Raw genomic sequence first — 278,447 nt, 5'->3', positions numbered from 1 at the left:
AGGCACGACTCCGACACCATCATTAAGTTTGCCGACGACAGTGGTAGGCCTGATCACCGACAACGATGAGACAGCCTTTAGGGAGGAGTTCAGAGACCTGGCCGTGTGGTGCCAGGATAACAACCACTCCCTCAACGTGACCAAGACAAAGGAGATGATTGTGGACTACAGGAATAAAAAGAGGACTGAGCACGCCCCCATTCTCATCAACGAGGCTGTTGTGGATGAGGTAGAGAGCGTCAAGTTCCTTGGTGTCCACATCACCAACGAACTATCATGGTCCAAACACACCAAGACAGTCGTGAAGAGGGCACGACAAAGCCTATTCCCCCTCAGGAGACTGAAAAGATTTGTCATGGGTCCTCAGATCCTCAAAAAGTTCTACAGCTGCACCATCGAGAGCATCCTGACTGGTTGCATCACCGCCTGGTATGGCAACTGCTCTGCCTCCGACCACAAGACACTACAGAGGGTGGGGCTGTCACACCCTGGCTCTGGGGACTCTATATTTTGAGCCAGGGTGTGTAGTTTCTATGTGTTTGTGTTTCTATGTCGTGTTCTAGTATTGTATTTCTATGTTGGCCAGTGTGGTTCTCAATCAGAGGCAACGAGTGTCAGCTGTGGCTGGTTGTCTCTGATTGGGAACCATATTTAAACAGTCTGTTTTCCCATAGTGTTTGTGGGATCTTGTTTCCGTTTGGTTTGTTTCTGTGTTAACCATAGGACTGCACGTTTCGTTTATTGTTTTGTTGTTCATATTATCACTATAGATAATAAAGATTAAGTATGTTCGCAACTAACGCTGCGCATTGGTCTACTCTCTACGACGATCGTGACAGGGGCGTACGGCCCAGTACATCACTGGGGCCAAGCTTCCTGCCATCCAGGACCTCTATACCAGGCGGTGTCAGAGGAAGGCCCTCAAAATGGTCAAAGACTCCAGCCACCCTAGTCATAGACTGTTCTCTCTGCTACCGCACGGCAAGCGGTACTGGATCGCCAAGTCTAGGTCCAAAAGACTTCTCAACAGCTTCTACCCCCAAGCCATAAGACTCCTGAACAGCTAATCATGGCTACCCGGACTATTTGCACTTCTGCTCTTTGTTTCTCAACACTTTTTTGATGTTGTTGTTTTATTTTACTTTTCTATAAAAAAATAAATGCATTGTTGGTTAAGGGCTGTAAGTAAGCATTTCACTGTAATGTCTACACCTGTTGTATTCGGCGCATGTGGCAAATACAATTTTATTTTATTTTATTTGATCTTCTGAAGCAGAGGTAACTCTGGGTCTTCCATTCCTGTGGCGATCCTCATGAGATCCAGTTTCATCAAAGTGCTTGATGGTTTTTGCGATTGCACTTGAAGAAACTTTTAAAATTCTTAAATTAATGATGGACTGTTGTTTCTCTTTGCTTATTTGAGCTGTTCTTGCCATAATATGAACTTGGTCTTTACCAAATAGGGCTATCTCCCCCCTACCTTGTCACAACACAACTGATTGGCTCAAACACATTAAGAAGGAAATAAATTAAGAAGGCACACCTGTTAATTGAAATGCATTCCAGGTGACAACCTCATGAAGCTGGTTGAGAGAATGCCAAGAGTGTGCAAAGCTGTCATTAAGACAAAGGGTGGCTATTTGAAAAATCTCAAATCTCAAATATATTTTGATTTGTTTAACACTTTTTTGATTGCTACATGATTCCATGTATGTTATTTCATAGTTTTGATGTCTTCTCTATTATTCTACAATGTAAAACATTGTATAAAATTAAGAAAAACCCTTGAATGAGTAGGTGTGTCCAAACTTTTGACTGGTAGTGTAGTTTTCATTGGAGGAGGGCAGGAAGGGAGGTCTCAATTCAAGATGAGTCTAACATGAACATCAACTCTCCATGTCAACTTCCTAGACCTAAACCATGGTGATGAGGCAAAGGAACTATTAGACAGAACATGTGTGCAGCAAAACTGTATTATCATGAGACTGCACAATATACAATTATTTTAGGGGATGAAAAAATGGTTATGTGCCATATTGAACTCCTTGATTTGCCCAGTCAGAATGAGATTTTGCTTTTAATGACAGAGTCCTATCCAAGCATTTAATAAAGGATATTGGCTTGTTATTCAGTCATTCAGCCATTATCTATAGAATAACATGACCTGAAATACTGAACTTGCTGCCCAGTACTAGAGGTTATAGCATCCCTTCATGTAACAACTATTTTTGTTGGAGTAGATGAATGCACACCTTAAATACTCCAAGAGATGATTTTGTTTATAAACTGTACAAACAAGAACACAATTGTTTCAGACCTTATGATGAGTGAAAAATACTTTAACACATTTTATCACCCCAAAGTCTAAGTTTGTGAGATTTATTTTCAGATATTAAAATTGACCTGGATGGGAATGGGAAATACGGCACCATCTAATGCACTTTTATTACACTTTGAATAAACTTTAATGCTTGAGTGGTCTTTTATTAATTGGTGATCATGTTATATGTCTTTCACTTGTGTTTTAAAAAGTCATTTTTATGAAATGTTGTTCTTTTTTGTAGCCAATGGCAAAGAATTCGCCTATTCCTCTCTGGAAAGATATATGAACTTTTATCTTGAAGTAGCTACAGAAACTCTTTTGCCGGAAGTACAGTTTTTTCGATCAGTGCACTTCACTCCATGGCGTTGTTTAGAAGAATCCCCTTTGATCCACTTTACTCTGTGGCGTTGTTTAGAAGAATCCCTTTTGATGCTACTGCTTTTTAGTCCTCGCACGGAGAGCTGAATATCTGGGTAAGTATTTGCACAAATATTATTTACTGTTCAAAGCAAATATTTCTCGATATATAGCTAGCTAGCTACACAATCGTTCGAACCGGCTCAAAGCAAGCCGTTGTTTACACCCCACGTATCTAACGTTAGGTGTTAGCTAGCTTCCCAGCCATCCAACTCTCTGGTTCCCTTTGTAGCTTGGTTGCTACAGTAGTTACCCAGCCACAAGCTCATTAGCTCGGCTAACGTTGTTGTCGTTTTATAGCTTGTTGGCTAACGTTAGCAGTCTTCCTACAGGTAACAGTAACAGAAGCAGACAGGCATTGCTGGACAAAGCCCTCAGATCCAGTCTTGAATAAACATCACATTGAGGGGAAGTGGTTCAGGGGAAAGTCTATTCTAGTTAGCTCATCTACGTAAGTAAAATATGAAATTCAAGTTCCTCTTTAAGTCATAGCTAGGTCAACAGTGCATTTATTGCACCAACATTTCCTTTCTTGCATAATTTGTTGACACCATCTGAATAATGTAACATGAATGAACAATGATTGCAGAATGATTGCTTTTTCATCTAAAGGTTCTAAATTACACACTGATGGAAGAAATGCAAATGGATTCCACTCACAATGTAACACCTGCAAGATAACGGTCACATTGCAATCATCAAATAAGACGCACCAGAGGTGTTCCTGACTTTATCTGAATAATGTGACATGAATGAACAAAGTAGCTTTTTATAGCTGCACTCGAACAAACGTCCACCTTGTTGTTAATTTAACTTGTTAATTAGAGAGGACTTTTTAACATTCCTAGAATATGCATTGGACCTAATTCTGTCCAGCTTGAGGTAGATTTACCTGACGTGAAAGGGAATGCAGAGTGCAGACTCGTCGCCCATAGACTGCATGCGAGCGTGATGCCTAGGCGAAGCTTGCCGCTGCAGGGACGGATGCGCTGGCTGTTCCTGGGGCTCTTCCTGCTGCTGGTCATCCTCCTCTTTGCTTACTTGCTAGAGTGCACTCCCCCAGCTGACGTCAGCCTGGTCCTGCCTGGCTTGGGAGGGGAGTCCTATGGGAAGGAGTACTACCAGGCCCTGCTGCAAGAGCAGGAGGAGCACCAGCTCAGCCGCGCCTCCAGCCTCAAGCGGCAGATCGCCCAGCTCAAGCATGAGCTCCAGGAGATGAGTGAGAAGCTCAAGGTCCTGGAGGACAGAAAAGAAGGCCCCGGGGTCCAGGGGCTGGCTGAGACCAAGGACCAGGTGCCTGGGGATCTCCTCGAGTTCCTCCACTCCCAGATCGACAAAGCCGAGGTGAACACGGGAGCGCGGCTGCCCAGCGAGTATGCCCTGGTCCCCTTCGAGAGCTTCACCTCTAGTAAGGTGTATCAGCTGGAGATGGGGCTGACCAGGCACCCAGAGGAGAAGCCTGTGCGGAAGGACCGCAGGGACGAGCTGGTGGAGGTCATCGAGGCGGCCCTGGACGTCATAAACAACCCTGACGAGGAGGATGGCCAGGAGGATGATGTGCCCATGCAGAGGCAGACTTACACTGAGAGCCACTTTACTGAGGGTAAGAGAGTTATACTGGGGTAATGTATAACAGTGGTTCTCAACCTGATCCTGATGATAAGTTGACCAATTTTAATGTGCTAGTGCTGCCAAATATCTGGAGGGGCTGAGGGCCAGCATGGGAACTCCTAATGCAGATCACTATCTGCTTGTTTCATGGCTGCAAAAAATGATGTAATCTTGCCTTTAAAGTTGAACAATATTTGTTCCCTATGTTTGACAAAGCTGTGTTTACCCTTATGTGGGCAGGGCTATACAGAACAGAACGGGACAAAGGCACACTCTACGAGCTCTTCTTTGCAAAAGAGGACTCTGACAATGTCCGCCACGTTACTCTTTTCCGTCCATTCGGTCCTTTAATGAAAGTCAGGAGCACGTCTGTAGAAACGTCCGGAGTCATCATCAATATCATTGTGCCTTTGGCGGGCAGAACAGATGCGTTCTCACAGTTCCTACACAACTTCAGGTCAGTGGTGGTGAGTCATGTGAAAATGGCAATATGCAGCCTATGCCTAGTATTTGTAAAGATTGTGTTACGTTTTTTTGTGATTTCAGGGACGTTTGCATAAAACACGATAGGGGAGTGCATCTTACGGTGGTCTACTTTGGACAAGAGGGCTTACGAGAGGTGAAGTCTTATTTGGAAAAAATGTCCAGGTTTGTTTTGTCTTTTAATATGAATGAAAGGATTTATGATGTGCTTTTGATAGGATTTTACTGCTGTATATCTGTCACTTGTCCATATGTTATTTTCTAGTCTAGACATTTCGTGCTCAAACAACAGACAACTGAAATTACATTGTTAATTTGTAGGGAGGAGAGCTTTTCCAACTACACCCTTATCCCAGTGGACGAGGAGTTTTCCAGGGGCAGGGGTCTGGACATCGGAGCCCGCTCCTGGAAGAAGGGTGACGTATTGATGTTCTTCTGTGATGTGGATATCTACTTCACACTGGGCTATCTCAACAACTGCCTTCTTCACACCACTCCAAGTAGGTGCCTTCTATCAAAACATTGTAACCTACACATTCCTGTTTCCTATGGATGTAACGATTCACCGATACGCATCGGTCCCCGATTCAAATGTTTGAGATATGACTGCGGCCGCGGCCGCGGACCCGAAACTGATCCAAATTTGGCAAGCATCGGTCAGAAAATCGATTCAAACGTTACGAATCAGTGATTTTATTTTATGTTGCTCATATTACTTTCTACCTGCTGAAAATACCTCATATTTTGTGACAACTGTGCATCCTGTCCTTCAGTGTCGAACTAAGCATGCAATTGTGTTGACAGTCAAGTCATTTTGCATGCCGAACAACCTCAGGGAATATCAGTAGCCTGGTCAAACTGCGCACAGTGCCCAGCTTCGTGTGCTGACCAACGTGAGGTAGGTGGCCTATTCCTGATCTTGCACATCTGCGAGGCACCTTCAGCGTTCAAATGCTAAAATGGCTTACACGACATCAGGCTTTAATAGTTGCGTGACAACCTATGTAATTTGCTTGGTTATTGTTATCTATGCGCTGTTGAAAATGGTGTTTTACTGGAATAAAAGTAAACTACCGGAGACACAACTCTCATCTGGTTATAGGCTACCTGCTGAACGGGGCTTAACAATATATTTTATTTAGATTGTTCAGGTTCACCATCAGCATTTTTAGATAGGGTAAAGTAGATCATTTCATAACGAGGACAGCAATCACTTTGCGAGGCGCACTACATGGCCAAATTGGGAAGAGAAAAGAAGCTCACTAAAAACTTCCAAACGATCAAAACCATTCGGTTTTGAGATGGGGGTGAAATCCAAAGTTTTGCTGAATATTCATTGGCTATGTCATAGCTAATTTGTAAACGATAAATATTGATACATTACTAGCGCAAACACTTAATCTGCAAAAATGACAAGTTAATTAGTGAGTGATGGTGATTTCAGAACCAAAGTGGGGGACAAAAAACATATGCTACATTGCCCCCCCCCAATCTGATTGTGGTAGTGCGGTGGTAGATACCTACAGTGGCTTACGAAAGTATTTACCCCCCCTTCGCATTTTTCCTATTTTGTTGCCTTACAACCTGGAATTAAAATGGATTTTTGGTGGGTTTGTATGTCTCAATAAGCTTGGCACATCTAGCCACTGGGATTTTTGCCCATTCTTCAAGGCAAAACTGCTCCAGCTCCTTCAAGTTGGATGGGTTCCGTTGGTGTACAGAAATCTTTAAGTCAATTGGATTGAGGTCTGGGCTTTGACTAGGCCATTTAAATGTTTCCCCTTAAACCACTCGAGTGTTGCTTTAGCAGTATGCTTAGGGTCATTGTCCTGCTGGAAGGTGAACCTCCGTCCCAGTCTCAAATCTCTGGAAGACTGAAACAGGTTTCCCTCACGAATTTCCCTGTATTTAGCGCCATCCATCATTCCTTCAATTCTGACCAGTTTCCCAGTCCCTGCCGATGGAAAAACATCCCCACAGCATGATGCTGCCATCACCATGCTTCACTGTGTAAAATAACCAAATACTTTTTTTCCCCACTGTGTGTGTATAAATATATATATATATATATATATATATATATATATATATATATATATATATACACACACACACACACACACACACACACACACACACACACACACAGTGGGGGAAAAAAGTATTTAGTCAGCCACCAATTGTGCAAGTTCTCCCACTTAAAAAGATGAGAGAGGCCTGTAATTTTCATCATAGGTACACGTCAACTATGACAGACAAAAGGAGAAGAAAAAAAATCCAGAAAATCACATTGTAGGATTTTTAATGAATTTATTTGCAAATTATGGTGGAAAATAAGTATTTGGTCAATAACAAGTTTCTCAATACTTTGTTATATACCCTTTGTTGGCAATGACACAGGTCAAACGTTTTCTGTAAGTCTTCACAAGGTTTTCACACACTGTTGCTGATATTTTGGCCCATTCCTCCATGCAGATCTCCTCCTAGAGCAGTGATGTTTTGGGGCTGTCGCTGGGCAACACGGACTTTCAACTCCCTCCAAAGATTTTCTATGGGGTTGAGATCTGGAGACTGGCTAGGCCACTCCAGGACCTTGAAATGCTTCTTACGAAGCCACTCCTTCGTTGCCCGGGCGGTGTGTTTGGGATCATTGTCATGCTGAAAGACCCAGCCACGTTTCATCTTCAATGCCCTTGCTGATGGAAGGAGGTTTTCACTCAAAATCTCACGATACATGACCCCATTCATTCTTTCCTTTACACGGATCAGTCGTCCTGGTCCCTTTGCAGAAAAACAGCCCCAAAGCATAATGTTTCCACCCCCATGCTTCACAGTAGGTATGGTGTTCTTTTGGATGCAACTCAGCATTCTTTGTCCTCCAAACACGACGAGTTGAGTTTTTACCAAAAAGTTATATTTTGGTTTCATCTGACCATATGACATTCTCCCAATCCTCTTCTGGATCATCCAAATGCACTCTAGCAAACTTCAGACGGGCCTGGACATGTACTGGCTTAAGCAGGGGGACACGTCTGGCACTGCAGGATTTGAGTCCCTGGCGGCGTAGTGTGTTACTGATGGTAGGCTTTGTTACTTTGGTCCCAGCTCTCTGCAGGTCATTCACTAGGTCCCCCGTGTGGTTCTGGGATTTTTGCTCACCGTTCTTGTGATCATTTTGACCCCACGGGGTGAGATCTTGCGTGGAGCCCCAGATCGAGGGAGATTATCAGTGGTCTTGTATGTCTTCCATTTTTCAAAATTTGTCTGTCATAGTTGACGTGTACCTATGATGAAAATTACAGGCCTCTCTCATCTTTTTAAGTGGGAGAACTTGCACAATTGGTGGCTGACTAAATACTTTTTTTCCCCACTGTGTGTGTGTGTGTGTGTGTGTATGTATATATATATATATATATATATATATATATATATATATATATATATATATATATATATATATATATATATATATATATATATACACACAGTGGGGAGAACAAGTATTTGATACACTGCCGATTTTGCAGGTTGTCCTACTTACAAAGCATGTAGAGGTCTGTAATTTTTATCATAGGTACACTTCAACTGTGAGAGACGGAATCTAAAACAAAAATCCAGAAATTCACATTGTATGATTTTTAAGTAATTAATTTGCATTTTATTGCGTAACATAAGTATTTGATCACCTACCAACCAGTAAGAATTCCGGCTCTCACAGACCTGTTCGTTTTTCTTTAAGAAGCCCTCCTGTTCTCCACTCATTACCTGTATTAACTGCACCTATTTGAACTCATTACCTGTATAAAAGACACCTGTCCACACACTCAATCAAACAGACACCAACCTCTCCACAATGGCCAAGACCAGAGAGCTGTGTAAGGACATCAGGGATAAAATTGTAGACCTGCACAAGGCTGGGATGGGTTACAGGACAATAGGCAAGCAGCTTGGTGAGAAGGCAACAACTGTTGGCGCAATTATTAGAAAATGGAAGAAGTTCAAGATGACGGTCAATCACCCTCGGTCTGGGGCTCCATGCAAGATCTCACCTCGTGGGGCATCAATGATCATGAGGAAGGTGAGGGATCAGCCCAGAACTACACGGCAGGACCTGGTCAATGACCTGAAGAGAGCTGGGACCACAGTCTCAAAGAAAACCATTAGTAACACACTACGCCGTCATGGATTAAAATCCTGCAGTGCACGCAAGGTCCCCCTGCTCAAGCCAGCACATGTCCAGGCCCGTCTGAAGTTTGCCAATGACCATCTGGATGATCCAGAGGAGGAATGGGAGAAGGTCATGTGGTCTGATGAGACAAAAATAGAGCTTTATGGTCTAAACTCCACTCGCCGTGTTTGGAGGAAGAAGAAGGATGAGTACAACCCCAAGAACACCATCCCAACCGTGAAGCATGGAGGTGGAAACATCATTCTTTGGGGATGCTTTTCTGCAAAGGGGACAGGACGACTGCACCGTATTGAGGGGAGGATGGATGGGGCCATGTATCGCGAGCTCTTGGCCAATAACCTCCTTCCCTCAGTAAGAGCATTGAAGATGGGTCGTGGCTGGGTCTTCCAGCATGACAACGACCCGGAACACACAGCCAGGGCAACTAAGGAGTGGCTCCGTAAGAAGCATCTCAAGGTCCTGGAGTGGCCTAGCCAGTCTCCAGACCTGAACCCAATAGAAAATCTTTGGAGGGAGCTGAAAGTCCGTATTGCCCAGCGACAGCCCCGAGACCTGAAGGATCTGGAGAAGGTCTGTATGGAGGAGTGGGCCAAAATCCCTGCTGCAGTGTGTGCAAACCTGGTCAAGACCTACAGGAAACATATGATCTCTGTAATTGCAAACATAGGTTTCTGTACCAAATATTAAGTTCTGCTTTTCTGATGTATGAAATACTTATGTCATGCAATAAAATGCAAATTAATTACTTAAAAATCATACAATGTGATTTTCTGGATTTTTGTTTTAGATTACGTCTCTCACAGTTGAAGTGTACCTATGATCAAAATGACAGACCTCTACATGCTTTGTAAGTAGGAAAACCTGCAAAATCAGCAGTGTATCAAATACTTGTTCTCCCCACTGTATATATATATATATTTATACAGAGATCATGTGACAGATCATGTGACACTTAGATTGCAGGTGGACTTTATTTAACTAATTATGTGACTTCTGAAGGTAATTGGTTGCACCAGATCTTATTTAGGGGCTTCATAGCAAAGGGGGTGAATACATATGCACGCACCACTTTTCCGTTATTTATGTTTTAGAATTTTTTGAAACAAGATATTTTTTTAACTTCACCAATTTTGACTATTTTGTGTATGTCCATTTACATGAAATCCAAATAAAAATCCATTTAAATTATAGGTTGTAATGCAACAAAATAGGAAAAACGCCAAGGGGGATGAATACTTCTGCAAGGCACTGTAGTCTCCCTTATGGCTCAGATCAGGTGCCTACATAGTACATATACCATAGACATACATCATTTACGCTCACAAACACACACACAGAAGTCAGCTCAAACAGATCCAGCTAAGAGACCCAGCTCATGAGCTCCATCAGCAGCATATTTGAACTTAGAAAGGAAAATGAATGTGTTTATGCAACAAATGTTAGTGCATGGAATCGTATCGAACAGAATCGCATCGTTTCGTTTTCTAATCAAATCAAAATGCACTGAATCGTTTCAAATTAAAACGTATTGTTCCTGTATCGTATCGGAGCCCATGTATCTACAGTGCATTCGGAAAGTATTCAGACCCCTTGACTTTTTCCACATTTTGTTACGTTACAGCCTTATTCTAAAATTGATTCAATTGTTTTTTTCCCTCATCAATCTACACACAATACCCAATAATGTCAAAGCAAAAACAGGTTTTTAGAAATGTTTGCAAATGTATTAAAAATTATCACATTTACATAAGTATTCAGACCCTTAACTTAGTACTTTGTTGAAGCACCTTTGGCAGCGATTACAGCCTCGAGTCTTCTTGGGTATGATGCTACAAGCTTGGCACACATGTATTTGGGGAGTTTCTCCCATTCTTCTCTGCAGATCCTCTCAAGCACTTGTCAGGTTGGATGGGGAGCGTCGCTGCACAGCTATTTTCAGGTCTCTCCAGAGATGTTAGATCGGCTTCAAGTCTGGGCTCTGGCTGGGCCACTCAAGGACATTCAGAGACTTGTCCCGAAGCCACTCCTGTGTTGTCTTGGCTGTGTGCTTAGGTTCGTTGTCCTGTTGGAAGGTGAACCTTCGCCCCAGTCTGAGGTCCTGAGCGCTCTGAAACAGGTTTTCATCAAGGATCTCTCTGTACTTTGCTCCGTTCATCTTTCCCTCGATCCTGAAAAGTGTCACAGTCCCTGCCGCTGAAAAACATCCCCACAGCATGATGCTGCCACCACCATGCTTCACCGTAGGGATGGTGCCAGGTTTCCTCCAGACGTGATGCTTGGCATTCAAGCCAAAGAATTCAATATTGGTTTCATCAGAACAGAGAATCTTGTTTGTCATGTTCTGAGAGTCCTTCAGGTGCCTTTTGCAAACTCCAAGCGTACTGTCATGTGCCTTTTACTGAGGAGTGGCTTCTGTCTGGCCACTCTGGCATAAAGCCCTGATTGATGGAGTGCTGCAGAGATGGTTGCCTGTCTGGAAGGTTCTCCCATCTCCACAGAGGAACTCTGGAGCTCTGTCGGGGTGACCATCAGGTTCTTGGTCACCTCCCTGACCAAGGCTCTTCTCCCCCGATCCCGATTGCTCAGTTTGGCCGGGCGGCCAGCTCTAGGAAGAGTCTTGATGGTTCCAAACTTCTTCCATTTAATAATGATGGAGGCCACTGTGTTCTTGGGGACCTTCAATGCTGCAGACATTTTTTGGTGCCCTTCCCCAGATTTGTGCCTCGACACAATCCTGCCTCGGAGCTCTGTGGATAATTCCTTTGACCTCATGGCTTGGTTTTTGCGCTGACATGCACTGTCAACTGTGGGACCTTATATAGACAGGTGTGTCCCTTTCCAAATCATGTCCAATCAATTGAATTTACCACAGGTGGACTCCAATTGAATTGTAGAAACATCTAAAGGAAGATCAATGGAAACAGGATGCACCTGAGCTCAATTTCGAGTGTCATAGCAAAGGGTCTGAATACTTATGTAAATAAGGTATTTCAGTTTTTTTATTTGTAATAAACTTGCGAAAGTTTCTAAACACCTGTTTTCGCTTTGTCATTATGGGGTATTGTGTGTAGATTAATCAATTTTAGAATAAGGCTGTAACGTAACAAAATGTGGAAAAGGGGAAGGGGTCTGAAATACTTTCCGAATACACTGTAGATACGTATCGAATCGTCTTGAAAGGGAAGGATGCACATCCCTACTGTTTCCTTCCTTCAAATTCTTTGGGGTTTTTCATGAGTACTGGCAGTATGTGACTTGTCTTTTTTCTAAATGTGTACTATTGGCATTTTGCATGTAATTTGTACCAAAATATATTTCAACCCCTCCCTCTTATGTTTTCTTCTTGTAGACAAGAGAGTCTTTTATCCGGTGGTTTTCAGTTTGTATAATCCTGCCATAGTCTATGGAAATCTGGAGCTGGCTCCCCCCATTGAAAGTCAACTTGTAAGTACCTTTAAAAATGCTTGACCAAAAAAATATATACACTACCGGTCAAACGTTTTAGAACACTTACTCATTCCAGGGTTTTTCTTTATTTTACTATTTTCTACATTGTAGAATAATAGTGAAGACATAAAAACTATGAAATAACACATATAGAATCATGTAGTAACCAAAAAAAGTTTTAAACAAATCAGAATATATTTTATATTTGAGATTCTTCAAATAGCCACCCTTTGCCTTGATGACAGCTTTGCACACTCTTGGCATTCTCTAAACCAGCTTCACTTGGAATGCTTTTCCAACAGTCTTGAAGGAGTTCCCACATATGCTCAGCACTTGTTGGCTGCTTTTCCTTCACTCTGCGGTCCGACTCATCCCAAACCATCTCAATTGGTTGAGGTCGGGGGATTGTGGTGGCCAGGTCATCTGATGCAGCACTCCATCACTCTCCTTCTTGGTAAGGTACCCCTTACACAGCCTGGAGGTGTGTTGGGTCATTGTCCTGTTGAAAAACAAATGATAGTCCCACTAAGCCCAAACCAGATGGGATGGCATATCGCTGCAGAATGCTGTGGTAGCCATGCTGGTTAAGTGTGCCTTGAATTCTAAATTAATCACAGACAGTGTCACCAGCAAAGCACCCCCACACCATAACACCTCCTCCGTGCTTTACTGTGGGAAATACACATGCGGAGATCATCCGTTCACCCACACCTCGTCTCACAAAGACACGGCGGGTGGAACCAAAAATCTCCAATTTGGACCCCAGACCAAAGGATAGATTTCCACCGGTCTAATGTCCATTGCTCGTATTTCTTGGCCCAAGCAAGTCTCTTCTTCTTATTGGTGTCCTTTAGTAGTGGTTTCTTTGCAGCAATTTGACCATGAAGGCCTGATTCATGCAGTCTCCTCTGAACAGTTGATGTTGAGATGTGTCAGTGACTTGAACTCTGTGAAGCATTTATTTGGCCTGTAATTTCTGAGGCTGGTAACGCTAATGAACTTATCCTCTGCAGCAGAGGTAACTCTGGGTCTTCCATCCTTGTAGCGGTCCTCATGAGCGCTTGATGGTTTTTGCGACTGCACTTTCAAAGTTCTTGAAACGTTCCGTATTGACTGACCTTCATGTCTTAAAGTAATGATGGACTGTCGTTTCTCTTTGCTTATTTGAGCTGTTCTTGCCATAATATGGACTTGGTCTTTTACCAAATAGGGCGATCTTCTGTATACCACCCGCCCTACCTTGTCACAACACAACTGATTGGCTGAAAAGCATTAAGAAGGAAAGAAATTCCACAAATTAACTTTTAAGAAGGCACACCTGTTAATTGAAATGCATTCCAGGTGACTACCTCATGAAGCTGGTTGAGAGAATACCAAGCGTGTGCAAAGCTGTCATCAAGGCAAAGGGTGGCTATTTGAAGAATCTCAAATATAAAATATATTTTGATTTGTTTAACATTTTTTGGTTACTACATGATTCCATATGTGTTATTTCATAGTATTAATGTCTTCACTAATATTCTACAATGTAGAAAATAGTAAAAATGAAGAAAAACCCATGAATGAGTAGGTGTTCTAAAACTTTTGATCGGTAGTGTATATACACTACATGACCAAAAGTATGTGGACACCTGCTTGTCGAACATCTAATTCCAAAATCATGAGCATTAATATGGAGTTGGTCACCCCCTTTGCTTCTATAACAGCCTCCACTCTTCTGGGAAGGCTTTCCACTAGATGTCAACAATGCTGCAGGGACTTGCTTCAATTCAGCCAGAAGAGCATTAGTGAGGTTGGGCGATTAGGCCTGGCTCGCAGTCGGCGTTCTAATTCATCCCAAAGGTGTTCGATGGGTTTGAGGTCAGGGCTCTGTGCAGGCCAGTCAAGTTCTTCCACACCGATCTCGACAAACCATTTCTGTATGGACCTCGCTTTGTGCTCAGGGCCATTGTCATGCTGAAGCAGGAAAGTGCCTTCCCCAAACTGTTGCCATGTCATTGTTTGCGGTAAGATTTCCCGTCACTGGAACTAAGGGGCCTAGCCCGAACCATGAAAAACTGCCCCACTCCATTATTCCTCCTCCACCAAACTTTACAGTTTGCACTATGTATTCGGGCAGGTAGTGTTCTCCTGGCATCCGCCAAACCCAGATTCATCTGTCGGACTGCCAGATGGTGAAGCGTGATTCATCACTCCAGAGAATGCGTTTCCACTGCTCCACTGGCGGCAAGCTTTACACCACTCCAGCCAATGCTTGGCATTGCTCATGGTGATCGTAGGCTTGTGTGTGGCTGCTCAGCCTTGGAAACACATTTCATGAAGCTCCCGACGAACAGTTCTTGTGACGACGTTGCTTCCAGAGGCAGTTTGGAACTCTGTAGTGAGTGTTGCAACCGAGGACAGACGATTTTTATGCGCTTCAGCACTCAGTGATCCCGTTCAAATCAAATGTTATTTGCCACATGCGCCGAATACAACAGGTGTAGACATTACCGTGAAATGCTTACTTACAGCCCTTAACCGACAATGCATTTATTTTTAATAAAAAGTAAAATAAAACATCAAAAAAGTGTTGAGAGAAAAAAATATCAGAAGTAAAATAAAATAACAGTAGGGAGGCTATATACACGGGGGTACCGGTGCAGAGTCAATGTGCGGGGGCACTGGCTAGTTGAGGTAATATGTACATGTGGGTAGAGTTAAAGTGACTATGCATAAATAATAAACAGAGTACCAGCAGCGTAAAAAGATGGGGTGGGGGGCAGTGCAAATAGTCCGGGTAGCTGTTCAGGAGTCTTATGGCTTGGGGGTAGAAGCTGTTGAGAAGCCTTTTGGACCTAGACTTTGCGCTCCGGTACCGCTTGCTGTGCGGTAGCAGAGAGAACAGTCTATGACTAGGGTGGCTGGAGTCTTTGACAATTTTGAGGGCCTTCCTCTGACACCGCCTGGTATAGAGGTCCTGGATGGCAGGAAGCTTGGCCCCAGTACTGGGCCGTACGCACTACCCTCTGTAGTGCCGTGCGGTCGGAGGCCGAGCAGTTGCCATACCAGGCGGTGATGCAACCAGTCAGGATGCTCTCTGGTGCAGCTGTATAACTTTTTTTGGGAGGATCTGAGGACCCATGCCAAATCTTTTCAGTCTCCTGAGGGGGAATAGGCTTTGTCGTGCCCTCTTCACGACTGTCTTGGTGTGTTTGGACCATGATAGTTTGTTGGTGATGTGGACACCAAGGAACTTGAAGCTCTCAACCTGTTCCACTACAGCCCCGTCGATGAGAATGGGGGCGTGCTTCTGTGAGCTTGTGTGGCCTACCACTTCGCAGCTGAGCTGTTGTTGCTCCTAGACGTTTCCACTTCACAATAATAGCACTTACAGGGAGGGAGCAGCTAGCAGGGCAGAAATTTGACAAACTGACTTGTTGGAAAGGTGGCATCCCTATGACAGTGCCACGTTGAAAGTCACTGAGCTCTTCAGTAAGGCCATTCTACTGCCAATGTTTGTCTATGGAGATTGCATGGCGGTGTGCTCGATTTTATACACCTGTCAGCAACGGGTGTGTCTGAAATAGCCGACTCCACTAATTTGAAGGGGTGTCCACATACTTTTGTATATATAGTATATTTAATTGTAACTCAATGTTTACATTAGTCGACTTGCCAATGTCAAGTGTTCTTTCCGTATAGATTCACAAGAAAGATGCTGGATTCTGGAGAGATTTTGGCTTTGGAATGACTTGTCAGTACCGCTCGGACTTCCTCAATATAGGTAAGCCGTGTTAACCGAGAAGTATTGCTACGGTGTTGTGTGCTTTCTATGTGTTTATACTGTGACATTTCTATAAGCAAGAGGTCTTCTTTCTAGGAGGTTTTGACCTGGAAGTGAAAGGTTGGGGTGTGGAAGATGTCCACTTGTACAGGAAGTACCTGCGGAGCGACCTGATCGTGACGCGTACGCCAGTATCCGGCCTCTTCCACCTGTGGCACGAGAAGCAGTGTGCAGACGAGCTGACTCCAGAACAGTATCGCATGTGCATCCAGTCCAAAGCCATGAATGAGGCATCCCACTCTCACCTGGGCATACTGGTGTTCCGTGAGGAGATCGAGAATCACCTCCGCAAGCAGGCCTATAAGACCCAGGGCAAAACTGAAGACTGAATTATGCCTTTTCGCTAGGCGGCCATCTTAGGTACTCTGCATCAGAACTCCTCGCTTTTTTTAAAGAAACAAATACAAGAACTGAGGTCCTCTGTAGCTCAGCTGGTAGAGCACGGCGCTTGTAACGCCAAGGTAGTGGGTTCGATCCCCGGGACCACCCATACACAAAAATGTATGCACGCATGACTGTAAGTCGCTTTGGATAAAAGCGTCTGCTAAATGGCATATTATTATTATTATTATTATTATTATTACACTCATGTTGTTACTAACATGATTAAAATGCACTATACAGAAGAAGACCTGTTTACACAAAATCCTGTTATATTTCACAGATCAGCTAAAGACACGTATGGGAATGTACAAAAAATGTACTTAATGTGAAGCGTCAACTTAAACATTTCAAAAGACTGAGAATGACACTACCTGCGTCAACACAAAAAGACTGATGGAACGTCTTTGCCTTAACTTGATAATAACTTCAATGTCCTTAATGTCCTTGCCCGTGAGGTCAATGGACAGTGTTCTTCTTTTTTAAAAATGTATCGCTACAATAGCTCTACTGCCATAGTTGTATTTATTTATAATAATGTCAAGATTGATTTAAAGTTGTACAGTGATAAAAAATTAAGGGACCTTTATGTTTGAATAGGCTTTGTTGAAAGGTGAAAATAAGTCAGAGGCAGTGTTTATCAGCATCGAAGAAGATGATTTATCCTATCGGTTTTAATTTGTTTATTTGGGAAATGTACCAAAATATACAGATCGGACTGGATTGTGACTGAAGATGCATCACAGTATTAAACTTACCTTTCATTAAGTTGAACCTTGCAGCCACTCAATGCCAATGCTCAATGATGTGGTCAATCTTCAATGGAATAATGTATAAATCATTATTTCTTATATAGAATGTTTTTCAGCGACGGATTACGACGTACTTTGTCTAAATATGTGCCTATTAGCTGGAGAGGAGGATATTACAGATGCTAACTAGCCCTCCCCCTGAGGCCATTGATACAGTTATGAGACTTGGTGTTCTTCAATCTGTATCGCTGAAGCGTTACAGATTGCGTGATAGAAAGGTCATTTCCGATTGAGCCGACATATGCAGCGTATACAGTGAATGCCGTCTCCGCTAACGCGGGGGAAATTGCCTTCAATCACAATGTAACACTGAACTTCCGTGATACAGAGTAGGTTGAAGATAAAGGTTAAGAAAACGTAATAATTCCATGCAGAAGCGTTCTGAAATAAACAAAATCATTGGACCAGCGCCAGAGCGAAAATGACGACGTGAGTGTTAGCAGTAAAGAAAGTTTGCCATCAAAGTGGAAAATCAACACAATCGTAGTGAATTTCAGATAACTATCCAGCAAACACATAGCATAACTGTTTTACTGTCATTCTATTCATTTAAATGTTTTTCAGATTATCTACAGCCACTTCATTACATGATCTCTCGACCGCTCGTCACATTTTCAACGCCAATACTGTAGAATCAGCAAATGCGCTGGGCCAATGAATGTTTTTATTTTCTAAACTCTGCCACATGGAATTATTACATTGTCTTAATCTGTAATCTTTTGACCTGGGATACGGATTGAATAGAACCCTGAATGTCATATCGGCAGTTACCATACTTGTCTGTTTTGAAATGACCTCATCTTTATTGATAAAACATTACTTGGAACTACCCATTCCAGTGTAAAAAATGTGAGATAGTAGTTTAGGCTTACATATGAATAAAGTGCAGCGTTGTATTAAATGTTGAAAATAGAGCAAGAAAAATACATGTTTGCGATTTATTGTGATTTCAAATGGATAGCAGGTACGACAGAACGGTGTGCAACGTTGAATTCAACGAAAACGGAATTGTATTGAATGACCAGTTGAAAAACTGATTACGGTTGCCCAGAGGGCAGATGTATATGTTGCACAAGTTTTGCGATTTCAGATGGTCACACCCATTGATCAGGCCACAACTCGCCACACCCACCAAACGGAGCAAACATACCTCAAAGGCTGTTGAACAGCTAGTCACCTTTTTATATCAAACATGAGTAATGACTGCCTGAATTTCTTTAGTTAAATGCCTATTTTCTCATTAAACATTGCTCTCCTCCTTCTGTATACAATAGAGGTATCCAGTCTTTTGGTTCTTGAATGCCTCAGAGCTCAATCTTTTCCTGAACACCTTAACTGAAAAACACAAGTATTGGTCCTCTTTTCGCTCTATTCCATTCAAGTAGTTACACCAACCGTTGTATATTTAAGCACACTAGGGTGATTAGAGGAACACTTCATAAAATATCGTAAAGCAGAAAGTAAAAGCTGTCTTCTATTTCTACCCAGACTTAAATAGGATATGTGGTAGTCTAATTGTGCAAGTAAAATTTTTTAAAGGGTTTCTAACAATCAACAAAAATTCAACATAAAAACATCACTGAAGACTGAAAATAAGAGTCACAAGTAATGTGAAAGTAAATGGTTTATTTTACGGCTATTGTTAAACACAAAATACATTTGAGGTAAATATTTAATTTGTGATTTCTCTTGTAAATGTTTCATTTGATGATTCCATAGCAATCCAACTCCACACAAACCTCACCATTATTTCTATAATTTAGGCTATAAAAATGTAATTTCAAACAAGTAAAGTGGTCTTGGAATCCACTAATTTGATCTATTTTCTTAATTTAAGACAAATGGCATATTACAAGCATATTCATCCTCATACAATAGACTATGAGAATATAAAATCAATACTGACAAAGAACCATATACAGTATCAAATCAAAAAGCATTGACATGGACAAACTTGATGGGGAGAAACAGTATGAGAGCTTCAGAATGGTTTATTTTTCCATTAACCTGCTGGAACCAGCCTGATCGCTGCATTCACCATTCTATTTCACTTACGTGCAGTGAAACAAAATGAACGCAGCAATCAGGGCGGTTCCACCAGGTTACCAATCCATCGCATTAATGTAAAATCTGTTCTGGGTATATCCCCATGGTCTTGTAGATCTCTTTTAGGAGTAGTAGGGCTGTGTCTTCAGACTCCCTGGAAAAAGAAAGGAACAAATAAATATGAATGTCTGCAGACTGAATTATTTTTCAAACAGCTCAACATAAAATAGATAATCTGCAGAGAATACAAATGTATTCCAAGTCTTGGAGTAGGTCTTCGCCTCAGGTTCAAAACTCTTAATCAAGCAGTAGACTCAAAATCGGCAGTAAAGCTGTTGAGAATAATATGGCAAAATGTTCATCAAATTATATGGCTAAATATTCATCATACGGCAGCTATAAACAACCACACACAAGTGTGACCTCATGTGGAGTGCCCAAGGGGCAGAATGAGATGATTGGCCGATCCAGCCGTGAAATGTATTCAACAGTGCACATTCATCAACATTTCTGTTTCCACCTTAATATAAAAAGGGCCAGAGTAAGCAGCAGAGCTGACTTTCATACCAGTAGCACAGGTGACTCTGCAGGGCGAAGAGGTACTCGTTGAAGCTCTCGATGGGCTTCTCCTGTAGGACGTAGTCGATGCGGTTCCCCCCATTCAGCATTCCTATTTTCACCTGGGGCTCCTCTTCTCTTAGCAGCTCAGGACTCTCCACTATCCTGTGTTCTGCGACTAACCAACGTTTTGACGTTTAAATAAAGTTGTTGGTTGATAAAGCCCTATCCAAATAAACCGAAAGAGCAATATTGAATTACTTATTTAAATCACTCTTATACTCACCATCACTGTGTGCATGCTTCTCCTCCTCCTCCTTGATCTGATTGGCCACCATAGCGAGCTCGGCTGCCAGCTGGGCATTGGAGGTGTGAGCACGGGCAAAGTCGTTGAGGGTCTGCCAGGCACTCTTCAGTGAGCTGATGACGCCGTGCTTCAGGTCCGAACCCATGCGGGACAGACTCTCCTTCAGCTCTGCCACACATAAAACAATCCATGATGTAAACCCCTCACCGACATAAATTAAACATATTACACTTTGGAACCCTGGTCTTGTTGGTGAAGTTTCATTATGCCAAGATTTTAGTCGTATTTCATTTACTTCCTCTAATTCAGTGTTTCCACTAGGATTCTTTTCAGCAGTGGTGGCAAGGGTAACGGTAGCGCAATGACATGCTAGCTGTTCCCATTGACTTCCAGTCATTGAGCCAACGACTATCCATTTAATTGCACCGCTCGGCAGAAATATATACACAGTGTACAAAACATTAAGGACACCTGCTATTTCCGTGGCATAGACTGACCAGGTGAATCCCGGTGAAAGCTATGATCCCTGATTGATGTCACTTGTTAAATCCACTTCAATCAGCAATCAGTATTGATGAAGGGGAGTAGACAGGATAGAGACATGGATTGTGTATGTGTGCCATTCAGATGGTGAATGGGCAAGACAAAAGATGTAAGTGCCTTTGAACGAGGTATGGTAGTAGGTGCAAGGTGCACCGGTTTGTGTGAAGAACTGCAACGCTGCTGGGTGTTTCACGCTCAACAGTTTCCCGTGTGTATCAAGAATGGTCCACCACCCAAAGGACATCCAGCCAACTTGACACAACTGTGGGAAGCATTGGAGTCAACATCCCTGTGGAACGCTTTCGACACCTTATAGAGTCCATTCCCCAACGAATTGAGGCTGTTCTGAGGGCAAACGGGGGGGTGCAACTCAATATTAGGAAATGGTTCTTAATGTTTTGTACACCGAGTGATATATATATAATTGAACAAATCATGTTGTTTGCGGCGGTGGCCCACCGCTGCTAAATAAATATAGGGGAAACACTGTTCACTTCCTCTACTTTGGAGACCAGGGTCTGATTAGTCAAAATGGGAAGAGACAGTGACGACAATGGTAGGGTTAACCTGGCGATGGTAAGAAATAGAACAAAAATCTGAAGATAAAATAGCCAGTGGTGAATCTATAGTTCCATACCAAGATGCAGCCTCTTCCTCCCTTTGTGATGTGGAATCAGAACAGGTTTCAAGTCCAGGTCTGTCAGGATCATGGGCTCAATCCTGTAAGCAACTGGGTCCAGCTAAAACAAACAGTTCGAGCAAACAGATATTTTAACATTTTGAAAAAAGTAATATTACATCCTTCCATATCAATGAATGTATTTGCTACTCTGATCTACTTTAAACACATTGGCATTAACCATGTCACAGCTCAATCAAATGTATTTATAAAGTCCTTTCTACGTAAACAGTTGTCACAAAGTGCTTTAGAGCTGACAGTGGCAATCCTGTCACACACAGTATGTAATCTGCATGCACACCTCCTCTCACATACTCCTTTCAGAACACCTGGAGGAAAGATTGGCTAACCGGATGGTAAATGTTGAAGAATCCCTTGCAGGTGGGTAGCTGGTAGTTTTCCTCGATCTTCTCCAGCCCTCGAACTGTGAGGAACATCCCTATGGGAGATCCCAGGGCAAAGAAATTCACCGGTTCGAAGTCCAGAGTGTGGTACACCACCGACACCTATGGGGCAGAACAACACCAGACAGTGCTTTTTATATATGCCCTGATGAAAATGTATGCTTATGCGTGACATTACAGAAAGGCTGTAGGCTAACGTCATTACTCCACACTAATGTGATGTTGTAGACATAAGGGTCAGGATTCAATCAGATCGGCGGAAACCCACGTTAGCTGACAAACATATAGCTTTTCATTGCTTTTGTTTAGGCTTGTCGGATGTGTAACTGCGTTAGAGCTGTCAAATCAGTGAGCGGCTGCTGTTGTGGTCATTGTTACGAAACGACAACCGTCCTTATATCCCACCCACGTTGGACGTTCAGAACGAGAAAGTGTAGGCTATTTATGTGAAAATGCCAAAGAAGCCGGTGTTTGGATGATATATTCTCCAAACACCGGCTTCGAGGCATTATCACTTTTATACAACTGGTTACCAACATATTCAAATAATTATTGACATATTTTCATTAAAAACGTTATTTTGATGAATGTATTCATACTATTTCATCCTTCCACAAGATATAGTCCCGACACAAATCCATGGTTGCTACCCAAGCCGGCTGGTCGTTCGTTCGCTAGAGATGCGACCCAGATGTTCAGTCTTTTTGTTCTGTATCTATGGACAACCCAGTCGTTCGTTCTAAATGTTCCATTGCCATACTGGCTGGCAACGTTCTTATACCTTGCTTGCTAGCTAGCCAACTACAGCTAACTTACAGTCACGTCAAAAAGTGCAGCCAGAACATCTGCATTTGCATAAACTCTTTTCTAGTGACATTTATTTGGATTTAGCCTGGCATAGAACATGTGCTCACTAGCTGCACTTCGTTTCGTTTGACCTTTTTTCAATTTACATTTCTTTGTATATATATCCATAAAAATGCCAGCTGATTCATGATTTAGACTGGCCGAGAAACGCTGCCTGCCTGTCTGTCTCCTCCCGACACGTTCATTACTACACGGGACATACACATCTCTGCTGTTGAAAACTAAAATGTTAGTCTAAAAGGAATGTGAGATAATGTCTAAATGCTTTTTTTATAGTGGAGATTAAGTTTATAAATTGCTTGGCTGGGCTGATTAGACAGTGGATTGGCAGCCAGATGTAACAGAGTAAATAGGCATTTTATCATAGATTTAGCCGGTGGTAATTTGTGGAAAAGACACCGGCTGGAATGCGGTTTTAACCAATCAGCATTCAGGATTAGACCCACCCGATGTATAAATAGAAATAATGATACTCATATTTGAAATCATTAAATTAAATAAAAGGGATTTATATTAGCCTAATCGAGTTGTAGATTACATCACACATTCCAGTATTCAAACTTGTAATACGGCTGCGACTCGGTGCATCCAACAGCAATGTCTGCGATCGGTAACACCAGGAGCCGCTTGAGGATTTGACAGCTCTAACGCAGTCACACCTTCGACACCGACCTAAACAAAAGCAATGAAAAGCTACGAGTTACGCGGGTTACCGCTGATCTGATTGAATCCTGGCAGAGGTTTAGGTTTACCTGTCCAGTGCCAACTTTGAAGTAGTTGTAATCCACATGGACTGACGAGTAAGTCCCGCCAACAGGAAGCTTCGTGGTGCCGGGCCCTGGGAGGGACTCGCTTAATTGGGCGGGGACGACCTCTTGACTGGCCGCCTTCACTTCTGATGCATTCTTCTCTTGTGCTGCCTGACTCGTTGCCTGGCGAAAGGAGTCCGAAGATAGAAGGCACATGAACACAGAGGATTATGTTCAGTTGTCACAGTTTTAACCATCACTGGGTCGTGTTCAGTAGGGCACACTGTAGTGAAACATTTTGGAATAGATAAAATGTTGTATTCTAATTGTATTCTAAGTTCCGGTAATACCGGGCCATTTAAAAATATATATATTACTATTGAACACAACACTGGTGTCAGAAAGACAAAGACGATTAAATGCTCACCTGCTTAATTGCTCTTTCTTTGACAAATTTAGCTATTTTCTTCCTTGGCCCTAATGGAATGCCCATCTCTTTCAGGTCCTCAACCGTGCACATAAGCTAACAAAATATAGAAAAGAGTAAATTAAGAAATCAGACGTAATTTCACAGTGGGATTTGGTAATGGAAATGGACCATAGATTTTAACCACCAATTCTAGGAAATGGCCTAGGGAGGCATTGTAATACAATTGAATCATTTACTTTCGGTTTCTGGGAAATTTCACTCAAAAGTCAAAGTTATTTTACCCCAGGACATTTGTTTTATAGATCCAGCGATATCCTTATAGACACAATCCAAAATAAATGTTAAAGATAAGCACCGTAAAATGATATTTTACATTAATTTGGGGTATGAATAATTTAGACATTAAGCTGGATCTGCACAACCAATGCCGTGGCATGTGGACTCACCTTGACTTTAGAGGTCTTAAAACATCTGACAAACGTTTATTTTGGAGTGTAATGTCTCTTTCATAGTCTCATAAGCAATGTTCCCTCTAATTTCTTTAATCACTGAGCAAATCTCAGGCCTGTTGAGCGCAAACTTGAACGTTGTGAAAAGTCTGTGCAAATTCCGGCATGCATATACTGTGAACCCTGAGGCTGCACCTACTTTAAGTTAGCTTTAACAGTGGTCATGTAGGCTACTGCGGCTATTTGATCATAATGTAGGCCTACCAGAGTGGCCTACCATAAAAAACTATGGAGAAAATGCATTTCATAACATTTTAACATGGAAATATCTGTTCTATCGTTTAGCATACAGTAGCAGCCAATGTGTGGTGTTCAATGTAGGCCTACATTCAATGAGACTTTTGAAAAAAACATGCAGGGCTTGACATTAATCTGTTTATCCACTTGTCCTTCAGACAAGGAGGTGACTGAAAATGTTGTTGTGTTTTTTGATGCAAGAAACCACTTTACAAAATAAAATGCATCATTACTCCCATACCACTATTACAGAGAATCAGACAAATTATGCTACCCTCTGCCTATTGGCTACTTAGCTTATTCAAGCCTGTCTCAAAATACAACACTCCCCCTTTAAGACAAAAAAAAGCTCTTTACCTGACCTGCTTTTCAAAGATGCACACCTTTTGTGCTCTTGTAGGAAGCAAACACTCCCCCATTGCTGACTACAAATGATCTATAACTGGGCTAATAACTCACTAACTAGGAAAGGATATGAACAAACGTGAATGTCGCTATATGTAGCTCTCACTTTGATCTAAAAACAAGTGCATCTACTCACAACCGCTCATGCTGTAAAAACAGTCCAGTTCAAAGTGAATGGCACTGATCCATATGTGGCAATGGTCTATTTGCATATAGCTCTACTGCAGCACTGATTGGTTATTGTAGAGTAGGGCTTGAGTCGTGCCTGTCAATGCAATAGAATCCTACTCCGATGCATTCTGCCTACAATCTCTTGCATAGTTAGTTTTGTTTCAGTATGTTGTATTGAAAGTGGCTAATATCGTGTTGATTCGATCACAATTCCCACAGTAAAGGGAAACGTTGATAGTGTTAACTAAAGGGGAAAACTCTAGAAAGTTGGGTGAAGTTCAATCTCGTGCTTCTCTACGTGCGCTGATATTTCCTCTGCGCATGCTGATATGTCTTCTGCGCAGCAGTCCCGGGGGAGCTGCGCGCTGCTTAGCGGGAACATTGGTCATAAGCATTGAAAGTAAATATCAATAACTATATGGGTCCATGACAAGCAAGGAGGGTTCTTACGAAAGATTCAAGGTCAATCTTCTCCTGTTCTAAAGTGCTCTGGTACTCAGACAGGCCCAGATGTTCCAGCGATGCAGAAAGATCGGCAAACTCCTCCCCTTCCTCCTTAGGCTCCTCCCCTACCGTAGCAGGTGGGGTAGCAGCAGCGGGGGTTGCCACCTGCTTTAAGGAGAAGAGGGAGGGGCCTCCTATTATACTCCTGTTGTTACACTCTCTGGTGTCACCGAAATAATGAAATAAACAATGTTTGGATAGCTATGGAGCCATTACCTGTGTGTTGCCTGCAGGGTGGCCCCCATTAGCAGTTGGCATGGTTTGCAAAGGTGAGCCATTCTTCTGGTTTGACAGCAAGTCGAAAAGTATGAGGGAACCTGCAAACACACAGAGAGACAGGTTTGTCCAAATCTTTCTCACATGACTTAGCTAAAAGTATGAACACTTGGGGCCGGTTTCCCGGACCCAGATTAAGCCTAGTCCTGGACTAAAAAGCGCACTTTCAATAGAGATTCTCAATTGAACAAAGATTTTGTAAGCCAGCACTAGGATTTCATCTGGGTCCATAAAAGTGGCCCTTGGTGTTTGGGTGTTTGTACCTAAACTGTGTCCGGATACTGAGACGCCTCCTGTGAAGTCTGGATTCCGCTGCATGAACAGGGCATAGATCCTGTTAATCTCCAGGGCAACTGTGTCCATGATGGTCTGGCAGTAGGTGGGGCTGTTGTAGAACAGCACGTCTAAGAGGGTCTCGTTAGTGAAGTGACGCAGTCGACCCGTGCTGGGCAGGGTGATCTTCTTTATCCTCCTAAAACAACAGTAGGACATGGACTGAGTCAGAGTGGGAGAGATTAGCTGTGTCTGATGTGTTACAAGCATTCAAATCCTTGCTTCCTCCATCTTTGTTTCCTCAATTCCTCTCGAAGCGCATTGGAGGACGGGATCTATGGTCCCCTCTCACTGGCGGAGGCATTAGCAAGGATTTGACAGCTAGTAACGTTCTCAGATACAGCCATTGTGTGGTTACATTTGTAAAAGCTTGCCGCTCAGGTCAGCATATATTTGTTGTGTTACAATATAATTTCCCTATCCCACAAAAACAGGCCCTATTCCCAAGTGTATGAACGTCCTTAAATTCCATTATGGGGCACTTCCACCTGAGGCTTACCCCACACCAGTTTGTTGCCAATGTTTACAGTGCATTCAGAAAGTATTCAGACCCCTTCCGTTTTTCAACATTTTGTTAAGTTACAGCCTTATTCTAAAATTGAAGAAATAAATAAATGTCCTCATCAATCTACACACAATACCCCATAATGACAAAGCGAAAACAGGTTTTTAGACATTTTTGCAAATGTAAAATACATTTACATAAGTATTCAGACCCTTTGCTATAAGACTCCAAATTGAGCTTAGGCGCATCCTGTTTCCATTGATCATCCTTGAGATGTGTCTACAACTTGATTGTAGTCCACCTGTGGTAAATTCAATTGATTGGACATGATTTAGAAAGGAACACACCTGTCTATATAAGGTCCCACAGTTGACAGTGTATGTCAGAGCAAAAACCAAGCCATGAGGTCGAAGGAATTGTCCATAGAGCTCCGAGACAGGATTGTGTCGAGGCACAGATCTGGGGAAGGGTACCAAAAATGTCTGCAGCATTGAAGATCCCCAAGAATACAGTGGCCTCCATCATTCTTAAATGGAAGAAGTTAACAACCAACAAGAATCTTCCTAGAGCTGGCCGCCCGGCCAAACTGAGCAATCGGGGGAGAAGGGCCTTGGTCAGGGAGGTGACCAAGAACCCGATGGTCACTCTGACAAAGCTCCAGAGTTCCCCTGTGGAGATGGGAGAAACTTCCAGAAGGACAACCATCTCTGCAGCACTCCACCAATCAGGCCTTTATGGTAGAGTGGCCAGATGAAAGCCACTCCTAAGTAAAAGGCACATGACAGCCCACTTGGCGTTTGCCAAAAGGCACCTAAAGGACTCTCAGACCATGACAAACAAGATTCTCTGGTCTGAAACCAAGATTGAACTCTTTGGCCTGAATGCCAAGCGTCATGTCTGGAGAAAACCTGGCACCATTCCTACGGTGAAGCATGGTGGTGGCAGCATCACGCTGTGGGGATGTTTTTCAGGGACTGGGAGACTAGTCAGGATTGAGGGAAAGATGAACGGAGCAAAGTACAGAGAGATCCTTGATGAAAATCTGCTCCAGAGCGCTCAGGACCTCAGACTGGAGTGAAGGTTCACCTTCCAACAGGACAATGACCCTAAGCACACAGCCAAGACAATGTAGGAGTGGCTTCGGGACAAGTCTCTGAATGTCCTTGAGTGGCCCAGCCAGAGCCCGGACTTGAACCCGATCGAACATCTCTGGAGAGACCTGGAAATAGCTGTGCAGCGACACTCCCCATCCAACCTGACAGAGCTTGAGAGGATCTGCAGAGAAGAATGGGAGAAACTCCCCAAATACAGCTGTACCAAGCTTGTAGCATCATACCCAACAAGACGCAAGGCTGTAATCGCTGTCAAAGGTGCTTCAACAAAGTACTGAGTATAGGGTCTGAATACTTAAGTAAATGTGATATCAGTTTTTTATTTTTAATACATTTGCTAAAATGTCTAAAAACCAGTTTTTGCTTTGTCATTATGGGTTATTGTGTGTAGATTAATGAGGGGGGAAACAATTTAATCCATTTTAGAATAAGGCTGTAACGTAACAAAATGTAGAAAAGGTAAAGGGGTCTGAATACTTTCCAAATGCACTGTATGTTAATATGAGCTCTAGAGTTATTTTTCGGGAACTGCGTTTCCAGCTAAAGACTTGGGGCGAGCAGAAGGTGAGAAGGTGGAAGCGTGGAAGGTGTTAACCCATGTTCACAGTTAGCCATTATGTTCATGCCAGCAGAAAAGTACCAGTGGACTGGCCCTTGCCCCAAGTCGGAGCAGGTCCACTGCCCAGTGCTGGAGCTGGGCCGTGGAAGTGGAAACACAAAAGTCTGAGACTTTTTCGTCTCCTCACCTGTCCACCCCTGTGGCGTCCCCATGCAGGGCCGTGTGCCACTGAACAGGAAGGAACTCCACTCGACTGATGACACGCTCATCCTGCGCATTCTTAAAATGACTCTGCAGAAGCTTCAGGGATACACTCCGGAAATCATCCACTGTGAACACAAGGAACACACATTTGTAATACTATCTGGGGTAGTACGGAGTACTAAATGGATATTCAACACAGTTACATTCAATACACTTTATTCATCCCCAAGGGGCATTTGCTGGGCATAGTAAGAAACACCATGACAGACAGAACATACCACAGCCTATACCCTTCATGACATAAACAAACACATCCATAATATGATATGAATATAGATCTGGGCAATATGGAGACTTAATGAGCCATATGGAGCGAAAGATCACACATACCACACTCCACCATGCTCCTAAACCTCAGGTCACAGACTGGACCGATGCCATGCACCATGAACACCAGGTGATCCACCTGAGGGAGCTCCCCGTCGGGGACTTCATCATGGTCATCATCAATGCCCCTCTTGACCACCCTGGGTCTGGTCTGACCATCCTGGGTCGTACCCCACTCGTCTGGCATGGCAGATGGCTGGAATTGCACTATCACCTGTAGAAAGACAAAAAGGAATAGAAATACAGTCATGTCTGGGTCTGCAAACAACAGTCCACTCAAAACCATGATGTTATTTTTCGTTATGGTCTTGTTCAGTGTTCACAATTGGTAACTACACTTTGTAATTACCATTTAATGTTTTAGTAAATACCTGGTAATTCTGCACTTTACAATTAAGTCATACGAACATACCTTTGGATTGTGCATGACAATGGTTTCCCCTGATGGGAACTCCAGCCGACGGTGCCATTGGTTGGTTGACACAGCTTTCTTATATTCTCCCTACGTAGAGAAGACAGCCAATCAAACAACGCTCAAACATAATATTCACTTCTCAGTCCAATCTCAGGGCTAAAACCCAACACACCACACTGTTCAGCTGTATTCTAATCTGGGTAACAGTGAAATCTGGGTCTTTTTCATTAGGGCACACTGTAGTAAAATATAGTAAAACATTTTGCAATGGAAAAGGAACACAGGACCGTTTTCTTTCATTGCGTGCCCTAATGAACACAACCCTGGTCAATACAAGGTCCTGTTTTTTGACATTGACGGGACAAACCTCTAGCTTCTCGCTGAACTCCTCTGAGTATGGGATGAAGCGGCTGTCTGTGTCTCCCTTGTAGAACCAGGTGCAGCGCCGTACCTCTGTAGGTTCCTCCTCCCAAAATACAGCTGTACGTACGCGGTCATAGAGCTGCACGTCGTAGCGCCCTCCTTCTGTGCGCACAATCACATTCTCAGGGTCTGGTTGCACTGGAGGAGAATGAACAAATAAAATCATATTAGATTCGATATTTCTTTATTGTCTTGTTTCTCAGATATTTGCTTTACGTACAAGAACATACACTACGATAGGAAAAGATTCACAACAAAAAGAGAAGACATGGCATAGGCTGGACATAACATCAACCATACAAATGAATGAAAAAAATTCAACAAAATGACAACAGACTGTTTATTAGGGCGCGCAGCGAATAATGTTTCAAAAGATTTTGCAACATTTGGTGCCTAATGAACACGCCAGATTTCCAAATTGCTCCGTTTAAACAAACAGGTTTGACAAATATCTAGGCCTACATAAACAAGAGCGCTATGCAAATTCAACTTGGATATCTAGAATATAAAATGGCTCTTATGATTATAATTTTTTTATAGTAGAAATCACATCATTTATCTCACCTGAATTGTAGATCTCCTCAAGCTGAATGGAGTCCAGGATACTAAAGGGAAGCCAGACGCTCTTGGACTCCACTTGTTTGCAGAAGAACCAGTGAGGCTGGACAGCCTCATACACGTTATAGTTGTATTGCATCATTTGATTGGCTGGGACCAGTGCTCCAGCAGTGGTGGAGTGATGGGCCATAGGGGGCGGCCCCTGAATCTGTGTGGGAGGGGGCTGAAGAGAGAGATAAAGGAAAAGTTCGCTTTTTTTACAACCAAATCTCTATTTTCTATGTAAATGGAATGTTGTAGAAGGGTCCAAACACTTTCTTTGTAATTTCATTCATTTTTGAGAACCTTACCCCAACCAGCGATTCACTTCCTCATCCTCGTTGTGCAGTATGGGGGTTCTAAAACAGCATGAACAAATGCTCCAAAAACACCCAAATACATCCTTTTAGAAATGGATAAGCTCTCAGTATAGTGAAGCAGGTCTTTAGATGTTGTACACATGAAATTGTGTCATTCCGAACTTTATCCGCAACATTATATCCATTTTGTGCAACTCAAGCTGTTTCCCCTTTCCAGCTGTTTTATTCTCTGTGTAGCCTGCTGCAGAGTGGAAGGAGAGGTATCGCTTGGGTTGCAACAAAATTGAATATAACGTTGCGGATAAAGTTCGGAATAAAACAATTTAATGTGCAGAACATCTAAAGACCTGCATCACTATACTGAGAGCTTTTCCGTTTCTAAAAGGACGTATTTGGGTGTTTTTGGAGCATTTGTTCAGAGCCCCCGTACTGCACAATGAGGATGATTTAGTGAATCGCTGGTTGGGGTAAGTTTCTCAAAAATGAATGAAATTGCAAACAAAGTGTCTGGAGCCTTCTACAACATTCCATTTACATTTACATTTACGTCATTTAGCAGACGCTCTTATCCAGAGCGACTTACAAATTTACATAATACAATTGAGATTTGGTTGTAAAACAGCAAAATTATCCTATAAGACATTTGGAGACATTTATATTAGCCTGATTGCCAGTAGTTTCATTCATCTTAAAATAAGCGGTTCACACCATTCACTACTAAGCAATAAACAGCAACAGATACCAGTGAATGCTAACACCCTATCAGAGTGGAGTTGTTCTTTACCTTTGTGTATGTGGAGGGTGCCGACTGGAATGTTGGCGCTTGAGAGCCCATAGTGTAGGGATTTTGCTGCAGCAGTGGGCTGGATAGCGACTGGACCTCTGGAGCTGGCATATAGGGTTTGGCTCTGCTGCTGAGGGATGTGTGACGGTACGGATTGTAACTCTGATCGGGGGCTTGTGGAGGGGGTGGGGTCACTGTGCTAGGGGGAGGAGTGTATCTTCCCATGGGGTTCTGGTAAACAACACTGCCAAATGGTTGTGGCACAGCAGGGTTGGTTAGTGGGACAGGGGGTGTTGGGGCCATGCTGGCAACACTGGGGACAGAGGTTGGTCCCGATGTCGCGGGGGCTACTGATAGTGACGCTGGGGGTGGACATGCCGGCTGATGTCCAATGGAGGCAAATGGGTCACTGCTGTTCACGGGACTGGAGAAGTAGCTGAATGTGGAGGGTGCTGGGGCATTTCCAGAGGTCTGGCCAAGAAAGCTGTCTTCTTCTCCGACATCTACAGAATCATCTTGGGAAAAATAACAACAGAAATATTGGGCAACTGAGTTACTGCAGTAGATTTAAACTTGTCAACAGTAACTTACATTCAGTCTAACTGTGAGCAATGTCAAGAATCCAATGTTAATCCACCCTTTTGAGAACCTCGACTCTGATTTACTACAGACAAATCAGATGAAACAAGGGTTCTGTTGATATGAGTTTTGTTGACCTGACATGACACACCGCTGTAGCAAGTGTTATTCTATTTATTTCCCAAGCTACAATTCCCACAGAAATATCCTGATATCTATTAAATTGCATGGATTTATAATTATTCTAATGTATAATGGGCTTGTTGGCAGCTAACTAGCTAGCAGCTAGCTAACGTCGTTTGATAGCTAGCTGTCATGTTTGTTCTAGGTGCCCTGCTGTGGCCCTAGCCTTATCTTACCTCCTGTTAACACCGCCGGACCACTGGCATTACTGACAGGTATGAAAGGTAGGTTGAAATTGAACTCCGGTGCTGCAGAAAACAGTAAATTTGCGCTGGAATTTGGCACATTATTGGTTTTCCTATCAGCCATTTTCACCCCAAATTACACGTAGCCAAGCTTATTTTACAGCCAAAGCAGCATAACTTCACAACCCGGATCTCAGACGTGGTTCTCAGTGAAGGTGTTTGGATAAATTCACTGACCTGTAATACAAGTGATAAGGTCAAGTATTCCTTGTTCAGTAGGTGCTGATTGTAAACAGCTCACTGATTCTCCGCAAGTTCTTTGCAGTCTTGATGGACCGGTTGCGAAATTAAATATGAGTAAGATTCAGTGCTGCCAGCTACTGCTGTGGATGAGCTACTGCAATTAAAAAAGAATACGTTTACACAAAGTTTCTGATTGACTTTACTCTCTAGTCGACAGTCAACATTAGTAACATAGATATTATTTAAAATGCAATCATTTTAAAGATATTGTCGAAAATATCTCTAAAAAGATCCCGCGACTACGAGGACGTTACGTTCTAATTTCTAGTGACGCAATTTTCCCGCCAGTGTGAACACGGACTGAGTTGTGCTCCCGGAGAGAGAGTGATAAAGTTATTGAGGAATAATTATTGATATTTTCTGTAATTTGTTTTATCTGCCCTCCAAAAGATTTACTGGTAAACAATGCCTTCATCTCACGATTGGATAAACAACCCATTGGGCGTTATCGAAACGATGTTTGGTAAGAAGACAAATGCCGTGAATGAGGTGCTGCTAGCGATACCATGCTGGTTCAGGAACTTAGCTAGCTAGCTAACCGATGCCCGCCACTGTTAGCGAGCTAGTTACGAGTTTGGAAACAGCTGATTTCCAGATAAATGGATCAATACAGATGGTCTTATCAGATTAAACAAGCTGATGAGACTGGAATAATTTACTAACGTTAGCTAACATGGAACTGCTATAAGTGTGGTTTTGTTTTAATTTTCCAAATACCACTTGCTAACGTTAGCTAATAAACATTGGTTGATTCGGAGTTAATTAATATTTAGTGGAATTTCTCTTTTGTATTATAATAGTTACTGTTGTTTCTTATGATTGGTCAATACACATGTTTACGTCACCCCTTTACACGGTGTTGTGACTTTCTGCTGATTAGCATGCATAATGCGGATGTGGTTTGTCTGGCTCTTCTGTTGTCCTGCAGCCCAGAGCAACTCTAACCCAGAATGGGAAGCAAAAGTGTTGGAATACTTCAAAGGGCAGCTGAAAGAAAAAGAGGCTCAGAGCTGGGTATGGACTGAAGAATGCTATTTATTCTCATTTGACTAACATTGGTCTCTGTGAAGTAGCAGCACACTAAGCTGAATATAGAATCCAGCACACCCTTCTTTTGTACATAATTTCTAAGCATGTTTGTTTTCATTTCAGGTTCCTTCGCTAAACGATGTGCCCCTGCACTACTTAAAGCCCAACAGCCTTGTGAAATTCCGTTGTTTGGTCCAAGACATGTTTGATCCAGAGTTCTACATGGGAGTGTATGAGACTGTGGACCCCTCAACCAAGGCCAACGTAAGACCTTTCACTCTTCCATTGCTTTGGTTCAGTAGCTGCATAATGCACTATATTACACAGACACCTGCTGTCAGTGTTATCTGTCTAGACATTTGCTGAGACTCAGAGAAATTATAGGATGTTCAAGATGTATTTCACCTAGCCCTGTGAAAACAATCAGTTTTCGTTTGGTAGATAGTTCATAGTCAATATACTTGTTGAAAGTGCATAGTCAATTTACTGTAATTGTTGGAAGTATATGGTCAATAGGAAAAAGCTTTTCCGATCTTGTTCTCTTCCTCCAGTCATTTGTTGTCTGTCTGACAATTCTCAGGTTTTGAGATGTGGGAAGTACAAAGATGTCACAGAATGTGGGGTAAGCTCATCTCTCTAACAGGGTCCCCTGTAGCTCAGTTGGTAGAGCATGGCGCTTGCAACGCCAGGGTTGTGGGTTCGTTTCCCACGGGGGGGCCAGTATGAAAAATGTATGCGCTCACTAACGGTAAGTCGCTCTGGATAAGAGTGTCTGCTAAAATGACTAAAATGTAAATGTAACATTGTCTAAGCTCAGCAGTAGCCATAGTTTCAAAGATGTGTAGCTAATGTATTAGGCCTTTGCATGGAAGCAAGTGGTGTCTACAATGTAGATGTAGTTTGAGCCCTGGAGTGGCAGTGTTTTAAGATTCAAATTCACATGACTAGTCTTGATTACCTGTGTTCGTCATCTTCAGGTGGATTTGAACTCCAGAAACACTGTGACTGCCGAGAGACAGACCTTCTATTGTGTCCCTATTCCAGGAGAGAGCCCTTGGGCTAAAGAGATATCCTTTCTTTCTGCTGTGGTATATATTCAACAAAGCATTTGTATTTGGCTATTTGCCAAAAGATGAGGGACTTATCATCTGCCTTTTTGGTCAAAATTTGGCTTTGAGTCTATGAATATGATTATGCAGTACGCTCTGTGATTATCCATATTAATTGTTTGTTGAATTGAGTCTGAATTTTGCTCACTATTTGTGAAGGTGAAGTGGTTTGCCTAAGTAGCTGTCTCAAGCTATGGAGTTGTTCTTAACTCTGCCACACAGCTATGGCTGTTCTAGTCAGGCCAGAGTTGTCCCATCCACCTCCTATGTCCCAAGCAGACAGAAGCGCAGCTACGAAGAGGACGACGACATGGACACACAACCCCAGAAGCAGAGAGAACCACACGCAGGTGGGTACACACTCCTTAAACATGCATCCAAGTAAAGCAGTTCTGAGTCATGTTCATTAGGGCACATTGTAGCAAAACCTTTTAAAAACGACATGCATTCAGATAGTACCTCCCCAGTTTGGACAGTTTTCTTTTAGTTTCATGCCTAGTGAACCAGGTTGAAGCCACGGTTTTGACAGTACTACAATGGTTCCTCATTTTAAAAGTTGCATCATACCACAGTAGAGTCTGGCCTCCTGTAGCTCAGTTGGTAGAGCAGGGTTGTGGGTTCAATTCCCACGGTGGGCCAGTATGAAAAAATAAATAATAATGTATGCACTCACGAACTGTAAGTCGCTCTGGATAAGAGCGTCTGCTAAATGACCACCCCCCCCCCCCAAAACAAAAAACTGCTTCGGTGAGTCGCGGTGCTTGCCATTAATACTCATTTCAAACACCAGAGGGCATCTTTGAGCATATATTCTTCATCTAGTCTTTTTTATCATTATTTTATTAACAAAAACACAAAGATGTTGATGAACAAATACTGTATGCTTCTTTCTATTGGATAAACAGTGTATATACAGTGAGGGGGGAAAAAAGTATTTGATCCCCTGCTGATTTTGTACGTTTGCCCACTGACAAAGAAATGATCAGTCTATAATTTTAATGGTAGGTTTATTTGAACAGTGAGAGATAGAATAACAACAAAGAAATCCAGAAAAACGCATGTCAAAAATGTTATGAATTGATTTGCATTTTAATGAGGGAAATAAGTATTTGACCCCCTCACAATCAGAAAGATTTCTGGCTCCCAGGTGTCTTTTATACAGGTAACGAGCTGAGATTAGGAGCACACTCTTAAAGGGAGTACTCCTAATCTCAGTTTGTTACCTGTATAAAAGACACCTGTCCACAGAAGCAATCAATCAATCAGATTCCAAACTCTCCACCATGGCCAAGACCAAAGAGGATGTCAGGGACAAGATTGTAGACCTACACAAGGCTGGAATGGGCTACAAGACCATCGCCAAGCAGCTTGGTGAGAAGGTGACAACAGTTGATGCGATTATTCGCAAATGGAAGAAACACAAAATAACTCCCTCGGCCTGGGGCGCCATGCAAGATCTCACCTCGTGGAGTTGCAATGATCATGAGAATGGTGAGGAATCAGCCCAGAACTACACGGGAGGATCTTGTCAATGATCTCAAGGCAGCTGGGACCATAGTCACCAAGAAAACAATTGGTAACACACTACGCCGTGAAGGACTGAAATCCTGCAGCGCCCGCAAGGTCCCACTGCTCAAGAAAGCACATATACAGGCCCGTCTGAAGTTTGCCAATGAACATCTGAATGATTCAGAGGAGAACTGGGTAAAAGTGTTGTGGTCAGATGAGACCAAAATCGAGCTTTTTGGCATCAACTCAACTCGCCGTGTTTGGAGGAGGAGGAATGCTGCCTATGACCTCAAGAACACCATCCCCACCGTCAAACATGGAGGTGGAAACATTATGCTTTGGGGGTGTTTTTCTGCTAAGGGGACAGGACAACTTCACCGCATCAAAGGGATGATGGACTGGGCCATGTACCGTCAAATCTTGGGTGAGAACCTTCTTCCCTCAGCCAGGTCATTTGAAAATGGGTCGTGGATGGGTATTCCAGCATGACAATGACCCAAAACACACGGCCAAGGCAACAAAGGAGTGGCTCAAGAAGAAGCACATTAAGGTCCTGGAGTGGCCTAGCCAGTCTCCAGACCTTAATCCCATAGAAAATTTGTGGCGGGAACTGAAGGTTCGAGTTGCCAAACGTCAGGCTCGAAACCTTAATGACTTGGAGAAGATCTGCAAAGTGGGACAAAATCCCTCCTGAGATGTGTGCAAACCTGGTGGCCAACTACAAGAAACATCTGACCTCTGTGATTGCCAACAAAGGTTTTGCCACCAAGTACTAAGTAATGTTTTGCAGCAGGGTCAAATACTTATTTCCCTCATTAAAATGCAAATCAATTTATAACATTTTTGACATGTGTTTTTCTGGATTTTTGTTGTTGTTATTCTGTGTCTCACTGTTCAAATAAACCTACCATTAAAATTATAGACTGATCATGTCTTTGTCAGTGGGCAAACGTACAAAATCAGCAGGGGATCAAATACTTTTTTCCCTCACTGTACATCATTACCTATTGTAAGGTTGTTTTTTTTGTAGGGGTTTGATGTATTTTCGTCAGGGCAAATCAGGTCTGTGATATTGAGTTAGAAATTTCAGACTTTAGTCTGTCAAGCATTTTACTTATAAAAATAAATAACAAAGGGAACCTTGAATAATTAAACAATAAATGAACTGCATGTTGACTAAAGCAATTGCAATCATGAATGCATGCAACTGTTTTTAATCTTGGCTGTACTATTATTGTATTTGTTGTTCCAAATGGTCAGAATTTTTTCAATAATACATTTCCTTCTCTCTGCTGCCAATTGCCAGATATCTTTATTCTTATTAGCCAATGCCTTCTCACAGGCATTGAAGCTTCGAAGTAGGCTACAAGTGAAGACAGACCGATGCAACGGAGCGCGCAACGTAACAAAATGTGGAAGATTCAAGGGGTCTGAATACGTTCCACAGTGGTTTGGAAAGTATTCAGACCCCTTGACTTTTTCCACATTGTTACGTTACAGCCGTATTCTAAATGGATGAAATAAAACATTTCCTCATTCATCTACACACTAACCCATAATGACAAAGCGACAACATGTTTTGAGAAATGTTTGTAAATTAATTACAAATAAAAAACAGAAATACCTTATTTACATAAGTATTCAGACCCTTTGCTATGAGACTTGAAATTGAGCTCAAGTGCAAAAACCAAGCCATGAGGTCGAAGGAATTGTCCGTAGCGCTCCGAGACAGGATTGTGTCGAGGCACAGATCTGGGGAAGGGTACCAAAATATTTCTGCAGCATTAAAGGTCTCCAAGAACACAAGGTCCTCCATCATTCTTAAATGGGAGGAGTTTGGAACCGCCATGACTCTTCCTATAGCTGGCCGCCTGGCCAACCTGAGCAATTGGGGGAGAAGGGCCTTGGTCAGGGAGGTGACCAAGAACCCGATGGTCACTCTGACAGAGCTCCAGAGTGCCTCTGTGGAGATGGGAGAACCTTCTAGAAGGGCAACCACCTCTGCAGCACTCCACCAATCAGGCCTTTATGGTAGAGTGGCCAGATGGAAGCCACTCTCAGTAAAAGGCACATGACAGCCCGCATGGAGTTTGCCAAAAGGCACCTAAAGGACTCTCAGACCATGACAAACAAGATTCTCTGGTCTGAGGTTTTTCAGCGGCAGGGACTGGGAGACTAGTTAGGATCGAGGGTAAGATGAACTGAGAAAAGTACAGAGAGATCCTTGATGAAAACCTGCTCAGGACCTCAGACTGGGGTGAAGGTTCACCTTCCAACAGGACAATGTACATTTACAAAGACTTATGTGTTTCTTAAAAGAATAGCTACTGTTTTCCGGTTTTCAAATCAATTGGATTGGCTACTTTGGTTAATTGCCTTTGTGCGCTGGCAGATTGGGCACCTATTGAAGGCCAAATGGCCTTGCCCCTAAAATCATGAAATTCCAGGCCTGACTATACCTAAAACATCAATTTCAAGTCCCTAAAAATAGAAATCAACTCAGCAAGTCTCTTGTCCTGCTGATAGATGGCTTCTTTTGTATTCCAATAATAGGTTAGGCCACCGAACGATTCACACCTGGCCCGCAGTTGAGGCATCGCCAGCTGTGAACTCTACAGCATGCTCTTTAATTATTGCCTTATGTTAGCATGCATAACATTATTTAACAAATTCTGGTATTTTGAGTGATGTGATAGACAATGCACTGAATCATACAGCATCATGCCGGTTGAAAGGAATTTTGATAATACACTGCTCAAAAAAATAAAGGGAACACTTAAACAACACAATGTAACTCCAAGTCAATCACAATTCTGTAAAATCAAACTGTCCACTTAGGAAGCAACACTGATTGACAATAAATTTCACATGCTGTTGTGCAAATGGAATAGACAACAGGTGGAAATTATAGGCAATTAGCAAGACACCCCCAATAAAGGACTGGTTTTGCAGGTGGTGACCACAGACCACTTCTCAGTTCCTATGCTTCCTGGCTGATGTCACTTTTGAATGCTGGCGGTGCTTTCACTCTAGTGGTAGCATGAGACGGAGTCTACAACCCACAAGTGGCTCAGGTAGTGCAGCTCATCCAGGATGGCACATCAATGTGAGCTGTGGCAAGAAGGTTTGCTGTGTCTGTCAGCGTAGTGTCCAGAGCATGGAGGCGCTACCAGGAGAAAGGCCAGTACATCAGGAGACGTGGAGGAGGCCGTAGGAGGGCAACAACCCAGCAGCAGGACTGCTACCTCCGCCTTTGTGCAAGGAAGAGCAGGAGGAGCACTGCCAGAGCCCTGCAAAATGACCTCCAGCAGGCCACAAATGTGCATGTCTGCTCAAACGGTCAGAAACAGACTCCATGAGGGTGGTATGAGGGCCCGACGTCCACAGGTGGGGGTTGTGCTTACAGCCCAACAACGTGCAGGACGTTTGGCATTTGCCAGAGAACACCAAGATTGGCAAATTTGCCACTGGCGCCCTGTGCTCTTCACAGATGAAAGCAGGTTCACACTGAGCACATGTGACAGTCTGGAGATGCCGTGGAGAACATTCTGCTGCCTGCAACATCCTCCAGCATGACCGGTTTGGCGGTGGGTCAGTCATGGTGTGGGGTGGCATTTCTTTGGGGGGCCGCACAGCCCTCCATGTGCTCGCCAGAGGTAGCCTGACTGCCATTAGGTACCGAGATGAGATCCTCAGACCCCTTGTGAGACCATATGCTGGTGCGGTTGGCCCTGGGTTCCTCCTAATGCAAGACAATGCTAGACCTCATGTGGCTGGAGTGTGTCAGCAATTCCTGCAAGAGGAAGGCATTGATGCTATGGACTGGCCCGCCCGTTCCCCAGACCTGAATCCAATTGAGCACATCTGGGACATCATGTCTCGCTCCATCCACCAACGCCACGTTGCACCACAGACTGTCCAGGAGTTGGCGGATGCTTTAGTCCAGGTCTGGGAGGAGATCCCTCAGGAGACCATCCGCCACCTCATCAGGAGCATGCCCAGGCGTTGTAGGGAGGTCATACAGGCACGTGGAGGCCACACACACTACTGAGCCTCATTTTGACTTGTTTTAAGGACATTACATCAAAGTTGGATCAGCCTGTAGTGTGGTTTTCCACTTTAATTTTGAGGGTGACTCCAAATCCAGACCTCCATGGGTTGATCAATTTGATTTCCATTGATAATTTTTGTGTGATTTTGTTGTCAGCACATTCAACTATGTAAAGACAAAAGTATTTAATAAGATTTTCATTCATTCAGATCTAGGATGTGTTATTTTAGTGTTCCCTTTATTTTTTTGAGCAGTGTATTACAGTTATCAACACACTCGTCACTCCCGTTCAACAACTCTAAATCGCTTTTGCATGCGCTCCAAATTGATAACTTGAAGTAACATTTAAGTAAATGAAATTATCGAAAGGAAAATGTGATTATTTATTAGCCTAGTGGTTTAGTATTTCCGTGCATATCATGTGAATTAGGCCTCATGTAAATTCATTGTCAAAAGCTCAAGAGATACTATTGCATGTAGGTCTAGATTATTTATGGGTTGATCATATAGAAACATAAAAACGTTATTTTAACAACTCCAAAGCAATTGTCTGTCTATGGCGGAGGAACCACTGACTCACTACCTTTTCCCATAATCAATGCACATGCAGGTAACTCTTAACTGTTAGGACAGCAGATGAGGTCTCCTAAATATCTGTTGACTAGGTGGATCTCTTATGACTGGAGAGGCTTCACACATAGCAAGTTATGGTATTAAGACTCAAATAATGACATTACTTATTATATTGATGATCATAATAATTGTAATAACAAGAAAGAGGGTTGAGGAGCGAGAGCTGCTTGCATATTATATGACAAACAGGTGGCGTTAGATTACAACAACAAAAAACGGCCTTTATTATAGCAAAGGTTAAAAACAGCCGGATTTGTTAAATTGTTTATCCGACATGTTGTGGTTGCGTGAGGCTTGGTGCTCACGGAATCAGTAGGCTATTAAACAAACACTCAAACAGGCAACAGAAGCAGGATCTGTCTTATTTCTGTAGATATATTGATGATTTATAAATCCAGGCACATTTAACAGTTAGGCCATTGATTATAGACCTAATTCAGTTGGAGTTTACTTTTTCGTCAAATTCACTATTATACACATGGTAACAAATGAGGAAAGGCTCCAATTCAATGGCGCACTGAAGATTGTTTCAGAACCGTGGACTGCTATATTTTTCAGCATACGACTAAGTGACTCACTCATTTGTAGCTTTCATTCAAAATAAGTTATACTATAAAGCAGGGTTAAAGACACATTATTTCTGATCATCTTTAGCATACCCAGTCTCTCGCTCGCTACAGCTCATTTCGTTTGAATTATTATGTGGATTATAATAAATTGATATATTTTTAGGGGTTGATGTATTTTTCATTAGGGAAAATCTGGTCTGTGATATTGCGTTAGAAATGTACAACTTTAGAGGACTTAAGCCTGGAAAACATTTCAAGTTTGCCCTTTTTGGCCATTAGGCTGCATGTTACAATAGGTCAGTCAGTTATCTGTATCCTAAACTGTGGCACAAATTGGGGGATTTTTCACACCTAGCCGAGCTATTAGACTAACCCTTTGTAAATTAATGGAGGTGGGAATGTTTCTGTCCAAGAGTCTCTCCTCTTGCGCTAGAGTCCTGCATCGGGCAAAAAAATCAGCTGGCGGATGGTCCAAGAGTTGAGAGACAATGGCGCAATTACACTTGACCTGTGGATTCCGATTTTCAAAAAATAGGATACTTGTGCCTTACAGTCCATTACATAAACCAAAAGTGGGTGCTGGTGGAGAGCCACTCATAAGGCCAGCTATTGTGAAAGAATACTTATGGATCTTGTTGATTTCCTCTATCGCATCAGAGGCCACACTCACCTTGGAGGCAAGCAAACAGCCTACTTTTCACTTGATAATTATGTGGTTCCAACGGATAAAGTGTCACCTACAGATGGATTTGTGGTGTCCGAGAGAAGCGAGCCTGCGACCAGGCACGTTGGATGACGTCCTTTTCCTGCACAGCAGGAAGGATTTGAAGAAATCTGAGTGATGAATGGACTATTTTTGAAGTTATTGTTTTAGTAGCTATATTAGAAGGCTCTTTCAAAGCGATTTGAATTGGCAATGTGCCGCATTGTGAAAATATAAATATATTGTTGTTTCAAGGCATTGTTTCTGTTTAGCCAAATGTTGAATAGACATGCAGACAAATGAATTAATGCAGGGAAATAGGAATAATAGCCTACTGTCTGTAGTCATAAAAACAATTAGGCTAAATCAATGTATGTTATTTTGTTGGGTAACGGATTGACTCTCGGAACTAAGAAGTCTGCTTTTTTCTTGAATATAATCATTCAGAAGGTTAAACCCATAGGTCTTAGGCCCGCAGTAAATTAAATTAGACAGGTTAGTTTTTCATTAGGTTAAAATAATCCATGCCTTCTGGCAATGTTATAAAGTCTAAACGTTATGGGCGGAGCTAGAAAGTTGGCTGTCAGAAGTATTACAATGGAAATGTACTTTTAATCCGTCTGTCAGCATATTTCAAGACATGGCATATGAAGGTGCATGCAGTGAAATACCCGATGGGTTGGATAATACTTTTCTTGTCAATCATCTTGAAAAAAACGTATATTTAACTGGAAATCAACCGATATTCCATCATTAACACAATGGAAAGGTCAGATGCTTTACCTAAATGTTGAAAGTGTGTGGGCAATGGAGAGAAACAAAATGGTGCAGTTTGAGGCCGTGTGGTGGAGAGTGATGGTGATTTGAGAATGTGGAGTTGAGCAGGTGTGATGTAGTCGATCATTATGTGATGATGTGGTTTGTATGTTTTGTAATGCAAAAAAAATCAAAAGTAGTGCACAAATTTTGGGGGGTGGAATTACCGCTCCCAACACAAATCTAATTATTAATTCTGAATAGGATTTATTTGATTTATTTCGTTTACATTCTTCATTGTAACCATAATGTCACAAATAATTGAACACACACATGAGCAGATGAACTTGGTCAAAACATTTTTTTATTAGACTCTATAGGAAAGAATGTCGTACTTATTTATTTTGATCCAAAGCCACAAATGAGTGAGTCACTCAGCTTTATGCTGACAAATATAGCTTTATGCCCCAAAATAGCCTACTAAATAGGCCAAGCCTAAGCGAATACATTAAAAATGGTCTAAATAAACTAGTACATTTCATAAATAAAACAAATTTAAATAGCTCAGGTCTTGAGAATATGAGCAACCTTTATCTGTCCGTATCCTCGCTGGACTCTTCGGTTTCTTCTTCTCATAAGCAAAGAAGGACTCCATGTTTCAGAAACTCACTTTTATATAGAGGGGCTATCAGTCTTTCCACACTGTGGTAAATAAAGCCAGTTTGTTCTCTTAGAATTCTTTGTCTGTTTTTGGAGGGAGAGAAGCCAAAAGCGTAACTCCCCCTTGTGATAGTGTGGCGCCATGACGGAATGATGCAATTTACCACAATCTGCCACCATCTACCACAGTGTCGCCGCATAAGCTCGAAACGTTTAATTGAGGAACCACTGTACCAACTGTTCTCTCTTCTATTTATAGAGCCCCATGGCAACGGGGACTCCAAGCGGCAGGAGACCGAAGCCCCCTCCAGCCAGACAACGGCCCCCTCAGACTGTTCCTCCCATCTGGACCTCAACTTTCCACTGCCGGGGGAGAGGGGGCCAGCCTGTCTAGTGAAGGTAAAACTAACAAAATCATCCTGTGATTTTAGGCCCAGACTGTCCAGTGATTGCTTCCTTTCCAAGAATTATATAATATTTTGCTGCCTTGCCTGGGTTCTGTAACTAAGCTGTATCAAGGGACTAGCATATTTCTGTGTCAGAATATTCAAGTGATTCCAAAGATCCCATTGACTCTGTCACTCACCAGGTGCTCTGTTGACAGGTCTATGAGGAGTTGGACAGCTTCAAGCTGAACGACACAATGGAGGTCTATGGGATTCTCTCAGTCAACCCAGTCCTGGCTGTGCTAAGTGAAGAAAAGTAAGGCGCTTGAGTTTGTTTTAAATAAGGTTGATTTCATTTTTGTTGTGGTTATGTGTGCGCACGTCTGTGTGTGTCCGTATTGCTCACAGCATTGTGTATCCACACAGAGACCCCTCGTCGTTGCTGCTAGACCCCACAGAGAGTATGGAGACTCCAGAGGAACAGAGAGCTCACGACCCCCCTGCTTCACTGGTGCCCCGTCTCCACTTGCTCTATGCCCGCCCCTTGCAACACAACAACCCTCTACTGCCCTCTGCTCCCACGGAGGAACAAAGCGCCTGTAAGACTAGGACACATCACAATATACGTTTACTTGTATTCACTGAGGGCAGTGCAATTCTCCCACTGACATCAATTAATTATTTATGCGAAAGTCTGAATTTGGGTCCTGATTTGAATGCTTTTTAAAATCAAATTATAGAGTTCCTTAACTGTTCCGTGGAGGTTCTGTTTTAACTTTTGGGTCTCACCTTCTCAGTTGTATCCTCTTTCCTGGTTGAGATGGCATCTGTGAGGGCAGAGCTGCTTGCTTACCTCACTCACGTTCTTCTGGGAGACGGACTGGCTGCTGAGTACCTCATACTACACCTCATCTCTAATGTGTGCGTGTGCACTCCATACACAAAGGGATGGTTTCCCAAACCCAGTTTAAGCTTAGTCCTGGACTAAACCATTCAATGGACATTCTCCATTGAGAATTATTTTTAATCCAGGACTAGGCTTAATCTGGGTCTGGGAAACCGGGCCAGAGATAAATGATGTATCTTTTCTTACTCTATTTATGACTCCATATCTGTAGTGCATAGTGAGTACCCCCACAACTCTTTATTCGAATAAGCTCGAAGGTGGTTCCTGATAGTGATTGTGTGGGTCTCTGTCATCACAGGTATACCAGACGGGATGTCCTGCCTTTGGGTAAATTCACCCTGAACCTGAGTGGCTGTCCACTCAACTCATACACAGAGCGACTCTATCAGATCATCCAACAGCTGGTGCCTTGTGTGAGTTAATATGTCCTATCATGGTCCATATTAAAGCAAAACTGGTTTGACTGTTATTTGAGATTTGAATTGGGATGCTGCAGCATTTTTGGTTGCCACTAGTAATTGAGGTTAAAATGGTATGGAACACTGATATGCAACTCTAGCCTGAAGTATGGCAGCACAGTTTCTAAATTGTCATGACTAAATTAATTTAGCCTTCCACTTAAGGTCCGTATTAGATTAGAGTCTGACAATACTGAAAGAATGCATACTTTGTAGATCCCGAGTGCTGAAGCGGGTAGCGCGTCAAAATCGTCTGTCCTCGGTTGCAACACTCAATACCGAGTTCCAAACTGCCTCTGGAAGCAACGTCAGCACAATAACTGTTGATCGGGAGCTTCATGAAATGGGTTTCCATGGTCGAGCAGCCGCACACAAGCCTAAGATCACCATGCACAATGCCATGCGTCGGCTGGAGTGGTGTAAAGCTCGCCACCATTGGATTCTGGAGCAGTGGAAACGCGTTCTCTGGAGTGATGAATCACGCTTCACCATCTGTCCGGCCGATGGATGAATCTGGGTTTGGCGGATGCCAGGAGAACGCTACCTGCCCCAATGTATAGTGCCAACTGTAAAGTTTGGTGGAGGAGGAATAATGGTCTGGGGCTGTTTTTCATGGTTCGGGCTAGGCCCCTTAGTTCTAGTGAAGATACATCTTAATGCTACAGCGTACAATGACATTCTAGACGGTTCTGTGCTTCCAACTTTGTGGCAACAGTTTGGGGAAGGCCCTTTCCTGTTTCATTATGACAGTGCCCCCGTGCACAAAGCGAGGTCCATACAGAAATGGTTTGTCGAGATCGATGTGGAAGAACTTGACTGGCCTGCACAGAGCCCTGACCTCAACCCCATCGAACACCTTCGGGATGAATTGGAACGCCAACTGCGAGCCAGGTCTAATCGCTCAACATCAGTGCCCGACCTCACTAATGTTCTTGTGGCTGAATAGAAGCAAGTCCCCGCAGCAATGTTCCAACATCTAGTGGAAAGCCTTCCCAGAAGACTGGAGGCTGTTATAGCAGCAAAGGGGGAACCAACTCCATATTAATGCCCATGATTTTGGAATGAGATGTTCGACGAGCAGGTGTCCACATACCTTTGGTCATGTATCACACAACATACATTACAAGACTTGAACCGACAGACAGTTTATCAATGTACATTTAAAGTAACTGGTTACGGTTTTCCTTCTCCCCGGTAGTCTTACCGTCTCAGTATGAGCCTCCACACCATGAACAGCATGCGTTTGGTGCCTAAGAAGGACTACGTGGCCAACCGGCTGGTGAGTGGAGCCTTGCAGCTGGCTAGGAACACCTCCCTCTTCCTGGATGAGACGCAGCTGGAGCAGGGTCAACTGGACAGCTCCGGTAAGAGGAGGGGGCTCTGGGAACTAGGGCTTTGACCCTGAGCCACTAGGGCAAGAAACCGAGGCCCTGCCCAGAAACAACTTTTAGGCTGTAGATCTGAGAGGATTTGATAGGTGTGCACAATGTGGTAATTGCTCCACCTTGCCCGCTGATAGGCTAGGTGGATTTTTTCGACGTTGCTTATACCTGTCTTATCCTCTCAGATCTCCACAAGTGGGGATAGGGGGTAAGGACAAGGGGTTGATTCTGGGCAGGGGGCGAAAGAACTACGGTACTGTACTGCGGTGACAAACGCGCAGCAGATATCGGAGTGCCTCTAGCTTTTGTGTGCGAAAGGCAGGCTATATTCATTAATTCATTTGGTTTACCAATTGCGGTAGTGCAATGTCATTTCATCCATCGAATAGCTTTGTGTTGTGGTAAGATGTTCATAGATATCCGTGTGTGCTATAGGTGTGCGGAACATCACTGCCCTGGGGAACCTGATCTCTTGGCAGAAGGTTGATTATGACTTCAGCTACCACCAGATGGAATTCCCCTGCAATATTAACGTGCTCGTCACATCAGAGGGCCGATCACTGCTGCCGGTGAGTTCAAAGAGGGTAGAGGAGGCAAGGCCCACACCAGAGGGCGTAGGAGGGGCCCCTGTGTGTCCCCGTGTGCGTACAGGGGTTAGGTTTCAGCCAGGCTCTCAGGAGACTGACACGTGTCAAATGCCATGGGGTTGTTTCCAACCAGCGTCATCATGCTGCCCCCTCTCACTGCCCATTGGTCAGCCCCAGCCCCCTAGCAGCGCTATGGTCTGGCTTTAGAAGTTGGCCTCACTGTGTTGCAAACGGCCTAAAGAATGCGCTGTGTGCTATTTCTGTGTGTTGATCTAATGGAGTTGCTATGACTGCAGCTGTGCCACCGGGACAATCCTGGCCAGAGGTGTCGAGATAGGGCTGTCTATCAGGCCACACCACATTGAAGGGCAGGGTGAATGTGTCATAAACAATTGTGGGAGCAGATGGTCACAAGTTAAATCTTCCTGTCGATGTTGAGTACGTGTTGTGAATGTGAAATGAGCGGATGAACTCCCAACATTTATATACACACTTAAACTCAGTGGCATGGTTTCCACCAGGCGAGCCAGTGCTTACTAGCGTCAGAGGTTTGAAATCAAGCCCTCAACATGACAACATCCTGCAAATACCTTGTCAACATATTTGCCAATCTCCCATTGACTAGATGGTCTGAATCTTTGTCGGGCCGTTACAGGAAATAATCTCATGTTGAGTCTCGGGTTTTAAACATTAGTAAGCTGTGTCTTGCATGGAGATGGTGCGATGTGGAAATTAGGCAACCCCCCTGTGTTTCTCATAGAATCTTTCCCATCCCACAGTCGGACTGCCAGGTACCCCTACAGCCTCAGGTGACCCCACCCAACATGGAGGAGTATCTCACTACCATCCACATGGCACAGTTGACATCACAGATTAACAAGTTCCGTGTGTACCTGAGTGTGGCCCGAACCCTCGACTACAGCATCTCTGATGAGGTCACCAAGGTAAATGCTACTTTAGATTTTCTGATTTCCAAACCTGGCCTTTATGAACCTAGCTTCTGTGCTGAAAGCAGGATTGAATAGTTAAGCTCAATCAAGGTGTTTGTTTGTCGTGGTATCAGGTTTCCAAAACCTGTGTGGTTACCGTGTCCACTCCTATTTTCTATAGAAATGAGTCTTTGTTTCTTATTTTTGTTGATTCTTATTCAGTTGCCTTGTTACTGTTTTCCACAGGCAGTTGAGGATGACTTTGTTGACATGCGCAAAGATGACCCCCAGCGCGTCACCGCAGAGGACCTGCATAGGATGCTTGTTGTAGCAAGGTGTGTGAAAGTTACGTGAAAGTTATTCAGCCTTGTCCTGATGTCTTAATTCAGCATAACATGCTCCTCAAGTGAAGCAGTCATTTTGTGTCGCTAACTCGCATAACGTTTGTCCTCAGGTTGCTCTCCTTAAGTTTGGGACAGACCACCCTTTCCCGAGATGGATGGATGAGAGCCAAGCACATAGACCTGCTTCGCAGGAGCAGGACCGAACAACAGAAGAGTCTCAATGGCAACGAGCCTTAATCACAAACACCCATTCGGTGTGGAAATAAAAATATGTTATGTGGAACAAACATTTTTCATTTTGATATCAGAAGAGCAAATTTTTGGAAAAGTTCAACTTAATAAAACTTTTATGTACAAAACTTTTGGTTCTTTTTGTATAGCACTGCGATTGTATTTAGCTTTTTTGCTTATGTGTTGGGAGATCAGGATAAGCTTTTTATCAATTGTCATATTAGCAATTTCTTGATAAGAAAATTAAAATCCTGGCAAAAAAAAGTAACAGGACTACCGGTAATTGTACTGACGTTTTCAGTGCCTTGTATGTTACTGCCTTAAACTCCATTGTAGTACCGTTTACATTTTGGATTCTGTCTAGGTACGTTTGTGAACTAATGCAAAATATGCTATGCCAATGTTCACTTTTCCTCCCCTAAGTCTAGACCATAACTTCTAGTTTTTATATCAACATGTTGGATCTGGTACATGTAAATAGGGCATTTTGAGATCATTTTATTTCACCCCCCTTATGCCTGAAAGTTCTCAGGAGTCAATACAATGATCTTCCCAAAAATGTAAAAATAAATGTCTTCAGTTTGTGAGCTATACTTGTTTGTACTCATTAAAATATGGTCAGCTTGACATTTTGTTATTTTGGGCTAATTATTAAGGGACACCCTGGATTCGGACCCAAATGCATATATCCAAAATGAGTTGAAGCATGAACATTTTCACCCAACTCATGAAACAGATTCAGAACAGTTGGACATGTAAAATAGTTTATTCAATTTACTGAAATTATTCGAGACAGTGTGTAGCTACAGTATATTTTTCATAAACCCAGGAAAAAATACTTGCAACGGTAGAAATATGAATAAATAGGTTATTTTAATATTGAATAAAATGAGTACAACATGACAAGTAAGTTTAAAGAGATGACAGTACAACCACAAACATGGGACTATGCAGGAAAATGTACTTAAATGCTGTGCATTCGTGTTGCGTCTAGTTACTCACAAATGTAACTGTACATTATCTATGGGCAGGATTAGGGTTGCAAAATTCTGGGAACTTTCAATAAAAATCCCTGGTTTTCCCAATATCCCTGTTGGCGGTTTCCTGGAATGAGGGAATAAGCAGGAAATCTGGAATCCTCCAACCAGGATTTCTGGAAAACCAGGGAATTTTGCAACCCTAGGCAGGATTCTTACTGGAACATGTCTGGTAAATTTTTCCCCAACCCTGGTCCTCGAGTACCCCCAACAGTACACATTTTTATTGTAACCCTGGACAAGCACACCTGATTCAACATGTCAACTAATCATCAAGCCCTCAATGAGTTGAATGAGGGGTGTTTGTCAAGGGCTACAACGAAACTGTACTGTTGGGGGTACTCTAGGACCAGGGTTGGGAAACACTGTGGTAAGTGAAGTCAACCATTGATGCAACCTGATCTCAGCGCATTTTGTACTATTCTGTACGTAGATCCAAGACACCCCGTTTAGTACACTGTTACATTTGGTATGGTTACATAAGACCGATGGTTACTTAAGGCAAAAACGAAAAGAGGGTGGTGGATGGGTGGGCGTATAACACGAACGTCTAGCAACCCAAAAGTTGCGAGTTCAAATCTCATCACAGACAACTAACATTGTAGCTAATTTGCAACTTTTCAACTACTTGCTACTTTGCATATTAGCTAACCCATCCGCTAACCCTTTAACCTAACTCCTAAACTTAACCCTAACATAGCTAACGTTAGTCACCTAGCTAGAATTCGTAACATATTATACGTTTAGCAAATCCGTAGCATTGTATATTTTGAAAATTCAAAATCCGTAGCATTGTATATTTTGAAAATTCGTAACGTATAATACAAATTGTAATTCGTAACATATAGCATATGAAATGGTTGATGGACATCCACAAATGAATACTTACCATATGAAACGGAGTGTACATATTTACGTACAGAATAATAAAGAATGCTCTGAGACCAGGTTGTATGACAAATGAAAGGTGGTTTTAAAAGCACTTGGTATATATAAAAAATAAAAATAAAATCCCCCTTCCCCTCTGCAAATGTAAGGAATATGCCTATTGCATATGAAGAAAACAAAAAATACTCAATTCCAACATTAAAACCCCATCTCAAAAGGAATGTTTACACTTATTTTCTTAATTTTTACAGTAGGTCCGAGTTGCTCCAGTCCAGTATATGCAATCCTAAATACAATAAAATCACAAATTCAACCCTTAGCCCTGCTTAAAGCCTTATTATATTCCTATTGCATTGCAGCTATCATATTAAAGCTCTGGCAGTGCAAGACAATATCAGCAGGTCTGGTGACTGAGGAGTCAGCACCCACAATTCCCAGGACAGACAACAGTCTCGCTATATAAGGTTACAAAGCAACATGTACAACCATCCCAGACTCTGGGATACAGCTGGTGAGCAAGCTACACCACTGAATGCTGCGAAGAACAGAGGAAATGACAGATTAGTACAAAAACACAAACGTTTAAAGGTGACAGTGACCATTTATCTTGGGATATTCCTGCCTGAGATAGAACAGAAGATTCTCCTAGTAGAAGCTACCACACCCGGAACATAATTACAAATAATTCGTAGACTGCAAATTAATCGCAAGAAGCCCAAACAGATATAATATTGGAATAAAATGTCATAATTTCAAACATTGCTTACATTTGTTTATGATCACGTGTCTATTATTCTTGGAAATAATCACCCAAATAAAAAATCACTTGAAGCTGATTTCCTGGTGTTTTTTATATCCAACAATGAACATTCAACAAGAAAAAATTATATATATTTTTTTGCTCAGAAATCTTGGGGGGCCAAATTCGGCCCACGGACCGCCAGTTGGGGAACCCTGCTTTAGGGGGCGTCGTCAGTGTTTAGAACAGAGCTCTCCAACCCTGTTCCTGGAGAGCTACCGTCCTGTAGGTTCACTCCAACCCTAATCTAGCACACCTGATTCTAATAATTAACTAGTTGATGGGCTGTATCAGGTTAGTTACAACTGGGGTTGGAGCAAAACCTACAGGAAGGTAGCTCTCCAGGAACAGGGTTGGAGAGCCCTGGTTTAGAATCAGTAACGAGTTCAAATGGGTCGCGCTAACTATAACCATTAACCAAATGAGAGTAGCACTGCACTGCCTGGTTCCCAGATTATTTTATGGTATGGCCCATAGGCCACATGGAAAAGGCTATGGATCAACAGGAAAGACCTGCTGGAGCGCCCCCTTTGACTGGGAGTTACGGTAGTTCAGATACCGTTCTGTACATGGGGGGAAATCTTCCATACATAATGTGTTCACAGGAACACCCCATATTATGAGGAGGTTTAAAAGCCCTGATTCACACAGTCACATGGCATATAGTAAACACATAATCACTAGATATAGGGCATAATCACTAGATATAGGGCATAATCATTAGATATAGGGCATAATCATTAGATATAGGAATGTTGCTATAGCGCCTTCTAGGACTGAAAAATCATGTCAAATGGAGAATCTTCATAAACACTTTTTTTGTCCAGTATTAGGCTTAATCTAGGTCTAGGAAACTGGCCTATGTGGTGTACCTGTGTCAAATGCCATTCCATTGCACTCAATATGTATGCAAGTTTGTATCCCTCCAAAAGTTGTACATAACAGATATTATAGTTCTATTTCTACAGAGGGCACACAAAAATACCAGCAGCAGGTGCCTGGGATGTTTTTCTGCACATCTATTGTTACACAATCTCCAGGCTTCCACAGGACTGGCACTGCAAGATTGTTACACAAACATGTGCCACACAAACACACACAAAGCTCATGTCCTGAGCATTCAACACCATTTAAAAGCATATAAGCCGGAGGATGGAATATCCCAAAATAACGCTGATGTTACCCTGAAAATGATCTCATATACAGCCCCAAGATCAAAGAAATGATGCTGCACCATGACGGAATAAACTAAACTCTAAAAAGGTAGATTTGCCATAAATACCTGCTATACACAATCGCCCACTTTCATTTCCTGTTAAAGCTCACGCTTTAGATTCAGGAGTGCATAAACATTGAACAGTGTGTTTTTATAAGGTTTGGACAGGCCACGTTGCATTATTCTATATGCTACTGTAGTGTCAAACATGAGACAGACTTAGGGTTTCGTAAACCTAATGCACCCTCACAGACATTAGGTACAATCATTTGTATACTGTTTTTATTAAATCCTCTCTACCCACTAATGCTTACAGAATCAAACCAAAATTATTTTGTCAGTTGAAAGTGAATATTGGGTATTCTCAAAGAAAAACGCTCATTACCCTTCGGAAATGTTCAGCAGCAGTGCATCTTACTCTAACATCAATATGATCAAAAGCCAAAGTGTACAGAGATATAATTCTATGTCCATCAACATATGTTGGTCAATGGAAAGGTTCTACTCAGGGAACAGATATATATAAGTATTCAACCCCTTGGATTTCTTCACATTTTGTTGCGTTACAAAGTGGGATTGAAAAATATTGAATTGTGATATTTTTGTCATTGATCTACACCAGGGATGGGCAATCCCAGTCCTCGGAGGCCTGACTGGTGTCACACTTTTTCCCCAGCCAACACCCCTGACTCCAATAATCAACTAATCATGATCTTCAGTTTAGAATCCGATTAGTTTAATCAGCTTTGTTTGCTAGGGATGGGGAAAAAGTGTGTGACACCACTCCGGCCCCCCAAGGACTGGAGTTGCCCATCCCTGACCTACACAAAATACTCCTAATGTCAAAGTGAAAATATTTTTACTTTTTTTTATTACAAATTAATACCTAAAATATAGCTGTTGCATAAGTATTCGTCCCCTTTGTTTAGGCAAGCCTAAATTAGTTCAGGAGTAAAATGTTGCTTAATAAATCACAATAAGTTACATGGACTTACTCTGCGTGAAATAATAGGGGTTGTCATTATTACTTATTCTGTCCCCCATACATACAAGGTCTGTCAGTCAAGTATTGAATTTCAAGCACAGATTCAACTACAAAGACCAGGGAGCCTTTTGAAAGCCTCATAAAGAAGGGCAGTGATTGGTAGATGGGTAACAATAACAAATCAGACATTGAAGATCTCTTTAACCATGGTCAAGTTAATAATTATGCTGTGGATTATGTATTAAACCACCCAGACACATAAAATATACAGTCATCCTTCTGAACTGAGCTGCAGGACAGGAGGGAAACTGCTCAGGAATGTCACCATGGGGCCATTGGTGATTTTAAGACAGCTACAGAATTGCTGTGATATGAGAAAACTGATTAATAACATTGTAGTGACTTCACAATAATGACCTAAATTACTGTGAAAAGAACAAGAAGCAAAGGAATACACTGTCTTATGTTTGGGGCAAATCCAACTCAACACATCACTGAGTAACTGCCTCCAGTCTGCTTCTGGGAGAGGAATTCACCTTTCAGCAGGACAATAACCTACAACACAAGGCCACATCTATACTGGAGTTGCTTACCAAGAAGACAATGAATGTTCCTGAGTGGCCAAGTTACTGTTTTGACTTAAATCTGCTTGAAAAACTATGGCAAGACTTGAAAGTTGAAGATTTTTTGAAAATAATAATGGGCAAATATTGCACAATCCAGGTGTGCAAAGCTCTTAGAGACTTACCCAAGAAGACTCGGCTGTAGTCGCTGCCAAAGGTATTTCTCACATGTATCGACACAGGGGTGAGTACTTATCGAATCAATATATATTAGTGTTATATATAAGAAAAACTTTGACAGAGTATTTTGTGTAGAGCGTTGACAAAAATTACAATTAAATCCATTTTAATCCCACTTCAGTAACAAAATGTGAAGAAATCCAAGGGGGGTAAATATGTATGATAGGCACTGTACATACAATACAATACTTACATATCAAACAGTATACTATTACCATAGTTCTTGTACCTTGATTAAGTCCTACATTGGTACATTTCCTATATTGGTAGGGAAAAACTCAACAACACTGATTCTACTAGGAGTTTATTTTCTTTTTAGGGCACTATCTAACATTGAGCTGCCCTTTGTTTCCAAAAGAAGTCTACGTTTTTGACCAAATTTCCCTCTTGATTTTCAGAGCTATAAACTAGGCCTATATCACAAATGCCAATTGGTGCACTGCACATATGGGATCACAAAAGTGATAAATTCAGAGCTTGTCTCTCAACATGCACTGGATATTGCCTGCCTTATCTTACTCAGCTATTACCAATAGCCTGACATGCAAATATAGCTGGAAAATCTATTGAAAGGAATTGCAACAGGCTTAAGGACGCTGTCATATTGAGCTGGGGTATTATATACACTACACAACACTGGCTGTAAACATGGTCATGTCAACTACAGGGGGAATTGAAGAGTGCGGTTCTTAGCTGAGTCAGCTTATGCTACTGCTAGCTACTGTACTGGAAGTCACATAGATACTGTACAAAAACCTGCTTAGAGGCTACAACCTGGGAAGTGCTAGATCTGTATGATCCTGGTCTGGCACTGTGTAAACATCGCCTTCAGCTCGTTCTCTTGGGTCTCGTTGAGAGCGGCCATTTCTGGCTCTGGGCTCTTCTGCACCTTCGCCACAGCAAAGTTGAGGCCTTGGGTGAGTCCAGCCTGTGTCAGGCTGGCCACCTGCACCATGGAGCTCTTGATCTTGGCAAAGGGGGAGACCACGCGACTGCCGTTGCTGTCGGCGGGTGAGGGGCCCAGGCTGCCCTCCATATGAGAGCCCAGGCTCCTCTGGGAGCTGCCGGAAGCTGCAGAGTTAGGCTTCTGGACGGTCAGGAGATTGGGGCCAGAGGCGACGTCTAGCTGGGATGGCCTGGGAGGGAGCTGGAGCTGCTCCTCATGCACCTGCTGATCTGAACCTGGGTGTTCGTCTGGGGCCAGCGGGCCTTTAGCATGTGGAGGGACTTGTGGGTTCTGTGTGGGGACGCAACAAGCCACCTGCTCCCCAAACACCGCCACAGGTTTGGTCTGCGCATCTTGGATGAATTGGTGGCAATAGGCGTCAATGGGTGTTCCAAAGTCTATCAGGATGGCCTCCTCAGCCTCTGAGGTAGCCCCGGGGGACTGGTCTTCAGGAACCTCCTGCTTACTGTTACTGTCGCAGCCAGTGACCCGGATGTTGAGCTCCATGCTGCCTCGACTGCCTAGTCGCGGAGCCGACGCCACGATGCCGCAGCTGGGCAGCACATAGTCCACGTTCTCCAGGGAGCTGGAGCGCAGGTGTTCGTCCGAGTTGTAGGAGTCCGAGTCCGATGACATCTCCGAGTGGTTGTCACAGAGGTCCTTCAGGGCCGGGCCGATGTTGGCCCCGTCCGACGTCTCCAAGCTGCTATCAGATTTCCAGAGGGTGACCCCCATGGTGGGTTTCAGAAAGTTCACCTTCATGTCAGGCTTGGTGGAGAAGGTGTTGCCCAGCCTCCCCTTGAAGGAGCCCATGTTGACGTTGGACTTCTTCACCCTCTGGTTGAGGGAGGAGAACTTGTTGAGGAGGAAGCTCTTGCCCTGAGCCAGACCAGAGCTGCCCAGGACCTGGTCTGGATGTCTGCCCTGGATGCCCATGATGTCCTCGTGAGGTTTACTGTGCCTCCTGAAACAAATAGATTGACAACACAGGTTAAAAAAAATTATAATAATCTAATTGACATGCATGATATACAGAAGCCCTAGCTAAAATACTAAGACTTTACATTGTAAATGTAAAGAAACAATATGCAGTCTTAGTATTTTAGCCAGGGCATCTGTTTAACATGCACATCCATGTCAATTATAATTATTTTTGTAAAACCTGTGTAAAAGGGATATTACATACTGAACTACGAGAGAAGAATATTCTGAAGATCTAGAAAGAGTGATAATGCATTCCAACTCACCTCTCCAGTTTCTTTTCAATCACCTGCAGGTCAAGTCCCATGGCTTGCTTAGTTATGCGAAGCATCTCCGCTATGCACTGTAACATGTCTGAAATCAAATGAATCATTCCCACAATGGATGTCAGGACAAGGAATTCAGGTTATTTGGGGGATATACAGGCAGTGTGCTTCCAATCTACCAGGTTTTCTTCACAGTCAATTCGTTTTATGCTGACAGTTTTATGAAATAAATCATCTTCCCATACCTTTACCATCATCCTCAGGATTCCTTGTGACTGCCCTTAATGTGTGAAAATAACCACTTGTCTCCCCATTATTGTAGTGTAGACGCATACAGCAGAATTTGGGCTTCCCGAACAGAGTGGGTTCTGGGCCTACAAAAGAACACATAGGACATGTTGTGAGCTTTATTCAGGAGTAACTAAGATGTTTATGGTAAATCCAAAAAATAGTAGTCGCATCCTTCAGAATTTGTGTACAATAGTTAAAACCATGTCTAAAGTGCTTAGCAGCTTTACAGTGTAAAATAAATCATGAAGCTGTGAAGGACTGATTCAGACCCGGTCTACATTTGGGAATGTTCACTTGGTGGAGCTCTATTCCTCTAGAAACACTCCTCACCTATTTCAATCTTTTCCAAACCTTCTAAGTTGAGGCGCTGGTACTGATTGACTTTGTCAGCTTCCTCATCATAGCTGTACAAACAAAAGCAAATAAACTGAATTATATAAGGAACAGCTAAAATACATGTAATTGACTCTTTATTACTGTTCTGTAATAAATCCAGGCACTTACTAGGCAACGTAATATGCACTGTTGGATAGCAGCATGAGAACATCCACATCTTTGCTGGTTGCATCTATAAGGCTGATGAGGAGAAAAATGAACTTTCCACATTAACAATTTATTGAGGAATAAACACTTTCAAGGTGTTGATTTTTGAAAGGTGTCTTAATTGCTCCTGAGGTGATAAGTAAAGTTGAACTGAATTGACGCTAGCTCACAAAGTGTTGGGAGAACAAACTGAGAGCAAATTTATTCGAAAGGGTTTCAGTGTTAAAGTTCGAGTTTTAATTTGTGGATGGTTCCAGCACTAACCTCATGTCACAGTCGATAAGGGCCCAGCCTGCATGGAACTTCTCATCATCGGGTAGCAGCAGCTGCATGTAGGTCTGCAGCAGGAGGCTGACCTGCTCCTGGGTTACTCTCTGGCTCTCCTTCTCCTTCTCCTCATGCTCCTTCTCCTTACTGAAGATGGAGTATAGGTCCTCCGTCACAGGATGCCCCATCATCAGGTCTGGAGAGAGAGAGAGAGGGGAGAGGAGGGGATGAACAAGGATGGTTGAGTCACTCTTGAGACTAAACTGATTAGGACTGAGTCACGGTTTTGAGACTGAGGGTGGAATCCATTTTGATAACACTTTACTGTACTTAGTGCCTGCAGGTATAATGCTTTTTAACTTGTTATAAGCATTTATGAACCTATAATGTCTTATAATATGTTATGTCTCTATGTTTAATATTTTTAACTGACTAAAAATGGCTATTGATATTTAGTCAGGATCCTTATGAGATGATAATAAGACATTATAAGGGGGTCATACATATTCATGTCTTAGAATGAATTACAACTGCATCATAATGCATTATACAGTGGGGGAAAAAGTATTTAGTCAGCCACCAATTGTGCAAGTTCTCCCACTTAAAAAGATGAGAGAGGCCTGCAATTTTCATCATAGGTACACGTCAACTATGATAGACAAATTGAGAAAAAAAAATCCAGAAAATCACATTGTAGGATTTTTTATGAATTTATTTGCAAATTATGGTGGAAAATAAGTATTAAGTATAGAATAAGTATTAAGTATAGATTTCTGGCTCTCACAGACCTGTAACTTCTTCTTTAAGAGGCTCCTCTGTCCTCCACTCGTTACCTGTATTAATGGCACCTGTTTGAACTTGTTATCAGTATAAAAGACACCTGTCCACAACCTCAAACAGTCACACTCCAAACTCCACTATGGCCAAGACCAAAGAGCTGTCAAAGGACACCAGAAACAAAATTGTAGACCTGCACCAGGCTGGGAAGACTGAATCTGCAATAGGTAAGCAGCTTGGTTTAAAGAAATCAACTGTGGGAGCAATTATTAGGAAATGGAAGACATACATGACCACTGATAATCTCCCTTGATCTGGGGCTCCACGCAAGATCTCACCCCGTGGGGTCAAAATGATCACAAGAACGGTGAGCCAAAATCTGAGAACCACACGGGGGGACCTAGTGAATGACCTGCAGAGAGCTGGGACCAAAGTAACAAAGCCTACCATTAGTAACACACTACGCCGCCAGGGACTCAAATCCTGCAGTGCCAGACGTGTCCCCCTGCTTAAGCCAGTACATGTCCAGGCCCGTCTGAAGTTTGCTAGAGTGCATTTGGATGATCCAGAAGAGGATTGGGAGAATGTCATATGGTCAGATGAAACCAAAATAGAACTTTTTGGTAAAAACTCAACTCGATCGTGTTTGGAGGACAAAGAATGCTGAGTTGCATCCAAAGAACACCATACCTACTGTGAAGCATGAGGGTGGAAACATCATGCTTTGGGGCTGTTTTTCTGCAAAGGGACCAGGACGACTGATCCGTGTAAAGGAAATAATGAATGGGGCCATGTATCGTGAGATTTTGAGTGAAAACCTCCTTCCATCAGCAAGGGCATTGAAGATGAAACGTGGCTGGGTCTTTCAGCATGACAATGATCCCAAACACACCGCCCGGGCAACGAAGGAGTGGCTTCGTAAGAAGCATTTCAAGGTCCTGGAGTGGCCTAGCCAGTCTCCAGATCTCAACCCCATAGAAAATCTTTGGAGGGAGTTGAAAGTCCGTGTTGCCCAGCAACAGCCCCAAAACATCACTGCTCTAGAGGAGATCTGCATGGAGGAATGGGCCAAAATACCAGCAACAGTGTGTGAAAACCTTGTGAAGACTTACAGAAAACATTTGACCTGTGTCATTGCCAACAAAGGGTATATAACAAAGTATTGAGAAACTTTTGTTATTGACCAAATACTTATTTTCCACCATAATTTGCAAATAAATTCATTATAAATCCTACAATGTGATTTTTTTTTCTAATTTTGTCTGTCATAGTTGACGTGTACCTATGATGAAAATTACAGGCCTCTCTCATCTTTTTAAGTGGGAGAACTTGCACAATTGGTGGCTGACTAAATACTTTTTTTCCCCACTGTACCTGCAGGCTTTAAGTAAAGTATTACAGGTCTTTCCTTACCAATGACTGCTTGTCTGTATGCGTCCCTAAAGCGGTTCAGATAGTAACGGTTGGCTGAGTTCACGCCGTCTTTCATCACCCCAGCCAGTTTTCTCTCCCCCGTTCTGGTGAAGTCTCCCTTTATAACGGATAATGGGTTACAGACAGAGCATGTTAAAAACAAGCGAGATATGGCAGTCACCGTCTGATCCCGTTTATACTCTTCCTGGCTTAGGGCTGTGTCGAGTAAACATTGTTCATTTCCCCCCCTTTTTCAGTCTGCACAACAATTATCTTAAAGGCCCAATGCAGCCGTTTTTATATCAATATAAAATCATTTCTGGGTATCAATATTTGTACCTTACTGTACTAGTTTTCCATTAAAATTGACAAAAATAGTTTTTTAGCTACAAAAATTCTCAAACAAGAATTTAGCTAGGACTGTCTGGGAGTGGTCTGAGTGGGAAGGGCCAAACAAAAAAAACTAGCCGTTATTGGCAGAGAGGTTTGGAACTCTTTGCTATTGGTCTATTAACCAATTTACCGCCTGGTGTTGTCACCAGGCAAGCTGAAACTCCCGCCCGTTCAAAACAGGCTGATTAGAAAGTCCTGTGTAGATTTTATTTTCAACCAGCAACTATCAGGAAATAACACTGATAAAGAAAAGTCACTTTTACAGTGTTAGTTTCATCAGCTGTTGTACAATATGATACAAAACAGAATTGACTGCACTAGGCTTTTAAGTTAAACCAGTACAAATAGCCTTTCATGCGACTGCCTTTTTAAAAATGAGTTTACTCCCTTAAGAACAGCCTTTTCACCAGCAGTGTTTTCCACAAGCACATGGAGTAGCCAGCCAAATAGAAAGAGTAGCCAGCCACGATCCCCCGGTTATGATCTTTTTGCCGAACTAGCTCTATTTTGGTGGCCTCTGGTACATTCTAAAGCCTTGATTCCATCCGAAATACACAGTGAAATTATTGAATACTTTATTGAGTTTACCTACCCAGATTAGAAACATTTGTTGTGGTATTGTGTTTACAATAAATATTCCTGAAAATGTATGAATTCGTTTTTGGGAGATATCGTCTAGGCCTATATGATCAGGACTATTTTCTAAGTAAGAGAACATTATACCTTTTTTAACATTTAACCTGTCTTCTCTTGAAAATAAAGTATTTTACTGCAAGATATGAATTGCCACAATTGTTTGTTCTTCAAGTTATGTATTTTATTAAAACAGAAAAATGAAGTACGTAGCCCAAATTATCTTGAAAAAATAAATAAACGTTTTCTAATGGAAAAATGAGTCTCTAAATAAACAGAACTGATGCTCAATTAAGTTATGGGTCTATATGTGTTCAGAGAAGAGATTATACGACATTAGTTAAATTAGTCAAAATATTTCAACAAGTGTTTGCAACTCTCTTTGTGAATTGCAGCATGTCATTTATTCTAAAAAATACTTGATTAACAACTGACCCACAGATTTCTTCTTAAAGAATCTTGTAAGAGTCTGCTGACTTCCACAGGCTTCAAGCTTCCTTTTAAGGCATTTTCTCAGCTATCTGCAATACAGGTATGATTGAAGAATGAAGCAGGTGTTAGAATGAAGCAGGGCTTTGCTACACAGAAAGCAGCAGTTGACTACTCCATTGTCAACACTGATTAAATCAGTAGACCTACAGTATATCAATATCTTTGAAAATACCATATAAGTATCATTAGCTTTTAAAACAATTACATCTGTTTTCTTTTATCATATTTTGGACCAGAGTGAGGCGATCACTCCACTAGCCTACCTATTGTTCCTGCAGTGAGGAGGAGTCACCATCTTCATCGAATGTTTTCATAATTTATCTGCAGATAATCGGCAAAAAGCCTACCAGTATACAAATTAGGGAGCCAAATGAACGTCTCTCTTACGGATGTGATTCGGTAGGCTACTGACGAGTCACTCACTTTAACGTCAATGTCTGGCAAGTCCTGATGGACTTCATATCAAAAATACAAACGAGATCTTTAGATTACTTGTCCCGATGCGATACCATGGACATATAACTACTTTGTAAGATTGATGAATGGCAAGGAAATATGAGATCGACTTTATTCGGTCAGTTAGACACCATTTATAAACTAGACAAGCTTGCTATTCGTCAACCAAATCACAGTAAGCCTATGCGCCAACACTTCGTAGCTGCATAAGAAACACGCAAAAGAAAAATGAATGTGCCAGAAAACAATAGGCTAAGTGGATTTCGATTCATCGTTACCACATTATGTGGGACGTGCAAATTGACTCACATAGACGATAAAGGAGCATCATGCCTTCTCCCTCCGTGTAAATACATTTGACTGCAAACACAGCGTATACAACAGACACCCAGGTACCCGGACAGACAGCAGACTGTCAAACCAGAAGTGTGTTTCCCTGTCATCACTCACTTTGTGACTGACAGGCACCTGTCCTATCAATAGATCGCTAGAAGATGCATATCTTTCATTCCAGCGGGAGAGGACTCGGCCGACTTTTCTTCCTGACTTGCGAATTGAAAAGCCTAGTTAATTCATATGGTTCAATCTAGCGGGAGAGGGCTGGGATGACTTTTTTTCTGAATTGCGAAGTGTAAAAAAAAAAGTAGCCTAGATAATTTACGTGGAAAAAGTACCCGGCTGAAAATGAGTTTGTATTCGACTGTATAGTCGACGCAAGTGGAAAACACTGATCAGGCCATTATACAAGAACAAAATGGTGATTTCCATAAATAATGCAGAAAATGTGCTTATCTTCACATGTTATGCCATGGTTATATATCACGCATCACATGCTAATCTAAGCCGCAGACAAAATAAGAGGCTGGAGGACTCCTCCTCCTTTTCGCCGTCCTCCTGATGTACATTTCTCCCTGCAAATTGACGAGGCCTCATATAATTGGTAGTTAAACAAGACTAAGCAAATATGCTTTATTACTTGATACATTTACCCAGGCAGCGAAGGCATCTGCGGAGAAACAAGACGGTATTCTGTTGTAAGATGTAACCCTAATATTAGCTTAAACTTTACACATGCAAATGATGTTACCTTGAGGGCAGCCGTACCGGCATACTGTCTACTGATGGTGTCGCCGTTGTTGGCCCACATGACCTGGTAGATCCTGTAGCACTTGAGGGGCAGAGGCTGCTCAGGGGGCATCACACCCAGTTTCTTCAGCTGAGGGACGCAGAGACATACAGTTAACCATCAGTCAGGTTGCCATATTTTTTACAGTTTGTCTTTTACCTTAATATTTCATCTGATATGTATACCATGTGTCTAAACCAGAGACTTTAGTTCAAATCTGTATTAGTGCACTAGGAAATGCAATGTTATGACATCATCAGCTTTAAGTTGACACATGTTGAAAGTGGGGAGATATCTCACCTGTGCCTCCATTACAGCACGAGCAATGGAAGCCTGGACTACATTGGTCCTGTCTAGACAGTCCATGCAGTTGACCCGGAAAATGCCCTCCTGGTGGCAGATGACTCCTGCCTGGTCCACCCTGACAGAGGAACATACACTGTGATTGCATGGGGATATGGAGCCACATGTTCTATCAATTACTGATTAGTTGAGGATTTTTACTTGCACTAAAAATAGTCTCAGTTTGGGCTTGGGATGACACTCGCACACTTACCAGCCCCATCTCATGTCTGCAATAATATCGGAGATGGCATCCGTCAGCGTTTGCACATTCTCAAACTTCATCCCTCGACTGATGAGACAGAAGACCAATTAAATATATACAGGGAAAGTGCATACTATAATAAATAAATACAAGGATTGTAGTTTAGGTTATTCTTTCCTCATTAGATTTACTTACTTATTTACTTACTTACTTCGATTAAATTATCTGTGCTGTCAAGATTGTTTCTGTGCAGCAATTTTCTTACCAGTGCTCATGGAAGTCAAAAGAGACATATGTCAGGTTAGGATTGTTGTATAGAAGGACTTGTTTGAGATATGCATCGCCAATAATCTTCTCACGCCCACTTTGGTCCACTAAGTTAATGATGACCTGTCAAAACAAGGGAAAACAGTGGTAAATTGCTTTACTATAGTCTTTCCGTAGATAAGTGTAAGTTCAATGAAAACTCAAACTTTGGTATTGATATTAAACCCCTAGAGACGATTGACACACCAATCTAAGTTACATAACAAAAAAATCCCCATCCAAATCTGTCAGTTTAAGCTAGAGATATCGTTTTCTTTTTTGCATTGGATGCGTCTCAATCCACCGCATCCGCCAGTATCGCATTTCCGCATCTGTGGTGAAAGGTGGCAGAGCTAGAGCGGGGTTTGTCAGACCATGAGACATCCCGAAAATCGGTTTTCTCACATAAACGTCTGTAGCGTCCGAACGGTTTGACCTACAAACTATTATGACCACTTTATGGAAATGGGAGATTCTCACCCCGACAAGTACGACCCGACAAGTGTCACGGGACTCGTCTGAAGGTAACCAGTACGGGTTAAAACAATTTTTTTATGTTAGTATGAAGGTAGTTTTGTGCCTACCCAAAAAAAAGGGTTAAATATATGACACTTCAAAACCTTGTTTCTTATGATTTTTGTTATACCTAAAGGGATTCTAAAATTCCAAATCAAATAGCTAAACGATCCATAGTATGACCATCTTAAAACAATTCCATGTCAGCTTAGCACCCCCCCAACATCTTAGACTCTAAAGAATCAAAGTAATACCAATGCTATAAGGCATATGCTTCTCACCTGCTTCTTGTAAAGGTTGAGCTGTTCGTCAAAGTGAGCCGCAAAGTAAGGAATGGTCTCCTTCTCTCCTGACAAATCAGACAGTACATTGTAAGGAAAACAATCCCTGTCATACAGATGATCTAAAAAAGTAATCTGGAAATTGCACATAAACTCAACAAGTAGTGATGATTATAACGGGAAAAGTATATGATGGGGTCATGTGCTTTCGTTTTAGCTTGCCCAGTGTCCTGGGTGGGCGGAGTTTGCACATTTAAGACAATTCCATTAGTTATAAAAAGAAAAAACTCCACCCACCCGGGGGACTAGGCGAGCTTAAAACAAACACACCCATTATTCCCAAGGCATTATTTTAGATTGGAAATATCCCACTGACCTTTCTCCAGCCGAGGCCTGGGGTTGTAGCGGTAGCCTGCTTGGCTCCAGAAGACAGGCACCGAGCCGCGGCTCTGCACAAAGGACAGTGAGTGGTTGTGCACGTGGATCAGCTGCTCGGTCTCCACAAAGTTAGCCACGTGGCCGTCTGTGTCCACCCCTCTGCGTTTGTACCGCATCCCTTTGGGGAGAGGAAAACTATGATCATTCATTCACCCTCCAATAATCATCTGAGCTTAACTGACTAAGTTATGTGAGAAAGTAATGTAGTTTCGCTGACATTTTAAGTAAGTTGAAGAGAATTTATAGTTTATTATTCATCAAGTAATTCAAGTTCTATTTAAGAAAAAGGGAAATATCTGCTTATCAAAGTGTTGCAAATAGAACCTAGCTATTTGGTCATGACCTCTGTCCTGTACCTGCACGGTGGCGACTGCGGCGGGAGATGAGGGCCACGGTGAAGCGCGGGTGGATGTCGTCCACGCAGGCGAGCTCCTGGAGCGGCGTGTCGGGGCTGTTCTTCTCCTCGTCTGGGCTCTCGTTGTAGTTCACCACCAGCTCCTCCACCTGCACAAAGCCCTGGATGATGGGTGTCACCCAGAAGTCCACTTCTGGAACCTGCGACACAACAAGAAAAGTTACAAACAAACTCTATACAGTGATGCCAAATGTAGATTAATAAAGAGGAACTTCAGTAGTTCATTATACAGTGGGGAGAACAAGTATTTGATACACTGCCGATTTTGCAGGTTTTCCTACTTACAAAGCATGTAGAGGTCTGTAATTTTTATCATAGGTACACTTCAACTGTGAGAGACGGAATCTAAAACAAAAATCCAGAAAATCACATTGTATGATTTTTAAGTAATTAATTTGCATTTTATTTCATGACATAAGTATTTGATACATCAGAAAAGCAGAACTTAATATTTGGTACAGAAACCTTTGTTTGCAATTACAGAGATCATAGGTTTCCTGTAGGTCTTGACCAGGTTTGCACACACTGCAGCAGGGATTTTGGCCCACTCCTCTATACAGACCTTCTCCAGATCCTTCAGGTTTCGGGGCTGTCGCAGGGCAATACGGACTTTCAGCTCCCTCCAAAGATTTTCTATTGGGTTCAGGTCTGGAGACTGGCTAGGCCACTCCAGGATCTTGAGATGCTTCTTACGGAGCCACTCCTTAGTTGCCCTGGCTGTGTGTTTCGGGTCGTTGTCATGCTGGAAGACCCAGCCACGACCCATCTTCAATGCTCTTACTGAGGGAAGGAGGTTGTTGGCCAAGATCTTGCGATACATGGCCCCATCCATCCTCCCCTCAATACGGTGCAGTCGTCCTGTCCCCTTTGCAGAAAAGCATCCCCAAAGAATGATGTTTCCACCTCCATGCTTCACGGTTGGGATGGTGTTCTTGGGGTTGTACTCATCCTTCTTCTTCCTCCAAACACGGCGAGTGGAGTTTAGACCAAAAAGCTCTATTTTTGTCTCATCAGACCACATGACCTTCTCCCATTCCTCCTCTGGATCATCCAGATGGTCATTGGCAAACTTCAGACGGGCCTGGACATGCGCTGGCTTGAGCAGGGGGAACTTGCGTGCGCTGCAGGATTTTAATCCATGACGGCATAGTGTGTTACTAATGGTTTTCTTTGAGACTGTGGTCCCAGCTCTCTTTAGGTCATTGACCAGGTCCTGCCGTGTAGTTCTGGGCTGATCCCTCACCTTCCTCATGATCATTGATGCCCCACGAGGTGAGATCTTGAATGGAGCCCCAGACCGAGGGTGATTGACCGTCATCTTGAACTTCTTCCATTTTCTAATAATTGCGCCAACAGTTGTTGCCTTCTCACCAAGCTGCTTGCCTATTGTCCTGTAGCCCATCCCAGCCTTGTGCAGGTCTACAATTTTATCCCTGATGTCCTTACACAGCTCTCTGGTCTTGGCCATTGTGGAGAGGTTGGAGTGTGTTTGATTGAGTGTGTGGACAGGTGTCTTTTATACAGGTAACGAGTTCAAACAGGTGCAGTTAATACAGGTAATGAGTGGAGAACAGGAGGGCTTCTTAAAGAAAAACTAACAGTTCTGTGAGAGCCGGAATTCTTACTGGTTGGTAGGTGATCAAATACTTATGTCATGCAATAAAATGCAAATTAATTACTTAAAAATCATACAATGTGATTTTCTGGATTTTTGTTTTAGATTCCGTCTCTCACAGTTGAAGTGTACCTATGATAACAATTACAGACCTCTACATGCTTTGTAAGTAGGAAAACCTGCAAAATCGGCAGTGTATCAAATACTTCTTCTCCCCACTGTATATTTAACATAGATTTAAAGGAGTACAATGCAATTCATTCAATCACTCCAATAATACCTGCCACTAAGCCTTTCCTTGCTAAAACATTTCCCTATTATTCAAATAGGGTTCTGCAGAAGTGACTGCCACACTAGTGCACCATGACCATCAGCACTCTTATATCTGACCATTCACAAATTAATATCTAGTCTATCCATTCCTGTCAAAACAGTTTTGAAATGAATCAGTTACCTGCAGATCAATGAGCTCCTGGACCATGTGTTTGTTCCAGAAGAATCTGTCATCCACCTTGAAGAGGAAAATAACTATTATCAGTTACTTCATTTGACCTGTTGAAGCTCAGTTAAACCACCGATCTTAAAGACAGGAAATATATGTGGTAAAATACTACTGTACTTAAACCGACCCGATTTAATGCGGCCTGCGGTTATTTTAGTAAATGTCTCAGTAAATGCGACCTGTGTGCGCTGAGTGTCGTAATAACCCCTAACCTGGTTCCATAGGGGCAGGTTGGACTTTTCTGTGTCTCCCTGCCGCTGCACAGTGTTGGTGAGGTCATAGGTCATGCTGTAGTAGAAGGAATCGGAGTCCATGAATATCTTGAACAGCTCATCGAGCAGCCGCCTCTCCAGACGTTCCCTCTCTTTGTTTTCCTTGACCTGAAAGGCAGGGGAATACTGGGTGGTGGGCATGGACAGAGATGGTATTACATTGGCAAAATAAAAATATGGAAAGGAAAAAAATATTTAAATGAACAAAAAAAAGCATTGTATACTGTCAAAGTTACTAAAAAATGTACTATTGTAAAAACAACAAATAAAAGCAAATGTATCAATTCCAAAATGTACAACAGGTATGTAAGATGATAATACATGGGATATCTGAGCACAGTACTAAATATTATATTACCTTTTTCTTAGTGGGAGCCCCAACATTGGACTTGATCTGACTCAGAGTTTTCATCAGGAACTTCGACTCATCTGGAGACTGTGCAAGCTTCTCTGGTTTGTCGATCCCAAAGTGATGCTTCTTACAAAGCTGAAAGAAAAGGACAGACTTTCTATCCCACTTTCTATGTAATTGTACATTGTTAAGATACCAACATCATCTTCCGCTGTAGTGATGTGTGACAGGAATTTAAATATGAACTCTGGGTAATACACTCACTTTTAAACCATTTGAAGGCATTACCATTCATTCAGTTCAGCTTAGGCTAATTGAGTATACCAAAGCATTCTGATATTAATCTTCCTTATAATTGAGTGCATGATGAAAGTGTTCCAAATATATGTAAATGTATGTACAGGGAATGATAGACAATTGGGAATATACTGGTAGACATGTCTAATAGGTTGATTGACAGCTAATCGGTATGGTGTCCTTGGGTTAACTGGGTCTCTCAATGAGATTGCTAAACAATTACATCAATTCAAAGCTACCAAAAAACAGTCAACAACATCCAAAACTAGTGGTTTATAAAACTCTCTAAATACAACTTCACAGGGCTACTGAATTCCTAACCTAGACGGGATGGAATAATCATTCTGTGGTATGGACAGTACGTAGGGCAAGGTTCTAAAAACATGCCAGAGAAATGATTATCCAACACATCCCGTTCTCTGGAAATGTTTCACTTACTTCCTCATCATCTGTATCTGTATCATCATCATGGCTCACCTGTAAGAATGGCATCTAAGCAAAATCCTGATTCCTCTGAGATCAAAATAACACTATTGTGATATCCATCTTAAACTGTGATTCATTGCTATTGACTCAAGGAGTCAATAAAAACAGGGAAACCGAGATACTTTACTAGAAACATTGAAATGCAATCATAAAATGTTTTTTTTTTTTTAACTCAAGCCAGCCTAGATGATAGCTATGGTTTTCATTACATCTCATGATGACTGTAGCCTAGATTTAAAAAGGAGACTACAATAGCACATCAGTGGCTACTTTAATGTGTTAATTGCTGCATGTGTAAACTTCTCAAAAAAGGCCCAATACTACTTGAGTGCTCAGAGATCCAGAAAGCTCCAAGATAAAACGGGCCTCATCACAGTCTCTCACCTCCAGCTCCAGCTCCAGAGGCTCTTCCTCAGACAGAGGAATGACAGCTATCTTGGTGATCTTGTAGACTTTGTGGTCACCTGGCATCTGGCCAACCAGCATTTTTTGGCGGATCAGTATGAGACCCAGAGGAAGATCTGCCAACAGAAAGGGGTAAAGAACATGTCATCACAGGCACAGAATTCCACACATTCCGTTAGGTGTGACTTCATCAGCTGTTTTCTCTCAGTCTGTGGTGACACACAGGATTTACATTTTAGTCATTTAGCAGACGCTCTTATCCAGAGCGACTTACAGTTAGTGAGTGCATACATTTTCATACTTGCTTAGCATCTGGCTAAGCGAACTGAAATTTCACCCATGAAAATGCACGATTCGTTAGAATCAGAAGTATTTGCATGCTGTTCTCTTCTAAAACCAATGTATTATGTAGGCTTTCTAATGCATTTGCTTTGCCTTTTTATAAAGCGTGTGAGGATCCACTGAACATCCAGCGCTGTACATACCTCTCTGAACAAACTTCCAACACTGTCTGTTACAGCATTATCAAGTCAAACTGACATTTATTTCAGATGGTAAACAAGTTCTTGCAGACTAACTCATCTTTCACAGTTATGTCTCAGTACTTTTCCGCAATCATTTAGCAAACCTTTGTGAGTGTAATAAACAACATAAGAATACAATGATGAGCATATACAGTTGAAGTCGGAAGTTTACATACACCTTAGCCAAATACATTTAAACTCAGTTTTTCACAATTCCTGACATTTAATCCTAGTAAAAATTCCCTGTCTTAGGTCAGTTAGGATCACCACTTTTATTTTAAGAATGTGATATGTCAGAATAATAGTAGAGATAATTATTTATTTCAGCTTCTATTTATTTCATCACATTCCCAGTGGATCAGAAGTTTACATACACTCAATTAGTATTTGGTAGCATTGCCTTTAAATTGTTTAACTTGGGTCAAACGTTTCGGGTAGCCTTCCACAAGCTTCCCCACAATAAGTTGGGTGAATTTTGGCCCATTCCTCCTGACAGAGCTGGTGTAACTGAGTCAGGTTTGTAGGCCTCCTTGCTCGCACACGCTTTTTCAGTTTTGCCCATAAATGTTCTATAGGATTGAGGTCAGGGCTTTGTGATGGCCACTCCAATACCTTGACTTTGTTGTCCTTAAGCCATTTTGCCACAACTTTGGAAGTATGCTTGGGGTCATTGTCCATTTGGAAGACCCATTTGCGACCAAGCTTTAACTTCCTGACTGATGTCTTGAGATGTTGCTTCAATATATCCACATCATTTTCCTTCCTCATGATGCCATCTATTTTGTGAAGTGCACCAGTCCCTCCAGCAGCAAAGCACCCCCACAGCATGATGCTGCCACCCCCGTGCTTCATGGTTGGGATGGTGTTCTTCGGCTTGCAAGCTACCCCCTTTTTCCTCCAAACATAACGATGGTCATTATGGCCAAACAGTTCTATTTTTGTTTCATCAGACCAGAGGACATTTCCCCAAAAAGTACGATCTTTGTCCCCATGTACAGTTGCAAACCGTAGTCTTGCATTTTTTGGCGGTTTTGGAGCAGTGGCTTCTTCCTTGCTGAGCGGCCTTTCAGGTTATGTCGATATAGGACTCGTTTTACTGTGGATATAGATACTTTTGTATCCGTTTCCTCCAGCATCTTCACAAGGTCCTTTGCTGTTGTTCTGGGATTGATTTGCACTTTTCGCACCAAAGTATGTTCATCTCTAGGAGACAGAACGCGTCTCCTTCCTGAGCGGTATGACGGCTGCGTGGTCCCATGGTGTTTATACTTGCGTACTATTGTTTGTACAGATGAATGTGGTACCTTCAGGCGTTTGGAAATTGCTCCCAAGGATGAACCAGACTTTTGGAGATCTACCATTATTTTTCTGAGGTCTTGGATGATTTGTTTTGATTTTCCCATGATGTCAAGAAAAGAGGCACTGAGTTTGAAAGTAGGCTTTGAAATACATCCACAGGTACACCTCCAATTGACTCAAATGATATCAATTAGCCTATCAGAAGCTTCTAAAGCCATGACATTATTTTCCAAGCTGTTTAAAGGCACAGTCAACTTAGGGTATGTAAACTTCTGACCCACTGGAATTGTGATACAGTGAATTATAAGTGAAATAATCTGTCTGTAAACAATTGTTGGAAAAATTCCTTGTGTCATGCACCAAGTAGATGTCCTAACCGACTTGCCAAAACTATCGTTTGTTAACAAGAAATTTGTGGAGTGGTTGAAAAACGAGTTTTAATGACTCCAACCTAAGTGTATGTAAACTTCCGACTTCAACTGTAGATAAGGCTGTTTTTCTCCAAAGTGAAAAAAAAGAATTGGCATTTCTGAGGGCTGAGGCACTTGCTACAATTAATCTAAAAACCTCATTAAGGCAACACAATGATCCAGTAATCCTCTGTGTTTTCATGATGAGTCGCCCCAAAAGCATCTACCGCACAAACATTACTCATACTAGCCTGTAGCCAAGCCCCAGGCCTAGCCTAGGGCTACATTCTTGGGCTTGTTAGGGGGTGATCTGTGTTGTATATTTGAGGACCACTGATGAGGTTTGAAAGCTATAAAAAGCTCAAGCTAATAAAGAACAGAAGAAAGGCACGGTTTCAGAGAATAAAGGTACAGTAGTAGCCGTCTTGTGCAAGGGTCCACACTGCGCAACATTTAAAAGCATACATACATGTCAAGTCATATCTCAAATTATCCAGTTGTGTCAAATGTTGGTTAATAGCCCAGTACTTGTAGCACAAGGCCTACACCATTTTCTTACCTGTATGAAGTTGTATTTTCCCGATGAGACCCTCAACCAGGCCCAAACACATTGGGTTCCAAGCTAACAGCAGGTCTGTTGCTGAAATAATAAAAGAGAAGAGACAATCAGAGAAAAGAAAGACTTGTGGAGTGGACACAAAGTAAAAACATTTTCTAAGAGAAATAGCTCTACACACTAAGAGCAATGAAGCTATTTGATGATAAACAGTACATGCATATAAGCCTATTTTCCAAACGGACCACCTAGTTGATGGATTGCAGCCTAATAATATTTACATTCCACACGGCTGTGGACCATTTCCTGCACCTTCCATGCTAGGCTTGGACTGAGCGTTTCTGTTTGTACTGTTAGGAATCATGGAGCATCACCAGTATGCAGCCAAGTTCAGAAGTATTTAATGCATCAAGAGATTCTTCTCACAGTTAAAAAAGACGAGTGTTATCAATTGTGTAGAATAGTACAAATGATGTAGAGAATACATGGGCAGAATACATGACAATTTCTTTGCCTCCGAAGCAGGTCATAAAGGATCACAGGCCCTGGATGGAAACCTAGCTAGTGTCCGAGTTTCCATTCTTTAAAAAAAACGGTGTAGTAACATGACGCACTGAGGCATGACTACATCACTGCCAAATGACTCCATCACAGCTAGCCTACAGAAAACTGACTGAAGCTGCTGACTAAAACTTTGTTATAACAGAGAACTAGACTTCAACTGCTTGACACACCCTTGAAGAGTTGAGTCATGAATGGGTGACAAAGAGGGTGGAGACTGGAGAACATCTAGGCAGCTCAGACAATAACTCTTCCTGTTCCATGGAGCCAGAGAACTTTTATGTACCGGCCTCAGCATTGGAGTCCGGGCAGGGCGGTGGAAAAGAAGGGCTGCCCCTACATACCTCTCTCTGTTTGTCCATGATACAGACACGCTTACATTAGGGTGAAACTCCACCATAGTTGTTCAGAAGTGTGAAATATTGTGGAAATTCCTGTCAGTGCTAGTGTCAACAGGCCCAATGAGGAGTAGAAATCCTTTTCCGATTAAATAATGGAAGAGTGGTGCAACCCAAACCTGTTCAGGCTGGCTGCACACACATGTGACCTCAGCCAGCCCACAGGGTACTCATTCACATCCACACACAATGGCTGCTCCTTCTCCCAACTGCCTTTTTGTTACTACAGAAAGGCAAGCTTCACAGGCTCAGCTGCTGGCTTTGCTCTGAATTTTCCCGGCATTGCTCATCACAGAGAAGGGGAGGTGTTTTGACAGGAGCACAAGAGCTAGCGATCTGGCCTAACTATGCTCGTCTCCCAAGAAGCAGAACAAGTCCAGCAAGGTAGTTTAGTGTGTAGCAGTGAGCAGCTAACTAGTCTAAATATGTGGAATCCAGTGTAAGGAAATAAGGAACCACTGGACCAGATGCTTGAGTGGTATTTCAGGAAATGAATGGTTAACCATGTAGCCACAGGAATCTATTAAATAAATCTTATGAAAGACGAAGAATGGATGGAGGGAAGAATTATGAACCCTAACAGCTGTTTTGTTCAATACTTCACTATTTAAAGACATTTAAAAAACAAAACATATGGAACAATGACATCATCATCTGCTCTCCCGAATCATGGTTAGATTTGATTTAAATGGAACCCCTGCTGCTAAATCATTTTTACTGTTGTCCTCGAGCGTCCTAGTTCTGCACAACATCAGCATCCCCGTGTCTGTTTATTCCAAATATCAGGTCAACGGGGCAGCACTCCACATGAAAGTAGGGCAATAATAAAGATGTAATGGCTTGGCAGTTAGGATAATTGTCTCGACAGCTAAATAGTTGGGAATAAATTATATCATTACAATGCCAAAATGGAATGAAACGCACTCGAATTTGAGTAAGGTGCGCTGTCTGACCCACAGATTCTCAACGTTACATAGTTTCCTACATAGCTGTCATTGTAAACGTGTATAGCAGTGCTAACTTGGATAATAAAGACAATATGAAATGCTCATGCCATGGGCTTGACATTGTAATTTAGCTATGGCTTTGCTGTCCGAGATAGCTAGATGATGTAGCTATAAAAAATAATAATTGACAAACGTATTTTGCTTACCAGGTCTGACATTCATGGTCCCATCTATTCGGCTACACCAAAGAGCATGATCCCCACTCTGGAGAATGTAATGGTCTTTGGCTTGAAACAGCTCCATTTTGACCGTGTATGTCAAAACATGTAAATATAACTGTGGTTCAAACCGTTTAGCTAGCTATCTAGCAGAGAAATTTGCTGGCTGGCTAGCTAGCTAACGTACCGTTAGTTGTGTGTTAGCTAGCTAGCTAACGTTGCTGACAGCACGTTGCCCTAGCAAGTTAGCTAACGTTTGTTTTGGTTATTTGATATCGTAGTTCAAAAAGTAGCCATAATGTCAATCAGGTGAGAAACTTCTTCAATGTGTGAAAATGTCGCTGGCTTATCATTTCCATTTTGAAGCCCGACACTGTCGATTTCCTGCAGAAACAATCACACGTGACCTTAGTCGTCATCCGATATCTACCTCCACAGGAGGTGCGTTCAGTTCAATTCAACGTTTGCTACGTTGCGTGGCAGTTTGTACTGAACATAGAAACTATAGTACTGAACAACACGTTTCCAACAATGGTGCAAACCGTTCTTCAACAGCTTTTGAGGTACGTTTTCTCCCGTTTGTGGCCGTGGGTGTGGCGAGGTGTGGCCTGATCAATATGGGTGTGACCATTTGAAATTGCAAAACTCGTGCAGCACACACCATACACAATCTCTATCTGGGCCACAATAATCACACTGTTCTTGAACTGGCCCAGACAGAGACACTGTAGAGGAGATGGGAAACTCCATTGAAATAGTTTTAACGCCCATTATGTACTTTACCCATGCGTCGTCAATGGGCCGCGCGGGCTACTTTGGGACAAGGAGAGCTCTCCTTCAAGGAGTGAATGGGAGTCAATTGGGCGCTAGCTCAAAAACCCAACATTAGCATGAATTTCGTGAACAACAAGTATAACATTACACATATTTTCCGAGATGTAAGATAACTAACTTGTTGTCTGTAATATCGTATAGCTTTGGAATCGTGACATTACGTACTTTCGAGGAAAATAGTCAGGTTTCGTGACTTTGAGAAGGGATTGCGCGAAGATTAGTTTAGCAACAAGTGTGACGCAAATTGACAACGTCAACGCGATTAGTCAACAGTCTGCTGGGTGGGGCGTTACACGCTCTTTCATTAATTGTCTAATGGGATTTCTATCTCCTCCTTTCTCTAATATATCTGGCCCAGGTTTACTCTATTAACCTCAGAACAGCCTCAATTCGTCGGGGGCTTGGGCTCTACAAGGTGTCGAAAGCGTTCCACAGGGATGCTTGCCCATGTTGACTCCAATGCTTCATATACTTTGGGTGGTGGACCATTCTTGATACACACAGAAACTGTTGAGTGTGAAAAACCCAGCAGCGTTGCAGTTCTTGACACAAACCGGTGTTCCTGGCACCTACTAACCCATTCAAAGGCACTTACATTTTGTGTCTTGACCATTCACCCTCTGAATGGCACACATACACAATCCAGGTCTCAATTGTCTCAAGGCTTAAAAATCATTCTTTAACCTGTCCCCTCCCCTTCATCTACACTGATTGGTGGATTTGACATCAATAAGGGATCATAGCTTTCCCCTGGATTCACGTGGTCAGTCTTATGTCATGGAAAGAGCAGGTGTTCTTAATATTTGTATACTCAGTGTATGCTCCCCTAGTGAAAAACACGCGGTTGGTGGTGAACAGGACATTGAATTGAATGTATTAAACCTATAAAAAAAATCACCCCTCGTCAAGTTAGAGTGCTTATTCGCTCTTATTAATTATCCTAAATGTGTGTCAATTTTACTTGGTTCAACAGGGACGTGTAGATCTACCATGTGTTGCTTGTGTCAAATAAGACATGGAGTCAAGATGTGAAGTGATGGTGAAGATGCAAGGAGAGGTTTAGGTTTGAGTAAACCATGTAGAACCACTTGATAGCAAGGATAGCAACTTATCACAATATACTGTAAAAGCACTCAATTATAGACCATTTCAAAATAATACATTTTATTTGCAACCATGCCAACGTGACTCCAAGCTGTCAACACTGCCACAACCTGCAAAGCACAAGCGGTGATAAACAATGCATACTTTTAACATTGACCCTTGAATTGTTATTCTTGATTAGCATTTGATGCTGATAGTCTCACATCTCATGTGAGATTATGCAGCTCACATCCAATATTTCTCAATGTATTCTTGAATTAAATAATTCCTTTCTTTAAATAAATGAATGATATTTGGATCATATTGCAAGTGAACTTACAAATGTACAATTATTCAAACAATCTACCAGTTTCAAACGTTACACCATAGACTTGAATCAAAGGTCAATGGATGGAATTGTTGTATGTTACATCAAGATCCTTTCATAACATTTAAATAGGCCTATTATAATGGTGAAATAAGTGCCAGGGCCCAGTTGCATAATACACCCATCATCAATCTACACACAATACCCCAAAATGGCAAAGCAAAAACATGTTTTTAGAAATTTTAGCACATTTATTAAAAATAAGAAACGGAAATATGACATTTACATAAGTATTCAGACCCTTTACTCAGTACTTTGTTGAAGCACCTTCGGCAGTGATTACAGCCTTGAGTCTTCTTGGGTATGACACTACAAGCTTGGCACACCTGTATTTGGGGAGTTTCTCCCATTCTTCTCTGCAGATCCTCTCAAGCTCTGTCAGGTTGGATGGGGATCGTCGCTGCACAGCTATTTTCAGGTCTCTCCAGAGATGTTTGATCAGGTTCAAGTCCGGACTCAAGGACATTCAGAGCCTTGTCCCGAAGCCACTCATGCGTTGTCTTGGCTGTGTGCTTAGAGTCGTTGTCCTGTTGAACCATCGCCCCAGTCTGAGGTCCTGAGCGCTCTGGAGCAGGTTCTCATCAAGGATCTCTCTGTACTTTGCTCCGTTCATCTTTCCCTCGATCCTGACTAGTCTTCCTGTCCCTGTCCCTGTCGCTGAAAAACATCCCCACAGCATGATGCTGCCACCACCATGCTTCACCGTAGGGATGGTGCCAGGTTTCCTCCAGCTGTGACGCTTGGCATTCAGGCCAAAGAGTTCAATCTTGGTTTCATCAGACCAGAGAATCTTGTTTCTCATGGTCTGAGAGTCTTTAGGTGCCTTTTGGCAAACTCCAAGCGGGCTGCCATGTGCTTTTTACTGAGGAGTGGCTTCCGTCTGGCCACTCTACCATAAAGGCCTGATTGGTGGAGTGCTGCAGAGATGGTTGTCCTTCTGGAAGGTTCTCCCATCTCCACAGAGGAACAGCTCTAGGAAGAGTCTTGGTGGTTCCAAACTTCTTCCATTTAAGAATGATGGAGGCCACTGTGTTCTTGGAGACCTTCAATGCTGCAGAAATATTTTGGTACCCTTCCCCAGATCTGTGCCCCGACATAATCCTGTCTCGGAGCTCTACGGACAATTCCTTCAACCTCATGGATTGGTTTTTGCTCTGACATGCACTGTCAACTGTGGGACCTTATATAGACAGGTGTGTGCCTTTCCAAATCATGTCCAATCAATTGAATTTACCATAGGTGGACTCCAATCAAGTTGTAGGAACATCTCAAGGATGATAAATGGAAACAGGATTCACCTGAGCTCAATTTCAAGTCTCATAGCAAAGGATCTGAATACTTATGTAAATAAGGTATTTCATAAAATAAGGAATAAGGTTGTAACGTAACAAAATGTGGAAAAGGTCAAGGGGTCTGAATACTTTTCGAATGTATACAGCTAGCTAGCTGGTTGATGTTTTGCTTTTGCAACAAGGGCAGAGGAAAGCAACATTCACCTCCACATTTTCTCTGTACATTGATTTCAAATCCATAGTTAATGAAACACAAGGGAACTCATGGGCACCCTTAACTTTTTCACTTTATTTAAGGAAGAAATTCACCTTAAAATGTTTTGGAAACTTGAAGGGGAAAAGATAAAGGAGAAATTAACTGAAGATTTCTCATGCAACCGGGCCCAGGACAGCAAAACAGGCAATGCACCTACGGGCTGAAACTAATGAAACCCAAATTAACCATATAATTTGTTGGGTATGTGTGTGAAATAACTATTTTTTCATTGAGGAAAAAAAAGAAGATTTTGCTCTCAAGTGGCTCTGTCATCTGAGGCACAAACATAAATGCTTTTCTCTGACTGAGTTATTAACATTCACTAATATTGATTTGTCCCATTTCTTCTTACAGAATCTGAGGTAAATATTGTTTCTCAAAGTAGTGGATTAAAAATAAGAGGAAATATTAGACATCTCTTAGAATCGCCACAGAAGCCCTTTCTTATAGAGATGTCGTCTACTACTATCCATACCAGTGTTCTTCTTATTGAATATGTATTGAATAACTTTAAAACAACCACATCACATGATCCGAAATCAACTACATACACGTCCATTTTTTTCTTATATATGGATGGATAAAGGCCTCTTATATAACCTCTATACTGCATGTCTCTTTAACACGTTGATCATGAAAATGGTCTTGCAAAAAGACATCGGCACAGCAAAAGACGACAACAATGGCTTAACATCATTGAATACATGTTGCACTCCGATACCACCATCACATACAGTATGTGGCGAATGCCAGACAATACCAACACTGTACATTAAGTAATACATGCATCGTATAGTTCATATGTGATATCTGCAGTAGAAAGGGTGGTATAGGGACCATTTAGAGCAGCCTATTTCCACGTTATCTTTGACTACATTTCGCTCCTCTTCACTCTAATCAAGCTATACAGTCATTATGAGATCTCTCTGGCCATCTCCACATTCGCTTGGCTGATCATGCTGGGCTGCTCTGCTTTCTGTGGCAGGCTGTCGCCCTCCATCGAGGACTCATTGACTGACCCCGATGGCCGCTCATCCAGCATCTCCAGTGCATCCAGTGTGTTCTGGACCCTCCGGACTCCGTCGCGTCGCGCCTGTCGCACGTCCACACGCCCCTCTGGGTCCACGGAGTCCAATGCCAAAAGCTCTTTGGTCAACAGCTCCTCCAGCAGCAAGTACCTCTTATCGTTCTTCTTCCCATCAAAGCATTTCACCTCTTGCTCCAGTTTCGCAACTCTCTCCTCTATCTTTTGCACTTTAGCCAAGCCTGGGTGACACGGAGCGGTGGGCTCGTTTTCTGCTTTTGGGGGCAGGTCCTCCTGTGGAGCAGGAACAGCCACTGGCTCCTGGGCTTCTGGTTTCGGAGACATCTGGACTGTGATGTTTGCTGTCTGTTGTGGCTGCAGTTGCGGCTGTGGCTGGGGTTGTTGAGGAGGTTGTGGTTGTTGCTGGGACTGTTGTGGTTGTTGATAGTGCTGCGGTTGTTGTGGTTGTTGGTACTGTTCAGGTTGTTGGTATTGTTGTGGCTGTTGGTACTGTTGTGGCTGCTGTGGTTGTTGTGGTTTTTGGTACTGTTCAGGTTGTTGGTATTGTTGTGGCTGTTGGTACTGTTGTGGCTGCTGTGGTTTTTGGTACTGTTCAGGTTGTTGGTATTGTTGTGATTGTTTTGGCTGTTGGTACTGTTGTGGCTGCTGTGGGAGTTGTTGTGATTGTTGTGGCTGCTGTGGTTGTTGTGGCTGCTGTGGTTGTTGTGGCTGTTGTTGATAATGTTGTTGCTGCTGTGGTTGTTGTGGTCCTTGGTACTGTTGTGGCTGTTGTGGTGGCTGCTGTGGTTGCTGTGAGATCTGTGGCTGTTGACGCTGCTGTGTGTCAGCCTCTCTCTGCGCTGTTTGAGGATACTGAGAGATCTCCTGCTCCTGCTCCATTCTGTGGGGTGATTCTCTCTGTGGCACATGGTGGTGGACCTGGACCTGGGGAAGTAAGAAGGAATTATTCATCCTGAATAAACATTATGTCAAATTTGCTAGACTGGCATTTGTGGCTATGTATATTATACTTTTTTTATTTAGAAGAATCCTACTGGCTGGTTATTGGCTGACTGGCAATAGGGTAAGTGATGAGGGAAAAAAGGTACCTGTGGTCTCTCTGTAATGACCTGTGCTCTGAGGGGAGACTGGCTCCTTATATGCGGTGGGATATGGATGGCGGCAGTCTCGCGGTGCTGGGGAAGCCCGCTTGGGGATGGGGAGGCACGCTCCCGGGAAGAGGGCGTGGCCCCATGATGACTGCTCCAGTCCTCTGGCTGCAGTCGGTGGAAGGAGGGCTGGTGCTCTGAGTAAGCCGGAAAGCGCTGGGTGTAGAGAGCGGGGTTGACAGGGGCTTGTTGTGAGTGACCTCCGGCCCTCTCGTGGATCACTGGGATGGGGATATAACCTGCCTGGAGGCCTGTGCTGCTGGGTCGCGGGGGCTGGTGGAGGGGATGGCCCTAAGGAATGGAAGTCCAGTGTGAATCAGAGGAAGTACAATTGTATATTCAATATTAGAAGTAGTCTAGAAGTAGCTAGAGGTTTCGTTTGATTCCAACATCAAACACGTGTGTAACTTTCCCTTAAAATTCTCCAATGACATCAATGTATGGTTTTAGCAAATGGTAAGAGTTCATGCACAGTAATCTCATTAGATAAAACAATCTCACCTCAGGTCCTTGTAAACTAGGTGAACAGGACATGCAGGGCTCAGGAGTAGTGCTCTCGGAGGGACCCTGCAAAGGAGATCTAGGCCTGCAGTGGAGCGTCGGGGTGGGGGAGGGTGTCTGCCTGTCTGCCCGTACATTTTGCAGAGCAGTCGGCTGGATGTAGGAGAAACATGGGTGTTGCTGACGGAGGTCTACGCCTTCATGGCAGACTGGAATTGGTATGTAACCCTGGCGGAGGGTGGGGTGCTTCATGTCCTTCACAAAGGACTTCTGCATCTCCTGAGGACTCAGCTCTGGGGGCACACTTGGGCCATTTTGAGACAACTGGCTGACCTGAACAAGAAAGCAAAGTCTGAATTAATACATATCTAGGATATGAAAATAAGTATGTGAGTAAAACCCTAACCCCAGAGGCAAGCAATTACTGCCAATCCATGGTAAAACATTCAGTTAATGTATTCTACAAGGGAATGATGTCCATCATCCCAGAAAGATTTGCTCTTTCTTCCAAACTAAAACCATTAGGCTACTGAGATTAAATTGAGATTGATTGAAAAGAGCTGTTTGCTAGAGGCTGAAACAAATGAGTCTTCGCTGGAATCTGCTCTGGTATCCAGGCTATAAGCAAAAATCATTAGGTACCATGTGAAATATCCCTGGGAGATGTCAAAAGTATCGCCTCCCTGGCCAATTGGAAGAGGAAACTAGTTCTTATCCAATTGCAAGTATGTGCCTGTCATAAGAAGCAAGCCATCACTACATGTGGATATGAAGACTATGCATTTGTTGGTTTCCTTGGTAGTATTTACTATCATTAAACATTACAAATCATATTTCTCTTATGTCCTCATATGCGTGTTGATAATAATTCACAGTAAGAGACCAAAAACTCCATGATGCTGCCTTGGTGATCACCAGAACAACCAATTAAGAGTGAGACACCTGGCATTGACAGCGGAAAATAGTCTCTCTGTGATATCATCACATGACCAGTTTTGCTTTACCATGCTAATCTAATTAGCAATAAAGTATATTTCATTGAGAGTGATTTAAAAATACTCCAATATTTGCTTGCCTTCAGGCTATACATGTGTATTGTCACAAAGTAACTTAAGTTGTCTTGAGGCCTGGAGAACACAAGCCAAATACCTCAGGGGTACATACCACAGTCCAACAACTGATGTTTGGATGTGTTCATGTTTGTGGTCAGAATCTAACTGGTTCACCAACAATTACAACCTTAATGCTTTGTTGTCTTTTATGCTTATGCTGTCGTCTTATGCTTGCTTATGTAAAGGACGTCACACTGCTTGCTTAGCGAGTACCGCTTCCTCCTGATTCGGCTCAAAACCGAGGTTCGAACCCAGGACCTCTGCCTCGCTAGCACACATGACCAGTGGTGTAAAGTACTTAAGTAAAAATACTTGAAAGTACTACTTAAGTTGTTTTTTGGGGGTATCTGTACTTTATTATTTATATTTGTGCCTACTTTTACACATCCCCATGTGCTACACTTACATACTTCTACAAGGTGTGGCTCAAACTAAAAACAAACTGTCCAAACTGGACACGTCCTACAGACAGAGCTGAAACAACAAACTGTATGTGTGGGTAATGCATGACAAAGCACAAAACTCCACTGGTACAAGGGGCAAAATAGCCTAGGCTTAGACAAGCAGGAGCAACCCACTGAGCAAAAGTCTATATAAGTCCACAGTCTACACAGTTTGGCACGACAAAGACATAAGTGTTCACAAGACTATGTAGGCCCATTGGACCTACTGTATTGGAACAGTCTCAAGCTCCTCATGACTATTTAATAACAAAATTGCTGTATATTGTCTGGTAATAAATAATTACAATTCATTATGATTTTAAATAAGTACTGTGTGAGGCATAGTGTTGTACCTTTTCTTTACATCATTCCACGTTTTGCTTTTTTGATACAACAACAGTAGTTATGAAACTCTGAACTACCTTTTGCCCTCTACCATTTTGGCAGAGTCCCTGTCCACTGCCAGCATAGCACCAATTTGATCTCCTGACAGCTGTGTCTTTCCAGCATATTCTTAGTGACACTAACTTTGGACAGCAGCAAGACTTGATCTTCCTAATGGAAGATGCCAACCTAGGGTCTGCTCCCCAACCCTTCAACATTTAAGTTGACACAGTTCTTCTGGAAACAGTTTAATGGTGTAAAACCATATCACCAATTTTTGTGATTTGTTAATTTAACGTATCGTAGGTTACTTGGAGCTGTTAGTAAGCTACTGGAGTTGGGTGGGTGATGAACCCGCCTCAAATCCCTTGTAAGGAAAAGTTTTAGTAACGGGGTATACGAAATATGAACAAACGCAGTCTGTATGGCCTAATAGGCTTTAAATAAACATTATGGAGATGTCCAAACACTCAAAGCCATGGCTTTACATATGACTGCAGTGCGTCATCAACCAACCAGCCACGCTTAGATCATCACACAAGAACATAACCTAACAGCCATTGCCCGTTATTTAACCCGATATAATGCATGTGGGAGAGGGCTGAAGCTTACAAGAGACAACATTCCATTGCGTTGGCGTATATGAAGTCTAAGCAGATATGAAGTCTGAGCAGTGGCAAGTTGTAACCTATGTTTCTAATGTTAACGAAAAGGAGATAGCAGCTTAGCCTACTATAAATAGAATATGCCCACTCTGTCTCCCCTATAATAAAAGCCAGTGCGTATCAGAGGCAGTGACCATAATTAACCACTGAAGCGCTTGGTCGACGGCCATGCCATATATTAGAGATATTCTGTGTTGTGTCTGCCATGCTATAAGCAGACATTACATTTTAAATCCAACTTTCCATATCACACTAGCCCTCCCACGCTACACATACTTTTTACTACATCCATTAGCCTACCTTTTTGACATCGTGTCTGGGGTCATTCCAGCTTGTTGTGCGATTAATGTGATCCACAAAAAAAGGCCATCCTGTCTGTGGGTCAATTTTAATTTCCCATCCTGGGGGTAGAGGGTCGTTGTTATTGGCCATATCTACCATTGGTGACTGTGTCTTCATGCTGCTCAAACTCCTTGATCCTTTATACTGTGCCATTTTATACAGTCAACGGATCCTTTAAAGATTCCGCACGGTGACGTGTGAGAAAGGGGGCTGGAAGTTTCTCGAAATAGCACGGTCAATGTTGGGATTGAGAAAAAGTTGCCACTGCCAGTGTCTCGAGATTCAGGGAGAAGGTGCCAGACCAACAGTGAGGCGATCTGGCATTTACAGTCAGGACAGGAACACCTATGTTTGTTTGGCTACAGTTATAAATGTATCATTGGTCAATGGGCGGATTCGATAATGCTGAGCCGCGGGGCACCGGTCTATGGCCTGTGACGTATGGGCAAAATCATCAAATCAAATCAAATCTTATTGGTCACATACACGTGTTTAGCATATGTTATTGCGGGTGTAGCGAAATGCTCGTGTTTCTAGCTCCGACAGTGCAGTAACATCTAACAAATAATATCTAACAATTTCACAACATATACCCAATACACACAAATCTAAGTAAAGCAATGGAATTAAGAATATATAAATAAATATATGGACGAACAATGTCAGAGCGGCATAGACTAAGATACAGTAGAATAGTATAGAATACAGCATATGTAACCGGTGTGAAATGGCTAGCTAGTTAGCGGTGCGCGCTAGTAGCGTTTCAATCGGTGACGTCACTCCCTCTGAGACATTGAAGTAGTTGTTTCCCTTGTCGCGGCTTTTGTGGAGCGACGGGTAACGGTGCTTCGAGGGTGACTGTTGTCGATGTGTGCAGAGGGTCCCTGGTTCAAGCCCAGGTAGGGGCGAGGAGAGGGCGGGAAGCAACACTGTTACATACATATGAGATGAGTAATGCAAGATATGTAAACATTATTAAAGTGGCCAATGATTTCTAATCTATGTATATAGGCAGCAGCCTCTAATGTGCTAGTAAAGGCTATTTAACAGTCTGATGGCCTTGAGATAGAAGCTGTTTTTCGGTCCCAGCTTTGATGCACCTGTACTAACCTAGCCTTCTGGATGATAGCGGGGTGAACAGGCAGTGGCTCGGGAGGTTGTTGTCCTTGATGATCTTTTTGGCCTTCCTGTGACATCGGGTGCTGTAGGGTTGGTCGTTTGCCCCCGGTGATGCGTTCGGCAGACCGCACCACCCTCTGGAGAGTAGCGCAGGCTTCTCAAATCGAACAGGAATGTGCGCCGCTCGGTCATGTAAAATTTTTTTGTCATTTAGCAGACGCTCTTATCCAGAGCGATTTACAGTTAGTGAGTGCATATATTTTCATACTGGACCCCCGTGGGAATCGAACCCACAACCCTGGCGTTGCAAACGCCATGCTCTACCAACTGAGCTACACGGGACCTTGTCAACAAGGCAGCACAGTGCATCATCCAGAAACATAAAGCATCTGTTTTTCATTAAATATATGTTTGAATCAAAATCAATCACTTTTGCATGTGAAAACACAGACTCCTACTCATTACTCTACGTGCTTAATTACGTCATTTTTGTTTTGAGCCGATTTCGCCGTGGGCTTTGAACGGGCACCTGGCTCACGACCGGGTGGCAGCCCGGTTCCGAAACGAATGCAATCAACTTTCACCTGGTGCAAAACACGCCTACCAGGGCGCCCGAGCCAGATTATTCGAATCCCCTCAATGTTAACGCAGTATCGCTTTAATTGACATTATTTTCAAAATAAAAGCTCCCAATTAGGTTTATGATGTTTGACAGATGTCGGCACAACGGGGATTCCACCTTCCTCTCGTGGCTAGCGTATTTTAATGACACACGAGATGTTATAGTATAAGAGTAGCCTACTCGAGATATCTGATTTTATTTTAGTGCTGACTCAACTTTATTAAATCCCCTGTAGACTAAATGCTCATGCGCATCAGTCGGCTTCCTGACTCTCCGGTTTGCGCCATTTTCTTCCTCTTAGCTAGCTAGCTAGCTTAGCTACCGTATAAATACATTGATTAGGCTATCTTCTTATTTAATTCAGCACACCCAGTTAGTAAGTCGGCATTTAAATCAATCGATTTTTTAACATGGAAGACGAAAGCCACCCCAAAACGCTGTAAGTAGTCAACACAACAGCCACGACTTTGCCTCCTAGCTAGCTTGACAATGTTAGCTAACTAACTGTTAACTAGCTAGATAACTATCGACCTCAACAGCTTCCTCATTTCAACCTCTCACTAGGCGAATCAGCATACTTTTTTCTCCCCAGTGAAACAACGGTTACAGTCAGTAGGCTGACCAAACTGTATTCGTGAACTTAGGCAATAATATCTTGCATGGCACATCAGCTTGCTGCTAGCTAAGTTACCTAGCTAGATAACTAATGTTAGCTATCTTCATGTTATTGAAATGTCCCCATCATGGCTGGGATAACGTTATAGTAGTTAGCTAGCTGACAGCTAACTAAGTCATGCCTTTCTCTCTAGCCGACTATACTCAACGATTTACGAGTTTAATCGACTTGCCTTTCTATTGTCTGCATACTGCAGTAATGAGGAACATGTGTTATTTAAAACGAATTAGCTACTTAATCTTAGTATCAAGACAAGTTGATACTTATAGATAGCTAGCTACTTTGGTTGGTCAATAAATAATAGCTACATAATAATTAGGCTATAATTAATTGCAAGAAGAGTGCCTTGGTCCTCGTCTTTTGTTGACCAATTAGGCCTAACCTTAAACCAAATAACAAGTAAAATCTAAATACATTTTGTAAGATCTAGAGGCTATGCAGACCGTTTGTCTAGTGCCAAAAGGTGTCCGCTAGACTCAGAGCCAAAAGGAGTTCCCTAAATGGACAGATTTGTTTTCCAGAGGTGTCTTCATTGGACAGATAGGCGGCACATACCTTCCCACAATCATGAGCAAAATCAGATTTGTGTGCTTAAAACTAAAGATTTGTGTAGTTAAATTTGATATTCAATAAATAACATTCAAGCCAATATTTGAAGCAACTAAACTTATCCTATCCTTAGCCTATCCTTAATCAACCTCCTAAGATCACTCATTTGCCCCATCTTTTCCCTAGGTATGTTGGTAACCTGTCCAGAGATGTAACAGAAATTTTGATTCTTCAGCTGTTCACCCAAATTGGACCTTGCAAAAGTTGTAAAATGATAACTGAGGTAAGATATGTTCTGCTCTGTTAGCTGTGATGACTTATGGAGACATTTGTGTTGACTAGTTTCATTATCATGTATTATGCACTAGGTCTAGGAATTCAAGTCAGTATACAGGGTACTACTGTTAACCTTTTTGACTGTAACAGCTGCCATTGGCACATACCAGTTTTTCACATAATTCCACTCCCTTTTCCATTCATTTTGAATCAATGTTGCCTTTGTTTGTTGGTCTTTATTTCCCATATAAAACTGATAAGATTTGCATCATGTTGAAAAACACACCATTACATTTACATAATTGCCTTGACATATCAAGGACGGGAAAGGTCATTGGTAATTAGGCTTACCCTTTTATAAAACATTTAGCCTATATCCTTGCATTACCTAGCATTTATTTTTGATGCAGTTTTTTTTTCAATAATTTCATTGTCACCCAAAAGGGATTGGATTCAGCACCTCCCTTAAACCGGTCTAATATCCTCCCTTAAATCGGTCTAATATCCTACTCCTTGCAGTTACCGTAGTTACAGGGGGATAAGGGTAAACATGGTCTACCATGGGATGCTGATGTAATGGTTTCTAGTGGACCTGACCAAGACCTTGTCGACATCTCCAGCGTAGCTGGGTGAGACATTATAGGCTACCCTCCATATGACCTACAGTGCATTCGGGAAAGAATTCAGACCCCTTCACTTTTTCCAATTTTTTTTATGTTACAGCCTAATTTTAAAATGGATGAAATTATTTTTTCCTCCAATCAATCTATATACAATACCCCATAATGACAAAGCGAAAACAGGTTTTTAGAAATGTTTACACATTTATAAAAAAATAAAAAAACAGATACCTTTACATAAGTATTCAGACCCTTTGCTATGAGACTTGAAATTAAGCTCAGGTGCATCCTGTTTCCATTGATCATCCTTTAGATGATTCTACAACTTGATTGGAGTCCACATGTGGTAAATTCAATTGATTGGACATGATTTGGAAAGGCACACACGGCTATATAAGGTCCCACAGTTGACAGTGCATGTCAGAGGAAAAACCAAGTCATGAGGTCGAAGGAATTGTCCGTAGAGCTCCGAGACAGGATTGTGTCGAGGCACAGATCTGGGGAAGGGTACCAAAAAATGTCTGCAGCATTGAAGGTCCCCAAGAACACACTGGCCTCCATCATTCTTAAATGGAAGAAGTTTGGAACCACCCAGACTCTTCCTAGAGCTGGCCGCCGGCCAAACTGAGCAATCGGGGGAGAAGGGCCTTGGTTAGGGAGGTGACCAAGAACCCAATGGTCACTCTGACAGAGCTCCAGAGTTCCTCTGTGGAGATGAGAGAATCTTCCAGAAGGACAACCATCTCTGCAGCACTCCACCAATCTACCCTTTATGGTAGTGGCGAGACGGAAGCCACTCCTCAGTAAAAGGCACATGGGAGCCCGCTTGGAGTTTGCCAAAAGGCACCTAAAGGACTGTCAGACCATGAGAAACTGGTCTGACGATACCAAGATTGGTCTGAATGCCAAGCGTCACGTCTGGAGGAAACCTGGCACCATCCCTATGGTGAAGCATGGTGGTGGCAGCATCATGCTGTGGGGATATTTTTCAGTGGCAGGGACTGGGAGACTGGTCAGGATCGAGGGAAAGCTGAACGGAGCTAAGTACAGAGAGATCCTTGATGAAAACCTGCTCCAGAGCGCTCAGGACCTCAGACTGGGGTGAAGGTTAACCTTCCAACAGGACAACAACCCTAAGCACACAGCCAAGACAACGTATTAGTGGCTTCGGGACAAGTCTCTGAATGTCCTTGAGTGGCCCAGCCAGAGCCCAGACTTTAACCAGATTGAACATCTCTGGAGAGACCTGAAAATAGCTGTGTAGCGACGCTCTCCATCCAACCTGACAGAGCTTGAGAGGATCTGCAGAGAAGAATTTGAGAAACTCCCCAAATACAGGTGTGCCAAGCTTGTAGCGTCATACCCAAGAAGACTCGAGGCTGTAATCGCTGCCAAAGGTGCTTCAACAAAGTACTGAGTAAAAGGGTCTGAATACTTATGTAAATGTGATATTTCAGTGTTTTATTTGTAATACATTTGCAACGATGTCTTAACCTGATTTTACTTTGTCATAATGGGGTATTGTGTGTAGATTGAGGGGGAAAAAACAATTTAATCAATTTTAGAATAAGGCTGTAACCTAACAAAATGTGGAAAAAGTCAAGGGGGCTGAATACTTTCCGAATGCACTGTAGGTGACAGTTGAGACGTCTTAGGTTTGGTCTCTTTTTTTTGTTGTTGTCCTGAGTGACGCGTTCAGTCAGATGGATCAGGGAATGTTTATCAGTCGAAATGGGATGTTTTCCATTTCGGCTAACTTTCTTTCTCCTTTAATAAATGTATGATTAGGCCAAGTTCACATGGCACCAATTGTAGTTGGTTCTATTTAGATGTTATGCAATGAATGCAATCAGATCAAATTGCTTATTTTTTCAGCCTTTGGCTGGTTAACCTTATTTGCACACTTTTCCAAAAGAAAGAGGTTAGGGTTATTGAATCCCAGCCTTTTAAATATGATGGCCATTATTTTTAATTGGCTAACATTGGCTCAGTTACATATAGCAGCACAATATTGATGATACACTGTAATCCTCCGATAGAGTAACATGGTCACTCAGTACTTGCAATTGTATTCCAAATATACGTTTGGCAATAATATACTCTCCCAACTTTTTTTTCTCAGCAACCCGATAGCAGGAGGATGAACTCTTCTGTGGGATTTTCTGTTTTGCAGCAATCAAGCAATGACCCGTATTGCTTTGTGGAGTTCTTTGAACACAGAGATGCTGCTGCTGCCCTAGCAGCCATGAATGGGAGGAAGATATTGGGAAAGGTAATTTTTCCACTCTGCAATGAAATACTCTGTGTGTGCGTGTGAGGCTGTTTCTTGCTAAGAAGTGCTAGTTCTAACCCTTTCACAGTGGCTTTTAGGGACATGGAATGAATGCCTTTGCTCCACTTACATTTGATTGTTCTGTGAAATGTTTAATCTTCAGGAGGTCAAAGTAAATTGGGCCACCACTCCAAGTAGCCAGAAGAAAGATACATCTAGTAAGTGTTTACATTTTGAACTTTTTCCTGTTTACTACAAAGTCAGTAGCTGCATCAGGGAATAATAATGATTATTTCTTGGCCGTTTCAGATCACTTCCATGTGTTTGTGGGAGACTTGAGCCCTGAGATCACCACTGAGGATATCAAAGCTGCATTTGCACCTTTTGGGAAAATTTCGTAAGTTGCTTTATGTTTTAAGCTTGTTGGATTTAGTATGTTTCCTCTGACTTGACATCCTCTGGAAATTGTTTTACTCAGTTATTTCTTCTGATCATTTTAGTTACTTTAGAGTTTTTCTCATGTGTTTGTAAGGGGTCCATAAACAGAATAGATGTGTAACTACATATATACAGTTGAAGTCAGAAGTTTACATACACCTTAGCCAAATACATTTAAACTCAGTTTTTCACAATTCCCGACATTTAATCCTAGTGTAAATTCCCTGTTTTATGTCAGTTAGGATCACCACTTTTATTTTAAGAATGTGAAAAAAATAAGAGTGATTTATTTAAGCTTTTATTTCTTTCATCACATTCCCAGTGGGTCAGAAGTTTACATACACTCAATTAGTATTTGGTAGCATTGCCTTTTAAATTGTTTAACTTGGGTCAAACGTTTCAGGTAGCCTTCCACAAGCTACCCACAATAAGTTGGGTGAATTTTGGCCCGTTCCTCTTGACAGAGCTGGTGTAACTGAGTCAGGTTCGTAGGCCTCCTTGCTCGCACACGCTTTTTCAGTTTTGCCCACACATTTTCTACAGGATTGAGGTCAGGGCATTGTGATGGCCACTCCAATACCTTGACTTTGTTGTCCTTAAGCCATTTTGCTACAACTTTGGAAGTATGCTTCGGGTCATTGTCCATTTGGAAGACCCATTTGCGACCAAGCTTTAACTTCTTCACTGATGTCTTGAGATGTTGCTTCAATATATCCACATCATTTTCCTTCCTCATGATGCCATCTATTTTGTGATGTGCACCAGTCCCTCCTGCAGCAAAGCACCCCCACAGCATGATGCTGCCACCCCTGTGCTTCACGGTTGGGATGGTGTTCTTCGGCTTGCAAACCACCACATTTTTCCTCCAAACATAACGATTGTCATTATGGCCAAAGAGTTCAATTTTTTTCATCAGACCAGAGGACATTTCTCCAAAAAGTATGATCTTTGTACCCATGTGCAGTTGCAAACCGTAGTCTGGCTTTTTTATGGCGGTTTTGGAGCAGTGGCTTCTTCCTTGCTGAGCGGCCTTTTATGTTATGTCGATATAGGACTCATTTTACTGTGGATATAGATACTTTTGTACCTGTTTCCTCCAGCATCTTCACAAGGTCCTTTGCTGTTGGTCTGGGATTGATTTGCACTTTTCGCACCAAAGTATGTTCATCTCTAGGAGACAGAACGCGTCTCCTTCCTGAGCGGTCTGACTGCTGCGTGGTCCCATGGTGTTTATACTTGCGTACTATTGTTTGTACAGATGAACGTGGTACCTTCAGGCATTTGGAAATTGCTCCCAAGGATGAACCAGACTTGTGGAGGTCTACAATGGTCTTGGCTGATTTCTTTTGATTTTCCCATGATGTCAAGCGAAGAGGCACTGAGTTTGAAGGTAGGCCTTGAAATACATCCATAGGTACACCTCCAATTGACTTAAATTATGTCAATTAGCCTATCAGAAGCTTCTAAAACAATGACATCATTTTCTGGAATTTTCCAAGCTGTTTAAACGCACAGTCAACTTAGTGTATGTAAACTTCTGACCCACTGGAATTGTGATACAGTGAAATAATCTGTCTGTAAACAATTGTTGGAAAAATTACTTGTCATGCACAAAGTAGATGTCCTAACCGACTTGCCAAAACTATAGTTTGTTAGCAAGAAATTTGTGGAGTGGTTGAAAAACAAGTTTTAATGACTCCAACCTAAGTGTATGTAAACTTCCGACTTCAACTATATATATATATATATATAATATGCGTTGTAGGTATAATTACTTTGACTATTGGTTGAAATACAATTTTTAAAGAACGTCACTCCCAGTCTTGATAAATAAATCACCATCCCTTTCATTAGTTATTCATTCAACTGTTTTGATCATTGTGAGAAACGGAATGACAGAAGTGACACAAGCTCTTTTCAGTTGTCACGTATAGTATGGATATTGACTTTCAGTCTGTATCAAAACCCCCACACTAATTTCACTCCCAACATTGAATGTCAGCTTTCAATTCTCCCTCATGCTTTTTTGATAAATGTAGGAAATGGTAAGTAGTTTGTGATGGCAGATTTAAGATGGTACTTGTATGTGTATCCCTGAGAAGCTTTCAGCCTGTCCATAGTTGTGAGTCTCAGTTAAGTAGTAGTGCTCTGGTTATTTTACAGAAATGCTTATAGGATTGGACAGGAGCTTGAAGGCTAACCGCAAGGAACTGTACACACTGGAAACTCAGATGTATACTTTTTTTCTCATTTATTATTCCTTTCCATGTGTATTTTTTGTATTAACATGACCTAGTTTAGAATAACAAACTCCAATATTCAATATACAGTGGGGTCCGAAATTGACACCCTTGATAAAGATGAGCAAAAATGAGATAAAGATGAAATAATTCAAATATCCACCACCATATTTTACAGTATTTATGGGGTTCTTTTCTACTCATGCGTTCTCATTTTGACGCCAAACCCACCACTGGTGTCCGTGGCCAAAGAGCTGTATGTTCATGTCATCCAACAAATGTAAACGCCTGGAGTTTGCTAAATGGCATTGGCACTTAGATTGGAACCGGTGCTTTGGTCAGGTGACATGAAAATAGAGCTCTTTGGCCACACACACCAGCAGTGGGTTTGGTGACAATGAGAACGCATGAGCAGTAAAATATGGTAGTGGATCTTTTTATGTTCTGGGGCTATTTTGTTTCCACTGGTCCTGGGGCCCTTGTTAAGATCAACTGCATCATGAACTTTACCCAGTACCAGGACATTTTAGCCAAAAACTTGGTTGCCTCTGCCAGGAGGCTGAAACTTGGCCATAAGTGGTTCTTCCAGCAAGACAATAACTCCAAGCACACATAAAAATTAATCCAGAAAGAAATGGTTAGTTGGCCACAAAATCAACATTTTGCAATTGCCATCTTTCTCCGGACTTGAAACCGACTTGAAAACCTGTGGTTTGAATTGAAGGGGGCTGTCTATAATGCAGATGAAGGATCTGGAAGGATTCTGTATGATCCCTCCCAATGTGTTCGCCAACTTATAAAACATTGTAGAAAAAAGGTGAGATTTTGAAAGGTATTGAAAACAGGGGTGTCAATAACTTTGACCCCAACCTTTTTTAGGGGGGAAAATAACTTTTAAACAACAATTTGAGTGTACAATATAGCTCAGTATTTAAATTATTTATTTTATATATTATCAAGTGTGTCAATAATTTTGGATCCGACTGTATATACACTGCTCAAAAAAATAAAGGGAACACTAAAATAACACATCCTAGATCTGAATGAATGAAATAATCTTATTAAATACTTTTTTCTTTACATAGTTGAATGTGCTGACAACAAAATCATACACAAATGATCAATGGAAATCAAATTGATCAACCCATGGAGGTCTGGATTTGGAGTCACCCTCAAAATTAAAGTGGAAAACCACACTACAGGCTGATCCAACTCAAAAGTCAAAATGAGGCTCATTAGTGTGTGTGGCCTCCACGTGCCTGTATGACCTCCCTACAACGCCTGGGCATGCTCCTGATGAGGTGGCGGATGGTCTCCTGAGGGATCTCCTCCCAGACCTGGACTAAAGCATCCGCCAACTCCTGGACAGTCTGTGGTGCAACGTGGCGTTGGTGGATGGAGCGAGACATGATGTCCCAGATGTGCTCAATTGGATTCAGGTCTGGGGAACAGGCGGGCCAGTCCATAGTCCTTCCTCTTGCAGGAACTGCTGACACACTCCAGCCACATGAGGTCTAGCATTGTCTTGCATTAGGAGGAACCCAGGGCCAACCGCACCAGCATATGGTCTCACAAGGGGTCTGAGGATCTCATCTCGGTACCTAATGGGAGTCAGGCTACCTCTGGCGAGCACATGGAGGGCTGTGCGGCCCCCCAAAGAAATGCCACCCCACACCATGACTGACCCACTGCCAAACCGGTCATGCTGGAGGATGTTGCAGGCAGCAGAACGTTCTCCACGGCGTCTCCAGACTCTGTCACGTGCTCAGAGTGAACCTGCTTTCATCTGTGAAGAGCACAGGGCGGCAGTGGCGAATTTGCCAATCTTGGTGTTCTCTGGCAAATGCCAAACGTCCTGCACGGTGTTGGGCTGTAAGCACAACCCCCACCTGTGGACGTCGGGCCCTCATACCACCCTCATGGAGTCTGTTTCTGACCGTTTGAGCAGACACATGCACATTTGTGGCCTGCTGGAGGTCATTTTGCAAGGCTCTGGCAGTGCTCCTCCTGCTCTTCCTTGCACAAAGGCGGAGGTAGCGGTCCTGCTGCTGGGTTGTTGCCCTCCTACGGCATCCTCCACGTCTCCAGATGTACTGGCCTGTCTCCTGGTAGCGCCTCCATGCTCTGGACACTACGCTGACAGACACAGCAAACCTTCTTGCCACAGCTCGCATTGATGTGCCATCCTGGATGAGCTGCACTACCTGAGCCACTTGTGTGGGTTGTAGACTGCGTCGCATGCTACCACTAGAGTGAAAGCACCGCCAGCATTCAAAAGTGACCAAAACATCAGCCAGGAAGCATAGGAACTGAGAAGTGGTCTGTGGTCACCACCTGCAGAACCACTCCTTTATTGGGGGTGTCTTGCTAATTGCCTATAATTTCCACCTGTTGTCTATTCCATTTTCACAACAGCATGTGAAATGTATTGTCAATCAGTGTTGCTTCCTAAGTGGACAGTTCGATTTCACAGAAGTGTGATTGACTTGGAGTTACATTGTGTTGTTTAAGTGTTCCCTTTTATTTTTTTGAGCAGTGTACTTAAGGTCTGTGTAAAACTGTTGTCTCATTCTGGTTTGCTTAGTATTGTTGATAGTTTTATGCTCCTTTCCTAAAATTCTGAAAATGTAAATGTTTTAAAATTTGCAGCTCCCCAAACTCCATATTGGTGGTAATGAATTGACCAGGAAAAATAAAGAAATCTGTTATCAGGCCATGTATGCCGTTTTAATGAATTTTTTTTCTCTTTGATATTTCTGTTGATAGGATGAGCACCATCAGCAAATATTAGGAATGCATGGTAATCCATAAGAAGTGTTGTTTTTGAGGATGATAATTGGTGCAATATTTGACAGAGAACCCGTAACTGAAAATTAATCTGGAGAAAGAAGCAATTAAAATATCAGTGTAGGTCGCATGTCTTTGTACTTGTTTTTGTTTTCAAATGCAATATTACCAGTAATCATTTGAGGATTTAAAAAAAGTTATTAAGATTTTTATGGGAGAATGTAGTCTATTTGCAGTTCAGTGTTATGGATGCTGTTGTCTTGTGTCCTTTTCAGGGATGCTCGTGTTGTGAAGGACATGACGACAGGAAAATCTAAGGGGTATGGATTTGTGTCCTTCTATAACAAACTGGTAAGGCTCCAGTGCAGGAACACAAGATGAAGGTTATTTCTATTTCTGTTTTACTCTTTTCTATTTTCAGTAGATTTGATATTTTTAGATAATTTAAACTTTTAAAAATAAGTACACAGTAAATGCACATTTCGTGTTCTGTTGATCGAATTGTAACTTAAGTACAAGTTGTAGTTTGTCTGATAGTTCATTATTCCTGTTTATCTATTCTAATCTATCCATCTAGTATGTAAAACGTTATAAATTACATAATAGCACTTAGTTTATAGAATATGTATAGAAGCATGTAGAATCTGGAGAAGAAACTTTGTATTTTGTTTAAATCGACAGGATGCAGAGAATGCAATCGTTCACATGGGGGGACAGTGGTTAGGAGGACGCCAGATCAGGACCAACTGGGCAACTCGCAAGCCACCCGCCCCCAAAAATGTGCAAGACAGTAAGTATGAGTGAGCTATGACTAATGAGTTGAAATGGGAGTTATGAGGCTGAATGCTCCATAGGTGCAGTCGGCGTATAACTGAGGGGGACACGTCCGTCCGTCCCCCCCCAATATTCTAGAGAGCTATTTTGTCTCCCCCAATAATTTTCGATCCACTGAATGTGCTGCTTAGTTCATAGAACTGCGGTTACGTGAGCGACCTCCAATATCCGCTAAATGCAATTGTGTCCAACAGAGCAGTTTTAGTTTTCTTCCTACAAATTTGGCTCCAACTTTTGAACGGTTGGTGCTATCAGCTATTATGACCCCATCTCTGAAAGCCACGACTCTCAGGGAAATGTACTTGTTGGAACATGTACATTTACAACACGTACATTTCCCTCTACAACACACACAAGTTGCGCAGGACACGTTAGAAGCTGGCTTCTCTTGTTATGTCAGTCACTGACACACTCACCCATGTCAGCAAATTTTTTTTAGCCTGATGACTCGCACTAAATTCTTCTGCTGCTCTGTCATTTTGCTACATACTCTAGTCTGAGACTGACATTGAAGTTGTTTGTGGTGACGAAGGGCACGAGGGGTGTTTGTACAAAATAGTCATCAGCGATTGGATCGTCTCTAACCAATCAGAGTATCTAACCGCCGCTTTACCCATGTGTGTTTTGGCCCAACCCGTCAGTTTCTGGACCAATCAGACGGCCCCCTAATGTATTCGCATTCGGTGAAGGGTCGGGGAGGTAATCGGATCCAGACTCATTGCAGTGAAGAAACGAACGTCCGTGGGTGTGGCGTAGTGTTTGGCCGGAGCCAGGAGTCTGGGTAGCCAGGCAAAACATTTTTAGATTGGTAAATTAGTCTAGCCAGCTATCTAAACTTGTAGTAATCATGGTCGAATTACCGACCGGGGGGCCCCCATTGATTTTGTTAGTCACTCTCAATCAGGTATCATATTAAAAACTGCAAACATTTCTCTACATGCCATGGCAAAATGTGTAGACTGCAGGAAATTAACTCTAAAACAAAAAAACTTCTCTCCTCTGTCAAGAGGGGAGCCGCTAAAATGTTTCGCTTAGGGCCCCAAAAAGGCTAGGTCCAGCTCTGACTGCATGTGTGAGTATGGATTTGGGGACACAGACCCGCGAGCCACTGGCACTGTGGAACGCTTTCGACACCTTGTAGAGTCCATGCCCTGACGAATTGAGGCTGTTCTGAAGGCAAAAAGTGATGCAACTCAGTATTTGGAAGGTGTTCCTAATGTTTCGTACACTCAGTATAAATGAAACACAGGAAAATCACGTTTTTGACTGCACTGGGCCTTTAAAGTTTCCACCCTGAGATTGGAAAGTTGGAAGTTCGATCCCCGGTCGAGTCCTACCAAAGACTCTACAAATGGGATCTGATGCCTCTGCTTGGCACTCCGCACTAGGAGATGGATTGGGGGTAAGGTGCTTAGCCATGGAGCAAATGAAAATAGGGGGTGCAAACTTGTGTTTATGCACCACCACCTTTTTTTACCAGAAGATAATTATAATCATTGGATCATTTGTCCATTTTCACGTATTTTTTTAGCTAGTCTGTATTTAAGAAATGTCTTATGTGATGGCATTTTGCAAACCCTTTTGCTTCACTACACACACACACACACACACACACACACACCACTGCTTTGATTGGTGTAACGTTAGCTAGAAGCCACAAGTGTCTATCCAGATAATGAAACGGCAACTGTGAAAGAAAATGAAAGGAACTTATAGTTACATGTCATTTGCGGCGTCCATGCTCATGAGAAAAGTCATTGTAGCCTATAATTTCATTTCCCCTGTGAGAACCATGAGGATGGGCTGACTTGGCTTTGCTGTGCCGCAGCCAAAGCCTGTCAGCAGCCAGTTTACCAAAGGTTGCACCGTGTCCATTACATTGTAGAAAAACTCATATCAGCTATCATTCAATAGTTATCCATATTACCGGAGCTTAATCTTATTCATTCTATCTATTTCTATGGCGGATTCGCGGCTGCAATTTATGGAAGATGCCAACACTTTGGAGATAACAATAGATGGCGAAGTCAAAGATAGGCCAGTGGTTTCCATCTGTGGCAAAGTTTTCTTTAAATCAATGCTTATGACAAGTCCAGTTCTAGAACAAGCCAAAACCACATCAACAACAGTTAACATTAGCTAGCTAGATAAGGTTAGCATGCTAGCTAGCTACAGTTTCAGCTGTAGCTAGCTAGCATATTTGTTTATGTTTATTAACTCCACATGGAAATTCCCACACCCAATTCGTGAATGTGTATAAGGAGCCTTCGCCATTCTTTGGAGGTGGAACCTAAATGTGTATTTCATCTCTAGGACAGGAAATTACTTTGAAATTGTGGCGTCAACTTCCTCTGGGGGGGGTCCTTTTAAAACACTACTCAAACGTGTCTTTACTATGTTTTTCTACAAACCTTCCAGAGAGATCATGAATAATGGTGAACCTTGTTAAAGGCCCAGTGCAGTCAAAAATCTGTTTTTACTGTGTTTTGTATCATATTATACAACAGCTGAAGAAATTAACACTGTAAAAGTGCGAGATAATGTGAAATGTAATTGTTGCTGGTTGAAAATACAATCTACACAGGACCTTCTAATCAGCAGGTTTTGCATGGGTGGAGTTTTGGCTTTCCTGGTGACGTCACCAGGTGGTATAAGTTAATAGACCAATAACAAAGAGTTTAAAACCTCTGCCAATAATAGCACATTTTCAGGTCACATATCCCTCCCATTAGGCCCTCAGCTCTGGTAGATTGATCCACATTGTGGTTAATGCACTGCTTTGGTGTCATTCCCCTCCCGAGTCAGACCACTTCCGGAGTCCTAGCAAAATTCTTGCTTGAAAATTAGTTTTTTGCTAAAAAGCTATTTTTGTAAAAAAAATTACCATTTTGAATGGAAAATTATTACATAATACACTTTAATTGTTACCTATAAATAATTTGATATTGAAATAAAAATGGCTACATTGGGCGTTTCTAAAATGTAGGAAATGCGTTTTCAAGTTTAAAAAATTTTCTGGGTCCAGACCCCCCGCCAATCTTGGTCCCCCCCAATGTTCAAATCATGACTACACCACTTTTTTGTATGTTTACACCAGATGGCTCGAAGCAGCTGAGGTTTGAAGATGTAGTGAACCAATCCAGTCCCCAGAACTGCACCGTGTATTGTGGAGGAATCCAGTCAGGACTGTCAGGCAAGTTAATTTAAACATGAAAAGATGCATGCAGACGGTTTAGAATCATTAGATGTTGCCAACAAAGTTGCGACTGGGTTGGCTGAATGTTTCATTGAAATATTTTTTTGTTGCAGAGCACCTTATGCGACAGACATTCTCGCCCTTTGGACAAATAATGGAAATCAGAGTTTTCCCAGAGAAAGGTTACTCTTTCATCAGGTACGGTTTTGTTCTAAACGAAGGTTAACTATTTTGTTTATGTACTACACTAGATATTGCCTAATTCGTCCTGTAGATGGCAGTACCGGTACATGACTCAATGATACATCTTCTAATACTACACCAAAAGCCCCCAATAATGTCTAGAATCCAATCAGATTTAGTTGTGGAAGTAGTAGTTCAATGATTTTATTACAACCTTGTTTGGTTATGCTTTATAGTACATTTCATGGATAATCCATTATAAATATATATACAGTGTCAATACAGGACATTATAAATGCATATACATATACAGCGTCAATACAGGACTAAGATTGAAGCCTACTACACTGGCTCTGACGCTCGTCGGATGTGGCAGGGCTTGCAAACTATTACGCACTACAAAGGGAATCCCAGCAGCGAGCTGCCAGTGACGTGAGCCTACCAGACAAGCTAAATGCCTTTTATGCTCGCTTCGAAACAAGCAACACTGAAGCATGCATGAGAGCACCAGTTGTTCCGGACGACTGTGTGATCACGCTCTCCGTAGCCGATGTGAGCAAGACCTTTAAACAGGTCAACGTTCACAAAGCCGCGGGGCAATACGGATTACCAGGACGTGTACTCAGAGCATGCGCGGACCAACTGGCAAGTGTCTTCACTGACATGTTCAACCTCTCCCTGACAGTCTGTAATACCTACGTGTTTCAAGCAGACCACCATAGTCCCTTTGCCCAAGAAAGCGAAGGTAACCTGCCTAAATGACTACCGCCCCGTAGCACTCACGTCGGTAGCCATGAAGTGATTTGAAAGGCTGGTCATGGCTCACATCAACACCATCATCCCAGAAACCCTAGACCCACTCCAATGCTGCCCCAACAGATCCACAGATGACGCAATCTCAATCACACGCCACTCTGCCCTTTCCCACCTGGACAAAAGGAACACCTATGTGAGAATGCTGTTCATTGACTACAGCTCAGCGTTCAACACCATAGTGCCCACAAAGCTCATCACTAAGCTAAGGACCCTGGGACTAAACACCTCCCTCTGCAACTGGATCCCGGACTTCCTGATGGGCCGCCCCCAGGTGGTAAGGGTAGGCAACACATCTGCCACGCTGATCCTCAACACGGGGGCCCCTCAGGGGTCCGTGCTTAGTCCCCTCCTGTACTCCCTGTTCACCCCCGACTGCGTGGCCAGACACGACTCCAACAGCATCATTAAGTTTGCTGACGACACAACAGTGGTAGGCCTGATCAACGATGAGACCGCCTATAGGGAGGTGGTCAGAGACCTGGCAGTGTGGTGCCAGGACATCAACCTCTCCCTCAACGTGAGCAAGACAAAGGAGCTGATTGTGGACTACAGGAAAAGGAGGGCCGAACACGCCCACATACACATCGACAGGGCTGTAGTGGAGCGGGTCGAGAGTTTCAAGTTCCTTTGTGTCCACATTACCAAAAAACTATCATGGTCCAAACACACCAAGACAGTTGTGAATAATAATAATAATAATAATAATAATATGCCATTTAGCAGACGCTTTTATCCAAAGCGACTTACAGTCATGCGTGCATACATTTTTTGTGTATGGGTGGTCCCGGGGATCGAACCCACTACCTTGGCGTTACAAGCGCCGTGCTCTACCAGTTGAGCTACAGAGGACCACAGAGGGCACGACAACACCTTTTCCCCCTCAGGAGACTAAAAAGATTTGGCATGGGTCCCCAGATCCTCAAAATGTTCTACAGCTGCACCATTGAGAGCATCCTGACCGGTTGCATCACCGCCTGGTATGGCAACTGCTCGGCATCCGACCGTAAGGCGCTACAGAGGGTAGTGCTTCCTGCCATCCAGGACCTATATACTAGGCAGTGCCAGAGGAAGGCTAAAAAAATGTGTCAGACTCCAGTCACTCAAGTCATAGAATGTTCTCTCTGCTACCGCCCGGCAAGCGGTACCGGAGCGTCAAGTCTAGGTCCAAAAGGCTCCTTAACAGCTTCTACCCCCAAGCCATAAGACTGCTGAACATTTAATCAAATGGCCAACCGGACTATTTACATTGACCCACCTCCCCTTTGTTTTTACACTGCTGCTACTCGCTGTTTATTATCTATGCATAGTCACTTTACCCCTACCTACATGTACAAATTACCTCGACTAACCTGTAACCCTGCACATTGACTCGGTACCGGTATCCCCTGTATATAGCCTCGTTATTGTTATTTTGTGTTCATTTGTATTTTATTTTATTTTTTACTTTAGTTTATTTAGTAAATATTTTCTTAACTCTATTTCTTGAACTGCATTGTTGGTTAAGGGCTTGTAAGTAAGCATTTCACGGTAAGGTCTACACCTGTTGTATTCAGCACGTGACAAATAAAATGTGATTTGATAAAAATGTAAAAGGAGAAATCCACTCAATCTTTTTGGTCTTTTTTTCATTAGTCCACTGTTGATACAGTCCCAAAATGTTTTGCATGCCAGCAGTCAAGTTTTCAAGATCTTGGACTTTCAAGAAGCGAAGTGTCACTTGCCAAGTCCAATATCTTGAACTTCACTGCTGACATGTAAAACATTTTGGGACTGTATCAACAATGGACTAATGAAAAAAATACCAAAATAGTTTTTGAGTGGAGTTATAAATGCTCTTGAATGAAATACTCATTTATTAATAATATGCCATTTAGCAGACGCTTTTATCCAAAGCGACTTAGTCATGTGTGCATACATTTTTACGTATGGGTGGTCCCGGGGATCGAACCCACTACCCTGGCGTTACAAGCGCCATGCTCTGTACTTATTACTTTCTTAGTAAACACTACAGGTAACTGCCAAAATAAAAGAAACCCCAACATAAAGTGTCTTAATAGGGCGTTGGGCCACCAGAACCCGCCAGAACAGCTTTAATGCACCTTGGCATAGATTCTACAAGTGTCTGGAACTCTATTGGAGAGATGCGACACCAGTATTCCTCGAGAAATTTCATCATCAAACCATTCAGTGCCCAACTGTGCCTTGTGGATGGGAGCATTGTCATACTGGAAGAGATCACTCCCATCAGAATAGAAATGCTTCACCATAGGTTGAAGGTGATCTCAGAATGGCTGTGTATTTATTGGCATTTACCTTGCCCTCTAAGGGGTTGAGTGAACCTATACCATGCAAGAAAAATGCCAGAACGGAGCCACCCGAACCCTAATTTACTCAAGTGCTTCCTTTATTTTGGCAGTTACCTGTATATAAACCATAAAAATTAAAAAATGTAATTATGCTGCACGTTTTTACTTTACATTTTCATTGCATTGCTGAAATACATTTCTTGACCTCAGTTTCTTGTTGACATTTGTGTTCTTCTGACAGGTTTTCCTCCCATGAAAGTGCTGCCCATGCAATTGTCTCTGTAAATGGAACGTCCATCGAATGCCACATAGTGAAGTGCTACTGGGGCAAAGAATCCCCCGACATGGCCAAAAACGTACCACAGGTAGGACACAAGTATCTTTTTAATTGAGACATTGCTCAAATAAAATCTCTACATTTCCCAGTGCACATGATTTGCTTTACTCACCCAGAAAAATGTATCCTGCTCTGTATTATGTTTCCTGTTATCTTTCAGATGGAGTATGGTCAGTGGGGACAATGGAACCAAATGTATGGGAGCCCCCAGGCCCAGCAGTATGGACAACAGTACATGGCAAATGGTTGGCAAGTGCCTTCTTATGGAGTGTCTTATGGACAGTCATGGAATCAGCAAGGATTTGGTGTTGAGTGAGTATTAAACATTTTGGACATTGTAAAATGCTCTTGAAAGGAGAATTCTTTCCTAAGTATCTAAACCCGTTCAGTTGTTTGCAGCACTTCTTTGTTATGGAGTTCTGTTCTTGCCATCTCCAGTTATGGTAGACTGACTGTTCACCATTTTCTTCTGACTATACTGTAGGCTTCCTGGTGCGGAATTACACCATAGCACGGTGATTTCACAAAATAGCCTCACATTGCTGGTTACATTCATAATTTTTTCCCCCACACTATTTTCTTAACTCAATAGCTGTTATTAGGGGTTCACAGCGAACCTGTGAAAACCTATTGTTATTGTCTGAAAAGTTTTTTCTTGACATGGTCAAATAACGTTTTTTTCTAATTTGGCACACAGATACTAGAGGCCATGAGTACCTTGGTCAAAAAAATTGGCACCAATTGGCCTGTGGGGGGCACAGTAATAAGCAGTCTCACTTAAACCCTATCAGTCGCCCCATTGAGCTATAAAAGAACTAGAAAGCGTCCAAGATGGCCAACCGTTGTTTTCAACGTAATCTACTCATGTTCGCATACTGTTTCATGGTTGCTGCCATCTTTCTAGATCTGGTTTTACTGAACTAACACTCCGTGCGCACTAGACAGACAGCAGTATCACGCGAACATGCTCCGGGAATTTTGCCAGAACGTGCCAAGCACATGGACAGCTATAGAATGGCTGATTTGCTCATATTTGCAAAGGCCTACCTGTGATTTGGCTGTAGGAATGGGAGGAAGGAATATACATGCATAATGATCTGCATTTCATTGTCAGTAAGGGGAAAACACAGCATTAAACCTTCTTTACTCTTTAGTTAACACAGACACATACTCTCCCTCCCTTCCTCACACACTCTGTCTCCCTCACTCTCATAAACACACACGTCATTCTCTTTCCCACAAACACACATACACACACTGCTCCAAACTTTTAAAACATTAGGCACCAAACAGAATTTATGGAGCACCAGAAATAAATTGATTTTGATATAGTTTAGGCTTACATTAATTAGGCCTATATGAATCCTACCTTTTTTAAGCACATATCATGAGTAGCAGACACTTTTCCTTTCAAATTTGCCTAAACCTACTGTCATGTTACCGGGTTGTTAGCTAGCTAGGTAACATGACCTGAACAACATTGTTATCAAACCAATAATTAACGAATAGAATTTAAGATAAAACGTAATAAATATGAATAGATCTAATCTAGGGCAAGGATAAAGAATGACATAATTAAAAACCTGTCTAGGTTCTCTACTGGAGTAGGCCTATACGATCCTAAAATAATTTATCTTTTACATTTCAAAAATAAATCTCAATATTAAAAATGTCAAGGACATATTATTGTTCCGATACACACCGGCAAATGGATTGAGTATTGTCAACAGGGTTGTTGTCTCTATTAGTGTGTGGCGGGCTGGTTAACACTGGGTTAAACTGATTAAAGCTAACTGTAGAGCCAACACAATAACTGGCTTATGGAAGCACTTCTCTAAGCAAGAAGGATATTATATAATTTTTACATTAGCTATTTACGCTACCCTTATATTCTCGATCCTAATGATATAGGCCTAGGTGTAAAACAGCCGAGGTGATGGAGCAACGACCCTGGAATAAAAACAAAATGTGTGTTTGTGGAGAGCGGGTGGGTTTTACAGGTTTACTCGCTCTGGATTGTCAGTACTGCATGTTTTTTTTATTTTTTTGCTATCGTGCCATGGCTGTGTCAGGGTCGATTTGTAAGTTAAACTTATGTATCCCTTTATGGGTAGTGTGATGCCTAAGACACATTTTTACTGGAAGTCATTAGAATGTATGTTCCTTTTTCCTTCTTCCGTTTTGTCGGGAAGAAACAGGATATCAAATCAATATAGTGAGGACTACATGAAATACAGTGGGGGAAAAAAGTATTTAGTCAGCCACCAATTGTGCAAGTTCTCCCACTTAAAAAGATGAGGCCTGTAATTTTCATCATAGGTACACGTCAACTATGACAGACAAAATTAGAAAAAAAAATCCAGAAAATCACATTGTAGGATTTTTTAAAAATTTATTTGCAAATTATGGTGGAAAATAAGTATTTGGTCAATAACAAAAGTTTCTCAATACTTTGTTGTATACCCTTTGTTGGCAATGACACAGGTCAAACGTTTTCTGTAAGTCTTCAAGGTTTTCACACACTGTTGCTGGTATTTTGGCCCATTCCTCCATGCAGATCTCCTCTAGAGCAGTGATGTTTTGGGGCTGTCGCTGGGCAACACGGACTTTCAACTCCCTCCAAAGATTTTCTATGGGGTTGAGATCTGGAGACTGGCTAGGCCACTCCAGGACCTTGAAATGCTTCTTACGAAGCCACTCCTTCGTTGCCCGGGCGGTGTGTTTGGGATCATTGTCATGCTGAAAGACCCAGCCATGTTTCATCTTCAATGCCCTTGCTGATGGAAGGTTTTCACTCAAAATCTCACGATACATGGCCCCATTCATTCTTTCCTTTACACGGATCAGTCGTCCTGGTCCCTTTGCAGAAAAAACAGCCCCAAAGCATGATGTTTCCACTCCCATGCTTCACAGTAGGTATGGTGTTCTTTGGATGCAACTCAGCATTCTTTGTCCTCCAAACACGACGAGTTGAGTTTTTACCAAAAAGTTATATTTTGGTTTCATCTGACCATATGACATTCTCCCAATCCTCTTCTGGATCATCCAAATGCACTCTAGCAAACTTCAGACGGGCCTGGACATGTACTGGCTTAAGCAGGGGGACACGTCTCGCACTGCAGGATTTGAGTCCCTGGCGGCGTAGTGTGTTACTGATGGTAGGCTTTGTTACTTTGGTCCCAGCTCTCTGCAGGTCATTCACTAGGTCCCCCCGTGTGGTTCTGGGATTTTTGCTCACCGTTCTTGTGATCATTTTGACCCCCACGGGGTGAGATCTTACGTGGAGCCCCAGATCGAGGGGAGATTATCAGTGGTCTTGTATGTCTTCCATTTCCTAATAATTGCTCCCACAGTTGATTTCTTCAAACCAAGCTGCTTACCTATTGCAGATTCAGTCTTCCCAGCCTGGTGCAGGTCTACAATTTTGTTTCTGGTGTCCTTTGACAGCTCTTTGGTCTTGGCCATAGTGGAGTTTGGAGTGTGACTGTTTGAGGTTGTGGACAGGTGTCTTTTATACTGATAACAAGTTCAAACAGGTGCCATTAATACAGGTAACAAGTGGAGGACAGAGGAGCCTCTTAAAGAAGAAGTTACAGGTCTGTGAGAGCCAGAAATCTTGCTTGTTTGTAGGTGACCAAATACTTATTTTCCACCATAATTTGCAAATAAATTCATTAAAAATCCTACAATGTGATTTTCTGGATTTTTTTCTCAATTTGTCTGTCATAGTTGACGTGTACCTATGATGAAAATTACAGGCCTCTCTCATCTTTTTAAGTGGGAGAACAATTGGTGGCTGACTAAATACTTTTTTTCCCCACTGTATGTCTCTCTGCCGATAGGCAACGTGCATGTAATGGACATAAATAACTGGTCTTGTGATATCTATAGGTTTCTTTCTAAAAAAAAATTTTACAATTGGAAAGGTGAACTGAGCAGGCTGGGCTGACATGGTTATAGCCTTGGCTAGGACTTTCTTAATATGACCATGAATTTATAATATTGTGCTATTATTATTTCTAGTAATATTATCTATTGTTGTTTTATTTTTTTCAGACTGTTTTCCATGTTATTTGGTTAGTTCTCTCTTTAAAAACACCCTCCTAAATATGCAATAGACTTATGGGACTTTGAATGTGTGAAGGGTGGCAGTATTGAATAATGTTATCATGGGACTGCCCATATTTCCCTCTGGCCTACGCCAAGGGTTTGCCTTAGGACGTGAAGGTGCGTCATGAGTCAGGGAGATGGTCTTAGTGACAACAGAGGAGGACGGTTTTAGTGGGTGGAATATTAGGACAATTGGAGGTTTACACAGTTGCAGCTACAGTATTCTTAACAGTGCAAATATTATGGTAAAGCTATATGGACACTTAATCATCATGGTCCTTTTTGATGGTAATTTTACAAACATTGGTTGTGGTAAGTATAATTGAAAATTGTATCTCATTATGGTAAGTGGTGAAATAAGTATAGCCAGTTGTAATGGCTTAGCAGATAATAAGAAAAGACAATCCGTATTTACCTGGCTAAAAGAGAAGGAAAATAATATATATTGTTTACAGGGAACTCACTCTACAAATATATATGAGGTTGGAAAGGACTGGGAGGGAGAAATATATGTTTATATTAATTACAATTTTGATCCGATTGTGCAAACGGATCCTCAAGGAAGATGGATCATTTTAAATATGCTATTGGACCAAAAAACGATCTAGCTAATTAATCTATATGGACCAAATATTGATGATCCACACGGAAAGTATTCAGACCCCTTGTCTTTCTCCACATTTTGTTACGTTACAGCGTTATTCTAAACTTGATTAAATTGTTGTTTTTTCTCATCAATCTACACACAATACCCCATAATGACAAAGCAAAAACAGTTTTTTAGAAATTTCGGCAAATGTATTATCAATAAAAATGGAAATATCACATTTACATAAGTATTCAGACCCTTTTACTCAGTACTTTGTTGAAGCACCTTTTGGCAGTGATTTACAGCCTCAAGTCTTCTTGAGTATGATGCGACAAGCTTGGCACACCTGTATTTGGGTAGTTTCTCCCATTCTTCTCTGCAGATCCTCTCAGCCTCTGTCAGGTTGGATGGGGAGCGTCGCTGCACAGCTATTTTCAGGTCTCTCCAGAGATGTTTGATCAGGTTCAAGTCCGGGCTCTGGCTGGGCCACTCAAGGACATTCAGAGACTTGTCCCGAAGCTACTCCTGCGTTTTCTTGGCTGTGTGTTTAGGGTTGGTGTCCTGTTGGAAGGTGAACCTTCGCCCCAGACTGAGGTCCTGAGCGCTCTGGAGCAGGTTCTCATCAAGGATCTCCCTGTACTTTCCTCTGTTCATCTTTCCCTCGATCCTGACTAGTCTCCCAGTCCCTGCCACTGAAAAACATCCCCACAGCATGATGCTGCCACCACCATGCTTCACCGTAGGGATGGTGCCAGGTTTCCTCCAGACATGACGCTTGGCATTCAGGCCAAATAGTTCAATATTGGTTTCATCAGACCAGAGAATCTTGTTTCTCATGGTCTGAGAGTCCTTTAGGTGCCTTTTGGCAAACTCGAAGCGGGCTGTCGTGCCTTTTACTGAGGAGTGGCTTCCGTCTGGCCACTCTACCATAAAGGGCTGATTGGTGGAGTGCTGCAGAGATGGTTGTCCTTCTGGAAGGTTCTCCCATCTCCACAGAGGAACTCTGGAGCTCTCAGTGACCATCAGGTTCTTGGTCACCTCCCTGACCAAGGCCCTTCTCCCCTGATTGCTCTGTTTGGCAGGGCTGCTGGCTCTAGGAAGAGTCTTGGTGTTTCCAAACTTCTTCCATTTAAGAATGATTGAGGCCACTGTGCTCTTGGGGACCTTCAATGCTGCTGACATTTTTTGGTACCCTTCCCCAGATCTGTGCCTCGACACAATCCTTTCTCAGAGCTCAACGGACAATTCCTTCGATCTCGTGGCTTGGTTTCTGCTCTGAGATGCACTGACAACTGTGGGACCTTTTATATAGACAGGTGTGTGTGCCTTTCCAAATCATGTCCAATTAATTGAATTTACCACAGGTGGACTCCAATCAAGTTGTAGAAACATCTCAAGGATGATCAATGGAAACAGGATGCACCTGAGCTTAATTTCGAGTCTCATAGCAAAGGGTCTGAATACTTATGTAAAGTTATTTCTATTTTTTATTTTAATAAGTTTGCAGAAATGTCTAAACCTGTTTTCGTGTGTAGATTGATGAGAAATGTATTTAATCCATTTTAGAATAAGGCTGTAATGTAACAAAGTGCAAAAAGTCTAGGGATCTGAATACTTTCCGAATGCACTGTATAATAATCTATTGAGCTCACAAGCAATGAATGAATCTATTATTATTGTGAGATATAATATGGTTTTAAGTACCTCAATGGATCGTAAAGGAAATCACACTACAGAAAATGATCACCCTCATGATTTTTAAGGAGATTATGAAATCATGGCTACATTAGAACTAGTGGATATATGGACGCTGAAAAACCCTGACCTGGTGAGATATAAGGAGGCACACCTGTTAATTGAAATGCATTCCAGGTGACTACCTCAGGAAGCTGGTTGAGAGAATGCAAAGATGTCATCAAGGCAAAGGGTGGCTATTTGAAAAATATAAAATATAACATATTTTGATTTGTTTAACACTTTTTTGGTTACTACAGTTTAGGTCAAAAGATTAGACTAAAATAAAATAGAGGAAATAATAGTGCAGGTAGATGGCAATAAACTCCTATAGAGCCACAAAATAAGTTGGAGGGAAAACAAATAATTGGAGGAACTTATTCAAGAACGATCAAGTGTAATTTATTACAAAAATAAAGCGAATTGGATGGAAATGGTGAAAGATGCACTACATTTTTCTTGAATCTTCAACATAGAAATGCTACCAAAAAGAATTGATAGAAACTCGTTACAAATGACCGTCATCCATGATTCACCAAATGATATTTTGAAAGAGGAAGCAAAATATTTTAAGCATATGTTTTCTTCAGTCTCCATCTCCACTTAATGATGTTAACTGTAAGGATTTATTTCCTAATAATAATATCATTAATAATGTAAAATGTAACCAAATTCCTGTGTGAAAGCCAATTTACAGAGGAGGAACTTTTTGAGGCAATTAAATATTTTCAGTCTGGACAAACACCAGGGCTTGATGGTATACCAGTAGAGGTATATCAGACCTTTTTGGTGTACTCAAAGATCCATTATTAGCATGTTTTTAATTACTCCTATAAAAATTGTAGACTTTCAGGTACTCAACAAGGTCTGATTTCATTACTACTGAAACAGGACCCAGGTGCTAAGTATAAAGATCCAGTCCGTTTAAAAAACTGGAGGCCTTTTACACTTCGATGTTGTGATGTGAAAATCCTGGCGAATTGCATAGCACATAGAATAAAAAATGTTTTACCAGATATTGTTCATCCTGATCAGACAGGTTTTTTACATGGACGATATATTGGAGATAATATATGACAATTACTTGAAACAATTGAACATCATGAATCAAAGATACCAGGCCTGGTCTTCATAGAAGATTTTGAAAAGGCGTTTGATAAAGTACGACTAGAATTTATATATAAATTCCTGGATTACTTAAATTTAGGTGAATCTCTTATACAATGGGTTAAAGTTATGTACAGCAACCCCAGGTGTAAAATAGTAAATATTGGTTACTTCTCAAAGTATTGAGCTTTAAGAGGAGTAAAACAAGGTAGTCCGTTGTCTCAAGTTTTTTCTTTAGTCCGCAATCTGTATTAGTTTTAAAATGGCCCGCGACATGGTTTGTGAAATTATATAAAATGTGCGCGAATCCTGATAGAAAGGGGGGGGGGGGGGGAAAGGCATCCCCGGTAATATGGGTCATATTTTTAACCGTTTAGGCCAGACACAAGCCTTTTTCTTTGCTGTAAAGCTGCAAGCATGCCTGTCGCAAAGCGGTGCTCTATTGTCCCCCTCTGAACTCAGAGGCTGCATGACTGTGAACTTGCAAAGTCTACTCAGACTGGTCTGTGCTCTTGGTTATAACATGCGATGAAATGATACAATGTATTGCTCACTTTGCACGCTGCTCCAATGTAACAAATGTACAAATCTTAAAGGGTCTGCATCCCCGCTCGCCATCACGGCTAAATTATATTTATAAAAACTGACAGAGGAATAGACGCGCATGAAGAGCGGACGGAGAGAAGCAGGTGAGTGAGACTAGTGGCTGTTGCTTAAATTCAACTGAATTTTATAAACAAAACTGACTTTATAAAAATGTTATAACGTGCCAGCAGGTTCTTTAGATCGGTAGTATCATATAAAATGGTACTACGGTATTCTAAAATTTCGGTATCGTGATGTTTTGGTACAGTGATATTATCGTGGTACCGGTATACCTTGCAACACTACACATCTTAACTTATTTTGAGAAATGCTAAGGGATTGGTCAAAAGATGGCAGTTATTATCAAAAATCTGATTTTACATGTCCATTTTAAACCATGGTAAATCCACTCCGCAGTGGCCTTGCTTTGTTATCCGACTGCTCGTGTCCTTTATGTCATCCTCTGAACTCCGTTCATTGCTGCTCGCAGCTATATTTTCATTATGTAGTTTCAATTTTAACAGCGTGGAAGTTATAAAGCTCATGTCACTTTTACTCCTACTTTTCTGTCAACAATATTCTCCTGAAAAACAGCAGTTTGGAGACATTTTAAGGACAGTCCTGATCATTCTGACCACAGTTTCTTGTTGACATTTGCAAGCATAGGCCATCCAGTGTCATAGCAAACCTGGGGAAATGGTTTGACTCCGGAGCCACACTTAACTATGACATCTTGTTCACAGGGACTCCATTCTGGCCGCAGCAGCACAGAACATTTCAAGGTGACAAACACACTCAGTGCTTCCCAGCCCAAAGCTTTCACTTACCAGCCTCTGCATCTTGCTGTGAACCTTCCCTTGTGTGTACCTTCTCTCTTGCAGACAGTCCCAGTCCCCAGCCTGGGTGGGAGGGTTTGGATCCCCGGCGCCGTCCCAGCCCGGTCCTGTGATGCCCAACCAGGGAAACTTCAACATGGCTGGCTACCAGACACAGTGATCAGGCTCTCACTCACATCAGTGGGAATTAGTGGACTTTCAGTTAGGAGAACATAAAGAAAATAACATTGTAATCATCTGGAGAGATTGTGTTAAAGCAGAGAAGATCAGGAGCAACAATAGTTTACCTCTTTTGAGGAAGCAAATGTTATTTATAAAGACGGGTAGGGAGTTGTTTTTATTGGCTGAAGTTGTGTTGTGTACAAATTAAATTTCAACAAGAAGTATGAAAAAAAACTTGGACTGAATTTTCACGCTTTTATATAGGGGATATCTTGGTAAGGATTTTTTGATGAGTTTTAGTTGACCACTTAATGTAGTCTAAAACAGACTTAATGTCATTTATATACCCATGTTTGTCACAGGACATTGCACAGGTACATATAGAAAGAAGTTGTACATTTTCAGAACATAATGCTCTTTAAATTGTTAAAGAGTTTCTGATTAAATCACTTTCTGAACATTTGACAGATGAGTAAACACATGTTCAGTCTCCTGCTTTAAGACGTTTAGCATTTTGGCCCAACAAAGCAAGGAAAAAGCACTTTTAGGGTCATATTTGCTTTAAATCTTCCAAGGCATATGGATTTGTGTGCCATTATGTATATTTACATTTTATTTACTTCACTTTCTTCGTTTCCTGACATTGTACTAGCCGTATTCCTTAATAATGCGTGTAAATCTGTATGCTATTATTTGCTTATACCTGTAAATGTCACTTATAATGGAAAAGGGTCATGAAGGCCAAACGTGTGTGTATATAACCCTCGAACACCTGATTTGAAATAAGGGTTTCCAAGCATGTACTCTTTAGTGTCACAGGAGCTCCACAAACCTAATGTTGTATATACTGTAGATGGGTGTGCAATGCAGGGCTGACATATTGAATCTATTCAATATAATTTACAAAGAAGCCTTAATTTAAATGTCAGTTACTGCACCCTTTTATTATTTTACTCAATGAAGCCCTGTTAGAAAGCTGAACTCTAGATTTTAGAACCGATGTTTTTATCATTTAAAGTTGTGCCATTTTCAGCTAATAGCAGGAGACAAGTAGTGAACGTTTCCTGGAGACATTTTGAGGGTGAATTGCACGTTTTTGAAAATGTATTATCTTGGTTGCTCAAAGTATTGAATGTAAAATGGCAATTGTTTTAATGACAAATAAATTCAGCAATTGACAATTCAATTTTCAATGTAAAAGGGTCTCAATAAAAAATAATTATTGGAAGAAAATAAGCTGATCCCCCTCTTGTTTGTGTTCAGTGCATTTACTGTAGTCTAATTCAAGTCTTGAGCTATGTTCGCCTAAATCGGGAGTAAATATAATAAAGCTAATGCTTTATAAAATTAAGCATGAGTAACTACTCAAAATACTATATCTGACTTGATACTACTTATAAAGTGTATAAGTGTAAATACAATTAACATGAATAATACATAATTTAAAGCATTTTTCTTTTGACAACATTTAGGACATAAATCAAGCACAGTCTTGTAACAGATACACAACACCATTGCAATAGCAAGTAGGCCTACAGAACATAGAAATCACATTATGATGCTTGTCACAGTGCCAGACAGAATATCCATCTTTCTTAAAGGGATAGAGTGAGAATTTGGCAATTAAGCCCTTTTTCTACTTACCCAGAGTCAGCTGAACTCATGGGGAGAATCTCAGTTGGTTTTGCTTGCCTCCTCTCCTCAGTCCTTTAACCTTTTTCAAAGAGCTGAGGAAAGTAGAAGAAATGTGGAAACAAATGCACTTCATGGCTCTCCTTCACTCGCACGTCATCAGGCAAAATATGTTTACAGGGGTGGAATCCCAAAATAAATGTGTAAAGTGATTAAACTTAATTTAGCTAGTTGTGCAATACATTTTATAGATAAAATAATAAGTAGCAAATCGTTTTTAAACGTGTGCATGCTTTCTCCTTCGAGAAAACAATAGCTGATTCAAAGGGGGGTTGGCTGATTATAAAACACTGGCGCTACTTGCCGCGAGAAAACTCTTGTGCATCCTCTGTCGAAGTAGGTAATGGAGGAAAGGAGCAGACTCCTTTGTTCGCCTACTAACGAATTGAGACTCCTCGATCACTTACTGGTTTCCGGGTCACAGAGGAGAGGACGACGGAGGAGTCTCTGGGTGCAGTTTGAAGGTAGCTTTGCAAGGGATTGCTAACTAGCGTTTGCTCAATGGCTGTAAGGTACATTTTACATTTACAGTCATTTAGCAGACGCTCTTATCCAGAGCGACTTACAGTTAGTGAGCTACACAGTACATCATAGGAAGTCAGGTACAGCATAGCTCCTTTAATAGTCAGGTAGGTTACCTGCCAGGAAAAAAAGGGTAGAACACCTTTAAAATTAAACCTGCAGAATATTAGTCCCTAGGCTTAGGGTTTTGAAGACAAGGCAGTTTCCCAAACTTGTGTAGGAAAAAAAGTGGCTGAACAGAATTTGCTTGGAAAGGACAACACATAGGTGATTGAGCGAGCTATGCAAATCTTGTTGTACAAAAGCACTTAATTCAATAGAGACACGACCCGATACTGACCACCAGCACCACCAGGATGACCATGATTGTTCTGAATGCCCTCATCTTGTATTGGTCACTCCCTACCCCTTCCCCCAGCCCTGGACCATTCAGAGCTCTCAGAATGGCCAAGCTGCAGAAGCACATGATCGTAAAAGCGAGCAGGAACATACCGAACAATTGTTTGGTTGGAAAGGATGGAAAGTACCATGCCACCACCCCCACCCAGCCCAGACTGATTAGCCAGACAACCCCAGGCCCTGCCCACTCGTACCGGGGAGTTCTGAGCCTCAGTTAGGCCACAGGGTGGACCACAACCAGGTAGCGCTCCAGACAGGTACAACAGTGGAACACAGATCTACCAGACATGATAAGGCTGTTCTCTACCACGGTGATGACCATCAGTACAACCACATTCAGGTAGTGGCCAATTATTTTGCAGAACATTTCAAAGCTGTTGATTATCTCCATGGCAGCCAGGTTACAGGTGAAGATGTCTGTTGTCGTTGGTATTGCCGTGGCAACCGTCAGCCTGGTTTCGAGCCACAGGACCGAGGTGTTGAGGGGTAGGAGGAGGATGTTGGCCAGGGAGAACACAGAATAGCATCATTCCGGTTCTGGAATCGGAACACTCGTAGACGGGGGGAGGCGGAGAGAGGTGTTGGTGGTGTTGGGGGGGAAAGAGTACGAATACCCCTCCATAAAGAGGTTCTCCATGGGTGTCTGTGGACAAGAAAGGAGGTGAAATTAAGAATGTGTGTGTGTGCATGCGCGTGCGTCAGTATCCATGCCTGCATGTCCATTACTGATGCAATCAACGTTATGAGTAACTAAACTCTGGAAATTGCACTAACATCATAAATATAAAATTGGTCTGTCAAACATGCAAAATAATACCATACATTTGAATTAAATAAATTTGAACAAACCTTATACTGTGTCTTACTCAAGTGTGAGTGACGGATCGTTCTCTGTAGGTAATTGTAGAGGGTAACCTACCCAAACAGATATACTGATGTTATAGCACACACACACTTATGTCCTTGAAACATTTAATTGAAATACTGTAGAATTCCATTCATTCCTATGGAGGACTGCTTCTTCTGGGGAGTGCCAATATGGCTGAACGGTGGCCAATACATAGCATTGGCAGTCTAGGGTTTTGATAGAATAATTATTAACGACTAATTATTACACCCCGAAACTGTGTGAAATGTGTTAGAATGTGTGAGTGTAGGACCAGTAAAGATTATGACATTGTGCTACTATTTAGCAATGTGAGTAAGAGTTAGGCCAGACAACAAAGGACAAGGAGAAGTCTACAGGCAACTGAGAAACCAAGATAACTGAGAAATTTAGGGAGGAGAGAAACTGTTAGGCTTGGAAGAGAGTGAGTGAGTGTGAGTGTGTGTGAGTGTGAGTGTGAGTGTGAGTGTGAGTGTGAGTGTGAGTGTGTGTGTGTGTGTGTGTGTGTGTGTGTGTGTGTGTGTGTGTGTGTGTGTGTGTGTGTGTGTGTGTGTGTGTGTGTGTGTGTGTGTGTGTGTGTGTGTGTGTGTGTGTGTGTGTGTGTGTGTGTGTGTGAACTGATGGTCAGGAGAGCAGTTTTAAAGTGGAAAACTACAGCCCGCCTAAAGAGGGGAGGGATTTTTGTATGACGTGTGAGTATAAAAGATGGACTCTGAAATTGTGATGGCAGAATTCTCAATGAATAAACATCTCTGACTATGCAGACTGGGACTCTGTCCGTTTCTTGATCCTTTTGGGAGACGCACAGAGACACTGAAATAGTTTGTTAAATAATTCTAATAACAGGTTGATATAGATTATTGATGCACACTGCACTCCAAGAGATTGTAGAAAGCACTGGCACATCAATCATAAACCAGGTTTCCATCCAACCCTTTCATGCGGCTGAATTACCTGACGCATGAAAAAAGTGACGACCCCCCTGATGGAAACAGGATATGCCGGTACAATTTTATAAATGCCGACAGACAATTTGTTCGTTCGACATGGTGGGATGTTTTTGTGTCAGTACATTTTATAATGCGAGAAATGGCAGTGGAAACGCCTCTATGTGCAAATATTGGTATACAGTCGTATGAAAAAGTTTGGGCACCCCTGACGATTTCCATTTATAAATAATTGGGTGTTTGTATCAGCAATTTCATTTTGATCTATCAAATAACTGATGGACACAGTAATTTGTCAGTAGTGAAATGAGGTTTATTGGATTAACAAAAATTTGCAATATGCATCAAAACGAAATTAGACAGGTGCATAAATTTGGGCACCCCAGCAGAAAAATCACATCAATATTTAGTAGAGCCTCCTTTTGCTAAAATAACAGCCTCTAGATGCTTCCTATAGCCTCTAATGAGTGTCTGGATTCTGGATGAAGGTATTTTGGACCCTTCCTCCTTACAAAACATCTCCACTTCAGTTAGGTTTGATGGTTGCCGAGCATGGACAGCCCGCTTCAAATCATCCCACAGATTCTCAATGATATTCAGGTCTGGGGACTGGGATGGCCATTCCAGAACATTGTACTTGTTCCTCTGCATAAATGCCCAGGTAGATTTTGAGCAGTGTTTTGGGTCGTTGTCTTGTTGAAATATCCAGCCCCGGCGTAACTTCAACTTTGTGACTGATTCTTCAACATTATTCCCAAGAATCTGCTGATATTGAGTGGAATCCATGCGACCCTCAACTTTAACAAGATTCCCAGAACCGGCACTGGCCACACAGCCCCACAGCATGATGGAACCCCCACCAAATTTTACTGTGGGTAGCAAGTGTTTTTCTTGGAACGCTGTGTTCTTTTGCCGCCATGCATAACGCCCCTTGTTATGACCAAATAAATCAATCTTTGTTTCATCAGTCCACAGCACCTTATTCCAAAATGAAGCTGGCTTGTCCAAATGTGCGTTTGCATACCTCAAGCGACTCTGTTTGTGGTGTGTGTGCAGAAAAGGCTTCTTCCGCATCAATCTCCCGTAAAGCTTCTCCTTGTGCAAAGTGCGCTGAATTGTTGAACGATGCACAGTGACACCATCTGCAGCAAGATTATGTTGTAGGTCTTTGGAGGTGGTCTGTGGGCTGTTTTTGACCGTTCTCACCATCCTTCGCCTTTGCCTCTCCGATATTTTACTTGGCCTGACATTTCTGGCCTTAACAAGAACTGTGCCTGTGGTCTACCATTTCCTCACTATGTTCCTCACAGTGGACACTGACAGCTTACATCTCTGCGATAGCTTTTTGTAGCCTTCCCCTAAACCATAATGTTGAACAATCTTTGTTTTCAGGTCATTTGAGAGTTGTTTTGAGGCCCTTATGTTGCCACTCTTCAGAGGAGAGTCAAAGAGAACAACAACTTGCAATTGGCCACCTTAAATACCCTTTCTCATGATTGGATGCACTTGTCTATGAAGTTCAAGGCTTAATGAGCTCACCAAACCAATTGTGTGTTCCAATTAATCAGTGCTAAGTAGTTACAGGTATTCAAATCAACAGAATGACAAGGGTGCCCAAATCATTGCATAGCCTATTTTTCACATCTGATTTAATTTCATACAACTTAATATTGCTACACTAAAAATCTTTGTCTGGATAATACCCCAGTACTCAGCTTTTATTATAAAATGAATGGCATGCCACTATGATCATTTTCTGTGACGACAGAGTAAATTATTATGCAGCCTCAGAGGGGTGCCCAAACTTTTTCATACGACTGTAATAACCATCATATCTAAGTAATTTGTGGTCCTCCCACTATGACTCGGGAAAACATGCAGTTTATTAGGATCACGCACAGACTTTTATCCGCAATAAGTCCGTTTAATGGAAACACATTTCTGGTGGGAAAATGTGCATGTTGTTTTATGCAGAGTTTAAAATATTCGCATGAAAATCTGTCACAAATTGGATGGAAACCTAGCTATACATGTAGATACAATATCTATTTTTTATAATGCTTCTTTGCTTGATAACTAAGTTCTTTATTATTATGATGATTATTATTTTAAATTTTTACTTCTATGAAAGGGATCTGTTATTTCATTGGAGGATTTTCGCCACACATACAACGATCCCTTCACCTACTGGAATAGTGTTTGTACTTCTATTATATTCTTAATGACGGTAAAAGATTTAGTTATATTAAGTAATTCAGTATTTTGGATCTTTAAAGACTGTGTTGGGCGAGAGAGATGGATTGAGTTGGAAAAAAGAAAAGGAAGTGAAAAGAAAGGAACCATATAAAGTAAAGTTTCATGAATAAATGTAAAGATTTTCTGACCATGTATAAACATAAGCATTTATAATGACTTACACTATACATTGTTATAGTGTAATCTAAAAAGTAGTCAAAGAGTGGTTGTAAAGTGGTTGTAAAGTGATTAGCCCTCATGGGGTAAGAGATTAAGAAGGAAAAGTAATCTTACTATCTGACTTTATTCAGAAACATTGAGAGACACTTTATTGAGTAATTATTTATGTACAACAGATACAATGAGCAACAGCTTTGAATTGAGGCTAGTCTAGATCGTTACAGGAAATCTATATATATACCTATCTCATATTTTGAGGATATTCTAGATTTAAACAAAGATAGAGTAGTCAAAAGATAAATAGTCTTAGTTGCATGTTCCAAGGGACGCTTGTCAATATTAAAGCTCATAAACTCAATTTAGATGTTCCTGTATATTTTGGAATTATACACATTAAGTCAGGTGCAAGGTGGTGGGAGTACTTATATAGTATAGAATATTGTACATATACATTTAACTTTTGTCTTATACACAAATTCATAAGATACATTTTTTTTTTTTTAATGGCAACAACAAACAAGATTAACACATCAATCACAAAGCCCAGCACAAATGTATGGACAGTACAATTAATATATAAAGTTACATGTTACATTATCTTAACCTCTCTCTCTGACTTAAAAGGAATACATGTACAATATATAGCAGAATTTTGAACATGAATTGAAGTGATTATAACCTGTTAAGCCATTCACCATTGCCTTTAAGTCAGTTAAATATGCTTCACATGTGGCTGTTGGCCGTTGGCCAGCCTGTCCCAGGACGATCATAGGTGGCACTTCCAGCAGGAATGGTTGATCTCCAGGGTGCCATCTCAGCCCTTGTCCCTCTATCCATATATACCATAACATTCCCATCTGAAGCTGATTTTTCATTCTGGGGGAAGTGTACAGTAAACAAGTGGTCAACTCTTGCAAACTTTATTGAAGAAATACCAAAAATGCACGACAGATAACCTGATTGAATACCAAACATGCTCAAGACAGAAAACTTGACTGAATACCAAACATGCTCAACACAGAAAACTTGATTGAATTCAAAACATTCTCACGTAGTTTTTGACCGCACTTGGTTTTCCTATTGTTTCCTTCCCTTTAGTCCTGTTGCTCTCCTGCAGTTCCAGTTTCTCCATGACTATATCCATCTTGGCCATGATAGCAGCTACTGAGTGTTCTAGTTGGAGAACCTGTCTGACCAACCTTTGATTGAATAGAGGAAAAATTATTGCCATTAGAGTAGATGGTACACAATGAAAATGGTGCAATGCTGGACATGACTGCATGGATGTGTGGTTTGATATTTACTTCCTCTGATACACTCTATATACAAAGGTATGTGGACACCCCTTCAAATTAGTGGATGTGGCTATTTCAGCCACACCCGTTGTTGACAGGTGTATTAAAATCGAGCACACAGCCATGCAATCTCCATAGACAAACTTTGGCAGAAGAATTACCTTACTGAAGAGCTCAGTGACATTCAACGTGGCACCATCACAGGATGCCACCTTTCCAACAAGTCAGTTCGTCAAATTTCTGCCCTGCTAGAGCTGCCCCGGTCAACTGTAAGTGCTGTTTTTGTGAAGTGGAAACGTCTAGGAGCAACAACGGCTCAGCCGCGAAGTGGTAGGCCACACAAGCTCACAGAATGGGACCGGCGAGTGCTGAAGCGCATAGCGCGTAAAAATCGTCTGTCCTCGGTTGCAACACTCAATACCGAGTTTCAAACTGCCTCTGGAAGCAACGTTATCACAATAACTGCTCGTTGGGAGCTTCATGAAATGGGTTTCCATGGCCGAGCAGCCGCACACAAGCCTAAGATCACCATACGCAATGACAAGCGTCGGCTGGAGTGGTGTAAAGCTCGCCACCATTGGACTCTGGAGCAGTGGAAACGTGTTCTCTGACCCTCAACCCCATCGAACACCTTTGGGATGAATTGGGACGCCGACTGCGAGCCAGGCCTAATCGCCCAACATCAGTGCCCGACCTCACTTATGCTCTTGTGGATGAATCGAAGCAAGACACTGCAGCAATGTTCCAACATCTAGTGGAAAGCCTTCCCAGAAGAGTGAAGGTTGTTATAGCAGCAAAGAGCGGGGCTAACTCCAAATTAATACCCATGATTTTGAAATGAGATGTTCGATGAGCAGGTGTCCTCATACTTTTGGTCATGTAGTGTATTTCTAGTCTCATTTGAAAGATAATTGTTGTCTGACAACAACAATGCATGTACAGTATACATCTCTACCTCAGTATGTAACCAGCTGTTGATGTTTCGTAAGATTATAAAAAGCTTGTGGTTTTCATATGACACAAGTCAATTAGGAGTTATTTATGGTGCACTTACATAGGTGTTTGTTTGGAGTGGCCATCTCATCAAGAGACAATGGTATCAGCTTCCTGCGCTTAGTCTCTCTTGATAGCCTATCTGATTTGGTTCTGGGAGCCGAGATTAACCTGCGTTATATTCAATGCAAATACTCAACACACCTCTGGAAGTCCTCCTGCTCCATCAGAGTGTTACTTGGCTTGCCATGCTCCACCGTTGATTTCTCCAGAGAGCCATTCCCATAGTTTTTTCCAAGGTTGTTGAGCTCGGCACTAAGAGCATCCTGAGGATAATGACATGAGAATATATATGAATGGATTTATTTTATCATATGAATAGCAGAGGGGTTAGGTTCCATTTCTAGTTTTCCACTAACCCTCTTCTCCTCCAGCTCCCTCTTCATCCTCTCTTGCTCCTCTTGGTCCAGAATTTGGTTTCCATCACGGTCGAATTTGGAGAAAGCTTCAGATATCTCATGGTCGGCATGTCCCAACCTGTAGGGTTAAGACAAGAAAGGAGAGAATAGACTAGAATCTGATTGATTTGAATTTATGTTTACTGATTTTTATTTTGTCTACGAGGATAGTGACCTACTCTTTCAGAGTTTCTCTAAAGTCTTTGAATTCTAGTTCGTTCGATCCAGATCGTAGGACTTTCTGAACATCGGATATCTTCTCCTTTTTCAGTTTCAATTTCATAAATGTCTTCATGTAGCTCTGAAACACAAAAATGTATGCATGTTTTATTTATTATTTTGCATATATTATATACACTGAGTATACCAAACATTAGGAACACCTTCCTAGTATTGAGTTGCACCCCCCCTTTTGCCCTCAGAATAGCCTCAATTCGTCAGGGCATGGATTCTACAAGGTGTCAAAAGCGTTCCACAGGGATGCTGGCCCATGTTGACTCCAATGGTTTCCACAGTTGTGTCAAGTTGGCTGGATGTCCTTTAGGTGGTGGACCATTCTTGATACACACAGGAAACAGTTTAGCGTGAAAAACCCAGCAGCGTTGCAGTTCTTGACACAAACCGGTGCACCTGGCACTACTACCATACCCCGTTCAAAGGCATTTCAATCTTTGGTCTTGCTCATTCACCCTCTGAATGGCACACATACACAATCTATGTCTCAATTGTCTCAAGGCTTAAAAATCCTTCTTTAACCTGTCTCCTCCCCTTCATCTACACTGATTGAAGTGGATTTAACAACAATAAGGGATCATAGCTTTCACCTGGATTCACCTGGCCAGTCTGACATGGAAAGAGCAGGTGTTCTTAATGTTTTGTATACTCAGTGTATATATTATATTCTGATTTGTATCATATGCCATCTTACATTGGTATAATATAGATGTTTACCTGTTTGATGATGTCAGTAATCTGCAGCTCATCCTTCTGGGATGACAGCTCTTCCTTGACCTCAGAATATGTGTCGTTGATGATGGCCAGAAACATGTTCTAGGGAAGAAAATCCATGAAAATAAGATGGCAAAGTGTAGTTTACTCTTCTAAAATCTAGTAGAAAGTCTTTTGTTCAGTTCAACTTACAAGCAGCACAAAGAAGACAAAGAACACATAGGTGACGAAATAGATTGGCCCCAGGACTCTGTTGGCACGTTCAATGGCATCATAATCAAAATCTCCAAGAATGATCCGGAACTGTGTAAAGCTACAGAGAAAAAGGAAACCAATTTGAGTAATTGATTAATAGTGTTTCAAAATCTGGCCAATTGCTTGAGTGGGTCTTGGATTGTTATTAATTTTGGTGCTCTCTTACATGCACTTGACGAAGGTGCTGAAGGATTTCACCTCCGTACCAAAAAGCAGGTAGCCGAGCTGAGCGTAGGCAAAGAACACGATGAAGAACATAATGGCGAATCCCATGATGTCTTTGGCACAGCGGCCCAGAGTAGAAGACAGCTGAGTCATAGTCTTGTTAAAACTGATGTACTTAAAAACCTAGAGGCAAGAACAGAAGGAGTCAAGCTTTGGGTTGGAACAAGGGCAATGTCAACAATTCAATGAAATGCATTAAAGTATTGATACATTCTGAGGAAGAAAAAAGTAATCTACCTTGATCCAAGCGAAGAACAAGTTCACTGCATTCATGTTGTTGTATTGTGTTTGCCAGAATGCAAGAAATTCAAAGTCTGCATAAATGTCAGGTTGTTCTAAGAGTTTACCAAGTAAATTGTCCACTTTAATGGTGCGAAAAACATTGAAGATGATTGCAACAATGGCAAGCTGTGGAAAAACAGATTTGTGTTAGGTTTTTATCATGACTCATAAATCAACAACAATCATCCCCCTCAACTCTGTAGGTCACCAGCCACCACTGGTTGATATGTAACTGATGCGATTCTTGTATTACTGAGTACTTAGATTGAGAATGATGTTTCAGCCTGTCCTCGCACCAGTATGACAACCACATCCAGAGTGTTCCAGATACTGCTGAAGTAGGAGAACCCGTGGATTCGGAGCTCAAGAATCTCCTCCACAATATAGTAGAGGATGAACAGGCAGAACACCATCTCACAGCCAATGATGAAGTAGTCCCAGTAGGTGATGTAACGAATCAGCTTCACCGTTCTAATCTGATATGAGGGTATCGCTCCACCAGTGGCTGGAAATTCAACCAACAACCTGTAGAAAAGGAAGTCACTTTTAATCACTGGTCATTTGTGAAAGAATACATGTATGATGTCCATATTAGGACATCCATGGAAGACATCCAAAGTCACCTGACTCAGTCCTAATATGGACACCATATACAGGGCCTATAGAAAGTCTACAACCCCCCTTGGATTTGTTCACATTTTATTGTGTTACAAAGTGGGATTAAATTGATTTAATTGTCAACGATCTACTCTGTAATGTCAAAGTGGAAGAAAAAATCGAAAAAGATTAATGAAAAATAAAACACTAATATAACTTGATTAGATAAGTATTCACCCCCCTGAGTCAATACATGTTAGAAACACCTTTGGCTGCGATTACCGCTGTGAGTCTTCTTGGGTAAGTCTCATAACAGCTTTTTACACCTGTATTGTGCAACATTTGCCCATTATTCTTTAAAAAATGATTCAAGCTCTGTCAAGGTGTTGGGGATCATGGCTACACAGCAATTTTCATTTCTTGCCATAGATTTTCAAGCAGATTTAAGTCAAAACTGTAACTTGGCTACTCAGGAACATTCACTGTCTTCCAGTGTAGATTTGGCATTGGGTTGTAGGTTATTGTCCTGCTGAAAGGTGAATTTGGTATGGTATTTTATTAGGATATTTAATTCCTCTCCCAGAGTCTGGTGTAAAGCAGACTGAAGCAGGTTTTCCTCTAGGATTTTGCCTGTGCTTAGATCCATCACGTTTATTTTCATCCTGAAAAATGTCCCAGTTTTTTTGCAGTATTACTTCAGTGCCTTTGGAAAGTATTCAGACCCCTTGACTTTTTCCACATTTTGTTACGTTACAGCCTTATTCTAAAATGAATCTTTTTTTTTTTTACTCAGCAATCTACACACAATACCCCATAATGACAAAGTGAAAACAGAAATACCTTATTTACATAAGTATTCAGACCCTTTGATATGAGACTCGAAATTGAGCTCAGGTGCATCCTGTTTCCATTGATCATCCTTGAGATATTTCTACAACTTGATTGGAGTCCACCTGTGGTAAATTCAATTGATTGGACATGATTTGGAAAGGCACACACCTGTCTATATAAGGTCCCACAGTTGACAGTGCATGTCAGAGCATAAACTAAGCCATGAGGTCGAAGGAATTGTCTGTAGAGCTCCGTGACAGGATTGTGTCGAGGCACAGATCTGGGGAAGGGTACCAAACATTTCTGCAGCAATGAAGGTCCCCAAGAACACAATGGCCTCCATCATTCTTAAATGGAAGAAGTTTGGAAACACCAAGACTTCCTAGAGCTGGCCGCCCGGCCAAAATGAGCAATCGGGGGAGAAAGGCCTTGGTGACCAAGAAACCGATGGTCACTCTGACAGAGCTCTACAGTTCCTTTGTGGAGATGGGAGAACCTTCCAGAAGGACAACCACCTCTGCAGCACTATACCAATCAGGTCTTTATGGTAGAGTGGCCAGACAGAAGTCACTCCTCAGTAAAATGCACATGACAGCCCGCTTGGAGTTTGCCAAAAGGCACCTAATGACTCTCAGACCATGAGAAATTCTCTGGTCTGATGAAACCAAGATTGAACTCTTTGGCCTGAATGCCAAGCGTCACGTCTGGAGGAAACCTGGCACCATCCCTATGGTGAAGCATGGTGGTGCAGCATCATGCTGTGGGGATGTTTTTCAGCAGCAGGGACTGGGAGACTAGTCAGGATCGAGGCAAAGATGAACTGGGCAATGTACAGAGAGATCATTGATGAAAATCTGCTCCAAAGCGCTCAGGAACTCAGACTGGGGCAAAGGTTCACCTTCCAACAGGACAACAACCCTAAGCAAACAGCCAAGACAATGCAGGAGTGGCTTCGGGACAAGTCTCTGTATGTCCTTGAGTGGCCCAGCCAGAGCCCGGACTTGAACCCAATTGAACATCTCTGGAGAGACCTGAAAATAGCTGTGCAGCAACGCTCCCCATCCAACCTGACAGAGCTTGAGAGGATCTGCAGAGAAGAATGGGAGAAACTCCCCAAATACAGTTGTGCCAAGCTTGTAGCGTCATACCCAAGAAGACTCTTAAGCTGTAATCACTGTCAAAGGTGCTACAACAAGGTACTGAGTAAAGGGTCTGAATACTTATGTATTTTTATAAATTAGCAAACATTCCTATAAACCTGATTTTGCTTTGTCATTATGGGGTATTGTGTGTAGATTGATGAGGGAAAAAAACAATTTAATCAATTTTAGAATAAGGCTGTAACGTAACAAAATGTGGAAAAAGTCAAGGGGTCTGAATACTTTCCAAAGGCACTGTATGCATGTTTTGGAATATTTTTATTCTGTATATTTGTATTCTTTTCACTCAGTCAATCTGTGCTTCAAATTCAATACTTGACTGTGGGACCTTACATATGTTGTTTTTATGGGGGACAGAGGAAGGGGTAGTCATAAAAAAATTATGTCAACCCATATTATTTCCCACAGAGTGAGTCATTATAATTTATGTGATTCGTTAAGATAAATGTTACTTCTGAACTAATTTATTTTTGCCTAAACAAAGGGGGTGAATACTTATGTAATTTGTAAAAATTTGTAGAATTTTCTTTTCACTTTGACATTATGGAGTATTTTGTGTAAATCAATGACAAAGAAATACAATTAAATCTATTTACATTTACATTTTAGTCATTTAGCAGACGCTCTTATCCAGAGCGACTTACAGTAGTGAGTGGATACATTTTTCAAGGAGTGTAGACTTTCTATAGGCACTGTACTTGAGAACTTGTGAAAGAGTCTACAGTGGCGTTACTGCGTGAAGTGGTCTGTTCTCCCTACCTGATGACACAGAACAGATTGATGTTAGCGTTGTAAGTGGAAAAGTCGACGAACACGGCCCTGGTGCCATGGTCCAACCATAGGTTGTTATTCATCTCCATCAGGATCTCAGCACTCTCCTCCTTGGTCTTGTTCAGGTTCTGGTAGTACCCTCCACCGCTGTACGTGGCAAGCAGACCCCAGTGGGCTGAACCCTTTATCTCTTTCTCATTGTGGTATTGCCAGCTGCAGACATGGAAGAGATATGGTATTTTATCATAGGCCATTCAGATCTACAGTCAATATTTTCAAAGTTTTCTTAATGTCTATTTGATTGACACACAAATAGGTCAGAAAAAAGAAACATACAAACACTTTGCCGTGAGACATGGCTCTAGACTCCTACACTTAGAAAAAAGGGTTCCAAAAGGGTTCTTCAGCTGTCCCCATAGGATAACCATTTCTAGGTCCAGGTAGAACCCTTTTTGGTTTCAGGTAGAACCCTTTTGGGTTCCATGTGGAACCCTCTGTGAAAAGGGTTCCACCTGGAACCAAAAAGGGTTCTTCAAAGGGTTATCCTATGGGGACAGCCGAAGAACCCTTTTAGGTTCTACATAGCACCTTTTTTCCCCAAGAGTGTATGGTTCCATAGGAGTCAACTACAGCCATGTCAGGACAAACAAGCATCGAAAAGAACATTGAACTCACGCAGTTCCATTAAGAAGGCCAAAGTCCACCTCATCCTCCTTCTTCTCGTTATAGACATCAAAGCATCCGGAGATCTCGTTGCGGAAGTCTTTGTGGACCTTACAGGAGTTGTTCATCACCTTGATCTGTCTCATCCTGGGGACCCCCAGCAGCATGTTCTCATAGAAGATGAAGGACTGGTCTCCATTCTGCAGAGACTGGTTGTTGTACCATTTGGTCCAGTAGAGGCCGTCCAGCATTGGGCCCTGGGCATACTGTTGAAATAGAGGTAGGTAGGTTACAGCATGAACAAGTAGAAGCATTTAAATATATATATATATATATATATATATATATATATATATTATAACAATGCATTAGTATTTCCTTTAATTTTGTATTATTATTATTATCTTATGATATCTTGATGTCACTTATGGATTTATGTCACATTTTTGCTATTAGTGATCAAAGTAATTGTATCTGTACAAGTTGATATCAGACAGTTGAATATTTCAGTAGTGTTAGAGCAGGGAGGGTACGTACCGTCCAGAAGTCTGCCATGCTGCTAATGGACTGAAACGTAACCCCACTGTCACTGGGCGTAAGCACAAACAGGTCCGTCATGACTTTAGTGTAGTAGTAGGTGTTGGAGCTGGTCATGCCATATGTCACTGAAAGACAACACACAACGACATTGTTATGTCCAGCCATTGATTCATCATATCAGACTTTGCTCAGGGCTCAGTCAGACCATGTTGTCCTTTCAAAAGTCCAAGATAAGGAAAGTCTGAAACAGACACACAGGCCAGAGCCTCTCATTCAAGATTTGTCATTTAGTGAAAATCACGTCACCGAAGTCAAAGTGGCACCGATTAGAGCAGGTCATTTGTTTGAAGAGAGGGCACACTGGAGCGACGCAAATAGTCTCATCAAACAATGTAAATCCGCTGCGGACAAAGCAACAATAGCTTAAGCCCCATGCTCTTATCAGTGAAAGGCAGGAGAGCTCTGCCTGTGTTCCTTTGAGTCGCATTGTCCCGCTGGACAATGCCTTTCAGCCAGAAGGGAGGAGGAGGGTATTATATAGTAGGGCACTAAAGCAGATAGGAACAGCTGATGATAAATCAACACATTACACAGGTTTCAGTTTGCCAAAACACAGTGATCATTTAGATGTCAATTACACCCAGATAAGGCTGTCTGTCTGTTTGTTTTGCCTACCGTTAACCAATCTGCATCATTACTAGATCTATATACAAGGCACGAATCATACGTTTGCTTTGCTTTCCTAAGACCTGGCATACTCTGACAGACTTCCAAAACAGAGCATTATATAGAAATTCATACAAATGCCAAGTTAAGCCCTGCAACAACATTGATTGTTCCTGAATTGTACCAGAACACTTAAGAAATTCAATTAAGGAACTCTACTTTACAAATAACACAATTACTGTTAGTCCTAAAAATAAATTATTGTATGAATTTCAGTTTTTAAGACACATGTACAGTATCGACAGAATTACAATTATGATGTTACTATACAGTCATGTTCTTACAATGAAATATATATTCACTCAATATACATTGACATGAACAAAAATAAACATGTATTGTTGACATACTTACATAGACATATGTCCACAAGGAACACCAAATAGACCAGTAACTCCCTCATTGTAGTCTTAACAAACAGTTCCCGGTTGTCCGATGTATTCTCAGTCAGTGTAGTGCCCCACAGTCCTACATAATTGAAGAACATCCCATAATTTCAGAGAATTCTGAAATTATATACTAATTTAAAACACAAGTACACATTTCCTTCAATGAGATACTAAGGAAGGGAATATTTCCTGTACATAATTTCAACTTGATAACATTACAGGGTAAAATAATACAAATTAAGCAAATGCAAATACATCAACAACAAAATGTGGTGAACCAATTCCTACCTTTAAAAAATGAGCAGCATCCACCACGTTTTTTCTCGGAACCTGTCTCCAGCGGCTTGACCTCGGTTGGGAAAGGGCTCGGCGTGGTTAGTTTGCACATGCTGTCGAAGGAGCCTTGGGGGTAGAGGGGCTGGGGGTTGTAGACAGTGCTGATAGCCCGAGGAATGGGTGGAGGAGAGCCACAGTACCCCTGGTTCACCCAGGAACCCTTCCCCAGGCTGTCCAACTCACACTCCACCTGCCCACTGATGTGGCTCTCCAACCGGTTGTTGAGGCGCTGCATTAGTGCCTGGTTGGGATCACCTGGCTCTCTATTCTTCAATATATTATTACTGTAGGTTCTCAAACAAGATGATAGTGAGGCAAGACCAGTCTAGCAAGCTTGTTAACCATCAACTGTTGGTGGGATCACTTTAAAGGGCCGATGACATAAGCATGGAAGAGGGAGGAGCTGGTGCTTTCCTGTGCACAATAAACTGCCCAGTTTAACATTGTATACAAGAGACACAATGCTCATTCTTCTAAAAAAGGCAGCATATTATGCAGTTATTAGAAATGTGCACTTTTTCTCATGTACATTTTCTTCAGCCATGGGGGTGCTGAGAAAATGTTTTGATGATTTGTTTGATGATGTTACTTCAAACTGACATAAAAAATGAGTAAAATTAAAAATTACATATTTTCCTTAGAAAATGTAAGATTAATGCTGATAAATCACTTTTAATGTTTGTTTCTGTGTAGCTCTCAATTATTTCCATATTCCATCAGATGTTTTCCAATGTCACAACCTGTTAACCACTCAGTCATTCGCAATGGCAACAAACTCCTGCTAAACCGATTAATTTACTTCATGTCAATTACATGTTCAATTGACAACTGTTGAATGCGTGGCTGAATTAATCAGAATATAGCTGCAGTGTGCCTCTGATCTCCTGCCCGAAGACCTACTGTCTAATAGGCCCTGGTCATCTCATTAGCATATACATTTTTGACCAACTGTCAAAAAGCATATTAAGAATGCAAACAATCCACAAAGCTTCTGAATTACCATGACCATCTGTATCATTTACCTCATCACACATACACATACTCATTACTACTTAGCTAAGTGTATGTTGAGGATGTGATACACTCTGAGATTAAATAATAAATCAAATCATCTTCGCGCTGGCTTGGTTAATTTGTAATGACATGCTTCTGTGAAAGTTTTATTGTCACATACACCGGATAAGTGCAGTGAAATCTGTTTTTTTACAGGGTCAGCCATAGTAGTACTACACCCCTGGAGGAAATTAGGGTTAAGTGCCTTGCTCAAGAGCACATCTGTAGCAGCAAATAATTAATAGTTTAATCAAATTATTTTTGACAATGAATATAGACTAGACATAACTACACTTATAGTCATACCATCAAAGAGTGGGCCACCAACCAAATAATTGAACAATGGAGACAATATAGATTTTCTTTTTTTACAATGGAGCAAATGCATCCTATGCCATTTTCACATGCAAATCCATTGATTTCTATGATATATCTGTAGAGGTCAATGAATGTCATTCCATGAGAGGGCAACATTACTTTTCTAAACATAATCGTAAGCTATACAGCGATGCAAGTCTCATAACAACGGAAACATAACCAATGGAATAATAGATCCCACATTTTTGTGTATGGTAAAAGAAAACGTTATACTAAGGATAGGCTATATTTCAATAGTTGAAATTACTGGAAATCTTACAGACTTTGGCTTTGGAGGGACAATCTGCAGTTCAAACAATAACAAAGGGATATATTCAACCCGGACCGCGGCGTTATAGCGCGATTGAAATGTAGAGGTAATTTCCAATTGAGTCGACATATGCAGCGTTTACCGTGAATGCAGTCCCCGCTAACGGGGGATTTAAAACACGCTATAGCACCGATCTTCCTCGGTCTGGATTGAATCTAGACCAAAGTGAACACCCCGCTGCTGTTTTGGTAAACAGCTAAGGGATGGGGTGAAGAAATGTAACCACTTTCAAAATCATAGACAGAGCTATGTATGCAAGGACTGACCATCCATGAAATCAACATTATATTATTATCTATGTTCTGAGGCTATACAGTGCTAGTTTACAATTGCAATGTTTACAAACATTGGAGTAAAACAAGCTTATATTTTGGGTTCTGATGGGGTACAACAGTTGAACTAAGCTCATGAGGCATTTATAAGTTATATTCTTCAAGAATCAAGGGGTATATAGCATTCTTTTAAAAGTCCAAAAATGGAAGTTGCAATCGCAGATTGTTCCCATTAAAATGAAATAATTATCGGATGAAATGCAATTTAAAGAGTATGGTGGCAGTAACAGATTATGTATTAGAGTCCAGCCATGGAGGTTCACGCTTCAGTGCCCCTGAACAGTATCATTAGGTACAGCCATTGCCCAACAATAGAGTTGAATATCTCCTCCTTGGCTGAGCCTTTGGCAGGATCTGGCACACAGGCTTCAATAATCAGATGCAGCTTGTACCACGATGGCAACATTTAAACATTTCTAACGATTACTTTTCCATCCCTAATTCTTGGTATTCAAACGAATGCAGGTTTGTTGTGGTCATATGACTATTCCAGGGGTAACTGTTCAGTTGTTTTAACGTAATATGGGACTTCTTGTTATTGGTGAATTATTATTGACCTGATTTATGTAATTTCTTGGGTGTGCGTCAGAGGTACTGTATAGGCCTACATTACCTCCTTATTCTGGTGCCAAAACATTGACAGGGCATTTGTCTGAAATAATAATCCCAATCCCTAGTGATCCTGATTCAACCATTCTGTTTAGCACTTTGTTCATTTCTGGTAATGAAAGATTGGTTGATCAATTGGATGACATTCATTATTAATGATGGTGATGATCGATTGATTCGATTTTTACTTCATAAAAGAAAAAGCTCAATGACATCACTCTCACCTATTCTCTCACATTCTGGGGCCAAAAAACGAGGCCCTTTTATTTGTTCATGTTTTGGTCTACCATTGACGTAATCCCGTTTTATCTCAGGGCACAGGAGCTCCGGACAAAAGGATGGCACACTGATCAGGGTGGTGCAGGACCAGACTGACCCGCCATCACTCTCATTTAGAACCTGACACATCAAAATAAAATAAATGCTGTAAATGTTTAGGTCCCCTTTGCACCCCCTGTTGTCTGGGGATACAACATAGATGAGAAGGTGCAATTAAGATAGAATTAGTTTAAATGGCTAAGGTTAATGGATGTTTTGGGTACAGGATGTACATTCACATTTAATTCCAAAAATATGTGTTATGATTGGTTACCATAACAATCAATTTACCTCCTTATTAGATGATAGACAAATACTGGCTCAGTTAAATGGAAATTGACCTTCACCTGTAAAGTAATCTGCTTTGCTGTCTCCACTCAAACCAAACAGAATGGTTGTTGGATGAGAACCATTGCTTGTTGACTTGGTCAAGGGATCCATCAGACGATCAAATATGAGCAAATGTACAAAAGAACAAAACTTGACACAACTCAAAAGCAATTTCATTAAAATAGCTAGCAACTTTTATTTCAGTACAACAACTATTATTAAACAAAGTATAGGTCATCGTTTAGAAAAACTGAAGAGCACAAAAAAACATGTAGAATTTCCAAAATGCCTACATTTTGGGGCTAGAGAACATTATGTTAACTAGACTCAATCACAAAAGGTTTTACATTTACAAAAATAGATTCAAAATGTATCTTACCAAAGTCGTAAAATGTCACTGTTTGTCTACACAATAACAATAGAGGCAAATAATTACACTTTTAATCCTATGATCGGCATTCATTATAAATTACACAATATTATGTCAGGGTCTCATCTGGAAGATTTGATACAAATCAAATCAAATTTTATTTGTCACATACTTCGTTAAAAACAGGTGTAGACTAACAGTGAAATGCTTACTTACAGGCCCTTCCCAACAATACAGAGAGAGAGAAAATAGAGAAAGCTAAGCTAAAATCAATTGCAGTACAGTACACTGAAATGCAATACAAGCTGTAAATTGCTTTGTTTGGAACCATTTTTGATTAAATGTATGTCTTAACTTAATAATCATAAAATATAAACAAACGTCAATAAATAGATTAAAAAATATATATAAATAAAAGTAATACAAATGTATTTACTGACTCCTGGGTTGGAGCAAATGCCTGCATCATAAAAACAAGCACAGATTGTAATTCACCTCAAACAACATGACTCGTTTTTTCAGTTTTCCATCCAGTCTATGTAGGAACTTGGAGGCCATCACATTGGTAGGGAAAGGACGAATGCATGTACTCGTGTTCAACTGGAGAGCTGTACCTGATAGTACTGAAGCACTGATAGTTCTCTGGCTGCACACAGTCAAACTGCAGGTCCAGCCACTGTCTGTGGGGGGCTTTGCGCTTCTGGGCGTCCGTCAGGATCCGGTTGAGGGCCATGATGTAGCTGAGAGCCATCTGCAGAGTCTCGTACTTGGACAGTTGCTTATCCTGGCCCCACTGGGGGACCACTTTACGGAGTCGGTCGAAGGCTGTGTTCAGCCCCTGCATCCTCTTCCTCTCACGGGCGTTGGCTGCCATCCTCCGCCGTGTGGAACCATCATGCTTCTCTGGAGATCCAGACTTGGAATCCATACTCTCAGACTCGGATCCAGAGTCAGATCCAGTGCAACTGGGCTGGCGGGACACCATGGTTTTGGTCACAATTCCACGATTCAGTTCACACGTTTTTCTCCTGGTTCTGTCTACTGTATGTTTCCGAAATCTCCCAAACTGTGGTGATGAAGAGTCAACCAAGTCAAATAGTGTGTTAACCTTCCAGTTGAATAAACTCAACCGCAAGACTGTTTTAAGACGTTGTCAAATTTAGCAAAGTTCCTCTTTGTAGCTGTCCAAAACGGTCTGGTGTCGTGGTAGCTGTCCAAAGTCCTTGTCTAATAAAGCTGTAAATTGATAAAGCTGTATGTCAAGTGAACAATTTGAAGTTAATCCAGATTGTTGGTCCTCTGCTAAGCCTAAACAGCAAAACAGCTTCTGTGTCTCTGGTCTTGGAGAGACTGAGGAACAAGCTTTTATAAGACTGAAGAGATGAACAGGTGGCAGCAGGTGGAGTCCCATCCCATCCCTCATCCCCCCCATCTATCCCCAATATTGCTTTCACCCCCTCCCCAATATTGCTCCCCCTATCCAATATTGTTTGCTGGGATAGACACCAATGCAGACACACACACACACACACACACACACACACACACACACTCACAAAAAAGCAAACAAAACCTTAATGAAATTCCAATTAAGTCGGCCTGTTCTATCTGGTCATGGTTTACTAACAGCCATGCGTTGCAAAAACAGAATCTACCATCTGGCAATGAAACCTATAGAGCTGATTATGTTGGTTGAAATTCTGACTACTGTAAAGATAGTGACATATAAAAGGAAAATCTCTAAGTAAAAATGTGAAGTCTTATGTTCACTTGAATTCAATAGGAAATCAATGTGTTACAGTAGTACTTTCCATTATCTTTTTTTGTCTGTTGTTGTTTTTTACATTAGGCATTTATTTGCTGTATATGGCATATATTGTATTCAATGATTATAATAGCAGGTTATTTTGTCCCTTATGTCAAATTAGTAATTGAATTGCACAAGAGCTGTAGGAACAACAGATGTCAAATGTAAAATAGGGGAACTCTTAATTTGATGTCAATATTAATGAGATGTGTTGTAGTATAGATTATTAAGGCTTTTATATGGCTTCTTTCAAATATTAATTTGACAGATTCCCTTTAGAAAGTTAATTATCATTGATAAACATGATTTTATTATCTTGATTTCTACTTTTTTTGTGTTTATTGATTATGTATTTGTGATTTGCATACCTACATTTAGAAAGATTTTGGGATAATATGTCACTATAAAATGAGAAACTGTCAACTCCATTGTACCAAATAGAGAGTTTTACCAAGTAAACACCACTTATTTATTTATTCACTTATCACAGGGTTCCTTCCTGGTCTCATAATGATAATACTGATAATCTCAGATAATCTGTGTCAGATTAGCCCCAGGGGGAAGTAAGTGTAAGTGTGGCCCCTAACCCCAGGGATTTAAAGTGTTTTAAGAGTGACTCCTAGACAACACCCTGCTGAGCTGCTCTTTTCACCGGCTGGGATTAATAAAATAAAAAAATATTTAGAGAAGGACAAAATCATATACACACAAAATATTCTGATATGTTATTGGTCTTGTGAAACGTTTAGTTTTGTTTTGAATTTGATATTTGGGGTAGAATTAGGGATACATTACATTCATAAATAAGAAGTATATTCATTAATGCTATGGATTATTAGAAAGTACTAAAAGAGATTGCTCTGATATTTGGTGCCTATTGCTGGTCTTCTAGTCTGTTTACCAATGCTGTGTTCTTAATCAAGCACAGTATGTGGTATACATTAGTGTCCTCGTACGTACTGAGGACCATGTGTGAAATAAATAATTGATCGGTCTAGTGGTCCGAGGAAATGAGACTGACAGAATAATTTGTTTAACTGTCTGTCCTTTCCATCTGGTACAAGTGAATCCAACAATCAAGGGATGAATCCGACCAGGTCAACAGCCCCTCCCCTTCCATCCAAAAGCACCCACAACTAAACACGAACATCTACAGTACATACCAACAAACCATGCATAGGCCTATACCGAGCTTTAAATGCACTCAAATGTTAGACAATCGTATTTCTGAACGGCATTAACAGATTTGTATAAGATCTGCATAAAATAATATGACTAACGACTTCAGCAAACCTGGTCAATATTTATTAGCTCTTCCCGTTGTATTTACTTCTTGAAATAGAACATACAACATAACATAATGCCATAGAGAGGGTTTTATGCGTGAAACTCAAATGTTATTACATTTGAAGAAGAAAAACCAGGGTATAGAAGCATTGTGTATGAATCATTCATTATTGCTAGATGCCCAAGATGATGCCTCATGCCTAGGTCATATTGGGTCATGGACATAAGCTCATGCTGTTTGGTCATTTTGGGGATGGACTGGTTTGCTGTGCAATTAGGCATATAATCCCTTCTACCAGTTTGGTTCATTGATTACAGATTGATGTAGTTGGCCAGCTGCTCTTGTCTTGTCTGTGGCCTATGTCTCAGACAGTCTCCGACCTTTCCGTTTCTTCCAGCCTCGTTTTTCCACTCATTCATATGATTGGCTTGTCTGACAAGGACTGGAAGCTAGGCTACCCCCTCTGTCAAAAGCCATATGTCACAGAAAAAGGAGTGACCCGTCCAGATAGATCTACTTGGAGATTAGGGCCTCTGAAGCTTAAGAATAGGGAAAGTGTAAAAACGTCAGTATTAGGGGCCTACAGTGTGTTCCGCCAAACTTGGTCAATGTGATTAGATTCAATAATATACTAAAGTTTCATTTAGAAATGATTAAGAGCATGTTAGCACCAGGTTTAAATGAGGCTCCTGACTACCTCCGTAGGTGGTCAGGAAGATCTGATCACAATCAGCTCACAAAGCGTCTTTTAATCGTCTTCAACTGTCAAAAAATGTGTGCACAATAAGAATGTGAACAGGATCAGGACAAAGGACGCATATTAGCACCAGGTATAAACAGGGCTTCTGTCTAAAAAGGTCACTTGAAACCACGTGACCATTTACTCGCAAAAACCAACCACTAGCAAGTGTCCATTCACAACCAATTCATCATGGACATATCTGCAGCAGAGGGCCTATTACCTGAGTCTCAATCGTCAGGGTTCAATCAAAGACAGAAACAGGGCCCATTATAGCCACGTCCTGATCTTGTTTACATTTTGATTGTGCCCACATTTTCAGAAATGTGTCTACACATGGTTTAGAATGTATATTTGTATCCCTCCACTGTGTCCGCAATACAGACTATTGCGGGTCCCTCCCTGTATGCAAATGATTTCATAGCAGAATCAGAATGCAGAATGCAGACAAATTCAGGATATGACGCATGTAAGAACCAGGTGTAAACAGGGCTTATGAGGGGCGTGACAAACATTTTGAAATTAGTAATGGATTGAATTAAAGTACAGTAATTAAATAATGGAGTAGACCAACATTTGGTTTGATTAATTCATGATCAATAATTATTCATTGTATAATTTGTTTGTCACTTCCACCCATCATACCCTCGTAACACACATTTACATTAAAAAAAGGATTTCAAATAATTGTATAATTTTTCTGTGGATAAATAAAAGCAACATATATACAATAGGACTACAACAACCATGTACCGAACACCAGCAAAGCATGTTCATTTACCAATCAGCCAACAAGTAGCAGCTGGTCAAATGAGGCTGGGGACTGTAATTAGGTCAAGTAAGGTGAATGTAATTTCATGCCTGTTTGAACTTTTTTGCTAGTCTAATTGGTGTGACTAACAATGCTTAGTTGGCTTAACTGAGCATTGTCTCTTGTCTTGAATTGCGTATTGGTCTCAGAAGAAAAAAAGTATTGGGATACAAGTAAATAACAAGGTAATAAGCCTGAAAAAATCTCACCTCATATTTGACAATAAACCAAAGGGAAGAGTAGTTGAGACCTAGCATGGTATCCAATTCAATTGGATTATTGTACTGTAAAACAGAGGTAAATGTTAATTATATCTGTGTTGATTATCATGTGGCAAATGTATACTTCATAACAATGATTCTAGCTGATAATGAATTAGTCAGTAATCCATAATTATAACAATTGTGAATGAGTAGATCAATGTTTGTTTTTTAAAGGTAGGTGGAACAATATATATGTTATTTTGACTCTGATTCTACGGGGGGGAAAATAACAAAAAAAGAAAATATTTCCATAAACTGTTATGCATTCATAATGTGTAAGACACATGTATGTACAAAAATATACATTATATTTTTGGGGGTTGAATAAATATAACTTTATTCTCAGGGGAAAATCTATTTTACATGGTGCACTTTACACTTTAATCTGTTTTCAATAATCATGTTAACTACAAGGTTGTGTACATTTCCATCAAAGCTTCAAAACATAACAAAACAATTTCTCCCACACACATTTCATTATATCAGTGAATGTGCCTACCAAAAAAAATCATCTATCCCATCACTAGACCCACTAACATTGAAACACATGAGTATCGTACAACTATAGTGCTGTATGAACATTATTGCATACATTGCTGTCAGAATTTAGTGTTTTTTATTATAATAACTTAGATATTCAGTTACCTATCTCCATACAGCAGAAATAGCAGCACAAATTCCTCACCTTAAAAAGGCATTTCTGTAAAGTAAACATCATGATAGTGTTTGAAATGCAACCTTGGATAAGGTTCCTGGTGTACTGTTAGCTACTGTAAGCACAACTATCCATTTATGAGGCAGTGAGAAGAAACAGAGCCATTTTCGTAATGCTAAAGCATTACGCAAAGTGCAAAAATGACCATAAACCCCATTCCAATCTGGCAGCGTGACTTCATTTGAAACTGTGTTATAAAGAGGCAACTATTTATGTACTGTTCAGTTGACTAAACTCTTGTCAAATGATCGCCACCTTATAACACACATTGTTGCAGAACAATTTCAAAATGTAATTACACTGCAAGCTCATAATGAGGCTTACAGTGTTTTTTGGCACTTTGCACAATGCTTTTGCACTACGAAAATGCTACCCTTTGTTTACAATAGTTCACTTGCTTTTCCATATGGTATCTCAGTATGGACTTAAAACACAACAGAACCACAGTGCAAAAGTGTGCATTCACAAATCATGTATTCGATGTGAAATATTCTATTTTAATTGAACGTCAAGGGAAATTCAATCATATTGTCGAACCAATTCTAGATATCAAATTGTAAAGACATATTCATAGTAGAGCTTTCTATATACACTGAGTGTACAAATCATTAAGGACACCTTCCTAGTATTGAGTTGCAACAGCCTCAATTCGTCGGGGCATGGACTCTACAAGATGTCGAAAGCATTCCACAGGGATGCTGGCCCATGTTCACTCCAATGCTTCCCACAGTTGTGTCAAGTTGGCTGGATGTCCTTTGAGTGGTGGATCATTCTTGATACACGCGAGAAACTGTTGAGAGTGAAAAACCCAGCGGCGTTACAGTTCTTGACACAAACCAGTGCGCCTGGCACCTACTACCATACCCCGTTCAAAAGGCACTTAAATATTTTGTCTTGCCCATTCACCCTCTGAATGGCACACATACACAATCCATCTCTCAATTGTCTCAAGGCTTAAAAATACTTATTGAACCTGACTCCTCCCCTCCATCTACACTGATTGAAGTGAATTTAACAAGTGACAACAATAAGGGATCATATCTTTCACCTGGTCATATTCATAGTAGAACTTGCTATACACACTGAGTGTACAAATTATTAAGAACACCTTCCTAATATTGAGTAGCACCTCCCCCACTCAATGTATGCGTGTGTACAATTTAATTTGTCTGTTTGGCTTTCCTTTTGTGCATTTCTTTGATTTACATTTAGTGCTAGGTTATTCATAAACAACAAATCATATATATGTTATATAAACATTAAAATATACTATCTTTATTTGACACAAATATATACGTTTGAAATAAAAACAAATCCTACAACAATCACATCCAAACGAAAGAGTCAATTTGCTAAAGATTAAGAACAGGTTGAAATGTATGATGACGAAGGTATGTCATCATCACCATCATCAACATTCATCAACCTTCTCAATATCAAACAAACTAATCAAAAAGTAGAAAAACCATAAACAAATCAGACCTATTGAAAGATGATAGTTGACTCGGTGGCCCATGAACTAAGACTTGGCGAGTTTGTCTGTTTTGAGTGAATAAGACGCTTCAAATGATACAATTCAATAGGAATGGCAGAAAAACAAACAGTTGGAAATCTAACCGTTTTTGTCATTGTAATTTCAATGTATCACTTCAAACGTATCACACAAACCAGATGACACAAACTGCTCAGATTATAGTCCTGCTCTTCCATTCCACAGGCCACCACAGATTAGATTAACTAGTAGATTAGTCATTAGGAGGTGTCAGAGCAGACTAAACTCTGTCCCAGTTTCCCAGACACAGATTAAGCCTAGTCTTGAACTAAAAGCACTTTCAACTGAGATTCTCTATTGGGCATGGTTTTTAGTCCAGGATTTGGCTGTCTGTGTCTGGGAAACCGGCCCTACGAGACTCCAGAGAAGAGTCGTTTGTAGGTTCAAAGGGCCAGTGGTGATGGAGTAGGTTGGCAAGATTCCATAAACTTTCCTAAACTTTTGGAATTTCTGAAAAACCTGTGCATTATGGGAAAGTTTAGACTTTTTACAACCCTATGGTGAAGTGTGTCTGCTCCTCACAGCTCCTCACTCTCCAGCTGTGCCTCCACAGGGGAGCTGGAGAACAGGACGGGGCTATTGTCCATCGTGGGGAAGGCAGATTTGATGTCCAGGCCTTGGCCGGTCAGCACTGCATAGCGACTGCCCTGCCGCAGAGCCTTTTTCATAGGCAGAGGGACATGCTTATGCCACTGGGCTGCAGACAACAGAGATACAGTGCCTTCAGAAAGTATTCATACCCCTTGATTTATTCCAAATTACAGCCTGAATTCAAAATGGATTAAATATTTTTTCTCTCTCTCACCAATCTACACACAATACCCCATAATGACAAAGTGAAAACATGTTTTTTGAAAATGTAGCACATTTATTGAAAAGGAAATACATTAGTATCTCATTTGTATGTATTCACACCCCTGAGTAAATACACGTTAGAATCACCTTTGCCAGCAATTACAGCTGTGAGTCTTTCTGGTTAAGTCTCTAAGAGCTTTGCACACCTGGATTGTACAATACTTGCACATTATTATTTTAAAAATTCTTCAAGCTCTGTCAAGTTAGTTGTTGATCATTGCTCGACAGCCATTTTCAAGTCTTGCCATAGATTTTCAAGCCGATTTAAGTCAAAACTGTAACTAGGCCACTCCGGAACATTCAATGTCGTCTTGGTAAGCAACTCCAGTATATATTTGGCCTTGTGTTTTAGGTTATTGTCCTGCTGAAAGGTGAATTTGCTTCCCAGTGTCTGTTGGAAATCAGACTGAACCAGGTTTTCCTCTAGGATTTTTTCTGTGCATAGCTCTATTCCGTTTCTTTTGATCCTAAAAAAAATCCCTAATCCTTGCCAATGACAAGCATACCCATAACATTATGCAGCCACCACCATTCTTGAAAATATGAAGAGTGGTACTCAGTGATGTGTTGTGTTGGATTTGCCCCAAACATAACGATTTGTATTCAGGATATAAAGTTAATTTCTTTGCCATATTTTTTTGCAGTTTTACTTTAGCGCTTTATTGCAAACAGGATGAATATTTTTTATTCTGTATGGGCTTCCTTCCTTTCACTCTGTCATTTAGGTTAGTATTGTGGAGTAACTAAAATGTTGTTGAGCCATCCTCAGTTTTCTCCTATCACAGCCATTAAACTCTAACTGTTTTAAAGTCACCATTGGCCTCATGGTGAAATCCCTGAGCGCTTTCCTTCCTCCCCGTTAACTGAGTTAGGAAGGACGCCTGTATCTTTGTAGTGACTGGGTGTATTGATACACCATCCAAAGTGTAATTAATAACTTCACCATGCTCAAAGGGATATTAAATGTCTTTTTTTTTTTTTTTTACCCATCTACAAATAGGTGCCCTTCTTTACGAGGCATTGGAAAACCTCCCTGGTCTTTGTGGTTGAATCTGTGTTTGAAATTCACTGCTTGACTGAGGGACCTTACTGAAAATTGTATGTGTGGGGTACAGAGATGAGGTAGTCATTAAAAAAATTATGTTAATTAAACACTATTATTGCACACACAGTCAATGCAACTTATTATGTGACTTGTTAAGCACATTTTTACTCCTGAACTTATTTAGGGTTGCCATAACAAAGGGGTTGAATACTTATTGACTCAAGGCATTTCAGCCTTTCATTTTGTATTAATTTGTAACATAATTCCATTGTATTTTTACCCCCTTTTTCTCCACAATTTTGTGGTATCCAATTGGTAGTTACAGTCTTGTCCCATCGTTACAGAGGCGAAGGTCGAGAGTCGTGCGTCCTCCGAAACACAACCCAACCTAGCCGCACTGCTTCTTGTCCCGCTCAACCCGGAAGCCAGCCGCACCAATGTGCCGTACACCTGGCGACTGAGTCAGCATGCACTGCGCCCGGCCCGCCACAGGAGTCGCTAGTGCGCGATGGGACAAGGAAACCCTCCCCTACCCTGGACGGCGCTGGGCCAATTGTCCGCCGCCCCATGGGTCTTCCGGTCGCGGCCGGCTGCGACAGAGCCTGGAATCGAACCAGGATCTCTAGTGGCACAGCTAGCACTGCGATGCAGTGCCTTAGACCACTGCGCCACTCGGGAGGCCCACCTAATTCCATTTTGACATTATGGGGTATTGTTTGACACAAAATCCCAATTTAATCAATTTTAAATTAAGACTGTAACACAACAAAATGTGGGAAAAGTCAAGGGGTGTGAATACTTTCTGAAGGCACTGTAGCTCTGGGTATTGTAGTGCATGTATTTGATATCTTATATACTTTAAGCACAATCATTAGCAACTATTAACTAATTCAAAACGATCACAATAAACACTATGGCGGGTAAAAGAAAGCTGTTGAAAGTTGTATTGAATTGAACTTACCATAGATGTCTAGCCTGGCTGTGCATGAAACAATTCCAGCCTCATTCTTTGCTGATACGGTGTACCAGCCAGCATCCTCTTTCCTGGTAGGCTGAATCAGGAGGCAGACATATCCAGTGGCATCCTGGTGTATGCTAGAATCAAAAAACATCTATTCAATTAAATTATCATTCTAAATGTATATATTCACTGTGTTCTAATAGTTTTTTTGTGATTAACAGGCATTAATATTCTAATCTCAAAAAGTCTAAGCTAATTTGGAATGTACAGACATCTCTAAGCATGGTTTTGTGTGTTACCTCTTGTCTTCATGAGTTTGAATATAAGTGCACCTACAGGATGGGCAGTCACCTTTCTGGTTGGAAGGGGATAGGTTAGTTAGGGAATACTAACCTGACTCTGGCCTTGGTGTGAGGAATGGTGTCGTTGTCTTTCTTCCAGTAGATAACAGGTGGAGGCATGCCCAGAACTCTGCACTCCAGTCGGACGGGGGTGCCCTCTGCGATGCCTGTGTTCTGGAGCTTCTCCACAAACTGGGGGGCCTGCTTCATCTCTTTTTCTGAATGGGCAAAGAATAGTTATTCTCTGTCATGTACAATTACTAATTACTAATACTTATTAATTGTCATGGCATTCTTCACTATACCAACAAATTAATGGTTTTGTCTTTGTACTTATTCAAAAGCTATCACTGATTATATAATTGAGTTACACTTTATAATAACTTTCATTAATAAGTAATTATAAATGCTTATAAATCTTTTAAAATAATGAAATAGACATTTGTTATCAAGAGGTACACTATTTTGTTTTCATGAAAATACTTAATTGTTTAGAGAACTCTTACCCACAACTCTTAACTCCAGACTGAAGGAGCTCTGTCCTGCTTTGTTGCTTGCGATGCAGGTGTATGTCCCGGCGTCGTCCTGTTTTAGAGGGTCTATGACAAGTGAATGGATGCCGTTCTCCCTCACCAGCATCCGGTGGTAGAAGTCTGGGTAGATGGGCCTCCCATTGATCAGCCACATCAGCTCTGGGTTTGGTAAGCCACTCACCTGGAAAACAGAGAAACACACAACACTTCTTGTGAGATGTATACAGTACCAGTGGTGGAAAAAGTACCCAATTGTCATACTTCTACCTTAATAGAAAATGACTGAAGTAAAAGTGAAAGTCACCCGGTAATACACTACTTGAGTAAAAGTCTAATAGTATTTAGTTTGACATATACTTAAGTATGAAAAGTCAATGTAATTGCTAAAATATACTTAAGTATCAAAAGTAAAAGTAAAAGTATAAATCATTTCAAATTCCTTATATTAAGGAATATAATATATAATATAAATATAAAAATATACATAGTGAAGTAAAGTACAGATACCCCAAAAAACAACTTAAGTAGTACTTTAAAGTATTTTTACTTGAGTACTTTACACCACTGTACAGTACTATCTATCTTCAAAGGCTATCCTAACTGATTTTAACAATGATCTTTTAATAGTCATTCTAAAATGTATTAAATGCCCAGAGATGACATACCTTGCAGTCTAATCTACAGACTCTGCCCTCATGAGCCACCATGTCCCCTGGAGCCTGGAGGAAGTGAGGTCGGAAGAAGCGCTCCTGGGTTGGTTCACCCTCTTCTACTTCCTGTATGCGGGCCCGCACCCTGTAGGCATGTAGGGATGTGCTGAACATGTTACAGTACATGCATATTGGCCCTAGTGTTGCTGAGATATCTTGTCATCTGCAATCGCTAATCACTATCGCTAAGACAATGATGTATGAGATTAGTGTTGCTATCATAGAGATAAAACCATATCTTTTTCTCAGTCTCTGATTGGTTTATCTGTATATTGGTTTATGGTTGCTATGAGGGTTTATATGGCTGTTCAACAGTAGTCTGGGCAATATGTACATCTGGGATCTTACTGTAAGTAGCCTCTATGAAACAGTAAGAGCTGCAATCATGCTGTCTCTCCAAGCTGAAGAGTGTTCTTCTTACCTCTGCAGATCCCAATGCACACTCAGTCAGTCCTGCTCACCTCTGAGAGTGAATCATAGGTGTCATTCGGTTTCGGAGAGGACCCGTTTGGATGATCAAATGACCGGAGCAGCTGATTCGTCCCTTGTGAGCATGAATTAATTAATTAGCTAATTAGATTTGGTGAAGGGGTAAGAAAAGTGTATAAGAGTGAAACAATTACAGGTGGTTAGGTTACCTGGGGGTTAGCTGCCATGACAGTGTAGTTGCCATCATCGTCGTTATTGGTGACCTCTATGTGTAAGGCACAGGTTCCGTCCCCCTCTCTTATCTTTTTATAATGATCATTTTTCCTCAAGATCTGCTTGCCATCCTTGAACCAGTAAACCTGAAATGGGTTGAAGAGAGAGGGAGATTTCTAACAAATGTTGAGTATATGTCCACTCACTGTGTGGTGTACATACAGATGAACTGCCATATCAAAGTCCAGATCCCGGGTGACCACCAAATATGATCCAAAAGAGAGACCCAAACAAGCAGAGGCCTTTGTCCTTCCTGCATGGCGTTAGCTAATAAAACATCAACAGTCTGTGTGGTCCTGTGTGGCTCAGTTGGTAAGAGCATTGATAGTGCAACACTAAGGTTGTGGATTCCATTTCTGATGGTACTCACTGTATTGTAAGGCACTTTGGATGAAAACCTCTGCTAAAAAACAGTCTGGGTGATAACATATTTAGATACCATAGATGTGCTGTCTCACCTTAGGTACGGGGATCCCCACCACTTTACAGGAGAACGTCATAGGCACACCCTCCATGGCCCTGAAGTTCTTCAGCTTCTTGTCAAATATGGGTGCGATGCACTTCCCTGTTGGGCTCTCATCGTGTTGTACCTCGTCATCGGACTCCTCGACTGGCGTGCGCTCCAGACGGAACTCTATCTCACTCATCAGCCTCTGCTCAAAGTTCGAAACTTTGTACTCCTAAAATAAAGGAAGACCGCTGGATAAAAGTAATTGCTGTGGTCATACCAATAGTGTGAGTCATTATAGTGCTTGCGTTGCATAAATTAAATTGCAGCAAAACTAAAAAGAGCATCAATGTTGTAATAAATATCTAGGTATCATATCATGTGCACAGTATAGACCTTAAAAATAAACCAAATATTAAAAACCAAGATGCTGCAAATAATTATACTATGGCAGGAATAAAATAGTATGACACCTGCTATAATGGTAGAGACTCCTGCATGTAGTGAAGAAAACATATTCACCAATTCAGATATTTTATCAAACACTTTAGCCAGATGGAATGGGGATACATTTCAGAAACTGTTTGGGTGAGTATTTACTTGAGTAGATTACAGAGGAATCAGACCCAGAGCACAATTTCACCATTAAGCAATCCTGATATTGTGTTAAAGGCAGGGTGGAACTCAATCCAATTCCAATAATCCTAATTGAAAAGTAATGAAGAACATTGGAATTGGAATTTCAGTGGAATGAAATGGAATTGAATCCCAACCATGGTTAAAGATGTACTCCTCAATCTATTTTGATTCAAAAAGTAGCATTTTGATTCAAAAGTGGCAGTTACATTTGCCAGCCCTCAGTTTACAAAGACAAATGATCTGGTCTCACTGTGGGCAGAAAAAGAGATGAGGAGTTTAGCTTTAAACCTTAAAAGTTATCATGCAGTGGCATTCCTCCCTTGATATTGTGGTCCTCTGTAGCTCAGCTGGTAGAGCACGGCGCTTGTAACGCCAAGGTAGTGGGTTCGATCCCCGGGACCACCCATACACAAAAATGTATGCACGCATGAATGTAAGTCGCTTTGGATAAAAGCGTCTGCTAAATGGCATATTATATTATTATTATTATAAATTATATATTGGACTGGTCCTACTACACAAAATACAACAGAAGTTGAGGGTAAAACAGAGAACAGAGAACACATTTGGACTGAAATATCAAGCTAAGCATTCTTGCAAAAAATATCAAAGAACATATCAATTCAACAATTAAAATTGTACAGTTGTTTTGTTTGTTGATCCGTATATTTCTTTCTCAAAAAGTATACTTTTTTTCATAATTTCAAGATTTTTCAACACTGGGTAATTCATTTTTCTCCTGAGGACCTAAGGTAATGGAACTGAAAAGATAACTTTAGTGGTAATGAAGGTGGTCTCTGAAATGTCGGGAAATTATGACAATATTACAACATCATTACTTTCAGAGGGACAACAGATGAGATCCATGGCATCAGTTGAAATGTAATATTTTAAAGGAATGTTTTTATGCACATTTATACCCAAGAAACGTTGAAGGTTGCTAAAATCTTAGAATGTCATATACCTCAGCCTATTTGGGGCATTACATTACATGAGTGTTGGCAATATGTATACCTTCAGTTTGGAAATTGTTTGGATTATTCATGCAATGGATATTAGTGAACAAATACTTTAAAAGTGCCTGATTAGAATGATTATTTAAACTACAGTGTTTGGATATATGAGTATACATCCATACATACTACTTAAAACCTGTTTTGAACATTCACTAACACTTTACATTAAGTTGCTCTTATACCTGTATAGTAACGCTGTAATTACTAAACTCACAATATGCAATATTTTTTATCGCTTTGTAATTGTAATGGGCTTGAGTGGTTTTAGTTATTATGCAAGTGTAATAAGGAACAGTCCCTATTCCTCTTGTGTAATTACAAAAAAAGTTCAACTCCATTAAGCAATTACTGAAGTACTATGTACATTGCATTCAGAAAGTATTCAGACCCCTTCCCTTTTTCCACATTTTGTTACGTTACAGCCTTATTCAAAAAATGATTAAATATTTGTTTTCTCAGCAATCTACACACAATACCTTATAACGACAAAGTGAAAACAGGTTTTTTGAAATTTCAGCAAACATATTAAAAAACAGAAATACCTTATTTACATAAGTATTCAGACACTTTGCTATGAGACTCGAAATTGAGCTCAGCTGAATCCTGTTTCCATTGATCATCCTTGAGATGTTTCTACAACTTGATTGGAGTCCACCTGTGGTAAATGTAGTTGATTGGACATGATTTGGAAAGGCACACACCTGTCTATATAAGGTCCCACAGTTGACAGTGCATGTCAGAGCAAAAACCAAGCCATGAGGTCGAAGGAATTGTCCGTAGAGCTCCGAGACAGGGTTGTGTCGAGGTACAGATCTGGGGAAGGGTACCAAAAAATGTCTGCAGCGTTGAAGGTCCCCAAGAACACAGTGGCCTCCATTTATCTTAAATGGAAGAAGTTTGGAACCACCAAGACTCTTCCTAGAGCTGGCCACCCAGCCAAACTGAGCAATCAGGGGAGAAGGGCCTTGGTCAAGAACCCAATGGTCACTCTGACAGAGCTCCAGAGTTCCTCTGTGGAGATGGGAGAACCTTCCAGAAGGACAACCATCTCTGCAGCACTCCACCAATCAGGCCTTTATGGTAGAGTAGCCAGACATAAGCCACTCCTCAGTAAAAGGCACATGACAGCCTGCTTGGAGTTTGCCAAAAGGCACCTAAAGGACTCTCAGACCATGAGAAACAAGATTCTCTGGTCTGATGAAACCAAGATTGAACTCTTTGGCCTGAATGCCAAGTGTCACGTCTGGAGGAAACCTGGCACCATCCCTACGGTGAAGCATGGTGGTGGCAGCATCATGCTGTGGGATAAAGGGAAAGATGAACGGAGCAAAATAAAGAGAGATCCTTGATGAAAACCTGCTCCAGAGCACTCAGGACCTCAGACTGGGGTGAAGGTTCACCTTCCAACAGGACAACGACCCTAAGCACACAGCAAAGACAACACAGGAGTGGCTTCGGGACAAGTCTCAATGTCCTTGAGTGGCCCAGCCAGAGCCCGGACTTGAACCCGATCGAACATCTCTGGAGAGACCTGAAAATAACTGTGCAGCAACGCTCCCCATCCAACCTGACAGAGCTTGAGAGGATCTGCAAAGAATGGAAGAAACTCCCCAAATACAGGTGTGCCAAGCTTGTAGCGTCATACCCAAGAAGACTCGAGGCTGTAATCGCTGCCAAAGGTGCTTTAACAAAGTACTGAGTAAAGGGTCTGAATACTTATGTAAATTTGATCTTTCCATTTTTTTTTTTTATACATTTGCAAACATTTCTAAAAAAACTGTTTTTGTTTTGACATTATGGGGTATTGGGTGTAGATTGATGACGGGGAAAAAACTAACAAAAAAACTAACAATTTTAGAATAAGGCTGTAACGTAACAAAATGTGGAAAAAGTCAAGGGGTCCGAATACTTTCCGAATGCACCGTATTAACATGTTAATCAAATGTCGTTACTGGCGTAAATACAGTCTTTGTTACCAAAAGTTCTGAGCAAAGGAATGCTTGGGAGGGAGAGATATTCGCTGTACCTCGTCATAGTTAAAGACAGTGGCAGGAATGTTTGGTCCGAGGGGTCTCCTCACTGTTTTCCCCTCATAAGTAGTCTGCTTCTATGAGAAGATAAGGATGATTGATGAACACAAACACACACACACTAATGAACACAGACACACACATCACTACCACTAATTTGTGAGTAATGTGTGATTGATATGATCTGCATGCTGTTATATGGTACATATACTTGATGAATGAATATGGAAAATTATTGATTGGAAAAGGAATGATGCACTGCTGATCTCTCGGTTTAGATGAATGCATTTTCGAACTGCTTCCATATTGTTTCACATTGTATACACTTGCAATGTAAAAGGAGAACAAAATAGAATTGTATTACGTATGCCAGAATAGCAAATTGGAAGAAAGTGAGAATGCGCCATGCAGTCTCCACTTTGTAGTCTTTTGAAATGTTTGAAGGAATGTGTTGGGTTGAAAATAATTTGTAGAAGAATAATACTTTATTTATTTGCGATCACTCTGTTCCTTGTTGGTTCCACTCCAAGCCATATTACTACATCAACCAAGTACTCGTTCATTTAGTTGCATATTCAGTCATTAAGCCCAATCTATAATGGAAGGTCTGTGCCTCAGGGAATAACAGTACAATTGAAGGGATATAGCCGATACCTGTTGTACATGACCACGCATAACATCTTCATTGAACCTAAGCTTTTTCTCCATATCCTGGAGGAGGGTTTGTTGGCTGCTACGAATGTCAACATCTGACATAGGACGTGTGCTTGTAGGCAACTTCTTCTGCATGCCTTGAGGTGGCCTGTGGATCAAAACAAATGAGCAAAAATGTATTTTACAATATATAAAACTGTAACATGATGAATTGAAGTGTGAGGTAAGAGGTCCAAAGTTCCCAGAGTTCTCTAAAATCCCGGTTGGAGGATTCAGAGTTGAAGGATTCCGCCCCTGCTTATTCCCTCCCGATTCCAGGAATCCTCCAACAGGGATTTCTAGAAAAACCTGGGAACTTTGGGAATGTTTCCGGAATTCAGCAACCATAGGGTCTTACCCATGAGCACTCCTGGGCAGGCCCATAGAGTTGGTGGCTTGTGTGGTGTGTAGAGAGGGCAGGACAGAGCTGAGGAAGGCCACATGGTTCTGGATGGGGCTGGGGGTGGAGGTGCTGGAGGTCGGGGACGCTGCCTGCGGGGGCGACTGCTGTGGCAGGGTGAACACAGAGTTTAGGTAGGCAGCAGGCAACAGGGTGGGAGAGGTGGGGGAGGACATGAAGGAAGGGGGGCTAGTGGGTGACTTGAGGACTCTGGTGGGGAAGACTCTGGGTTGTGGAGAGAACAGGTTGGGGTTGGAGGAGTTGAGCTCGGCAGCCAGCTCGTGGAGCAACGGAACGGGGGACTCTGTAGGGGAGGGACTCCTGACTGGAGAAAGGGGAGTCTGGGTAGTGATGAACTCCTTTGGCCTGGCGTAGTTGAAGCTCTGTGAAGTGGGGGCCAGGTTGAGGAGGGAGGCATGAGTTGTTCTGAGTAGGGGGGAGGGGGAGGTGTTCTGCACGGTTGTAGGGGCCCTGTTGAAAGCTGCTGGGATGGTGCTGAGAGATGCTGTGGGGGCTGTATTCAGATGAGGTACGAGAGGTGTGTTAAACTGGGGTACGTGAATAGTTTTAGGCAGGGATAAGGGGGCTAAGTTCAGCTGGGAAGAATGGGTGGTGTTTTGCAGGGTCATATAGGGTGGGGATGCAGGAATGGTATACAGGTGGGGTGCAGGGACAGTGCTCAGCAGAGGGGCAGATGGAGGGGAGCTCATAAAAGATGAACCTGTCTTCAGTTGAGGAGGGGACGGCAGGGTACCCATAACGGGTGCAGGAGGGGCTGTGTTCTGTAGCAGTGCAGAGGTAGTGTTTATTGGTGATACCGGGCTTGTGTTTAGCAGGGGTAAAGAAGAAGAAGAAGAAGAAGGAAAATAAGAATGGGTGGCGTATGGGTTCAGTAGTGGTGCAGAGGCAATGTTTAGCTGGGGTGCAGGGGGACTAGTGTTTAGCTGGGGTGCAGGGGTAGTGTTCAGTGTTGTCACAGGGGTGAAGTTGAGTAAGGGTGTTGGGGCTATGGCCAGTATGGGTGCAGGGTGGGTGGACTGCAGGGGCATTGGGGTAGATGAACGGGGCAGGCTTTGCTGGTGCTGGAGCTGGGCCTGGGGCTCGGGTTGCTTCCGGGCTGGCCAGGCAGATGCCTCCGGTTGGCTCTGGGTGGCTCCGGTTGGCTCAGTGTCAGTCTGCTGCTGCTCCATGAGCACCTGGTTGTGTAGAAGCTGCAGCTGGACAGGGTCTCTGAGAAAACAGAGATGGAAGATGTTAAAAACATGAAAACTTTACATACTGAGTATACAAAACTTTTTTATTTCCATGACATAGACTGACCAGATGAATCCACGTGAAAGCTATGATCCCTTATTGATGTCACTTGTTAAATTCACTTCAATCAGTGTAGGTGAAGGGGAGGAGACAGGTTAAAGAAGGATTTTTAAGCCTTGAGACCATTGAGACATGGATTGTGTATGTGTACCATTCAGAGGGTGAATGGGCAAGACAAAAGATTTAAGTGCCTTTGAACAGGGTATGGTAGTAGGTGCTAGGTGGTTTGTGTCAAGAACTGCAGCGCTGCTGGGTTTTTCACACTCAACCGTTTCCCATGTGTATCAAGAATGATCCACCACCCAAAGGACATCCAGCCAACTTGACACAACTGTGGGAAGCATTGGAGTCAACATGGGCCAGCATCCCTGTGGAACGCTTTCGACACCTTATAGAGTCCATGCTCTGACGAATTGAGGCTGTTCTGAGGGCAAAAGGGGGGATGCAACTCAATATTAGGAAGGTGTTCCTAATGTTTGGTATACTCAGTGTATAATAAAACTAGCCTGGTCCCAGATCGGTTTGTGCTGTCTTGCCAAATCCTATGGTCATTGTCACGCCAAACCACAGAAGTTGGCAAGACAGTATAAACAGATCTGAGACCAGGCTATAATAAAAACCATATATTTGTTCAAAAGTGTTAATGTGTTCGTCAACAAATAACTACAAATACTCTAAACACAGTTCCCTAAAAAGTAATGACCACAATGTGCCTTTCAGGGGCAGGTTGGGGAAATAGTCTGCCCTTTTAAGGTATAGGAGCATCCAGGGAGCATCCAGACTCTAAACACACTCTGCAACTGAAAATGTCAGTAATGTGCTGTATCATGATTGGTATAAGAAAACCTTTCATTGCAACCTTATTCCATTTTTTACATTAGTTTTACATTCAATATCAGTCACTTTGATAACGTATAACAACTTATTGTCCCTGAATCAATTATTATTATTAACACTATGCAAAACACTTAATCTTAGCGGCAGACACACTTTTTTCTTCCAACAAAAAAATGACAAACACAATGCCAGTGTGCAAAGATTTCTAGCATGCGCAAAAGCATAAAATTGCACTTACATTAAGAAATGGCCATCCTTAGTTTTTTGTAGTTTTAAACTCCACATAGTTAAGCACAGATATGTATTCAGTAGACTAATGAAAACTGCAGATAGGGAGCTCAAGAGGAGACCCTCCCACCTCCAATGTTTACTGTTCTAAATACAGCCCACACAACTCAAGCTGCTTGCTTCACTTCAAAACAAGGACCGCAAATGAAAAAATACATCACGAGACTGAGACCAAACACTTTTTAGAATTACTTTTAGAATTAAGCGTTTTCATCATAAAATCAACTGTAGGTGCAAATTTAGGGAAACAATAGTGATAAAACAGTATGAAAAATGTATGCACTCACTAACTGTAAGTCGCTCTGTATAAGAGCGTCTGCTAAATGACTAAAATGTAAATGTAAAAATGTAAAACAAATGGTTTGTTGTCTGACTAGATATTAACATTTTTCACCATATCATTTGAGGCTGTCACTTTGAGTCGTGGGATTTTGTCTTAAGTTAGGATTTGTCTTAAGTTAAGTGATACCAAATAAATTGAAAAATACTTAAGAAATATAGCTGCGAGCAGCAATGCACGGGGTTCATCAGATGACAGAAAGGACAAGATCAGTTGGATAACAAAGCAAGCACTCTCTTGTAGGAACTATCTTCCTTTATGTGCAATCAGTGAAATAATTACCATGTTGATTTAAATCTCAGTTGGTACACTCCACATTAGCCTTCCAAAATACTTCAATACACTCTCACAGCTGTAATACACTGACTGCGCAAGTGGCAAGACTTCCAGTTTCTAGTTTTACCGAATAATAGATCCACCTTTCACTACATTCAGACCATATAATAGGGCAACAATATGGGATTATACTAATCACAATATTTCACATTGTTCGTCTGCATAATCTAAATGTGACATTCATTTGCATGAGACAAAGTCCTCTTGAAAAATAGTTATTGCTCTAGTATCCTATGGTGCCATGGGTGCCAACTGGTCTGGTGCAGCCATCTAAGGTTGCAGTGAATTTATATTCATACAGCTTCTAAGGACATATACATAAAGCTTACATACCACATTTCATGTCCATCGGTTCAGTTCTAGTAGCCAGTTGTTGTTGCCAATGGTGGAATAATCTAACGCCAAGCTCCCAAGTCTAGAAGCAGTCTAGCTCTGTGGTTCTCAAACCTCTCCTCGGGGACCCTCATTCGTTTCACAATTTTGTTGTAGCCCTGAATTAGCTCACCTGATTCAACTAGTCAAGGGCTTGATGATTAATTAGTTAATCAGTTGAATCAGGTGTGCTAGTGTGGGGATTTATTATTCTCATAATATGGAAGGGATGACTAACTTAGAAAGAATGCATTAATGATTAAAGCATAAAAGGTTTGTACTATACTGATATAAATTGTTTCACATAACAGGCTGTGATTCATGTAAGGAACGTTAGGGGGAAGGACAGATAAGACTTGTATTTCTTACAGATACGAACACTGCCTCTTTGTTGTCTGTGAACCGTCCTTGGACGTAGGAACGTACAGTCTTTTGGGTGCTGACTCCACAGGTTGTTATGATAAACTTATGCCTGGGAACGGTGGAGCGCCAAGGGGTTGGGACCAGCCCGTGCGCCAACGGATTGGCTGAGTAAGTCTAAACCACGCTCAGTCTCTACTCTGATTGGCCAGCAGAGAGGTGGGAACTATCTCTGTCAGAGTATTTGAAGAAGAACCTGTAACAATGGATTAGTTCTCTGAGTGCCCTGCGAGGTATTTCAGTGGACCCGTATATACGAACCTTCATACTTATCATACATACATTTTGCATATAATAAATGTAGCTTGGATTGAAGATCTCTTGATTCTTATTCCAATACCAGATTTGAATTACGCAATTTCTAACACTAGCTCTCGAATAGACCAAATACATGGAATACCTGGGGATTCCCGAGGAGAGGTTTAAGAAAGGCAGGCAAGTTTACTGTCATTGAAGTTAGTGGTCACTACTGGTTTAAGATCCAAGGCGAGAGAAACTGTCCGCCATGTTTTGTGTTTTGGTAAGGGCTTGGAGTGACGTCACTCACCCAAGACGCCTCAACCAATCACCCAACGGATATTAATGACTTTGGCTCCAGGTGTCCTACGAAAGGACATTTTGCATGTGATAAACCAGCATCTCCCTAAAACAGATGTTCTGCCTCGGAAACAAAGTATTTTAGCACATTTTAGCGTATGTGCTAATATGCATCTACTGGTATAGTGTGGCCATGTTTGAATGCATTACATTATTTTCTCACTCTTTAGGGACTATTGTAATGAGTCCAAAGACCACATTTTTAGTGAATATGACTTTTAGTCCATGAGAATATTTTCTTATGATTATTTTAGGCATTAGTGTTACATAGTAAAAAAAGTTAATTGTTAATAGTTTCCTTATCTGTCATTCTCATTGACAGCAAATCTAAGAAGCGGTAGATCTGTTCTATGTGCACTATTTCGTTTCTGCATCTTTTACTTTTGGGTTTATACACCAGTTTCAAACAGCTGAAAATACAATATTTTTGGTTATAAAAAATATATTTCAAATCGGTTTAGATGGTACAATGATTCTCTACACTTGTTTTGTCACATAAACTTAAATTAGGGGAACTATTAGAATTTTAGCAACCAGGAAATGGAGGAGCGATTTCTGCATATTGCACTTTTAACATGGTTCATCATGGTAACGTCTTTGATGACCCTAAAACGTTTCAAGATGATAGGGCATTGTGAAGTGGATTTAGAAAGGATTTAAATGGACATGTACAATCTGACTTTCTGATTTATCAATAACTCAGCCATCTCTTAACCCTAGCTTTTCTCAAACTAAGTTAAGAGATGTACCATGGGCCTACATACCGAATTTGGTGCTATTTGGACGTATGTTTCAAACGTTTTCCAACATTTCCAAGATGGTGGATAATCGATCCTGACGGGCCTTATGGGTCCTAGAGGCACATTTGTTCAGCATGAGGAAAGACACCTGCACTACCAGTCGAAAGTTTGGACACACCTACTCATTCAAGGGTTTTTCTCTATTTTTACATTGTAGAATAATAGTGAAGACATCAAAACTATGAAATAACACATATGGAATCATGTAATAACCAAAAAAGTGTTAAACAAATCAAAATATATTTTATATTTGAGATTCTTCAAATAGCCACCCTTAGCCTTGATGACAGCTTTGCACACTCTTGGCATTCTCTCAACCAGCTTCATGAGGTAGTCACTTGGAATGCATTTCAATTAACAGGTGTGCCTTCTTAAAAGTTAATTTGTGGAATTGATTTCCCTTCTTAATGCGTTTGTGACAAGGTAGGGGGAGTATATAGAAGATAGCCTTATTTGATAAAAGACCAAGTCCATATTATGGCAACAACAGCTCATTACTTTAAGGCATGAAGGTCATTCAATACGGAACATTTCAAGAACTTTGAACGTTTCTTCAAGTGCAGTCGCAAAAACCATCAAGCGCTATGATGAAACTGGCTCTCATGAGGACCGCCACAGGAATGGAAGACCCAGAGTTACCTCTGCTGCAGAGGATAAGTTCATTAGAGTTACCAGCCTCAGAAATTGCAGCCCAAATAAATGCTTCACAGAGTTCAAGTAACAGACACATCAACATCAACCGTTCAGAGGAGACTGTGTGAATCAGGCCTTCATGGTCAAATTGAGAGGAGACTGTCTGAATCATGCCTTCATGGTCGAATTGCGGCAAAGAAACCACTACTAAAGGACACCAATAAGAAGAAGAGACCTGCTTGGGCCAAGAAACACGAGCAATGGACATTAGACCGGTGGAAATCTGTCCTTTGGTCTGGAGTCCAAATTGGAGATTTTTGGTTCAAACCGCTGTGTCTTTGTGAGACGCGCTGTGGGTAAACGGATGATCTCCACATGTGTATTTCCGACCGTAAAGCATGGAGGAGGAGGTGTTATGGTGTGGGGGTGCTTTGCTGGTGACACTGTCTGTGATTTATTTAGAAGTCAAGGCACACTTAACCAGCATGGCTACCACAGCATTCTGCAGCGATATGCCATCCCATCTGGTTTGGGCTTAGTGGGACTATCATTTGTTTTTCAACAGGATAATGACCCAACACACCTCCAGGCTGTGTAAGGGCTATTTTACCAAGAAGGAGAGTGATGGAGTGCTGCATCAGATGACCTGGCCTCCACAATCTACCGACCTCAACCCAATTGAGATGGTTTGGGATGAGTCGGATGGCAGAGTGAAGGAAAAGCAGCCAACAAGTGCTCAGCATATGTGGGAACTCCTTCAAGACTGTTGGAAAAGCATTCCAGGTGAAGCTGGTTGAGAGAATGCTAAGAGTGTGCAAAGCTGTCATCAAGGCAAAGGGTGGCTATTTGAACAATCTCAAATATAAAATACATTTTGATTTGTTTAACACTTTTTTGGTTACTACATGATTCCATATGTGTTATTTCATAGTTTTGATGTATTCACTATTATTCTACAATGTAAAAAATAGTAAAAAATAAAGAAAAACCCTTGAATGAGTAGGTGTCTCCAAACATTTGACTGGTACTGTATATACACAGTTTCAAGTCTCTAGGTCAAACGGGGCGGCGGATATTTGGTTTTAAGTGAGACTGCTTATAACAAAACCACCTATAGGCCAATAGGTGCTATTCTTTCTGACCAAGTTACTCATGGCCTCTTGTTTCTGTGTGTCAAATTAGAAAAAAAATCACCAATCTATGCTTGAATTATTTGACCATATCAAGCAGTACTCACAGTTTGGGCTTGGCCAGGACTGGAGGTGGTTCCTTATTGGCCAACTGTGACATATCTTCATATGAATGGCTATCGGATGTTTCACTCTCGTTGTCTGTTTCATCCTCTGGCAGTTTAAAGTGCACACGGAGGCCTACCCTGGAGCTGGACCTGGGCCCGTTGTGGCTCACCAGAACCCCAGGCTTGAGGCAGGAGGAGGTGGGGGGATCAGGGAGGTTTACAGGGGGAGGGGGCTCAGGTTTATGGAAAGGAGTCCCTTCCACCTTGGGACTCAGACCAATGGCAGGGTCTGATAACACTGAGAAGGCTCTGGAGTCTTCATGGTCAGTCTTAGGCACCTCACCACTGCTCTGGGGCTCAGGGTGTAGCCTGCTGGAGCTAGTAGGCAGGTCTGGGTGAGGGGTGCTCAGGTAGAGTGGATCCAGACAAGATGTACTGGAGCTACGGGTGCCTATCCTGGGGCTGCTGCCCAGGCTTAGTGGGTCCAGGCTGGGCATGCTGATGCTGACAGGGTCCTGGCGCAGCATGCTGGAGCTCAGAGGGTCTAGACGGAGGGTACTGGTGGTCAGAGGGTCCAGTCTTAACGTGCTGGAACTGAGGGGATCCAGGCGGATGGTGCTGGAGTGAGGCTTGATGCTGTTGGTCACAGGAACCTCAGCTTGAGGCTTTAGACTGGGGGGAGTGAGATCTAATGAAGAGGGCTCTGGAACTTGTGTGGACTTGTGTGGAGTTTTCACGTGGTTGCTGTTGGTGTTATCATTGCCTAATGAGGTACAGAGAGAAGGATAAGTACAGTGCCTAGTGAAAGTCTACACACCACTTGCACAGTTTTCACATTTTGCTGCCTTGAAATTAACTCCAACTGATCCACATTTTCAAAGTGAAAGAAAAATTATAGAACATTAAACAAAGATGCATTGATTGTATATATCTTCACAACCCAGAGTTAATAATTGGTGGAAGCACCTTTGGCAGCAATTACACCTGTGAATTATTTTGAATAAGATTCTACCAGCTTTGCACAACTCTTAGGGCAACATTTATCCATTGTTTTTGTCAAAATTGCTGAAGCTCAGTAAATTTAGTTGTGAATCATTGATGGACAACAATATTCAAACAATTTCTCTGATTTTCAAGCATATTTAAGTCAACACCCAGGACTGAGAATGGACCACTCAGGAATACTTAACACCTATTTAAAAAGCCATTCTGGTGTGTCTTAGACATTACAATTTGTGTAATTGTCCCGTTGAAAAATAAAACTCTATTCCAGGGTTAGGTATTCAGAAGACAGGTCTTCCTCTTACTTTTAAACTGGGCTTTGCTCCTGTCTATTTATTTTGATCCTGACAAACTCCATAGTCCCTGCCAGTGACAAGCATACCCATAACATGATGCTGCCATCACAATATTTGTGAAAGTACAGAGGGTTTCACTCTGTAATGTGTTGTATTGGATTTAACCCATACCTGAAGTTTTCAATTTAGGCCAAAAAGTTCATTTCTTTCCCATGTTGTCTTGCAGTATTACTTAACAGAGTGGATTTTTTAACACAGGTTTTCTTCTTTTCACTTTTTCATACAGGCCAGTAATGTGAAGTGAATGCAATGTTGTTGATCCATGCACAGTTTTCTCTCAGCTCAGCCAATGAATTATGTGGCTGTTTTAAAATAATCCTAAACCTCATAGTGATGTCTCTGAACAGTTTCCATTTTCTCTCGCAGCTCAATTAGAAAGGATGGCCAGATCTTTGCAGTGTCTGGGTGATATGATGTACTCCTGAGTGGCGCAGTGGTCTAAGGCACTGCATCGCAGTGCTAACTGTGCCACTAGAGATCCTGGTTCGAATCCAGGCTCTGTCGCAGCCAGCCGCGACCGGGAGACTCATGGGCGGCGCACAATTGGCCCAGCATCGTCCAGGGTAGGGGAGGGAATGGCCGGCAGGGATGTAGCTCAGTTGATAGAGCATGGCGTTTGCAACGCCATGGTTGTGGGTTCGATTCCCACGGGGGGCCAGTATAAAAAAATATATATATGTATTCACTAACTGTAAGTCGCTCTGGATAAGAGCTTCTGCTAAATTACTAAAATGTAAATGTATATCATACACAGATGAATTATCATACTTACAGTGGGGAAAAAAAGTATTTAGTCAGCCACCAATTGTGCAAGTTCTCCCACTTAAAAAGATGAGAGAGGCCTGTAATTTTCATCATAGGTACACGTCAACTATGACAGACAAATTGAGAAAAGAAATTCCAGAAAATCACATTGTAGGATTTTTAATGAATTTATTTGCAAATTATGGTGGAAAATAAGTATTTGGTCACCTACAAACAAGCAAGATTTCTGGCTCTCACAGACCTGTAACTTCTTCTTTAAGAGGCTCCTCTGTCCTCCACTCGTTACCTGTATTAATGGCACCTGTTTGAACTTGTTATCCGTATAAAAGACACCTGTCCACAACCTCAAACAGTCACACTCCAAACTCCACTATGGCCAAGACCAAAGAGCTGTCAAAGGACACCAGAAACAAAATTGTAGACCTGCACCAGGCTGGGAAGACTGAATCTGCAATAGGTAAGCAGCTTGGTTTGAAGAAATCAACTGTGGGAGCAATTATTAGGAAATGGAAGACATACAAGACAACTGATAATCTCCCTCGATCTGGGGCTCCACGCAAGAGCTCACCCCGTGGGGTCAAAATGATCACAAGAACGGTGAGCAAAAATCCCAGAACCACATGGGGGACCTAGTGAATGACCTGCAGAGAGCTGGGACCAAAGTAACAAAGCCTACCATCAGTAACACACTACGCCACCAGGGACTCAAATCCTGCAGTCCCCTGCTTAAGCCAGTACATGTCCAGGCCCGTCTGAAGTTTGCTAGAGTGCCTTTGGATGATCCAGAAGAGGATTGGGAGAATGTCATATGGTCAGATGAAACCAAAATAGAACTTTTTGGTAAAAACTCAACTCGTCGTGTTTGGAGGACAAAGAATGCTGAGTTGCATCCAAAGAACACCATACCTACTGTGAAGCATGGGGGTGGAAACATCATGCTTTGGGGCTGTTTTTCTGCAAAGGGACCAGGACGACTGATCCGTGTAAAGGAAAGAATGAATGGGGCCATGTATCGTGAGATTTTGAGTGAAAACCTCCTTCCATCAGCAAGGGCATTGAAGATGAAACGTGGCTGGGTCTTTCAGCATGACAATGATCCCAAACACACCGCCCGGGCAACGAAGGAGTGGCTTCGTAAGAAGCATTTCAAGGTCCTGGAGTGGCCTAGCCAGTCTCCAGATCTCAACCCCATAGAAAATCTTTGGAGGGAGTTGAAAGTCTGTGTTGCTCAGCGACAGCCCCAAAACATCACTGCTCTAGAGGAGATCTGCATGGAGGAATGGGCCAAAATACCAGCAACAGTGTGTGAAAACCTTGTGAAGACTTACAGAAAACGTTTGACCTGTGTCATTGCCAACAAAGGGTATATAACAAAGTATTGAGAAACTTTTGTTATTGACCAAATACTTATTTTCCACCATAACTTGCAAGTAAATTCATTAAAAATCCTACAATGTGATTTTCTGGATTTTTTTTCCTCATTTTGTCTGTCATAGTTGACGTGTACCTATGATGAAAATTACAGGCCTCTCTCATCTTTTTAAGTGGGAGAACTTGCACAATTGGTGGCTGACTAAATACTTTTTTTCCCCACTGTAACTATACTCAAAGGGATATTCAGTGTCTTTTAATTATTTCTTAACCTCCCCTGATCTATGCCTGTCTAAACATTTATCCCATGCTTTTAAAGCTCATTGGTGCCTTTTGAGGTCAGTTCGGTTTCAGTTCTATTATAAACAAATATTCACGGTTATTGTAGAACATGAAATGCTTATGTGGGTTGAATGCTATAACACAGAATAAAACAATTAATAAATGTTCCGTGATGGTAGTGACTGCCCATTACTGCTAATCACTTATTGACAATAATTTATTCACATTACTTTACTAAACACCTCCCTCTGCAACTGGATCCTGGACTTCCTGACGGGCCGCCCCCAGGTGGTAAGGGTAGGTAACAACACATCTGCCACACTGATCCTCAACACGGGGGCCCCTCAGGGGTGCGTGCTCAGTCCCCTCCTGTACTCCCTGTTCACCCATGACTGCATGGCCAGGCACGACTCCAACACCATCATTAAGTTTGCCGACGACACAACGATGAGACAGCCTATAGGGAGGAGGTCAGAGACCTGGCCGTGTGGTGCCAGGATAACAACCTCTCCCTCAACGTGACCAAGACAAAGGAGATGATTGTGGACTACAGGAAAAAAAGAGGACTGAGCACGCCCCCATTCTCATCGACGGGGCTGTAGTGGAACAGGTTGAGAGCTTCAAGTTCCTTGGTGTCCACATCACCAACGAACTATCATGGTCCAAACACACCAAGACAGTCGTGAAGAGGGCACAACAAAGCCTATTCCCCCTCATGGGTCCTCAGATCCTCATAAAGTTCTACAGCTGCACCATCGAGAGCATCCTGACTGGTTGCATCACCGCCTGGTATGGCAACTGCTAGGCCTCCGACCGCAAGGCACTATAGAGGGTAGTGCGTTCGGCCCAGTACATCACTGGGGCCAAGCTTCCTGCCATCCAGGACCTCTATACCAGGCGGTGTCAGAGGAAGGCCCTCAAAATTGTAAAAGACTCCAGCCACCCTAGTCATAGATTGTTCTCTCTGCTACCGCACGGCTAGTGGTACCGGAGCACCAAGTCTAGGTCCAAAAGGCTTCTCAACAGCTTCTACCCCCAAGCCATAAGACTCCTGAACAGCTAATCATGGCTACCCGGACTATTTGCACTGCCCCCCCACCCCCACCCCACCTTTTTACGCTGCTGCTACTCTGTTAATTATTTGTGCATAGTCACTTTAACTCTACCCACATGTACATATTACCTAAACTACCTCAACTAGCCGGTGCCCCCGCACATTGACTCAGCACCGGTACCCCCCTGTATATAGCCTCCCTACTGTTATTTTATTTTACTTCTGCTCTTTTTTTCTCAACACATTTTTGTTGTTGTTGTTTTATTTTACTTTTTTATAAAAAAAATAATGCATTGTTGGTTAAGGGCTGTAAGTAAGCATTTCACGGTAATGTCTACACCTGTTGTATACGGCGCATGTGGCAAATAAAATTTGATTTGATTTGATTTGAATAAAATATTTCAGTTGTTGTGAATATAACATTTGTTTTGTTTGATGGCTTTATTATTACATTCCAAGTCATCGTCTCATTTCTTTAGAGCTGCTGCCTATGCTGTCTGACAATATCACAATTTTTGTAGTTCTTGAAAGTAAATAAACCATAATTTTATGACTGCTGAAAACCAATATCAATCACTTAGATCATGTATTTTCAGGTAGAGATACCTCGCGAAGCAACTGCTCTCTATTCCACTCGATCGTGCATTCTTCTGTCTCTTCCCATTCTTCTGTCTCTTCTCTCCGTGTCTGCCCCACACTAACCTACTGTAGCAGGCGTAAAAGAAACACACTGACCGGACAAGTAGGCCCGCAATGGAGTATGGTCATTGTAGTTCATTACCACGTTTTCTGAGGTAAACTATGTAGAATATTGGCCTATTGGAAACTACAACTCCCTACTACATTGCACAGTTCGGTTTGATCTGATTTATCTCTAGAGAAACTGCTCAACGTGTGCATTGAGCTCAGAAAAAACCTGAACAAAATGCAATTCAATTAATTGAACCAACATCGGTCAAAATAACCAACATTTCAGTTAATGCTCAGCACTATTAAAACCACAACTATTGCAAACTGATGGATTGTTGTGGGATTTTGTATGAAAATATTTGCTCCTTAATTTAGATGTGCCACGGCAAGTGGTGTGAAGACCTTCAACATCAAGACTTCTTTCGTTTTTTGTGAGTGTTTGTTAATAGAAAAATTATATAATTTTTCTTTCACCTGGAAAATGTGGAATAGGTTGTGTAGATCAGTGGACATTTTATTTATAGGAAATCAATGGGAAAATTCATGGGAAAATGTAATCAATTTTTAGACAAACTGTGCAAGTGTGTGTAGATTTTCACTAGAAACTGTAAACAGTCTCCAAATATAATCTTACTAATAGAACTGTCAAGTCTAAACCTTGTTTGTAAGCCAGTGACGTTACCTTTCACCCTTAGTGCAGCGATACTGGATACAGTTCCATATTTGTTGCTTGCAGTGCAAGTGAACGTTCCAGAATCTTCAGGGAAGACCTCAGCAATAACCAAAGTGCATATTTCCTCTAAAGGGAATACAAAATGAGGGAGATGAGGGTAGCACCAGCTGAATGTCACTGTTGAAGTTCAGGCAACATGACTCATAGATTAAAGGGCAGAGAAGTTACTAGAACAGCATTGCAGCTGTACTATGTAGCTAACCTACCGTTATGTATACAGCATGCACAGAGAAAAAGAAACAGGCAGTAAGCCTCTGCATTGTAAAATATATCTGAATTTCTATGTATAGCTATTACTCAATATGTTGTCTAAGATACAGAGAACTAGTACGCATTCATATAATACATATGCTGCACAGGAGGCTGCTGAGGGGAGGAAGGCTCATAGTAATGGCTAGAATGGAGTCAATGGAATGGGATCAAACACATGGAAACCATGTGTTTGATGTGTTGGATACCATTCCATTAATTCCGTTCCAGCCATTACTATGAGCCCGTACTCCCCAATTAAGGTGCCACCAGCTGCCTGTGATATGCTGTGAGTGAGCCGTGTTTCCAATGGCACAGCAGCTACATTTGTTTCCAATCACGAGTGCTTCCCTGTGTTTCAGACACTCTGAAAGGCTCTGTGACCAAGTAAGCTTCCTTATAAGGTTGAGTGTTAGGAGGAAAAGTAAACTGGCTGTTACTCAGAGGGGTTACAGTAGCTACAGCCCCAGCCAGATACTGTAAACATCTTGGAAGAGAAATGGTGTACACTGTTTCATAGAAAACATCCCTTAGGCTACAGTAGAATATTGACTTTCTGAGGGAAGCACCAGTCGTGTTTTCCAAATGTTGTATTGTATCTATTTTGAATACAATTTACTATTCAGTAACACACCACACCAAATACTTTGATACACGCAGAAATTTGCTCCATCTTAAGATTTTACAATTCCATTAATTGTGCCATGACAGTCTCTCCTTTGAATAATACATACCTGATTCAGCCATGGATCGAGGCTCTAAAAAATAAGAAAATGCTAATATATATATAATTGTTTAAAATCACAGAGCTTCTCATGTTGCCTACTAAAAAACTTGCATTCAGATCTTTTTAGATACTTTAAGAGTATATTTTAGATACCTTTACAGTTTTCAGAATGCTTACAATGAATAATTTTAAAGATAGCTCCATATCAGTGGAAATGTACCAATGAACTAATACAAGAGAATTGTTGTACATCACAGAAAATATCATAAGATGAATTGTACATTATTCTAAAACATAGTAAATGAGTTGGACTTACTCTTCTGCAGGATCCTGAAGTCAGGGGAGTCCTCTATGACAGTTCCTTCTCTGTACCAGTCCACCTTGGGTGAGGGCACCCCTTTAACACGGCACTCTAGCACCACCAGCTGGTTCTCCGACGCCAACAGGTCCTGCAGACTCTGAGGGGCCAAGTAGAGTGCACATACATCCAGTTCATCATCACACACAAAACATACTATTTCGTAAGTACATAAGCTTTAAAATGTACTACAGTGCCTTCAGAAAGTATTCACACCCCTTGACTTGTTCCACATTTTGTTGTGTTACAGCCTGAATATAAAATAGATTAAATTGAGATTTTTGTTCACTGGCCTACACACAATACACCATAATGTTAAAGCGGAATGATGTTTTTCTAAATTTTTACAAATTGAAAAGCTGAAATGTCTTGAGTCTATAAGTATTCAACCCATTTGTTATGGCAACCCTAAATACGTTCAGGAATAAGAATTTGCTTAACAAGTCAGATAATAAGTTGCATGGACTCACTCTGTGTGCAATAATAGTGTTTAACATGATTGTTGAATAACTACCTATCTATGACTACCATCTCTGTACCCCACACATACAATTATCTGTAAGTTCCTTCAGTCGAGCAGTGAATTTCAAACACAGATTCCACCACAAAGACCAGGGAGGTTTTCCAATGCCTCGCAAAGAAGGGCACCTATTGGTAGATGGGTAGAAATAAAAAAAAGCAGACATTGAATATCCTTTTGAGCATGGTGAAGGTATTAATTACACTTTGGATGGTGTGTCAATACACTCAGTCACAACAAAGATACAGTCATCCTTCCTAACTCAGTTGCCGGAGAGGAAGGATACCGCTCAGGGATTTCAGCATGAGGCCAATGGTGACTTTAAAACAGTTACAGAGTTTAATGGCTGTGATAGGAGAAAACTGAGCATGGATCAACAACATTGTAGTTACTCCACGATACTAACCTAAATGACAGAGTGAAAAGAAGGAAGCCTGTACAGAATAAAACTATTCCAAAACATGCATCCTGTTTGCAACAAGGCACTAAAGTAATACTGCAAAAAATGTGGCAAAGCCATTCACTTTTTGTCCTGAATAAAAAGTGTTATGTTTGGGGCAAATCCAATACAACACATTACTGACTACCACTCTCTATATTTTCAAGCATAGTGGTGGCTGCATCATGTTATGCTTGTAATCGTTAAGGACTGGGGAGTATTTCAGGATAAAAAAGAAATGGAATGGGGCTAAGTAAGCAAAGGCAAAATCCTAGAGGAAAACCTGGTTCAGTCTGCTTTCCACCAGAGACTGGGAGATGAATTCACCTTTCAGCAGGACAATAACCTAAAACACAAGGCCAAATCTACATTGGAGTTGCTTCCCAAGAAGACAGTAAATGTTCCTGAGTGGCCGAGTTACAGTTTTGACTTAAATTTACTTGAAAATGTATGGCAAGACCTGAAAATGGTTGTCTAGCAATGATCAGCAACCAATTTGACAAAGCTTGAAGCGAAAACAGTTATTATATGCAAATATTGCACAATCCAGGTATGGAAATCTCTTAGAGACTTACCCAGAAAGACTCACAGCTATAATCACTGCCAAAGGTGCTTCTACAAAGTATTGGCTCATGGGGTGTGAATACTTGTGTAAATTAAATATTTCTGTATTTCATTTTCAATACATTTGCAAAAATATCTAAAAACATGTGTTCATGTTGTCATTATGTTTGTGTGTAGATGGGTGAGAAAATAAATATATTTAATCCATTTTGATTTCAGGCTCTAACAACAAAATGTGGAATAAGTCAAGGGGTATGAATACTTTCTGAAGGCACTGTATATATATATATATATATATATATATATACAGTGGGGAAAAAAGTATTTAGTCAGCCACCAATTGTGCAAGTTCTCCCACTTAAAAAGATGAGAGAGGCCTGTAATTTTCATCATAGGTACACGTCAACTATGACAGACAAAATGAGAAAAAAAAATCCAGAAAATCACATTGTATGATTTTTAATGAATTTATTTGCAAATTATGGTGGAAAATAAGTATTTGGTCAATAACAAAAGTTTCTCAATACTTTGTTATATACCCTTTGTTGGCAATGACACAGGTCAAACGTTTTCTGTAAGTCTTCACAAGGTTTTCACACACTGTTGCTGGTATTTTGGCCCATTCCTCCATGCAGATCTCCTCTAGAGCAGTGATGTTTTGGGGCTGTCGCTGGGCAACACGGACTTTCAACTCCCTCCAAAGATTTTCTATGGGGTTGAGATCAGGAGACTGGCTAGGCCACTCCAGGACCTTGAAATGCTTCTTACGAAGCCACTCCTTCATTGCCCGGGCGGTGTGTTTGGGATCATTGTCATGCTGAAAGACCCAGCCACGTTTCATCTTCAATGCCCTTGCTGATGGAAGGAGGTTTTCACTCAAAATCTCACGATACATGGCCCCATTCATTCGTTCCTTTACACGGATCAGTCGTCCTGGTCCCTTTGCAGAAAAACAGCCCCAAAGCATGATGTTTCCACCCCCATACTTCACAGTAGGTATGGTGTTCTTTGGATGCAACTCAGCATTCTTTGTCCTCCAAACACGACGAGTTGAGTTTTTACCAAAAAGTTCTATTTTGGTTTCATCTGACCATATGACATTCTCCCAATCCTCTTCTGGATCATCCAAATGCACTCTAGCAAACTTCAGACAGGCCTGGACATTTACTGGCTTAAGCAGGCGGACACGTCTTGCACTGCAGGATTTGAGTCCCTGGCGGCGTAGTGTGTTACTGATGGTAGGCTTTGTTACTTTGGTCCCAGCTCTCTGCAGGTCATTCACTAGTTGACATTGTACATACTGTATCTTCTAATTATTAATAGAATGGATAATTTTAGTAGGGTACCTTTGTGAAAACAGGGGCAGCGATGATAGGCCTCCCGTCTAGACCTTGAGGATAGACGTCTAGACCTCGGTTATAGCTGTCACCGTTTAAGTTCTGAAAAAAAGGATTCCATCATTTAAGTAACCAAACACAAATATACATTATTGTCAAGTACTATGTGTGTCTTGAATAAAGATCGCTGAGTAGAAAGAAAAGTTAGACATATTTCAGATATCTGGAATTTCCATTTATATGTTTGCAGTATATTCAGCAGCCAGAGCGTTTTTCAGCAGAATATTACCTCAGACAGAGTCATCTGTATGGGAGCCACCTGGGCAGGCAGTGTAGAGGAAACCACCTGGGTCAGTGGTAGTGCCGTGGTAGTGACTGCCTTTGTCGGTAATGGTGCGGACGTCACTGGGACAGGTGACGGTGTTGACAGTGACGGTGTTGACACCTCCTGCGCCAGTACTGACACTATGTCCACAGGTGGTAGATCTAGAGTACAGACTACCTGGACAGGTAACGGTGCTGACGTCTCCTGGGCAGGGGACAATGTAAACGCCACCTGGGTGGGTGTTGCTGTCACGTCCGTAACAGGAAGGACAGTAGTAGTTACCTTGACAGGCACAGATGCAGTGACTACCTGGCTAGACGGCAGTGAGGTGGCCTCCTGTGGCTGGTCTTCAGTACAGATGGGTGTGTCTTCCTCACACACAGACACAGCACAGACCACTGGACGTAAAGACGGAGCAGCCGGCTGAGCAGGGGTCCTCTGCAGCCTTTAGGTTTACAGGGGAAACAGGATACATTGTAACTAACCAGGTCACACTGGGTTATAATTATTTTTACAGTGTTGAAGTTACATACAGTGCCTTCAGAAAGTATTCATACCCCATTACTTGTTCCACATTTTGTTGTGTTACAGCCTGAATTCAAAATTGATTAAATTGATTTTCTTTACACAAATAATGACAAAGTGAAAAAATGTTTTTAGAAATGTTTGCAAATTTATTGAAAATGAAATAAATAACAGATTTACATAAGTATTCATCACACCCCTGAGTCAATACTAGAAGCACCTTTGGCAGCAATTACAGTGGTGAGTCTTTCTGGGTAAGTCTGTTAGAGCTTTCCACACCTGCATTGTGTAACATTTCCCATTATTATTTTCAAAATTCTTCAAGCTCTGTCAAATTGGTTGTTGATCATTGCCATTTTCAGGTCTTGCCAAATATTTTCATGTAGATTTAAATCCAAACTGTAACTCGGCCACACAATGTAGATTTGGCCTTGTTACAGTCTTGAGAAGTATTCAACCCCCTGAGTCAATACATGTTAGAATATACTTTGCAGCGATTACAACTGTGAGTCTTTCTGGGTACATTTCTAAGAGCTTTGCACACCTGGATTGAAGCTCTGTCAAGTTGGTTGTTGATCATTGTTAATAAAAAGCATGAGCTGGCGCACACCCAGAGAACATTATTTAGTGTAGAGGTGGTGACTAACGGTGAATAAACTGGAAGCTATGAAAACAAAGAGAGTATCACACTCTATGTATAAACTCCCAGTAATTTATTGGGTAAGAAACCACCAACGTTCGGCATCACTGTGCCTTCTTCAGGCTAGACAGACATTTTCAAGTCTTGCCATAGATTTCCAATCCGATTTAACTCAAAAATGTAATAAGCCCACTCAGGAACATTCAATGTCGTCTTGGTAAGCAACTCCAGTGTATATTTGGCCTTGTATTTTAGGTTATTGTCCTGCTGAAAGGTGAATTCATCTCCCAGTGTCTGGTGGAAAGCAGACTGAACCAGGTTTTCCTCTAGGATTTTGCCTGCGCTTAGCTCCATTCCATTTATTTTTTATCCTGAAAAACTCTCCAGTCCTTAACGATTACAAGCATACCAATAACATGATGCAGCCACCACTATGCTTGAAAATATGGAGAGTGTTACTCAGTAATGTGTTGTATTGGATTTGCCCCAAACATAACACTTTGTATTCAGGACAAAAAGTTAATTGCTTTGCCAAGTTTCTTGCAGTATTACTTTAGTGCCTTTTTGCAAACAGGATGCATGTTTTGGAATATGTTTATTCTGTACATCTTTTCACTTTGTCAATAGGTTAGTATTGTGGAGTAACTACAATGTTGTTGATCCACCCTCAGTTTTCTGCTACCACAGCCATTAAACTCTGTAACTGTTTTAAAGTCACTGTTGGCCTCATGGTGAAATCCCTGAGCGGTTTCCTTCCTCTCCGGCAACTGAGTTAGGAAGGATGCCTGTATCTTTGTAGTGACTGGGTGTATTGACACACCATCCAAAGTGGCATTAATAACTTCACCATGCTCAAAGGGATATTCAATGTCTGCTTTTTTTTTATTTTGACCCATCTACCAATAGGCTCCCTTCTTTACGAGGCATTGAAAAACCTCCCTGGTCTTTGTGGTTGAATATGTGTTTGAGATTCACTGCTCGACTAAGGGAACTTACAGATAATTGTCGTGTCGGGTAAAGAGTTGAGGTAGTCATTCAAAAATCATGTTAAACACTATTATGGCACACAGAGTGAGTCCATGCAACTTATTATGTGACTTGTTAAGCACATGTTTACACCTGAAATGATTTAGGCTTTCCATAACAAAGGGGTTGAATACTTATTGACTCAAGACATTTCAGCTTTTCATTTAAAAAAAGGTTGTCCACCATTGGCATATCTATTTATTATTCCCATCGAAATGTTAACTATTATAATCAGATCCAACAATAATATCAAGTGGCTAGAAATCCAGGGTTTAAAAACAGGTGTCATTGTACGCTGATGATTCATGTTTTCTTTTAAAGTTAGAAATACTAGATAAGATCTCACTGCCATGGAAAGGAAAATACCTGTCTACTTGTGGAAGAATCACCCTCATTAACTCTTTAGTCATATCCCAGTTCACCTATTTGCTTATGGCCCTGCCTACACCTAACTTCTTTTTTAAATTATATGAGCAAATAATATTACATTTTATTTGGAACGGCAAGCCAGACAAAATTAAACGGGCCTATTTATATAATTAATATGAATTTGGAGGGCAGAAATTATTAAATATTAAAGCATTAGACCTCTCACTAAAGGTTTCAGTCATACAAAAACTATACTTAAATCCAAACTAGTTCTCTAGCAGATTAGTATGGCTCACCCCGTGTTGAAGAATGTCCTTTTTCCCTTTATTCAGATTACAACCTCTCACTTTCGGTTATTTGAAAATGAAATAATCTCTAAATATCACTATTTTTAAAACAAGCCATATAAAGTTGGTTGCAACTTATGTTTAATCCACCAGAAAAGACAGAACAAAATTTAACCAAATATTATGGTTAAACTCAAATATACTAATAAAAGCATTATTTAAAATAAAAAAAATAAAAACTGAATAATCTTTGTAAATAATATCATAAATAGGACTGGTGAGGTTATTTCAAACATGCTACAAAAATAAATATATGGAAATGTCTCCTCTATCCAAAATTACAATCAACTAATTGCAGCATTCCCGCAAAAATGGAAGAAGCAAGTGGAAGGGTGAGAAAGTAAGGATCTTGTCTGTTGGCCCTGCATTAAATATCAAAATTGGTTAAAGAAAATTGTGATAAATAAAAAAGTATACCAGTTTCATTCAAGGACCAAAAAATGGATAGCTGTGCCATACAGATTGCAAAATAGACACCGGATTCAAAACATAGAGTTTTTCAATTTCAATGATTATACAACATTTTTGCAACCAATAGAATGCTATATCTATGGGGGATAAAACCATCACAGCTCTTCAGATTTTGTTGCGATGAGACAGAATCATTAGATCATTTGTTTTGGTACTGTCCATATGTAGCTTGTTTTTGGTCGCACGTTCAGGAAGGCCTGAAGAATTGCAACATTTACCTGGAGTTAACTCTGCAAATAGCACTGCTGGGTGATCTGAAAAGTCACACTCAATTGATCAATAATATCATAATGATCTTAGCAAAAAAAAGTATATTTAATTTACAATCTGTAGAAACTATGAGAATAGAAAGGTTCAGAACTTTTGTGAAACATCACAGCACAGTTGATGGTGTTCAGAGATACAGTGCATTCGGAAAGTATTCAGACCCCTTGACTTTTCAACGTTTTGTTACGTTACAGCCTTATTCTAAAATGGATTAAATTGCAAAAAAAATTCTCATCAATCTACACACAATACCCCATAATGACAAAGCAAAAACAGTATTTGTTTTTACATTTTTGGAAATGTATAAAGAATACAAAACTGAAATATCACATTTACATAAGTGTTTAGACCCTTTACTCAGTACATTGTTGAAGCACCTTTGGAAGCGATTACAACCTCAAGTCTTCTTGGGTATGACGCTACAAGCTTGGCACACCTGTATTTGGGGAGTTTCTCCCATTCTTCTCTGCAGAACCTCTCAAGCTCAGGTGGATGGGGAGCGTTGCTGCACAGCTATTTTCAGGTCTCTCCAGAGATGTTCGATCGGGTTCAAGTCCGGGCTCTGGCTGGGCCACTCAAGGACATTCAGAGACTTGTCCCAAAGCCACTCCTGCATTGTCTTGGCTGTGTGCTTAGGGTCGTTGTCCTGTTGGAAGGTGAACCTTCTCCCCAGTCTGAGGCCCTTGGCGCTTTGGAGCAGGTTTTTATCAAGGATCTCTCTGTGCTTTGCTCCATTCATCTTTCCCTCGATCCTGACAGGTCTCCCAGTCCCTGCCGCTGAAAAACATCCCCACAGCATGATGCTGCCACCACCATGCTTCACTGTAGGGATGGTGCCAGAGTGACCGTAGGACCTCCCTGAGCAAGGCCCTTCTCCCATGATTGCTCAGTTTGGCCGGGCGACCAGCACTAGGAAGAGTCTTGGTGGTTCAAAACTTCTTCCATTTAAGAATGATGGAGGCCACTGTGTTTTTGGGGGCCTTCAATGCTGCAGACATTTTTTGGTACCCTTCCCCAGATCTGTGCCTTGACCCAATCCTGTCTCTGAGTTCTACGGACAATTCCTTCGATCTCATGGCTTGGTTTTGCTCTGACCTGCACTGTCCACTGTGGGACCTTATATAGACAGGTGTGTGCCTTTCCAAATCATGTCCAATCAATTGAATTTACGACAGGTGGACTCCAATGAAGTTGAAGAAGCATCTCAAGGATGATAAATGGAAACAGGATGCACCTGAGCTCAATTTCGAGTCTCATAGCAAAGGGTCTGAATACTTATGTACATTTTTTATAAATTTGCAAACATTTCTAAAGACCTGTTTTCGCTTTGTTATTATGGGGTGTGTAGATTGTTGAGGATTATTATTTTTTAAATACATTTTAGAATAAGGCTGTAACGTAACAAAATGTGGAAAAAGGGAAGGGGCCTGAATACTTTCCAAATGCACTGTAGATGGGAGGGGTTGAGGGGAGCTGAAGGGTGGGACTAAAAACAAACAAAATATAACTAATGTAAAATATACTGTGTCTGTAAAATGTATATAGTACGTATAAGCTGGAAGTAGACGCCTAAGTGTTGTTGTCTATTAATTTACTCTACTTAGGGGAGGGATGGTAGGGTTAGGGGAAAATAATAAAGGAAAAGATATGTATTTATTTAAAAAATATATGGGGTATTGGAAATGATTAAGACAATTACATTGATAAAAGCCTAAATCTATTTGCAATATTCAAGCTGATCCACCCCCCAAAAAATAAATAATAATGATCATTTGTAATCATTTCGAAAAACACAATTCCACTTTGACATTATGGGGTATTGTGTGTAGTAGGCCAGTTACAAAAAAATCTAAATTGAATCAATTTTAAATTCAGGCTGTCACACAACAAAATGTGGAAAAAGTCAAGGGGTGTGAATACTTTCTGAAGGAACTTTATGTGCTACACTGAGGCCTATTACATTACAGAATTGAAGCCTTTGAAGCTTGCTTTCACTGCCGCAATTAAATGTTTTCCAATTATATTTTGAGTTGAGGAAGAGTAGGGTACTCACTGTGCTACTTGTTCAAAATGTTGTTCCCCCTCCGAATCTGTAGAGGAGGCACCTGTAAAACATATAAAAGAGGGTGATGTACAGCTCAACAGTAGGGATGATCTTAGTATGATTGTCTATATTCATTTGTTTTAATTTAAAATGAAACATTTGAACCAGAAGAGATACTAATTAATTACATCAGCATTACATCTTTATGTAACGATGCACTCTAGATGGGTCACTTGACTTGAAGGTCAAACTCAATGGTCACCTTCGATGTAGATTTCTGCAGATGTTGAATCTGTGCCATAGAAGTTGGAAGCAAAGCAAGAGTACCGCCCTGTGTCTTCCTCGAATGCCTCGGCAATGATCAGAGAGTGCAACTCGTCGTTGTTGATGATCTGAATGTCAGGGCAGTTCTCCAGCTCCTTCCCCTCACAAAACCACCTGGAAAGCCACAAAATGCATACGCTCCTTTTAGTGTCATCATCACATTAGGGATTGAGTCCATTGAGCATAATCATCTAAAATAATCTAACCGTTTCAACTTTAAAATATAAATTGATGTTACATTTTTAAGTTACATCAATTTAGGAAATTAAGTTGAGTTGACAAAACAAAAAAACTAACAACTTTTCTGCATTAGCAACTCTCCGACTGTCATAACTCATTAGTGTATGTAGTGAGTGTCTTGATCCAGTCTGTATGTCTGGCAAACTGCCAGTAAGTGTAGCTACAATCAAGTCATGGGAAAAAGTTATGGTGAGCTCTCTTTCACTGTAAAACAAGAAGCCACCACACCACCCTACAATGCCAAATTAGCACTTAGTTACCACTTACAGTGCCTTCGGAAAGTATTCACACCCCTTGACCTTTTCCACATTGTGTTACGTTACAGCCTTATTCTAAAATGGATTTAAAAAATAATAATCCTCAGCAATCTACACACAATACCCCATAATGACAAAGCAAAAACAGAAATACCGTATTTATATAAATATTCAGACCCTTTGATATGAGACTCAAAATTGAGCTCAGGTGCATCCTGTTTCCATTGATCATCCTTGATATGTTTCTACAACTTGATTGGAGTCCACCTGTGGTCAATTCAATTGATTGGACATTATTTGGAAAGGCACACACCTGTCTATATAAGGTCCCACAGTTGACAGTGCATGTCAGAGTAAAAACCAAGCCATGAGGTCGAAGGAATTGTCCGTAGAGTGCCAAGACAGGATTGTGTCGAGGCACAGATCTGGGGAAGGGTACCAAGAAAGGTCCCCAAAAACACAGTGGCCTCAATCATTCTTAAATGGAAGAAGTTTGGAACCACCAAGACTCTTCCTAGAGCTGGCTGCCAGGCCAAACTGAGCAATCGGGGAGGTGACCAAGAATCCGATAGTCACTCTGAAAGAGCTCCAGAGTTCCTCTGTTGAGATGGGAGAACCTTCCTGAAGGACAACCATCTCTGCAGCACTCCAACAATCAGGCCTGTATGGTAGAGTGGTGAGACAGAAGCCACTCCTCAGTAAAAGGCACCTGACAGCCCGCTTGGGGTTTGCCAAAAGGCACCTAAAGTACTCTCAGACCTTGAGAAACAAGATTCTCTGGTCTGATGAAACCAAAATGGAACTCTTTGGCTTTAATGCCAAGCGTCACGTCTGGAGGACACCTGGCACCATCCCTATGGTGAAGCATGGTGGTGGCAGCATCATGCTGTGGGGATGTTTTTCAGCGGCAGGGACTGGGAAACTAGTCAGGATTGAGGGAAAGATGAACGGAGCAAAGTACAGAGAGATCCTGCTCCAGAGTGCTCAGGACCCAGACTGGGGCGAAGGTTCACATTCCAACAGGACAACAACCCTAAGCACACAGCCAAGACAACGCAGGAGTGGCTTCAGGACAAGTCTCTGAATGTCCTTGAGTGGCCCAGCCAGAGCCCGGACTTGAACCCGATCGAACATCTCTGGAGAGACCTGAAAATTGCGGTGCAGCAACGCTCCCCATCCAACCTGACAGAGCTTGAGAGGATCTGCAAAGAAAAATGGGAGAAACTACCCAAATACAGGAGTGCCAAACTTGTAGCGTCATACCCAAAAAGACTAGAGGCTGTAATCGCTGCCAAAGGTGCTTCAACAAAGTACTGAGTAAAGGGTCTGAATACTTTGTCATTATGGGGTATTGTGTGTAGATTGAAAAAAATAATAAGGCTGTAATGTAACAAAACGTGGAAAAAGTCAAGTGGTCTGAATACTTTCCTAATACACTGTATATACAGTACCAGTCAAAAGTTTGGACACACCTACTCATTCCAGGTTTTTTCTTTATTTTTACTATTTTCTACAATGTAGAATAATAGTGAAGACATCAAAACTATGAAATAACACATATGGAATCATGTAGTAACCAAAAAAGTGTTAAACAAATCAAAATATATTTTATATTTGAGATTCTTCAAAGTAGCCACCATTTGCCTTGATGACAGCTTTGCACACTCTTGCATTCTCTCAACCAGCTTCATGAGGTAGTCACCTGGAATGCATTTCAATTGACAGGTGTGCCTTCTTAAAAGTTAATTTGTGGAATTTCTTTCCTTCTTAATGCGTTTGAGCCAATCAGTTGTGTTGTGACAAGGTAGGGGTGGTATACAGAAGATAGCCCTATTTGGTAAAAGTCCATATTATGGCAAGAACAGCTAAAATAAGCAAAGAGAAACGACAGTCCATCATTACTTTAAGACATGAAGGTCAGTCAATACGGAACATTTCAAGAACTTTGAAAGTTTCTTCAAGTGCAGTCGCAAAAACCATCAAGCGCTATGATGAAACTGGCTCTCATGAGGACCGCCACAGGAATGAAAGACCCAGAGTTACCTCTGCTGCAGAGGATAAGTTCATTAGAGTTACCAGCCTCAGAAATTGTAGCAAATAAATGCTTCACAGAGTTCAAGTAACAGACACATCTCAACATCAACTGTTCAAAGAAACCACTACTAAAGGACACCAATAATAATAAGAAACATGAGCAATGGACATCAGACTGGTGGAAATTTGTCCTTTGGTCTGGAGTCCAAATTGGAAATATTTGGCTACAACCGCTGTGTCTTTGTGAGACGCGGTGTAGGTGAACGGATGATCTCCACATGTGTATTTCCCACTGTAAAGCATGGACGAGGAGGTGTTATGGTGTGGGGGTGCTTTGCTGGTGACACTGTCTGTGATTTATTTAGAATTCAAGGCACACTTAACCAGCATTGATACCCCAGCATTCTACAGTGATACACCATCCCATCTGGTTTGGGCTTAGTGGGACTATCATTTGTTTTTCAACAGGATAATGACACAACACACCTCCAGGCTGTGTAAGGGATATTTTACCAAGAAGGAGAGTGATGGAATACCTGCATCAGATGACCTGGTCTCCACAATACCCTGACCTCAACCCAATTGAGATGGTTTGGGATTAATCGGACCGCAGAGTGAAGGAAAAGCAGCCAACTAGTGCTCAGCATATGTGGGAACTCCTTCAAGACTGTTGGAAAAGCATTCCAGGTGAAGCTGGTTGAGAGAATGCCAAGAGTGTGCAAATCTGTCATCAAGGCAAAGGGTGGCTATTTGAAGAATCTCAAATATAAAACATATTTTGATTTGTTTAACACTTTCTTTTTTGGGGGGTTACTACAGTGGGGAGAACAAGTATTTGATACACTGCCGATTTTGCAGGTTTTCCTACTTACAAAGCATGTAGAGGTCTGTAATTTTTATCATAGGTACAGTTCAACTGTGAGAGACGGAATCTAAAACAAAAATCCAGAAAATCACATTGTATGATTTTTTAAGTAATTAATTTGCATTTTATTGCATGACATAAGTATTTGATACATCAGAAAAGCAGAACTTAATATTTGGTACAGAAACCTTTGTTTGCAATTACAGAGATCATACGTTTCCTGTAGGTCTTGACCAGGTTTGCACACACTGCAGCAGGGATTTTGGCCCACTCCTCCATACAGACCTTCTCCAGATCCTTCAGGTTTCGGGGGCTGTCGCTGGGCAATACAGACTTTCAGCTCCCTCCAAAGATTTTCAATTGGGTTCAGGTCTGGAGACTGGCTAGGCCACTCCAGGACCTTGAGATGCTTCTTACGGAGCCACTCCTTAGTTGCCCTGGCTGTGTGTTTCGGGTCGTTGTCATGCTGGAAGACCCAGCCACGACCCATCTTCAATGCTCTTACTGAGGGAAGGAGGTTGTTGGCCAAGATCTCGCGATACATGGCCCCATCCATCCTCCCCTCAATACGGTGCAGTCGTCCTGTCCCCTTTGCAGAAAAGCATCCCCAAAGAATGATGTTTCCACCTCAATGCTTCACGTTGGGATGGTGTTCTTGGGGTTGTACTCATCCTTCTTCTTCCTCCAAACACGGCGAGTGGAGTTTAGACCAAAAAGCTCAATTTTTGTCTCATCAGACCACATGACCTTCTCCCATTCCTTCTCTGGATCATCCAGATGGTCATTGGCAAACTTCAGACGGGACATGCTCTGGCTTGAGCAGGGGGACCTTGCGTGCGCTGCAGGATTTTAATCCATGACGGCGTAGTGTGTTACTAATGGTTTTCTTTGAGACTGTGGTCCCAGGTCTCTTCAGGTCATTGACCAGGTCCTGCCGTGTAGTTCTGGGCTGATCCCTCACCTTCCTCATGATCATTGATGCCCCACGAGGTGAGATCTTGCATGGAGCCCCAGACCGAGGGTGATTGACAGTCATCTTGAACTTCTTCAATTTTCTAATAATTGCGCCAACAGTTGTTGCCTTCTCACCAAGCTGCTTGCCTATTGTCCTGTAGCCCATCCCAGCCTTGTGCAGGTCTACAATTGTATCCCTGATGTCCTTACACAGCTCTCTGGTCTTGGCCATTGTGGAGAGGTTGGAGTCTGTTTGATTGAGTGTGTGGACAGGTGTCTTTTATACAGGTAACGAGTTCAAACAGGTGCAGTTAATACAGGTAATGAGTGGAGAACAGGAGGGCTTCTGAAAGAAAAACTAACAGGTCTGTGAGAGCCGGAATTCTTACTGGTTGGTAGGTGATCAAATACTTATGTCATGCAATAAAATGCAAATTAATTACTTAAAAATCATACAATGTGATTTTCTGGATTTTTGTTTTAGATTCCGTCTCTCACAGTTGAAGTGTACCTATGATAAAAATTACAGACCTCTACATGCTTTGTAAGTAGGAAAACCTGAAAAATCGGCAGTGTATCAAATACTTGTTCTCCCCACTATACGTGATTCCATATGTGTTATTTCATAGTTTTGATGTCTTCACTATTAATCTACAATTTAATAAATAGTAAAAATTAAATAAAAACCTTGAATGAGTAGGTGTGTCCAAACCTTTGACTGGTAGTGTATCAAAACCATATAGAAAGAAATCCACACCCTCTCTCTCGAACACACTATGCGCTTCAGCACTCGGCGGTCCCGTTCTGTGACCTTGTGTGGCCTACCACTTCCCAGCTGAGCCAATGTTGCTCCTAGACGTTTCCACTTCACAATAACAGCACTTATAGTTGACCGGGCAGCTTTAGCAGGGAAGACATTTGATGAACCACGTTGAAAGTTACTGAGCTCTTCAGTAAGGCCATTCTACTGCAAATGCTTTTCTATGGAGATTGCATGGCTGTGTGCTCGATTTTTATACACCTTTCAGCAACGGGTGTGGCTGAAATAGTGTCCACAAACTTTTGTATATATAGTGTATATCCTCCTAATGTTGTATCTGTGTGTCGCTTCATTGGCCTGGGCTATTGCTTGTTTGAATACAAGACCAGATTGATCTCAGTTTGTCAGTGTCAGAGTAGCCACTAATTTCAGTCATTTGTGTGGTCTTAAAAAATATGTAAATGACATAGAATTGCATGAATTTAGTTTTTAAAGGGACAGTCTTTTTCCAGACCCTGCTAACAAATATTCCCATGTGTGGAAATCCTAAAAACACCTCTACTCAGCTGTAGCATATGCCACATCGCAAATGTTATTATGGCTGTATTACACAGCCTGGGGCCGATTATTTCTTAATCCTGCCCCGCCTACTACCCTACCCCATTCAAAGGCACTTAAATATTTGTTCTTGCCCATTCACCCTCTGAATGGCACATATACACAATCCATGTCTCAATTGTCTCAAGGCTTAAAAGTCCTTCTTTAACCTGTCTCCTCGTCCTTCAACTACACTGATTAAAGTGGATTTAACAAGTGACATCAATAAGGAATCATAGCTTTCACATGGATTTACCTGGTCAGTATATGTCATGGAAAGAGCAATGTTTTGTATACTCAGTGTATAATGGTCCAAACAATTATTACGATTTTAACACGTTTAATATCTGAGAAAGAGAAGAAAAGCTGATAAAATGACTCCATTGAATTTGCTTATACTGCATATACTCGAGTGTATGCTATAAAGCCTTGAGACAGCTATGGGCCTAAATGATCCAGCATGAAATAATGTTCTGCATACACAGAAAAATACTAAATAAAGATTAACTTGGGACTAATTATAATCATATATGTAATAAAAAAAGACTCAATATTGGACAAACGTTCAAATCAAACAAATCAGTCTGCAATACACAGTATAAGCTGAGGATGTTCTGAACACGTTTGTAGGCCCGCAAGTCTGCTACTCAATCTCTAACAAACCAGTGAGCCTATCGAAATGATTTTCTGGCTAGGTTAGCAAAGGTAAGAGTTTATTCCAAAGAGAGGTGGTCACCTTTAGTGAGCCCCATAGAGGAGAACAGATGCAATAGAAATCCCAATCCTTATCGAGAAAGACGTTCCAGAGTATCCAAAATGACCCTGATGCAAACTCCCACTTTGATATGCCATACTCCTGATCTGTGGCTGATACTCTCGCACAATGTATGTAAGGGACATCACTGGAAAAGCGTGTCATTTCTAATGAGTAAGGTTCTAATTTGAAAGTATGAGTGGTAGAGGAGGTGGCTAGTCCCTGCGTAGACTGCCTGGCTGCTGCACCTGTCAAGGCTATTTTCCCTCCAGACCCTAGCCTAGAGAGGAAAGGTACACATAGAGCCCAGGGCAGAAATATTTGTAACTACACTCTGACACATTTTATTCCATAGACACTTGTTTATATGTCTGTTCTCAGCAGATACTTTTGTATTGTGGTTTACTTTCAGAAGCAAGGATAAAGGTTTATTTGTGTGCTGAAAAAGCTCTGTTGGCATTTTTTCATCTCAATACAAGGTGTTTCAATGCATTCTATTTGAACATTAAGTGCTGACAATGTACAGAAGAGCTGTGTGCCACAGACTTTCAGTGGTGTAAAGTACTTAAGTAAAAATACTTGAAAGTTCTACTTAAGACGTTTTTTGGGGTATCTGTACTTTACTTTACTATTTATATTTTTGACTACTTTTACTACACTACATTCCTAAAGAAAATAATGTACTTTTTATTCCATACATTTTCCCTGACACCCAAAAATACTTGTTACATTTTGAATGCTTAGCAGGACATGACAATTGTCCAATTCACGGAATTATCCCTGGTCATCCTGGCTGCCTCTGATCTGGCGGACTCACTAAACACACATGCTTTGTTTGTAAATGATGTCTGAGTGTTGGAGTGTGCCCCTGGCTATCCGTAAATTAAAAACACAAGAAAATGGTACAGTCTGGTTTGCTTAATATAAGGAAATAGAAAATATTTATACTTTTCCTTTTCATACTTAAGTATATTTTAGCAATTACATTTACTTTTGATGCTTAAGTATATTTAAAACCAAATACAGTGGGGAGAACAAGTATTTGATACACTGCCGATTTTGCAGGTTTTCCTACTTACAAAGCATGTAGAGGTCTGTAATTTTTATCATAGATACACTTCAACTGTGAGAGACGGAATCTAAAACAAAAATCCAGAAAATCACATTGTATGAGTTTTAAGTAATTCATTTGCATTTTATTGCATGACATAAGTATTTGATCACCTACCAACCAGCAAGAATTCCGGCTCTCACAGACCTGTTAGTTTTTCTTTAAGAAGCCCTCCTGTTCTCCACTCATTACCTGTATTAACTGCACCTGTTTGAACTCGTTACCTGTATAAAAGACACCTGTCCACAAACTCAATCAAACAGACTCCAACCTCTCCACAATGGCCAAGACCAGAGAGCTGTGTAAGGACATCAGGGATACAATTGTAGACCTGCACAAGGCTGGGATGGGCTACAGGACAATAGGCAAGCAGCTTGGTGAGAAGGCAACAACTGTTGGTGCAATTATTAGAAAATGGAAGAAGTTCAAGATGACGGTCAATCACCCTCGGTCTGGGGCTCCATGCAAGATCTCACCTCGTGGGGCATCAATGATCATGAGGAAGGTGAGGGATCAGCCCAGAACTACACGGCAGGACCTGGTCAATGACCTGAAGAGAGCTGGGACCACAGTCTCAAAGAAAACCATTAGTAACACACAACGCCGTCATGGATTAAAATCCTGCAGCGCACACAAGGTCCCCCTGCTCAAGCCAGCGCATGTCCAGGCCCGTCTGAAGTTAGCCAATGACCATCTGGATGATCCAGAGGAGGAATGGGAGAAGGTCATGTGGTCTGATGAGACAAAAATAGAGCTTTTTGGTCTAAACTCCACTCGCTGTGTTTGGAGGAAGAAGAAGGATGAGTACAACCCCAAGAACACCATCCCAACCATGAAGCATGGAGGTGGAAACATCATTCTTTGGGGATGCTTTTCTGCAAAGGGGACAGGACGACTGCACCGTATTGAGGGGAGGATGGATGGGGCCATGTATCTCGAGATCTTGGCCAACAACCTCCTTCCCTCAGTAAGAGCATTGAAGATGGGTCGTGGCTGGGTCTTCCAGCATGACAATGACCCGAAACACACAGCCAGGGCAACTAAGGAGTGGCTCCGTAAGAAGCATCCCAAGGTCCTGGAGTGGCCTAGCCAGTCTCCAGACCTGAACCCAATAGAAAATCTTTGGAGGGAGCTGAAAGTCCGTATTGCCCAGCGACAGCCCCGAAACCTGAAGGATCTGGAGAAGGTCTGTATGGAGGAGTGGGCCAGAATCCCTGCTGCAGTGTGTGCAGACCTGGTCAAGACCTACAGGAAACCTATGATCTCTGTAATTGCAAACAAAGGTTTCTGTACCAAATATTAAGTTCTGCTTTTCTGATGTATCAAATACTTATGTCATGCAATAAAATGCAAATTAATTACTTAAAAATCATACAATGTGATTTTCTGGATTTTTGTTTTAGATTCCGTCTCTCACAGTTGAAGTGTACCTATGATAAAAATTACAGACCTCTACATGCTTTGTAAGTAGGAAAACCTGCAAAATCGGCAGTGTATCAAATACTTTTTCTCCCCACTGTACCTTTAGACTTTTACTCAAGTAGTATTTTACTGTTGAAAAACAAATTATAGTCCCACTAAGCCCAAACCAGATGGGATGGCTTATCGCTGCAGAATGCTGTGGTACCCATGCTGGTTAAGTGTGCCTTGAATTCTAAATAAAATCACACACAGTGTCACCAGCAAAGCACCCCCACACCATCACACCTCCTCCTCCATGCTTCATGGTGGGAACCACACATGCAGAGATCATCTGTTCACCTACTCTGCGTCTCACAAAGACACAGTGGTTGGAACCAAAAATCTCAAATTTGGACTCATCAGACCAAATGACAGATTTCCACCGGTCTAATGTCCATTGCTCGTGTTTCTTGGCCCAAGCAAGTCTCTTCTTATTATTGGTGTCCTTTCGTAGTGGTTTCTTCTCAGCAATTTGACCATGAAGGCCTGATTCACGCAGTCTCCTCTGAACAGTTGATGTTGAGATGTATCTGTTACTTGAAATCTGTGAAGCATTTATTTGGGCTGCAATCTGAGGTGCAGTTAACTCTAATTAACTTATCCTCCTCAGCAGAGGTAACTCTGGGTCTTCCTTTCCTGTGGCGGTCCTCATGAGAGCCAGTTTCATCATAGCGCTTGATGGTTTTTGCGACTGCACTTGAAGAAACTTTCAAAGTTCTTGACATTTTCCGGATTGACTGACCTTCATGTCTTAAAGTAATGATGGACTGTTGTTTCTTTTTGCTTATTTGAGCTGTTCTTGCCATAATATGGACTTGGTCTTTTACCAAATAGGGTTATCTTCTGTATACCACCACTACCTTGTCACAACACAACTGATTGGCTCAAACACATTAAGAAGGAAATTAATTCCAAAAATTAACTTTTAAGAAGGCACACCTGTTAATTGAAATGCATTCCAGGTGAGTACCTCATGAAGCTGGTTGAGAGAAATCTGTCATCAAGGCAAAAGGTGGCTACTTTGAAGAATCTCAAATCTCAAATATATTTTGATTTGTTTAACACTTATTTGGTTACTACATGATTCCATAAGTGTTATTTCATAGTTTTGATGTCTTTGCTATACATTTTACAATGTAGAAAATAGTTTTAAAACATAAAGAAAAACCCTTGAATGAGTAGGTGTGTCCAAACTTTTGACTGGTACTGTATATATAAGTTAAAAAGGTTTTACCTTGTCTGGCGTTGTATACTATGCAGGCTACATTTTTACATTGACATTTTAGTCATTTAGCAGACGCTCTTCTCAGAGCAACTAGAGTTAAGTGCCTTGCTCAAGGGCACATCGACAGATTTTTCACCTAGTCGGCTCGGGAATTCAAACCGGCAACGTTTTTGGTTACTGGCCCAACGCTCTTAACCACTCGGCTACCTGCCACCAGGCTACCTGTAATTATGCAATCCTAAGGTACTATGTCTTCTGCTGACATTTTAAGAACATTCCAAATGACAACAAATGCGTAATGATAGATTTTGATCCAAAGAAAATGAAGATTGAATGTCTATTTCAGACTCTGTAACATCCATAACGGACGGTGTAAGATCCATAACAGTCGTTTTTCCTCTGTAAAGTAATAAGGGAAATAACAATATTTTCCAAATTAAACACTGCTATGATCTAATGTTCAAGACCTAAAACAGAATCCACAAACAGGGGCACCTATAAACAGGGGGTCCAGAGGAGTTGTAGAATTTTGCATTTTTAAAACACCTGAAACAGCTTTTTCCTGTTATCTAGAGCCAATATGTCTATTTTTCTGCATAGGTTATCTAAGCATACCTCCTTACCAATTCAATTGTCATTTAAATGAGAGTGTCATTCTGACTGTTGTAAATCACACACCTCAATATACTGCACTAACATGCCTAGGATAGATATTACATCCAAATTACAACACAGTACATGGGATCATAACACACATCATCAATACAGGTACATATCATGGCATCATAATGTACTGTCACCCGAGTGGCGCAGTGGTCTAAGGCACTGCATCGCAGTGCTAGCTGTGCCACTAGAGATCCTGGTTCGAATCCAGGCTCTGTCGTAGCTGGCCATGACCGGGAGACCCATGGGGCGGCGCACAATTGGCCCAGCGTCGTCCAGGGTAGGGGAGGGAATGGCCAGCAGGGATGTAGCTCAGTTGGTAGAGCATGGCGTTTGCAACGCCAGGGTTGTGGGTTCGATTCCCACGGGGGGCCAGTATGAAAAAATAAATAAAAATAAAATAAATAAAAAAAGATAAAAAAATAACAAAATGTATGCACTCACTAACTGTAAGTCGCTCTGGATAAGAGCGTCTGCTAAATGACTAAAAAAAATAAAAATAAAATAAATAAAAAAATAATAATGAATATACAAATATCATGATATTATCATAAGGTGCCAGATTACATTTAAACCAAGTATTTTTCTGCATGTCTAAGCATACCTTTTGAGCGGTCTGTATCCTTCTGACTGGTGGTTATTTATTTAAAGAAACAAAATATGCTTCTCTGCATCTCTGCTAAAATCTGGGTAAAGGATTGATAGGAATACGAGTCTTATTCAGTACATTTAGTAACTGCTTGTCTTTTCTAAAGACCTTGCCAGCAGGCATGCCAGCTAAGACAGTTAGACAAGCTATAATCTAACTTGATTGATAGCCTGAAATGGCTTCTTGGTAGCTAGTTCTGAGGTTGGGAACCTATCTTGCTGGCTAGCTAAAGCCAACTTCATAAAATTGATAGGTGGCTAGTTTTACTCTTTGCCTGGTCCAGTCAGTGTGACCCCTCCGCAAAATACACCGGACAGATCTTTTTATAAATAATTATGCTAAAACGTGGCCTTAAAAATGAAGTTTAGTCATTAATAAAAATAGGGCATGTGCCCTTGTGCCCCCTATGGGCATGATGCCTCTGCGCACACCCACACATATGTCAGCTGTTTGCTAGCATCACCTGTCAATCTCTTAGAAAAAAAGCAACATTTGTCTTGACTGTCCCACACAAAGCTATGTCACAATCAATATATCTTATGAAAAACACAGTGATTTCCCAACCAATAGATAATCTATAATTAGGAATTGTGACAATTCTCTGTGTTTAATGTACCCTCTCACTAAAATGACTGAAGTCCATGTTTATCAGTATATACTGTAAATACTAGCTCAGTGTCATGGATGTCCTGACCCACTGGGCACAGACGTCAATTCAATGTCTATTTCACATTGGTTCAACGTAATTTCATTGAAATGTTGATTCAACCAGTGTGTGCCCAGTGGGGAGGCATATTTGAATATGTGCATTCAACTTCAAGCCCAAACAAGCAAATATGACTGTTTGCTTGTCAATTTACAATTGACAAAATACCTATAAGAACTCCTTTTCTTTTTGTCCTTATTTTCTTCTAAACAAAATAAATATATACATTTGAAAATGTGTTGAATAACTACTCTAGCAAAATACTGGAGTGTTCCTATGTGACAATGTCAACAACATTCTCAATATCAAAATTGTACCACTTTACCTCATATTGCTCACTCACCCTTGATTCCTGTACTTCTTTCATATGTCCATTTAGATTAAGTCTTCAACAGTAAAATAACCCATTTGTACTCAGATCCTGCTATGTGGTGAGTAATCTCCTGTTTTAAGGCTCATATGTGCTTCCTGACCACACTGACTCACCGGCTGCCTTCTCATGGTATTACATTTCAATGAGGCAAATTTAGAATTGTTTCAGAGAGACTGCAAGATCCGATCAACCTCCAGTGGACAGCATGGGGCATTCAAATCAGCTAGCTAGTAAATCACAATACAATGTGTGTACTACCACCTTGTGTACAACCTTTTGTACTACTACCAAAGTACTACCCGAGTTTAAAGTATATTTTCACTTAATTTTTTTTACTAATCTATATTTTTCCACTTAACCTGAAAGTAGTCTATGGGGCCAGGATAAACGTTCATCAACTGTTCAGATTTGTTTCAAAAGCCCCTTCTAACTTAAGCTAACTTTAGCCACTGTAACTCGCATTGTTTTTCAGATAGAATTGGCTAAAGTTAGCTAAAGTTAGAAATTGCTATTTAAACAAATTGGAACGGTGGGTGACAGTTTATCCTGGCCCTATAGACTACTTTGAGAATTTGTGGAAAAATAGAGGTAAATGTAAAAATAAAAAATAAAAAAATTAAGTGAAAATATCCTTTAAATTAAGAAGAAATGCAACTATGGCTACAAAAACACTAACATTGTAGTCAGCGTGTAGAGGTCAGTCAGTGAGTTTGACTGGTTTCGCCTTACCGGACTTCGGGCATGGGGAGTCCTCGAACAATGCAGTCCAGCTGGACCTTGCTGCCCTCCGACACCTCCCTGCTTTTCAGTTTCTGGATGAAGTGAGGGGGCTCACAGATGGGGTCGGCTGTGTACACTCCAGGGGTGATCTCAACCATGGCAGGGCTCTCAGCCTCATCCAGTTCATCCGCCTCCAGCACCTCAGAGTCATCATACTGCTCCTCAGTAGTCCGGCAGTCCTGCATGGGGAAGTCAGCGTGCCCATATCCTGGGTCCATGCCCAAACCTTGGACCTCTGGCGGCTGAATGCAGAAGGGATTAGCAGGCCTCTCCATCTCCATTTCGATGTCTTGGAGAAGAATCGGCCGTTCCCTGTCGTCTGCGTTCAGGGAATAAATGCTCCCATCGGCTTGGCCCTTGTTGGCTCTGCTCCTATGAGTTTTGCACGTTCGGGGCCGTATCCTTTTGGAGCTGTTTGCTTTGAACAAAGAGGAGAGCTCCTCGATGAAGTCTGCAGCCTTGTTGAGGAACTCCTTCTTGGACTGGTTCTCCAGGCCAAATGATTGGGTGTTCCTCCCCCCAGCCCCTGGTCTCTTAATGTCCTCCCGGTTGTTCTTCATCGCAATGTCCTGGATGATGGATGGTGGGAACATCTGTCTGTCTGTCCTCATCACATTGTCCTGGATGGACAGTTGGGACGGCTGATATGTCTGTTCGTCTGTCCTTATCGCATTGTCCTGTAGGGACAGAGGTGGGTATGGCCGTCTCTCTGGTAAGAATATTGGGTGTGTTGGTAGGGGTTCTTCTAATTCCGGGTCAGACTGGGTGTCGGGAGTGTCAGATGCGGCGGTGGTGGCAGAGGGGGCGACGGAGGCCTTGACATCTGGCCTCTCCTCACGGGCTTCGTGTCCGATAGCCTGACAGGCCAGGTTAACACTCTTATCCAGTTCTTCCTGACTCAGGAATGCTGAGAGGTCTGGGAGCTGGTGTTGGGGCTCATCCTGCCCCGCAGAGTCCGCCGTCTTGCCTTTGAGGGGCCCGTAGACCAGGCGCCGTGAGGAGGAGTCGGAACGACTCATCTCGCTGTGTCTCTGGTGTGCTCGCGCTTCGGCCAAGTAGTTCTCTCTCAAGAGTTGAGATAATGATGTAGGCTGGTCCACGTTGTTCTCTTGCATGCTGTGGGGAAATAAAAGGGTTTAAACTGTTTTATTTGAGTGTATCAGTGCATATGTGTATTCCCCCTGTGAAACTGTATAATTTAAATACGTTCAGTCAATGCTTCTCCCATGAACTCATTATTTGACAGAAAGAATGAAATGTAATCACAGAATACTTTGCAAGTAATCTCAATAATAATGTATACCTCACTTGTTGGTTATAATAAATTCCTATTTTAGGATGAGCTTCTGCATTACTGCCTTGCTTTTTCCAACATTCTCTTTCAATTGCAATGGAAATTCACAGTATACCATGCACAAATGCCACCCCCACAAAAACTGTTGACATACAGTGTGTCATTCTTTGGAATCGGTTTGTTGGGCTTAACATTCGTGGGGTCATAATTCTTTCACAAAATCAGCAAGCAGCCACATGGCTTGGAGTTAGGGCACAGCTACAAACCTGACTAGTGAGTGCAATTGGTCAATATGACAAATTGTTTTAATAACATACAAAATATCTTGTTTCCATATTCATTACCAAAAGAAAAACAAACACTAGACTCTAGAGCAGTCACATAATAATAAAAGCCTGCCAAAATGTTTCAACCCAATGCTAAACCACGATGCATTTGATACCTATTAAAATAGCATTTTCATTTCAAAACACCTTAAACATCTTGTGGCCCTAGACATAGATTAGTTTCATGCATGGACATTGGATCTCACCCAACTTGGACAAGCGTAGCTGCTTTCAGTGTGTTTAAGACATATATTTTATTCATGCCCAGCCTTTAAACAGCTTTTTGACACTAGCTCCAAGTAGTTATTGAATCCAGAAACGGGATAGGGTACACAGATGCTACTGACACTCAAATCTGCGCAATTAAGAGAGGCAGCAATTCCCCTTCGAACAGACTTGCAGCCACAGCTGTTGTGTACATTAATCCTTTGCAAACAGCCACCAAGCCCCCCCAAGTCATATCTAATTATAGTAAGGGCTCAGTTTACATGAACAAAATCAAGAAAAAACTGTTATCCTCATCTTCTGTGCACTCAACAAGGATTTGATCACTTACCCAAAATCTAATGACACAAACAAATCATTTTGTTTGAGTTTATGAGGGGGACACTGTACACTGAGAGAAACACTACACCACCCCCCTCAGGCTGGAAATAGACAGACCCTGGCTTAAGCCAGCAACAATACCCACCCAGGTTCATGGTAGAATTACTCAAACGTAACAGTCACTTCAAAATCAATAATATAAGCCTTAAGCCCATGCTTTCCCAATGAAGTGGGTCTATGTGAAACTTGCTGAGAGTTTACTGTACACACCAATTCATTGGTGGATGATGAATGAACCCAAACGACAGTCAATAGGACACTATGATTAACAGGTGTTTTACCTTCAAATAAACCCCAGCGGGCCCCGGCTGGAGCTTGTGGTAATCCTCGGAACGCACCTGTGCTCAAAGAGAGGGGATTCCGGTCTTCCGGTGGTGGCCACCTGGGAAGATGTGCACACAAGAGGCAGCTGCCCTGGCCGGCTTCCCAATTACTTGCACAGAGTTAACCTTGGAGTTTACTGGGAAATATGGAGGTGAGTAGCTAGGGCAACCTGTCACCAGTAAAAGTAATAACATTTGTGAGTGCACTAGTCGCAGGTTATTTTGGGGTGGCCCGGACCATGTGTCTGGGTGGCGTCCCAGCTCATTGGCCAGGGGAGGCGTTCTGGAAAGGGATTCCTCCTCCGGCAGCACATACTGTCAAAGCACAGCCACTCTACCGAATTAGAAGCCCCTTGTTGAGCCTCCGACACACTAATGTTAACCAGCAGATTACTGGTGTTTATTAACAGAAAAGTAAGTGCTCTTGGTGAACTAGTTGAAGGGGCATTATCATAGAACCCCACCACTCTATATTTGATCTCATAAACATTGATATCTTGACTATGACTATCTAATGATTATATACACAGTGTACAAAACATTAGAAACACCTTCTTAATATTGAGTTGCTCCCCCTTTTGCCCCCAGAACAGCCTCAATTTGTCGGGGAAAGGACTCTACAAGGTGTCACGTGTTCCACAGTGATGCTGGCCCATGTCGACTCAAATGCTTTCCACGGTTGTGTCAAGTTGGCTGGATATCCTTTGGGTGGTGGACTATTCTTGATACACACGGGAAACTGTTGAGTGTGAAAAACCAAGCAGCGTTGCAGTTCTTGACACGCTCAAACTGGTGCACCTGGCAACTACTACCATACCCTGTTCAAAGGCACTTAAATCATTTGTCTTGCCCATTCACCCTCTGAATGGCACACCTACACAATCCATGTCTCAATTGTCTCAAGGCTTAAAAGTCCTTCTTTAACCTGTCTCCTTCCCCATCTACACTGATTTAAGTGGATTTAACAGGTGACATCAATAAGGGATCATAGAGTTCACCTGGATTCACCTGGTCAGTGTATGTCATGGAAAGAGCAGGTGTTCCTAATGTTTTGTATACTCAGTGTATCTATACTGCATCATTCAACTCAGACATGCATGCATACATTTTTCAACATTAAATTAACAAAACAAAAAAACATATAATATCAGAGAAGACGTCCAGCAATGCCTTTATTTCAGTGCTCGCTCTTAAACAATGCTTAAAGACAGTAATTACAACTTAATGAATGCAATAATTACATGCATCCGAGTGTCCTGTGTTGAGGGTGTTGATTTCCTCCTTTCTCCTGCATTGTTTAAGACTGTCAGTTTAAAGACTTTATTCACAGTACTAGTTAACTTTTTAAGAGAAACTCTGCCCCTGCCTGGGGTCCTCAGTCCATCATTACTCCGCCCACAAGATCCCACCGCTGCCACCAAACCCCAGTGATTCCACAGGTGATAATATACATCATTTTCAAGATTTGTTTATTGAAAGTAAAACTGTGCATAAGACAATGAGTGAGCCATCTCCAACATCCTCACAGGAAAACAATCACAACCAAGCCTGAGCATCACATTACACTTAAAACAGTGCAAATATCTGTATCAAATACTTTCATTTGACATAAACGTGTAACAAAGGTAAAATTGATCATCACCACACCGTGACTGGATCTGTTAACATCAGGGCAACTTGAGAGAACACAGGGATCCACTTACATCGTCATTGTAACCAAATTCACAACATTTTCTAAAAATTGTATCGTAATCAATTGGCTCAGTGACTTGGTATAATGCACAGGCTAATGCAGATACAGCAGCAACATGGGGAGACTGACGCCATCATTTCTGGAGTCAATGCAACTTTTTATAACAGGCGATAAAAACATTGTAAATCATCTTTAGCGTGCTTGGCAAATATGATCTGGTTCAACAACTCAATAAAAGCTACATGTAATCCTTTAAAAAATTACCTACACAACCCTTTCACAGTTATAACCTAAACTTAACTCAAAATGTAACGGAACAAGCTTTGTTGCTGTTTGTACCCGTTGAGAAAGAAATCCTGTTATACCGGACATATTTTATTCTGGAAGTTCCAGATAAACCATTGCACCTCCAAGTCTTGTTTAAAGTTGCCCAAATATCAAAATGTAATTGAATGCATTCCTAATTGGGTATGTGCTACTGTAGAACTTTCTGAAATTCAAGAGAGAATGTTCCCATACCCTAGTCTTTCGTGATAGACATTTAAATGTTAAGTCGACTAGCAGGACATTTAGTTGTGTGCCGAGATTACCAAGACAAGCCCCTTTAGCTTAAAATCACTGGGGAGAATCACGACAGATCTGACTGATACAAAAGGACACAATATTAGTTAAAACAGACCAGAAATCAGGTGTTCTAGACAACAACAAATGAGGCATAGCAGCAGCAGCAGACAGTCATAGTTAATGAATCAGATCAATCAGACCAATAAGAGATCAGGGTGGTCCTGGTTAGAGATCAGGGCCATGTTCATTAGGAACAAAACGGAAAAAACAGGAAAAGGGAGGGACTACCTGGATTTGTCCAATCAGAAACAATCCTTTTAGTTTTCCATTGTAAAATATTTGTCAATTTCTTTTTTGCTGCATGCCCTAATGAACATGACCCATGATTGACACAGTATACAATATGTGGTCAAATTGGGATTCATGCCCATCCACCTGGTTAATGGCATCTGTTAGGCAACTTGAATATCCCAACAAAGCAGAGCAGAAGGCACACTTTAATGGAAAAAATAAGAACAAACCCATTAAACCTCATAGTATCTTAACAATAATGAAGAGGAATTCATCCTCAAAAGCTGACAGAACAATTATGCACCATTATGTATTCACTGTGCTTTTCAGAAGAGGCTAAGAAAGCAGTGCCCACTACAACTCTCGCAGGTCAAAAATGAGCCCATGCTTATGCTCACCCACTCCACTCAACATCAAAGAATCTTAGTCATTCACAGTGTTTTGAAAATGTGGGTTGAGCCAGGTCGCTGACAGTCAGAGCATCTGCAAAAAACAACCAGTTATTCATACGTGTACATCTTTTTCAATACGCCTGATTATGAATCATGATGCAAATCAATACGCCTGATTATGAATCATGATGCAAATCTTCAATCATTGGAAAACAAATTGGATGACCTAAGATTACGGTTATCCTACCAACGGGACATTAAAAACTGTAATATCTTATGTTTCACCGAGTCGTGGCTGAACGACGACATGGATAACATACAGCCAGCTATACGCTACATCGGCAGGATAGAACGGCTGACTCCGGTAAGACAAGGGGTGGCGGTCTGTGTATATTTGTAAACAACAGCTGGTGCACAAAATCAAATACTAAGGAAGTCTCAAGGTTTTGCTCACCGGAGGTAGAGTATCTTATGATAAGCTGTAGACCACACTATTTACCAAGAGAGTTTTCATCTATATTTTTCATAGCCGTCTATTTACCACCACAAACCAATGCTGGCATTAAGATTGCACTGAATGAGCTGTATAAGGCCATAAGTCAACAGGAAAACGCTCATCCAGAGGCAGCGCTCCTAGTGGCTGTGGTCCTCTGTAGCTCAACTGGTAGAGCACGGCGCTTGTAACGCCAAGGTAGTGGGTTCGATCCCCGGGACCACCCATACACAAAAAATGTATGCACGCATGACTGTAAGTCGCTTTGGATAAAAGCGTCTGCTAAATGGCATATTATTATTACTAAATGGCATATTATTTAATGCAGGGAAACTTAAATCCGTTCTACCTAATTTCTACCAGCATGTTAAATGTGCAACAAGAGGAAAAAAACTCTAGACCACCTTTACTCTACACACAGAGACGCATACAAAGCTCTCCCTCGCCCTCCATTTGGCAAATCTGACCATAACTCTATCTTCCTGATTCCAGGAAGCACCAGTGACTCGGTTAATAAAAAAGTGGTCAGATGACGCAGATGCTAAGCTACAGGACTGTTTTTCTAGCACAGACTGGAATATGTTCCGGGATTCTTCAGATAGCATTGAGGAGTACACCACATCAGTCACTGGCTTCATCAATAAGTGCATTGATGATGTCGTCCCCACAGTGACCGTACGTACATACCCCAACCAGAAGCCATGGATTACAGGAAATATCCGCACTGAGCTAAAGGGTAGAGCTGCCGCTTTCAAGGAGCGGGACTCTAACCCGGACGCTTATAAGAAATCCCGCTATGCCCTCCGACGAACCATCAAACAGGCAAAGAGTCAATACAGGACTAAGATTGAATCATACTACACCGGCTCTGACTCTCGTCGGATGTGGCAGGCCTTGAAAACTATTACAGACTACAAAGGGAAGCACAGCCGCAAGCTTCCCAGTGACACAAGCCTACCAGACGAGCTAAACCACTTCTATGCTCGCTTCGAGGCAAGCAACACTGAAGCATGCATGAGAGCACCAGCTGTTCCGGATAACTATGTGATCACGCTCTCCGTAGCCGATGTGAGTAAGACTTTTAAGCAGGTCAACATTCACAAGGCCGCAGGGCCAGACGGATTACCAGGACGTGTACTCCGAGCATGTGCTGACCAACTGGCAAGTGTCTTCACTGACATTTTCAACATGTCCCTGACTGAGTCTGTAATACCAACATGTTTCAAGCAGACCACCATAGTCCCCGTGCCCAAGGACACTAAGATAACCTGCCTAAATGACTACCGACCCGTAGCACTGACGTCTGTAGCCATGAAGTGCTTTGAAAGGCTGGTCATGGCTCACATCAACACCATTATCCCAGAAACCCTAGACCCACTCCAATTTGCATACCGCCCCAACAGATCCACAGATGATACAATCTCTATTTCACTCCACACTGCCCTTTCCCACCTGGACAAGAGGAACACCTACGTGAGAATGCTATTCATTGACTACAGCTCAGCATTCAACACCATAGTGCCCCCAAAGCTCATCACTAAGCTAAGGATCCTGGGACTAAACACCTCCCTCTGCAACTGGATCCTGGACTTCCTGATGGGCCGCCCCCAGGTGGTAAGGGTAGGTAACAACACATCTGCCACACTGATCCTCAACACGGGGGCCCCTCAGGGGTGCGTGCTCAGTCCCCTCCTGTACTCCCTGTTCACCCATGACTGCATGGCCAGGCACGACTCCAACACCATCATTAAGTTTGCCGACGACACAACAGTGGTAGGCCTGATCACCGACAACGATGAGACAGCCTATAGGGAGGTCAGAGACCTGGCTGTGTGGTGCCAGGATAACAACCTCTCCCTCAACGTGACCAAGACAAAGGAGATGATTGTGGACTACAGGGAAAAAAAGAGGACTGAGCACGCCCCCATTCTCATCAACGGGGCTGTAGTGGAACAGGTTGAGAGCTTCAAGTTCCTTGGTGTCCACATCACCAACGAACTATCATGGTCCAAACACACCAGGACAGTCTGGAAGAGGGCACGACAAAGCCTATTCCCCCTCAGGAGACTGAAAAGATTCGGCATGGGTCCTCAGATCCTCAAAAAATTATACAGCTGCACCATCGAGAGCATCCTGACTGGTTGCATCACCGCCTGGTATGGCAACTGCTTGGCCTCCGACCCCAAGGCACTACAGAGGGTAGTGCGTACAGCCCAGTACATCACTGGGGCCAAGCTTCCTGCCATCCAGGACCTCTATACCAGGCGGTGTCAGAGGAAGGCCCTCAAAATTGTCAAAGACTCCAGCCACCCTAGTCATAGACTGTTCTCTCTGCTACCGCACGGCAAGCGGTACCGGAGTGCCAAGTCTAGGTCCAAAAGACTTCTCAACAGCTTCTACCCCCAAGCCATAAGACTCCTGAACAGCTAATCATGGCTACCCGGACTATTTGCACTGCCCCCCCACCCCACTTTTTTACGCTGCTGCTACTCTGTTAATTATTTATGCATAGTCACTTTAACTCTACCCACATGTACATATTACTTCAACTACCTCAACTAGCCGGTGCCCCCGCACATTGACTCTGCACCGGTACCCCTCTGTATATAGCCTCCCTACTATTATTTTATTTTACTTCTGCTCTTTTTTTTCTCAACACTTTTTTGTTGTTGTTTTATTTTACTTTTTTTATTCAAAATAAATGCACTGTTGGTTAAGGGCTGTAAGTAAGCATTTCACTGTAATGTCTGCACCTGTTGTATTCGGCGCATGTGGCCAATAAAATTTGATTTGAATTGATTTGATTTGAAATGAAGTGACGTTTTTATAGTCAATAACAAGCAATGTATGCATCATCCTTACTCTATGCAGACTCCTCGCTGGCTCTCTTGCGAGACTGGTCACCTCTGCAAAACAAAAGAAAGCTTCATCAATAACCAGGGCTGTGTTCATTAGGCACACAACGGAAGAAAACGGTCCAAAATGGGGATGTACTATCTGAACTTGTCTAATAAGAAACACTCATTTTTGTTTTCCGTTGCAAAACGTTTTCCTAATGAACACAACCCTGGTGGGAGGTAATTTATTTTTTGCTAAACTCTGCCTTATAACACTCACCTGTGAAAGCCATTAAGAGAGAGCTCCAGTTGTAGTTTCTGGTCGCGAGCAGCATAGTCAGAGAGCTGGGATTCCACTGTCGGGGGGTTGATTTGAGGAATGAATCCAGAGAAGAGAGCTGGGGCTAAATGTGCCCAATCTGAAACAGGTAGCCAATAGTCATTGTGGGAGACCCACAAATATTGCTCAAATCCATATTTCTACAATTGTGCTTGACAGTTACAGTGGTTAAACATAATTTTACAAGTGGATGTAACTATTTCGGTAGCAGCATGTGTTGTAGCATTTAAAACAGACAGAAAGGAAAGGGCTCACCGGGCCAAAGAGTATAAAGGCCTTTCACCACACTGGCCATTGTTGAAGGTCTGACTTGAAAAGGCATGGCATGGGCTTCGAGGAGAAGAGCTAAAGGAAAAACAGAGAAAGAAAGAAAGAAAGAATGAAAAGATCATTAACAACAAAACAATTTTAAAAGATGAGTCATAAGCTAAATAGTTGTGGGTTTGAATTGCAAGGCGTGGTGTCAGTTCACCAGTCCACTGTACTCACGTATCAACGTGTTTATATGTTTTTCTGCAACATGATCGGTAAAAAGCTTCATGAGATCTTCTCGCAGGTCTCGGTTTAGCTTCGTTTCAATGTAGAACTTATTCTTAGAAATTAAGAAGAAAAATATGCTTGTATGAAAGGAGTATATGATTAAGGTCTGCCCTGATCATTGACAGAGTAGGCTTCATCTGTATCCGGGAAACTGGCCCAAAGAGATCTAATGTAAGGCATTTTCCAAGGATGAGCACCTTATCTGTATACATACCATGTAGATGAATACGGGAACTATGCATTGAAGAGCATCTGTATACTGAGTCAGAGCAATGTTGAAATTCTCAATTAAATTCCCTGGTGGACTAATCTGATAAAAGAGGAGAAAATATCAGTGTTAATATAAATGTATTTATCAGGTTATTACACACTTTTATGGGGTGAAACAGGAGATACTATCTGTACTTGTCCAATAAAAAACATTTGTTTTTGGTACAGTATGCCCTAATGAACACAACCCAGGTTCTATGTTTTCACTTACTTGAAGATAAGAAGAGACTTGTTGAAGATGGGTAGTAATCTTCAGCATCAAGTCTTTGTACAGTAGCTCAGAGTGCTGTTGACAAACACACTTGTACACACAACTGAAAAAGGGAAAGGAAAATAACTATTAAAACAGATAAATTGCAATATCTCCCCTCTAAGGTCTCAAACATGAGTACGGCAGTTCCATGACTTAATTTCTTTCAAAGCTACATAAGAAATCAACACAGTCACACTGAGTCTCACCTGTATATCTGCTCATATGAAATGGAGATGTGGTCCATGGGGTTTTGTATCAGCAGGTGGTCAATGGCTTTCTCCAGGTTCGGCCAGTATGTGGTTCTATAATCCTCTTCGGTCATTGCATTCATTACTGAAGCACACAATGATAAAGATGAGGTTATTTTCACAACAACTTGAGCCGTTAAAAATAGATATCTTTATGATTCTGGGGGTCAATTACTTTATGTCAAGCCATGAACATTTTATAAGCATGAGTTTGCTGTTTGTGAAGAGAATAAATATGTTTATTCTATCAAGACACGAGGAGCGCGCATGACATTCCCATTAAAAAATGATGGTTAATATAGTTAATATAGCTGTAACGCTATAATGTGATCCATTATAGTCCGATTAATATTGTAAGGCAAAATATTGTAGTTGCACAACATTGCGATGTTGACGCATGGTTCATTTTCATATATTTTCAATCTATAGCATTAAATTATTCAAATCCACACAAACTGATAGTACATTTGTTGAAAGTAACAAGCATTACAACCCAGAAAACATGGAGATAAGACAGATATTTTGCACTTCTCGTCAGCTGTTACTTCCGTACCAAGGCTGTGTTACTCCCGCCCAGCAGGCAAGTACAAAAGTAACATTGCGGTAGTTCTGTTCTCGGTCTATTTAATTTAAACTCCTTTACCCTAGAAATTAAATTACAGTTGCTAATGGTAGAGGACATGTATAAGTTGTTTTCCATAAAATATGGTGTCTCTAAATCTATTGATCTCTGTGCAATTATGGGAGAAAAAAAAGTGTTACTTTCGGTTCTCCTCGAAGTCATGTCTCATTATATGAAGTGAAACGATATAGTAATGCTAATGATAGGCTATAACAGTCTTCTGGTAGATGGAAAGGCTTTCTTAAAAACCTTCTCAATTAAATGTTAACTAGCTACTAAATGTAGCATATGCCTACCAGAATGATATCATGATTACTTGCATCAATCCACTGGCAATTTGTTTTGCAAACTCCAGCTCATGCGCACTGCAGAAACATGCTAACCAAACAACAGTGCTAGGTGCCTGCGCACTTGTGACTGAGAGCAAAAACCTTGAAAAAAATACAAAAGGGAAAAATCTGAAACCTGTGAATTTCTGACTCAGTTGACATCTATTTCAATAGTAGGCCTACTATTAGCCTACTTGCACAGTACAGATTGGGTTGGCCTAGCCAATATTGAAAAATTCTACAGCTGCACCATCGAGAGCATCCTGACTGGTTGCATCACCGCCTGGTATGGCAACTGCTTGGCCTCCGACCGCAAGGCACTACAGAGGGTAGTGCGTACGGCCCAGTACATCACTGGGGCCAAGCTTCCTGCCATCCAGGACCTCTATACCAGGCGGCGTCAGAGGAAGGCCCTCAAAATTGTCAAAGACTCCAGTCACCCTAGTCATAGACTGTTTTCTTTGCTACCGCATGGCAAGCGGTACCGGAGTGCCAAGTCTAGGTCCAAAAGACTTCTCAACAGCTTCTACCCCCAAGCCATAAGACTCCTGAACAGCTAATCATGGCTACCCGGACTATTTGCACTGCCCCCCCCACCCCATCTTTTTACGCTGCTGCTACTCTGTTAATTATTTATGCAGTCACTTTAACTCTACCCACATGTACATATTACTTCAACTACCTCAACTAGCCGGTGCCCCCGCACATTGACTCTGCACCGGTACCCCCCTGTATATATAGCCTCCCTACTGTTATTTTATTTTACTTCTGCTCTTTTTATCTCAACACTTTTTTGTTGTTTTATTCGACTTTTTTATTAAAAATAAATGCACTGTTGGTTAAGGGCTGTAAGTAAGCATTTCACTATAATGTCTGCACCTGTTGTATTCGGCGCATGTGGCCAATAAAATTTGATTTGATTTGATTTAATGGAGCCTAACATTAAATTACTCCTTAGTCCAAGGACCTTAAAATGTTCTGTTTAAAGGGCGAATTACCTCTGGAAACCAAAACAGCCAAATACGCCATCTAAACTTGAATCGATTATCAATTTCTGTACAGTTTCAGAAACATAAATCCCTGTACTTTAATATCACATCAGAACAATTTCACAAATGCCAAATACACACTTACTGTACACTGTTTTAACCGGTTTTAAACACAGTTGCAGCAGTGAAAACACCTTTGTAGCATCTGTCTTCCGTTTACACACGTGCTCAGAGGCAGATGTCTAATTAGCGCAGGTAATCCACTCTGTCTTCTGTTTACACACGTGCTCAGAGGCAGATGTCTAATTAGCGCAGGTAATCCACTCCGTCTTCTGTTTACACACGTGCTCAGAGGCAGATGGCTAATTAGCGCAGGTAATCCACTCTGTCTTCTGTAAACAAGCGCTGTACCATGGAAATATGACCGTGTGGAAACCCTAACCCTATAAAAAGGTGTGTATCAATTTAACCTTTTGTTTTTAGAAAATTATTTATTGGGGATATTAAAGAGATGGTCCTTATGCTTCCAAAACCGTACTGAAAGCGATGCATGTTACTGTTCAGACCAAACGTTGCGGGTCTTAACAAAACTTCCCCCTACAGAAGACGCCTTCGTCCAATGACTCTTATGTGTAATGTAATGGAACTGAGTCATGATCGAGGGTTGGCCTGACTGAAAGACCAATATGTGATTCAGAGTACATGCCACCTTTGATCATATCATTTTTCACACAGGGAGCTTTTCCTTCGCAGGGTGAGCCGTTAGTGGAATTTTGGCAACAGTTTTGTATACCTACTTCTCCAGGCACCACTACACCACTGATTCCAAACAAGGACCGTCCAACCACAGGGTACATAGGTCATAACAGTCAGGGCTTGACATTAACGCTTGTCTGCTTCCCGGGGCAAGTAAAAAACATTGTTGGACAAGCAGATTATAGATTTAAGTTGTCCGAATGGACAAGTAAAAAATAAATAATAATAATAATCACGCAAAAATCACAATATCAAACAATTATGGTACTCCGATCATAATTTGATCAGAATTGGATCAACGTGTCCTCCGGATGCAATGTTTTGCTCACTTTCCTCCCAATCTCTGCAGAGTGTATCGGAGTATAATTATTGTAGGCCTGCAGACAGGCACGAGCGTTCTTGCAATCATGCAGTCGCGAGATGCGTTTTTGAGATCAAAGCGAGGCCTAGCGGCGTTTGCACATTAGTTGATAATAATTGCTTGTGAGTTCTACTTCATACATTTCAGACCATCAGTACGGTTGAAAGTATGGATTATATCCCTCGCGCTCCGCGCAGGTCAAGTAATAATAACAACAAAGTCACGCCGGTGATGTGACAGCGTGGGAGGACGTGCCCTTGCGGTTTATATAAAACTGTATGTCAGACCACATTGTCTCTTATTTCTTCTAATTTGGCTTAGCCGTATCGCGCAAATTGACTGCTTCGCGGCTCACGTTTTTCGGATTGCATCTTCCCAGGTCCAGGTAGGGTAAGCTAAACTCTGTGTGAATTGTGTGTACTGTCAGTCGGTCACCAACAGCCTGTGACCTGTGGGTCAGAGTGCGAAATTCGCCCTCCAAGGCTGTGTGACAGCTCTCCCCTACCTATCCCTTTTATCTGAGGATATCGGGCTTCCTTGTCTTGTGCTGACTAAGCCCACCAGCTAGCGTGTGTGTTGGCCATCGTACTCCGGCGCTAACCTTGTCAAGATATCCTCCACTGCTGTGCTCGTTATCGAGGTCGCCAGGCACTAGTGATCCTTCGACTATTTAAAACTCGAACGGGTCACTTCCCTAGATAACCACGTCTAGGAAGGTTGTTAGCCTAGCCAGCTATAAAACATTGTGATTCGGATTGCCTCCCCCTGGTATTCCCTCTCCCCTTGTATTACTAGCATGCTACAAGCTAGCTAGCTAGTTTACCTACTTAACCTAGCTGACACTGTGTGTTGTCAGCTTGGCTTACCAAACAATGGCCATTCATGCGTGTTTCGCATACATAAGCCTATGTTTAAACATGATATCTCTCCTGCTCCAGCCCTGTGGTCATAGCTAGGCTCACCCTAAATTATTTAGTGGTTGCTGTACAGCTCCCGCCAGATTATTGTAGCTCTCTACCCTTACTGTGTATTGTGGTAGCTGTTTTATACAGTCTCCGGTTACTATTATATTAGTTAATTTGATGAATCAGTGTATTGCATAAGAAATATTTTATCAATTTATTTTCTTGACATTCTGAGCTGAGAGAACACCGCATCACCATGATGCTCGGCATGCATGGCTGCTCCTCTTGTGGAGCTGAACTACAAGTAGAAGATGGTCATGACCTGTGCCCCGCCTGCCTAGGCAATGGCCACCTGCGTGAGGCCCTTTCTGACCCCTCCATTAACTGCGTCATTCTGCCTGTGAAGGTGAGGGAAGCGTGGCTATCCAGAGTTGAGGGCCTGGTTTTCACAGATAATTTACCAGCGTCCGGCGTTGTTCGCTAGGACTCACCCAGGGCCACCAAAAGAGGGAAAGTCCACGAAACCGATGGCGCCCTCCTGGTAAAAAAAGTCAAAAGATAAGAGCCTCACGCGGAAGGATGATTCCTTATCCTTTGAGATAGAGCAGCTAAAAACACTTTTGCGGTCCTTCAAGCCCCCTGAGTCGGGGCCCTCTAGCACACCCTCCAGCATGGGGGACGCAACAGAGGACTCAGATAGCCGGGAAGATGACCTGCTGTCCACTTGGGTATTCAACCGGCACTTTAGGGACCAGGATGATGACATGCCCAACATGGTGAAGGAGGTGCCAACCAGTGTTGTGGACCCATTCAGTCTCAACGCTAAAGATGGATCAGAGGAGTCATTCTGAGTCTCTGATCACACGGAGGCAGAAGAAAGCTCTGCCTCACTACACGCGGCCTTAGCTAGGCTAGCGCCTGATGACCCTCAAGCCACAGCCCCTGCAGCTAACCCATTCTTTAAGAAGGCCCCGGCAGCTACACCGTTCAGTGTGTCACCTTCACCAGCTTTTCTTACAGAGCTTCAGAGATGTTGGGCTGACCCACGGGTTCTTGCCCAGCACGGCAAGGACAGTAGGACGCTATGCACGACGCAAAACAACATGGGCTGGCCTAAGGTGGATGAATGCATAGCAGAGCTAATGCTCTCCCCAGATGAAGCACTGAAGGATGACGCCCGCTACCCCAGACCTCAGTGCAGGGCCACAGATGAGCTACTGTCACGGGCCTACGACACAGCGGCCCGCATGGGGAACTCCCTCTCAGTGCTCATGCTAGCACAGAACAGGATCAGCAGGAACACGCAGACCTGGACCTCTGCAACCTGAATGACGCATCTCTTCAAGCGTTTGCGTTCATGACCAGAGAGCTAGGCAGACTTATGTCCACCCTTGTTGTGACTCGTCACCAGGTCTGGCTCGCCCAAGCCCCAATGTCCGATGACTCCAGACGGACGCTGAGAAAGCTCCCAGTGGTCCCCGGACTGCTCTTCGGCCCCGCGGCTGAGCGGGCCATTGAACGTAGAAAACAGCTGAGTCAGGCTACACCGCTGTGGAACCCACATTCCAGAAACCAGGCATCACAGAGTCGTGGCAAAGGGAGGCCTGACGCACGTGAACCTCGCCGCTCTCTCCTACCACCAGCCTAACACAGGTGCTCGCCAGCCCCAGACGGCGATGCAGCCACCCCCCCCCCCCCCTCAACCCCCAAGAGGCTGTGCTTGTAGCCCCCAGATGGCCAGCGAGACCCTGGTTTCCAACCCTTCTCAGTCTTCTGGAGGGAGAACCATGGCAGCTCCCTCACAGACAGGTCCTGCTCTCACAGTTGGACGGCAGGATATGGCATCCCAGCCCAGACCAACTACAGCTATGGGTGTGGCCTCTGAAGATCCTGACCCTCTACTGATCCACTGCGTTCCTGCTATTATCGAGACGTTACAGAACGCCAGAGCCCCATCGACCAGGATGATATATGCTGGTCGCTGGAAACTGTTTACCGAATGGTGCTCTACCAGGGCGAAGGAACCGGTGTCCTGCTCTGCACCTGTTATACTGAGCTTCCTTCAGAAACTGTTAGACTCAGGTCGCTCTGCCTCTACCTTGAAGGTGTATGCCTCAGCCATGTCGGCTAACCATTTACGCATCAATGGAAAATCAGGCGGGGCCCAATACCCCCCAGGACCGTCCGCGCGGCTTCCTGGGACCTGCCACTAGTATTGGAGGCTTTGACGAAACCACCTTTCGAGCATAAAGAGAAGCCGGACATAGAATGGTTCTCTCTGAAAACGGCTTTCCTCTTACAGTGAGGGAAAAAAGTATTTGAACCCCTGCTGATTTTGTATGTTTGCCCACTGACAAAGACATGATCAGTCTATCATTTTAATGGTAGGTTTATTTGAACAGTGAGAGACAGAATAACAACAACAAAAATCCAGAAAAACGCATGTCAAAAATGTTATAAATTGATTTGCAATTTAATGAGGGAAATAAGTATTTGACCCCTCTGCAAAACATGACTTAGTACTTGGTGGCAAAACCCTTGTTGGCAATCAGAGGTCAAACATTTCTTTTAGTTGGCCACCAGGTTTGCACACATCTCAGGAGGGATTTTGTCCCACTCCTCTTTGCTGATCTTCTCCAAGTCATTAAGGTTTTGAGGCTGATGTTTGGCAACTCGAACCTTCAGCTCCCTCCACATATTTTCTATGGGATTAAGGTCTGGAGACTGGCTAGGCCACTCCAGGACCTTAATGTGCTTCTTCTTGAGCCACTCCTTTGTTGCCTTGGCCGTGTGTTTTGGGTCATTGTCATGCTGGAATACCCATCCACAACCCATTTTTAATGCCCTGGCTGAGGGAAGGAGGTTCTCACCCAAGATTTGACGGTACATGGCCCCGTCCATCGTCCCTTTGATGCGGTGAAGTTGTCCTGTCCCCTTAGCAGAAAAACACCCCCAAAGGATAATGTTTCCACCTCCATGTTTGATGGTGTTCTTGGGGTCATAAGCAGCATTCCTCCTCCTCCAAACACGGCGAGTTGAGTTGATGCCAAAGAGCTCCATTTTGGTCTCATCTGACCACAACACTTTCACCCAGTTCTCCTCTGAATCATTCAGATGTTCATTGGCAAACTTCAGACGGGCCTGTATATGTGCTTTCTTGAGCAGGGGGACCTTGCGGGCGCTGCAGGATTTCAGTCTTTCACGGCGTAGTGTGTTACCAATTATTTTCTTGGTGACTATGGTCCCAGCTGCCTTGAGATCATTGACAAGATCATCCCGTGTAGTTCTGGGCTGATTCCTCACCGTTCTCATGATCATGGCAACTCCACGAGGTGAGATCTTGCATGGAGCCCCAGGCCGAGGGAGACTGACAGTTATTTTGTGTTTATTCCATTTGCGAATAATCGCACCAACTGTTGTCACCTTCTCACCAAGCTGCTTGGCGATGGTCTTGTAGCCCATTCCAGCCTTGTGTAGGTCTACAATCTTGTCCCTGACATCCTTGGAGAGCTCTTTGGTCCTGGCCATGGTGGAGAGTTTGGAATCTGATTGATTGATTGCTTCTGTGGACAGGTGTCTTTTATACAGGTAACAAACTGAGATTATTTTGCCCAAGAAGGCCCGCCGCACCACCTTCCTGTTCAAGTGAGCACAGCACAACAAAGTGAGTCCAAAAATGTATTGTATGTTGCTGCATAAATGATGTAATATGTCCGGGAGATATGTATACTGTAGCTAAGAAAGTAATACTAAGTGTATGTTGTGTTGTAAGCTGTTTGTAGCCCATGTGCCTCACCCTAATAATTTGGTCCATTTTCCCCTCATAACTTAGCCTACTGTTCTGACTTGGTGGTGCACATGTAGCCTATAGCCTGTTTTAGAGAAATGTCATCATCGAATATTGTAAGAGCTTTCATTGTCTGCTTATATGCCCCCTTTATTTATCCTACGGTTCTGACTTGGTGTACAGAGAGAATACTGTAAGAACGGCCCATGTTCTGAATTCTGTCGCTGTACATTTCAAAAGTGCTGAACAAATAGTTATATTGACTAAGTTCGTCCTAGCTCGCTCATTAATGTCTTAATCGAAATTACGGATTGCCTCTTATCCGCTCGTCATCCCCTTATTCCATAGCTTGTACATCTCAACTGTCAGTAGAAACCACATTTGTTTAAGCAAGTCAGGCATATCAGCGATGTTTTTTTAAAAGGCAGTAAATGAGGCTGAATGAACTGTTTCGCTGCCAGACAAAGCTCCGCTGATTGCCAGGTGTAACAGTGGTAAGGTGTTGGGACAGCTTTATGTAGGCACTAACAGTTTGTGGGCACCTTTTGTCACTGTTGTAGTCTAGTTAATGTATTGTTTAGTGTTGTGTAGTGGCTTTGCTGGCATGCATTAAAATAGGTTTGCCCCACCAAGATTTACATGCTAAAATCACCACTGCTCCTATGCTGTCAAAATCTCCCCTGAACACTGAACATTTTAACCTTACAAATAGATAAACATCTTACTTAGCTACTTCGCCCACCTTAGCCATTCTATCCCTGTTCATTGAATGAAGGAATTATTTTATAAAGACAAAGTATTTCAAATCTAATTTTATTTGTCACATGTGCCGAATACAATAGGTGTAGATCTTACCGTGAAATGCTTACTTACAAGCCCTTAACCAACAATGCAGTTCAATAAATAGAGTTAAGAAAATACTTACTAAATAAACTAAAGTAAAAAAAATTATAGAAAGTAACACAAAATAACAATAACGAGGCTATATACAGGGGTACCGGTACCGAGTCAATGTGCAGGGGGTATTTGGTTGTAATTGTAATGTTGCAGGGTGGCCAACCCTCCTCCTGGAGAGTCCAGGAGAGCTATTGGGTGTGCAGGCTTTTGCTCCAGCCCTGCTCGAACACACCACATTGTTAAAAAATTAAATAATCAGATGCTCAACAGGAACTTTACAAAACTGACTCTGGTGTGTTTGAGCAGGGGTGGATAAAAATCCTGCACACCCAGTAACTCTCCAGTTGGAGGGTTGACAGATCACATTTGTGGGGGGTTAAGTGCATTCCTCAAGGCCACAATGGCAGGAGATATAATACATGGGATCAGAGACAAGCAGCCTTCCATTGTCAATACCATTGTCTATTTGCACATAATCTTCTGCACATCTATCATTCCAGTGTTAATGCTAAATTATAATTATTTTGCACTATGGCCTATTTATTGCCTTACCTCCATAACTTACTACATTTGCACACACTGTATATAGATTCTATTTTTCTATTGTGTTATTGACTGTACGTTTTTGTTTATCCCATATGTAACTCTGTTGTTGTTGTTTTTAATCACACTGCTTTGTTTTATCTTGGCCAGGTCGCGGTTGTAAATGAGAACTTGTTCTCAACTGGCCTACCTGGTTAAATAAAAATTAAAAATATTTTGTGAAGCGCTTCCTTGCGTCATACAACACCATTTTTGTCACCTTTTTGGCCCATGGTGATACATACTTTTTGGGAGGAAGTGACTTGAGCTTTCGGACAAGTATAAAAATCTGTCTAAAAAAGTGAATGTCAGGCCCTGACAGTAGCCAAATTACTCCACTGACGTTTAGGCCAAAGGCAATGCAATGGCATAATTGTATGGCAAGCTACATCCCCATCCCATGCCAGTCAAAAACATGATAAACATAAACATTATGCTGTCATAATTAGTGTTTTTAATGCTGATGCTTTCAACTTACGAAACTTTGAGGCTGAGTTCAGGGTCAGTTTCCCTGCGATGGAAGCCGACGATGGGCTGTCAGTCTCTATGGTGTCACTACTCACGCTGTTCGAGTCTGAATCCATGAACTTTAAACCGCTGCTGGAACTGGAACAAACCTTTGCGTGGTTCTCCCGCGCCGCTTCATCTCGAGTGCCCTTACCCGGCGAGATAGATAGGGGCTGGGGTACATCTGACAGTTCGTTCCTGAGATAGTGGACTTGTCCACTGGCACTGTTCTCACAGTAGTTATGGTTGTAGTCGTCATTTAGACCAAAACAGTCGTCTTCCATGTCCTCCATGCTTTAGCCCTGCAAGTTGTCTGAGGAAAATCTTCATGAATTTGAAGTTCGATTAGAAACAGAGTGTTGTTAGAGCACCATCCCTTTGCACCTTGTCCGCTAGCTACTGTATGGGGAAGTAGAATACATGTTTTACGACACTTTGCAGCATTTGCTTTTAGGCAGAGCCTGAACTGGGGCAGCAGGGCAATGTAGTTAAAATCATGCAATGACTACAAGACAGGCTAAGGTGCATTTAGTTCCTTTGAACTTTTGCTACGTTGCGGAACAGTTTGTACGTTTCCCCAAAACGTTCTTGAACAGACTTCGCGATACGTTTGCTGCCGTTTGGTGTGTGGCGAGGTGTAGCCAGAAATATAGAAAGGAGGAGAAAGCAATCCCAATGGGAAATTAATAGGGGAACGTGTAACGCCTTACCCAGCAGACTGTCGACCAATTGCGTTCACGTTATCATGGTGCGTCACGCTGTTACTAAGCTAATGGTCACACAATCCCTTCTCAAATTGCCACGTTCAAAACAATTGGGAACTCGGGGAATTTTTTTTGTTAAATCATGCCGTCAGTGATCTTCAGACCGGAAAGTCTGAGCTCTAGAAAGAGGCCCGAGTTCCTGATTTAGAATTCCACGTTGGATGACCGTTCAAATCGATTTTCCCAGTCAGAGCTCGTTTTTTCCCCGAGCTCCCAGTTGTTTTGAACGCTCGGAAGTCGGAGATTTCCGAGTTCCCAGTTCCCAGTTGTTTGAACACAGCAACAGTCAAGGTATGATTTTTTTTTTTGTCATTTAGCAGACGCTCTTATCAAGAGCGACTTACATGAGCAATTACGGTTAAGTGCCTTGCTCAAGGGCACATCGACAGATTTTTCACCTAGTCGGCTCGGGGATTAGAACCAGCGACCTTTCGGTTACTGGCACTGCGCTCTTAACCACTAAGCTACCTGCCGCCCATGAGTCGAGAAACCTGCCTATTTTCCTCGAAAGTATGTAATGTCACGATTCCAAAGCTATACATTATTCCAGAGAACAAGTTAATCTCGGAAAATATTTTTAATGTTGTACTTCTTGACGAATTTCATGCTAATGTTGGGTTTTTGAGCTAGCGCCCAATTGATTCCCATTCACTCATTGAAGGAGAGCTCTCCTTGTCCCAGAATCACCAAGAATGCACCGGGCGGCCCATTGACGACGCATGGGCGACGTACACAATTGGCGTTAATACTATTCCAATTGAGTTTTCCATCTCCTCAAAAGTATCTCTGGTGTAGGCTTGTAGCAACGAGTGACGTATTCAAAGGACAGTGGTCATGCTGACAGCGTTCCCCAACCCCTCCCCATTTTTCAACTGGTCGTTCAGTACAGCACCGTTTTCGTTCAATTGAACGTTCCAGAACGTACTGAACGCAGCCCTAGATTAGAATTACATTATTTTGACAATATTTTCAGACACATTGCCATTTTCACCGTATTTTTATTAGTAATTTTAGACAAAAACACAACTCTTTCTGTGTGACTTTTGCAGGCATAAAAACATAGACCTAGAGCTATACTGTAAATACAGTATACATTATCAATTAAATACAGGCAAATGTCATATTTACATAGTGTAACCTCAAATGAGATTATCTGCTATATTATGGCCTATTTGTTGGTGTATGGTGTCATTAGACCTAATATAAATATTGCAAATAAATTGTAATGTTTTTAAAGAAAACATGAAAAATAAATGTTTTGATGTAGTAAAAAAGAAACACTGCAAAGCATAACAAAAGCTGACTCTCACATACCAGCATACTGATTCTAAGAACTCTTAAACGTAATTGTAATCACCTTAGTTCATTCATGTAAATGTTGTCTCTCCATTTGTGTAAAACAAGCTCCATTGGCGCTGCTGCAGCATCTGAACTGCATGCACTTACCTGTAGTGGTCTTCTCAAACTAAACTTGTCCATCAAATGTCAAATAGCATGCAACTCTCATATCTATATCCATTTTCTACACAACAGTGTGTTGTCACACCTTGTGATTAATATGACTATTTCTGTGGTGTCGTCAAGAAAATATGGAAAAAGCCTACATTTGAGCTTTTTTTACTACCAAAATCAATCTCAAACAAAAAACATTTGAATTTGATTTGAATGAGGTGCCTAAAACACTACATTTGGCTAATGTTAAACTTATCCCAGAACACTTTTATAGCTCTGCAGGGTCTCAGTGTTAGGGCTGGACATTTCTCAGGACAGAGTGAATAGGAGCAAATCAGTCACATCCACCAAATAGCTCACACAACCGAGGAAAAATGAACAAATGCGTCAAACTGCTGAAAAGGAAGAAAATAAGTGCTATTTGCTCCAATGAAAGCTCAATGAACATGGTTATAAGGCTTTATGTTTGCACACTGTATAACGTTTTCAATTTGATTTAGAAAACCATCATCTACTCTTTGCTGAGTATGTCTCTTACATGTTACAAAGTACAAAAATAATAAAAGTTTGACTGTAAAAAGTAGCTGCCAAATATTGTAAGGAAAACAATGCCACTGCTCAATATATTCTTTACACTTCAGTGGTGGGTAAGTCAAAGACAAGGTTTTTAAGTTTTAATGGAAAAACTGTTGCGAGGGGGGGAAATTGTTCTTTGGTCTAAGTCTGCTGTTCCTTTCTTCACCATTAACCTTCTGTAGTGGATTGGTTGAGTTGAGCTGCTGTTTATTTAATGGTAGTACACAAAACGTGTACCTGCAGCTTGTTAATGTTGTCAAGACAGAAGAGGGTGAACGAAGAATCAATTTTCAGCACATGCATGCAAAAGTGTCATCAACCCAATCTAGACTTTATGAAAAATTTATAATAGAGGTGCTGTGGGGGGACAAAAATATACAAAACAAATATAAAAGACTACTAGTGCTTTGTTCTTTTAAAGGTCTGTGGTGTTCTGGACATTTTCATCTGTATTGTCCATCTGCTTCACACTCGAAGTGCCCTCGCAGGCTTGATTGTGTGTCACTAGGTCAATGAGGCAGCCCTCGCCCTCCTCTGCTGGTGTGCTCTGGTCCTCCTCAGCATCGCTGTCTTCCTCGTCCTCGTCCTCCAGGCTGGAGTCCTCGCTGTCGCTTCCGCAGGAGCTGGACGTCTCGTCCTCCGAGTTGGAGTACACTTCTGCCCCGTGGAAGATGTAGTGATTTGGTGCTTGGAATAGGTATTGAGAAGCTGGGAGAAAAGACATTGAATTTAGGATGCATTTTACAACATGGAAACAAGTTGTTGTCATAACATGACATGGAAAATACGTATTATCATCAAAAGGTTGTGCATAAATAATTTCACAACTCTGCACAAATTCTGAGGTAAATGAACACTTGAAATTTTACTCTCAAGGCGCTTGCTGATAGGACTTCGACTGATTCGACTCATCCAGCATCTTCGGCGAACTTCAAGGTTGACATGTTGGTCATTTAATCCAGAGGTTTCTTCACTCTGCGTGTCCACTGATGGTGAATCTGAATTCTCCATTCTCTCCTCATTGGGACTCTGAGCCTTTGGACAAGGCTCTGGCTGTGCTCCTTCTACTTCTGGAGTCTCTGGGACAATCTGCGCTTTTGGACAAGGCTCTGATGGTACTGCATCGAATTCAAGAGTGCCTTTTGGACAGGGCTCTGTCGCTACTCTGTTGACTTCCGGGGTGCCTGTGACATTCTGAGTCTTTGGACAGGGTTCTGTTGGTACTCCAACTTCAAGCGTGTCTGAGACAATCTTTGCCTTTGGACAGGGCTCCGATGGTACTCCATAGACTTCAGCTGTGTCGGTGACATTCTGCGGCGTCGGACAAGGTTCTGTTGGTACTCTGTTGCCTTCTGGAGTCTCTGTGACCATCTGAGTGTCCGTCTCCTCTGAGGCACTGACCGATGAGTCTGTGTGGCGGCGCTTCTGTTCTTCTGTTGGCTTACTGTGAGTAGACAAGGCCTCGCAAGGTGGCTGTTCTGCAGGTGTCTGTGACCGCTGGGGTTTCTCTGTGATCTCACTGAGTCTTAAGGAGTTGTAGCACAGTTGCTCAAAGTCTCCGCCCAACCGATGGCAGAGCTCGTTAACGATGACGTCACAGTCCCCAAGTAGCTCCACGTCAAAGTTGAGGTGAGGCAGCTGCTCCCGATTGATCAGGACTTGAGGCACTTCATGAGGAATGGAGGCTGGATGGAAAAAGAGGTCACCTTGTTATACATGCATGGCTCGAGATCAAGGCTAATACTGGTAATAACAACTGGTAATAACATGATAACATTGGTAATAGCATTGCTCATCTTGGGCATCTAAAACAACCACTCATTGTATTTTCAACATACTTGGGATGAGAGCAACGGGTCGCACTTTCAGTGAGGACCCAATGACGATAAGGAGGTCCACTTCATCCTTATCCTGCTTCATTGCTCTGTGGAACAGTTCTGGGAGATTCTCTCCGAAGAAGACAATATCTGGCTTCATGATTGCCAGGGGAATATCTGGACACAGTGGACAGTGAGGGACAACCTAGAACAGATATTTGTATACAATATGAAAAAAGACAATGACAATTCAGCAGACTGGATGCTACTGCACAAGATAAGCTGATAACGACTTTAAAATGCCACAAGTCTGTCCAGGAGTATACATACATTCACAGATTTGACACAGGTGAATATTAATAGGAACCTTTCTTGCCAATACCTGATTAAAAATGTCTTCCCTTACGGCTTCACAGTCAACCTTGTGTTTACAGATGAGACAGGAAGCTGTTGCAAAAGACCCTGAAATACAGAAGACTTTGTGGTCAATATTAGACACGGCACCACAAACACTTGGAACTGGATTAAAGTTGACATAGACTGAATGTACAAAACATTAGGAACACCTTTCCATGACAGACTGACCAGGTGAAAGTTATGATCCCTTATTGATGTCACATGTTAAATCCACTTCAAATCAGTGTAGATGAAGAGGAGGAGACAGGTTAAAGAAGGACTTTTAAGCCTTGAGAAAATTGAGACGGATTGTGTGTGTGCCACTCAGAGGGTTAATGGGCAAGACAAAATATTATATATTCAAGTGCCTTTGAACGGGGTATGGTAGTAGGTGCCAGGCGCACCGGTTTGAGTGTGTCAACAACTGCAATGCTGCTGGGTTTTTCATGCTCAACAGTTTCCCGTGTGTATCAAGAATGGTCCACCACCCAAAGGACATCCAGCCAACTTAACAACTGTTGGAAGCATTGTCATCAACCTGGGCCAACATCCCGTTTGGAATTCTTTCGACACCTTGTAGAGTCCATGCCCCGACGAATTGAGGCTGTTCTGACGGCAAAAAAGGGGGTGCAACTCAATATTACGAAGGTGTTCCTAATGTTTTGTACACTGTGTATATTACTGGATGTACCATGACACTGGATGATCCTCTGAACTCCAGCCACTTGTTCAAGAGTGTCAATGTTTTGGGTGTAGTTGCGTAGTAGCTTCCCCTGCTTGCCCAGCATAGATATGAATTTGTGACAGGGCGAAGGTTGGAACTGTCCAGGATAGATCTCCTACAAGAGAGCAGAGCAATCAAAACCATCTCACATATCAAAACATGTGGTAATTTATAGATATGAATCACTTAATCAAATAAATAAACACACATATACACACTCAGTGTCCAGTTTATTAGGTATACCACCCCACTCACAAATGGCTCGCTCCTACAGACAGTGAGTCACGTGGCCGTGGCTTGCTATATAAAGCAGGCAGACAGGCGACTAGGGTTTAGGGTTTACCGAGAATGGTGCGACAAACAAACATCCAGTCAGTGGCAGTCCTGTGGGTGAAAACAGCTCGTTGATGAGAGGTCGAAGGAGAATGGCAAGAACCGTGCAAGCTAACAGGCAGGCCACAAATAGGCCAATAACGGTGCAGTACAACAGTGGTGTGCAGAACGGCATCTCGGAACGCACAACTCGTCGGTACTTGTCACGGATGGGCTATTGTAGCAGACGACCGCACCGGGTTTCACTCCTATCAGCTAAAAACAAGAAGAAGCGTCTCCAGTGGGCACGCGATCACCAACACTGGACAATTGAGGAGTGGAAAAACATCACCTGGTCCAACAAATCCCAGTTTCTGTTGTGTCATGCTGATGGCAGTCAGGATTTGGTGTAAGCAGCATGAGTCCATGGCCCCATCCTGCCTGGTGTCCACGGTACAGGCTGGTGGTGTAATGGTGTGGGGAATGTTTTCCTGGCACACGTTAGGTCCCTTGATACCAATTGAGCAACGTTTCCATGCCTCGAAGAATTCAGGCTGTTCTGGAGGCAAAGGGGGGTCCGACCCGGTATTAGATGGGTGTACCTAATAAACTGGCCTATGTGTGTGTGTGTGTATATATATATATATATATATATATATATGCTTTCAATCCACAAACCTTAGCAAACTTGAAAAAGGGCCTTGGGTCTCTTCTGAAATACTCTATATCAAACATTGCTTGAGGGTCTGGAAGATCTGGGAAGTCTATTGCAAGCCTTGCATAAATGCCATCTCTGGATCGAAAGTCTGGTATTCCACAAGAAACAGACACCTGAGGAGGAAAAATAACAAATCATCAGTCCAAATACGGCAACTGTGAAAGCTATACAAAGAGACACTGCAAAACGTAATGTAGGGTGTCCAATCAAAAACGCATCTTTTGACAAATGGGTAAAATATGCAATTTTTTCCTCATGTCTATCATAATCAGTTGAAAAGGAGATTTTACCCTTGTATGATGGCCAGAATTAGGGTGACTAAATCAACGGAGACCAGAATAAAAAAAAAAGGAACATTCTGGAAAATGTCATTGCATCAGCAAGCTGGATTCTGTGCAAGAATTAAGGCTACTGGCTACCTGACAGGCTCAATTTCCCGTTGAACTCGTCATCACTCTTCTTGAATCCGCAGGACATAAAACAATAGAGGTAAGATGGATATCGATTGAGACATGACATGTAGTATTTTCATATTTTACTATACGCTTTCCATATTAATTAGAAATTCCTGTTTTTAGAAGATTTCTCACAAGAACAAGCGTATCTCTGTGAAATGTTAACGGAGCACTGAGCATATACCAAGCTTTTTATTTTCAAAGCCTTTTACATTTAATTCAGCTCGTGTCATGCTAATTTTGCGACCCGCGGAAACAACTTTGAAGACGACGACCACAAAATGTAAAATCCTCACGAGAAACCTGCATTGCTATGTCAACAGAGCTCGGTGCTTATTATCAGATGTATTAGGATACGAAATCTGACTTTGGATATAATGTCAATGATATGTTTGAGAAAGACCCCACTGAACAATTCAGAATGTGAATAATCGTATGTCTTGGTAAAATGCATTTTATAACATAAGGAAGTGAAATTTCATCGGCAGAGTGGGTGGACACCCTACTTAATGTGTTCCCTGCAATACATACTCCAGCACCAGTTAGCACAAGGATCTTTTTGCTTTCATGGAGTAGCCGAACCACGTCCTCCAGGGTGTTTATGTCTTTGCGCTTCTTTCTTTTAGGAGGCTCCGAAATGTTGATGATGATCTGCCACAGTGTCATGTCATCCAAGTCGGGCGGAAGCACAGTCTCTGGAGGAAGCAAGTCTTTCAGTATTGTTCTCGGATCTGTCTCTCTCATGATGTGTTGCTGGATAAAACTGTAGGAACCTAATTTTAAAAAACACACCAACATCAATACATTCAAATAGCTTAAAACATGTTATTGTATCTTTAACATTACCTGGTTTGCATGCAATTTTGTGTACTAAAACAGGTGTATTAAAAATATGACTTATTTGTCATCTTGTACCTATCTGTGGTTGAGGTGTCCAGTCACTGGAACTTGCATGTGAGGATCTGTCATCATCCTCATTGACACCGTCTGGGGAGGCAAAGGCATTTGGGTTAAGTTCCTCATCATCAGGGTCAAGACACTCAGGATCAGGAATAAGGAGGACATGATAGTGGGAAGTGATCGTTTTGTTAATTCATTTAATGAACAGTATCTATTCCTAAAACAACAAATTATTGAACTGTATTTTTGCATTCCTTGAAATTTGTAAAAAAAACTAACTTGCAATTTCATGACAATCCAAATAGCCAATGTTGATAGTTAGCTAGCTCTCCCGCTAAAGGTAGTTACATTTTTATGGGTGGGTAAAAGCATTGGCTAATAACTAACTGTAAGTCGCTCTGGATAAGAGCGTCTGCTAAAATGACAAAAAAATAAAATAATAAAGTCGCATATCATGCGTAATGCACGCAAAGTTAGCTAGTTTCAAACTTCAGGCTGACGTGCTGCTGAACTCGCTAGTAACAACTTAGTTACAAAGCTAGCCCAATTGGTATCTAACTAGGTGGAGCAACCTAACGTTAACCAGACATACAATGGTCGAGTCCGCCAAAAAACTTGGCATACCAGCTAGCAAAATTATCCTACCTGCAGGCTCCGCAGTGGGTCCAGAAGCCTTGTCTAAATTCGCTACCCTTTCCTGAGGCTCGAAGCCCAGCAGCCCATTGTCTCCGCCTGGTGCTGCTGCTGAGGCCTGTCCTACCAACACCGGCTCAATCTCCTTCTCTGGCAGCGCAGAAATCGCCGTCGCCCAACTCTCACCAGCCTCTGGCCCGTACGTAACTTGCTCAGTCTTAACAATTTTGAGTCCACATTCTATGGCCATGCCCATTTTGGGCTTTTTTGAAACTGGTTCTTCAATATTTGAAGTGCTGGAACTGGCTCCAACAAGGATATTTTCCCCGTCCGCCATCTTCAGCTGATAAAGCCGCTGTGTACTGTGGTAAAACATTCTTCCGCGGTCGACAGCTGGTTATTTAAATGGCGAATGTGATTCGCTCTCCACCAGAGATGCGACACAGAGTTTCTAAACCAAGCGGCGCAATATTGCTTGAGTTCCGGCAACGCTTGAGGAACAGAACAAACAGACCAGGCCGGGATTTGGAGCTTGAGAAGTCAATGATAGAAGTGAAAAATGGTTCCTTAGTTGATAATGTTCTCTAAATCTGAAGGCACAACCTACATTCGCGACAATGTCTTAAGTAGTTGTACCTGTTATTACTCCAACCTCATTTTCGTCAAAAACAACTTTATATCGAAGGAGTGCCGTTTGACGGCCTGCACATGCGCAGATTGGCGCGAAACGACCGTTAGACCGATTACGCGTTTCTACGCATGCGCCTAGCTAGCCAACGTCGCCATGACATCGCCTTCAAGTGTGATCTGGGATAAGCAGTTTTAGCCTATCTTCACACTGTCGTCTTTGGTTGCGGCCCCGAGCGCCACTTCAGCACGTCGATGACGTCAACCACAACAAAATGTATCGTGTGCTTATTGATGTTTAGCTAGGAAATTGTCACTGATTGAATTAATTGAGCAAATTGCGCATTTCAAATCAACTAAAACTATTAGCGTTAGCTGGATAATATTGCAATAGTCAGTGACATATCGTGGTTCTTCTCTGGTTCTTTAGACTTCTAGCTGCGCGGCGCCGTTAAAATAAAGTCGACCTGGAACGCGCAACACCGCAGCCTTCAGAGCAGTCAGGCTAGCTAAGACTGTTATTTTCAAAGCTTATATAGCTAAAATAAATCAGAATGGATGATATTTTAAATTGCAAACCAGAGCTCTTGGACGATTATTACGGGTTACTCGGATGCGACGAGTTATCTTCGGTAAGATAGTTTGTTTTCCCACTAGCAATAACGTTAGCTAGCTAGGCTAAATAAATGTGACGACCTGTTGAGATATGGATCTCATACTGTGCAGTGAAAGTGGCGTAGCTTGGTATAATTTCATGCACCTTTTGTCAAGTGACTGCTATAAGATTTTGATTGTCAGTTCAACCAGCTTTTAAGGCCATGGCAAATGTAACATAATGTATATGAATAAAACTTTCATGATGTGTCTTTGTTTTTAGACAGAACAGATTGCCAATGAATACAGAGTAAGGGCCTTGGCATGCCATCCAGACAAGCACCCTGAGAATCCAAGAGCAGGTAATGGATCAATTCTGTGTGATTGTGCCCCTCTTGTGTACTGTGACAGGCGATGATTGTCATGTACCCTTCTTGTGTACTGTGACAGGTGATGATTGTCATTTTTTCTCACCCATCTACATACAATACCCCATAACGACAAAGTGAAAACATGTTTTTAGACATTTTTGCAAATGTATTGAAAATGAAATACATAAATATCTCATTTACATAAATATTCACACCCGTTAGTCAATACTTTGTAGAAGCACCTTTGGCAGCGATTACAACTGTGAGCCTTTCTAGGTAAGTCTCTAAGAGCATTCCACACGTGGATTGTGCAACATTTGTCCATTTATTATTTTCAAAAATCTTCAAGCTCTGTCAAATTGGTTGTTGATCATTGCTAGACAAACCTTTTTAGCTCAGCCTCTCAGGAATATTCACTGTCTTCTTGGTAAGAAACTCCAGTGTAGATTTGGCCTTGTGTTTAAGGTTATGTCCTGCTGAAAGGTGAATTCATCTCCCAGTGTCTAGTGGAAAGCAGACTGAACTAGGTTTTCCTCTAGGCTTTTGCCTGTGTTTAGCTTCATTCAGTTTCTTTTTTATCCTGGAAAAACTCCCCAGTCCTTAACGATTACAAGCATACCCATAACATGATGCAGCCACCACTATGCTTGAAAATATGGAGAGTGGTGCTCATGTAACAGTGTTGCTTCCGTCCCTCTCCTCGCCCCTACCTGGGCTTGAACCAGGGACCCTCTGCACACATCGACAACAGTCACCCTCGAAGCACCGTTACCCGTCGCTCCACAAAAGCCACGGCCCTTGCAGAGCAAGGGAAACATTTACATTTTAGTCATTTAGCAGACGCTCTTATCCAGAGCGACTTACAGTTAGCGCATACATTATTTTATCGAACCCACAACCCTGGCGTTGCAAACGCCATGCTCTACCAACTGAGCTACATCCCCTGCCGGCCCTTCCCTCCCCTACCCTGGACGACGCTGGGCCAATTGTGCGCCGCCCCATGGGTCTCCCGGTCGCGGCCGGCTACGACAGAGCCTGGATTCGAACCAGGATCTCTAGTGGCACAGCTAGCACTGCGATGCAGTGCCTTAGACCACTGCGCCACTCGGGAGATTACTTCTCGAAACAACTACTTCTAGGTCTCAGAGCGAGTGACGTCACCGATTGAAATGCTACTAGCGCGCACCGCTAACTAGCTAGCCATTTCACACCGGTTACACTCAGTAATGTGTTGTATTGGATTTGCCCCAAACATATGTATTCAGGACAAAAAGTTAATTGCTTTACCACATTTTTTGCAGTATTACTTTAGTGCCTTGATGCATGTTTTTGAATATTTTGTATTCTGTACAGGCTTCCATCTTTTCACTCTGTCAATTAGGAGTAACTACAATGTTGATCTATCCTCTGTGTTCTCTTATCACAGCCATTAAACTCTGTAACTTTTTAAAAGTCACCATTGGCCTCATGATGAAATCCCTGAGGAACGGACACTGAGTTAGGAAGGACGCCTGTATCTTAGTAGTGACTGGGTGTATTGATAAACCATCCAAAGTGTAATTAATAACTTGACCATGCTCAGAGGGATATTCAATGTCTGTTTTTAGTTTTTTACCCATCTACCAACAGGTGCCCGTCTTTGCGAGGCATTGGAAAACCTCCCTGGTCTTTGTGGTTGAATCTGTGTTTGAAATTCACTGCTTGACTGAGGGACCTTACAGATAATTATATGTGTGGGGTACAGAGATGAGGTAGTCATTCAAAAATCATGTTAAACACAATTTTTGAACACAGAGTGAGTCCATGCAACTTATTATGTGACTTGATAAGCACATTTCTACTTCTGAATCTATTGATGCTTGCCCTAACAAATGGGTTGAATACGTATTGACTCAAGACATTTCAGCTTTTCATTTTTTATTAATTTGTAAACATTTCGAAAAACATAATTCCAATTTGACATTATGGGGTATTGTGTGTAGGCCAGTGACCAAAAATCTAAATTTAATCAATTTTAAATTCAGGCTGTAACACAACACAATGCGGAAAAGTTAAGTTTTGTGAATACTTTCTGAAGGCACATAAATGTCAATGTATTTGTGTCATAAAAATGTCATCGCAATAATCCTATCCATGCTCATCATTATGTCCTCATTTTGTTGCAGTGGAAGAGTTTCAGAAGTTGCAGGAAGCCAAGGAGGTTTTGTGCAATGAAAAAAGTAGAAGAAACTATGATGTATGGAAAAGAAGTGGAATTACCATACCATTCCATGGCTGGCTAGCCCTTGGCGACTCTGTCAAAACTGTATGTACAGTACCAGTCCAAAGCTGACATCAAGGCAAAGGGTGGCTATTTGAAGAATCTCAAATATAAAATATATTTTGATTTGTTTAACACTTTTTTGGTTACTACATGATTCCATATGTGTTATTTCATAGTTTTGATGTCTTCCCTATTATTCTACAATGTAGAAAATAGTAAAAAATAAAGGAAAACCCTTGAATGAGTAGGTGTGTCCAAACTTTTAACTTGTACTGTATATTATGAGAATCATAATTATGATGTAAAGGGGTGCTCTTTCATAGAACAAATAATGGGGCACTAGTCCACTTGTTAATATAATAACAAAGCATAACAAAGAGTTGTCAAACTTTACACTGCCTACATTTAATCAGGTGACCTAAGGTCAAGTATTATGTAACTGAGATAAGCCCATTCAAAAAATGTATCCTGTGTTGAATGAATACATTATATTATGTTAAACACACTTTATCTGATTGTGTTTTTTAATGTTTGGGTACGTTGCTCTCTGTCCTCAGTCAATGCATTGGGCTGTGAGGACCAAAAAGGAGCCCATGCTGGAGAGCTCTAAAGCAACATTCCCTAACAGTTCCCAAGACAGAGACTGTACTGACCACGAGGTACCAGAGATGCCTTCACCAGATGCAGTGCCATCATCAAGTGAGGACATAGCCTAGTTTTAAATGCTTTTCAAGTGAGGACGTAGCCTAGTTTTAAATGATTTTCATGTTTACAGGTACTTTTGCCAACATATAGTTAGACAGAACTAAAATCCAACATGTAATATTGGTTATGGTAATATACCACTAACCTTATGGGAATATAATTCTTCAAATTAGGCTCTTGGTCTAATCTTATTTGATTTAAATGTCTTATTAAATAACTGTACCTTTTATTTTTAATCATATTTTTGATGTCCCCATTATCCAGGTGATTACTGCCATCGCCATTTTCGGTGGGCTTCTGACTCCCCATCCAGTCTTCTGCGGAAATTCAGAAATTATGAAATCTAAATGGAAAGTGTTGTCAGTTTCCTTGTGAATAATGTTACTTGTCGGCTCCCATATTCACCTTAATTGTATGTAATTGCTACACCAATTGTATTTTATCTATCAGGTGTAACCTATTAGACCCTCTGTGGAAAATTATAATGAAATTCCCCAGTTTTGCCATGGCGTAGGCCCTAGGGTATGGAGCATATATATTATTTATATACAGTGAGGGGAAAAAGTATTTGATCCCCTGCTGATTTTGTACGTTTGCCCACTGACAAAGAAATGATCAGTCTATAATTTTAATGGTAGGTTTATTTGAACAGTGAGAGACAGAATAACAACAAAAAAATCCAGAAAAACGCATGTCAAAAATGTTATAAATTGATTTGCATTTTAATGAGGGAAATAAGTATTTGACCCCCTCTCAATCAGAAAGATTTCTGGCTCCCAGGTGTCTTTTATACAGGTAACGAGCTGAGATTAGGAGCACACTCTTAAAGGGAGTGCTCCTAATCTCAGCTTGTTACCTGTATAAAAGACACCTGTCCACAGAAGCAATCAATCAATCAGATTCCAAACTCTCCACCATGGCCAAGACCAAAGAGCTCTCCAAGGATGTCAGGGACAAGATTGTAGACCTACACAAGGCTGGAATGGGCTACAAGACCATCGCCAAGCAGCTTGGTGAGAAGGTGACAACAGTTGGTGCGATTATTCGCAAATGGAAGAAACACAAAATAACTCCCTCGGCCTGGGGCGCCATGCAAGATCTCACCTCGTGGAGTTGCAATGATCATGAGAACGGTGAGGAATCAGCCCAGAACTACACGGGAGGATCTTGTCAATGATCTCAAGGCAGCTGGGACCATAGTCACCAAGAAAACAATTGGTAACACACTACGCCGTGAAGGACTGAAATCCTGCAGCGCCCGCAAGGTCCCCCTGCTCAAGAAAGCACATATACAGGGCCGTCAGAAGTTTGCCAATGAACATCTGAATGATTCAGAGGAGAACTGGGTGAAAGTGTTGTGGTCAGATGAGACCAAAATCAAGCTCTTTGGCATCAACTCAACTCGCCGTGTTTGGAGGAGGAGGAATGGTGCCTATGACCCCAAGAACACCATCCCCACCGTCAAACATGGAGGTGGAAACATTATGCTTTGGGGGTGTTTTTCTGCTAAGGGGACAGGACAACTTCACCGCATCAAAGGGACGATGGACGGGGCCACGTACTGTCACATTTTGGGTGAGAACCTCCTTCCCTCAGCCAGGGCATTGAAAATGGGTCGTGGATGGGTATTCCAGCATGACAATGACCCAAAACACACGGCCAAGGCAACAAAGGAGTGGCTCAAGAAGAAGCACATTAAGGTCCTGGAGTGGCCTAGCCAGTCTCCAGACCTTAATCCCATAGAAAATCTGTGGAGGGAGCTGAAGGTTCGAGTTGCCAAACGTCAGCCTCAAACCCTTAATGACTTGGAGAAGATCTGCAAAGAGGAGTGGAACAAAATCCCTCCTGAGATGTGTGCAAACCTGGTGGCCAACTACAAGAAACGTCTGACCTCTGTGATTGCCAACAAGGGTTTTGCCACCAAGTACTAAGTCATGTTTTGCAGAGGGGTCAAATACTTATTTCCCTCATTAAAATGCAAATCAATTTATAACATTTTTGACATGCGTTTTTCTGGATTTTTGTTGTTGTTATTCTGTCTCTCACTGTTCAAATAAACCTACCATTAAAATTATAGACTGATCATGTCTTTGTCAGTGGGCAAATGTACAAAATCAGCAGGGGATCAAATACTTTTTTCCCTCACTGTATAGTCTATGGCATGGAGACTGGAATGGGCCAATTTAGCTCTTTATCAAAATGACCCAATAGATGTCATCATGGGAAGTATAGTATTTTTTTTGTGTTGTCTCCCTGTACATTGTTGCCTTTTTAAACTATGGAAATTGCTCTGGATGGTATTTTCACAGCTAATAAATGTTATGTATTCAATATGCTGACTTTAATTTATCATATTACTTCACAAATATGGGGACAACAAAACAAATGATAATGTATTGCATTGAAAATGTGAATTTCAAGCATGAACAGCTTAAAGCTAAAACCATTTGCAACCTGCAACCATACAACTGTCACTGCTCGGTGTAGACTCATTACAAGGCCATGTTACATTTAGTCTACTCTTAAATTCATTAGTAATTGACTCAATTGTTTTGAGCGTAGGTTCAGATTAATGGTCAAACGGTGACCTTGACGCGCGAAGCACGCTTTTTGTGTCTATGCCAGGGCATTATCTGTTGAACATTGTCTACTATAAAACGCTAAAGAAAAAAATCCACACCAAAAAAATCTAAAAAGTGTTCCCCTGTTCGGGTGCGTTCCTTATCCTTTTTTAATTGGCCAATTCATAAGACCGTTACTTTGTGAGTGGACAGTTGACTCCGTCAATCAAGTCACGGGTTGGAAATAAATGGGGTCATTTCAGTCCAGCAGATTGTTCATATCACACGCAGTAGCTTAAGCGAAAGTGAATTCATTATGGCAGGCAGACTTTTACTCCGTACCTGTGCAACCTTGCAATTGACAAGAAACAATGTTGTGGCAAGATTACTGGCACGCGCTATGGGCACGTTAAAAGGTAAGTGCGTGCGTAAAATACATCTAATTGGTTATGGTCCGTCGACATGTCCGTCAAATCTAATAACTAATCTGTTTTATTGAAGTAATTGACATTATAGAATAAAGTATTTTATGAATGTGCTCTGCAAGTATATCCTACAAGGCAACACTTCGCCTAGTCACCACATTTGTAAAAATAGAACATCAATTCAAAGAATAAACGTGCATGACGCATTCATACAATAACTATCCATTTGACAGTGTTATTAATTGTAAAATTATGCAACTGTATGTAAAAACATACGAAACCTACTACATCTGTGAATAAATGAAGGTCATTTGGATTTTAACCACTGGAAGGCCCCTTGATAGACCCACCTTCTTTGGCAGACATTCGTTGATTTGGTGCCAGGTATATCTTAACATGGAGGACATGAGTTGTGTGTGCTTGTGGACGTGCAGTGTGACTCATAACTATTACATGCACTCTGTTAAGAGGTAACATGATTTTCTTGTTCTGATAAACATTATGCCCTTAATTTGAATGGCAAGTAGTTTATAAAGTCACAGGTGTCACACTAATTTTTACATTTATCCAGAGTGACTTACAGGAGCAATTAGGGTTAAGGGCCTTGCTCAAGGGCACATCTACAGATTTTTCACCTAGTCTGCACAACGCTCTTAACCACTAAGCTACCTACCGCCCTAATAACATTAGTCTCCTTCCAGGGATTCCAACTGATGAGGAACAGGCCACTGGACTCGAGCGACGTGCCTTGCAGGCACTAAAGAAGGGAAAGGTCATATCTAAATAGCATACAGAGCATTCGGAAAGTATTCAGACCCCTTGACTTTTCCACTTATGTTACAGCATTATTCTAAAATGGATTAAATTGTTTTTTCCCCTCATCAATCTACACACAATACCCCATAATAACAAAGCAAAAACAGGTTTTTAGAAAACGGAAATATTACATTTACATAAGTATTCAGACCCTTTACTCAGAACTTTGTTGAAGCACCTTTGGCAGTGATTACAGCCTCGAGTCTTCTTTGGTATGATGCTACAAGCTTGGTACACCTGTATTTGGGGAGTTTCTCCCATTCTTCTCTGCAGATCCTCTCAAGCTCTGTCTGGTTGGATGGGGAGCGTCGCCGCACAGCTTTTTTCCGGTCTTTCCAGAGATGTTCGATCGGGTTCAAGTACGGGCTCTTGCTGGGCCACTCAAAGACATTCAGAGACTTGTCCCGAAGCCACTCCTGCGTTGTCTTGGCTGTGTGCTTAGGGTCGTTGTCCTCTGGAGCAGGTTTCTGTCAAGGATCTCTCAGTACTTTGCTCTGTTCCATCTTTCCCTCGATCCTGACTAGTCTCCAAGTCCCTGCCGCTGAAAAACATCCCCACAGCATGATGCTGCCACCACCATGCTTCACCGTAGGGATGGTGCCAGGTTTCCTTCAGACGTGACGCTTGGCATTCAGGCCAAAGAGTTAAATCTTGGTTTCATCAGACCAGATAATCTTGTTTCTCATGGTCTGAGAGTCCTAGCAGGCTGAAACTCCAAGCAGGCTGTCATGTGCCTTTTACTGAGAGTGGCTTCCGTCTGGCCACTCTACCATAAAGGCCTGATTGGTGGAGTGCTGCAGAGATAGTTGTCCTTCTGGAAGTTTCTCCCATCTCCACAGAGGAACTCTGGAGCTCTGTCAGAGTGACCATCGGGTTCTTGAGCACCTCCCTGACCAAGGCCCTTCTCCCCCGATTGCTCAGTTTGGCCGGGCGGCCAGCTCTAAGAGGAGTCTTGGTGGTTCCAAACTTCTTCCATTTAAGAATGATGGAGGCCACTGTGTTCTTGGGGACGTTCAATGCTACATACATTTTTTGGTACCCTTCCCCAGATCTGTGCCTCTACACAATCCTGTCTCGGATCTCTACGGACAATTCCTTCGACCTCGTGGCTTGGTTTTTACTCTGACATGCACCATCAACTGTGGGACCTTATATAGACAGGTGTGTGCCTTTCCAAATCATGTCCAATCAATTGAATTTACCACAGGCGGACTCCAATCACGTTGTAGTAACATCTCAAGGATGATCAATGGAAACAGGATGCACCTGAGCTCAATTTTCGAGTCTCATAGCAAAGGGTCTGAATACGTACGTGAATAAGGTATTTCTGTTTATTATTAATAAATTAGCAAAAATGTCTAAAAACCTTTTTTTGCTTTGTCATTATGGGGAATTGTGTGTAGATTGATGAGGATTTTTTTTTGTAACGTAACAAAATGTGGAAAAGGTCAAGGGGTTTCAATACTTTCCGAATGCACTGTATATTTGTTTAAGCCTATTGTGATATTTGATTCAATTCAAATAAGATTGATGTGTTCATACAAGTACTTTTTATGAAAAATAAAATGCAGGATCCTTGGAGCATTTTGAAACCCAAGGAGTATGCTGGAACCAAAGAAGACCCCCACATTGTCCCAGGCATTAGTGACAAACGGCTGGTAGGCTGTCTGTGTAAGTACCAGTGTCATGCTTTACAATTTTCTCAAAATAATATAAAAATGTGCCAACGCTTGTCATTATGTACCATAGGTGAAGAGGACAACACTGCCATTGTGTGGTTCTGGCTCCACGAGGGGAAGCCCCAGCGCTGTCCCGAATGTGGGTCCCATTACCAGTTTGTCCGTCATGAGCTGCCCCACTGAAACACCCACCAAGCTCCTTGCCACTGGACCAGGATAAACTGCCTCATTCACTCACCATCTACCCTGAACAATGTGTGCATTTCAGCTGATTAATATGTAGTTTCTAACATTAAAATACTGTCAACTTGAATTGTCTCAACAGGCTAATTTTATCTTCATATTCTTGGAACAACATCGGATACATGGGCACTTGGAGGTTGAAAGGGGGCAACGTTGATTAGCACTCTATACTGAACAAAAATAAACGCAACATGCACCAATTTCAATGATTTTACTGAGTTACAGTTCATATAAGGAAATCAGTCAATTGAAATAAATTCATTAGGCCCTAATCTATGGATTTCACAACTGGGCAGGGGCGCAGCCATGGGTGGGCATAGGCCAACAAACTTGGGAACCAGGCCCAGCCAATCTGAATGAGTTTTTCCCCACAAAAGGGCTTTATTAGACAGAAATACTGCTGTTTCATCAGCTGTCCAAGTGGCTGGTCTCAGATGATCCCGCAGGTGAAGAAGCCGGATGTGGAGTTCCTGGGCTGGTGTGGTTACACGTGGTCTGCGGTTGTGAGGCCGGTTAGACGTACTGCCAAATTCTCTAAAACGACGTTGGAGGTGGCTTATGGTAGAGAAATGAACATTCAATACTCTGGCAACAGCTCTGGTGGACATTCCTGCAGTCAGCGTGCCAATTGCACACTCCACCAAAACATCTGTGTCATTGTGTTGAGTGCACATTTTAGTGGCCTTTCATTGTCCCCAGCACAAGGTGCACCTGTGTAATGATCATGCTATTTAATCAGCTTCTTGATATGTCACACCTGTCAGGTTGATCAATTATCTTGGCAAAGGAGAAATACTCACTAACAGGCCTGTAAAGAAAAGTGTTTTTTGTGCGTATTTGAAAATTTCTGGGATCTTTTAATTCAGCTCATGAAACATAGGACCAACACTTTACATGTGTTATTTTTTTTTTATGTATACATTCAAATCATACTTTCCCCAATGCAACATACACATATGGAATAGAAATCCATTAAGTGATGTAGAACGTGTCATCTACAGTTTAGTGTAATGTTCGGAGCATTTTTATGAAGTAATTATAAAGCACCGAAGTGTTATCGCAAGACACATTTTAGAGGAATTATATTATTGATAAACAAAACTCATATTGGCACTAGCCTACCATTTTCACAAAAATGCAATGTTTCAGAGCAGCATTCTAGCAGTTGAAGCCTTAATTCATATACACTTGGTCAACACAATACCCATGGCTGTAATGTTTAATTTTTTATTTGTCTAGTTTTAAGGCTTACAGCCAAGAACATCCACTCAACATCAAACGCTCACATTCATACCATGTTTTTACCATGGTAGATGATTCATTTCTATTCATGGTAGAAATTGCCAAAGTAGAAGATTAATTTCATTCATGAACAGTGCTATCTTGCGCCAGATGAGCTCAAAGATTTTATACCAGAACTTTGGCCTATTTAGACTAGTTTATCCAAACACGAGTAAAAGCTAATCTACAAGAGAAATATCAAACAATGTGAATTGAATTTGAACTCAACTGGGTCTTCAATATTGTGATGGTGTGAAATTGTAAATTATACTGAAAGATCGACCTTGAAATAGAAAGCCCTCAAGCCTCTTGCATAACTATTTGCCCCCCTGCAAATGCTGATTAGTCTGTTCCATTTCACGCTGTTGACAGTGCTGCAGTCTTAAAGCAGGAATCGAGTCAGAGTTGACGGGGCAAAGACGTGTGCATGTGATTACCATAAACAGACTGGGTGGAGCTAGGCATTGTTTGTGTGCCATTCGTTAGGCCAGGTTGAAACCTTGATTGTGATCTATGGCTTGGAGAAGCTTGTTTTGAAGCGTCTCCCGGCTGCTGTACTTGGGCAGGTCCAATAGGTTGAAGCAGGTGTGTGCGACGGGCAGGTAGTGTTCCCCGCCTCCCGTGGGCTGGATCACCAGCTTCAGGCTTTTCATGCCCAGGATGGGAATGCGGTCACTTCCTGTGAGAAACACTGAAAATACAATACACATTACTTCAGTGCCAAGGTGTTCAAAACCAAAAGCATTCACATTTAAGCAGTAAATAGCCCCTACTAGCATGGCATAGTGACATGACATACAGTGGCTTGCGAAAGTATTCACCCCCCTTGGAATTTTTCCCATTTTGTTGCCTTACAACCTGGAATTAAAATGGATTTTTTGGGTGTTTGTATCATTTGATTTACACAACATGCCTACCACTTTGAAGATGCAAAATATTTTTGTGTGCGACACAAACAAGAAAGACAAAAAAACAGAAAACTTGAGCATGCATAACTATTCACCCCCCCACCCAAAGTCAATACTTTGTAGAGCCACCTTTGCAGCAATTACAGCTGCAAGTCTCTTGGGGTATGTCTCTATAAGCTTGGCACATCTAGCCATTGGGATTTTTGCCCATTCTTCAAGGCAAAACTGCTCCAGCTCCTTCAAGTTGGATTGGTTCAGCTGGTGTACAGCAATCTTTAAGTCATACCAAGATTCTCAATTGGATTGAGGTCTGGGCTTTGACTAGGCCATTCCAAGACATGTGAATGTTTCCCCTTAATAATAATAATAATAATAATAATAATAATAATAATAAGCCATTTAGCAGACGCTTTTATCCAAAGCGACTTACAGTCATGCGTGCATACATTTTTGTGTATGGGTGGTCCCGGGGATCGAACCCACTACTAGAGTGTTGCTTTAGCCGTATGCTTAGGGTCATTGTCCTGCTGGAAGGTCAACCTCCGTCCCAGTCTCAAATCTCTGGAAGACTGAAACAGGTTTCCCTCAAGAATTTCCCTGTATTAGGCGCCATCCATCATTCCTTCAATTCTGACCAGTTTCCCAGTCCCTGCCAATGAAAAACATCCCCACAGCATGATGCTGCCACCATGCTTCACTGTGGGGATGGTGTTCTCGGGGTGATGAGAGGTGTTGGGTTTGCGCCTGACATAGCGTTTTCCTTGATTACCAAAAAGCTCAATTTTAGTCTCATCTGACCAGAGTACCTTCTTTGGGGAGTCTCCCACATGCCTTTTGGCGAACACCAAACGTGTTTGCTTATTTTTTTTCTTTAAGCAATGGCTTTTTTCTGGCCACTCTTCTGTAAAGCCCAGCTCTGTGGAGTGTACGGCTTAAAGTGGTCCTATGGACTGATATTCTAATCTCCGCTGTGGAGCTTTGCAGCTCCTTCAGGGTTATCTTTGGTCTCTTTGTTGCCTCTGATTAATGCCCTCCTTGCCTGGTCCGTGAGTTTTGGTGGACGGCCCTCTCTTGGCAGGTTTGTTGTGGTGCCATATTCTTTCCATTTTTTAATAATGGATTTAAAATGGTGCTCTGTGGGATGTTCAAAGTTTCGATATTTTTGTATAACCCAACCCTGATCTGTACTTCTCCACAACTTTGTCCCTGACCTGTTTGGAGAGCTCCTTGGTCTTCATGGTGCCGCTTGCTTGGTGGTGCCCCTTGCTTAGTGGTGTTGCAGACTCTGGGGCCTTTCAGAACAGGTGTATATACAGATCATGTGACACTTAGATTGCACACAGGTGGACTTTATTTAACTAATTATGTGACTTCTGAAGGCAAATTGGTTGCACCAGATCTTATTTAGGGGCTTCATAGCAAAGGGGGTGAATACATGCGCACGCACCACAAGTTATTTTTTTCATTTCACTTCACCAATTTGGACTATTTTGTGTATGTCCATTACATGAAATCCAAATAAAAATCAATTTAAATTACAGGTTGTAATGCAACAAAATAGGAAAAACACCAAGGGGGATGAATACATTTGCAAGGCACTGTAGTCTGATATGATAGTCTGAATGCTTTCAAAGAGAGCCTTACAGAGAAAGAGCTTCTTCTTCTCCAAAGAGAGATCGTGGAACACCTCCCAGAAGAACTTAATGGTTGGATTTTCAGCCCAGTACTCTCCTTTATACTCAGTGCTCTGGTGAAATAGCAAAAATTATATTACTGTACCACTCCAAGACCAATTGATAGCGTTAAAGCTAATGGGGACCTCTGTACCTTTTCAAGCTCTTTCCAATCGTAGTTGGTGTTGCCAATGACCATGGCCTGCAGTTCGTTGGGCTGGAACAGCTCCAGGACTTTGCCACCACACACTTTGTGGAAGCCTGCGGAAAACGACTCGAAAAGCGCGGCCACTGATGTATTGAAGATGTAGTCCACGTATGCAGAGACAAACTCAGGCCTGAGGGAACACCACGAAAAAGAACATTTAGAAACACATCAGCAGACACTCATACAGATACTCTCTGCATATGTTTAAGACACTCAGACAAGACATAGGATTTAGCACTATTTTGTTACACAACTATACATTTGTTCAAAAACTTCGAATCAAATCAATCCACTGAACATTCAGCCCGACTTTGTTGTGAAGTAGAGGATAAATTAGAAGACCCTGGAATACTCTGGAAAAGTACCTGTTTGAGTTGTCAACACAGATATCCATGCCATTTGGAACCAGTTCCAAGACCTCTGTGGCACCAAAGTTTTCAACTGTAACCTGAAACAAGTTGGACAAATAACATTGACTTCTCCAAGTAAGCCTTGCACATATCACCACTTTGCCATCTCTAGACAAGAGATTCAGCTACATAAAGTACATTGATGTAAAATGTTGACACTTACTGTGAAGTTCAAGCAGAATATGTCTTCGACATCATCCTCTGTGTAGTCTAGTAACTGCTGCAGATTCCTGGTTTTTGGTGAAAAGGGGAAAATTACAACAACAAAAATTGCTCATACTACAGCCCACACTACACAGTGCATTTGGAAAGTATAAAGACCCCTTGACGTTTTCCACATTTTGTTACGTTACAGCCTTATTCTAAAATTGATTAAATTGTTTTTTCTCCTCAAGCTACACACAATACCGTATAATGACAAAGCAAAAACAGGTTTGTAGAATTTTTAGCAAATGTATAGTCCCAGTCAAAAGGTTGGACACACCTCCTCATTCAAGGGTTTCTCTTTATTTCTTTCTATTTTCTACATTGTAGAATAATAATGAAGACATCAAAACTATGAAATAACACATATGGAATCATGTAGTAACCAAAAGTGTTACATTCAAAATAATTTTTTTTGATTCTTCAAAGCAGTTACCCTTTGCCTTTATGACAGCTTTGCACACTTGGCATTCTCTCAACCAGCTTCATGAGGTAGTCACCTGGAATGCATTTAAATCCCACAGGGGGCAAAGTAAGTAAAGTGAAAAATGTATGCACTCACTAACTGCAAGTCGCTCTGGATAAAAGCATCTGCAAAATGACGGAAAAAAAAAGATTAACAGGTGTGCCTTAAAAGTTCATTTGTGGAATTTCTTTCCTCCTTAATGCGTTTGAGCCAATCAGTTGTGTTGTGACAAGGTAGTGCTCTGGAGCAGGTTTTCATCAAGGATCTCTCAGTACTTTGCTCTGTTCCATCTTTCCCTCGATCCTGACTAGTCTCCCAGTCCCTGCCACTGAAAAACATCCCCACAGCATGATGCTGCCACCACCATGCTTCACCGTAGGGATGGTGCCAGGTTTCCTCCAGACGTGACGCTTGACATTCAGGCCAAAAAGTTCAATCTTCATTTCATCAACCAGAGAATCTTGTTTCTCATGGTCTGAGTCTTTTAGGTGCCTTTTGGCAAACTCTAAGTGGGCTGTTATGTGGACTCCAATCAAGTTGTAGAAACATCTCAAGGATGATCAATGGAAACAGGATGCACCTGAGCTCAATTTGGAGTCTCATAGCATACTTGCTGTGTGTTTTTAAAAATTTTTTATACATTCTAAAAATAAAAAAATCTAAAAACCTGTTTTGGCTTTGTCATTATGGGGTATTGTATGCAGATTGATGAAGATTTTTATTTTTATTTAACCAATTTTAGAATAAGGCTGTAACGTAACAACATTTGGAAAAAGTCAAGGGGTCTGAATACTTTCCGAATGCACTGTACACGGAGTATACAAAACATTAAGGACACCTGCTCTTTCCATGACAGACTGACCAGGTGATTCCAGGTGAAAGCTATGATCCCTTATCGAGTCATTTGTTAAATCCACTTCAAATCAGTGTAGATGAAGGGGAGGAGACAGGTTAAAGAAGGATTTTTAATGCTTGAGACAATCTAGACATGGATTGTGTATGTGTGCCATTCAGAGGGTGAATAGGCAAGACAAAATATTTAAGTTCCTTTGAACAGGGTATGGTAGTAGGTACCAGGAGCACCAGTTTGTCAAGAACTGCAAGACTGCTGTGTTTTTCCACAGTCAGTTTCCAGTGTATATCGAGAATGGTCCACCACCAAAAGGATATTCGGCCAACTTGACTCAACTGTGGGAAGCATTGGAGTCAACATGGGCCAGCATCCCTGTGGAATGCTTTCGACACCTTGTAGAGTACATGCCCTGACGAATTGAGGCTGTTCTGAGGGCAAAAGGGGGGGTGCAACTCAATCCTAGGAAGGTGTTCCTAATGTTTGGTATACTCAGTGTATATTTGGAAGAAACCTTTTTGAAACGATACAATTTGCTGCATTTGAGATGTTATGTCAACCTTCTCATTTCCTCTGATGCTCAAGAAACTTCCACAACCATTTACATTTTATTGCTCATTGCACCATTAAAGCAATAAGCAGACTGTGCCTCCACATTAGTGCTTAAGGGAAACCTGAGGTGCTTGACCCCTGAGCTAACCTCCCCACATCAGGCATCAGCTCCTTAAGATCATCCAACGTGGGGTTCCTCTTCAGCAGCTTCTTGTACAGGGCCACTGGGAAGTGAAGGTCCACAATGGTGAGGTTGTAGATGGCCAGCCCACAGACGACCCCGATGAGGTGGAATAGGTCAATGTCCTCAAACGTCTGAGAGGAACATCAACATGGTCCATAGAGTGAGGATAATGTAAGAAATGCAACCAGGATGGTGTCCAAGCATACCAGTACTTCAGATTTAACAGAATACCACAAAATGACAACACTATTGTGAATCCCTTGACAAAGTTTAAACTTAAAGCTAGAGAGTTTTCTGAACTGACCCAACAATGCGTATTCAACAACACACATTTCACTGGAATGAAACAAAAGTGAAATGTGTACCTTGTTTGCAAACCAGATCAGCCTGGATTCCTCGTAGTATCGGAACATCCCGTATTTGGGGTCCAGAAGCTCTCTCATGATCAGAAGGAAGAACTCCTTCCGCACACCCCCCGCATCAACCGCCTCTTCTCCAACAAAGATCACCTGCATAGCAAGAACACAACCATCAACTCCAGTGTACATCCAGGACATCAGTCTCAACCGTCTGATCTGACGAATTCAGGGTTGTGTTAGGCAACGGAAGAAAACGGGGGGACTTCAGGATAAGATAAGAAATGCTAATGTGTGTTTTGCTATAGCTTGTCCTAATGAATACAACCCAGGTGTGATGGCAGAGGGTAAACAGGCAAACCTTCAGAGGTTTCTTGTAGTCAACGTTCTTGGACTTCCTGAGGACCTCCATGGTGTCCCCGACGATGTTCTCCCTCCTTACAATGAGGATGAGGCAGGGGTTCACAGATTCTACCACGGGATGGAACATGGAGCTGAAGTTCTGCCGCTGCGCCTGGTCCACTGCCATCTAATGACACCAGAAATAATTATAATCGATTCAACCTCTATAGCGCTTTACATTATACAGAAAAATCTCAAGGCACTTGAAAATCTAAACAAACAAGCATCACAACAAACAAACAAAAAAAGAGACAGAGCTCAACCATCATGGTGCAATTACAAGATAAATCATGGAAATTGTCACACGATCAATTATTTTGTTCAATATGTAAAAACGAATGAGTCAGTCATCCTTACCTGCATTTGTATAACAGCATCAGTCTGAAGCAGGGTGGTCTTTGCCTGGGCATCAAACACAAAGGGGTACTTACAGAGGGTGACAGCACTGTCGTGAGTCTGAGGGGACAGAAGCAATAGCTTAGGGTAGGATATTAAATGACAGCATTTGTAAAAGAAGACGAGATTTCATGGGTTCTCAATAACATTGTGCATTCAGGGATTGTTTTGAAGTTGCTTGACTCACCATAGAGTACATCTGCTGTTTAATCCATGTGAGGTAGTCGTTTCGGATGTCTATCAGGTCATCCAACTCTTTAATGTAGAATTTGTCGTACTGTATGATATGTCCGGCTCTTTCATTCACCTAGGAGATCAATAAAAAAAAACTAAGGCATTTGAATGAAAAGTTACAAATTATTTAAAAAATGATTAAAACAATATGAAATATTTCCATCTATAACTAGGAGTAATGTGAGAAAGACTGATCTTCTACAGTATTGCCTGATTAATGCTATACAGCTCAGCCCCATAGTGTGAATCAGGCATTTGTGATTTGTGTATGAACACTCACAGCATGTAGGATCTCCAGGAGCTTGAGTGTCGTGTCCAGGAAGCAGGTGAAGACCCTCTGCTCTGAGTGGGGGACTCCCACCGTGTGCATCCTGAGCAGGTACACCACCACCGCCTTGTACAGCTCCACTAGCCTCTGGAAGACTGGGGCCTCGAATTGAGCCCACCAGTTACCTGGATCAGTACAGAGCACAGCAAAGCAAAGAGACTTGTGAGCCAATCTGGATGCAAGAATCTAATAAACTAAAAGAGGTTTACCTGACCACAGTAGAATCTATAAAAACACTTTTGAATTGAAATCAATGTTGAATAAACAGCACTCAAAATACAAAAACCTGCACTACATGCTAATACGTCAATTAAATACCCAGACTTAATCTCTCTCTGAACAGTTTGCTGCTCCACTATGTTCACCGAACAGAGAACATAGCTACTTACCAAGCACTTTCAGCGGAGCCTCTTTCAGACTGATGAGTGCCTTGGCAAAGGGGATGGCCAGAGTCACGTATGTGTTTTGGTCGCTGAAGAGAGGACACTCTGGCAGGGTGAGGTAGAGTCTCAGAGCCTCGATGTCTGGAGGGGAGCTGCTAAGTCTGGGAATCAGGTTCTTTTCCAGACTGGCTGCAATCTGACACATGGGAACACAGGGTAAGGAGGAATGCTTTAATGCTGTAATAATTCATACAGAAGGGTAGCAAACATACATATACTGACTGTCATTTTAGCCAGACAGACATCTAATATACTGACTCCCTTTATTTGCACCACTAATTGGAATACCCTACAGGCCAGGCATCAACAAATGTCATAACATGAGGACTAATATTTTGGTAAACCATACTTCAAAATCGAATTACTGTCACCTGCTGTGCAATTTCTGGATAGTCAGGTTGAACGACTCTGTGAAACAAGAGGCGAGCCATGTTCATATCCACCCCTGAGCATTTACTGCTCGTGTTGTAGTGATCTGGATGGCTACACAAAACAGACAGATTCGCTTTAGTAAAACATTTATCACAATGATAATAGAACATTTCAAATGCTTTAATTCATACAGTAAATGTTGACACCAGAAATCGTAAAAAAAAAAATCTATTAAAATGTATTATTTCAAGACTTTCAGTAACATTTTCAAGTAGAGTATAATTGATTTTACCTCTCAGCCAGAAAGCTTCCATTGAGGCAACTTGCAGAGGAAAACACAAGATCAATTTCGCTACAAGAAAAGTAAAAGAAAAACAATTAGTGTTCACAGTCTCATGCAGATACACAATCTAGCTGTGACAATCAAATAGAACAAGCACTGTTCATCCATACTATTGCTAATGATATTTTATGAGCATGTTTTGAGAAGAGAGGATTTTACTTGGAAATCTCTTGCGGGAGTCTTCCGTGTGTATAATGGCTCAGCCATCTCTGAGAAAGACCAGCAGATAAGGTGCATATGTGTCTTCTGGGATCTGGTATTCTGACGTCGTCAGGCACAAGGGGGTTCTAGGAGAAGAAATTATTGTATTAAATACTACTTAAAAATCACAAAGTAAAGCATTTCACTATCATGAACATGTAAACGGTAAGCATTCTGACGGTTTCCAGCATGTGAAGTTAGTCTTTTTCTGACATGTTTACAACTGTATCACCAAAATCCCCAAATAGGATAGGTAACACTTCAGGTATTAATTTCTCTCATGAAAAATAAATATCAATTGAACATTTGTTAGCCCAGAATCTTAGTTATGAGGACTCCGATAAATTAGGGCTGATGGGGTGTGAAAATTACCTGGGGAGTGTGATAGTGGGCAAAGCTTTGGTCTCCTCCAGCATAGATCCTCTTAACACAGCAGCCCTGCTCCATGTCTGGAATATAAAGTTATGGTCAGTCTTGCTAATCAAAGATGATGCAGAAATTTGAGTTTACCTGTGGAACCTGTCTGAGGGGGGCTGTAGTAACCTGTGTTTGTGGGCCAGGGGCCGTTGTAGGCCACCCAGGGGCCTTTGACTGGGGCAGGGCTGTTCCTGTTGGATGTGGAGCGTGTACCGAGCTGCCCGTTCCCTCCAAGCCCAAATGAATCCATCTTTCCAGAGGCGGGGATGAAGGCCAAAGTGTGCTGTCTTGAAAGGATATACAAAATATAACAAATGTTTCTCAAGCGTCTCAAGATACTGTTTTCAATGATGTTAAGTGTTTTAGGAACTTTGAAATGTCAGCCCAAATACTTGTCTCCCCCAGATACTGTGGGTTTCAGATACATGTATTTTCCTCAAGCTACACATGATTTTCAAAATAATTCTGGAGACTATAGACTTGAAGGTGAATCTGCTTTGTGTATTCTAAAACAGACCAGTGCCACATTTGAAAGCAGAGATTGCGCAGCAGACAGTGTGCTGTACCTTCCACAGGATATCTGTGTGACTACATTTCCCATGAGCTCAAACACCTTCCTGGGGTTGATCTCATGGTTTGTAGTGTTATGTCCAAGCTGGCCATACCCTCCTGCTCCAAATGTAAACACACCTCCTTCCTACGAAAGAAACAAAACAAAATCTTAGAGGTGAAAGGGGTTTCAGAACGTATACTAAACAAAAATACAAACGCAACATGTAAAGTGTTGGTCCTATGTTTCATGAGCTGAATTAAAAGATCCCAGAAATGTTCCAATATGCACAAAAAACACTTCTAACATTTTGCGCACACATTTGTTTACGTCCCTGTCAGTGAGCATTTCTCCTTAGCCAAGATAATCCATCCACCTGACAGGTGTGGCATATCAAGAAGCTGATTAAACAGCATGATCATTACACACATGCACCTTGTGCTGGGGACAATAAAAGGCCACTCTGAAATGTGCAGTTGTCACACAACACAATGCCACAGATGTCTCAAATTGAAGGAGCGTGCAATTGGCATGCTGACTGCAGGAATGTCCACCAGAGCTGATCCCAGAGCATTTAATGTTAATTTCTCCACAATAAGCTGCCTCCAACATTGTTTTAGAGAATTTGGCAGTACGTCTAACCAGCCACACAACAGCAGACCACATGTATGGCGTCATGTGGGTGAGCGGTTTGCTGATGTCAACGTTGTGAACAGAGTGTACTGTGCTGGCGGTGGGGTTATGGTATGGGTAGGCATATGCTACGGACAACGAACACAATTACATTTTATCTACGGCAATTTGAATGCACAGAGATAACGTGAAGAGATCCTGGGGCCCATTGTCGTGCCATTCATCCGCCACCATCACCTCATGTTTCAGCATGATAATGCACTGCCCCATGTCACAAGGATCTGTACACAATTCCTGGAAGCTGAAAATGTCCCAGTTCTTCCATGGCCTGCATACTCATACATTGAGCATGTTTGGGAGGCTCTGGATTGACGTGTACGACAGTGTTCCAGTTCCCGCCAACATCCAGCAACTTCGCACAGCCATTGAAGAGGAGTGAGACAACATTTCACATGCCACAATCAACAGCCTGATCAACTCTATGAGAAGGAGATGGGTCGCACTGCATGAGGCAAATGGAGGTCATACCAGATACTGACTGGTTTTCTGATCCACGGCCCTACCTTTTTTTAAGGTACACTACATGACAAAAAGTATGTGGACACTTGCTGGTCGAACATCTCATTCCAAAATCATGGGCATTAATATGGAGTTGGTCCCCCCTTTGCTGCTATAACAGCCTCCACTCTTCTGGTAAGGCTTTCCACTAGATGTTGGAACATTGCTGCAGGGACTTGCTTCCATTCAGCCACAAGAGCATTAGTGAGGTCGGGCACTGACGTTAGACGATTAGGCCTTCCTCCTTCACCAAAACTTTACAGTTGGCACTATGCATTCGGGCAGGTAGCGTTCTCCTGGCATCCGCCAAACCCAGATTCGTCCCTCGGACTGCCAGATGGTGAAGCGTGATTCATCACTCCAGAAAACGCTCACTGCTCCACAGTCCAATGGCGCTGAGCTTTACACCATTCCAGCCGACGCTTGGCATTGCGCATGGTGATCTTAGGCTTGTGTGTGGCTGCTCGGCCATGGAAACCCATTTCATGAAGCTCCCGACGAACAGTTATTGTGCTGACATTGCTTCCAGAGGCAGTTTGGAACTCCGTGGAGAGTGTTGCAAACGAGGACAGATGATTTTTAAGCGCTACGCGCTTCAGCACTCGCGGTCCCGTTCTGTGAGCTTGTATGGCCTACCACTTCGCGGCTGAGCTGTTGTTGCTCCTAGACGTTTCCACTTCACAATAACAGCACTTACAGTTGACCGGGGCAGCTCTAGCAGGGCATACATTTGACGAACTGACTTGTTGGAAAGGTGGCATCCTATGACAGTGCCACGTTGAAAGTCACTGAGCTCTTCAGTAAGGTCATTCTAATGCCAATGTTTGTCTATGGAGATTGCATGGCTGTGTGCTCGATTTTATACACCTGTTAGCAACGGGTGTGGCTGAATTCACTAATTTGAAGGGGTATCCACATCCTTTTGTATAGATAGTGTATCTATGACCAACAGATGCATATCTGTATTCCCAGTCATGTGAAATCCATAGATTAGGGCCTATTGAATTTATTTCAATTGACTGATTTCCTTATATGATCTGTAACTCAGTAAAATCTTTGAAATTGTTGCATGTTGTGTTTATATTTTTGTTCAGTATAGATTAAATAACAATGTACAGTGCCTTCAGAAAGTATTCATACCCCTCTACTTATTCCACTTTGTTGGGTTTCAGCCTGAATTCTAAATTGATTTAATTGTTTTTCTCTCACCCATCTACACACAATACCCCATAACGACAAAGTGAAAACATGTTTTTAGACCTTTTTGCCAAGTAATTGAAAATTAAATACAGAAATATATATCATTTACATAAGTATTCACACCCGAGTCAACACTTTTGTAAAAGCACCTTTGGCGGCGATTACAGGTTTGAGTCGTCTTGGATGTGTCTGTATCAGCTTTGCACATCTGGATTTGGGAATTTTCTTCGATTCTTCGTTGAAGATTTTCTCAAGCTCTGTTAAGTTAGATAGGGAGTGTCAGTGAACAGCAATCTTCAAGTCTTTCCACAGATTGAATGGGATTCAAGTCTGGGCTTTGGCTGGGCAACTCGGGGACATTCTTGTTCTAAAGCCATTCCAGCGTTGCTTTGGCTGTATGCTTGGGGTCATTGTCCTGTTGGAACATAATCTTTGCCCTAGTCAAAGGTCATTTGCACTCTGAAGCAGGTTCTCATCAAGGATTTGCCTGTATTTGGCTCCATTCATTGTTCCCTCTATCCTTCCAGTCTCCCAGTCCCTGCAGCTGAAAAGCATCCTCATAGCATGATGCTGCTACCCCCATGCTTCATGGTAGGGATGGTGTTAGACGGGTGATGAGCTGTTCCTGGGTTTCTCCAGACATAGCGCTTTGCATTCAGGCCAAAGAGTTAAATTTTTGTCTCATCAGACCACAGAATATTTTGCCTTATGCTCTCTGTCTCGTGCCTTTTTGCAAACTACAGGCATGCTGTCATGTGCCTTTTTCTAAGGAGTGGCTTCCATCAGGCCACTCTCTCATTAAGCTCAGATTGGTGAAGTGCTGTAGATTCTTCTGGCAGGTTATCCCATCCCAACCAACGAACTCTGTAGTTCTGTCAGAGTTGTCATTGGGTTCTTGGTCACATCTAGAGAGTCTGGGTAGTTCCATATTTTTTCCATTTCCCAATGATGGAGACCACTGTGCTCTTGGAAACTTTAAACACTCTAGAAATGGTTTTATACCCTTCCCCAGACATTTGGAACACCTGCTCTTTCCATGACAGACTGACCAGGTGAAAGCTATGATCCCTTATTTATGTCACTTGTTAATCCACTTAAATCAGAGATGAAGGGGAGGAGACCGGTTAAAGAAAGATGTTTAACCCTCGAGACAATTGAGAAATGGATTGTGTATGTGTGTCATTCAGCGGTTGAATGGGCAAGACAAAAGATTGAAGTGTCTTTGAACGGCGTATAGTAGTAGGTGCCAGGCGCACTGGTTTGAGTGTTGTCAAGAACGGCAACGCTGCTGGGTTTTTCACGCTCAACAGTTTCCCATGTGTATCAAGAATGGTCCACCACCCAAAGGCCATCCGGCCAACTTGACACAACTGTGGGAAGCATTGGAGTCAACATGGGCCAGCATCCCTGTGGAACACGTGACACCTTGTGAAGTCCATGCCCTGATGAATTGAGGCTTTTCTGAGGGCAAAAGAGGGTGCAACTCAATATTAGGAAGGTGTTCCTAATGTTTTGTACACTCAGTGTATGCCTCATCACAATTCTATCTCGGATATCTACGGACAGTTCCTTGGACTTCATGGTAAAGTTTCTGCTCTGACATGCACGGTCAACTGTGGGACCTTATATAGACAGGTGTGTTTCTTTCTAAATCATGGGCTCAATTTGGAGTGTCATAGCAAAGGGGTGTGAATCCATACAGTACCAGTCAAAAGTTTGGACACACCTACTCATTCCAGGGTTTTTATTTTTACTATTTTCTACATTGTAGAATAATAGTGAAGACATCAAAACAATATATGGAATCATGTAATAATAATAATATAATATGCCATTTAGCAGACGCTTTTATCCAAAGCGACTTACAGTCATGCGTGCATACATTTTTGTGTATGGGTGGTCCCGGGGATCGAACCCACTACCTTGGCGTTACAAGCGCCGTGCTCTACCAGCTGAGCTACAGAGGACCACAAAAGTGTGTAGTTTCCAAAAAAGTGTTAAACAAATCAAAACACATTTTATATTTCAGATTCTTCAAAGTAGCCACCCTTTTACTTGATGACAGCTTTGCACACTCTTGGCATTCTCTCAACCAGCTTCATGAGGTAGTCACCTGGAACGCATTTCAGTTAACAGGTGTGCCTGCTTAAAAGTTAATTTGTGGAATTTCTTTCCTTCTTAATGCGTTTGAGCCAATCAGTTGTGTTGTGACAAGGTAGGGGTGGTATACAGAAGATACCCCTATTTGGTAAAAGACCGAGTCCATATTATGTCATGAACAGCTCAAATAAGCAAAGAGAAACGACAGTCCATCATTACTTTAAGACTTGAAAGTCAGTCAATGTGGAAAATGTCAAGAACTTTGAAAGTTTCTTCAAGTGCATTCGCAAAAACCATCAAGCGCTATGATGAAACTGGCTCTCATGAGGACCGCCACAGTAGAGGAAAACCCAGAATTACCTCTGCTGCAGAGGATCAGTTCATTAGAGTTACCAGCCTCAGAAATTGCAGCAAAAATAAAATAAAATTTCACAAATTAACTTTTAAGAAGGCACGCCTGTTAACTGAAATGCATTCCAGGTGACTACCTCATGAAGCTGGTTGAGAGAATGCCAAAAGTGTGCAAAACTGTCATCAAGGCAAAGGGTGGCTACTTTGAAGAATCTCAAATCTAAAATATATTTTGATTTGTTTAACACTTTTTTGGTTACTACATGATTCCATATGTGTAATTTCATAGTTTTGATGTCTTCACTATTATTCTACAATGTAGAAAATAGTAAACATAAAGAAAAACCCTTGAATGAGTAGGTGTGTCCAAACCTTTGACTGGTACTGTATGTAAATTAGATATTTCTGTATTTCATTTTCAATAAATGTGCAAAACTTTATAAAAACATGTTTTCACTTTGTCATTATGGGGTATTGTCTAGATGGGTGAGAGAGAAAAAAACTACATAATCCATTTTGAATTCAGGCTATAACAAAATGTGGAATAAGTCAAGGGGTATGCATACTTTCTGAAGGCACTGTAAGTATAGTTATACTTAGAGTATCCTACTACATACAGCTATTACCTCAATTAGAGTCACTGTGAAAGAGGAAGTTACCTTTGTAAGTGCGGCAGTGTGGTCCTCCCCACAGCAGATGTAGATAACCCTCTGTGACCTAAGGGACTTGAGCAGGGCTGGATAATATCGATCTGAAAGATTACTTTGTTTAATCAATTTAATTTGAAAAAGGTTCTTCTGGCTTTTTTCAAAACAGATTAATGGTGATTCACAGGAAAGTTGCTTAGTCAGTCTTACCATTGTTGTCATTGAGACCCAGTTGCCCAAACTTGTTGCGCCCCCAGCCAAAGACGGCCCCTGAGAGGGTGAGGGCAAAGCTGTGAGCACCCCCTGCTGAGATCTGGGCGAAGGGAATCCCCTGTAAAGACTGGATGACTTGGGGAGTAGCGATGCCTTGTCCAGCTACTCCCAGCCCTAGTTGTCCGTATCGGTTTTGTCCCCATGAATAGACTTGGCCTCCTAAACAAGGGACCACATTCGTAGTATTTAATATATAATAATAAATAATATAATAATATGCCATTTAGCAGACGCTTTTATCCAAAGCGACTTACAGTCATGCGTGCATACATTGTTGTGTATGGGTGGTCCCGGGGATCGAACCCACTACCTTGGCGTTACAAGCGCCGTGCTCTACCAGCTGAGCTACAGAGGACCAATATAAGATGGGAAACCAAATTAAGCAAATCGTTCTGCAAATTCCCTGTTTGTTTTAAGTAAAATAAAATCAGACAGAAAGCGAATGCATAATCTGGATTAGTCTATTATCCCCAGAGGGAAATTCAAGTTAGTTTTGTTTGAAGTCCTTGGGTGCATTTGGATTGTTTCTGAGATGTAGCCTTTTTCCTTTCCTAGTGACTTTACCTTGACCTCGTTTGAAAACGTCACAGAGTTCAAGGTAAGGAGGGAAAGTCACTAAAGCCGGGTGTACACTACCTTCAAAATCATAAAATCACTGAGCATCTCACATTAAACCACCATTTTTCCTGTAGTGTTGCTCACACTAAACGATGTGGCACAGACACTACAAGATTCTTCACTTGGTCGTGAGGATTCTCGATACCACGCTGTCTCGCAAAAACAATGCGATTCAATTTTACGTAGCTATAACGAGCTGTAGCTCAAAGCAGCCTCAAACTGTTTCAGTCAGACATTCAACCTTGCCATACAGAGTTGAAATACTGTATCTTGCCAACATTTTGAATTGAATAACATTGCTTGTGAACGTCAGAGCTGTAACGATTTGACACTTTGGCAAGCACAAACGCATACTAGTAGAAGGCCTAGTCATCACTCCTGCTCGAGAGTCTACACATTCTGGGTGATGCAAAACAACGTCATCTCACTGGCTTCTTCTCTGGCGAGCTCTCATTGGCTATTGCTGATCATCAAAACATGTCGTTGCACATCTCACACTGCAAGAGTATTGCAGATTTTGTGCCGATAAAATGAAACGTTTGAAAATATCGGGACGTCTGGGACTGCTCAAAGACGAGATCGGTAGCCCTCAGATTACCCATCAAAACCTTCCAAGTCACCAAAGGCATTAGGAAATTCCCTTTGCCTTAAAATGACTATTTGAATGCACCCCTTACCTCTAGACAGAGCATGGGAGTGCCGATATCCACAGGCTACCTGAGCAATTTGTACATCTGATAAACTCTTGATGTTTCTGAGGGGGGGAAAAAACCAAACAGTCCATTCAAGTAAAGTAAACGTTATGCTGTTGTCAAATCAAATGTTAGGCACTTCACAGATCAAATTTTGAAATACCACATTAATGCAAAATTCACAACATAGACAACAGATGGTGTAAATATGAACGTTGTGATGCCATTTGGCAAAACATGCTTTGCCTGCATGCTGCTTTGAATGTTTAATTCGTTTCTTCAGAGAAGAACCAAGCACAGCTCACGCCCTAAAGTAGAGGTGTCAAACTCATTCCACAAGGGCAGGTTTTTGGTTTTTCCTTTTAATTAAGACCTAGACACCAGGTGAGGGGAGTTCCTTACTAATTAGTGACCGAGTTTGGGAAACCCTGCCCTAGTGTATCGGTACAAATGGGGTCATGTTCATACACGTTGAGCTGTCTGCATATCATTTATGAACAGTATTATGTTTTAACTTCCTGAGGACTTGAAGTATTATTTTATTCACCTGGGCACACGTACACATTCTTCGAAGTTCGTAAGGCCCAGCTGTCCATCTGTGGCCAAGCCCCATGCAAACACTTGTCCTTTGTCATTTAGCGCGAGTGTATGGGCCTCCCCACATGACACAGCCACAATGTTCTGTGCATCTAGTGCCACAACCTGCTCTAAGGGAAACACAAAGCATGATACATTTTAATACATCCATGTACCATTAGACAAAGTCTAACCATAATGGGTTAATTAGCGTAAGGGGATAATGTAACACTTACCTGGTTTCTTCCGAGACTTCTCGTGCCCCAGCTGCCCAATGTCATTGCAGCCACAGGTGTACACAGTCCCGTCTCCCAGTAGAAATGTGGTGTGCCGTCGGCCACATCCTATATCGCACACCTCCTTCCCGTGAAAGAAATCACATTTCCGGGGCTCCACCACAATCTCCTCATCGATCCCGCCCAAGCCTAGCTGACCGAAGGAAGCATTTCCCCAACACAGCATTGCCAATGCCCCCCTCTGGCCCCACTCCTGGTGTGGACCAGGTCAACAGGATCACAGTCCTTGTGAAAGGATGATACAAATATTTAAGAGTCAAATAAGAGGAGACATCTAGGAAATCACATGATGAGGTCTGTTACTGACCACAAAATTGTCAACATCCAAAAATGCATACAGTGCTATGAAAAAGTAATTGCCTTTTATTTCATAAACAAAGTTATGCAACACCCAATTCCCCTGTGTGAAAAAGTAACTGCCCCCTTACACTCAACTGGTTGTGCCACCTTTAGCTGCAATGACTCCAACCAAATGCTTCCTGTAGTTGTTGATCAGTCTCATGTCGCTGTGGAGGAATTTTGGCCCACTCTTCCATGCAGAACTGCTTTAACTCAGTGACGTGTGGGTTTTCAAGCATAAACTGCTCGTTTCAAGTCCTGCCACAACATCTCAATTGGGATTAGGTCTGGACTTTGACTAGGCCATTCCAAAACTTCCAATTTGTTGCTTTTTAGCTATTTTCATGTAGACTTGATTGTGCGTTTTGGATCATTGTCTTGCTGCATGACCCAGCTGCGCTTCAACTTCAGCTCACAGACGGATGGTCTGACATTCTCCTGTAGAATTCTCTGATACAGAGCAGAATTCATGGTTCCTTCTATTAAGGCAAGTCGTCCAGGTCCTGAGGCAGCAAAGCATCCTGGAACCATGTCGTCCAAAAAGTTATACTTTTGAATCATCTGTCCATAGAACGTTCTTCCAAGAGTCTTGATGATCATCCAGGTGCTTTTTGGCAAACTTGAGTCAACTTTTTGGACGAGATGGGTCCCATTATGCCTGGCGAAAACCAAACTCTGCATTCCACAGTAAGAACATCATACCAAAGGTCAAGCATGGTGGTGGTGGTGTGATGGTTTGGGGATGCTTTGCTGCCTCAGGACCTGGACGACTTGCCTTAATAGAAGGAACCATGAACTCTGCTCTGTATCAGAGAATTCTACAGGAGAATGTCAGACCATCCGTCTGTGAGCTGAAGTTGAAGCGCAGCTGGGTCATGCAGCAAGACAATGATCCAAAACACACAATCAAGTCTACATGGAAATTGCTAAAAAGCAACAAATTGGAAGTTTTGAAACGGCCTAGTCAAAGTCCAGACCTAATCCCAATTGAGATGTTGTGGCAGGACTTGAAATGAGCAGTTCATGCTTGAAAACCCACACGTCACTGAGTTAAAGCAGTTCTGCATGGAAGAGTGGGCCAAAATTCCTCTACAGCGACGTGAGAGACTGATCAACAACTACAGGAAGCATTTGGTTGGAGTTATTGCAGCTAAAGGTGCCACAACCAGTTATTGAGTGTAAGGGGGCAATTACATTTTCACACAGGGGAATTGGGTGTTGCATAACTTTGTTTATGAAATAAATATGTAATTGTTGTGTTATTTGTTCACTTATGTTCCCTTTATCTAATATTAGGTTTTGGTTGAAGATATGATAACATTCAGTATCACAAATATGCAAAAGTAGAGAAAATTAGAAAGGGGACAAATACTTTTTCATAGCACTGTATGTTGTGGCAAGGAAGTCCTGATATCAAGTTGTGTACACTTGGCCATCTGTGACTGGGGAATCTGTGATGGAAAGCACCGGAACAGACTGAAATAGTCTTGTAAATACTGTCACATTACACAACAGATTGAATGACCACAGAACAGCATTCCAGAGTATGGTGTTTGTGTGACTGACTGTGATATCATCCTGTGCAGTGTACTAAATTAACCCTTCAATCAGCGACAGTGAGGATACCTCCATTTTTAACCTGGGGTTGATTAATACCCTACTAATCCTATAATTCACTCACTTCTGTAACGGCCCGCATTTAGACTACTTCCGCAGAAGAATAAATGCCCCACCCTTTACTGATGAGGAATGTTTAAATCACTATTTTATGATCTGATGAGGAATATTTATGAGCGATGATGTCTCATTGTTTACTTATATGAATGTGTGACGTTTATATAGTGTTGTATATGACTATATTAATATAAACAGCCTTCTCACAACGCTGGAGGTGTGTGGTTATTCTCTAACAACGTACTTAGTATCCCCTAGAAAGGCCTGGAACATAATCTTCACTGCAGCGCAGTCAGGTTCTTATCTCACGTGTGATAGACGCCAGTTAAAATGTCACTGACGTATCAGTTGTGTCTTGTTTTCACAATTATAAGTCCAGGTTCAGCTACCTGCTAAATTATTTCATTGCAAGTGAGATAAACTGGAATCTTCTCTGACAGAGTAGCTAGCTAGCTAGTTCAGCTATCAGCTTGCAGCAAGGCAGTGCCTGCATGCTAACTGGCTGTTAATCAAGACAGATATTCACAGGTAAGGTCTATCACTAACTAGCACAGTTAACCTACACTAGCTGCCTAAATAGCTAAATGTGCACATTCCCTGCCTTGTGTGCCGCAAATGGATTCAGCTTACCTGTTGCTAGCCAATGCAATGGTGGCAAACGTTGCCACGCACGAGAGGTCTGAAATGTTTTCCTTGTATTAGCAAAATGTCGATGACCAGACTTGCGCGGAGGGTGTAAATTGTAGATGGTCATTGAGACCAGGCAACTGCAAGCAGCACATTCCCAAATCGTTTGCTATGCGCTGTCATTCCAATGTCTGTAGCTTTATATGAAGTGTCGTACCCACAGAAGGAAAACACTCGAACATACCGTACTCAAAGACTAATGTTCTAGAGACAGTTTTCAGAAACTGGATGTGACGACAAAGCTACCCTCTTCTTCTCTGGTATAATGGCGTTCGCAACATTTGGATGTGCATTCTGCCACCTACTGTTCGGGTGTATGATAAAGATCCCAAAAAGAAACAAATAATGGAGGGTAAAAAATATTAATACAAACCATCAAAAATACGTTTTAACTAAACAAAATCAACCTGCTTTTCTGTTAAAATCCAAAATTCTAATCAGATCCCTACACAGGCTCAGAAGGATCCTGTGAGGGCGGGACATTTTCTGGCGACAGTAGTCTTTGCAGCTTTGCTTCTACCATTAAGTCTTGGAGCCCCAAAAACGTATTGGCTGCAGATATAGTGATGCCCAGCTTCTTGGACACTTGTGCAGTACAATTGATAACTGTGCCAATAAATGCTACAAAATCTACCTTCTTCACAATGAGTGTATCCAGATCACGGTGTATGCACCACCATATCTTCTTCAGCACTGTGGCCTCTTGACCCTTTGACTCTCTTTACCGCCTCCACATAGGAGATCTGCTGTATAGCCCTGATCCTTGACACCTTGACCTCTTTAACCCTAACAGGGCACTCAAGGAAGTCCGGAGTATGATCCCCACCACAGTTGCAACATTTTCCATTCACAGTTTATTCAAAAACATACTTCTTCCATCTGCAAACATTTGACACATGGCCATATCTTTTGCAATTCCCACACTGTAGTTGTTTGGACACAAATGCTCTCACCGCATACCTCACATATCCAAGCTTCACATGTGCAGGTAGTCTCCTCAACCAACAATAGTATCGATATACCTTCTTTCCATTTACCATACTGGTCAGGTGACATGCACTGATCACTCCTGGGATTTTCTGAATAAGGTACTCGTCATCTAGATCTAACGACATTCCAGACATAACTCCTTTGGCAGGTGCACCGCTCCGAAGATCAATACAGGTTACTTCCGACGTGGGCAATTTTGCCATATCCAGTGCACACTTCTTCTGTTCTTCATCTACACAATTAACCAAAACAAGGCCGCTTCTAGTCACCTTGATTGAATCCACCTTTCCCACTGCTCTCTTCACAGTCCTTGATAGTACAAATGGATCTCCCAAATTAACCTCCTTGTCCACCTTGACATTAATCCATTAGCTGGTCTAAGATCAGTTCTGTTCTTCTTCTTTTATGGAATAATGGCGGTCCGCAAACAACCATTTAAGGTGCATGCCGCCACCTACAGTGCTGGAGTGTGTGATCACTCATGGTTTGCCTAATTCTGTACTACTAAGAAAAAAATACTATAAATTAACAAATAAATCCCTACTAACTTCTAACAAACCTACCCCCTCCCTAAAACCCTCCCAAACCCCCCAAACCCCATCCAACCTCTATCTCTAACATGCTGAGACAATCCATCCTTATGATTATTCAGCATTTTAAAAATCATGTCGACAGTAACATCTGTTACCCCTATTAACTCTGTTGCCGTATCCACAATATTAGTCAACCTGGCATTTCTACAATCCGTTGATAACCTTTCCAATGAAAGCTATGAAGTCCATTTTATTTACTATCAAAGTGTCCTTTGACACAGCAAGATTTCTGAACAGACCTCGAAACCATGTCAGGACTAGTAGAAGCACCAGTTCTGACAGTAGGTCCACTTACTATGGGAGCAGCCATGGTAGCTCCATCAGTCCACCTAGTAGTGCCACCAATCTGTCTTACAGCCTCTGCATATGAGACATCGTGATTGATTCTATATCTCTGGGCCTCTCCAGCCTCTCTCTGCACCTGGCATCCACCAAATGCTGCACTGTGTTCCCCACCACAGTCGCCGTAATCATGTTCCCCTCCATACTTTTCCCCTCCACATCTTTTCTTTCTTTTACACTGAGCAACTACACTGAGTGTACAAAACATTAGGAACACCTTCCTAATATTGAGTTAAAGCCCTTTTAGCCTCAGAACAGCCGTAATTAGTTGGGCATGGACTCTACAAGGTGTCGAAAGCATTCCACAGGGATGCTGGCCCATGTTGTCTCCAATGCTTCCCACAGTTATGTCAAGTTGGCTGGATGTCCTTTGGGTGGTGGACCATTCTTGATACACATGGGAAACTATTGAGCAGCGTTGCAATTCTTGACACACTCAAACCGGTGCGCCTGGTACGTACTACCATACCCCATTCAAAGGCAAATATTTTGTCTTGCCCATTCACCCGCTGCAAACAACCTTAGACTGGGGCGAAGATTTACATTTGACATTTTAGTCATTTAGCAGATGCTCTTATCCAGAGCGACTTACAGTATCTTAAGATGACAACCACATATCACAGGTATAGAAAGTACATTTTTCCTCAATTAAGTAGCTATCAGTAGAGTCAGAGCTAAAAAGAGGGGGGGCGGGGTGAGGAGAAGGATTATATAAGATACTGTTTGAAGAGGTTGGGTTTCAGATGTTTTCAGAAGATGGGCAGGGACTCTGCTGTCGTAGCTTCAAGGGGAAGCTGGTTCCACCATTGGGGTGCCAGGACAGAGAAGAGCTTGGACTGGGCTGAGTGGGAGCTGCCCTCCCGTAGGGGTGAGAGGGCCAAGAGCCCTGAGGTGGCAGAACGGAGTGCTCGGGTTGGGGTGTAAGCATAGCGGGCTGCAGCGTTCTGGATAAGTTGCAGGGGTTTGATGGCACAAGCGGGGAGCCCAGCCAACAGCGAGTTGCAGTAGTCCAGACGGGAGAGGACAAGTGTCTGGAATAGGACCTGCGCCGCTTCCTGTATGAGGTTGGGTCGTACTCTACGGATGTTGTAGAGCATGAACCTGCAGGAGTGAGTCACTGCTTTGATGTTTGCAGAGAACGACAGGGTGTTGTCCAAGGTCACACCAAGGTTCTATGCACTTTTGGAGGGTTGACACTGTGGAGTTGTCAACCATGATGGAGAGGTCTATGAGTGGGCAGGCTTTCCCCCGGGAGGAAGAGCAGCTCCGTCTTGTCGAGGTTGAGCTTGAGGTGGTGGGCCGACATCCAAGTTGAGATTTTCTCCACTTGGGTGTCAGAAAGGGGGAAGGAGAAAGGTAGTTGAGTGCCATCCGTATAGCAAGGTTAGGAGAGACCATGTGAGGATATGATGGAGCCGAGTGACTTGGTGTATAGAGAGAAGAGGAGAGGGCCTAGAACTGAGCCCTGGGGGACACCAGTAGTGAGAGTAAATGGTGCAGACACAGAACCTCTCCACGTCATTTAGTAGGAGCGGCCTGCCAGGTAGGATGTAATGCAAGAGAGTGCAGAGCCTAAAACGCCCAGCCCTGAGAGGGTGGAGAGGAGGATCTGATGGTTCATGGTGTTGAAGGCAGCGGATAGATCTAGGAGGATGACAACAGAGCAGAGAGAGTCAGCTTTGGCAGTGTGGAGAACCTCCGAGACACAGAGAAGAGCAGTCTCGGATGAGTGACCCATCTTGAAGCCTGACTAGTTAGGGTCAAGAAGATTGTTCTGAGAGAGATAATGAGAAAGTTGATCAAAGACAGCACGCTCAAGTGTTTTGGAAAGAAAAGAAAGAAGGGATACAGATCTATAGTTTTTGACGTCAGATAAGTCGAGTGTTGGTTTCTTGAGGAGGGGAGCGACTCGGGCCATTTTGAAGTCAGAGGGGACGCAGCCAGTGGTCAGGGATGAGTTGATGAGGGAAGTGAGGAATGGGAGAAGGTCTCCAGAGATAGTCTGGAGAAGGGCAGAGGGGATGGAGTTGAGCGGGCAGGTTGTCGGGCGGCTGTACATCACTAGTTGCAGGATTTCATCTGGAGAGAGAGGGGAGAATGAGGTCAAGGCGTAGGGTAGTTCTGTGTGAGTGAGACCAGTGGACTCAATAGGCTGAGTGAATGAGTAGCGGATGTCATTAACCTTCTTTTTAAAGTGGTTGACAGTCGTCTGCAGAGAGGGAGGAGGGAGGGAAAGGGGGTGGAGGATTAAGAAGTGAGGAGAAGGTGGAAAAATAGTTTCCTGGGGTTAGAGGCAGAAGTTAGAAATGTAGTGGTAGAAAGTGGCTTTAGCAGCGGATACAGAGGAAGAGAAGGTAGAGAGGATGGAGTGAAAGATTGATAGGTCCTCCGGAAGTTTAGTTTTCCTCAATTTTTGCTCAGCTGCCCGCAGCCCGTTCTGTAAGCTCGCAATGAGTGACCACGGAGCAGGAGGTGAGGTCTGAGCCGGCCGGGAGGAAAGGGGATAGTGCGAGTCATAGGAATGCGGAAAAGGGAGGAGAGTAGGGTCGAAGAGGCAGAATCAGGAGACAGGAGAGAGAATAATTTAGCAGAAAGGAGAAATGATAAGATAGAAGAGGAGAGAGTAGTGGGCGAGAGAGTGAAGATTGTTAGGGTTGGAGGAAAGGGAGACAGAAAAGTAAACAAAGTAGTGATCAGAGACCTGGGGGCTTGCAGTGAGATTAGTAGGTGAGCAGTTAGTAGTAAAGATAAGGTCAAGCGTATTGCCTGCTTTGTGAGTTGGAGGGGATTGGGAAAGGGTGAGGTCAAAAGAGGCAAGGATGGGAAAGAGAGAAGTTCGAAAGAATTGAATCGAAGGCAGACGTCGGGAGGTTGAAGTTGCCAAGTACAAAGAGCGGTGAGCCATTGGCAGGAAATTATCTTATCAAGGTGTCAAGCTTATTGAGGAACTCTCCATGGGCACCTGGTGGGCGATAGATGACAATAATGTTACGCTTGAGTGGACAAGTGACAGTGACAGCATGGAATTCAAATGAGAGAGGGAGAAAAGAGAAAATCTCCACTTAGGAGAAATGAGTAGACCTGTGCCACCACTGCAACAACCAGATGCTCTTGGACTATGAGAGAAAACGAAGTCAGATGAAGAAATAGCAGGTGGAGTAGCAGTGTTCTCTGGGGTGATCCATGTCTCCGTCAGGGCCAAAAAGTGAAGGGACTGAAGGGCAGCATCGGCGTTCTTGACCGCAGATTGGCAGTTCCAAATGCTGCCAGAGAACCGGAATTCCACATGGGTTATGCACGCAGGGTGCACTAAATTAGAAGGGTTGCAGCCAAGGGGTGGGGAGTATCTGTATAGCCTACAGGGAGAGGAGCGAACCGGTATAGAAAACACACACATATTTGCCAAAGCCACAAAAATAGCAAAAATTTGATCAACTGAAAATAACTAGGTAAGATACTCACGTGAGAGCGTGGTGTGGAGCCCTCCTCTCTTTCCTTCCTCGACTAACACCGCAGAACAACTCGGCAGAACAGTCTTTGTTTCGGCGACGGTCTTAGTTTTGCGACATGGATGTGAATACTTATGTAAATTAGATTTCTGTATTTCATTTTCAATCAATTTGAAAAATTTCTAAAAACATGTTTTCACTTTATCATTATGGGGTATTGTGTGTAGTTAATAATTTTGAATTCAGGGTGTAACACAATAGAATGTGGAATAAGTCAATCAATGGGGTATGAATACTTTCTGAAGCACTGTAGATCCAGAATCTTCTCATTGACACTACATTTAGGCTATCGTTTATATATGTATTTCACACTATGTTGGGGTAAAAAGCGGAGTAATATGTTGGTATGGATGTCAATGTTCATGTCATCTTTACCAATCATCTGCATTACACTTAAAAGAAGACTCCAACTACCACCACCGATTTTTATATGGCTAGCTAAACCTAGGCTTTATCAATAATGAATTTAATCTAGTTTACTGACTATGTTTGACATGTCCATGCTCAGCCATAATGCATTTTACAGTAGACCTAGCCCCTATATGTGAATGCTATTAAAGCCATGCAATTACTTAGAACAATGCGGACTGCAAATGGGTTCAAGTTAATGTATTTAGCAAAGATAGGTCTATATTTTGTTATTTCGTTTCTGTAAGCCATTTAACAAACTATAATGGACTAACATTGGAATTGGAGTTGATTCTAAGGCAATACATAAAAGATGGTAAATACACAACTTGAAGCAACCACATATTTCGTTATGGAGCGCGTTCTGATTGGCCAGTGAGGGGCCAAGCCTCGACACACCCACAACTTGTTTATTCATCAAAACCCAGCCCTTTCGCGCCAACGCCAGCAAGTGTGCATATAATTGTGATAGTGAAAATAGCAAACATATTTCTGACACACCGCTGAACCTATAGCGCTACCGCCTGCGCTTAGATTTACCATTGCATTAGGTTTATTAAAATAGACAGAGTGGATGCAAGGACTGAAAATCCATGATATCAAAGTTATAGTTTTAACAATGTTTGTTTACTTTTTTTTACTTTTTTTTTACAAACATTGGAGTAAAACAAGCTTATATTTTGGGTTCTGATGGGGTACGACAGTTGAACTAAGCTCATGAGGCATTTATAAGTTATATTCTTCAAGAATCAATGGGTGCATATCATTCATTTATATACTGAACAAAAATATAAACGCAACATTTTACTAAGTTATAGTTCATATAAGGAAATCAGTCAATTGAAAGAAATTCATTAGACCCTAATCTATGGATTTCACATGACTGGGCAGGGGCGCAGCCTTGCGTGGGCCTGGGAGGGCATAGGCCCACCCACTGGGGAGCCAGGCCCAACCACTTGGGTGCCAGGCCCAGCCAATCAAAAATATTATTTCCCCACAAAAGAGCATTATTACAGTCAGTTTCATCAGCTGTCCGGGTGACTGGTCTCAGATGATCCCGCAGGTGAAGAAGGCGGATGTGGAGTTCCTGGGCTGGCGTGGTTAAACGTGGGCTGCAGTTGTGAGGCCGGTTGGATGTACTGCCAAATTCTCAAAAACGACGTTGGAGGCGGCTTATGGTAGAAAAATGAACATTGAATTATCTGGCAACAGCTCTGGTGAACATTCTTGCAGTCAGCATCCCAATTGCACACACCCTCAAAACTTGAGACATCTGTGGCATTGTGTTGTGTGACAACTGCACATTTTAGAGTGGCCTTTTATTGTCCCCAGCACAAGGTGCACCTGTGTAATGATCAGGTGCGCAACTTTCACTGGGGACAGGGGGGACATGTCCCCCCCCCCCACATTCTGAAATTGCATTTTTGTCCCCCCCAGTTTTATCATTGGAATGTGATACAAAACTAGGCAACGATGTGCTTTAGGACCATGTGGACGCCTCTGAGCGGTCGGGTAGGCTGTTTGGAGTGTTTATCCGACTGGATAATGAAAATCTATATAATAATAATGTCCCCCCCACTTCTAAAACCAAAGTTGCGCCCCTGGTAATGATTATGCGGTTTAATCAGCTTCTTGATATGCCACACCTTTCAGGTGGATGGGTTTTCTTGGCAAAGGAGAAATGCTCACTAACAGGGATTTAAACAAATTTGTGAAAAACATTTGAGAGAAATAAGCCTTTTGTGCGTATGGAAAATTTCTGGGATCTTTATTTCAGCTCATGAAACATGGGACCAACACCTTACGTGCTGCGTTTATATTTTAGTTCAGTATATGTCAAAAAATTTATGTAGCAACTGCAGATTGCCCGTTTAAGTGATTCTTGGCCCTGTTTAATATGTGCCAGCACAATGGCATGATGCAGTGCATGATAATACAGCATCATGGCATTGACCCGTCCGAGAACAGAGGGGCTCACTTTTGCAGCCACACTTTTTGCTGTTCTCTCCATGCTTTTGCAGCCTTCGGTAAGACAAAAATGTCCAGGAATCAACTGTTTTAGCCACTCCAAAACTTTCTGGTGAAGGTGACGATTGGATGGTTTTCAGACTTGTTTGAATAATGCAGCAGTGAAACCTTTGTTGGGGGGAATATTCTCCATTGAGAATTACCTTTTGGAGAAGAGAGCCGTCCTCTGATTATTGACACAATCTAGGCTGGTTGTCTTGTCATAGAGAACACAGGTATCTCTCAAGCAATGTGAAAGTGGACGAATACAGGTTGAAATGTATAATCTGCAATGGAAACGAAGGCATCTGTAACCTCTGGAAATAACTTCCATGCACTCCAAGCAGTTTTTTTGCCCTTTCCATGAAACTGTGAATGCGTGGAAGCCTGGCAAAGCCAAACTCATGTGCATTCCAAGCTTTTTGCAGAGGGTGTTCAAATCAAAATCAAATCAAATGTGTATTTGTCTCATGCTTCGTAAACAACAGGTGTAGACTAATAGTGAAATGCTTACTTACTTCCCAACAATGCAGAGAGAAAAATAAAATAGAATAGAAAAATAATAACATGAGAAATAAATACAATGAGCCAGGTAGCTATTTGGTTAACTGTTTAGCAGTCTTATGGCTTGGGGTTAGAAGCTGTTCAGGGTCCTGTTGGTTCCGGCATCGGTACTGCTTGCCGTGTGGTAGCAGAGAGAACACTCTATAACCTTAGGGCCTTCCTCTGACACCGCCTGGTTTCGAGGTCCTGGATGGCAGCAAGCTTAGCCCCAGTGATGTACTTGGCCATACGCGCTACCCTCTGTAGCGCCTTGCAGTCGGATGCCAAGTTTCCATACCAAGCGGTTGTGGTGTCAGAGGCAACGATGCTGATCTATGCTGTGATGATAAGAAGTCCGCTTACACTGTACTTTGATTATAAAGGTTTTTTGTATCAAAGATCACAGTATCAATTTACAGACATCTGCAGATATCTGGAGAACAACGGCCCAATCTGTTAATATGTTGTCTCTCCCCGTCCTTTGTTCAAAACATGGTATTTATATCCTATGTAACATAATATGGCGTGATTTTAATAGACCAATCCCCGGCCTCTACATAGCAGACTCCTCTGTTTTAGGGGGCCCCTATAATAATGTTTTCCAGATGTCAGCAAAATCATAAACTGTTTAGATATTACACGGTGATGCAGCCAGTCAAGATGCTCTCATAGGTACAGATGTAGAACATTTTGAGTCTCTAAAGGCCCATGCCAAATCTTTTCAGTCTCCTGAGGGGGAAGAGGCGTTGTCGTGCCCTCTTCACAACTGTGTTGGTGTGTTTGGACCATGATAGGTCCTTAGTGATGTGGACACAGAGGAACTTGAAGCTCTCGACCCGCTCCACTACAGCCCCGTCGATGTGAATAGGGCCGTGCTCGGCCCTCCGTTTCCTGTACTCTACAATCAGCTCCTTTGTCTTGCTGACGTTGAAGAAGAGGTTGCTGTCCTGGCACCACACCATCAGAGTGCCTACTTCCCCCTGTAGGCCGTCTCGTCGTTGATGGTAATCAGGCCTACTACTGTTGTGTCGTCAGCGAAGTTGAGGATGGAGTTGGAACTGTGTGAGGCCACACAATTGTGGATATATAGGGAGTACAGGAGGGGACTGAGGACGCACCCTTTTGGGGCCCACATGTTGAGAATCAGTGTCGAGGAGGTAATGTCAAGTTAAAATGTAATTATTTGTGTATTGAGAGTAGGTTATTATAGGCTATAGACTACTTGCTCAGCTCGCAAAATAAAGATAACATCACCTGATATTGAAATTATGTGCGCATCATCCGCTTTCTTATGTCATGCAATAAAATGCAAATTAATTACTTAAAATCATACAATGTGATTTTCTGGATTTTTGTTTTAGATTCCGTCTCTCACAGTTGAAGTGTCCCTATGATAAAAAATTACAGACCTCTACATGCTTTGTATGTAGGAAAACCTGCAAAATCGGCAGTGAATCAAATACTTGTTCTCCCCACTGTAGGTGGATGCGGTGGATTGAGATACAGTATCTCTAGCTTAAACGAACAGATTTTTATGGGGATTTTTTATTATGCTAATTAGATTTCCGCGGGGGCGCGGACATCGACCTTAGTTAAATGTCGTTTTGACCAGCGACACTTGTCGCATTCTATTTGTCTACAGACATGTCGTTAGACCAAGTATACATTTGTCACATGCTTAGTTCGATTTGATTTGATTTAGACAATTTTCATAATGCATTGCAGTCAATGGCAAGTGATGTCTCAGCAAAATGTGTCAACAAATTTTCTCTGTAACGAAAAAATATATAAAATGATTGTTTGGGGGATCAACTACAAGCACAGAAAGAGTGAAAATATGGCCACATGTACAAATGTGTGAACTTCCCCTTTAATGCCCTGAAAGAATTATAAATCCTCTAAGTATGATTTTCCCTACTTGGTTTTTGAACTTTTCAAAATTAGAATGCTTCCCTCAGGGTATACAAATCAAATATTTCCTACGAATTTCATTATCGGTCTTATCTTAACCCTAGATTTTCAGATAATTCATTTTTACAGTGTCCTCCAAATTTACTGTAGGCCTTAACATTTTGATCTTGACATTGTATCCTCTAATCATTGGGTGCTCAATTGAAACGTCTGTAAATCATGTATTGTGCATTGCCATTTACCTTTATACTTCCTTGGGTTAACACTAAAAGGGCCCTGGTGTGCGTTTTTTAAATTATCCGATTATACAACACTTGAATGTATTGTTTTAGCTTGCTCAAATATTTGGAAATGGCTCCCACTCTTGACAACAGAGATTCATATTCTGATAATTAACATACAGAGCCATGTATGGCCCATAGCATAAGATAATGTTATTTATATACCTTATTAAAAGGATTGTTGTTGTCCTAATCACAGTTCGCTAGTCTTTATTCTAAACGACCATGTAACCTTTTTTTAAATTCTTTTTTTTACAGAGAAATGCTTTGAAATTAAGAGAGACATGGCAAAGGTGGAAATCCTCAAAATCCTGAACACAAGTTAACCAACAAGAAAAGGTGAGGAGATGATGCAGGCAATTCGGAAAGTATTCAAACCCATTCACTTTTTCCACATTTTGTTACGTTACAGGCTTATTCAAAAATTGATTTTAAAAATCCTCATCAATCTACACACAATACCCCATAATGAGAAATCGCACATTTACATAAGTATTCAGACCCTTTACTCAGTACTTTGTTGAAGCACCTTTGGCATCAATTACAGCCTTGAGTCTTCTTGGGTATGACGCTACAAGCTTGGCACACCTGTATTTGGGGAGTTTCTCCCATTCTAATCTGCAGATCCTCTCAAGCTCTGTCAGGATGGATGGGGAGCGTCGCTGCATAGCTATTTTCAGGTCTCTCCAAAGATGTTAGATCGGGTTCAAGTCCGGGCTCTGGCTGGGCCACTCAAGGACATTCAGAGACTTGTCCCGAAGCCACTCCTGCGTTGTCTTGGCTGTGTGCTTTGGGTTGTTTTACTGAGGAGTGGCTTCCGTCTGGCCACTCTACCATAAAGGCCTGATTGGTGGAGTGCTGCAGAGATGGTTGTCCTTCTGGAAAGTTCTCCCATCTCCACAGAGGAAATCTGGAGCTCTGTCAGAGTGACCATTGTGTTATTGGTCACCTCCCTGACCAAGGCACTTCTCCCCCAATTGCCCAGTTTGGCCGGGCAGCCAGCTCTAGGAAGAGCCTTGCTGGTATGGATTTTTTTCTATTAATAATTTAAAATTAACAGCTGTACAGACTCATATGAAGGCCAAATTACAGACAAGGAACTTCTTGATGCAATTAAAGCCTTCAAGTCCGGGAAAACTCCAGGGCTGGATGTCATACCAGTGGAGGTATACCAAACCTTTTTTGTTATACTCAGAGGACCGTTATTAGCATGTTTTATTTTTGGATATTATTCATCCTAATCAGACAGGTTTTTACATGAACGATACATTGGAGATAATATAAGTACTGGAAGCAATAGTACACTATGGTATTCATAGCTGACTTTGAAAAGGCCTTTGATAAAGTACAACTGGAGTTTACAGTGGGGAAAAAAGGATTTAGTCAGCCACCAATTGTGCAAGTTCTCCCACTTAAAAATATGAGAGAGGCCTGTAATTTTCATCATAGGTACACGTCAACTATGACAGACAAATTGAGATTTCTTTTCCCAGAAAATCACATTGTAGGATTTTTAATGAATTTATTTGCAAATTATGGTGGAAAATAAGTATTTGGTCACCTACAAACAAGCAAGATTTCTGGCTCTCACAGACCTGTAACTTCTTCTTTAAGAGGCTCCTCTGTCCTCCACTCGTTACCTGTATTAATGGCACCTGTTTGAACTTGTTATCAGTATAAAAGACACCTGTCCACAACCTCAAACAGTCACACTCCAAACTCCACTATGGCCAAGACCAAAGAGCTGTCAAAGGACACCAGAAACAAAATTGTAGACCTGCACCAGGCTGGGAAGACTGAATCTGCAATAGGTAAGCAGCTTGGTTTGAAGAAATCAACTGTGTGAGCAATTATTAGGAAATGGAAGACATACAAGACCACTGATAATCTCCCTCGATCTGGGGCTCCACGCAAGATCTCACCCCGTGGGGTCAAAATGATCACAAGAACGGTGAGCAAAAATCCCAGAACCACATGGGGGGACCTAGTGAATGACCTGCAGAGAGCTGGGACCAAAGTAACAAAGCCTATCAGCAGTAACACACTACGCCGCCAGGGACTCAAATCCTGCAGTGCCAGACGTGTCCCCCTGCTTAAGCCAGTACATGTCCAGGCCCGTCTGAAGTTTGCTAGAGTGCATTTGGATGATCCAGAAGAGGATTGGGAGAATGTCATATGGTCAGATGAAACCAAAATAGAACTTTTTGGTAAAAACTCAACTCGACGTGTTTGGAGGACAAAGAATGCTGAGTTGCATCCAAAGAACACCATATCTACTGTGAAGCATGGGGGTGGAAACATCATGCTTTGGGGCTGTTTTTCTGCAAAGGGACCAGGACGACTGATCCGTGTAAAGGAAAGAATGAATGGGGCCATGTATCGTGAGAATTTGAGTCCATCAGCAAGGGCATTGAAGATGAAACGTGGCTGGGTCTTTCAGCATGACAATGATCCCAAACACACCGCCCGGGCAACGAAGGAGTGGCATCATAAGAAGCATTTCAAGGTCCTGGAATGGCCTAGCCAGTCTCCAGATCTCAACCCCATAGAAAATCTTTGGAGGGAGTTGAAAGTCCGTGTTGCCCAGCGACAGCCCCAAAACATCACTGCTCTAGAGGAGATCTGCATGGAGGAATGGGCCAAAATACCAGCAACAGTGTGTGAAAACCTTGTGAAGACTTACAGAAAACGTTTGACCTGTGTCATTGCCAACAAAGGGTATATAACAAAGTATTGAGAAACTTTTGTTATTGACCAAATACTTATTTTCCACCATAATTTGCAAATAAATTCATAAAAAATCCTACAATGTGATTTTCTGGATTTTTTTCCCTCATTTTTTCTGTCATAGTTGACGTGTACCTATGATGAAAATTACAGGTCTCTCTCATCTTTTAAGTGGGAGAACTTGCACAATTGATGGCTGACTAAATACTTTTTTCCCCCACTGTATATATATATTTATATACAGTGAGGGAAAAAAGTATTTGATCCCCTGCTGATTTTGTACGTTTGCCCACTGACAAATAACTGATCAGTCTATAATTTTAATGGTAGGTTTATTTGAACAGTGAGAGACAGAATAACAACAAAAAAATCCAGAAAAACACGTCAAAAATGTTATAAATTGATTTGCATTTTAATGAGGGAAATAAGTATTTGACCCCTCTGCAAAACATGACTTAGTACTTCGTGGCAAAAACCTTGTTGGCAATCACAGAGGTCAGACGTTTCTTGTAGTTGGCCACCAGGTTTGCACACATCTCAGGAGGGATTTTGTCCCACTCCTCTTTGTAGATCTTCTCCAAGTCATTAAGGTTTCGAGGCTGACGTTTGGTAACTCGAACCTTCAGCTCCCTCCACAGATCTTCTATGGGATTAAGGTCTGGAGACTGGCTTAGCCACTCCAGGACCTTAATGTGCTTCTTCTTGAGCCACTCCTTTGTTGCTTTGGCCGTGTGTTTTGGGTCATTGTCATGCTGGAATACCCATCCATGATCCATTTTCAATGCCCTGGCTGAGGGAAGGAGGTTCTCACCCAAGATTTGATGGTACATGGCCCCGTCCATCGTCCCTTTGATGCAGTGAAGTTGTCCTGTCCCCTTAGCAGTAAAACACCCCCAAAGCATAATGTTTCCACCTCCATGTTTGACGGTGGGGATGGTGTTCTTGGGGTCATAGGCAGCATTCCTCCTCCTCCAAACACGTCGAGTTGAGTTGATGCCAAAGAGCTCCATTTTGGTCTCATCTGACCACAACACTTTCACCCAGTTCTCCTCTGAATCATTCAGATGTTCATTGGCAAACTTCAGACGGGCATGTATATGTGCTTTCTTGAGCAGGGGGACCTTGTGGGCGCTGCAGGATTTCAGTCCTTCACGGTGTAGTGTGTTACCAATTGTTTTCTTGGTGACTATGGTCCCAGCTGCCTTGAGATCATTGACAAGATCCTCCCGTGTAGTTCTGGGCTGATTCCTCACCGTTCTCATGATCATTGCAACTCCACGAGGTGAGATCTTGCAAGGAGCCCCAGGCCGAGGGAGATTGACAGGTCTTGTGTGTTTCTTCCATTTGCGAATAATCGCACCAACTGTTGTCATCTTCTCACCAAGCTGCTTGGCGATGGTCTTGTAGCCCATTCCAGCCTTGTGTAGGCCTACAATCTTGTCCCTGACATCCTTGGAGAGCTCTTTGGTCTTGGCCATGGTGGAGAGTTTGGAATCTGATTGATTGATCGCTTCTGTGGACAGGTGTCTTTTATACAGGTAACAAGCTGAGATTAGGAGCAGTCCCTTTAAGAGTGTGCTCCTAATCTCAGCTCGTTACCTGTATAAAAGACACCTGGGAGCCAGAAATCATTCTGATTGAGAGGGGGTCAAAAACTTATTTTCCTCATTAAAATGCAAATCAATTTATAACATTTTTGACATGTGTTTTTCTGGATTTTTTTGTTGTTATTCTGTCTCTCACTGTAAACCTACCATTAAAATTATAGACTGATCATTTATTTGTCAGTGGGCAAACATACAAAATCAGCAGGGGATCAAATACTTTTTTCCCTCACTGTATATATATATATATATATATATATATATATATATATATATATATATATATATATATATATATATATATATATATATATATATTTTATTTATTGTGTTAAATGTTTTTTATTTTATTTTAATTTGGGGGGTAGATCAGCTTTAATATTGCAGATAGATTGTAACTTCCATCAATGTAATTGCCTGCATCACTTCCAATCCCCCGTGTTTTTTTTCTCTCGCATATACATACATATATATATACATACACACACCGTTCAAAAGTTTGGGGTCACTTAGAAACGTCCTTGTTTTCGAAAGAAAAGCAATTTTTTGGTCCATTAAAATAACATCAAATTGATCAGAAATACAGTGTAGACATTGTTAATGTTGTAAATGGCTATTGTAGCAGGAAACGGCTGATTTTTAATGGAATATCTACATAGGCGTACAGAGGCCCATTATCAGCAACCATCAGTCCTGTGTTCCAATGGCTCGTTGTGTTTGCTAATCCAAGTTTATCATTTTAAAAGGCTAATTGATCATTAGAAAACCCTTTTGCAATTATGTTAGCACAGCTGAAAACTGTTGTGCTGATTAAAGAAGCAATAAAACTGGCCTTCTTGAGACTAATTGAGTATCTGGAGCATCAGCAATTGTGGGTTCGATTACAGGCTCAAAAAGGCCAGAAACAAATAACTTTCTTTGCCAAAAGGCACTAAAAAGACTCTCAGACCATGAGAAACAAGATTCTCTGGTCTGATGAAACCAAGATTGAACTATTTGGCCTGAATGCCAAGTGTCACGTCTGGAGGAAACCTGGCACCATCCCTATGGTGAAGCTTGGTGGTGGCAGCATCATGCTGTGGGGATGTTTTTCAGCGGCAGGGACTGGGAGGCTAGTCAGGGTCAAGGCAAAGATGAACTAAATAAAGTACAGAGAGATAATTGATGAAAACCTGCTCCAGAGCGCTCCGGACCTCAGACGGGGGCGAAGGTTCAACTTCCAACAGGACAACGACCCTAAGCACACAGCCAAGACAAAACAGGAGTGGCTTCGGGACAAGCCTCTGAATGTCCTTGAGTGGCCCAGCCAGAGCCCGGACTTGAACCCGATCTAACATCTCTGGAGAGACCTGAAAATAGAGGAAACCTGTGCAGCGACGCTCCCCATCCAATCTGACAGAGCTTGAGAGGATCTGCAGAGAAGAATGGGAGAAACTCCCCAAATATAGGTGTGCCAAGCTTGCAGCGTCATCCCCAAGAAGACTGGAGGCTGTAATCGCGTCCAAAGGTGCTTCAACAAAGTACTGAGTAAAGAGTCTGAATACTACTGTGATATTTCAGTTTTTTTACTTTTTTTATTAGAAAACAATTCTAAAAACCTGTCTTTGCTTTGTCATTATGGGGTATTGTCTGTAGATTGATGAGGGAAAAAAACAATTTAATAAATTTTTGAATGAGGCTGTAACGTAACAAAATGTGGAAAAAGTCAAGGTGCTGAATACTTTCCGAATGCACTATATGAATGTGTATGTGTATGTATATATATATATAAATAAATATACATATTTAAAACATATATATATGGGGGATTGGAAGTGATGCAGACAATTACATTGATGGAAGCTACAATCTATCTGCAATATTAAAGCTTATCTACCCCCTAAAAAAAAAATGATGATGGAGGCCACTGTTTTCTTGGGGACGTTCAATGCTGCAGACATTTTTTGGTACCCTTCCCCAGATCTGTGCCTCGACACAATCCTGTCTCGGAGCTCTCCAGACAATTCCTATGAATTCATGGCTTGGTTTTTGCACTGAAATGCACTGTCAACTGTGGGACCTTATATACAGTGCCTTGCAAAAGTATTCATCCCCCTTGGCATTTTTCCTATTTTGTTGCATTACAACCTGTAATTTAAATGGATTTTTATTTGGATTTCATGTAATGGACATACACAAAATAGTCCAAATTGGTGAAGTGGAATGAAAAAAATAACTTGTTTCAAAGAATTCAAAAAAATGTATAACTTTAAAGTGGTGCGTGCATATGTTTTCACCCCCTTTGCTATGAAGCCCCTAAATAAGATCTGGTGCAACCAATTACCTTCAGAAGTCACATAATTAGTTCAATAAAGTCCACCTGTGCGCAATATAAGTGTCACATGATCTGTCACATGACCTCCGTATATATACATCTGTTCTGAAAGGCCCCAGAGTCTGCAACACCACTAAGCAAGGGGCACCACCAAGCAAGCGGCACCATGAAGACCAAGGAGCTCTCCAAACAGGTCAGGGACAAAGTTGTGGAGAAGTACAGATCAGGGTTGGGTTATAAAAAAATATCTGAAACTTTGAACATCCCATGGAGCACCATTAAATCTATTATAAAAAAATTGAAAGAATATGGCACCACAACAAACCTGCCAAGAGAGGGCCGCACACCAAAACTCACGGACCAGGCAAGGAGGGCATTAATCAGAGAGGCAACAAACAGACCAAAGCGGAGATTGGAGTATCTGTCCATAGGACCACTTTAAGCCGTACACTCCACAGAGCTGGGCTTTACGGAAGAGTGGCCAGAAAAAAGCCATTGCTTAAAGAACAAAATAAGCAAACACCTTTGGTGTTCGCCAAAAGGATTGTGGGAGTCTCCCCAAACATATGGAAGAAGGTATTCTGGTCAGATTAGACTAAAATTGAGCTTTTTGGCCATCAAGGAAAACGCTATGTCTGGCGCAAACCCAACACCTCTCATCACCCCGAGAACACCATCCCCACAATGAAGCATGGTGGTGGCAGCATCATGCTGTGGGGATGTTTTTCATCGGCAGGGACTGGGAAACTGGTCAGAATTGAAGGAATGATGGATGGCGCTAAATACTGGGAAATTCTTGAGGGAAACCTGTTTCAGTCTTCCAGACATTTGAGACTGGGACAGAGGTTGACCTTCCAGCAGGACAATGACCCTAAGCATACTGCTAAAGCAACACTCTAGTTATGCACGCTCAAGTTTTCTGTTTTTTTGTCTTATTTCTTGTTTGTTTCACAATAAAAAATATTTTGCATCTTCAAAGTGGTAGGCATGTTGTGTAAATCACATGATACAAACCCCCAAAAAATCCATTTTAATTACAGGTTGTAAGGCAACAAAATAGGAAAAATTCCAAGGGGGGTGAATACTTTCGCAAGCCACTATAGATAGGTGTGTGCCTTTCCAAATAATGTCCGATCCGTTGAATTTACTACCGGTGGACTCCAATCAAGTTGTAGAAACATCTCAAGGATGATCAATGGAAACAGGATGCACCTGAGCTCAACTTCGAGTCTCATAGCAAAGGGTCTGAATACTTATGTAAACCTGTTTTTGCATTGTCATTATGGGGTATTGTGTGTAGATTGATCAGGAAACAATGAATTTAATCAATTTCAGAATAAGGCTGCAACCTAACAAAATGTGGAAAAAGTCAAGGGGTGTGAATACTTTCCAAATGCGCTGTATATTCTGATAATACACTTTAGATACCAAAACTGTTTCATACTGTATTCCTTAATACTGGATCATCAATTGACTTTCATTTATTTTGCAGTTAAATGAGCAAGACTATCACTTATTGGCCAAAGTCCTGTCAGTTGGATTGGTAGACGCAGACCCAAACTATATTCAACACCTCAAGGACAACAGGGACCTGCGTGGAGGCCCTTCCTGAAGGATCAGCACACTTAGGGAGTACCAGGAAATGTACAAATCAGTTACAAAGACATTTACATTTGGTACCCTGGAAAATATTGATTTCTACGCAAGATCAAGCTATCCACCAATATCAAAAAACATTCATGGACAATGTGAGAATGAAGAAGGATGCACTCATGGGCCCACAGTTGTCATTGCAGTGATGTGCTGCCCTTTATTTTATTTATTAATTATTGAATAATGAAATGATATCTACAAAATGAAGATGACTTCCATCATATTTATGTCATGCTTTTTTTGTGCCTTGTAATTACATGTTTGGTCATAAAAGCAAACATCCAATGTCCTGTTGTGGTAAAAGTACACACAACCATGGTTTTGAGACTATAATAGCTCACATACTGTTCATGATTTCCACTTGACAGATATGTATGTTATGACAAGTGTTCATACAGCCTCTGGAAACACAATGATATTCCAATCTCAAGACAAAAAGTGGTATAAAAATATATTTTATCACCCCTTGTATACTCTCATATTTTCATTTGGTCAAGTTGTAGTCAGAACATGTTGATAAGTAGAAAACTATTGTTTTGAGAATGTTGTGGTAACTTCCTGGTAAAAAAGGACTAAACCAATCAAGCCTAAATGTGATTATTATTTTTTCAACATTGAGTTATATTTTCTTATTGTGATGCTGATAACATTTCTTTTAAAAAGAAAAACTACAGTATGTCTGTTAGAAACTATGTTGTCAGAGGACAGTACATATGACATAAGACCCTGTGTGGAATTTCTATTCATACACATACAGTATTTCTTGAGGTTCGTTGGGGATATCTGAGTGACAGCAATGTATCCGGCCCCAATAGATTGAAAGAGGAAAATGGGCTGAGTTTCATTTCCTTTTAGTTACCGTCTTGCCTTTTCCTAAAATAATAACAAAGAGAGAGAGCGAGAGAACGAGAAAGGGAGCGGTTATTATAACGTTAGCATGGTATTTCTGCTTCTTACTTCATGGTTCTAGACTGCTGAGGTCACTCACCCCAGATACAGTTGTTTAGGGTCCGTCCTAGCAGATACATCATTGTCACCACCGTCATGTTGAAGAGGAATAACCCCAACACACCAGAGGTGCTAAGGAGCCCGAGGAGAGGATACACCCAAAGACCTACCGCCAGGTAGATAAATATCACCCTACAGAACAAGAGAGATGGAGAATGGAGGTGCAGTGAAACAACATACAGTAAGTGCAATGTCCGTATCTTATTGTCAATATATGTGTAGTGGGTCAGCAGCATACGTTTTGAATCAGAATTAGAACTCAATTATCAAATTTATGTGGATTAGTGCTACGAACACATGGTCAGCAATACATACATTTGTATCTGATTCATAAACAACTTTACGTACCAGCCCAAATAAGCCAAGCCCACAACTCCTAAGGCAGCTAAGCCATTGTTGGTCTTTGGGTACACATGAGGTTGAAGCAGGATCTCCCCAAGTAAGATAGGCATGACAACGGTGTGCTACAAATAACATTTTCATACATTTTCATCATTAATTACTTTCCAGCCAACTTCTACATTCACAATCATTAAACAAATTTGGTCTGTAATTTTTATGTACTGACCATAGCATGATTCATCCAGAGAGGAAAGAAGGCATCTAAAGATTCTGGGTAGACAAGCTGCCTGTCATAGGCAAAGATCACCCAGAAAAGCAGCACCACAAACTGAAAATTTTTAGAGACAAAAGTAAATATTTTTTGTTGTTGCAGTAATCCATTAAGATGATATATACTATCTCCCTTTGATGTGGGAGATTCTATGTTGGTGGTATATCAAATCACAACATTTCACAGTATTTCAATCACTCCTTCTCACCATGCCTACAGGGAAGGCGAGGACAGAGAAGATGAGGTCTTTCCACTTGTTAAGACCCTTTGCTGGGTTTTTCCCAGTCTGAAGATCATTCACCACGGCCATCCCAAAGAACACCATCTGCAATAACTTAAATATTGCATACATAGCATATTAATGTTATTCCCATTTTGTTATCATGTATCATGAATATAAACATACAGTAAATCATACAACAAAAATCAGGCAGCCTCATGTGACCTTAGAGATATTCCTGACTAGGTTGACAGGGTTTAACCTCTATACCGGATATATTAAAATCTGTGAAGTTAGGTTTTATTGTTCAGATCAAACCACAACCCATGCAGTATAACACATTTCATCCAACTATCCCAAATCAATTCCATTCACAATACATTTTGACATTACTATTGTAACTTCAGTTTGTAGTACCTTTTAATCCATTAGAATCCAACCCCCAATTGTAATCAAAATGCCAAATAATCTTACCAGGTTGAGGAAAGTAAGGTACTTCCAGGGTCCACCATACTCAAAGATCCCAGGTGGTAACTTCTCTCCATCCTTAGCAGCCATGGACTTAATGATAAAGGCATACCAGCTGAAAGCTGTGATATGGTAAATTATTCTCACTTTTGCAATCATGATAAACTAAGATAGTATCAATCTATCAATCTAGAGTCAATCTATCTCTATAATAGAAATACTAGTAAACACTAACAGAAATAATAGCAAACTCTGAGTCTGGCATTGACACAAACTGTACCACAAAATAGGAGCTACTTTCCTATCTGATGTAGTGCACAATGTTGGGAGAAAGAAGGGGTTTTGGCAGAGAAAAGCTCTTTGTTACAAGATTATGTTTCAGCTTCGGCTTATTAATGCATTTGGCAATAGAAGGGTTACAAAAGCACATTCTAGACAAGGGGCCCACTGTTGCTGGTGATGTTTTGGGTTTTCTTATTTCATAATCAGTCCAATCTGGCATGTGATTGGTCAGTGAGTTCAAACACACTGATTGGTTTAATGATGTCAAATCAGTTTTTTCAAAGGATGAACAATGACCATAAAAAATATCATGAGTAATGGAAACATAGTATGTTATTGTTATGTCTCTGGTGTTTGCTACGATACATAATGGGTTTAGGACACTTTGTTAGTATGTCTCATGTAATAGCCTACATTACAAATACACAGCACGTCTCTAATTAGTACAGAAATAAAAGATTTGCTCAGTGCTGTAGCTAATCAATTTGGAGCTTTGGATATGACATAAATAATAAGTTCACACAAAGTTATTTTCTGTTGCTTAACTACCTTGGGTACAAGCACTTTCTTCACTCATGGACAAACTATATCAGGGCATTCTGTAAATAGAAAGTCTTATGGTACCAATTTGTAAGTCGCTCTGGATAAGAGCGTCTGCTAAATGACGTAAATGTAAATGTAAATGTAGTATGATTATCAACAGTAGGCCTGTTAATATGTTTGTAATACTTATCAACAGTATGCCTGTTACAATTCACAGTTCATACATCCCAAAGGAACTCCAGAGGGAAACCTTTCATCCTCCTGTCAAACCTTCCACTCTGGGTGATGGTAAACAGAGTTTTCCAGTCTCCAATTGTTCCTGTGAAGCCACAAAAGGAATGAGAGTAAGCTCATTGAAATGTAAAACACTATAATCAGGTCGCAGAAACTGTTTTGAATTGGGACATTTTGAAATAGCGACACCTAGGGGAGCTCATAGTCTGATCGTTATAATCAATAAGTGAGATAGAAATAGCCCAAAACTTTATACAAAATGTTACCTTTTAGCAACATCAATCCCTCGCTGCGGCCAAACAGGTCTGGAGCCACAGTGTTCAAATTGGCATTTTGGGTTTGTTGTATGTTACTGAAAGTACTCTTTTCAACAATCATGTTTAGTGTTTTGTCATCAAGACTTTTCTTCAGAAAGGTTGAAACCATGACAATCATGCCTTTCAGGTCCTGTTACACAAGGAAGAGTACACAAAATGTTTTTAAATCAAAATACAAACTAATTTTCTCTGGTATTAAACTTGATTATAATCCTAATAAAATCAAACGTGTTAAAAATGTATTTAATTTATCTACAGTGTCTATCATAAGTATTCACCCCCTTGGATTTCTTCACATTTTATTGTGTTACAAAGTGGGACAAAAATTCAGTTAATTGTCATTTTTTGTCAACTATCTACACAAAATACTCTGTAATGAGAAAGTGCAAGAAAAATGTTAACATCTTTTCAAGATTAATGAAAAATAAAACACTAATATACCTTAATTAGATAAGTATTCATCCCCCTGAGCTGTGAGTCTTATTGGGTAAGTCTCTAAGAGCTTTACACAACTTGATTGTGCAATATTTTCCCATTATTCGTTTCAAACTTCTTTAAGCTCTTTCAAGGTATTGGGGATCATGGCTTGAAAGCAAAGTCTTGCCATAGATTTTCCAGCAGAGTTAAGTCCAAACTGTAACTTGGCCACTCAGGAACATTCACTGTCTTCTTGGAAAGCAACTCCAGATGTGGCCTTGTGTTGTAGGTGATTATCCTGCTGAAAGGTGAATTCCTCTCCCAGTGTCTGGTGTAAAGCAGACTGAAGCTGGTTTTCCTCTAGGATTTTGCCTGTGCTTAGCTCCATCTCATTTATTTTCATCCTGAAAAACTCCCCAGTTTTTCCCGATGTCAAGTATACCCATACCATGATGCAACCACAACCATGCTTGAAAATAAGGAGGCAGGTATTGTGTTGGACTTGCCCCAAACATAAGGCTTTGCATTTAGGCTAAAAAGTGTATTCCTTCGCCGTGTTTTTTTGCAGTGTATTCTGTATATTTGTATTCTTCTTTTCACTCTGTCAATTAGGTCATTATTGTGGAGTCACTACAATGTTGTTGATCCATCCTCAGTTTTCTCCCATCACAGCCATTGAACTCTGTTTGTGTTTTAAAATCACCAATGGCCTCATGGTGACACCCCGGAGCAGTTTCTTTCCTGTCCTGCAGCTCAGTTCAGAAGGACGACTGTATCTTTGATGTGTCTAGGTGGTTTAGTACATCATCCACAGCATAATTATTAACTTGCCTTGCTAAAAGAGATATTCAATGTCTGATTTGTTATTGTTACCGATCTACCAATCATTGGCTTTCGAAAAGCTCCCTGGCCTTTGTAGTTGAATCTGTGCTTGATATTCAATACTTGACTGAGGGAAATGTTAGGAATCGAAAACCTGGTCAAGGTGTGGAGAAATGCTAGATGCAAAATATAAGGCAGACAACTTCTATATTTAAAGGTTTAACAGACAAAGAGACATAGACAGACATAAGCATATGGGAAGACAGACATGTTCCTCTTAGAGGGTCGCAGCATTTCTCTCACCCTCCAGAGGAGGGCTGACCTACATACTCTTGCCTTATCTGTTCACGGTTTCACCCTTCCATGCCAGTAAATCAAGGCAGAGGCCCTGGGGTTGAATAGACTATACATTTGAAAGACCTTAATCGCTTAAGAACACCCGTGGCTGATTTTATGGCTCAGGGGCCTAGATTCCACTAATAACTGTTTTATGGTGACCTCTGGCCTTAGAGAGGATACCTAAAGGCCCAATTCCAATAGGGAATAATCATCCTGCAAAATAACTGACAGAATACACATCTTAACACTTGTAAAATACCCTATCCAAACAATAAGAACATATTTTTGTTCATAGCCGATATATGGATTAGGAGAGTGGGTGGATTTACCTAAGCATTTCATTTCACATGTGACAAATACCATTTTATTTTATTTGATAAGAGCAAAAATGTCACTGTCCCCGATATCAAAGTCCTTCAGAGCGTCTACAGTGCCTTCAGAAAGTATTCATACCCCTTGACTTATTTTGTTGTGTTACAGCCTGAATTCAAAATGGATTAAATAAATAAAAATGTCTCACCCATCTACACACAATTCCCCATAATGACAAAGTGAAAACATGTTTTTTAGAAATGTTTGCAAATTTATTGAAAATGAAATACAGAAATATATCATTTACATAAGTATTCACACCCCTGAGTCAATATTAGAATGTCACGATCGTCATTCATAGAGGAGGACCAAGGCGCAGCGTTGAATGCGAACATTTTATTTATTAGAATGATCACACGATCAAAACAACAAAACAAAACGTGACGTCCCTGGTTACATAAACAAACCAACACGGAACAAGAAACCACAAATAATGAATGCCTAACGGCTACCTAAGTATGACTCCCAATCAGAGACAACGAGCTACAGCCGTCTCTGATTGGGAGCCACCCTGGCCAACATAGATATACAACAACTAGAACATAAACAAATGAAAACTCACACCCTGGCTCAACATACTAGAGTCCCCAGAGCCAGGGCGTGACAGTACCCCCCCCTAAAGGCGCGGACTCCGACCACGGCAACCAAATACAACAGGGGAGGGACCGGGTGGGCACTCCGCCTCGGCGGCGGATCCGGCTCCGGACATGACCCCCACTCCTTCTCTAACCCCCCAAAGTACCCCTGGTCCGGTCTGGCCCTGCTGACCAGAGCTGAACTGAACACTGGTGGAGCGGATTACTCTAGCTCCGGCGTGACGCAGCACCTGACCGGTGCCGGACCCGCCACCGGTGGAACAGGCACGGGCCGTGCCGGACTGACGACGCACACCACTGGCTTGGTGTGGGGAGCAGGAGCGGGCCGAGCCGGGCTGACGGCAAACGCACCACTGACTTGGTGCGGGGAGCAGGAGCGGGCCGAGCCGGGCTGGCGGGCGCACCACTGACTTGGTGCGGGGAGCAGGAACGGCCGTGCCGGGCTGACGACAGCGCACCACTGACTTGGTGCGGGGGAGCAGGAACGGGCCGGACAGGACTGACGAAACGCACCACTGACTTGGTGCGGGGAGCAGGAATGTGCCGGACTGGGCTGGCGACGCGCACCACAGACTTGGTGCGGAGAGCAGGAACGGGCCGGACAGGGCTGAAGAAACGCACCACAGACTTGGTGCGGGGAGCAGGAATGGGCCGGACAGGGCTGACGAAACGCACCACTGACTTGGTGCGGGGAGCAGGAATGGGCCGGGCCGAGCTGGCGATGCGCACCGTAGACTTGGTGCGAGTGGCAGGAACAGGCCGGACCGTACTGGGAACACACACCACTGGCCCTACGTGGGGATCAGGAACAGGCCGGACCGGACTGGCAACACACGCCAGTACCTCTCGCCGTGCCTCTACATCTTCCACCCCCTCTTCGACCAGTGGCCCCCGTAACCTGGCGGCCTCCTCTGCCAATCCGCTGGGCCGCTCTGCCGCGGTCTCCTGCTGGCCCGTCGTCCACGGCGTTAGCCCCCCCCTAAAAATGTTCTGGGCGTCTCCCCTACCCGTGGACCAGGTCTCCATGTCCCTCGCCAGCCTTTCGCCCTTCTGCCACAATGTCAAGCCCTTCTCTTCCTCACTCGGCTTGACCCAGTCGAGGAGGCGAAGGAGATCTGTTAGGGATCTCCCTGGCGATGGCTCCTGGACACGCTGCTTGGTCACATCTTGGTGGTTTCTTCTGTCACGATCGTCATTCATAGAGGAGGACCAAGGCGCAGCGTTGAATGCGAACATTTTATTTATTAGAATGATCACACGATCAAAACAACAAAACAAAACGTGACGTCCCTGGTTACATAAACAAACCAACACGGAACAAGAAACCACAAATAATGAATGCCTAACGGCTACCTAAGTATGACTCCCAATCAGAGACAACGAGCTACAGCCGTCTCTGATTGGGAGCCACCCTGGCCAACATAGATATACAACAACTAGAACATAAACAAATGAAAACTCACACCCTGGCTCAACATACTAGAGTCCCCAGAGCCAGGGCGTGACATAGAATCCACCTTTGGCAGCGATTACAGCTGTGAGTCTTTCTGGGTAAGTCTCTAAGAGCGTTGCACACCTGGATTGTATAATATTTGCACATTATTTTTTTTAATTCTTCAAGCTCTGTCAAGTTGGTTGTTGATCATTGCTAGACAGCCATTTTCAAGTCTAGCCATAGATTTCCAATCCGATTTAAGTGAAAACTGTAATAAGGCCACTCAGGAACATTCAATGACGTCTTGGTAAGCAACTCCAATGTATATTTGGTCTTATTGTCCTACTGAAAGGTGAATTTATCTCCCTGTTAGGAAGCAGACTGAACCAGGTTTTCCTCTAGGATTTTGCATGTACTTAGCTCTATTCAGTTTATTTTAATCCTAAAAAACTCCCTAGTCCTTGCCGATGACAAGCATACCCATAACATAATGCAGCCACCACCATGCTTGAAAATATGAAGAGTGGTGTGTTGTGTTGGATTTGCCCCAAACATAACGCTTCGTATTCAGGACATAAAGTTCATTTCTTTGCCACATTTTGTGCAGTTTTACTTTAGTGCCTTATTGCAAACAGGATGCATGTTTTGGAATATTTGTATTCTTTACAGGCTTCCTTCTTTCACTCTGTCATTTAGGTTAGTATTGTGGAGTAACTACAATGCTGTTGATGCATCCTCAGTTTTCTCCTATCACAGCTATTAAAATCTGTAACTGTTTAAAAGTCACCATTGGCCTCAGCATGAAATCCCTGAGCAGTTTCCTTCCTCTCCGGCAACTGATTTAGGAAGGACGCCTGTATCTTTGTAGTGACTGGGTGTACTGATACACCATCAAAGTGTAATTAATAACTTCACCATGTTCAAAGGGCTATTCAATGTCTTTGCGAGGCTTTGGAAAACCTCCCTGGTCTTTCTGGTTGAATCTGCTCGACTGAGAGATCTTACAGATAATTTTATGTGTGGGATACAGAGATGAGGTAGTCAATCAAAAAACATGTTAAACATTATTATTGCACACAGAGTGAGTCCATGCAACTTATTATGTGACTTGTTAAGCAAATTTGTATTCCTGAACTTATTTAGGCTTGCCATAATAAAGGGGTTGAATACTTATTGACTCAAGACATTTCAGCTTTTCATTTTTAATTAAAGATGCACTATGCAGAAATCGCACCACCATTTCCTGGTTGCTAAAATTGGAATAGTTCACCTAATTTCAGTTTATGTAACAAAACAAGCAAGTATAGTGTAGAGAATCATTAAAACCATCTAAACCACTGTGAAGTATATTTTCCATAACCAAAAATATTGTATTTTCAGCTGTTTGAAGCTGACGTACAAAATGAAAAGTAAAACAAAACTTAAGAATGGGAAGCATAGAAATACCGCACATAGAACAGATCTACAGCTTCTTAGACTGTTTTTCAATGAGAATGAAAGGGCTATAACTCACATTTCTTTGTGAATTTGGCCGGGTCACCCAAAATAATTACATATTTCAGCTTTAATTTGTAAAAATTCCTAAAAACATAATTCCACTTTGACATTATAGGGTATTGTGTGTAGGCCAGTGACACAAAATGTCAATTTAGTCCATTATAAATTGAGGCTGTAACACATCATAATGTGGAAAAAGTCAAGGGGTGTGAATACTTTCTGAGAGCACTGTAGATAACTTTCCTCATGCACATTTTTAATGAGCTTTAGCCCTTTGTATGACACTAGTCCAGGTACAAACTTTGGTGGCTCCTCTGCCATTTCTGAAGTAAACACCTCTAGAGATTTGGTCTTCAGAATGAGGTTTTAAAGGAAAACCGTGAAACAGCCAAACCATGGAAGAGCAAAAGTTATAGTCTTGTGAAATGGGTTTTACATTGAAGGGTGGACACACACTAACCCTGTGACCCCTCCCCATATGCAGTTGTGGAGATAGATCTGAGAGCACAGGAATAAGTATTAATATAAACTGGGTGGTTTCGAGCCCTGAATGCTGATTGGCTGACAGCTGTGGTATATCAGACCGAATACCACGGGTATGACAAAACATTTATTTGTACTGTTCGAATTATGTTGGTAACCAGTTTATAATAGCAATAAGGCACCTCGGGGGTTTGTGGTATATGGCCAATATACCACAGCTAATGGCTGTATCCAGGCACTCAGCCTTGCGTCGTGCTTAAGAACAGCCCTTAGCCGTGGTATATTGGTCATACAGTGGGGGAAAAAAGTATTTAGTCAGCCACCAATTGTGCAAGTTCTCCCCCTAAAAAGATGAGAGAGGCCTGTAATTTTCATCATAGGTACACGTCAACTATGACAGACAAAATGAGGGAAATCCAGAAAATCACATTGTAGGATTTTTTAT

At 41.9% G+C, this 278,447-nt stretch overlaps 16 protein-coding genes across 26 annotated transcripts; 5 read left to right on the top strand and 11 right to left on the bottom strand.

Annotated features, from left to right (window-relative positions):
* The first annotated feature begins 2,662 nt into the window (after positions 1–2,662).
* csgalnact2 (chondroitin sulfate N-acetylgalactosaminyltransferase 2) lies at positions 2,663–16,754 on the top strand. Of its 3 annotated transcripts, XM_041866969.2 has the most exons (9): positions 2,663–2,796; positions 3,073–3,191; positions 3,353–4,343; positions 4,592–4,808; positions 4,898–4,999; positions 5,156–5,334; positions 12,373–12,467; positions 16,155–16,236; positions 16,333–16,754. In XM_041866969.2, exons 3-9 carry the CDS (start codon positions 3,692–3,694, stop codon positions 16,623–16,625), a joined length of 1,620 nt encoding a protein of 539 aa, XP_041722903.1. In that variant the 5' UTR covers positions 2,663–2,796; positions 3,073–3,191; positions 3,353–3,691; the 3' UTR covers positions 16,626–16,754. The 3 variants fall into 3 exon arrangements, 2 of the variants coding, with proteins under 2 accessions (XP_041722903.1, XP_041722904.1); XR_005997559.1 differs by lacking the exons at positions 16,155–16,236; positions 16,333–16,754 and adding an exon at positions 5,639–5,732 and having other exon boundaries at positions 12,373–12,451; XM_041866970.2 differs by lacking the exon at positions 3,073–3,191.
* A 2,346-nt stretch (positions 16,755–19,100) lies between these two features.
* LOC121553667 (SEC23 interacting protein) lies at positions 19,101–33,061 on the bottom strand. Of its 2 annotated transcripts, none has more exons than XM_041866959.2 (17): positions 32,752–33,061; positions 31,814–32,328; positions 30,677–30,893; positions 30,057–30,250; positions 29,687–29,776; positions 29,278–29,488; positions 28,871–29,012; positions 26,438–26,646; positions 26,115–26,215; positions 25,845–26,006; positions 24,070–24,165; positions 23,646–23,825; positions 21,973–22,128; positions 21,581–21,683; positions 20,380–20,568; positions 20,103–20,271; positions 19,101–19,689 (listed from the first exon to the last, which is right to left on the bottom strand). In XM_041866959.2, the coding sequence occupies exons 1-17, from the start codon at positions 32,882–32,884 to the stop codon at positions 19,608–19,610; spliced, it is 2,949 nt and encodes a 982-aa protein (XP_041722893.1). In that variant the 5' UTR covers positions 32,885–33,061; the 3' UTR covers positions 19,101–19,607. The 2 variants fall into 2 exon arrangements, with proteins under 2 accessions (XP_041722893.1, XP_041722894.1); XM_041866960.2 differs by having other exon boundaries at positions 25,845–26,003.
* A 119-nt stretch (positions 33,062–33,180) lies between these two features.
* On the top strand, positions 33,181–49,933 carry LOC121553668 (minichromosome maintenance complex binding protein). The gene is made up of 16 exons (XM_041866961.2): positions 33,181–33,526; positions 33,992–34,077; positions 34,216–34,356; positions 34,673–34,714; positions 35,070–35,159; positions 35,422–35,551; positions 44,342–44,481; positions 44,687–44,784; positions 44,895–45,067; positions 45,266–45,389; positions 45,674–45,788; positions 47,032–47,197; positions 47,651–47,784; positions 48,582–48,746; positions 48,978–49,066; positions 49,186–49,933. The coding sequence occupies exons 1-16, from the start codon at positions 33,469–33,471 to the stop codon at positions 49,310–49,312; spliced, it is 1,878 nt and encodes a 625-aa protein (XP_041722895.1). The 5' UTR covers positions 33,181–33,468; the 3' UTR covers positions 49,313–49,933.
* A 5,006-nt stretch (positions 49,934–54,939) lies between these two features.
* inpp5f (inositol polyphosphate-5-phosphatase F) lies at positions 54,940–75,391 on the bottom strand. Its single transcript, XM_041866849.1, has 20 exons — positions 74,952–75,391; positions 72,843–72,923; positions 70,030–70,166; positions 68,869–68,997; positions 68,451–68,618; positions 68,191–68,247; positions 66,063–66,261; positions 65,645–65,824; positions 65,269–65,336; positions 64,431–64,555; positions 64,175–64,252; positions 63,919–64,039; positions 63,580–63,708; positions 60,519–60,636; positions 58,326–58,524; positions 58,023–58,094; positions 57,849–57,922; positions 57,473–57,601; positions 57,228–57,315; positions 54,940–56,944 (listed from the first exon to the last, which is right to left on the bottom strand). The coding sequence occupies exons 1-20, from the start codon at positions 75,046–75,048 to the stop codon at positions 55,819–55,821; spliced, it is 3,375 nt and encodes a 1,124-aa protein (XP_041722783.1). The 5' UTR covers positions 75,049–75,391; the 3' UTR covers positions 54,940–55,818.
* A 3,438-nt stretch (positions 75,392–78,829) lies between these two features.
* On the bottom strand, positions 78,830–84,858 carry bag3 (BCL2 associated athanogene 3). The gene is made up of 4 exons (XM_041866370.2): positions 84,415–84,858; positions 81,511–81,843; positions 80,950–81,300; positions 78,830–80,785 (listed from the first exon to the last, which is right to left on the bottom strand). Exons 1-4 carry the CDS (start codon positions 84,607–84,609, stop codon positions 79,730–79,732), a joined length of 1,935 nt encoding a protein of 644 aa, XP_041722304.2. The 5' UTR covers positions 84,610–84,858; the 3' UTR covers positions 78,830–79,729.
* A 1,483-nt stretch (positions 84,859–86,341) lies between these two features.
* Positions 86,342–114,086, top strand: tial1 (TIA1 cytotoxic granule-associated RNA binding protein-like 1). 2 transcript variants are annotated; one of them, XM_041867187.2, is made up of 13 exons: positions 86,342–86,636; positions 87,609–87,705; positions 90,492–90,590; positions 90,754–90,808; positions 90,900–90,987; positions 96,331–96,406; positions 96,737–96,845; positions 99,987–100,082; positions 100,199–100,283; positions 103,632–103,755; positions 103,888–104,039; positions 112,596–112,634; positions 112,734–114,086. In XM_041867187.2, the coding sequence occupies exons 1-13, from the start codon at positions 86,608–86,610 to the stop codon at positions 112,846–112,848; spliced, it is 1,164 nt and encodes a 387-aa protein (XP_041723121.1). In that variant the 5' UTR covers positions 86,342–86,607; the 3' UTR covers positions 112,849–114,086. The 2 variants fall into 2 exon arrangements, with proteins under 2 accessions (XP_041723121.1, XP_041723120.1); XM_041867186.2 differs by having other exon boundaries at positions 86,349–86,636; positions 90,441–90,590.
* A 5,773-nt stretch (positions 114,087–119,859) lies between these two features.
* On the bottom strand, positions 119,860–130,500 carry pkd2l1 (polycystic kidney disease 2-like 1). The gene is made up of 15 exons (XM_041866962.1): positions 130,133–130,500; positions 129,810–129,923; positions 128,727–128,854; positions 128,202–128,455; positions 127,515–127,739; positions 124,464–124,692; positions 124,123–124,293; positions 123,827–124,008; positions 123,598–123,718; positions 123,409–123,507; positions 122,637–122,758; positions 122,419–122,536; positions 122,204–122,325; positions 120,763–120,910; positions 119,860–120,587 (listed from the first exon to the last, which is right to left on the bottom strand). Exons 1-15 carry the CDS (start codon positions 130,413–130,415, stop codon positions 120,435–120,437), a joined length of 2,469 nt encoding a protein of 822 aa, XP_041722896.1. The 5' UTR covers positions 130,416–130,500; the 3' UTR covers positions 119,860–120,434.
* Positions 130,501–133,700: 3,200 nt separating this feature from the next.
* atoh7 (atonal bHLH transcription factor 7) lies at positions 133,701–135,270 on the bottom strand. The gene has a single exon (XM_041866690.1). The coding sequence runs from the start codon at positions 134,863–134,865 to the stop codon at positions 134,416–134,418; it is 450 nt and encodes a 149-aa protein (XP_041722624.1). The 5' UTR covers positions 134,866–135,270; the 3' UTR covers positions 133,701–134,415.
* Positions 135,271–140,253: 4,983 nt separating this feature from the next.
* Positions 140,254–191,543, bottom strand: mypn (myopalladin). 7 transcript variants are annotated; one of them, XM_045211513.1, is made up of 21 exons: positions 191,324–191,543; positions 188,766–189,932; positions 175,326–175,501; positions 175,073–175,124; positions 169,339–169,819; positions 169,059–169,151; positions 166,148–166,289; positions 165,839–165,862; positions 164,805–164,921; positions 158,603–159,365; positions 151,387–152,658; positions 150,990–151,137; positions 150,332–150,412; positions 146,661–146,882; positions 146,139–146,288; positions 145,962–146,044; positions 145,456–145,585; positions 144,764–144,971; positions 144,310–144,475; positions 143,917–144,050; positions 140,254–140,293 (listed from the first exon to the last, which is right to left on the bottom strand). In XM_045211513.1, the coding sequence occupies exons 2-21, from the start codon at positions 189,929–189,931 to the stop codon at positions 140,271–140,273; spliced, it is 5,631 nt and encodes a 1,876-aa protein (XP_045067448.1). In that variant the 5' UTR covers position 189,932; positions 191,324–191,543; the 3' UTR covers positions 140,254–140,270. The 7 variants fall into 7 exon arrangements, with proteins under 7 accessions (XP_045067448.1, XP_045067444.1, XP_045067447.1 ...); XM_045211509.1 differs by lacking the exon at positions 140,254–140,293 and adding an exon at positions 140,482–141,752; XM_045211512.1 differs by lacking the exon at positions 140,254–140,293 and adding an exon at positions 140,482–141,714.
* Positions 191,544–192,817: 1,274 nt separating this feature from the next.
* LOC121553514 (CDK2-associated and cullin domain-containing protein 1) lies at positions 192,818–209,648 on the bottom strand. Its single transcript, XM_041866669.2, has 9 exons — positions 208,993–209,648; positions 199,245–199,371; positions 198,997–199,099; positions 198,730–198,825; positions 198,465–198,567; positions 198,231–198,320; positions 197,916–198,054; positions 197,661–197,704; positions 192,818–194,396 (listed from the first exon to the last, which is right to left on the bottom strand). The coding sequence occupies exons 1-8, from the start codon at positions 209,312–209,314 to the stop codon at positions 197,662–197,664; spliced, it is 1,023 nt and encodes a 340-aa protein (XP_041722603.1). The 5' UTR covers positions 209,315–209,648; the 3' UTR covers positions 192,818–194,396; position 197,661.
* A 1,119-nt stretch (positions 209,649–210,767) lies between these two features.
* LOC121553217 (NAD-dependent protein deacetylase sirtuin-1) lies at positions 210,768–218,420 on the bottom strand. Its single transcript, XM_041866224.2, has 9 exons — positions 217,781–218,420; positions 217,151–217,222; positions 216,767–217,008; positions 215,741–215,893; positions 214,718–214,865; positions 214,013–214,092; positions 213,652–213,835; positions 212,683–213,498; positions 210,768–212,521 (listed from the first exon to the last, which is right to left on the bottom strand). The coding sequence occupies exons 1-9, from the start codon at positions 218,142–218,144 to the stop codon at positions 212,229–212,231; spliced, it is 2,352 nt and encodes a 783-aa protein (XP_041722158.2). The 5' UTR covers positions 218,145–218,420; the 3' UTR covers positions 210,768–212,228.
* An 85-nt stretch (positions 218,421–218,505) lies between these two features.
* On the top strand, positions 218,506–222,932 carry dnajc12 (DnaJ (Hsp40) homolog, subfamily C, member 12). Its single transcript, XM_041866226.2, has 5 exons — positions 218,506–219,027; positions 219,273–219,351; positions 221,526–221,665; positions 222,181–222,322; positions 222,593–222,932. The coding sequence occupies exons 1-5, from the start codon at positions 218,950–218,952 to the stop codon at positions 222,673–222,675; spliced, it is 522 nt and encodes a 173-aa protein (XP_041722160.1). The 5' UTR covers positions 218,506–218,949; the 3' UTR covers positions 222,676–222,932.
* Positions 222,933–225,135: 2,203 nt separating this feature from the next.
* Positions 225,136–228,122, top strand: LOC121553348 (cytochrome c oxidase subunit 5B, mitochondrial). Its single transcript, XM_041866388.2, has 4 exons — positions 225,136–225,305; positions 226,016–226,086; positions 227,702–227,801; positions 227,880–228,122. Exons 1-4 carry the CDS (start codon positions 225,206–225,208, stop codon positions 227,990–227,992), a joined length of 384 nt encoding a protein of 127 aa, XP_041722322.2. The 5' UTR covers positions 225,136–225,205; the 3' UTR covers positions 227,993–228,122.
* Positions 228,123–229,265: 1,143 nt separating this feature from the next.
* On the bottom strand, positions 229,266–249,689 carry herc4 (HECT and RLD domain containing E3 ubiquitin protein ligase 4). Its single transcript, XM_041866217.2, has 24 exons — positions 249,418–249,689; positions 246,715–246,999; positions 246,450–246,609; positions 245,888–245,964; positions 244,530–244,751; positions 244,332–244,423; positions 238,847–238,977; positions 238,407–238,567; positions 238,236–238,312; positions 237,822–237,949; positions 237,612–237,671; positions 237,319–237,430; positions 236,894–237,083; positions 236,457–236,629; positions 236,130–236,249; positions 235,904–236,002; positions 235,506–235,673; positions 235,154–235,297; positions 234,753–234,919; positions 232,696–232,762; positions 232,488–232,570; positions 232,069–232,252; positions 231,886–231,988; positions 229,266–230,024 (listed from the first exon to the last, which is right to left on the bottom strand). Exons 2-24 carry the CDS (start codon positions 246,938–246,940, stop codon positions 229,816–229,818), a joined length of 3,153 nt encoding a protein of 1,050 aa, XP_041722151.1. The 5' UTR covers positions 246,941–246,999; positions 249,418–249,689; the 3' UTR covers positions 229,266–229,815.
* An 18,798-nt stretch (positions 249,690–268,487) lies between these two features.
* On the bottom strand, positions 268,488–271,041 carry LOC121553515 (androgen-dependent TFPI-regulating protein). The gene is made up of 6 exons (XM_041866670.2): positions 270,672–271,041; positions 270,186–270,311; positions 269,933–270,034; positions 269,713–269,828; positions 269,345–269,496; positions 268,488–269,229 (listed from the first exon to the last, which is right to left on the bottom strand). The coding sequence occupies exons 1-6, from the start codon at positions 270,822–270,824 to the stop codon at positions 269,198–269,200; spliced, it is 681 nt and encodes a 226-aa protein (XP_041722604.1). The 5' UTR covers positions 270,825–271,041; the 3' UTR covers positions 268,488–269,197.
* Positions 271,042–271,534: 493 nt separating this feature from the next.
* On the bottom strand, positions 271,535–277,840 carry LOC121553295 (amine sulfotransferase-like). Its single transcript, XM_045211463.1, has 3 exons — positions 277,736–277,840; positions 271,991–272,171; positions 271,535–271,809 (listed from the first exon to the last, which is right to left on the bottom strand). The coding sequence occupies exons 1-3, from the start codon at positions 277,838–277,840 to the stop codon at positions 271,709–271,711; spliced, it is 387 nt and encodes a 128-aa protein (XP_045067398.1). The 3' UTR covers positions 271,535–271,708.
* Between the last annotated feature and the right edge of the window lie 607 nt (positions 277,841–278,447).

Source organism: Coregonus clupeaformis, chromosome 37 (genome assembly GCF_020615455.1).
Source record: "Coregonus clupeaformis isolate EN_2021a chromosome 37, ASM2061545v1, whole genome shotgun sequence".
Classification (NCBI taxonomy): domain Eukaryota; kingdom Metazoa; phylum Chordata; class Actinopteri; order Salmoniformes; family Salmonidae; genus Coregonus; species Coregonus clupeaformis.
This window is presented reverse-complemented; position numbering and strand designations above follow the sequence as displayed.

What these genes read in the sequence shown, in the direction of transcription:
- bag3 (XM_041866370.2), bottom strand. Translation starts at nt 84,609, where the DNA reads ATGGCACAGTATAAAGGATCAAGGAGTTTGAGCAGCATGAAGACACAG. An exon ending in CCAGACACGATGTCAAAAAG is followed by an intron (nt 81,844 to 84,414) that starts GTAGGCTAATGG and finishes TTTCTTGTTCAG; the next exon opens with GTCAGCCAGTTGTCTCAAAA. An exon ending in CTAGTTTACAAGGACCTGAG is followed by an intron (nt 81,301 to 81,510) that starts GTGAGATTGTTT and finishes TCCATTCCTTAG; the next exon opens with GGCCATCCCCTCCACCAGCC.
- LOC121553668 (XM_041866961.2), top strand. Translation starts at nt 33,469, where the DNA reads ATGCCTTCATCTCACGATTGGATAAACAACCCATTGGGCGTTATCGAA. An exon ending in ACCCCTCAACCAAGGCCAAC is followed by an intron (nt 34,357 to 34,672) that starts GTAAGACCTTTC and finishes GACAATTCTCAG; the next exon opens with GTTTTGAGATGTGGGAAGTA. An exon ending in AGGATGCTTGTTGTAGCAAG is followed by an intron (nt 49,067 to 49,185) that starts GTGTGTGAAAGT and finishes GTTTGTCCTCAG; the next exon opens with GTTGCTCTCCTTAAGTTTGG.
- LOC121553515 (XM_041866670.2), bottom strand. Translation starts at nt 270,824, where the DNA reads ATGATTGCAAAAGTGAGAATAATTTACCATATCACAGCTTTCAGCTGG. An exon ending in TCGCCTTCCCTGTAGGCATG is followed by an intron (nt 270,035 to 270,185) that starts GTGAGAAGGAGT and finishes AAAAATTTTCAG; the next exon opens with TTTGTGGTGCTGCTTTTCTG. An exon ending in TCTGGATGAATCATGCTATG is followed by an intron (nt 269,829 to 269,932) that starts GTCAGTACATAA and finishes TGTTATTTGTAG; the next exon opens with CACACCGTTGTCATGCCTAT.
- mypn (XM_045211509.1), bottom strand. Translation starts at nt 189,931, where the DNA reads ATGCAAGAGAACAACGTGGACCAGCCTACATCATTATCTCAACTCTTG. An exon ending in TGGGGATCCCCGTACCTAAG is followed by an intron (nt 146,289 to 146,660) that starts GTGAGACAGCAC and finishes AACCCATTTCAG; the next exon opens with GTTTACTGGTTCAAGGATGG. An exon ending in CACACCAAGGCCAGAGTCAG is followed by an intron (nt 144,051 to 144,309) that starts GTTAGTATTCCC and finishes TTTTGATTCTAG; the next exon opens with CATACACCAGGATGCCACTG.
- tial1 (XM_041867186.2), top strand. Translation starts at nt 86,608, where the DNA reads ATGGAAGACGAAAGCCACCCCAAAACGCT. An exon ending in GCACCTTTTGGGAAAATTTC is followed by an intron (nt 90,988 to 96,330) that starts GTAAGTTGCTTT and finishes TGTCCTTTTCAG; the next exon opens with GGATGCTCGTGTTGTGAAGG. An exon ending in CAGCAAGGATTTGGTGTTGA is followed by an intron (nt 104,040 to 112,595) that starts GTGAGTATTAAA and finishes TCTTGTTCACAG; the next exon opens with GGACTCCATTCTGGCCGCAG.
- dnajc12 (XM_041866226.2), top strand. Translation starts at nt 218,950, where the DNA reads ATGGATGATATTTTAAATTGCAAACCAGAGCTCTTGGACGATTATTAC. An exon ending in CCCTGAGAATCCAAGAGCAG is followed by an intron (nt 219,352 to 221,525) that starts GTAATGGATCAA and finishes ATTTTGTTGCAG; the next exon opens with TGGAAGAGTTTCAGAAGTTG. An exon ending in AGATGCAGTGCCATCATCAA is followed by an intron (nt 222,323 to 222,592) that starts GTGAGGACATAG and finishes CCCATTATCCAG; the next exon opens with GTGATTACTGCCATCGCCAT.
- LOC121553217 (XM_041866224.2), bottom strand. Translation starts at nt 218,144, where the DNA reads ATGTTTTACCACAGTACACAGCGGCTTTATCAGCTGAAGATGGCGGAC. An exon ending in TTGTGCTAACTGGTGCTGGA is followed by an intron (nt 215,894 to 216,766) that starts GTATGTATTGCA and finishes TTTCCTCCTCAG; the next exon opens with GTGTCTGTTTCTTGTGGAAT. An exon ending in ACCCGTTGCTCTCATCCCAA is followed by an intron (nt 213,499 to 213,651) that starts GTATGTTGAAAA and finishes TTTTCCATCCAG; the next exon opens with CCTCCATTCCTCATGAAGTG.
- LOC121553348 (XM_041866388.2), top strand. Translation starts at nt 225,206, where the DNA reads ATGGCAGGCAGACTTTTACTCCGTACCTGTGCAACCTTGCAATTGACA. An exon ending in CGCTATGGGCACGTTAAAAG is followed by an intron (nt 225,306 to 226,015) that starts GTAAGTGCGTGC and finishes GTCTCCTTCCAG; the next exon opens with GGATTCCAACTGATGAGGAA. An exon ending in ACGGCTGGTAGGCTGTCTGT is followed by an intron (nt 227,802 to 227,879) that starts GTAAGTACCAGT and finishes TATGTACCATAG; the next exon opens with GTGAAGAGGACAACACTGCC.
- csgalnact2 (XM_041866970.2), top strand. Translation starts at nt 3,692, where the DNA reads ATGCCTAGGCGAAGCTTGCCGCTGCAGGGACGGATGCGCTGGCTGTTC. An exon ending in CAGTTCCTACACAACTTCAG is followed by an intron (nt 4,809 to 4,897) that starts GTCAGTGGTGGT and finishes TTGTGATTTCAG; the next exon opens with GGACGTTTGCATAAAACACG. An exon ending in CTCGGACTTCCTCAATATAG is followed by an intron (nt 16,237 to 16,332) that starts GTAAGCCGTGTT and finishes TCTTCTTTCTAG; the next exon opens with GAGGTTTTGACCTGGAAGTG.
- herc4 (XM_041866217.2), bottom strand. Translation starts at nt 246,940, where the DNA reads ATGCTGTGTTGGGGAAATGCTTCCTTCGGTCAGCTAGGCTTGGGCGGG. An exon ending in AACAGCAGATGTACTCTATG is followed by an intron (nt 236,003 to 236,129) that starts GTGAGTCAAGCA and finishes CTGTCCCCTCAG; the next exon opens with ACTCACGACAGTGCTGTCAC. An exon ending in TGTGTTGACAACTCAAACAG is followed by an intron (nt 232,253 to 232,487) that starts GTACTTTTCCAG and finishes GTGTTCCCTCAG; the next exon opens with GCCTGAGTTTGTCTCTGCAT.
- LOC121553514 (XM_041866669.2), bottom strand. Translation starts at nt 209,314, where the DNA reads ATGGAGGACATGGAAGACGACTGTTTTGGTCTAAATGACGACTACAAC. An exon ending in AAGTCTCTTCTTATCTTCAA is followed by an intron (nt 198,826 to 198,996) that starts GTAAGTGAAAAC and finishes CTCTTTTATCAG; the next exon opens with ATTAGTCCACCAGGGAATTT. An exon ending in CCTTTATACTCTTTGGCCCG is followed by an intron (nt 198,055 to 198,230) that starts GTGAGCCCTTTC and finishes TACCTGTTTCAG; the next exon opens with ATTGGGCACATTTAGCCCCA.
- inpp5f (XM_041866849.1), bottom strand. Translation starts at nt 75,048, where the DNA reads ATGGAGCTGTTTCAAGCCAAAGACCATTACATTCTCCAGAGTGGGGAT. An exon ending in CCGCAGTCGCCACCGTGCAG is followed by an intron (nt 65,825 to 66,062) that starts GTACAGGACAGA and finishes CTCTCCCCAAAG; the next exon opens with GGATGCGGTACAAACGCAGA. An exon ending in TTTGGAAAAGATTGAAATAG is followed by an intron (nt 57,602 to 57,848) that starts GTGAGGAGTGTT and finishes GTTCTTTTGTAG; the next exon opens with GCCCAGAACCCACTCTGTTC.
- pkd2l1 (XM_041866962.1), bottom strand. Translation starts at nt 130,415, where the DNA reads ATGCAGCGCCTCAACAACCGGTTGGAGAGCCACATCAGTGGGCAGGTG. An exon ending in GCATGGCAGACTTCTGGACG is followed by an intron (nt 128,456 to 128,726) that starts GTACGTACCCTC and finishes CTATTTCAACAG; the next exon opens with TATGCCCAGGGCCCAATGCT. An exon ending in TTGTCTTCTTTGTGCTGCTT is followed by an intron (nt 123,508 to 123,597) that starts GTAAGTTGAACT and finishes TTTCTTCCCTAG; the next exon opens with AACATGTTTCTGGCCATCAT.
- LOC121553295 (XM_045211463.1), bottom strand. Translation starts at nt 277,840, where the DNA reads ATGGCAGAGGAGCCACCAAAGTTTGTACCTGGACTAGTGTCATACAAA. An exon ending in ATCTACAGTGCTCTCAGAAA is followed by an intron (nt 272,172 to 277,735) that starts GTATTCACACCC and finishes CTTGTGTAACAG; the next exon opens with GACCTGAAAGGCATGATTGT. An exon ending in GGGATTGATGTTGCTAAAAG is followed by an intron (nt 271,810 to 271,990) that starts GTAACATTTTGT and finishes GTGGCTTCACAG; the next exon opens with GAACAATTGGAGACTGGAAA.
- LOC121553667 (XM_041866959.2), bottom strand. Translation starts at nt 32,884, where the DNA reads ATGGCTGATAGGAAAACCAATAATGTGCCAAATTCCAGCGCAAATTTA. An exon ending in TCCGGCGGTGTTAACAGGAG is followed by an intron (nt 32,329 to 32,751) that starts GTAAGATAAGGC and finishes ATTTTTCCCAAG; the next exon opens with ATGATTCTGTAGATGTCGGA. An exon ending in AAGAAAGAGCAATTAAGCAG is followed by an intron (nt 23,826 to 24,069) that starts GTGAGCATTTAA and finishes TCCTTTCGCCAG; the next exon opens with GCAACGAGTCAGGCAGCACA.
- atoh7 (XM_041866690.1), bottom strand. Translation starts at nt 134,865, where the DNA reads ATGGTGTCCCGCCAGCCCAGTTGCACTGGATCTGACTCTGGATCCGAG.